Source organism: Balaenoptera ricei, chromosome 11, assembly GCF_028023285.1.
Source record: "Balaenoptera ricei isolate mBalRic1 chromosome 11, mBalRic1.hap2, whole genome shotgun sequence".
NCBI classification, from domain to species: domain Eukaryota; kingdom Metazoa; phylum Chordata; class Mammalia; order Artiodactyla; family Balaenopteridae; genus Balaenoptera; species Balaenoptera ricei.
In genome coordinates this window covers 5,889,867-6,147,430 of record NC_082649.1, presented here as the reverse complement: position 1 = coordinate 6,147,430, position 257,564 = coordinate 5,889,867, and the positions used below count along the sequence as shown (strand labels likewise).

General features: G+C 45.5%; 2 protein-coding genes and 2 long non-coding RNA genes across 5 annotated transcripts; 1 reads left to right on the top strand and 3 right to left on the bottom strand.

The window, feature by feature from the left end:
- Positions 1-17,628: 17,628 nt before the first annotated feature.
- LOC132374315 (uncharacterized) lies at positions 17,629-19,583 on the bottom strand. The gene is made up of 2 exons (XR_009505636.1): positions 19,448-19,583; positions 17,629-18,765 (listed from the first exon to the last, which is right to left on the bottom strand). It is a non-coding gene; the product is annotated as an uncharacterized LOC132374315 (long non-coding RNA).
- Positions 19,584-31,126: 11,543 nt separating this feature from the next.
- LOC132374314 (uncharacterized) lies at positions 31,127-37,160 on the bottom strand. The gene is made up of 3 exons (XR_009505635.1): positions 37,064-37,160; positions 31,463-31,639; positions 31,127-31,370 (listed from the first exon to the last, which is right to left on the bottom strand). It is a non-coding gene; the product is annotated as an uncharacterized LOC132374314 (long non-coding RNA).
- On the top strand, positions 36,822-66,358 carry TXNDC5 (thioredoxin domain containing 5). Of its 2 annotated transcripts, none has more exons than XM_059937881.1 (10): positions 36,822-37,134; positions 40,505-40,654; positions 45,593-45,698; positions 54,243-54,339; positions 56,683-56,798; positions 58,177-58,263; positions 58,842-58,985; positions 61,872-61,954; positions 63,474-63,603; positions 64,694-66,358. In XM_059937881.1, the coding sequence occupies exons 1-10, from the start codon at positions 36,860-36,862 to the stop codon at positions 64,814-64,816; spliced, it is 1,311 nt and encodes a 436-aa protein (XP_059793864.1). In that variant the 5' UTR covers positions 36,822-36,859; the 3' UTR covers positions 64,817-66,358. The 2 variants fall into 2 exon arrangements, with proteins under 2 accessions (XP_059793864.1, XP_059793865.1); XM_059937882.1 differs by lacking the exon at positions 36,822-37,134 and adding an exon at positions 39,896-40,081.
- Positions 66,161-212,506, bottom strand: BMP6 (bone morphogenetic protein 6). The gene is made up of 7 exons (XM_059937880.1): positions 211,040-212,506; positions 90,955-91,147; positions 76,946-77,094; positions 76,272-76,469; positions 68,784-68,860; positions 67,829-67,939; positions 66,161-67,737 (listed from the first exon to the last, which is right to left on the bottom strand). The coding sequence occupies exons 1-7, from the start codon at positions 211,641-211,643 to the stop codon at positions 67,588-67,590; spliced, it is 1,482 nt and encodes a 493-aa protein (XP_059793863.1). The 5' UTR covers positions 211,644-212,506; the 3' UTR covers positions 66,161-67,587.
- Positions 212,507-257,564: the final 45,058 nt, after the last annotated feature.

The window sequence follows — 257,564 nt, the reverse complement described above, 5'->3', positions numbered from 1 at the left end:
ATTTCCCCATTGTTGTTTTTTTTTAATTGTAGTAAGATATACATAACATAAAATTTGCCATTTTAACCATTTTTAAGTGTAGAAGTTATTGGCATTAAGTACATTCACAATGTTGTAAACCATCACCACTATCCATCTTCATAATCCCACACAGAAACTCTGTCCCCATGAAACACTAACTCCCCATTCCCTCTCCTTCCAGCCGCTGGTAACCTCTATTCTACTTTCTGTCTCTATGAATTTGCATTTTCTAGGTATCTCATAGAAGTGGACTCATACAGTATTTGTCCTTTTATGTCTGTTTCACTTAGCATAATGTTTTCCAGGGCCATCCATGATGTAGCATATGTCAAAATTTTATTCCTTTTTATGGATAAATAATATTCCATTGTATGTATATTTATATTTTGTTTATCCATTCATCTGTCAGTGGACACTTGGGTTGTTTCCACCATTGGCTCTTGTGAATTATGGTGCTATGAACAGTGGTATACAAGTATCTGTTTGAGTCCCTGCTTTGAATTTTTGGGGTATCTGCCTGGAATTGCTCTATCATATGGAACATATAAAGTTCTGTGTTTAACTTTTGGAGGAACTGCCAAATTTTCCACAGCGGCTGCTCTATCCTTTTATTTTTAACGGTTCTGTGTGGGTCTGTTTTAGTTGTGTTTCTTGTAAGCAGTGTATGGTTGGCTTTTACTTTTTAACCCCAAACTTTCTTTGACTTTAACTATCCCAGTAATTTGGCAGATATATACTCTTTTTGTTTTATTAGGGCTTGTCTTTAATGTTTTTCAAAACATAGTCTCCAATCTATATTTTCTGACTCTAAAATTAAAAAGATGCTTTTTGACCTACCTTCCTGCCTATAATTCCCATGTAAGACCTGAAATTTAAATTATTTTTGCTTCTTCATCTTTACCCTGTACTTTCACCTCAGATACTGATCTTCTTTAATATAAATAGGAGTTTGAAATTGAGGTTATTGTTACCATTTTATAGTTTTTGTAGGTGAATTCATGTTAGTTTTCAGATGTTATGTTTCACATTTGCCTTGAGTTTAGCAACCAGATTTGTGACAGTATTTTCTACAACTCTACCTTTAACTGACTTAGTGCTCACAGCTAATGCTTTTAGTCTCGTTTTCAGCATTTTTGGTTTCATTTCTTAAGCATCTCCAAATAATTTTTCAAGAGAAAATGAGTGCCATGTATATTCAGACCAGAAGTAGCTTTTCCAGGACGCTTGTGAACTTTATGCTTCAGGTCTTCTCACTCATAACACCCCCGCCAGTGCCTCATCCCTAAAGTTGCATTCGTAACACTACATACTTTTGAAAGTTCCCCAGATTGTACTTTAGAATCCACAAAGCCTGGATCTGCCCTTGATTCTTACTGATTAATCTCTGAGTATATTCATTTTTTGCTTTCGCATGGGAAACGATTACAGAGCTAAAGTCAAAAACCAATCAGATTTTTTACTCTTTCTAGGAAATATATTTTTCCTATCCAGAATTCAAGTGAGGTTGTTTTTGTTTGTTTGTTTGTTTTGTAATTCAAACACTTCTCTAGACTATATCACCCCCACCACTCACCAATTCCTGTGCTGAGTTTCTTCTTCCAGTTGTTACTGTCTCTGGATGACTGTAGAAAGAGAGCTGTGGGATGAGAAGGGGGACTCTACTCAGCTAGGCTGAAGCATCACAACCAAAGAGGAGATGGCCAGATTTGAGAGTCCAGGCTTCTATTCCAGGTTTCAGACAGTGAAGTAGGAATGACATATTGGCCCATCTTCTTCCAAACATGGTAGAGCTGTCATAATTTGAGAGAGGCATGGGTTATTTTTCTCAATCCAGTTCCACTAGTCTTATAATTTGTGGCAAGATCAGCCAGATTGTTTTTTAAATAACAGTGTTATTGACGTGTAATTCACATACCATATGACTCACCCCTTTAAAGTGCCCAATTCAATGTTTTCTTTGTATATTCACAGATCTGTGCAGCCATTACCACAATCAATTTTAGAACATTTTTATCACCTCTAAAAGAAAACCCATACTCCTTAACTGTCACCACCCCCAACCCCCTTATCCATTCATTCCCCTCCATCCCTAAGCAACCACTAATCTACTTTCTGTCTCTGTAGATTTGCCTATTTGGGACATTTTATATAAATGGTATCATATAATATAAAGTCTTTCGTGATTGACTTCTTTCCTTTCACATAATGTTTTCAAGGGTCATTCATGTTGTAACACATACCCGTATTTTGTTCCTTTTTTGTCCAAATAACATTCCACTGTATGAATATTACATTTTATTTATCCATTCATCAGTTAATAGACATTTGGGTTGTTTCCACCTTTTGGCTTTTATGAACAATGCTGATATAAGCATTTATGAAAAAGTTTTTGTGGGCGTATGTTTTCATTTCTCTTGTATAGATACCTAGGAGTGGGATTTCTGAGTTATATTCTACCTCTACATTTAACCCTTTGAGGAACTACCACACTGTTTTCCAAAGTAGCTGCACCGTTCTACATTTGCACTAGCAGTTTAGGAGGGTTCTGATTTCTCCACATCCTTGTCAACACTTGTTGTCTTCTTACTTTTTCTTTATGGCGATTCTTGTGGATGTGAAGTAGTATCTTATTGTGGTTTTGATTTTTATTTTCCTAGTGACTAATGATGTTCAGCATCTTTTCATGTGTTTATGGGCCATTGTACATCTTCTTAGAAAAAATGTATATTCAGATACCTTGCCTATTTTTATATTGGATTTTTTGTGTTTTTATTGTTAAGTTCTTATTAAGAGTTCCTTATATGTTCTGGATACTAGCCCCTTATAAAATATGCGATTTGCAAATATTATCTCTCTTTCTTTGTGTCAGCTTTTCACCTTCTTGATATTGTCCTTTGTAGTTTTTTATTTTGATAAAGTCCTATTTATCTAATTTTTCTTTTGTTGCTTGTGTTCTTGGTATCGTATCTAAGAACAATTGCCTAATCCAAGTCATGAAGATTTATGCCTATGCTTTCTTCTAAGAGTTTCATAGTTTTAGTTCCTACATTTAGGTTTCTGATCCATTTTGAGTTAATATTTTTATATGGTGTGAGGTAAGGGTCCAACCTCATTCTTTTGCATGTGGAAATCCAGCTGTCCCAATACCATTTGTTGAAAAAAACTGTTCTTTTCCTAGTGAACTGTCTTGGAACACTTGTCAAAAATCAATTGATCTTAAATATAAGGGGTTATTTCTGGACTCTCTGTTCTCTTTCATTGATCTATATGTTTGACTTTATGCCACTATCACACAGTCTTGATTTCTGTAGCTTTGTAATAATTTTCGAAATCGAGAAGTATTAGTCTTCCAACTTTATTCTTTTTCAAGATTGTTCTGGCTATTCAGGGTCCCTTGCAATTCCATATGAATTTTAGGACCAACTTGTCTATTTCTGCAGAAAAGCCAGCTGCAATCTTAATAGAGATTGCATTCAATCTATAGATAATTTGTGGAGTGTTGCCATTTTACCAATATTAAATTTTCTAATCCAGGAACACAAATGTCTTTCCATGCATTTAGGTCTTGTGAAATTTCTTTCAGCAATGTTTTGTAGTTTTCAGTGTACAAGTCTTGCACTTCTTTCGTTAAGTTTATCCCTAAGTATTTTTTATGCTATTGTAAATGTAATCATTTTCTTAATTTTATTTTTAGATTGTTCATTGCTAATGTATAGAACTACAATTGGTTTTTGTATATCAACTGTGTATTCTGCAACCTTGCTGAACTTATTAGTTCTAATACTTTTTAAAAGATTCTTTAGGATTTTCTCGGTGCAAATAGGGTTAATATTACTTCTTTCCTCCTTTCTGGATGCATATTTTTTCTTTTGATTAGCTAACTGCCCCAGCTAGAATCTCCAGTTCAATCTGGAATACAAGTGGTGAGAGCAGACATCCTTGTCTTGTTCCTGATCTTAGGGGGAGGTTTTCAGGCTTTTGGCACTAAGTATGATGTTTGCTGTGGGTTTTTCATAGGTGCCCTTAATTGGATTTCAGAAGTTCCTGTCTATTCCTAGTTTGTTGAGTGTTATCATGAAAAGGTGTTGGAATTTTTCAAATGCTTTGTCTGGATCTATTGAGATGATCATATGGTTTTGTTCTTTATTCTATTAATATGGTTTATTACACTGATTAATTTTCATATGTTGAATCAATCTTTCATTACTGGAAAAAATCTCACTTTATCATGGTTTCTAATCTGATTTATACGTTACTAGATTTGGTGTGCTAGTATTTTCATAGGTATTTTTGCATCTATACTTATAAGAGATTTTGGCCTCTAGTTTTTTTTTCTTGTGAAAAGTTTTTCTGGTTTTACTATCAGGGTAATACTGGCCTCTTAGAATGAATTGAGAAGTGTTCTCTTATCTTCTGTCTTTTGGAAGTGTTTGTGAAGGACTGGTGTTAATTCTTCTTTATACATTTGTCAGAATTCACCTGTGAAGGCATCTCATTCTGAGCTTTTCTTTGTGAGTAATTTTTGATTAATAATTTAATGTGTTTACTGCTATAGGTCTGTTCAGATTTTCTGTTTCTTCTTGAGTCAGTTTCAGTAATTTGTGTCTTTCTAAGTTTTTGTACATTTCATCTAGGCATACAGTTGTTCATAATATTCCCTTAAAATCCTTTTTATTTCTGTAATGTCAGTAGTAATGTCTGCTCTTTCATTTCTAATTTAATAATTTGAATCTTCTCACTTTTTTCTTGGTCAGTCTTCTGGCCAGATTTCTAATTTCATTTCATTGTGTTTCATTTCAATCCTTTTACATTTATTGAGACTTGTTTCCAACCTGATATATTGTTTATCCTGGGTAATGTTCTTTGTGTACTTGAGAAGAATATGTATCCTATTGTTATGGGTAGAATGTTCCATAGATATCCATTAGGTCTAGTTGGTTTTATAGTGTTATTCAAGTCTTCTATTTCCTTGTTGATCTTCTGTTTTGTTGTTTTATTCATTACTTAACATAGGGTATTGAAGTCTCCAACTATTAACTGTTGGAAGTTCTGTTTCTTTCATCAGTTCTGTCAGTTTTTGCTTCATATATTTTTGGGTCTCTGTTTATTAGGTACACACATGTTTATAATTCTTATATTTTCTCGATACCTTGACCCTTTTATCTTGACTCTTTAATTAAATGTTCTTCTTTGTCTCTGGTCTTAATGTCTACTTTGTATGATAGTAGGATAGCCATCCCAGTTCTTTTGTGTTTAATATTTGCATAGTATCTTTTTCCACTCTTTTTCTTTCAACTGATTTGTATCTTTGAATCTAAAAGGTGTCTCTTGTAGACAGCATATAGTTGGGTCATTTTTTAAAAATTTTATTTTATTTATTTATTTTTGGCTGTGTTGGATCTTCGTTGCTGCGTGTGGGCTTTCTCTAGTTGTGACGAGCAGGGGCTACTCTTTGTTGCGGTGCTCGGGCTTCTAATTGCGGTGGCTTCTCTTGTTGCGGAGCACGGGCTCTAGGCACGTGGGCTTCAGTAGTTGTGGCATGCAGATTCAGTAGTTGTGGCTCGCGGGCTCTAGAGCGCAGGCTCAGTAGTTGTGGTGCACGGGCTTAGTTGCTCCGCGGCATGTGGGATCTTCCTGGACCAGGGCTTGAACCCGTGTCCCCTGCATTGGCAGGCGGATTCTTAACCACTGCGCCACCAGGGAAGCCCAGTTGGGTCATTTTTTGTTTTCATTTCTTATCCATTCTGCCAGTCTCCGCATTTCGATGGAAGTGTTTAATCCTTTTAAATTTAATATAATTACCAATAAAGTAAATATTACGTATGCCATTTTCTATTTGTTTTCTATATGTCTGTGTCTTTTTTTTTTTTTTTTTTAATTCCTGTATTCCTCGATTACTGCCTCCTTTTGAGTTAAATAGATAATTCCACCCTTTAGGAATGGGCCTTTGGAGGAACTCCAACCCCATCTGCCTCCTCCAGTGACTCCCAGTCTTATTTTCACTGTGATTGTGGAGCTGTTGGTTTACAAGATTATCACAGAGGCTGGCAAGAGGGATGGGTACATGGAAAGTTAAAACATCTCAAAGTTTGCTCTTCTTACTGAAATTCAGGTCTTTTTCTTAAACAAATGCTTCTCAGATTGTTGCAAGTCTTTAGTTAATTTCCAGAGTTTGGAAAAAGTTGATTCGGACAAATTTTTAGTGTTCTTGTTGCTTTTATGAAGGGAGATGATTTTTAGGAGTTTTTACTCCACCATTCCTGCCCATGTTACTGCTTTTAAAATCTTTAAGCAGATTATATCACAACCTCCTAAAAATCTTCTAAAGACTTCTCTTTACAGTTAAAATTCCAGTCCCTAGCAGGGCCTATCAGGTCCTGCATGATTTTGCCCCTGCAGCCCTTCTCACCTCACCACCTGTTGCTCTCCCCCTTCTCACTAGATAGCCTCTCTGTCCCTTCTATTGCTTGAATACACTGGGCTGGTTCCTTCTGCAATTAATGTCTCAGCTCATTGTCACCTCCTCATAGAGGTTATGCCTTACCCCACCCTTTCCCTCTTTATCCCATTACCCTGGTTTATTTTATTTTTAACATTTAGCACCATCTGTTAGCTCTCTCCCTCACTAGACTGTAAACCCAATGAGAGCAAAGGCCCAATTTGTCTTCTTCTCTGCCACATCCTCACTGTGTAGAACTCTCTTTGGCATATAGTTAGGTATTCATTGTTGAATGAATTAAGACCTAAGTTCATGGTTTACAGGCAACAAAAAGAGACCCACTTCAGTTCTTAAAAAGTATTAGAACTTTATTTTTCTCCCTTGAAATTTCTCCAATCTATAGTTAAAATGAAGTTAATAAACTTTCTCTTAAAATGAAGTTAAAACAGTTTGGTTTTTTTTTTTTTATGTTTTAATTTCACTCTTTTACATGTAGCTGTCCAGTTTTCCCAGCATTAAAACAGTTTTAACACTTGTTTTATGAAACTAGTTATAATCTACATTAATTATGCCCAATATATATTCTTAATCCCTGTTCACTCCTGGCCTTATATCTTAAGACCTCTGTTTATTTTAGAATTCAACTTTGTATATTATATAACCCCAAAGATCATTTTCCTTCCCTTAACACTAGGAAAAATATCACAGGAAATTCTGAAGAATTTCAGTCTCTAAAGTGGGAGACCTTAAGATCTGAAAGGAAATTGAACTATAATAAGCTGTAGGAGGTAAGATCTGTGGAAGTTTGGGTTGTAAATTAGGCTCTTCAGAATATGAATCTATTCCCCACGCTATCACTTAATTTACTCCGTGCTAAATTATTCCCACAGAGTAACCAAACCCAATCTGTGTTTAATATAAGGCTATGCAACATTTCCCTGCCATTTTCATGTTTAAGAACCATTTTTCCTCTTGCGGCATTCCTTGCAGAGGTGAAATCTGTGAAATTATTTTGAGTCCTTTCTTAGGGTCCTCGTGGTGAGTACGGTGAGGTGTGGCCTGATGACTCATCCTGTGTAACTAGCGCCACTCTATCCAGGAACCGAGCCGTATCCATAAATGTATGAGCTCCAACACCGGATGTCAAAAAGTCAGCGTTTATTTAGGAAAGGAAATATGTCATTGAGTGATTAACTCCTAGAAGCAACAGTTAAACTTTTGAATCATCTGAATTTATTTTAAAGTGCCACTTTTCTTCTTTACTTCGTAGTTGGGATTATTTACTAGACACTTGGGTTTTCAATGAGAAAATAACATGGACACCTGTCCACATCAAGAGTTTTCTCTTTGTGGTTAGTCTGTAAAATTAGCTGGAGAAACTCAGCAGTTAATAATTTCCTGCTTTGAGAGGAGCTTTTGAGCCTTACCAGGATTGTACCTGGGTGGATTCCATTCAGGTGCACATTCCCTGAGTCAGGGAGCAGTCTGTACACGTGGAAGGATGCTGGGAGCCAGACGCAGGTGGCATAGTGACATGGCGGTGTAGGCTGGTTCTAAGAAAAGTTTCATTCAAGGAACATGTGGCCCCAAAAATCTTTCCCAGTGGTTAGGATTCAACACCTTCACTGCCATGGCCCGGGTTCAGTCCCTGGTCGGGGAACTAAGATCCCGCATGCTACGCAGTGTAGCCAAAATAAATGGAGAGCAAACGGTGGCTCTATCCTTCCACTGTACACAAGTCACGGGATAGCTCGTTGACTTGCACACCGCAGGCTGAGAGGCACAGGCAAGCCTGCTCGGTTGGTTTGGTTGGTTACCGCACGATGCTGACAGGGCCCAAGGATGCCCTGTCTGGTTTCTCTCAGGTCAGCTTGCCTGGTTCAGGGAAACAGAGTCTAACCCAAGGCCACAAACATTACCCTTGGCCATTCACCTAAACCCAAACCACTCAAAATTCTCTTACACAATTACGTTCTTGGTTCCACAGAAGGAGATAATGGTAAACAGCCTGTAGAAGTCACTTTCTAAATGCTTTCTTGTTAGTTTGTCCAAGTTCCAAGTTTAACTCTAGAAACGTTTCTTCATGTGGGTGAAGCTTTTTTTTTTTTTTTTTTTAAGGAGATAATGACTCTTTAAAAATTTTCATTTATTTTTTGGCTGTGTTTTGGGTCTTGGTTGCTGCGTGCAGGCTTTCTCTAGTTGTGGCGAGCGGGGGCTACTCTTCGTTGTGGTGCGTGGGCTTCTCATTGTGGTGGCTTCTCTTGTTGCGGAGCACGGGCTCTAGGCATGCAGGCTTCAGTAGTTGCAGCACATGGGCTCAGTAGTTGTGGCTCATGGGCTCTAGAGCGCAGGCTCAGTAGCTGTGGTGCATGGGCTTAGTTGCTCCGCAGCATGTGGGATCTTCCCGGACCAGGTACTGAACCCTTGTCCTCTGCATTGGCAGGCGGATTCTTAACCACTGTGCCACCAGGGAAGTCCCGAAGGCATTTTAATAGCTACATAATGCGAGAATATACAGATTGTATAAGACATATTTAACCATTTGTTAGCCTATTCATTTAACGTACACAGAGTATGTTTGGGACCAGGTTCTAAGAATACAAAAGCCAGAAAGAAATCATTCCTGCCTGCCCTCAAAAAACTTACAGTGTAATTAATACTGAGTTAATTGGAAGTTCGAGTTATTTGGAAGGCGGGGGGAGGAAAACTATAGGGGAGGGAAACAGTAATATGTGGTCACATGAAATTCAAATATTCTCACATAGTCCTAAAGGTAAGCTTTTTATTTCTTTTCTTCTCATTAAAAGTATCAAACCTATTTCTCTTGCTGCTGAAAAATAAATAGTAAATAACTACTCTGAAACTTTATTTCTGATAAACATAATATACTCACATAATAATATATAAAAATTAATGCCAGGTACTTTTAAAAAGGAATATAAGTTGAGTATCCTATTTAAGAATATAGTTCTAAAAAAACCTAATTTTTATTAGTTTTTCATTCTTACATATTCATCGTAGAAAATTTAGACTACACAAACCAAAAAGAAGAAAATAAAAATTATCCATCATCCTATTACTCAGATATAACCAGATACCACTTAGATATATGTTGCAGAAGGTACCTTCCAGCCTTTTAATTATATAATAATAATGAACATTTATTGTATATATAACAATAGGTAACATGTTAGCATGCTGCTAGGCCTATCACTTGCAGCATCTCATTTAACAAACGGCCTCAGGCTTTACATGTGTTTCGTGGCAGTTTTTAATTTAATATATTGTGTGATGCTTTCCTTTTCACTAAATATTCTACTAAGGCATCATTTTAAATGGCTGCATGGTGTTTTAACATATGATGTATTTAACATAGATGTATTTAATCAAATGTTTAAAATTTTTGAACTTTCTTCCTATTATGATAAATGCTAGTGATGAGCATATTGTTTATAATAGCAAACAAAACAAAACAAAACCCAACAAGCAAGAAAATATTTTGTAACCTCCAAGATTATTTCCTTAGGATAAACTCTTAAAAATAGTTCTGAAAACAAGCACTTGGATAATTTTAAGACTTTTAATAGGTATTGCCAAGAGAATATCCCTTTTTGCATTCAGCATCCGTATTTACAGAACATAAGGATGGGCTGATATTTTTCCATCATGTAAACAATCTGTCAATTTAGGACACAGTGAACTATGTTACTCCTCTTGGTCTGTCCCTTCAGCAGCTGCAGCTTTGGAGTTGCCAGGAAGTCACCTGACTGGCAAAATCATGGACATCTTGGCCATCATCAAAAAGAACACAAATAGCAAATGTTGGTGAGGGTGTGGAGAAAAGGGAACCCTCCTGCACTGTTGGTGGGAATATCAGTTGGTGCAGACACTACGGAGAACAGTATGAATGTTTCTCAAAAAACTAAAAATAGAACTACCGTATGACCCAGCAATTCCACTCCTGGGTATATATCTGAAAAAAAAACAAGAACACTAATTTGAAAAGATACACACACCCCAATGCTCATAGCAGCATTGTTTACAATTGCCAATATATGGAAGCAGCCTAAGTGTCCATCAGCAGATGAATGGATAAAGAAGATGTGGTGTATATGTACAATGGAATACTACTCAGCCATAAAAAAGAATGAAATTTTGCCATTTGCAGCAACGTGGATGGACTTGGAGGGCATTAAGCTAAGTGAAATAAGTCAGAGAAAGACAAATACTGTATGATATCACTTACATGTGGAATCTAAAAAATACAAGAAACTAGTGAATACAACAAAAAAGCAGACTCACAGATATAGAGAACTAGTGGTTACCAGTGGGGAGGGGCGGGGAGGGGCATTACATGGACGGGAGAGTGGGAGGTACAAACTATTGGGTGTAAGATGGGCTCAAGGATGTACTGTACAACATGGGGAACATAGCCAATATTTTACAATAACTATAAATAGAAAGTAACCTTTAGATGTTATATACAAAATTTAAAAACTTTTTTAAGATAAAAAAAAAATCATGGACATTCTACTGGGCTCATGGTACCTACTTATAACAGTAGGGGAGGCAATGCAGTTGCCTTTCTTTAAATTCAAAGAAACGAATCCTAATAAGTTTGTATAAATTCAAATACCTAGTGAAAGTATTTATAGGTTAAAACATACACTGCAACGTTTTTTTCCATAGTCCCTCCTATCAACATAACATCCAGTTTCTGAGATGTGGCTGAGGAATTATCAAGAAAGGTTTGAAGGAGGTGGAAGTCTAGCCCAGCAATGTGGGGATACTTGAACTTGGAGATCACATCGGATAATCTTACACCCTTCTGGGCTCTGGGCATCTTGAGACATGCAGTATCTACCGTCAGCCCTGGAAAAGTCCCCAAAAGGTTCTGGATGTTCTCAACTATGGCACTAAGGAGATTGCTTAGATCCTCTATATGACCTCACCAGTGTCCTCCAACAATTGATAAAATAAATGTGAAGATCCTACGTAATGTTCACATCAAATAGTAGAGACATTAAGAGGTCAACTCTAATAGACCCTTAACACAAAAGAAGTTTATAATTTTCTTTTAAGACCAAAGAGGATGCCGGTATTGGTTAAACATTAGAGAACTGTAAAAATTCCATCTCGGGAGACAAAAAGAATAATAGTGTTCAAAGAAATTTGACCTCAAACCTCTCCCCCACTTATATGCTTCCCAGTTGCCTCATTGGTTTAGATTTTATTCTGAAACTTTCTCTCTGGCATCATCTGGTACTATACTTGTAACTTCATTTTGTCCCCTAGAGAAAATGGTGTAATGTAATTAGAAACCTTAAAAAAATTTTTTACTCACAAAAATACCAAGCACAAAAGTTAAAAACAAAACAAACAAAACCCTAAGTAATTATGAGTCTCTCCCCCTCCAAATAAATAATTAGACTCAAGTGTGGGTTCTTCAGAAAAGGAATTCACTGATAAATGACTAGTAATAATAGTTCCTTTTTCTTTGCAGAATCAAACTGTAAAAAAATAGTTAAATATCATTTGCATGCGGGTGGGCTTATCAGTACTTTGTCAATCTACTTCCTGTGTTAGGTTAGAAGGTGGGAAATACTAACATATTTACTTTGGTCGCAGTGGCTGCTGGTTGAGAGTTCTAGTTTGTTCCAAATTATATTACTCACCAGTCATTTATAATAGGCTTCCTGCATTCGTACTCTACCTACACCTTTCAAAGAAGCACTTCAAGTCAGTCCAGAATTATTTCTTAGGTTATAGTATTTTTAAAGCTAAAAAAACTTCTTGTATCATCAATGGTACACTTAATACATGTGCACTGATAAGCATGTGGTTTAAAAAATGAATGTTTTGCCTTGAGGGAGAAATAAAATCATGAATTTAAAGTAGGATAATCTTCTGGCTTCTGTTAGATTTAACTAAGCCCCAAAGAATATAATTCCTGGTATAACATTTTAAGTCTCAATATTATACATTGAGTTTAAATATTGATGTTGCTTTCCAAACAGGTTTTCCATTGAAAGTGTTACTATTTCAAATTTGCATACTTCTTCACTATGGTATTTATTGCATGTTGGAATATACCTTCAATTTTATAAGGAAAGTTAGCGATGAGAAAATAAGCATAAGCTTATGTTCAAAATAATAAGCATAAGCTTATGTTCACCAACGTTCAAAAAAGAGCTCTACCCAATAAATGAGATATGACTTGGCTGGTGTGAAACCTATTAAAATGTACTGTAGCTTAAGTGATTATATGTAGTATTTAACAACATCTTTTGCTGAATTCAGTAGAATTAAACATTATTACGGTTGTTTATAGCCTGTATGTATGTACACACATGCACACACTTCTTAAAACTGGGCACGATATTTAAAAAAGAAAACATGATTCTTATATATTCAACAAGAACATTTATTAATCATGTATCAAACACTTATATGCCATGTCGTTACAATAATTTTTTGTTGTTGTTAGAGGTCATAGTAACTGTGCCCTTTTTCATGGCAATTAAACATTCATCTTTAAAATGGCACTTATGGCTACTTTAGTTATTTGTGGATGCTTCCATTTTTAAAGACAGCTTTACTAAAAGTTTTCAAGATACGTGGAGATGCTTAATATAGGATCCTCAAATTCTTTTTTTTTTCGGTCGCACCACGCAGGGTCTTAGTTCCCCGATCCCGACCAGGGATTGAACCCAGGCCCCCTGCAGTGGAAGCTCGGAGTCCTAACCACTTGACCGCCAGGGAAGTCCCTCACATTCTTAATGATGCCCTCTTATTATTTTGCCTGTGTGTGTGTGTGTTTGCCTTTCCTTAAGCTCCTTCATTCCCCCCCCAAACTCCCATCGTGTGGCTGGATCGTGAGAAGTTTTATGCCTTTGAATACACCCAGAGTTGCTGCAAAACCCCTCTTCATGACAATTCTTCCTTCTCTGATGGATTTCCTTTCAGACTCTCTCCTTAAAAGATGCCCATACCTGACTTTATTAAAACTAGGACTTCCAAGAAACATTTGGGTAATTGAAACAATGTAGAACTTAAAAATGGGGGCAGAGGAGACCAGCGTCCAGGAACCTGGCTCTCCCCTGAGTCCACCTCTGGCTTGCAGCCCTTTCACATGGAAGCTGTTTGTTCTCCCTCGAGACGTTCCCAGACAAGAGATGCGGTGGGCATCCTCACTGCTCCTCACTGCTGATTTTCACAAGGAAGAGGAAAAGTAGTAAACTAGAAGCAGTTTTTCCACCCTCAAGCAAAGGACGTTTTCACCTTTGAAATGGAAGAAATGTCATCTTTGTCATTAATTCACAAATCTTTATGCAGGTCCCCAGAATTGTGTTAGACGTTGGGGAAACAGAAATGCAGAAAAGACAACCTTTGACATCTCTGAGCTTCTGGTTTAGGGAGGGAGGGAGACCATCAACAGGTAATGACACGATGAATAGTCTCCAGAAAAGAAGAAGTGTCTCCTTGACTGCGGAGGGCAGAAAATCAGGAATGTTCCCAGAAGTCAACACCTGAGTCTCAAGGAAGGAGTTGGCCAGTTCCCAAGCACTAATCTCTTACTAGCAGACTCTACTCGATACCAGATTAGCAAAACAAACCCTCATCTCTCATGATAACCCTTTGTTCCTGAGAACTTTCTGTACTTGCCTCAAGGATGTTATGTGGAAAGGTTTCTAGAATATGTCTGGAAACGTTCTTCCTTGAATGGGAAAGGCTTTCTTGATTCCTGACCAGATGTGTTTCTGGAAGAAGGAGGCATTGACTAAAAGCCCTAGAAGCCAACCATAGAAGAAGAGAAAGCATGCCTAGTCCTTCTTTGTAGAATTCAGTTTAAAGACAAACAGACAATATGTGAAGTTATTTGCACTCTTTGTTGGGAGTCATGATACAAGTATGATCGTGGAAAGGTGATTTTCGAGGACCAGAATTGGTGAATCACACACATTTGTAAGAACACGACAGTAATTTTAGACCAAATGAAATGACCAGTTGAGGAGCTGCTGGGGGGATTGGATGGGCCATTATCGAAATCGGGCAGAGTGCCCCAGAACTCCCAGGAATTTGTGAAGCTCCTAGGCTAAACTGGGGCAAGAGCCGGGGGAATAGGTGGGTCCCCAGCAACCTGGGAGACTTGGTCTACCTTGATTTAGGTGAAAGCATGTCTACACACCAATGACCTCTGACCCTTGACAAGGTATTAAGAATCTGCATGGGGCTTCCCTGGTGGTGCAGTGGTTAAGAATCCACCTGCCAATGCAGGGGACACAGGTTCAAGCCCTGGTCCGGGAGGATCCCACATGCTGTGGAGCAACTAAGCCTGTGCGCCACAACTACTGAACCTGTGCTCTAGAGCCCGTGAGCCATAACTACTGAGCCTGTGTGCCACAACTACTGAAGCCCGTGTGCCACAAGCCCGTGCTCCGCAACAAGAGAAGCCACCGCAGTGAAAAGCCCGCATACCACAACGAAGAGTAGCCCCTGCTCACCACAACTAGAGAAGAGCCCACGCACAGCAACGAAGACCCAACACAGCCAAAAATAAATAAATAAATAAATAAATTTATTAAAAACAAAAGAATCTGCATGATGGTGGCAACTGTGTTGTGAAGGCAAAAAAGACAAAGAATGTTGAGACTGAGGACACTTGGGTGCTCATCCCATCTTTGCCATTTGCTAACTATCACACGCAGCACAAATCTTAGTGTCCTTAACTGCTTTTTCCCATCTCTAAACATAGCGGATACCTCAAGGGATATCATCAAGGGTGCATTAAGGAAGGGTCAAGGGAGAAAAAGGAGGTGAGGCACCTCACAAGAGGACTTTCTGCAGACAAGGTATTGCTCTGTGCCTTGGGGTGCATCTGTGGAACTTCTAGAAGGCCAAGGGCATCCTGTGAAAGGAAAATCAAGCTGAGAAGGGAAGTCATTTAGGAAAACTTTTGCTTTATCTCTATTGTTAGAATTTTAAGATTCTCCAACAACAAGTATTAATAGGTTACTTATAAAATGTTAAAAACTGAAAGAGTACAGAAGTAGAACTGTGTTTTTTAAAGGAATATTTTATCAGTTAAGGAAATTTAATGTAAAAGAAGTAACTTACTTGTTTTTCTCTTTGAATATAGGTCCATAATCCTTCATTGTTCTGAAATCCAAAGAACTTTCAAAACAAATAATTTTTAGAATAAGTTTTCAGCAAGCTTGTTTGATGGTAAAACATAACCTGAACTAATGTTAGGCTAGTCTTTATTTATTGCTTTACTTACACTTTTTGTAATTGTACCAACCGATAGCATGCTACATAATACATAATACAAGAACCATTTTAACTTTTTTTTATTGAAGTATAGTCGATTTACAATGTTGTGTTAGTCTCAGGTGTAGAGCAAAGTGATTCAGTTTTATCTCTATCTATCTGTATTCTTTTTCAGATTCTTTTCCCATATAGGTAATTACAAAATATTTAGTTCCCTGTGCTATACAGTAGGTCCTTGTTGTTTATTTATTTTATATATAGTAGTGTGTATATGTCAATCCTAATCTCCCAATTTATCCCTCCCCCCCACCTTTCCCCTTTGGTAACCATAAGTTTGTTTTCTGTGTCTGTAAGTCTGTTTCTGTTTTGTAAATAAGTTCATTTGTATAATTTTTTTTAGATTCCACATATAAATGATATCATATGATATTTGTCTTTTTCTCTGACTTACTTCACTTGTATGATAATCTCTAGGTCCATCCATGTTGCTGCAAATGGCATTATTTCTTTATTTTTTATGGCTGAGTAATATTCCATTGTAAAATGTACCACATCTTCTTTATCCATTCCTCTGTCAGATGGAAACTTATGTTGTTTCCATGTCTTGGCTATTGCAAATAATGTTGCAATGAACATTGGGGTGCATGTATCTTTTCAAATTATGGTTTTCTCCAGATGCATGCCCAGGAGTGGGATTGCCCAGGAATGGGATTGCAGTGGGATCATATGGTAGCTCTATTTTTAGTTCTTTAAGGAACCTCCATACTGTTCTCCACAGTGGCTGTACCAATTTACATTCTCACCAACGCTGTAGGAGGTTTCCCTTTTCTCCACACCTTCTCCAGCATTTATTATTTGTAGCCTTCTTCATGATGGCCATTCTGACTGGTGTGAGGTGATACCTCATTGTAGTTTCGATTTGCATTTCTCTAGTAATTAGCGATGTTTAGCATTTTTTCATGTGCCTGTTGGCCATCTGTATGTCTTCTTTGGAGAAATGTCTGTTTAGGTCTTCTGCCCATTTTTTGATTGGGTTGTTTGTTTTTTCGATATTGAGCAGTTTGTATAGTTTGGAAATTAATCCCTTGTCAAGAACCATTTTAAGTTTTGACAATCTGAAAAATTCTGATATATCTTGACCCCAGAGGTTTCATATGAGGAATGGCGTACCTGAATGTGCATATTAAACTCATAAATAAAACAAATACTATAGTGGCTCTTTCTAGAGATTTAGTCAGGATAAATGCAAGGACCTCGGGTCTGGTAACTTTCCTGAGGGCATCATTCAATACAGCAGACACTTATTGAATTGGTACTTTGAGGAGAATATCAAGATTAACAAGAAGTGATTGCTGCCCCCAAGGAATTTGAATTATAGTGGGGAATGCATTTCCACTTAAATTTAATGCAAATTACATTGAAATCAATGCTGTAACAGGACTATAGTCAGAGAGCAGAGATGGGTGAGGGTCCGGGAACCCTGCGGGGGGGGGGGGGGGGGGGGGGGGGAAGGAGGGGTCCAGACTGCCTGGGGGAGGTTGAGAGAGAACTGTCTTAGGTCCTGACATTTTCATTCCTTTTTCTTTCTAAGTAACACATTGTGTTGTTGACACCTTTCTGTGAGATCTAAGAGGCCCTACGGAATCAGCATTCCCAAAGTATTCCCCAGCGTTCTGAGATGCGCTTTAAGGGCTACCACCCCTTTAGAATTAGGGCAAGCAGTAGTGAAGAGTCTTCCGAACCAGAGGGGGCGCTGTTGCATGCAGGCTGTCTCACCCAGATCTGGTGTTCCCAAATTCGTTACCTGAAACGGTAATGTTAAAGCCCCATTTCTTTTCCCCCTTTGGTGGTTGATATTAAAACACATTGGTTGTAAAGCCACGCAAAAAAGTAGTGGATAGTGAAGGAATATTTTATTAGTTAAGGAAATTTAATGTAAAAGAAGTTATTTGTAACTTCTCCTTGAATATAGGTAATTTATTTGCTTTTCTCTTTGAATATAGGTCCACAACCCTTCATTGTTCTGTTTTATTGTTTGAAATCCAAAGAGCTTTCAAAACAATTTTTAGAATAAGTTGGATTAAAACATAATTAAAATCATTTTTACCACTAAATCCTAAATGCACGAGACCAAGCCCTGAAAGTGAACAAATGGGAGCAGAGGAATTTTTTTTTCCCCCAAAGCCTCATTTGTGTCCAGGTGCCTTATGGTTCTGGTGCCATTTGTTCCTTTGAAATTGTACCTTTTTGATTTCTTTCCACTTTTATGATTACAGCATGTACAGCTCCATAATATGGATAGAAGAGCATTTCCAGAATCACATGTAAAGAAGGTGTGTGTCCTTTAATGGAAGAGAATTTGAGCATAGAAAAATGTGTCCAGCATTCCGTCAAACACAGGGGAGCACCTGCAGAATTCGCAGGCAGGAAGCACCCTCTTTCTGACCTTTGACAACTTTGGTCTATACGTGGCATGTTTGAGTTCTGGCAGCCTCACTGAAAAGTCCCTGTGATTAGCGGGATAGCAGAAGGACTAACGCACAATCGCACATGTACTCTAAAACTCGTAACTCCTCGCAGAGGGAGCGTTGATCATGGCTCTGGGGGAAGCTCATGGCTTGTTGTCCTGGTCCTAATTTCATGGTACTGACAGTTGCAAAACCAAAAAAGAACATGGAGAAGAGAATAACTGTTATGAAAATGTTTCCTCTCAAATCCACAGAACCTGTCAACTTCATTGGAGTTGTCTTCCTTCGAGCGTATGCCACCTTCTGGGCTGTCAAACTCCTAAGATTTGTGGGTGGCAAGATGATGTCATTTGTATTCAGCAGCTTGTAGTAATTTCCACTCCCAGCCTGCTCAAAGGTTGAGATTATTGCAGTTAATGGGATCCGAGCCTGCAGATGAAAGCTTCACTTTTCTTTTCCATGGAGATCACAATACTCTTCTCTTTAGCAGGATGACAATTGTGCTGTCACCAGCATTACATCAGTCTATCTCCCTTGAAATGGCATCATCGAAGCGTGGGAGCACAGCTGTGAAAACAAAACATATTTTACTGGGAGCTTGGTAAATCCTCAAGGCACAGATTAATTCATTTGCCTTTTTAAAGTAACATCGAAAATGTAATGTAAGAGAGATGGCTGCAACAGGTAGTCAGGAGCTCAGAAGGCCAGAGAGATCAGACCTGGGTGCAGTGGCCGGGCCCAGCTGATGGTGTTCGCATCACGGGTCTTGCCCCTGCATGCAGGCGAGGGTTCCACTGCGAGTTGGGGAGAAGTGATCCTCAGCAGCCCAGTAGAAACCGCCTACCCGCTATGCAAATTCATGCTTAGACCACAAAATGGGGGCCACTTACCCCACCGGGTTATCACCAGGTGGTAACCATAAGGGGGGATCACTGATGACTGCATATTCTGGAGACAACATTTACTGTGCTGCTATTGAAATCTGAAAAGCTGAGTACCCTTTACAACGAGTGATCCCAAATCTAGAGACATGTCACCGGATAAGTAGAACAAATGTGCAGGGATCGGATATTGTCACCTAGCTGTGCAAAGCAAAAGAGGTTCCTGGTGTTGGAAATAAGCTTCAGCTGACCAGCTGTTACGTTGATGGATGGGAGAGGATTAGAAATGGCTGAATGTGAATTGAAATGTGAACCAAAGGCAGGTTCACGTCCTTTATTCCACTGATGGCAAAAGCTGTCTAACTCACCGACAACGCCTGCTCCGTGGTCACATGGAAGCAGCGGCTTCACCCATACTGTTACCGAGTCCAAGCGCAGACTGCTCGCTGCACGACAGGCCAGTACATTGAGACACGAGTTTTTGGGGCCAGGAATGGCGACTTTATTCAGAAGCCAGCAGACTGAGACGATGGCGGACTAGTGTTCCAAAGAACCACCTTGCCCAGGTTTGATGCTAGTTTCTTTTAAATAACAAAGAGCGGGGAAGCGAGGAAGTAAAGTAAAAAAGGTGGTAAGTTGTTGCAGATACATCCTGGCTCCGGCCAGACGCCGGAGGGTATGTGGCAATTTCTTCTTTCCTGCAGCCACTCACAGGTGGACCTGGTCAGGCTGTTTGCTGAGAGCTAAGCGAAGGTATTCTAGCGTAATGCTCAGGCATGGGAGGCCTGAGCCTGGGAGGGTTCCAGGAGATGGGCCACTATGTATATTTTAAGTTATAGACAACATCCCTTTAGTGATTAACTTGTAGCAAAAGCAATAGAATACAAATGTCAAAGTAAAAGAAACAGATCCAGTATGGAGTCAGATTTGTTCTTCCCTATTAACAATACTTTGTGGGAAAAGGGCTCCTCCTGAGAACCCTGGGACGTGCCTGTATAGTCACAGATGGAGTGGGCTGTGAGCAGCGGGGGGTGCAGGCTGTCACCCTTCCCAGACAGCTGGCACCGTGGCTGGAGCTTTCTTAGTGACTTTGCTTGGTTTACCTCTCATGGGTCTCATATTTTGCTGTGTTAAGAAGCACAGAGAGGAAAATCAGAAAAGGAGCTGTGTCCCAAGGGGCAGAAGCCATCTAGGCAGCTGTCACTGTTCCCAGGATGCAGGTCTCCTTCCGAAACAGAAGGATATTCTAAGACTCAGTCTCACCCAGTGAAGGGAAGACTTGGATGGTGTTTGACTTTGCTCAGGCCGCCACAACAAAGGACCACAGACTGGGGGGGCTTAGACAGCAGAAGTTTGTTTTCTCGTAGTTCTGGAGGCTGGAAGTCCAAGATCAAGGTGCCAGCAGTGTTGGTGTCTTCTGAGGCGTCTCTCCCTGGTTTGCAGATGGTTGTCTTCTCCCTGTGTCCTCACATGGTCTGTCCTCTGTGTGCATCTGTCCTAATCTCTTCATCTTATAAGGATGCCAATTATATTAGATCAAGGCCAATCCATATGACCTCATTTAACTTAATTACCTCTTTAAAGTTCTCATTAACTTAAATACAATCACATTCCAAGGTACTGGGGATTAGAACTTTGACATATGAAGCAGAGGGGGCAGATTCAGCCCATAGATAACAAACAGCACCTGAGAGTCTGTGTCTCTCACCAGCTAAACCCAGGCACGCTTACTGGCCGGACAGGACGGGACGGCAGTGGTGTGACTAGGAAGGACGCCTCAAGGACCTCCCATTTGGACTTAGCTTTAGAGCTCTAGTGTCAAGTCCTGTCACTAGGCCTTTTTGTTTGCATTTAAAAAAACAGCTATTGTCTTATACAGGGACCAAATTTAGAGCTGCTTTGGAAACACTCTTTTCTAAGGAAAGAGTGGATTTCTTCCTTCACTTCTTCCAAAACAAGAAGGGTGTAGGGCATTTCTTAAAAATCCATATGAGTCCCTTGCTATTGTGTCTGTTTTGCAGAAAAAACACTTTGCCAGGAAGTCTTTGGCAGACAGCCCCGTAACTCAGAAATTCCAGGCTCCATGACAGATGTGAGCAGCTACCCTGGTGACGGGAGCTGCCCAACTGCACGTAGCAAGACAACGCCCCCAAGGTGCCCGGTGTCTTCCTTGATAGGAAAGGGAGGATACTGCTGTGGGTGTTGGGCTTTGGCTGGAAGAACAGGAATAGCACCACTATGTTCATGAAAAATGCAAAGGGAGTTTTAATGGAGCAGAAAAGTTACAGTTACATCACTGGGGTTTGCCCATCACGAATTACATTTGGTTTATTTTATATTACGTCTGCTACGTGTGTGGGGCTGTAGATTCTTCCATGTTTAGTAAAGTTGAGCAAGAAGGCACAAATGACTAAATACTAGATATTCAAAACCTAGTTTTTGGTGTTGGTCAAAAGGTTCACGGTTCTCCCATTACTTGTAAGCATGGAGACTGAAGACCTGATTTTGTTGCCTTAATGGAATCAGTTATTAAAGTGTCTTAAACTTTGGTCTTCTTTACACACAAGGATTTAAAAAAAAGAATAAAAAAATAGAAGATAATAACATATCTAGAAGAAATTAAATTTGGACTAAAGATCTTTAAAAGGAGATTTTTATTTCTATGGAGATATAATTTTACTAAAAATTTACAAAGAAGTAGATGAAAATGTACTTGTTAACACAAGTTTTTATCAACAACTTTAAAATTAATTTCATTGCCTTAAGTGTCAGAAATTTTGAGTCAAACAAAGGAAATTTGGACCTGCTTATTAAATGAAATAGATATACTGAATGAGGCATCATTCTTTGAAGAGGAATAAACTGATGCTAATTCTTTAGACATTTGAATGCACCAGCACTGAGAGGTTTTGTTCTTTTTTCACAGATGGGTGCTAATTCACTCTGAATTGGCATACATATAATAAATGTTACAATATTTCTAAATCAGCTTTTCATAAAATAAAATACAATAAAGGCTGAGGAATCTCTCATTGGACAGTGAGGGCATTAACTTTCACTTGAACTTCTCAATTCAAAGGAAACAAATTCATGAATAGATTCTCTTTAATCATGAAGGCAGTGTCTAATTTACAGTCTATTTATCTATGATGCAAAAGGGAATGAAAGTCATAATTTTTCAAGTTTAGAAAGTGCTTTTTAGGAAAACCATGTTGTTTAAAAGCAAAAGAAGGGGAAGAAAGCCCTGCTATAATCGCTACACCTAAAATAATTATGCTCTCATTAAAAAAAAAAAGTCCCAGGTTGCTATAGACTGAGTATTCATATCTCCCCAAATTTCATTTGTTGAGAGCCTAACTCCCAATGCGATGCTGCTATCAGGTGAGGCCTTTGGGTTCTGATTAGGTCATGAGGGTGGAGCCCTCATGAATGGGATTAGTGCCCTTATAAAAGAGACCCCAGAGAGCTCCCTTCCCCCTTCTGCCATGTGAGAACACATGGAAAAGACAGCTGTCTATGAACCAGGAAGCAGGCACTCCTCACCAGACACCAAATCTACTGACATCTTGATTTTGAACTTACCAGCCTCCAGAACTGGGAGAAATAAATTTCTCTTGTTTCTAAGCCACCCAGGCTCTGGTACTCTGTCACAGCAGCCTGAATGGACTACAAGAGGGACTTTCAGGTAAAGAGGCTTGGCTTTTGGATACAATTTATTTCTAAACACTCATCCGCCACCAGTTCCTAAAGAAATAATCTAAGAAGTATATAATTGGGGAAAGCGTCCATTTACACAGAAAGCTAAGGAATCAAATCATCAAAATGGCAGAAATAAACCCCTCCTGAAGGTATGGCATGGCCTTCTGGGGAGTAAGTGGGTAAAGTGCTGGCCCCCAGGAGTCACTGGGCTTGGAGGGCTGAGCTCTGGAGAGGAGGGGGGGCTGTGAGACTAACCTGGAAAGCGCCCTGTGAAGGCCGTGGGTGTGTGGACTGTGGGGCTTCCCCACTGACGGTGTCAGTGCAGGACTCAGAGATCTAGCCTGCTGTCATTAGTGGAGAGCTGTGGTTCCCTGCTCTGGAGAGGAAGTTTCCCAAAGTGCAAAGGTGATTGTAATTGTAGTGATAAGCAGCCTGGTGAAATTGGGCTGGAGACCCCAGGGGAAAAGGACCACTTCCTTGAACAAGAGGCTGCTGGCAGCATCCCAGCATGGTGGCCAACCTTTGCTGACACAGTAACAGCTGTTTAGAAAAATTGGCCTGAAGAGGCAGATTTTCATGGGAGTTCCAGCCATAAGCCTGGGGCCAGGCGAAGTGGCTTCTCTATAGATGAGGAGGAATTACAGAGACCAGACTCCATCATCCGCAGAGCGTGTGGCTCAGATGCTCTTTGCTACCCTCAGACTGGATCGCTGGATTAGCAACAGTCAGTAAGCCAGAATAAAACCAATGTGGTGTCTATGAAAAGATTCTTTATCATGAAATCCTACCAGGAAGATTCAGCGAAAGTGTACATTTCTGGAAAATATTTGTGGCAAAAAACCCCAATGAATTTCAGATACCATCTGCTCTTTACTCTCAATAATATTAAAAAATGCTCTGCATAAAATTAGATGAACTGTAAAATGACATGACAGTGGAAGATAATGTTGAGATGTAAGCAGCACTTAAAGGGAAATAAATGAGGTGTGAAGAAATGATTTAAAACTAAGCAGATAACATCAGTGTTTCAAAACGCATTAGAAGCAGTAAAGAGCAGACTCAACCCTGCCAAAAATTATTTCAGTAAATACAGAAGACAAGCTAGAAAAAATATATGTATATATAATGCAAAACAAAGAGAGGAAAAAACTGGGGGGATTTCATGGTCATACGTGGAGATCCAATATGCGGAAAACTGTATTTCTGAAGATGATACCAAGAACAGATGGAATAAAAACAATATTTAAACATATATAAAACTTCCTAAAGACTGAAATCTCCCAATTAAAATGGCCCACTGGGTACTAGGCAAAATGAAGAGATTCAAACACTTAACATACCCCGGTGAAAGTTCTGAAATTTATGTAAAAGTAAAGAACCCTATTAATGCCATGAGAGAAGATTATATACCAAAAAAAGAAAAAAGAAAGAAAAGAAAAAGGAAGGAAGAGAAAGAGAGAGAGAAAGAAAGAAAGAAAGAAAGAAAAAGAAAAAGAAAGAGAAAGAAAGAAAGGAGGAAGAAACAGAAAAAAGAAATACAAACTGGTCTCAGGATTTTTTTTTAATAATATAGATGCTAAAATCAATGACGCAGTCAATGTCTAGAGTTCTGAGGGAGAAACTTTGTGACCCAAAATTCCTTATGTCGCCACTCTGTCTGTCACCTGTCAAGAACAGAAGAACACATTTTCAGAGATTCAAGGGCTCATAAACCTGCAGTCCACGTGCAGCCCCTTTGCTACTCAAAGTGTGGCTCACAGTCAGCAGCGTCGTATCATCTGGGACCCTGCTGGGCAGCAGACGCTCTCCTCAGGCCCCACGTCAGACCTACTGAATCAGAATCTGCATTTTAACAAGACCTCCATGTAAGTTATATGCACGTTAAAGTTCGAGAAGTACTGCTCTAGTAAACCAAGTAATTAATCAAAATGTAAACTGCACCCCCTCCCCCAACAGTGAATCACAGTTGAGGACCACAGTGAACATTTAAATTAAGTACCATAGAATCAAATCTTAATGAGTGTATATCAAAAGTCTACATATACATTTATGTAACATAAAATAATAACCTGAAAATAAATGTCTAAAATCTAGTATAAATAGGGAAGGAGAATAGGTGACAGAAAATAAAAAGCCTATTGCATCATATGGTTCAGCAACATTTAATAAAATTCTTAACCTTTGGGATGTTTTATCCTTGGAATTGGTAAACAAGTATGTATATGTATGTGTGTGTGTATGTGTGTGTGTGTGTATATATATATATATATACTTTTTTTTTCAAATATGTTAAAGACAAATGATACCCAAACTATAAACTAGCTTTAAACAAACAGAGGGCAAAAATTTACATAATGTAAAAGAAAAAAAATCAGAACATATTCTTTGTGAAAATAAATGTAAATGGGATAAACTCCCCTATTCAAAAAAGTAGGCAGATTTCTGTCAGTGAAAATAGCTTTATTACTTATCTTCAAATCAAAGAAAATATAAAGTACAGAGCGGGCACAAAAACTCTCCTGAGCTCCCATTATACACAAATAATCATTATAAATGTTCTGATGATCATTTTTCCAGGAAACAAATCCATTTGGTTTTTACAAATGGGACAATACGATGCATGTAGTTTTTAAAACTGCCCATTAAATATGATATGTCTAGGTGTATTTGTAGTTGTTATTTGTTTGTTTGTTTCATACTTTCATGCTTAGGTTTCTCTGGATCTGTGGTTTGATGTATTTCATTCATTTTGAAAATTTCATTTAAAATATTTTTTTCTGCATAGTTATCTCTCTCAATGGGGAACTAATTACCCATTGTTACTTCTTTTTCCAGCTCTCAAAGCTCTGTTATGTTTTTATTTTTCACTCTTTTTTTTGTGTGTGTTTCAGTTTGGGTAATTTCTATTAACGTATTTTCAAGTTTATTGATTCTTTTCTCAGCTCTCAAGTCTGCTGAAGAGCCTGTTGAAGGCATTTTTCATCTACAGTACCACAGTTTTCTTTCCCCTAATATTTCCATTTAACTTTCTCTTCTCGCTCCCACTCCTCTGCTGAAGTTTCCCATCTCTTTATGCATGTTATATGCTTTTTTCCCCTAAGTGTCTAACATATGAATTATAGTTATTTTAAATTCCTTGTCTGATAGCTCCAATACACGGGTTACCTCTGAATCTGGTTGTGTTGATTGCTTTGTCTCTTGACTTTGGTTTTGCTTTTTTTAAAAATTTTGTTTTGTGTGTATGCCTTTAATATTTGATTGAACGTTAGACATCATGTATAGACCAATCGGCACTGAGGTAAATAGTATTTACACATGTAAGTGGGCATGCCTCTTCGGTTAGACCTTCAGTGTGGGTGTTGAGTAAATACGTTAAGGAGTTGAAGTGGGTTTGAGTTTTCTGGTTGTTATGGTTCCCTTCCATGAAAACTGGCTTCAATTCCTCTAGCATAAGCTTGTGCTTAGGGGCTGGGGTTCCAGAGGGTCTTTCTCAATGTTCCTGCTCTACCCTCAACCTCCAGTCTTCCCTGTGTACCTGTGCCAAAGAGGGGAAGGTCTCTCTTCATGCTCCTGCCCCCTTTCCAGAAGTAGACCGTTCTTGCGTATCACTTGGTGCTTGCTAGCCCTGTGGTGGGGATAGGGAAGGTTGTCCTGGTCCAGCTTCAATCTTAGGCTGATCCTCTCTGCCTGGGTCTTAGGGGTGGGGCTTTCACAGCAATCCCGCTCCTTTTCCCATGATAGCCAAACTGCCTTGTATCTGTGGTGAGTCTTGCATGGGGTAGTTCCCTGCCCCTGCCCTGGATGGAGGAGACTTCTATTCAGTCCCGAACCAAGAATTGTTTCCTGCTCCTTCTCCAGGGGTAAAGGATGTTCCTTTTTTTTCTTTTTCCTTTTTTTTTTTTTTTTTTAACTTTTCCCCAGCCGCCCCAGCTTACCAGTGTCCCAGCAAACTAAAACTTTTTTTTGTTTTTTAATAGGGGAGTAGGGTCCAATCAGAGTTTTGTGCCTTTCCTATAAAAGCAGCCACTCCCATTTTCAAGGTCTACACAATCAAAGGAGTTTCTCTTGGTCTCCTGCTCTGCTCCTGATCTTTCTTGTGAGCATTCAGTGGAGGTCCCTGTAAAAGACCCTGAATGTGAGTGCAAACTCCCTCTGTGTCTGTGCTCTCAGGGGTTCTGTACTCTACTGCTAGCCCACACTTGGCCCTATGCAACCCATTTTAAAATCTAGCTGAATTCTTCTTACTCATGTGTATGGTCCCAGCATCTCTTCCTCCTGTGCTCTGCCGTACATGAGTCAGTACTTGTGTCCCATTTTTCCTTGGAGGGGCCTGACTTTCCTTGCATTTAAGGATACTTTTTTTGCGCTGTGGCCTCGGCTCTCTGATAAGTTCATGAAAGTTAAAATGTTGCCATTTTTCTGGATTTTTTTTCCCCACTGTTAGAGTGAGGCAATACTTCCTCCTGCTTTCCCCGTCTGAGGTGGAATCAGGCATGGTTTGAAATGCTTTACAAGTAATAACTCGTCACTTTCTTTCAACAAATCTATAAGGTAGATATTATTATAGTCCGCATTGAACAGATGAAGGAACTTAAGCACAGACATTTAAATTATCCAAAATCACATAGCCAGAAGGGCGAGAACTGAAATTCAAACTTAAGCAGTCCGATGCGGAGGCTGCACCATTCACCACTAAAATGCAACTGCCGTGCATATTGTAAATGGTCTGAATATACCATTTTTTAAAACCCAGTCCTCTCCTAAGGGATATTGGGTTGTTTCCGATAGTTTTCTATTATAAACAATGCTGCAGTTAACTTGTGAAGTTATCTCCCAAAGATAAGGCCCTCAACCTGTTGCTGGGTCAAGGGGTATGCATGTACTTATTTAAATTTAAAATACCTATTGTCAAATTGCAATAATTTCATTCATTAAAATTAAATTTAAAGTTTTTTTCAATTACAGAGTATAAAAGTGATATAACTTTTTTAATAACGTGCTTACTGAAAAAAAATTCAGATGAAAAATATTATATATATATACACCCACATACTTATGTATATATGTATTCACACACAGAGCTCACTCCAGTCCTACACCAATCCCACTCCTTTCTTGTACCTACCACTATCACAGTGTAGTATATATAGCGGTAGAATTTTGAAAAGCAGAGAGAGCATTTCATTCGGAAAGCATAGGATGAGCAACATCTGGCCGGGGCAATCAGGAAACCAGCCTTTCTGGAGCAGAGTTACACAGTATAAGAAACAAGTTTGCGAAAGCAGAGGGAGCTATGAAAGCCGTGCAGGGGATTTGTGATTCGATGTAATAAGAAATAATAGAGCTGTTCTTTCTTGGGGGCAAAGAAGTGACATACTAAACCTGTTATCTCAAGATGATCTTGGCAAAAGTAGTTGCACATGGTTTGGATGGGAATACATGGAACTGGTCATAATAGCCAAGATACTAGAAAGACAATCCAGGCAGGAAGCGGTGGTGGCCTGAGCTAGGAGGCGTGGAATATGACTTGCCGATAAACTGACACGTGACCTACTGGAACCTATCAACTTATCAAAGATGTAACGGACTTGTGCATTAGAGGTAGACGTGACTATTACAACTTCGTAGGATAACTGTTTGATTAATTTAGCCTGCTTCAATTCCATAGTCAAGTACTGTCATTTCTCCCCTACATACGCTCTCACTCTGCTGCCTCATTTCTTTGCTCCCTCCCTTGGCGAAACCCAACTCCTCGTCTGCTCTGTGGCTGCTCCGCACAGGGGAACAGACCTGGAGGAAGCCCAGGTGCGTCCCATTGGCTTCAGGTGGGTGCCCAGGCCAGCAGGCAGTCATGCCAAACCGCGCTGGTCCGTCACTCTCCCCTGCTTTTCTAGACCTCAGACTTCCTCTTCCCTCTCCAAACTCCAGTACTTCTTCCTCCATCTTCAGCCTCAGCTCACGATACTGGCTCCCATTACGGTGACAAAATGGAAGCCACCAGAAGAGAACAGATACAAGGGAGGGGGGAGGGGCGGTGGTGGTGGGATGCATTGGGAGACTAGGACTGACATGTAGACACTAATATGTATAAAATGGATAACTAATAAGAACCTGCTGTATAGAAAAATAAAATAAAATTTAATTCTCTCCAAAAAAAAAAAAAAGAGAACAGATACAAGCTCTCACCACCAAGCACGCCCACGCACCTCTCCAGATCAGTGTTCACCCCCTGTGCAGCCCTTCTCTTCTTACAGACAACGGTTCGTACTCCTTGGGCCAGCCAACCTCTCCTCCTGTGCACCTAGTAACATCCCCCCACACTCACTCAGGGACACTGCCCCCCAAATTCTCCCTTCTCTCTCCTACAGCATCAATGTTGCCTTCTTTTCTGGATCGTCCCCATCAGCTTAGAAACAGGCTGATTCTTCTTTCAGGTTAAAAAAATCAAAACCCTCTTGGCCGCATTCTCCCCTCCAGCTACCGTGTGTGCCTTTCCTTTTCTTTACAAGAGAAGTTTTTGAACGTGCTGTTTGCACCCATTGTCCCCGTTTCCTCCCTTCCCGACCCCTCGAAGCCACTCCAACCAGACTTTGCTGCCACCTCTCCGCCCAGACTACCACGCTCAAGGCCCCCGGTGACGTACACACTGCCAAATCCAGGGGTAAGCGTGCATTCTCATCACACCTGACCTATCAGTAGGAGGACCTGTCACTTGTCATCCGAACTGGGGCACATTTGAGAGTGAATAGGGTTGTAGCAATGATTAAACCCAGTCCAGCAGTATCAGCTGGGATGGTCCAGGGCAAACCAAGACAAGTCAGCAGATACGAAGCAGCTGCTCGCTCCCTCCTCTTTGCTCCTGGCCTTCAGGCCAACAGTTAGCAGGCTGTCCTCCTGCCTTCCCGGCTGCTCCTTGTCTGTCTCTTTTTCCTGTTCCTCCTCATTGGCTGGTCTTCTTAACAGTGAGGTGCCACAGGGCTCAGCCTGCTCTCAGACCCTCTGCTCTTCTCTATACTCGCTCCCATGGTGACTAATCCCATCTCAGGGCTGTAAGTACCATCTTACATGCTGATGACTCTCAATTTTATCTCTGGCCCCATCTCTCCCCTGAACCTGCATATCCAGCTGCCTAGCCTATGTATCTGCTGACTTCTCCAATGCAATATGTTCACTGTTGAGTGACTTTTTCCTCCCAATCCTGTTTCCCATTGAAGTGAATGACACCTCAACCCTCCCAGTTGCTTTGTCTAAAAATCTCAGTCATCCACCACTCCCGTCTTTCTCTCACAGCCCTCCTCTGCTCAACAAGAAAATCCTGCTGGCATTTACACCAAAACAGATCTAGAATCTGACTACTTCTCATCACCCTCCGGCCTCCACCCTGGTGTGAGTCACCAGCATCTCCAGCTGGGATTGTTGTAACAGCTCCCTAACTGGTCTGCGTATGTCCGCCCTCGCCCCCTTTCCATTCCTCAGCCCAGCTCTCAGAGCAACGCTGTGTGCAGAGGAAGTCAGAGCATGTTGTGTTCCTGCTGAAAGCCCTTCTCACTGATGAAAGCCAGTGTTCTCTCACACCAGTCAGAACGGCCATCATCAAAAAGTCTACAAATAACAAATGCTGGAGAGGGTGTGGAGAGAAGGGAACCATCCTGCACTGTTGGTGGGAATGTAAATTGGTGCAACCACTATGGAGAACAGTATGGAGGTTCCTCAAAAAACTAAAAATAGAGCTACCATAGGATCCTGCAATCCCACTCCTGGGCATACATCCGGAAAAGATGAAAACTCTAACTTGAAAAGGTACATGAACCCCAACGTTCACTGCAGCACCATTCACAATAGCCAAGAAATAGAAGCAACCTAAGTGTCCATCGACAGATGAATGGATAGAGATTTGGTATATTTATATAGTGGAATACTACTCAGCCATAAAAAAAGAATGAAATAATGCCATCTGCAGCAACATGGATGGGCCTAGAGATGATCATACTAAGTGAAGTAAGTCAGACAGAGAAAGACAAATATCATATGATATCACTTATATGTGGTATCTTAAAAAAAAATGATAAAAATGAACTTATTTACAGAACAGAGACGGATTCACAGACTTAAAAAACAAACTATGGCTACCAAAGGGGAAAGGTGGGGGAAGGGATAAATTAGGAGTTGGGGGTTAGAAGATACAAACTAGCAGATACAAACTACTATATGTAAAATATCAATAGATAAACAACAAGGACATACTGTGTAGCACAGGGAACTATATTCAGTACCTTGTAATAACCTAAAATGGAAAAGAATCTGACATTATATATATGAAACTGAGTCACTTTGCTGTACACCTGAAACAGTGTAAATCAACCATACTTTAATTAAAAAAGGAATGATTAAAAAAAAAAAAAAGCCAACGTTCTCATTTTCACTTGCCTCACTCTTTGCCCAGGACCTTCAGTCTTTTTCTTTGGACTTTCTCTGTTGAGAGCAATCCTTCAGCTCTGCCCTCTTCCTCAACACTCACATCTGAACCATCACAAAAGCTCCTTGAGAAAACTACGGTTTCTCTTCTTCTTTAGATGCACCTTGCAGGATGTTCTGACCAACAGTTAGAACAAGAGGATGTCAGTGCTTTCAGTACCTGCCTAAAAGTAGCATTTGTAGCCCAATAATAATAACTCAGGATGCACCTGTTAGAGGGGTTCAAATGGTGGCATTTCAGTTTCCATATTAAGAGAATGTTCTGTGGGGTCCTCTTCCCAAAGTGGCAACACATTGGGGGTTCATTTCACTCTCAGCAGGTGGAAGACAGAAACTGTAGTTTTCCGCTGTCAGCAGCAATTCCTCCCACTGGAGCTCTTGGAAGGCTGCAGATTTACAGGAAGAGGGCAGTGTATCAACACTATTTGTTAATGGTGGTAACACTGACTCCCCTGCCTGTTGTCTTATTTGTTTGGGACCAGGCTATGATTGTGAGGATTCTTTCTCAAGGAAGCCATCATCTGAGGGAAAACAAATGGGAATTTCGTTCATTCATTCAACAAACATGTATTAAGTGCCTGCACCAGACATCGTGTTCACATCTCACCCCATAGAGACTAGAGGGGAAACCTGACACTACACAAAAAACTACACAAACACATAGTTACCGTTCTGTTCGGGGATCCAGAGAGAAAGGACAGATATTAGGAGAGCGTAGTAGAGGTGAGGGCTAACCCCTGAAAAAAGTCTCCCCGGAGATAACTGTATTTTCTTCGTTGTTATAAAAATTCAGTTTCCCCACTCTTAGGCTTTCTTGAGCTAGAAGGCAGGCTGCTCAGAGGTGGGGATCTAAGTAGGGGAGCTCCTGGCTGCTGCCCTGTCACGTGGCATGTACGTTCCAAGCGGGGCCTGGGAATTCAGAGGAAGGACCGAGCACAGCCAGCCGGGGATACTGGGTCGTGCAAGAAAGGCAGGCCTGTGACGGGCTCAGAGAAGAGGAGAGTCATTCCAGGCAGAGGGAGCTTGAAGTCGGTCTGGAAAAAGAGTACATTATTTAGTCTTAGTGGAGCCTGGGAGAGAGAGATGGGTGGAAAGAGGTAGAAAGATGGGCTCTACGTGCCAGGCGTGTGGGTTTCAGGGAGAAGAGAGTGGTGAACGTGACGGATATAGCCGTAAAGCTTACTGATGGAGAAGAGGGCCAGGCAACCAAGTGAACACATAAATCCGCAACAAAATGACATCAAACTGTGAAAAGGGCCACGTGGGAACTAAACTCGGAGGTGGTGGAGAGAGTGCGGTAAGCAGAGGGCAGTGGCTCCAGAGGGATGCTCGGGGTGGGCGGGGAGGTGTCCCCCCCCCCCCCGGAGGTGATCTGGGGTCAAGAGACCTGAGTGCACCACGAGGCCAGTCAACCAGAAAAGATGACAGAGGGACCAAGCTCGAGCCTTGCAAGTGCGGAGGCAGGAAGTGTCGGAGGGGATTAGGAATAATCCAACAGCTAGAAGCCGGGGCAGCAGAGGGCACGGGGTACTGGATGAGATGGCATCTTTCCTGAAGGCCCTTGAAAGCCGAAGCAAAGAGTTGGGATTTTATTCTAAGAGAAAAGGAAGCCACTGAAGGGAATTAAGTGAAAGAGTAGTATGATTCATTTGTAGAAGCTGTGTGGACAGATTGGAGGGACTCTGGAACCTAACGATCCGGAGACTCCCGTAGATGAGATAAGGGCCGTGGGGTAGTGGGGAGGGGGAGGTCGACTGGAGCTGTGTTTCAGAAATGGAAATGACAAGCCTACTGATGTGACCTGGGGGCTGCAGTGGGGCTGAGACCAGCAATAGGAAAACGGGAGCAACGTGTGCAAACTGGGTTTCTGGTTTGAGCCAACAGCAGGGAAGTACCGTTTTCTGAAGAAAGTTTGGAGAAACTCTGGAGAAACCGAAGGCCAAGTGCATTACGGGGAATCCCACGTGTGGGGTTTGGGCTCAGCCTGTAAGATAGGCTGGTGGTGAGATCAAATAGACAGTGAGCGCTCAGAGAAAGGTCTCGGCTCGTAACAGAAATGTTGGTGTCATCGGCTTGCAGGTGTGTCTCTCGCCAGGCCTGTGAATGAGATCAGCTAGGGAGTGAGTGGAGAGAGAGGACAGGACAAGTGGGCTGGAGGCTGAGAAGCTGGCATCTTGGGGCTGGGCTGAGGGGCTTGAGGAGAGATGCATGGGGCGGGAGGTGCAGCAGGGATGTGTTGGTCCAGATGTGGATCCAGACACAGCCAGTGCTGGTTGTCCGGAAGCTGCCAGGAAGCCCAGTAAGATGAAAGAGCATAGGCTTCCTCGGATTTGCCAGCGTGGACATCTTTGGTGACTTTGGTGTATGGTGGGTGTGGAAGCCAGGGGGGCATGGGCTGAAAAATGAACTTACAGTGATGTGTGGATAGTTCTGGAAAGATTTTGCTATGAAGGAAAACTAAGGAATTGGGATAGTAGCTGGGGGGTCATGAGGGCAAGGGATGTTTTCTACTTTTAAGTTAGGAAACACTTAAGTATGTTTAGCCGTGGGTGGGAATGATGCAACAGAGAGGGAGTGGTTGGTAATTAACGCAGGCAAGAGAAGACTGCTGTGGGGCCAAGGCGGGAGCAGGTGAGGGGGGTGGGTGCCGGGTTTTTGGCTGCTCTAACAAACTACCATGAACCTGGGGGCATAAAACAACACACGCTTCTCCTCTTACAGCCTGGAGGTCAGAAGTCCAAATCAGTGTCACTGGACTAAAGTCAAATTGTCAGTAGGGTCAAAGGTCGCTCTGGAGGCTCTAGGGGACACTCTGTTTCTTGCTTTTCCGGCTTCTAGAGCTGATTCCTTCGTTCATTGCCGCTCCCTCCATCTTCAAAGCCAGCAGGGGAGGGTCTTCGAATCTGTCTCTGCTCTGGTCACATCATCTACTCCTCTGTCTGCAAATCTGTCTCTGCTCTGGTCAAGTTTCCCTCTGCCTCTCTCCTGTGATTACATTTCGGGCCAACCTAGGTATTCCAGAATAACCTCCCCACCTCAAGATCCTTATTAATTACACCTGCAAAGTCTCGTTTGTCCTATAAGGTAACACTCAGCCAACATGTATGGGCTGCGGAGCGCTGCGGAGGACTGGCCTTGGCTCGGAGCGGGGAGACTTCCTTCCTTCTTGTAACGAGAGGGAAAAAGGGAAAGGGACCCGTGCAGGACTGTGTAGATTTGGTGGTGCAAAGATGAGGGAGTTCCTGCTTTTGGCTTCAATTTTCTGCAAGAAGTATTGACAGCTGAGAGGAATGGCGACTGAAGGAGGGTGGACAGGGGAGCGGAGGGGGTAGAGGTCTGGAAGTATTGCACGGAGTGGGAAACTTAACCACCTCTCAGGCCTGGCCAGGTGTTAAGTATAGGACGAGAATCTATGGGATCTAATCAGGAGGCGGGGAAAACAAAGCGGCCGGCTGGCTTCTCAGGAGACTGTGAGAAGGGGGTCGGGATGGAGAACGAGGGGACCCTGGGTGAGTGAACTCTAAGTACCGGAGGGGTTGGGCGGAGTGGGATATCTCTAATGCAGATTTTGGGGACAGTGCAGATTTAGGTGATGACAAGTTCTGGGGTTTCCCTTGGGGAGGGAGTCACTGGGGGACAGAGAGATGGGTCATCCACCTGGATGCTGAAGAAAACAGAGTGGGAAACAACCACCTCTCAGGCCTGATGAGAGACCCTGGCCAGGTGTTAAGTATAGAGTGAGAATGAAAACAGGAAAGAGGTGGCCAGGAATACTGTGAGACAGGAACCAAAATCTTCAGTGAACGGGGAGTGGGGAGCGACCCGGAAGAAGTTAGATGCTAGAAGTGGGTGGATGACCGGAACCGGAAGAGCAGTGGGTGCCCTGTTCAATGGCATCCGTGGAAAGGGAGCTGGTGGTTTGCTGGAGGAAGGAGGAGAGAGGGTGTGGAAGGAGCGATGCGAGCAAGGAAGCCCAGCTTTTCTTCCCAACTCGGAGGGAGTCAAGGTGTGAAAGGCAAATATCTAACACTTGCGAGGGCTCCCGTGTTTCCATGTTTGTATTAAGATAAGGAAAGTAGCTGATACGCTAAGAATGTGTGCTAATGCTTTGGTGGAAGAGTTGGGAGGTCTGAGGTTGGAGGCACATTGGGATGGGAGTCTGGCTAATACTGGATTTTTGGAGAGGATCCCTGGGCTTCCAGTGGTGAGTGAGTTTCACGGGACAGAGCACGTGGAATCACATAGCTAAGGGCCTTGAGCGGCAGTCTGGGGACTCTGTGTTTTACCCTGTAGGTGGGGGCTGGGGGAGGGTGTTCACAGCAAACTGTCATGGTCAAAGGCAGGCTTTGGGAAAGTGAACTTTCCAGCCTCGTGAATGAAAGAGGCCGTTAGAAGGCTACTGCACAGGCCAGGATTAAGGTCTGATCAGGGTATGAGCACTGAGAATGGTGGAAAGAAATGGTATTTGGCTTGAATTGTTGGAGATAAGGGAAAGGAGGGAGTAATTGGGAGACGATTCCCATGTGTTGAGTGTAACTGGTTGGGAGAATCGGTTTTGAGGGGAAATTGATGACTTGGTATTTGGCAAACCTTGGTTGAAGGGTGAGTAGTGGCCGGAGCAGTGTAATGACAGGTGAATCACTGGGCGCTTCCCCTGCCGTGCCAGCAGTCACTGCCTGGGATTTCCCAGACTGAGGATAAATCAGGGACAAGCAGGATCCCAGGAAGCCACCCAATGAGTCTCCTGATTTAGCTTCCGATTCCTAGGGCGGGGCCTAACCTTCAATTACCACGTGCAATCAGGCGAGCGCCTGCAGATGTGAACTGTGAGGTGCCCGATTCACACGATTCACAGCCGGGGAAGCCTCGCAGTCTTTCCACGGGAGGCGCGTCTTTATAGCCTTGATGCAGTTGGGGAGTTAGGGCGCCACAGGACGCCAGCCAGGCCTCTTTGGAGGAGGAGCCCTGCGGGATTAGTGTCTAAGAGGCGCTTTGAGCTTTTCTCCTTCTCACCCTCAAGGTAAGGCAGGGCAGGGCACACCCGCAAGGGTTTCTCTTGTTAAGCGGGTTTTCATCACGTCCCTGAGCTCAGGCCCAGAATCACAGTTGAGGTCCAGCCAAGAATTTGACTCATTCAGGTGTAAACCCCGCCCATTCTGCTCAGTTTCCTGAATTCTGCTGACAGCAGCTCTTTCCTCCTTTTGCCTGAAATCCCAGGGGTCTTTGTGTACGTTGAGATGAACCGAGGCTGACATCCCCCTCTGTGGCCTCCCGGCGCTCCAACACTCAGCCCCGCTCCAGGCCAGAGCGGGCAGAGCCTGGGTTTGGGGAGGCGCAGCGCCCCGCGGGAGTAACCCAAGCCGTCCCGGGAAGTGCTGGAGGCCGGGCACGGAAGGCTGTCGGGGGCCCGGACCCCCCCCTTCCGCGGGCTCCCAGCCAGCACTCCGTGCGCGCGCGGGCCCAGCCTCCGCCGGGGCGCGGGCGCGCGCCGGGAGGGGCGGGGCGAGGGCGGGGCCTCTCCGGGGCGGGGGGCGGGGGGCGGGGGGCGGGGCGGGCGGCGCGGAGGTAACCGGCGGCCGCGGCGAGAGCGCGCCCAGCCAGCCGTGATGTCTGCGCGCGCTGGAAGCCTCCTCCCGCCGCGGCCCCGGGCCCTGGCGCCGGCCGCGCCTCTGCTGCTGTTGCTGCTGTTGCTGCTGCTGCTGGACGCCGGCGGCGGGCGCGGGGGCGCCTGGGCCCAGGAGCCGGGGGCGGCGGCGGACGGGCTCCCCGCGGCCGACGGCGGGGACGGGGAGGACCCGCACGCCAAGTACCTGTACACGGCCGACATGTTCACGCACGGCATCCACAGCGCCGCGCACTTCGTCATGTTCTTCGCGCCCTGGTAACTGGCCGCACCGCCCGCCTCGGGCTCCGCGGGCGCTGGTCGGGCCCGGGCCCCGCGGGGGGCGCGGGGCCGCGGCCTGGGGGCGCCCGGCGAGGGGCTGAGGGTCTTCCGGGCCGGGGGGCGGCACGCGCCGGGCGCTCGCGGCTGACGTGGCGCGAGGGCCGGGGTGGAGCAGGAGGGGGCGGTCCCCGAGGGCCGAGCCGGAAAAGGCCGCGGCTCCGGCTCCCGCGCCCCCTCCTCCGATCCGCGCACCGGGGGAGGGGAAGGGGTCGTCGCCCTTCGGGGCCTCTGGGAGCTCAGAACCCGTCCGTCCCCCGGCCCCAAACTTCTGCGCCGGCCGCAGGCAGCGGCCTGCGGTGCGCCGGGACCCGGAGGCCACGTGCGGTCGCCCCGGCGACCAGGCGCCCGGCGTGCACACTTGGACTTCGGAGGCGATTCGCTCGCCGCACGGCAGACCTCCGGCCTGCGGATTTAATTGAAACACAGGGACTCACAAGGCGTGATTTCCCACCCTGCGGGAAGCGGTGGCCCAGGCAGAAGAGGGTTCCTGCGCTCCCCCGGGGGGTGGAGAGCAGTGCGGGTTCTGGGGGCCCGTCCGCAGCCCCGGGGCGGTGGGGAGCTGTGCTCGCGGTGACGGGAGCCACTGGCCCCGGACCCAAGGCCGTCCTCTGGCACCTGCTCCTCTCTGCTCTCTTGGGGCCTGGTCGTCTGCAAAGTGTGAGGTGGGAAAAGTCACTACGTTGAGCAGCCGGTCCCCCTCGCCGTGGTTCTCGGCGGTGGTGGGGGGGGCTTTGGTGTGGCCTCGGTGCCAAACCCAGAGACACCTGCCCTGTGGGTTGTCCTACAGAAAGCCTTCCCGTCATTCGCAGGGGCACAGGGACTGAGTGCCTTCCTCCTAGGGCCTAGATGCCCGCTGAAGGGGGTCATCCGTGGGCGGAGCAGACAGCCAGTCTTCGGGCCCAAGGCCCTTTGCAGGCTTTACTGCAGAATTTGGCAATCTCCCCCAGAGCGGAGGAGGCTCCTTGAGATGTGGGAAGGGGATGCAGGAAAGAATAGGGAGAAGATGCCCAAGAAAAACGGCCTGTTCAGAAAATGTGCTGGTGGAAGTTGGAGGAAACTTTTTGTCTTCCTCCCCATGTTCAGATGACGACTGTATTTCAGTTCATTTGGAGTTAAATCAGCACTTTTGGTCTGGGTCAGAGCTGTCCCATAGATAAATTGTGTTTCCAGTTCCCAAGAACCAAGAGTTGAATTTTTAGAACTACCAGTGGTATAGAAAATACTTTGTAGTGTAAAATAATGGATATCGATAGTTACTTTGTGAAGGGTATTCTCAGAGTAGCTATTCCAATTAAATACACTGCTTAAGTGAAGCCTATTTTTGTGGAATAAATCTGCCCATGGATTTTTTTCCTTATATTTTAAAGAAAAACTGACATGTAGACATCGTAGGTCCGTGCAGTGCCAGTGGAGTTTTAATTTTGGAGTCTCTGTAATACTCACCTGCTAGTCCTGGGCTGAGTGAGGGAGAGGACCGGGCACTTGGTATTAGGTACATTCCTTAAAGTAATGTAGTGTTTCATTGTGTGTGGCTTATAGACTTTTAGGTGGATGCTCCCAGAAAAAGTAACTTTTAAAGTTTTTGTTTGCTTCTTAATAGTCTACTGTGAAATGTTTAAATAGAGATGTGTGGGTTTCTATGACAACATTTAAAAGTTAGACTTTAAGAGCAGATTGGAGCTCAGATGGAATACACTGTGGGCTGCCCCTCCTCTTTCCATTTCAGTTTCTGGAATGTTGGGAGCCCACGTGTGATTTGGGGGCAGGAGCTAAAGAAAACATTGATCTGTGTGTATTTGCTCTGACCTGGGCAGAGGCAGGGTTGTCCTACTGCTGTAGATCTTGTGCCAGCATCAGGCCATAGCTTCTCTATGGCCAGTTTTCAGGTCACATTGAATCTGGTGACAATGAGGTCAAGGTTGGAGCCGACTCCTCGAAAGGACCAGGTGGCTTTGCTCTGTTACGTGACCGCAAACTGCCTCTGAATGCAGCTGCTGGCTCAGAGGTTCGTGCTGTAGCCCCAGGGGTCCAAACCCAGAAGTGCCAACTGCACGGCACCCATGGATCCATCACTAAGAGATTGCCAAGCACTTAGTACGTGCCAGACACTGGGGATCCAGTTGTAGAAAGGATGATGCTTGTCTTCTTGTACCATATATACTTAAATCTAGCAGGGGTTTTCCCTCACAATTGTCTTCCAGAAAAGAGGGATTCGTATTGTATTTGAACCTCTTATAAAGCAGGATTCTCTTCTCTGGCCAAGAAAGTGCTTAGGGAAGACAGGTTAGCTTGAAGCAGAATTTTCCAGTGCTTCCTTTAGGTGCTTCCTCGTGAGGTCATCTGTCAGAAAAAAAAAGAGGCAAGGAGATTTAACACTGATTTTATTGAGCAATTATTTTGAGGATGAACTCAGTTATTAAGTGTTGGGTGTTCTTACCACACTTTAGAAAGCAATACAGCGAGTAGTTACATCATAGACATCATGAATACACACTTACCAGGTGAATGGGGAAAAAAACCCCACATGCCATAATGTTTGTGTATAGTTAAATTCATACAATGAATATTATAAGTGTATGTTTGCGTATATCAAATTTAGAAGTTTGGGGTGGCCATAAGCTTTTTTTATGCTTCTCACTGGAGAGAATGCAGAACTGATTTCATTTCGAGGCCGCCTTGCATTTGGAGAGACTCGGTTACATGGTAGAGGAGACCTGACCGTAAAGGAGCCATGGCGAGGGAAAGTGCTGAGCCACTGCCACAGAGGCGGAGCGAGGGCGCTCTCCAGAAGAGGGAGAAGAGAGTGGACACCACACAGCCTGGGAGTCAGGGCTGACTTCCTGGAGGAAGTGACACCCAAACTGAACAAATAGGAATGAGCCAGGTGGGTTTAGGGAGGAAGTGTCAGAGACAAGAGTGTGCTGATTCCTAGGGCCCGGCCAAGCTACGGCCCTTTCAGGAACCTGGAAACTCAGCAGCATGGCGCAGCGGCGGGCAGCAAGGGAAGGAGGGCAGTGTGCACAGAGGTCAGGTGGGAGGTCAGCAGGGGCCAGATCGAGGGGGATCGGGCACAGCGCCTAGCTAAGTTTTGATTTCACGCTGTGAACAATGCGGGGTCTCTCCGGAGGGTTTAAGCAGGGGAGCAAGGTTCTGCAGACACTGTGAGCTGTCCGGCTCCGTCTCCACTGCAGCGTGAAGAAGGGGTTGGATCAGAGAGCCCCGCTGCCCTAGGAGACGGCTGAGGGGGTGGGTCAGGCACCCTGTGACCCCGGCGCTCAGCGTGCTTGGTACTGTCGCCTTGCTACAGGTGTGGACACTGCCAGCGGCTGCAGCCTACCTGGAACGACCTGGGAGACAAGTACAACAGCATGGAGGACGCCAAGGTGTACGTGGCCAAGGTCGACTGCACAGCCGACTCGGACCTGTGCTCCACCCAGGGCGTGCGCGGGTACCCCACGTAAGTGACGGGCGCGCGCATCCTGTATCCGCCAGGTCTTCCTCGGCTTTTTGCCAGCCGCGTTCGGCCAAGAAAGTTCAAGCTAAACTTTTGGCACCTTCTTTGTAGTTCTGAGGAGTGAGGAGATGCCGACTTTGAGCAGGCATTCCCTGTTGTTAGGGAAAGGTTATATTTACACCGTGTGTGTATTAGGTGCCTTTTTTTTACTTTGTTTGGGAAAAGCCTTTCATTAATCAGTTGAGTTTTCCTGTTTATAAAAGAACGTGTCTACCAGACAAAAACGGCATCCTCCATGAGGTCCTGTCACGTTTGACGTTCACATGCACGTTTACACGATGAGCACCGACTGTCATGAATTTTCGTCTGAATTTTTGGTCACTCTGTTAATTCTTAAGCCTCCTTTCTAGAGTTATTTCCCACGTGACTAGCACACAGGCTGTTTTTGTTGGAAAGAAGGTGCAGCCGTTCTGACAAGTGATACTTGCTACCTACTTCCTTGACAGTTAAAATAGTTTTTTGGTTTTAAGAACAGAAATTGAAACCGGCTTAATGAACAAAAGAGGGAGCTAATTTGAAGGCTGTGGGGGGAGCCTCTGAGACTCGGCTCCATGGGTTCGGAGGTCTGTCTTTCTGCCCTCCCACCCCTTGAGGTGACTCCCGCTCGGCATCTCTCTGTTGCCATGGTGGACTTGGGCCCATCGCCGACTGGCCCAGCTTGGATGGAGTGTTCATTCCAGAAACCATCTTTGTGACCCGAGAGGCAGGATCTTGTCGGAAGACGGCAGTCCCGTTCAGACTCAACATTTACTGGTGGAGTGAAGAGCGCTTCTCCAAGAAAGGGAAGATGCTGTTTCCAGAAGGATGGGGGAGGGGTTGGGCACTGCAGGTCCCAAAATATTTGTTCAGATTGACAAATGAAGTCAATCCTATGGGAAACCCAAGCTGATCTTCAAACTTGAGAGGCCGCATGGAAAATGGCAGGAGCTCTGGGCTGGAACCTGGATGCCACGGTTTGGACCCCAGCTCTACCGTCTACTTATCCTGCAGCTCTGGCCACGCACGTTCCTCAACCTCTGAGTCTGAAGTAGGATGCTGACACCCACCCCCCCATAACATTGTCGTGTGTAATAACGTGTGTGTAGATACCGATCTGAACATGCCCAATAATGTTAAGGTTTCCTCTGACCTTTGGAGATTTGGCATTTCCATAAAGGGCTCTGGAACTCTTGGTCTTTGGTGACTGCTTGCTAATGTGAGCGCAGTAACTCGGGTACATCAAATCAGAGCAAAAGAGACAAAATTTCCTGCTCTACGTACCTACCTGTTGGCATCACTGTCCTGTGCTCCGCTGCGTTGCCTTTAAAGTAAACTCTGCTTGTATGAAGAGCATCCCAGGGAAGCAGCCAGTGGGAAGTGGGACCAGTTACCTGTTGAGAGCCTGTTACTTTCAAGGCGCAGGAGCAACAGAGATGGGTGGCCGTGGTGTCCACTCTTAAACAGCCAGCTGTGTGTGGCCCTGTGGCTCTGTGTGCCGTAAACCATGCCAGAGGGAAGGTGAAACAGGACCAGTCATAGGGCTGAGAGGACAAGTGTCAGGGAGAGAGTTGAGTGTCCCACCTGCACCCAGTCACACGAGCTCCCTGGCTGCAGCATGAGTTACTCCACAGATGCTGTTCACAGATGCTGAAAGATCCATGTTGGATCAGGTGTCCTGATTTGTGTTTTAGAAGATATGGTCTCCCCGAGAAAACCATGCACTGGTTTTGTGTTGTTAGAAAGAACTATACAATACGATGAGCTCCCACTACATGGTTCGGGAAGGAACCTCGTGACCGTCACAGCCCGAGAACAGATTTTTTTTCACAGAATGCAGGAGGTAGGGGCATGCTGCATAAAATGTAGTGGCCTTAGGGCATTCATAGGTGTACCTGTGTGAGCTTTTACTTCGAGGGATGTTTCGAGGCCTGAATCAGAGGGTGATGTAAATGCCGAGGCGGGTTGCGGGGCGGGGTGTCAGCACATTAGCTTTTATGTCATCCCTCCCCTGTCACCTTTAACTGGAGTAAAGGATTGGAGAGGGAGGGAGTTTGGGTTCCCAGGTCCCTGGAGAAGGCTGCCTGTGCTCGGGAAGATGTTTTGAGGTCTTCCTGTTGGGCCACTAAAGAACCTTTATCATCTGGGAAAATGCTGGCAGGGGCAGGGCTGAAGGAGGTTCCCTAGGGCTGCCACGCAGAGTGCCACTGAAAAGAAGAGAAACGTATTCTCTCACAGTTCCGGAGGCCAGAAGCCCGAAATCAAGGCATCAGCAGCGCCGTGCTGCCTCTGGAACCTGTCAGGGGTCCTTCCTTGCCTCTTCCTGGCTCCTGGTGGTTGGAGGGCAGTCTTTGGTGTTCCTTGACTTGTAGAAACATCACCCCAGTCCTTCTTCTTAACTTGGCCTTCTGCTGTTTGCATGTCTCTCTCTGTGTCTGAATTTCCCCTTTCTATACCTACTGGATCAGGGCCCACCTTCATGACCGCATTTTAACTTGATTGTCTCTATGCAAATCCTATTTCTAAATAAGGTCACATTCCATGGTAGCGTGGGTTAGGACTTCAGCAAATCTTTCTGGGGACACAATTCGACCCATAACACCATCTCATCTATAGTAGTAGAACTTCCGTCATGCCGTTTTCCAGAGGGACCCAGCAATGTGGATCTTTTCCCCTGCCGTCTCCTTGACTGAGGAACAGATCACCAGGAAAGCAAGTGCCTGTGTGGAGGTTTGGTAACAGCAGAAGAGTTTGGGGCTGTGCTTGGGGCATGAACCCCATGGCCCGCTCTGCACTCTGCCTTCATCTCCATCTACAGTGAGAATGAAGTCAGATGCCCCGTGAGGGAAGCTGTGCCCTCCCTAGGCTCTAGGCTCTATGAACTTAACCCGAATCTCAGACTTGAGCTGGTTAGAAAGATTTTTAATCCAACGACAGGAAGAGATTTTAAAAATCAGTTTTGCTTCGCTCAGTGTACACCACATGAGGAAAAAGTCACAGATTAGGTTTCACTGCATTTTAACCTTAGCAAAGAAATGGAGGATGGGTTCAACAACGCCTGGTCTGATTTCTGATTTTTTAAAAATTCTTATATAGGTTTATTGTTACAATTAATATTTAAGTCTTCAGATTTTCTTTCTTTTTTAACATCTTTATTGGAGTATAATTGCTTTACAGTGGTGTGTTAGTTTCTGCTGTATAACAAAGCGAGTCAGCTATACATATACTTATATCCCCATATCTCCTCCCTCTTGTGTCTCCCTCCCACCCTCCCTATCCCACCCCTCTAGGTGGCTACAAAGCACCGAGCTGATCTCCCTGTGCTATGCGGCTGCTTCCCACTAGCTATCCATTTTACATTTGGTAGTGTATATATGTCCATGCCACTCTCTCACTTCGTCCCAGCTTACCCTGCCCCCTCCCCGTGTCCTCAAGTCCATTCTCTACGTCTGCGTCTTTATTCCTTTCTGATGTTTTCAGGATCCACTCGTTTCCATCCGGAAGCGCTTTGGTGGAGGGAGGCACTGGGGAGAGAGGGAGGGAGTGGAGAGGGGCAGTAGCTGCCTCTAGTCCTTTGTGGGCACAGCTTACGTTTCCAGAGCATCTCAAGGTGGTGGATGCGGGTGTTCACAGTCTGAGAGCCTGCTTTGGGGTCGCTTGAAATGTTAAACATCGTGAAGGAAGGGACATACTGGCCAAATCGAGTTAGATTGTGTCTTTTTGTCATGGTTATATAAGTATAAGCTGCTAGGGAAGGGGACATATATTCTTCATTGGAGATACATTGGGATGTCCCCTAGCCCATCACAGGATCTGAGCTTCTGGGTGAGGCCAGTAAGCCCATTTTCTACTGAATGCCTTCTACAGCCAGTGTGTTGGTTTTCTTGTTTGGTGTGAAACTTCATTTTAAGACCTTTGTGGGACTAGCTATCCAAACCCACAGTTTGATTTCTGCGTATCTTAACTTCTCGCGCTCTGACACTGTGCATTGGGCATCTCCTAACAAAACCCACGTACGTGCCAGGAAGCGTTAGGGGTGTTTTAGATGAGTAGGCTCGCCCCTGAATGCTAACCTGTGTTTCCTGTCAGTAGCCATATTTCCCCCTCCATCCTGCCACCTTCTATTAATTCTGTCAGTAGAAGAATTATTCCCTCCCCTCCCCCCATTTCTTGATGCCTTCTGTTAAGTTTTATCTAGAGCGTGTTGTCCCGTCACCAGTGGCGTGACGCAGGGTCTGGACGTGTTCATCTCGGCCTCTGGTGATGTCTTTGCGCCCCTCCAAAGGCAGAGCTCCTTGCTGTGTCTGCAGATACCTAGTATGTGTGGAAGATAGAAAAGATTCCTTCTCTGGGGGCAAGTGAATGGGCCGTATCAACCAATGTCAAGGTTGTCCTTATAGTTGGAAACTTGAACTCTCCCAGTAGCTGGATAGTCAGTCACGCGTTGTAAGAGTTGAAGAGCTGACAGTGTATCCTGGAAATACATTTACTGCGGAACAATGCTATTTCTACTATAAGTTGTAAGTTGTTTTTCAAAATGCAGAACATAAAAACTACTGAAGCCGGGGAAGGATAACAAATATGGGGCAGGGGAAAGCTAGAGAGTTCTGCGCACCTGAGCCCTCGTAGCTTGGGGTTTAACTCACGGCCTGATGTGTTCACCCCGGTTTTGTTTTTCAAGAATAATATAAGAAACTTCTAAAAGTTCAGGATTAAGTGAATATGTTATCGCCTAGAACATTTCTTTCTCTTCCAAGTATTATCAGAGACGGGCAGGCGTGTGCTGGCTGCAGCCCGCCGACACCTCATGTTTATGATCGTTCCACTAACCGAGTTTGCTCTCTGCTCAGAGTGGTTTGAAGTGCTTTAAAATCTACTGCAACTAATCCTCTGTTACTCTTTCAGCTTGAAGTTTTTCAGGCCTGGCCAAGAAGCTGTGAAGTACCAGGGTCCCCGGGATTTTCAGGCCCTGGAAAACTGGATGCTGCAGACACTGAACGAGGAGCCCCCCGTGAGTGCACACAAAGCCGCCCCCTCTTTCTTCCTACGTTTTTGGGGTAGTCAAGAGGCCAGTTTAAGTACCATCTTAAAGCAACTTTTATCATAAGTAAAGATTCACTTTTCTTTTCTTCTCAGTTTTTCTTTTTATTGTGATAAAATACACACACTATAAAATTTGCCCTGTTAACTATTTTTCAGCGTACAATTCAGTGGTATAAATACATTCAGAACGTGGTGCCAGCGTCACCACCATCCATGCACAGAAATTTTCCGCCTTCCCGAAGGGGAACCCTGTCCCCATTAAACACCAACTCCCCGTCCCCCTCCACAGTCCCTGGCACCCAGCACTCTACTTTTCTGCCTCTGCGAATTTGGCTCCTCTAAGTACCTTATGTAAGTGGGAAAAGATGAACTTTTAACAACTCTTTGTCATGGAAAAGTTCAAACAGGCACCAGAGTAGAAAGAAGAGTCTACTGGACGATGGGCAGGAGGGTAGGGAAGATGGCCCCGCGGGCCCGCCCGAGCCGCGACAGTGGTTCCCATTTTGTGGGCCTTATTTTGTCTCCCCTGCTTCCCCGCCCCGCGTTTGGCTGCACAGTCAGTGTCATTTGTAAATATTTCAGGAGGCAGCCCACAGATGAGGACTTGCTACTTTTTAACATACCCTCTGTGCCCCCTTCACATGTAATTCAGCTCACAGTAATTCCTCAGCACCCGAGATGGACTCGTGGCCACCCAGGGTCAGGGTCAGGGTCAGGGCCTCGCCCTTCCTCCCCCGGGACCTCGCTCCCGAGGGCGGTACCCACAGTGTGAATCTTCCCTTTTCTTCTCAACCCTCAGCCCCACGGCCCTAAGTGGCTTTGCTGATAACAGAATTCAATGCCCTTCATACTCTCCGCGTCTTAATGGCCTTCCCCGCTCTAAGGATAATATCAGGAAATTGTGGAAACTGTATGATTTCTGAGATTTTTTTTTTAATTGAAGTATAGTTGATTTACAATGTTGTGTTACTGAGATATTTTTTAAAGACATAGTTATATGTAGAGTGTTACGAAGAAAAACCTGTAATCCTCCTCCAGCTGATGTTAGGGGTCTTAATTTTGTTACAAATCACTACCATCGTGAGCCCTGCAGTTAAGTGTCCCTTTGTGTGTGGTGCTTTCGGATTAATGCTGAATGCTCAGGCCCACAGAGGCTGAGCTGTATTTTGACGGGGATAGAGAGATGGCCATGTTCCCATGCTGTACATTTCTGATGAAATATTAAGAGCATCTGAAGTCTTTGAATGGAATTTCCAGTTCAACACTGGACTAGACTGGGGTATTGCATCAGGTAGGCGTTCCCTGACTTGAAGGTTGTCTGTGCTCCAGGGGTCTTTTGGGGGCCCTGATGCTGTCGGTGTCATCTTCCAGGGTGTGGTCCTTCAGCTGTCCCCCAGATTCTGTGTAGAGGTCACAGCTAATCAGAAACCCAGCTGCTTCCCAAGTGCTACTTTACCTCACATTTTTAAAAGTTTAGAACCACATGGAGAAGAATGTCAGCATACGGTATTGAATAAGTGTTGACCAGAGAGACGTGTCTAATTTTAGGGAACAGGGAAAACCACAAACCTCGCAGAGAGTAAATTTGCATCTCTGTCATGGCAAGAAAGCTGGAGGAGCAGGTGTAACTTTCACATAGATTTAAACTTCAAGTTGTTTTTTTTTTTTTTTGTGGAAATGTCCTCTGAGGGGAGGAAGCCAGTTTTAAAGGGGAGTTCATGGTCTCCAAAAACATTTAAAGTAAACTTTTCAGCAAAAAGCCAGTCTTCTATGATGACTTTATTCAAGAAACCATCTGCCAGTGTCAGGGTGGCAGAAAGACTTCATCTCCGGAGCCGAATGTCTTTCTGGGGAGCGGAGCCCCAAGCACAGGCTGGGGACGCGGCAGCCGGGCTGAGGCTCACATCGCCATCCTCAGGGGGGCACCCTGGGGGCGTGGCCACACGGAACCCACCCCTCCCCACCTGAGACCTCAGTTACCCACTGGCCATACCTTTGTGTCTCAGAGCAGTGGGGGGTCTCAGATCATTGCTAGAAATGATGACAGGGTGCCGCCTTATAGAAAAGTTCAAATATTCACACTTCATATTGCAAACCGAAATTCTTTTCAATATGAATTTTGCCTTATAAGCAAAAACTTTTTAAAAACTTCTTCATCTGTATTTATATCTAAATAACTTAATATATACATTTTCATCTTTAAACAGGATAAATTTAGATTTTTCCTTCCTAGCATTATGGCAGTATTAAAGGAAGTCAAAGAAAAGAAAACCTGCCATTTCTTAAATTTTACCCCAATTTTGATATTTCCATGTTTCCTTCTGTATTTTTTCCTTAAACAGTCATAATCAAATAAACATGGTTCATTTCATTAACGATCTTTTTATATAGTTGAATCATCTTTATCTCATGGATTTGCCATAATTCAGCTCTTCTCTGTCCATGGATATTTAGGTTATGTATAATTTTTCTGTCATCAGAAATGCTATAAGAAACATTTTTATCTTTGTAAAGGACGTTTTTTATTTTCTACTTTGGAGTGACTTTTTAGAATATATTCCCAGACATAAAATTGCAAGGCAAAAAATAAAAAAGCAAGACCACTTTTATGGCTCCTGATGAATAGTGCCGGATTGCTTTCTTGACTCTGTAAGCCCACATTGTCACCAGCCCGGGGAGAGGGGAGGGTGCCCATTCTGTGATACACTGTGGTGTTCCCAGAATGGCCATCCCTGCGTGCCACCAAGGGACGTGCTCCTTCGGTACCATAAATGGACATTTTACTACTGCAAGCCCTTTGAACATTTTATACAGGGTGACATATAGTCTTTTGTTTCACGTTATTGGAACTTAACTGACTGTTCACTTAGCCATCACTCTTGGGCATCCTTTTGTCTGGGTACTTAGCACTTTGAAAGTTTTGTCAAGCCAGCAGTGGAAAAGAAAACTTCATGGTGCTTTACTGCCCAGCTTTGAGCTGTCAGCACTTTGAAAGCTTTTAAAGACTTAACTTAGATATTCTTTTTAATAGAAATATGGACCGCTAGATAAAAACTGAGTAATACACACCCACGTGTCTATAGCACAGTGGGGATTCAGTGGTCTTCTCTTCACCTCTGCTTGCAGGCTGTGGCTGTGTCGGCCTAAACAATTGAGACATTTCGAATGGTGTGGTAGAGTGGTTAGTAATTAGTTGTCACACTGGTGTCTGCCAGGTACTGGAGAAACGCCACTTCTTGTCCGTTCACTGTGTGTTTCTGTCCCAAACTTAGCCCCATGAACTATATTTTTGCTTAAAAGTGCAGCCCGTGTTTGCCCTGTGGTTTTCTCTTTGCTGCCTTCCATCCACCTGAATTTTCTTTCTGGTCACCTTTTCTCTTTTATCAGCCCGTCAGAGTTTTACCTTCCTTCACAGGTTTTCTCATGTTCGTGTAGCTAAAGCACGGCCGGGCCCCCCTGTTCCCTGTTCCCTGTCCCCTGTCCCTGTCCCCTGTCCCTGTTCCCTGTTCCCTGTTCCCTGTCCCCTGTTCCCTGTCCCCTGTCCCTGTCCCCTGTCCCCTGTCCCCTGTCCCTGTTCCCTGTTCCCTGTCCCCTGTCCCTGTCCCCTGTCCCTGTTCCCTGTTCCCTGTTCCCTGTCCCCTGTCCCCTGTCCCTGTCCCCTGTCCCTGTCCCCTGTCCCCTGTCCCTGTCCCCTGTCCCCTGTCCCTGTCCCCTGTCCCCCGTCCCCTGTCCCTGTCCCCTGTTCCCGTCCCCTGTCCCTGTCCCCTGTCCCTGTCCCCTGTCCCTGTCCCCTGTCCCCTGTCCCTGTCCCCTGTCCCCCGTCCCTGTCCCCCGTCCCCGTCCCCTGTCCCCGTCCCCTGTCCCTGTCCCCTGTCCCCCGTCCCCTGTCCCTGTCCCCTGTTCCCGTCCCCTGTCCCTGTCCCCTGTCCCCTGTCCCCGTCCCCTGTCCCTGTCCCCTGTCCCCTGTCCCCTGTCCCTGTCCCCCTGTCCCCTGTCCCTGTCCCTTGTCCCCCGTCCCCCGTCCCCTGTCCCTGTCCCTGTCCCCGTCCCCCGTCCCCTGTCCCTGTCCCTGTCCCCTGTCCCCTGTCCCCTGTCCCCTGTCCCTGTCCCTGTCCCCGTCCCCCGTCCCCTGTCCCTGTCCCTGTCCCCTGTCCCCTGTCCCTGTCCCCTGTCCCTGTCCCCTGTCCCCTGTCCCCCGTCCCCCGTCCCCCGTCCCTGTCCCCTGTCCCCGTCCCCCGTCCCCTGTCCCTGTCCCTGTCCCCTGTCCCCTGTCCCTGTCCCCTGTCCCTGTCCCCTGTCCCCTGTCCCCCGTCCCCCGTCCCCCGTCCCTGTCCCCTGTCCCCGTCCCCCGTCCCCTGTCCCTGTCCCTGTCCCCTGTCCCCTGTCCCCTGTCCCTGTCCCCTGTCCCCCGTCCCCCGTCCCCCGTCCCCCGTCCCCCGTCCCTGTCCCCTGTCCCCGTCCCCCGTCCCCCGTCCCCCGTCCCCTGTCCCTGTCCCCTGTCCCCTGTCCCCTGTCCCTGTCCCCTGTCCCCTGTCCCCCGTCCCCCGTCCCCCGTCCCTGTCCCCTGTCCCCGTCCCCCGTCCCCTGTCCCTGTCCCCTGTCCCCTGTCCCTGTCCCCTGTCCCCTGTCCCCTGTCCCTGTCCCCTGTCCCCCGTCCCCCATCCCCCGTCCCTGTCCCCTGTCCCCGTCCCCCGTCCCCTGTCCCTGTCCCTGTCCCCTGTCCCCTGTCCCTGTCCCCTGTCCCCTGTCCCCTGTCCCCGTCCCCTGTCCCCCGTCCCCCATCCCCCGTCCCTGTCCCCTGTCCCCGTCCCCCGTCCCCTGTCCCTGTCCCTGTCCCCTGTCCCCTGTCCCTGTCCCCTGTCCCCTGTCCCTGTCCCCTGTCCCTGTCCCCTGTCCCCTGTCCCCCGTCCCCCGTCCCCCGTCCCTGTCCCCTGTCCCCGTCCCCCGTCCCCTGTCCCTGTCCCCTGTCCCCTGTCCCTGTCCCCTGTCCCCTGTCCCTGTCCCCTGTCCCCTGTCCCCTGTCCCCCGTCCCCCGTCCCCCGTCCCCTGTCCCTGTCCCCTGTCCCCTGTCCCTGTCCCTGTCCCCTGTCCCTGTCCCCTGTCCCCTGTCCCTGTCCCCTGTCCCCTGTCCCCTGTCCCTGTCCCCTGTCCCCTGTCCCCTGTCCCTGTCCCCTGTCCCCCGTCCCCCGTCCCCCGTCCCTGTCCCCTGTCCCCCGTCCCCCGTCCCCCGTCCCCCGTCCCTGTCCCCTGTCCCCTGTCCCTGTCCCCTGTCCCCTGTCCCTGTCCCCTGTCCCCTGTCCCCTGTCCCTGTCCCCTGTCCCCCGTCCCCCGTCCCCCGTCCCCCGTCCCCCGTCCCCTGTCCCCTGTCCCTGTCCCCTGTCCCCTGTCCCCTGTCCCCTGTCCCTGTCCCCTGTCCCCCGTCCCCCGTCCCCCGTCCCCCGTCCCTGTCCCCTGTCCCTGTCCCCTGTCCCTGTCCCCTGTCCCCTGTCCCCTGTCCCCCGTCCCCCGTCCCCCGTCCCCCGTCCCCCGTCCCTGTCCCCCGTCCCTGTCCCTGTCCCCTGTCCCTGTCCCCTGTCCCCTGTCCCCTGTCCCCCGTCCCTGTCCCCCGTCCCTGTCCCCTGTCCCCTGTCCCTGTCCCCCGTCCCCCGTCCCCCGTCCCCCGTCCCCCGTCCCTGTCCCCTGTCCCCTGTCCCTGTCCCCTGTCCCTGTCCCCTGTCCCCTGTCCCCTGTCCCCTGTCCCTGTCCCCTGTCCCCCGTCCCCCGTCCCTGTCCCCTGTCCCCTGTCCCCTGTCCCCTGTCCCTGTCCCCTGTCCCTGTCCCTGTCCCCTGTCCCCTGTCCCTGTCCCCCGTCCCTGTCCCCTGTCCCCTGTCCCCTGTCCCTGTCCCCTGTCCCCTGTCCCCCGTCCCCCGTCCCCCGTCCCCCGTCCCTGTCCCCTGTCCCCTGTCCCCTGTCCCTGTCCCCTGTCCCTGTCCCCTGTCCCCTGTCCCCTGTCCCCTGTCCCTGTCCCCCGTCCCCCGTCCCCCGTCCCCCGTCCCCCGTCCCTGTCCCCTGTCCCCCGTCCCCCGTCCCCGTCCCCTGTCCCCTGTCCCCTGTCCCCTGTCCCCTGTCCCCCGTCCCCCGTCCCCCGTCCCCCGTCCCCCGTCCCCTGTCCCCCGTCCCCCGTCCCCCGTCCCCCTCCCCTGTCCCCCGTCCCCCGTCCCTGTCCCCTGTCCCCGTCCCCTGTCCCCTGTCCCTGTCCCCTGTCCCTGTCCCCTGTCCCCTGTCCCCTGTCCCTGTCCCCTGTCCCCCGTCCCCCGTCCCCCGTCCCTGTCCCCTGTCCCCTGTCCCCTGTCCCCTGTCCCTGTCCCCTGTCCCCCGTCCCCCGTCCCCCGTCCCCCGTCCCTGTCCCCTGTCCCCCGTCCCCCGTCCCCCGTCCCCGTCCCCTGTCCCCTGTCCCCTGTCCCCTGTCCCTGTCCCCCGTCCCCCGTCCCCCGTCCCCCGTCCCTGTCCCCTGTCCCCTGTCCCCTGTCCCCTGTCCCTGTCCCCTGTCCCTGTCCCTGTCCCCTGTCCCCTGTCCCTGTCCCCCGTCCCTGTCCCCTGTCCCCTGTCCCTGTCCCCTGTCCCCTGTCCCCCGTCCCCCGTCCCCCGTCCCTGTCCCCTGTCCCCTGTCCCCTGTCCCTGTCCCCTGTCCCTGTCCCCTGTCCCCTGTCCCCTGTCCCCTGTCCCTGTCCCCCGTCCCCCGTCCCCCGTCCCCCGTCCCCTGTCCCCTGTCCCCCGTCCCCCGTCCCCCGTCCCCCGTCCCTGTCCCCTGTCCCTGTCCCCTGTCCCCTGTCCCCTGTCCCTGTCCCCCGTCCCCCGTCCCCCGTCCCCCGTCCCCTGTCCCTGTCCCCTGTCCCCCGTCCCCCGTCCCTGTCCCCTGTCCCCCGTCCCCCGTCCCTGTCCCCCGTCCCCTGTCCCTGTCCCCTGTCCCCCGTCCCCCGTCCCTGTCCCCTGTCCCCCGTCCCCCGTCCCTGTCCCCTGTCCCCGTCCCCTGTCCCCTGTCCCTGTCCCCTGTCCCTGTCCCCTGTCCCCTGTCCCCTGTCCCTGTCCCCTGTCCCCCGTCCCCCGTCCCTGTCCCCTGTCCCCTGTCCCCTGTCCCCTGTCCCTGTCCCCTGTCCCCCGTCCCCCGTCCCCCGTCCCCCGTCCCTGTCCCCTGTCCCCCGTCCCCCGTCCCCCGTCCCCGTCCCCTGTCCCCTGTCCCCTGTCCCCTGTCCCTGTCCCCCGTCCCCCGTCCCCCGTCCCCCGTCCCTGTCCCCTGTCCCCTGTCCCTGTCCCCTGTCCCCTGTCCCCTGTCCCCTGTCCCCTGTCCCTGTCCCCTGTCCCCCGTCCCTGTCCCCTGTCCCCTGTCCCCTGTCCCCTGTCCCTGTCCCCTGTCCCTGTCCCTGTCCCCTGTCCCCTGTCCCTGTCCCCCGTCCCTGTCCCCTGTCCCCTGTCCCTGTCCCTGTCCCCTGTCCCCTGTCCCCCGTCCCCCGTCCCCCGTCCCCCGTCCCTGTCCCCTGTCCCCCGTCCCCCGTCCCCCGTCCCTGTCCCCTGTCCCCTGTCCCCTGTCCCTGTCCCCTGTCCCTGTCCCCTGTCCCCTGTCCCCTGTCCCCTGTCCCTGTCCCCCGTCCCCCGTCCCCCGTCCCCCGTCCCCCGTCCCCCGTCCCTGTCCCCCGTCCCCCGTCCCCCGTCCCCGTCCCCTGTCCCCTGTCCCTGTCCCCTGTCCCTGTCCCCTGTCCCCTGTCCCCTGTCCCTGTCCCCTGTCCCCCGTCCCCCGTCCCCCGTCCCCCGTCCCCCGTCCCCTGTCCCTGTCCCCTGTCCCCCGTCCCCCGTCCCCCGTCCCTGTCCCCTGTCCCCCGTCCCCCGTCCCTGTCCCCTGTCCCCGTCCCCTGTCCCCTGTCCCTGTCCCCTGTCCCTGTCCCCTGTCCCCTGTCCCCTGTCCCTGTCCCCTGTCCCCCATCCCCCGTCCCCCGTCCCTGTCCCCTGTCCCCTGTCCCCTGTCCCCTGTCCCTGTCCCCTGTCCCCCGTCCCCCGTCCCCCGTCCCTGTCCCCTGTCCCCCGTCCCCCGTCCCCCGTCCCCCGTCCCCCGTCCCCGTCCCCTGTCCCCTGTTGTGTCCCTTTTGCTCCCTCTGTGTCTTCGGGGGCTGCTTCCTTCTGCATTCTACAAGACGTCTCAGGTCATGTTTCAAAGGACGGGACAGGGTGCTGGTTTGGGGTGGCCCATCCTTCAGTTTGTCTGCTCTGTTGGGTAGGGTTCGGGGACAGCAAAGGACAGCCTGGGGCAGGGAGGCCGTCACCCTGCTGCCTGGAGCATCGGTCCTCAAGCATTGGCCAAGGGTGACAAAGTCGCTTCTTTGCCCGGGGCGCCACCTCAACACAGCAGCGTCCCTCGAAGCCTCAAGGTGGCAGGGGAGGGAGGAGAGCATAGAAGGTCCCAGACAGAAGCCTCCATGGGCTCCACTGGGTCTTCACACACACACACCCAGTGACTCTTGTTCCGTCTCTTCCCACCAGACGCCGGAGCCCGAGGTGGGGCCGCCCCTAGCCCCCGAGCTCAAGCAGGGCCTGTACGAGCTCTCAGCCAGCAACTTTGAGGCGCACGTGGCACAAGGTAGGCGGGCGGGCGCGCCGGGTCTGCACCTCTGGGCACCCCTGCCCGGGCCGTCCTCCTGGGGGGCCTGGCTTTTCCTCTTGCCGCTTGAGGGCTCGTGGGTCGCAGCATGGGTGGCGCTTGTCGAGAGCTTCTCTCCCCCAACCCCGATGACATCAGTGTTTTTGTTTGTTTGTTTGTTTTGGTTTTTTTTTTTGACATCAGTGTTGAATGCTCGTCCTCTCGGAGACGATTTCTCCTTTTGTCTCTGTCCTTAGGGACAGGCCAGTTCTAATACTAAGCTAAAGCCTCAGGTGTGGAAAGCTCACTGATGGTGAGTGGGTGCACCTACTTGTGTACTGGCTGGACATTGCGTCCTTGGAGAAGAATGTGTTTATGTCAATGTTAATCATATGCTTATTGACCTGAGGCAGAAACAAAGGTTTCTCTTACCTGTTTAAACCAGAATTTATTGGGACCATTATAACACACGAATCGAATCAGCGTAGGTGTTCTTTACACTTAAAATATTTTTTGATACCAAATCTCATTTTTTGAAAATAGTCTCCTAAATGTCAGAATGACCTGAGTACGGTTTCTAATGTGAATAATGTATAAGGCCTTTCTTCACGCGTTCGGAAGCGTTGGCTCCGCAGTGAAGGGCTTGAAAGTGAATTCAGCCTCCTTGCTGACCTCCCCTCTCAGAGGCTGTCATGGAGAGAAATCCTCCTGGGAGACGGGGTTGGAAACGCTCTTAAAAGGGCATAAAATTGTGTCGGGCCCTGAAACTTCCTGCTTGCTGGGAGTTGAAATACACCCCGTTTAAGGTCTGACATCGCTTGTTGTGATGCTTTCAGCCGTTTTTAATTAAAGGCGGCTAGTTCATTGGTACAGATGCTCTGACAGGGCTTCTATCCTAAGGGGAGCCGCTCTAATTTGAGACGGGCTTGGGCTCCCTGCAGGATGCGCTCCCGGAGCCACCCCGTGACGGACCGCCGTCCGAAGCCCAGCCCTGACCCTCCCTGAGCAAGTCGCCCGCCAAGGGGCCGTGTCCCCACACGCCGCGGCCTCGTGCTGCTGGCATGAGGGTCTCTCCTCGGAGAGCAGTGCGGCCCCGCCCTGACTCAGCTCCTCTTGATGCTCCAGGAGGCCCTGGACCTCCTGTCTCCACCTCACAGCACAAAGTAGCGACACACCTGTCTGGAGACGTGGTTTCAGTCTTGCAGATCAGCTGCTCATGTATATTTAAAATGTTTTTATTTAAATTTCTTAATTGGAGTATAGTGGATTTACAGTATTGATTTTGAAGCAAGTTTCTCCCCATTTCCCGCGAACACATCACTGCCGCGGGGACAAGGTGCCGCCGTGAGCGTTGCCATGGCAGAGTCCGACTCCGAGCCTGAGTCACACGTCAGCGTCCGTTGGTTGGTCCTCTCCCTGGCCACAGCCTGATTTCGGTTTGGTCTCAGCCTGACACCGTTTTGGCCCTAGGCTGGTCAAGGTAGAAGAGCCGAGATAAAAGTTTTCAGTGCCTAAATCATGATGTTGTGAGGCTTGTTTTTTTCCTAGCCAAGGGAGTGACATCCAGTCTTTTTGGATCTTCTATCTTATTGTGAAATAAAACCCAGATACAGAAAACAGTGTAGGGTGTAGTGAATGGTTATAGAGCGGTCACCCAGCACAAGACAGAAAACTGCTCGCTTCCCGTGCCCCGTCCCAGCCCTCCCCCCGCCCCCCAAAAGGCGCTGCCCTGCCTGTAGGGAAATCGCCGCTTGCTTCATGGTGTGGAGTACAGTTGCCCTGCCCACGTCACCCTGCTCTCTCTGTTCCCTGTGAGTTGGCCGTTGAATCTAGGGACTTTATCACTTTCTGTTTGATGTTTTGGGGGGTGTGAGCAAGACTGCATAGCTGGGAAGTCTGTGATGTCAGCGGCCTCGTCCGTCACCACCTAGAGCCGTAACTCACGAGGGATGCAAAGCCTGCTGCTGTGATCCAAGCATCCCTTCTTCATTTTTACAGCAGAAGAGACGCTTGCCCTCATTTATCACTTGGTTGTCCGGCGGTGCAGTTCGCGTGGGAAAGACAGGCTAAGTGCCTGATTCTTTCCCTTTATTGCCCGTTTTCCAAATAATGAGTTGGGTCCCTATTGTCCTCCAAAGATGACAGATTAGTTTTTAAGGATCGTTACGAACTCATGGATAGAGACATATTTGATGGGGAGTCACTTTTTACCAGTTCAAGGGTTCATCCTGAACTGAGCTTTGCAGGAGGACAAAGGCGAGATGCTTCCATTCACGCTCTAGTTGGGTGGATGTAAATCACACTCCCTCTCCCTTCCCCTGCCTTCCTCCCCCGCCCCCGAAGGAGACCACTTTATCAAGTTCTTCGCCCCGTGGTGTGGCCACTGCAAAGCTCTGGCTCCGACCTGGGAGCAGCTGGCTCTGGGCCTTGAACATTCCGAAGCGGTCAAGATTGGCGAGGTAAGTGAAAGCCCTTATGAAACCGGAAATAGACCGCCTTTGGCTGGATTAATTAGCTGAGTAGCCCATTATTCATTCTGTGCACAAAGTCGCAAACTTGATTTATTAATTCCATTTAGCGTGCCACTTGATAATTCATTTCACCTTCACAGATGGCAGCCTGGTTTCGAGCGTGCTGGCTTTTCCACAGTCTAGAGATAAATTATGGCTTTGGCTCCTTTGTTTATTTTGAAGCAATGGCCAATTCTGAATTGGCAGCCCCAGAGCCCTTTCTGCAAAGATATGGGGCAGAGCCTTAGAGAACGTTCACTGGACGTACTTGGAGACCATCCACATTCGAAATCACCCAAGAGCTCTTTCCTAAAAGGACCTTCGGCTCTGCGCTCACGCCCTGTGTGCAGCCTGCGTGCACGAGACCCGCCCGTGGGGAGCCCTGGCCTGCCCTGCTGCCTGGAGTTCTCTCCCGCTTCACGTAGGGAAGCCAGAAGTGACGCCTGACAACTGGGTTTTCGGGAAATATCTAGAGCAGCTTCTGGGCCTTCAAGCACTTTTAATCTGCCCATCCCCCAGCGCCTACCAGACACCCTGCCTGAATTGCTTTTATAAAAAGCTCATTTTCTACTCTGCCGGGGGCTGATTTGTATACAGAAGTAATGCTGCGTGTTCAGGAACTGTAGTTAGTGAGATGATGTGCCCAGCACAGTGAGATAGCCAAAAGCATAAACGTGGGATTCGGACAGACCTGGCCGGCCACCCTCGAGCAGCTTCTCCACACCTCAGTCTCCCCCTTTGCAAAGCCAAGACGAGCTCTAACTGTGGGGCGGTCGTGAGGGTGACGGTAAAATGCTGAGCGTGACGCTGGGCACAGAGCAGATGCCTAGGAAATTGTAATGGTTGTTAAATGAATTTTTCACTGTTGTGTGTTAAACACTTAATTTGACATCTTTTCAGTTTTATCTTTATTATATTCCAAATACTCGTACTTAAAACTCCTGAACCTGAGAATACGTTTCTGAGCTAGCTTTGTGACTGGCGTGGGTCTCTGTCCACGACAGCTGGCCGGCCCCTTCTCCAGCTGTCAGGCTACGCTCCCTTTCTCCATCTGCTAACCTACTCAGGGTAAACTACTGCTCCCCCAAAACTGGCATTTTTGAGTGAAAAGAAATCATGTCTCTAAAGTAAATCCCATCACTCTGCTCCCTAAGCTCAGGTGTATTTGGGGTAAAGTCTCTCCAAAAGCTGCAACTTGCTGGCGGAGATGCTACAGATGGGGAGTTTTAGAAATTTTCTTTCTTTGAAAAAGTACTGAGTGTCCAAGAGCCCATTTACCAGGAAGGCTCACGGAGAAACTGACTGGCCGCGTGATCTCTGTTTCTAGGTTGATTGCACACAGCACTATGAACTCTGTTCAGGAAACCAGGTCCGAGGTTATCCTGCTCTCCTCTGGTTCCGAGATGGCAAAAAGGTACGTCTTCAGGTCTAAGTGTTGAGACAAGATGTGTGTCTTAACCACGGCTGAGTGGTTTAACAGGGGTGGCGCGTTGCCAGCACAGATTGTTTGGGCACTGGTTTAAAGGAATACGCATCACGGAGCGAGAATGTCTTTCTCTTTGTTGGTAAGGCCTGGGTGGTTGAAAGAAACCATCAGGCATCATGCACTCCCGAAGCATCTCAGCTGGCTCAGGTTAACTCTAGAATAAGCCGAATCGACGGTCCTAGGGTAACTGCTCTGATTACAACCTTTGAGAGGGGTCAGCGCTTGCTCTTGGTAAGGCTTTTACGCCGGCTTCGTCCCTGGCCGATGGGCAGCGCCCAGACTTTGGAAACCCTTAGCTCTGCAGAAGGAATGCGCTGTAAAGTTCTTTGCCCAGAGCCAGACTGCGGTTGATCACCTATGCTTTGCCTTCTCATTTGAGCAGCAGACACCCCAGAGCCGGGACACCCAGACAGAGACGTCCGATGGGGGTGGGTCGTGCGTGGGCAGGTGGAGGGTCGGGGATTCACAGCCCTGACGTGTCTCCGTGTGGCCCGTGTCCCGGACAGGTTGATCAGTACAAGGGGAAGCGGGATCTGGAGTCGCTGAGGGAGTACGTGGCATCGCAGCTGCAGAGCACGGAGCGGGGTGCCCCGGAGCCCATCCAGCCCTCGGAGGCCCCCGTGCTGGCCGCCGAGCCCGCGGCCGACCAGGTGGGTGCACGGTCAGCTCCCGCCTCCCAGCGACGGCGCGGGCACAGCACGCGGTCATTCACGGGGCGGGGCTGGGGTCCACTTGCCAACACAGCGTTTCCTTGAACTCCTTTTACATGCTTGTTAGGGGGTCAGCGTAGACAGAACTTCCCTTTAAAGAACCTGGAGTGGGTGTGAGACAAAGGATCCTGCGAGCATTTGGTGTCAACGTTTCTGGACAGTTCTTCCCTTTGATTCAGCACTCACTAACTTGAAGGTATTTGCTGTGAAAGCTGGGCTGTTGCCTCTTGGGCCCGTTCTGTTCGTGTCCATAACTTGCTGCAGTCAAGGTGGTAAAGGCCCCTGAGAGAGCTGCGGCAGAAAGGCTCTGCACGTTGGAATGTCAGAGGCAAATCACTGTAGGATATTTCATTCGTCCAGACGATCGCTGACTTATCGAGGTGTCCTCTTCATATATTCAGAGAGTGTAAGGTTCCACGTTCGTTGGTTCTGCGTTTATCAAGCCCTTGTCGCGTTCCAGCCACTGTCCTAGGCCGCCAGGACACAAAGCGAATAAGGTCGTTTTCTGCTTGTGAAGAGTGGGGGGTGGGAGGGGGAGACACGCGAAGATGTCGGCGCTGCGACGCGGGCGGGGCGGGGAGGCAGGGAGCGCCACCAGACGGGTGAGGGTGAGCCGGTGTCCGCCGGAGAGCCGTGGGGAAGGCCGCCTGCTGGCGGGAGTGAAGAGGGTGCGAGGAGGCCGAGGGCACCGTGCGGGACGCGGGGGGAGCCGGCAGCTGGCCTCCGGGGGGCCTCGTCCGCCAGCCGGGGCTCTCAGGTCTGCGGGGAGCCAGTGGAGGGCTTGGAGCCGATGTGGACTTTAAGGAAGCCGGCTGGCCGCGGCCTGTGTGGACGAGACAGAAACCGCTGTATCTGGAGAGGAAGGAGGCGGGGACGGCGGGCAGGGGTTCCAGCTCCCCCTGCGCAGTCGGGATCGGGGAGGGGAGGGAGAGACGGGCTGGAGGCGCGTCCCAGGCGTGAGATGAGGGCCGGGTTGGGAGGGAGGGGGTGGGTCCATTTTCAAGGTGTTGGTTCCAGGGCTGTGGCGGTCTGCAGGTGGCGACAGGTGAGAGTCCGGAGCTGAAGCCGGATGCCTGTGCCTCCACTCCCGTGGGTAGAAACCGATGCCGAAGCCGTGGGTGAAGATGAGATGATTCGGGGGAGTCAAAATAGTGTTTTCCCAGGAAACCAGTGCTCGGATTTCCTAGCTGAGAACCATAAGGCCTGTTTGTCAATTTATTTCCAAAGCCGAATCCTTGTGTTGACGCTTCAGTTCACACAACTACACTCCACGGCACATCAGGCTCTTACCCGGGACAGCGGGCAGGGCGGCCCTGGTCCTGGGGAGGACGCCTCCCCGGTGACTGTCCAGCCCCAGCCTTTACAGGAGCGATCGCGACTCGCTGGGGCCGTCACGCCCAGGGCCCGGGCATCAGGCTTGGAAAAACCAGCAGCCGCCTACCCCATCCTCCCAGCGTGGGGCTCTGATGGGCCTCCGCCCCCAGGCCCAGCCCCTAGTGGGACTCTTGTAGGTTGGGGACTGCGTGGGTGTTAGTTAAAAGTTGAAGTTTGGGTTTAAGAAGTAAACAAACGATTTCGTAGTTAAGGGACCACGTGTCAAGGGAGCGTGTGTCATGGTGGTTATAAAGGTCACCCCACATCGAGTATAATTATATACTGTGGATGTTTTTGTCAAACCCAGAAGGGTTTCTATTTATAATAAGGTTTTCCACCGCTAAGTGGGTCTCTCAGTGAGCGTGGTGTCGTGTTTCTGGACATAAAGACGGCAGCGTCTGGATGGCCCCCTCAGCCCCCCTGCGTCCTGGTCACAGGCACATGGTACCTGGTGCTGGACTCGAGTGGGGCAGCCCTGGTACACTTTGCCACGTGACACATCATCCATATTCTTTTTTTTTTTTTTTTTTAATTTGTTTATTTGGCTGCATCGGGTCTTCGTTGAGGCACGCAGGATCTTCCCTTACGGCGTGCGGGCTCGGTGGTTGTGTCGCGCGGGCTCTGGAGCGTGTGGCCTCAGTTGCCCCGCAGCGTGTGGGATCTTAGTTCCCCGCCCAGGGCTCGAACCCACGTTCCGCTGCATTGGAAGGCGGATTCTTAACCACTGGACCACCAGGAAAGTCCCCATCACCCATACTCTCACGAGAGGATCACAGACCCGTTTATGGAGAAACACAGACGTAATTCTGTGAAGAGCCTTCAAGATAGAATCGCTTTAGAGCAGACTGTCCTGTGGCACCTTTGCCCTGAATTCTCCAACCTGAGTTCAGATGAGCAGTTTTCACATTTACTTTGAATTTAAAAATGGAAAGCAGCCTGTTATCTGTAAAGCACATATTGCCTATGCTTGTGTGACTAAGGTCCTTCTATCACGTAGAGAAGATAATTATGAATCTGTAGGATGAGAGCGATAGAGTTGATGGGGAAAGCAGTGTGTACAGACTTTAGGGAGGCCGGTCAGCTTGGACTTTGGTCAGTGGCTGAGGCTCCAAGCCCGGGAGGCGCACGCTTGGGCCCTGCCCACCCAGAGCCCTGGACACAGTGGCTGCACCTGAACCTGCCTGGGCTGGCTGGGGGCAGAACGCTGGACGTGTCCTGTCCCCTCCACGCAGCGTCTCCTGGGCTCAGGACCGTGGGACCGGTGATGATGAGTCACTGCCCTTTTGCGGAGCTTGTGAAAAGTGAGTTGTGTAGGTATTTGTGTGTGGCCTCGGAGCACACATCACAACAGCATTTTAAAAGATGACGGACTTGTATTTCTGCGATCCCAAAGCATGACCCCCGCTCTGCTCTACGTGGTGTATTTGAATTGTGGCTTTTCCCTCCCCCAAGGGCACTGTGTTGGCATTGACGGAAAAGAACTTCGATGATACCATCGCAGAAGGCATAACCTTCGTCAAGTTTTATGCCCCATGGTAAGTGGCTGTTGAATTAGAAACTTTGTCCTCGTGCACTTGAGTCACATCCTATTTTTCAGCTCATAGGCCAACCCTCTGGACTCAGTGTTGGGCAGATACTGCATTTACATGTAGTTATGCTATAGGGAAAAAGGAAATGTTATCGTCATATATGTTAAAGTTTGGTGGTATTCATAAAGTTATAGAGAATGAGGTTAACTTAAAGTTCAGTCTGCTCTGGAGAAAACAAAAATTGGAGACTTATTATCGTGGCCACATAACACTGAAGTTTTGTGGTCTCTGGGCACTTTTCCAAATAGATGGCTTCTGGGGTTAAAAACACCGTGAACATCATGAGGTATTAATAGCTTTGCCCCTCAGTCTCTCTGGATGTTGTAGAGAAATCGAGTAGCGCTCAGCTTTCCATCAGAGCCATGCCGTGTGTCAGTCACCCGACCTTCCTGGCCCATGGCCCTCGGGGACCAGAGCAGAGATGGGCTGCTCGGAGCCCGAGACCACGGGAGCCGGGATCGGTGGGAAGACGATAGGTTCCAGGATGTGGCGTGAACCACTGCGGCTTTGGATGCCCTTTAAGTCCTTTGAACCCAGTTTCCTCAGCTGTACAACGGGGAGAACGCTTTGTCTTGAAACAGCCCATTTGGAAAAATAGTGCTGAGGAGAGAGAGATCCTGTTTCAGAACACACACACACACACACACACGCACGCACACACACACACGCCATTTTCGCTCCTCACTTTGTTTCATTCTGCGTATTCATGAGATACAGTAACAGCAGAGATGGAAAGTTAACGAGTGACCTGTAGGACTTGCGCTGGTTTGATTCTTAAAGAGTAGCATCACTAGTAAATGATGCCTTTAAAACTATCATGTATTTTCCATTTTTTAAAAAAAACCTAAAGCTGTCTAGATCACGTACAAGGACAGAAGAGCCCCTTTCACTGAAGGGGAGCAGGTCATAGAGGGGAAGATGGTCAGGAAGGGGGTGTAGTAACAGGTGGAAGGACAGTTTGAACAAAACTTAGTGGCCTCAGTGCTCACACCACATCCCGGAAGCTTCAGGGAAGCTTTGAAGTTCTTTTGAACATTTAAGACCATAAGAAATATAATCTGTTTTTGGCATTCAGGTGATTTTTAAAAAAGTGTTTGGCGTCTTCTGTTTTGTTTCCTGCCCGTCTCCTCCTGCTCACGGTGCACGCATAAACCAGGGAGCCCCCAGTTTACCGTATCGTAGAGATGGTTTCAAAGCTGAAGCTGTTTTCAGACCATCTTGTTGCTATCAGTCAGGTTATCGGAAAGTCTGCTCTGGCTTGGGTTTGAATTCCGTGTTTGGGATGGGAGAGGAGGGGCAGGTGCAGGAGGGGGGAAGGTCAGCGCACCCCGCGGGAGAACCTGCCGGTTTATAAACTTCTAGGCAGCTGTCGGCTGCTTCCTACAGAAGAAACAGGCTGGGCAGTGAAATGCAGGCGGGTGAACTTGACGGGACCTCAACAAAGCTGTCGCTCTTCTGTCCCCAGGTGCGGGCATTGTAAGAACCTGGCTCCTACCTGGGAGGAACTCTCTAAAAAGGAATTCCCTGGCTTGGCGGAGGTCAAGATCGCCGAGTTGGACTGCACTGCAGAACGGAACATCTGCAGCAAGTACTCGGTGGGTCCACATGGATGGAAACTCATGGGGACAGAATTGGGGGCGGATCCCAAGTGGAGCTGTAATTTGGTATTGTGAACTCAACCAAGATAACTCATCCTCTCGACAAAGAGTTTTTTGTGTCCTTTGGGGATTTTTTTTTTTTCCCATTTGAGAGGCAAAAGAGCTGCTCTCTCGAAAGGCTGTCGTCTGTGTCTTCTGTGAGCGCACACAGTTCAGAGGGGGTTTTCAGGCCTTGCTACCTGGGCGAAAGGCTGGCAGTGCCTGAGACTCTGAGCTTGAGGGCAGGGCGCCACCTGCGTGGCCATTCTCCTTGGCTGAACACTCAGCTGGCTTGTAGCCTTCATCGCACACACAGACACAAGGCAGCGCTCAGTGCAGGAGGTATTTGATCCTACACTTCCCCGAGAGGGCCACACCAATGGGCCAGGCTTGGGGCTTGGGTTCTTTATGTAACTGTTGCCTTCTTTCCAAGCTATTAGCACCATCGAATAGCCTAGAAGATTTGCAATTTATATTTTTCCATTTGTGGTGTTTTTCTTAAAACATTTTTGAGGCCTCTGGAGTTTATCAGAATAGATGTATGTAGCACAGACGTCATCTACTTATTAGAAGATCCCAGTCATTTTTTTAAATTTTTTTTTTTTTTGGGTGCTTTAAAAATTTTTAAGGAGAAAAGAGGTGTGCTGTAGCTGACAAGTGTGTGTCCTTGAGGCTCTTGCTGCTACTCAGCACGGACCCCAGAGCGCCCTGGTGTCGCCAGGGAGCTTGTCGGAAATGCAGCCTCAGGCCCCCTCCGTCCACACCAGCTCCCCAGGCGACCATATGCGCGTGAAAGGCTGAGACTCCACTTTAGGGTGAAGTCACTCCTTGATGCTAATCTTGAAAGTAGGTTTGGGTTGGAAAGTGAATAAAGAGCCCCAAGGCTCTGCTTTCTGAACTCTTAGGTACTTTACTTTTTTGATGGTCTGTACGTTCTGAAAATTTAACTATAGACTTCCCTGGACACAACTCTAGGATCTTTTCTGATTTTATTTAAGAAGCACTTTGGGCTGGTTTTCAAATTTTTGTCTTCGTTTTTTTTTTAAAGGTACGAGGTTATCCCACATTGCTGCTTTTCCGCGGAGGGAAAAAAGTCAGCGAGCACAGCGGGGGCCGAGACCTGGACTCCTTGCACCACTTTGTCCTGCGCCAGGCGAAGGATGAACTGTGAGCTCGGCTGGAAGCGTCTCCGGCCTGGCCCTGGGCGGGAGCTCAGTCCTGCGGCCGCTGCCCGGTCCCTTGCGGTGGTGACTCACAGCCCCGAACGTACTAAACTTGCGCTAGCTTCTCCATGTGTGTGTTTTTTAAGCCAACACACTCCACAGATTCTTTCTTAAATTTCTCTAAGTAAATGTGTACCTCATGATCCCTTTGCAAACTAAATATTTTCAGTGGCAAGCTACCATCCATCCCCTTTAACCTTCTCTCGGTGAAATCTAAATGGTTTCCTTTGAGACTAAAATAGAGTCAAGGAAATTCCAATTGCCAGACTGTTTTTGGCTTTGCAGTAATTTTGGTGAAAGCATCATCCGATGCATAGTTTTCGAACCATCCGCGCACAAGTTCTGGAAAGGTGGCCTTGCCTTGTGGCGGTATTGCGTTGCTCTGATCTGAAGGTCCCAGCTGACTTGTTAATAACGTGGTTGGTCCGTAGCTTGGAGCAGATTTAAAACACAAAACCCCGTCGCCTCTGGAAGAGCCACTTTCCCAGCCCCTCCTGGATCTTCTGTCTCTGTTGATACCTCCCTCACGGAGAGTGGTGCGCCAGGGTGAAAACAGTGGTACTCCTGACGCGTGCCTGAGTAGATAATGCTGATGCCATAGTCGTGTGTGTGTTGATACTTGACCAATTGCTTATTACTGTTCAAGGGATACTTCTGTCCCTCCTGAGTGAGAGATGTCATTAGTTAACATGAAGCCAGAGTCCACGTGAACTTTAAGATTTGATGTCTCATGTGGAAAGTTCCACAAGGCTTGTCCCGACTATTCTGTTAACTCCTAGGAAGATTCTGGTTGGCTTGGCCACCTGGGGCAGGAGGACTAGATGAGCTTTCCCAGGTCTGGGTAGCCCTGCAGCCCCACGATGGAGCCCTAACCAGAAGCAGCTTCAGACTCAGCAGTCCTTTTAGAGGCCGTGTCCTGTATTTCGTCTGCCTTCGAGGAGGTCAGTCTTCTACTGTACGAAGAGTGGGATTAACTTGACCTCAAGGTCCAAGAAGGAGGGAGGCAGGGCCGAAGTAGGCCACATCACCGGCGTCCTCATAACTCACGCCGTCCTGGTTAATAAGAAGCATGTTTACCCCCCTCACCCTTGGGAAGCAGCAGCTGTAGGACTAGGCTCCCTTAAGGTATGTACCTGGAGGTTCTTCGCCATCAGTTGCTCCTTGACCCCCACCGCCCATGCTCAGGAGATGTGGCCACTCGGCACAAAGTGCCTGGTGGTTAAGGACCTTAGAAACAAGACCCCCGTCCGCTGTCCACGGCAGACAACAACAGCAGGATGCCGGCCAGCCTCTGCCTTAAAGGAAATCTTTATTAATCATGTATGGTCCACAGATGTTCTTTAAAAAAAACTCCCAACTTTCTAGAGAAGCACAATCCTCATGAGTGGATTCATCTTTGCATCATGAGTCTTGTTTTAAAAGAAAATCAAAGTGGTACAATTTGTTTACACTATGATACTTTCTAAATAAACTCTTTTTAAAAGAAAGAAGTCTGGTCTTTCCTTAAATGTTACAGCAAAACAGATATAAAATAGACAATAAATTATAGTTTATATTTACAAAAAAGCTGTAAGTGCAGTTATAGATCATAAATGTATTATTTAATCAGTTTAGTATGAAATTGGTTTCCTAGTACATGATCGTGAAAAAGACATTTAAAAAATATTCTCAGATTTAATCTGAGTCTTACTTTCTACAGGAGAAAACCGTGATTTCGGTTCCTAAACCGCATACCCATCCTAACCTCTTCCTAAGGCTGGGTGCCCTTCCTCAGCTCACCGCCTTTGCTGGTCTAACCCCGAGATGCGGGACGCTGTCCCGTAAGAGGCAAGGAACCGTTTTACCGACACAGATGAGGGCTGACATTCCTGACGTAAACGTGCTTTTTCAAAGAGCCGTCCCTCAAGGGAAGAGGTGCGGGCGTGTAGCTCGGTTAAAATGATGGCTTTAAAAAGACTTCTCATCCCCGGAGCCTCGCCTCAAAGTGGGATCACTCTAGTCTCTGTTTTTGGTCCTAGCAAAGAAAACAGCAAATGCTGGTGGTGGTGGTGGTGGTGAGGGGGGGCGGGCGGGGGTGGGGGGCGGGGGGCGGTGGAAATGATGTGGTTGAACTGAAATAAGGATATTTTCACGCGGACAAAACGCCCGCACAAACATGTAACAGCACGACTGCGACAAAAGGCACTTGCGGGCCGCCCGGCTCCCTCCCGGGCTGTTGATCCCACCTGAGAAACCGACCTCCCTGGGAGGAGAGCTGAACAGAGACGTTCTTCCCCCATTCCCGTTATCTGCAAAATCTACCTGTGAGCAACTACTGAGCCCGCTGATATCTGAGCCAAGAAGAATTTTACTTTAAGATTATCTTCCCTATTTACTTAATAAAACCACGAAGAGCTTGATCTAAAGCAAAATAATTTGGGTGGGTTTGGGGGGCAGAGGGGAACGTTCAAAGTTAGGTCTCTTCAGTCACCAGACTTCATACTACAGACAGACACTCAAACTCAGCTTCCTAGAGACCGACAACTACTCACGACATTTACTACGTGAGCAGGTTACGGACGAGGTCCTTTAAGATGTCTGTTAGGGCGGAAAGGCAGCAGCCGGCACGAGATGGTGTCGGCGTCTTATCCCGCTTTCTCGGTGCTTCCGGGTGCCTTTTAAGGCAGATGTGATGCAGGAGTCCAAGGCAGTGCGTGTGTCCCCAGCAGCTCGTCCTGAGTCAGTGGCACCCACAAGCTCTGACGACCATGTTCCTGTATTTTTTCAGGATGACGTTGGAGTTGTCATCAAAGTAAAGCACTGAGATGGCATTCAGTTTCGTTGGCGCACAGCACGGTTTGGGGACGTACTCGGGATTCATAAGGTGGACCTGTTCCAAACACAGAAGGAGGGGAGGCGTCGTTAGGAACAATACCTGGTCCGGGCCTACTCCCTAGTCACGCGGAGATGCCGGCGCTCACCAGGGTCTGCACGATGGCATGGTTGGTGGCGTTCATGTGCGCGTTGAGAGGGAAGGAGCATTCTCCATCACAGTAGTTGGCAGCGTAACCCTTGGGTGCAATGATCCAGTCCTTCATTCAAAGCAAAAGGAAGCAACAGAGAGAGTGATGTAGACACACGCCTCGTATCGCCTGTGCCCTCAGGAACCCTGCGAGAAGCTATCGCTCACATGGGGCAGCTAAGGAGACAGACACAGCAGGTCGAGGTCACACTCGAGGGGCAAAGCGAGGCTGCGAACCCGGTCAGTCCCACTCTGGAGCCCTCGCTCCTTCCACAGGCCCACAAGGCCCTGACCTGCTCCTGGCCCGCCCAGGCCTGGAGGCCTGCAGGTGGCCGGCTCCATGAACTTGGACCGAAGGAGCCTCTCCAGGAGCCCGGGTACTCCCTGTCACCGCAATGCCACCTGCACATGGGAACGATCTTCCATCACTGGACACCTAGAATTTGCGTCTTCTCTTATTAACTAGCAGTGGCCCTCAGGAGGGAGGCAAAACATTGGTGCGCTTCTAGTCTGGGTGAGCCGGTATACGGCCCTTGCAGAAGTTAACTATTAGATGCTCTTCCAGCCTTTTGTCAAAGCACAATGAACACTTGTTTAAATGCCCAAAGCAATGCAGGCCCTGTGGACCCTGAGAGAATGAGAGAAGAGCCCTGGGAAAGGGGCTACTGATTTGGAGGAACAGGGAGCCCGGGCACCTGAAAAGGAGCCGGGGGGCTTCATGCACGAGTGGGCGGGCCTTTTGCCCCCCCCCCCCACTCCACGACCCGGGCATCTGGAAGGGCTCCTAAGTGCCTTCACAGGAGGAACCTTCTCGGCCCTCAAGTTCAAGGTCTTTGATGATGGCTGCCGCCTCTAAGATGAGAAGAGACTGCTGAGAAAGGGCCCTCGTCCCCCTTGCTGTCCAGAGCACTCACCTGCCACCCCAGGTCTTGGAAGCTCACGTAGAGCTCGTGCTTCCTGCAGGCTGTTTTCAGTTCGCTGCTGTTGTAATCTGTTGGAGATCAGAAGATGCCACAGTTAACTCATTCGTCCTTCATTTACAAACTTACCCGGGCCGTTAACCATGGGCCAGCCGTGCACGGGGCCCCCCGCTAGACACAGCGGGGGCGCCCACAGCTCTGCAGGCTCCCAGCTGCTCGGGTGTCTGACCTACTCCGTCTCGTCCACTCCGGGGTCACTGCCGGGCACGGTGGCACACCACACGTCATTACTGACCTGAACGGGCGCCTTTCAAGCCACAGATGTTTCTCATGATCCCCCGTTGGACCAAGACGCCCCAGACACCCCGGGGCCCTGACTTGGAGGACATCGTATTCACAGGCAAGACACACCAGGCAGGTTCCGCGCGCTTTCTAAACACGGACTGTCCTGAAGCTGCGCAGGGGCTGGGAGGACGGCTGCTGGGCCAGGAGAGCCTCCCGAAGGGGGCGCCCTGGAGCCAGGCCTGCCGGGAGGCCGGGAGCGGGACGGGGCGGGAGCGCCACGTCTGCCGAAGTGCACGCACCTGCTCTGTGTGTCAGGACCTGCTAGCCTGGCCTGGCTTCATTAACCGACCGCTGGCAGGAGGACAAGGAGCGCCCTGACTCATCTAGGCCAGACGGGGCGGCTTCTGCGTGGCATGCCCTCTGCGAGGTGCCACGGGAAACACGAGGATTCGTCAGGCAAGGCTTCTGGCCTCCAGCGACTCAGGGAGTGGACGGGGTGCCACGAGACGTGCAGGGCTCACGCCAGTACAAAACAGAATCTGAACGCCGTGCGCAGGGGCCGGAGAGAAACCCCACCGGGAGTTCAGACAAGGGACAGTTAAAGAGGGAGAGAGAGAGGAAGAGAGAGCAGTTCTGGTGGAATGAAGTTAAGGACATGTGAAGAGCTACCCAAACCATGGAATTTCCTGTGTGATAATCCAGCTCCTAGTGGGTCCCCGGAGAGCTCAGGATGGGGCTGCTCCCCAAAAGGACCACCACGTGATGAGAGGCGGGAACGCGGGCCAGCCTGACCCCCAGGGGAGGGAGGAGGACTGGAGACGGGGTTCAAGTCGTGAGCCCCACGTGACAGCTCTGGACACGGGGCTCGGGGGAGCCTGGGGGTGGGTGAGCGCGACCGTGCGCGGGCAGAGCGACCCGCCGGATCCCCGGGGGGAGGGCTGTTCCTCCTCTGCGTCCTTTCTATCCACCTGGAGTCATAACTGGAGCACTTTCCTGAGTCCTCTGAGTTGCTCCAGTGAATCATCAGACCCGGGAGGGGGCGTTGCGGGAACCCCTGAATCTCACTGAGTGGGACAGAACCGCAGGTGGCATCCGCAGGGGGCCGAGCCCTTGACCTGCTGGCATCTGTGCTCCCCCCAGGCCGTGAGGGTCAGGACGGAACTGGACTGTAGGATCCCCCGTTGGCGTCGGGACGCAGGCAGGGACAGTTGCTCTTTCTGCCAGATGGAACCGAGAGGGCGTGGGGAAGGGCCGCGGCCAACAGCGCGCTCTGGCCAACCCCCCGCGGTCTCCGCAGTCTGGCCCTTGCTTCCCTTGGGCAGGAGAGATTCTCAGGAGAGCGGGGCCGGGATGAGAAGGGCAGGGGCCCCATCACGCCGCAGGCGGGGCCGGGCAGCCACGAGGGAGGCGGCTGCACCCGAATCCCTGCGGCCCCAGCTTGGCCCAAGTCCCAGGGGTCCGGGCAGCCGGCCTGCTGTCCTTTCCAGCCCCAAGAGAGGAGGAGAGAGGAACAGAGGGGAGGCTGGAGAGGGGAAGAAGCAGTAAAGAGACAGAGTCAGGGCGGCCTAAGAAACCAGGGGGCAGGGGAGGAGCGGGAGGGCTTCTGCAGACGGGCCGCCCGGGCCGTGTGGGGCTGACCACCTCCCTTGCCCCAGGCCACACCAGCTGCAGGCCCCATGCTCGGCCAGGAAAACACGAGAACAGCAGGAGCACAGCGCATGCTGTCCGCACAGCCCGGCTTTTCTGAGCTCAGGCTGCAGACTCTTCCCAGAGGAAGCTTGTTTTTTAGAGGGAACAGTTCGCTGCTCTCATTTCCCTTCCCTCCTAGAATGACAAGGGCAAGGACAAAGAGCAGCTGTTAAAATGGCACCCCTGTCTGCACCGGTCTGGCCGCCCCCCCCCCCCAGTCTCCGGCCCGATCCGCCCAGCTTATCCCAAAGGAATCTCCGGCTCCCACGTACCCCACAGAATCAACGGGGCCTTAAGAACCTGCTGGAGGAAGCCCAGCTCCTGTGCCACTGACACTGCGGCACCCCGGGACCACACTGGGATTTTGATTTCTGGTGTCAATAATCTCGTAAAGTGTTGGGCGGGGGGCAGGAGTGGGGGGGCAGCTTGCTTTTCAGAGGCTCAATTTTGTTTACAACCAGATGGTTAGCATGAGAGGCAACAGTGAAGTCCTGTTCTTTTGTGGCTGCAGGATTTCAAGGTCTTATACAGCTCCATTTAATCGGAGCGGGGCTTTGATCTCAGCCTTGGTCTTGATTTTAAAAGAATACGGAGCTAAGTATCTTGAAAACAGACAGAGGCTTCCCCTTAAAGACTGAGCCCTGAGACTCCCTGCTTCATGCACCTCTGTCCCTTCCTAGAGGGACCCTGGCCCCCAGTGCCCTCTTGGGAGTTGGTAGTAGTTGGTGAATTATTCGGGCATCTTGCGGCACCTGTTCACGCCTCTTTATTATTCAGCATTACCGGCTATTAGCACATTCATTAGGGGTGAACCTAGGGATGGAGCAGAAGGTCAGGTTCTAGTTGGCTTCACTCCTTGATAACTTTTATCCTATCCTAAAGTGGCGTAATGGCAGACAAGAGTCAAGTATTATAAATGTGGAATTTGGAACAATTCTAACTTTCCAATCACTCGTGCTATGCCTGTCCTCCACAGCTGTGGAGAATTAAGTTCTGGTTTCATTTAGAAAGCCCTGGACGAGCCTCTACCTCTTGACCGAGACATCTGGGAGCCAAGCTTCAGGCCCTAAAATTTGAATTTAAGATCAAAATGGCAAATTAAAATTCGCAACGCCTTTGAAGAACTATAAACGGCTAAGTCACAGCCCTGACCCATGTCCATTCTTCCCAAGCATTGGGTGTCCATGGTGGATGAGCCCTCTCATCTTTGGCATGTCAACCCATGGAGGCAAGTGCCGAGCCAGAGGGGACACCTGCCAGGAACTAAAAGGCCAAGCAAACATTGCTCTGGGAGAATGAGACCCCCTAGTCTGTGCACTGAAATTCCCTGAAATCTACAGCAAAACATGTCATAGTCATAATAAAGTACCCACATCACTGCTTTGCAAGTGATGAGCTCTGGTTACCTTTCCTATGCTGGAAGCATACTGAATGGTCCCAACTGCAAAGTTCAAGGGATAGAAGATATGAACCAGCAACGAGAAGGTCAACAGTGTATTTACATGTACCAGAGCCACCTTTTCTCCCAGGACCCTTAAGGATACATGTTTGGGGACTTACCTGGTGGCGCAGAGGTTAAGATGCAGGGGATATGGGTTCAGTCCCTGGTCCGGGAAGATCCCACATGCCACGGAGCAACTAAGCCCGTGCGCCACAACTACTGAGCCTGCGCTCTAGAGCCCGCAAGCCACAACTACTGAGCCAGCTCGCCTAGAGCCCGTGCTCCGCAACAAGAGAAGCCACGGCAATGAGAAGCCCACGCGCCGCAACAAAGAGTAGCCCCTGCTCGCCGCAACTAAAGAAAGCCCGTGGGCAGCAACAAAGACCCAACATAGCCAAAAATAACAAACAAATAAATAAATAAATAAAATTTTTAAAAAAAGGATACGTGTTTGGGTGGGTTGGAAAGAGACAGAAGGAGAATTTAAGAGATGCTCACAGGTAGCATTTGAATCGATGAAGAGCTCATTCCAAAGAAGAGAGAGGGTCTTGAGAAGTTGCTGGTTCAGAGACAGTCGGCGGGGCTGAGTGACGGCAACATGAACATCAAGGATGAAGGAGGCCCAAAGGTCAGCTAATCCAATTTGACATGAATTGTTCAAAGTGGCAGAAAATGTTTCAAAACTATTCATCTGCCAAAACAAAGAGCAATTCTCAGTCACGGTGTTGGCAGCCAGCTGGTGGACATGGCAGAAAACCTCAGACTCACCAGCTGAATTGAAATCACATTCACTACCCCACACCCCAAAGATGTCTTGGAAAATGAGTTAGAACAGAATCTAGAATCACCACATGGAACCATCCCTCAAGGCCATTTGTCACAACCCTTGTAATGGGTCGGTCAGGTGGTGTCAGTCCCCCAGGAGACAAAATCATGGACGCTGAGAGAAAGATACTATGAAAGAGGGTGAATGGCAGCAGGTAGAATGAGACCACCCAGTGAGCTCGGGGAGCCGTGGATGGGGGGCCACAGGAGCAGTGGGCTGCCTGGAGGCCGAAAAGAATGGCCAGAGGCACTAGAATCCCCAGGGGGCTGCACAGCACGGCTTGGACCAGGACCAGCGAAACACGTGTCAAACGACGAACGATATGGTCCAGACAATATCCAAGCCCACTGGAGAAGTGCGACACGGCCAACATCCAACATCCACTCGGAGCAGACAGTGACAGAGAAGCCAGGGCAGGTCAAACCCATCCAGGGAGACTGCGGTCCAAACCCACTGCTTGGTGCATGTGTTTGGGAAGTCCAGCTTGAAGGCCAAGGACAGGTGTGAGAGCAGATTTTGGTGGGCAGGGGGGCAGGGGAAGAGGAGGACGGACTCCTGGCCTTTCCCTCGTTGGGGACGGGTCCCGCCGTCTCCGGCATCGGCAGCTCAGTTCCAAAAATAGCCACATGTCTCCCTGCCATGTTTCACCCTGATGACAGGCAACTGGATGAAAGATGCTAACTTCTTTACCCAGAGGCAGGACGGTCGCTGGTGGGCTGCTGCTGGTGTTCGTTTCAGTGGAGAAGCATGAATTCCCTGGGAGCAGCACACTGTGCAAGACGGGGGTCAGCAGAGGCCAAGCCATCTCTTCCTTCAACCTCCCGGAAGATTTACAAGGGGCAAGTCCCGCCTGGAGTCACACCCGAGACCACAGCTTTTTGTCTCGTTAGCATCTACCTGGTTCACGAAGATGCAGCAACGTCTGGCCCCACCGTAGCCCAGAAAGAAAGCGCAAACCGATGGCCCATTCCCCTGGAGAGCAGGCCATCTTACTGGAAATACCTTCTCCAAGAGCTATCCCCTCTGCACCTCCATTCCCATTAATGGCAAGACTAAGGAAGGAGGAAAGGGCCAAACCGATAAAGCACTTCAGTGAGCCTAACCTGGGCCACTTCTTGGACCAGCTTGAGAGTCTTTGAAGATAGTGGGAGGGAAGGAGGACCCTCCGTAGTAATACTTTCTTGGGGGGTCTGGGCCTTTAAACAGGTGAGGCCAGGCCCATTTGTTATGAACTCTTTGCCTCAGTGCTGCTGAAAGGAACAAAGCATGTTTGAAAGTACGGGGCTGGGGGGTGGGAAGACCAAGAAAAAGCAGATATACTTGCCTCTTCTTACAAGTTAGACCACGCTTTACTATTCATATTTAATTTAAACTCATCAAACTGAAAACAAAATGCTGAAAGGGACTTGGAAGAGAAGAATTCAGTGATACCACGAAAACCCAAATCAGAGATGACATGTTTTCTCTATTAAAAAAGAAATTTGTGTGTGTACTGGTGGGGGAGGGGATGTGGAGTAAATCAAGTGAGATTTTCATTTTAAAAAGCAATCAGCACCTCAAGAGCCGCCTTCAGGCCTGAGGTCCCAGTACCAAACTGGCCACAGTTAATGAATGGATGCCCCTGGCCGGCTGCACCGCCGGGCCCCGAGGACAGCACTGCGATGATTACTGTTCCGCAGGCTTCCCGCCAAGCGAATAAAGGCAAGCAATCATTTCTTCTTCTTCTTTAAACCCCAACCCTGACTGTTTCTAGCGGTAAACACAGGAACACCCATGCTGGGCGAAGCTTCCAAGAAACACCAGGAGGAAAAGCGGCAAAATGTCACATCACACCGGGTGGTACAAGTTCCACAGCCAGGTTACTGGTAACAGAAACCGCGGAGTCAGAGCCCAAAATGAAGACACTGTTTCCCAAAGGAAAACGGGGTGCTTCGGAAAGTTCCAAGAACTCTTGCCGGCCATGGAAGATGACAAGATGACAACAGTCACCTGGAAGAATTAATGCATCTTCCAGAAGTATTTCACAGCCCTTCAGAGGAGCCTAACATACACCCTGAGACCTTCCCATGCTTGGAGGCGCCTCTGAGCCAGAGCAATGCTTCTCATTTAATTCCAGCAAAGCCACCGAGGATCAATCATCCCCACTTAACAGCTGGGTAAACTGACGCTGAAGTGGATTAGGTTTGTCCAAAGTCACAGAGTAGTAATGAGGGAAGCAAGGTCTCCAATTGCAAATCCTACAGCAAATCTTCAACTTCGTGCTTGATTTCTGGGCTATTTAAAGGGAAAGGAAACCCAGAACTTGAAAGCACCAACTTTAGAGTAAGATGCACCTTGGTTTGAATTCAATACTGACTAGCTCTGTGAGCTGGGTGTCAGGAGGGAACGCCTGCCACCCGCCCCCCACCCCGCGTTCTGACGAGCGGACTTCCGTGCCTCTTCCCCAGAAGGCACGGCGTGGGAGGGAGCATTTCGGAAAGACCTCTGACTTGACACAGCTGTTTCCTCTCTCCTGCCCTTTGACCCTGCCTGTTCAGGGCAGGAGGGGGCTGACTCCATCCCGTACCTCCAGGGGGTGAGCACCTGGGCCCAGCCTGGCTGTCTGAAGCTACCACGAGAGAGATGCTCTCTTTCTGAAGCCGAGGTTGCCTTCCTGACCACCACCTCAGGACAGGCTTTCTGAGGATGCCACCAACAGACGAAGCTAGAAAAAGAGAGATTCCTAATATCATCTGAGCCCACGGATCTAACCACGTCTAAAGGTAGAACCCTGAACTTGCCAGTCAAATGCACCAGTGAAATCCATCAGAGAGGGCTGTTGGAGCTGACTGGCCATATCACTGCCAGCCGAGAGCACCGACAAACGCCAGCCCGCCTTGCACGAAAGTACCAAGTTTGTACATCACCGTTTCCCCGGCGTAGCGCAACTAGGAGAAAAGCTAGGCGCTCTAAGGATCGTCACGGGCGTGGAAAGAGGTGGAGAGACCTGACCAAACAAAAAGACGCTCTTCTGCAAAAACAGACTCTGAGGCTGTCTGCAGCCTGAGACAACCTCGGGGTAACGAGCGCGCCCCTCTGACGGCCTAGGGACCGTCTAGGTCATCAGGGGCTGACCAGGACCTGCGGCCTCCGCGCGGGTCCGCAGAAGCCGCGCGGCGTCTGAAACCCTTGGCGGGTCCTGTGTCCTCACGGACGCCCCAGAGCCCACAGGGTCCCGCAAAGACAGGGTCGCCCAACCCACCTGAGGCGCTGGAGGCCCGCGACACGTCCTGGGCCGGGGCGGAGCGGCTGCGGCCCTGCTGTCGCCGGCGGCCGGCGGCCGAGCGGGCGCTGCGCACGCGGACCTCGCTGGCCTTGAAGAAGGCCACCATGAAGGGCTGCTTGTCGTAGGGGCCGTCCCTGCCCACCAGGCCGGCGGCTCGGGGGTTGATGTCGAGCCCTGGAAGGCAAACCAAAGCAGGAGGGTGGCGGGACCCCCGGCTCCCCCCGCGCCGCCGCTCTCGTCCCTGCCCCCCGTTCATCCCGCCTCGTGATCACGTGCCTCCGCCCGGCGAGGCAGCGTCACAGGCAGCAGGCGCCTGGCGCGGGGACCCGGCGGCGCGGGGGGGGCGCCCACTGACCCACTCAGTGTCGGCACTCGGACCCGCTCCCGCCTTCCTCTCCCTCTCAGCGCGCCCCAGCCTCTGCCTGGGCGCTGCCCTCCGTGGGCACTCTCGGACCCCGGACCATCTCACCGTCTCCAGGTCCCTGCCAGGGGGCCTGGGGGGAAGGCCTTGCTCGTGCACAGTGGCTCTGAGGGGCAGGAAGCCAAGCCATCCTGGAGCACGGGGGCCCCCCCGGAAACCACGGCTCTGCCACGCCTGCCACGAAGGAAGCGAAGGCCGACGACCCTCGGCCCGAGCTCGGCCAACTCACCGTCCCGCGTGACCACACTCAGCTGCAGCCCCATGTTGTGCTGCGGGGTCAGGACCCACAGGTTGCTGGTGGCTGTGATGTCAAATTCCAGCCAGCCTTCTTCCGAGGCCCACACGGCGCGGGTGTCCAACAGAAACAGGTCAGAGTCTCTGAAAGAGGGAAAAGGTGGCAGGATGAAGGGCGCAGGGCCCCCAGCTCATCCCCACTCCGTCCTGCCCGGTGTCAGGCGACAGATGCCACCGTCGGATCAGGGACAGCGACCCGCCGTGGCCCCGGCTGGTGTGACATCACACAGGACACACCCGCGACACAGTCTGCTGGGGTGCCACACGGACAGCAGCTGCCTGCTGACATGGGGGGCCCCTCGGTGTCACCAAAAGCCTCACTACAGATGCTCAGGCCACATCTTTTTTAGAATTAAGGTAAATTCAAAATAAATAAACAGTCCTATTGTTGCATGCTTTGCAGCTAATGAACTCTAAAAAGAGAGGCAGGGGAGGGGGCAGTGAGGAAAAGGGTTAAGAAAATATTAAAATCAGGATCAATAAAGGTGAGCATTTACTAAGTTGTACTTTGTTCATTTTTTTAAAAGCTCAGAACCCGACAATCCTCACATGTTAGTTCCTGTGAAAGGAGAAGCCAGGATTCACATCCTATTTCTAAGTAATCATCAGTTCTTTTCTTTTAATTAAGGCCTCCGCATGGCCTACGGTGAGAGCCGCGTCGTTCCCATGTGGACGGTGAGTTTTAAGTCTGTCCCGGCCCCGCTGTGAGCCACGCTGGGGCCCTTTGAGGCAAACTCACCGAGCCCGTTCTTTCCACTGGGCTCCACAGGGACTACTTTTACTTTTTTTTTTTTTTTAACAGTTTCCAACTGATATAACTCTAGTGTGGGAAGACGGGGTGAGGGACCCACATGCCATGACAAGGCAGTGTGAAGGATGCTTGGTGAAGGTCACCGTGGTGTGTCACAAGGACACAGTATGAGCTGACGTCCCAGGGACACTGGCACGAAATGGCCTGGAATTCCCATGACAGGGAAGGGAGAGGTTTTAGCCATGGAAAGAGTCAAATCCCCTGGTGCTGGAAATATTTTGCTGCAAGAGCTTACAGGACAGAAAAATTACTAGAATTCAGTACTAAATTTAAGATGACCATCACAATACTAACAGCGTACATTTATTTATTTATTTTATAAATTTATTTATTTATGTATTTATTTTTGGCTGCATTGGATCTTCGTTGCTACGTGTGGGCTTTCTCTAGTTGGCGGCGAGCAGGGACTACTCTTCGTTGTGGAGTGCAGCCTTCTCGTTGCGGTGGCTTCTCTTGCTGAACACGGGCTCTAGGCGTGCGGACTTCAGTAGTTGTGGCTCACAGGCTCAGCAGTTGTGGCACGTGGGCTCTAGAGCGCAGGCTCAGTAGTTGTGGTGCACGTGCTTAGTTGCTCCGCGGCATGTGGGATCTTCCAGGACCAGGGCTCGAACCCGTGTCCCCTGCATTGGCAGGCGGATTCTTAACCACTGCGCCACCAGGGAAGTCCTAACAGTATACATTTAAATCAGTCATAAAGCGCTTGCATCTACTTTGCTTCAACCATCCTGAAAACTAGGTAGAATATCATTATCCCCATTTTACAGCTGGGGAAACTGAGACTCAGGTGTGAGTTTATGGACACATGACCAGTAAGTGCAAGAACAATCTGGTGAAAAGAAAGTAAGTGGATTCAGAGTTTTCCACAACGACTTTCTGCCTTTTGAGATTATTATGAAAGACAACCTGTGACAAATGAATACAATGTATCTCTAGCCCATCAAATGTCTGGGAGGCCAGTGAAACATCTGAGTTAAAAATGTTAGACTTTTCAGAGGGGAAACAATTTTTCCTGTTTACATGGCTCAGAGTTAGAAGGCAATGCTATTGTCATCTTTTCCAAGTTCCAAGCAGTACGTGTGGCTACACGTCGTTTACTCAGCTGCTGGACAGAGTCTGCAGGGGGCACATCCCCGCCTGCCATCTATAAAGCGCCCCCCCTCCCCACATGTGTCACACCCCCTGCTGAGAAATTAGCCCGCCCCCATCACTGAGGTGACTGTGGGCAGGCAGACAGGGGGTGTTCGTGGAAAACAGCAAGAGGGGATGGCAAGTCCAAAGCTTTGAAGTGAAGATGTAAAAAGACATCAATGCTGTTCTGGAAGGCTGGAGAAGACCTTCATCCAGAAATAACACAGACACCATGAACGGCAATGTGGGAAAAGTCACCCTGGTCCCAAAGGATGCACAAGACATGTTCTTGTCAGAGGGGCGGCTTCTAGAATGAAGACGCGGTGAGAATGTCAGGGCGTGAGGCTGCCCCTGAGGTGAAGGGGGTCCGTGTGGGGTTAGAGCCGAGGGCCACTGGTCACTAAGAGCTTCGATGGGGCAACTGGCACATGTTTTCAGGACTTGTAACAAGGATGCAGAGACATACAGCCCAAGACAGGAGCGTGGCACAGCCGGTAGAAGGAGCTAGAAGGAGCTTCTGTAGTTAAAAATAATTTATGATGGAGGAATGGGGGAGTCTGTTAGCAGAGAAAGTGGGGGGTGGGACAGGAGGCCGTCATCCAAAAATGGGAGAGAGAGGCAGAGAAAAAGGAGAAGAGGAGAAGGGCGTGGCTTAAAGAGGGAAGAGGAAGAATGCATAACCATGACGGGGAAGAAATGAAGTCCACAGGGTGAGTGGGCTTTGGTGGACACGGGAGCCCGAGTTGCTACCCTGACTCTGCTCCGGAGTCACACTGGGGTCCCCAGGCATTGGTGGTGCTTCTGGGCCACCCCTCGCTGACTGTCCAGCGAGGACAACGCCGGTCCTCACGGCTTAGGAGACCCGTGGATCCACACACGCGGGGTCGCAGCTGAGCCTGGAGACGGGAAGAGCTCCAGGGCTCAGGGCACTGAGGGCGAATCAAATTCAGCCACTTAAACCTAGGATGCTCAGGTCCCTTAGAAGGGAAGTGATGGAGAGCATGGGCTTGAAATAGCTGGGCTCAGTGGCAGGAGGAACAGCAAATATTTCCCGTGTGCTTTCACCAAGCGGGGCCTCGAGAAGATCTCCCGCCGCTCCTCGGGAAGCCCGGGGAAGTCAGGTCCTATTACGTGTCTCTTCTAGAGCTGAGGGCATGCAGCCTGGAGAGGGTAAGTGTGTGAAGGCCACACAGGTGTTAAGTGGGGTAACCACAGCTTGAAACCAGAGCTCAGGCTTCAAAAGCAGAGTCAAGAAAAGTATAGGCAGACAAATATCACATGATATCACTTATTTGTTGAATCCTAAAAAATGATAGAAATGAACTTATTTACAAATAAGAGACTCACAGACATAGAGAACAATCATAGTTACTAAAGGGGAAAGGGGGGAGGGATAAATTGGGAATTGAGGATTAACAGATACATACAACTGGATATAAAATAGATAAACAACAAGGACCTACTGTATAGCACAGGGAACTATATTCACCATCTTGTAATAACCTGTCATGGAAAAGAATTTGAAAAAAGTATGTGTGTGTGTGTGTGTGTGTGTGTATGTACACACACAGAACTGAACCACTTTGCCGTACACCTGAAACTAACAAAATATAGTAAATCAACTCTAGTTCAATCAAAAATTTTTTTCTAAAGTACAGGGCAGAGGTAGTAATTACCCAAACAAAGGCTTAGAATAAAGTCAGAGTTTAAAATCCACTGCACATCAATGCCAATGGCGGCTGGATACGGAAAACACATTCAGATGCTCAGGGCTGGCACAGGATGAGGAATCATGAGTGACTGCTCACGTCAGGGTCAGTGTAGGAGGGGGTGAAAGGTCATGCAGGAAGCAAAGGTCGAGATGCCTAACGCCTGCCGCTGGGACTCCAGTGGCCACCCCGGTCTCACCCTCCTCCTCGTCCCAAGCACAACGCCCTCTGTCTAGACTGCAAACACCACTGACACACACTCAGAAAGGGTGAGGAACTTTCAAAAAGTGACAGCTTTGAGGAGGGACTTCACCGGCTCACTGCTTCCAGTAACTCAGGTATTTAAGAGACACTATTTACGGCAAGTCACTAAAATGGGTCTGGTCTGACCCACATCTATTTACTTTTCTTCAATGACACATGACCTTCTCAGTCTACGCACTCTGTCAAACTGTTGCCTCAAACAAGACGCTCCTGATTTTGCTACGCAAACAGCAGGGGTTCCCTTCTAAACCCCCCTCCAGTGGCATCAAGGTCTTCTTTAGGCGAGAAGTACAATTTTCAAATAGAATGAAAGTCAAAAATCAATGAAAATTAGACAGTAAGGCAAGGATTTTCTTTTTTCTTATGTAATGTATTGTATATAGAGGATTACGTCTAAACTTTTACCAACTAAAAAGATAGAAAGAAATGGGATATTTGAAAACAAAGCATTACAAATCAGAGTAAACTGCTACACACACACACACACACACACACACACACACACAGATTTGAGTAACAAGGGTGAATGAACATTATTATTATATAATCAGCCAAGCTCTCACTGATTTTATGGCACTTGAATTTACCCAATTTGCACCTCTAGGATGAGAATAAAGAGAAAAGCTCATATACCAAAGGCACTTACGCTCTGTAAGGGATATTTCGTCTTCAATAAACCAGTACAAATCACTTTGCTGTCAGGATATTAACACGGCTCTGCCCTTACACAGTGTTTACCACGGGACAGCTCCTACATATGTCAGCTCCTCACGACCACCCGAAGAGGCAAACAAAATACTATTCATACCAGCACAGGTTTACAGAGCAGGAAACTGAGGCACGTGTGGGTTAAGCAACTTGCTCACACTCACTCAGCTGGATCTGAACACAGGCAGCTTGGCTCTTAAGCATCATAGCAGAGGTTCTCAAGGCCAGCCTGCATCAGAATCCCCTGGGGGCCTTGTTAACACACAGACTGCTAGAGATTCTGAGGCGGGGCCTTGCAAACTTGCACTTGTAACAGATTCCCGGGTGATGCTGGTGCCGCTGGTCTGGGGACCACACTCAGAGGCGCTGTCCTCCAGCACTCTCCCTCTCCAGTATGAGGAGAATGACCTTGGCCCGCTTTTTAGACCTAAGGTTCAAAGCTGTCTGCTCTCAAAATACCTTGCTCCTCTCCTTAAAATCATGCAAAGTCATGTAGGCTTCACAAGTAAGTGTTTGATTGTCTTAGGGATTGGCCTTACCCTCAGGGAGTTAGAGTTAGACTAATAATCAGAACCACAGGTTAGATCAAGTCCGAAGCAGCAGTATTATTAGAAGGTTTGCTCGTATGTGTCCAAGACAGGGAGAGAGGGGGAAGGCGGAAGATTACTTTGTACAAGTTCATGGCCACCTAACCTGTCCTCTTTGGCCACGCAGACACAGTAACGTTCCCAGACACCGGGGCAAATACTCCAACACGCCCTAGCGATCGAACACAGATTGAATGAAGGGTCTGCCACCTTTTAAACATGTCATGGGCAAATCTTATATGTTTTCGTTCTTATCACCAACCCCACATCCACGTCCTTGCCCAATATGGGGAATTAAAACGGTAAAAATACTGTTAATTTCTGATCTTAAAAGAAATAGCAAAACAAAAATCTTGATCACAACCATGGCCCAACTCCCACAAAGCTGGACGTCCCGGGGGAGATGCTGGCAACCAAAGCAACCTGTTTCTGGGAATGAATAATCCAGAAGGCACAGTTCCAGAAACAAAGACCTATGTTCTTTCTTTTTTTAAATAAATTTATTTATTTTATAAATAATTTATTTATTTTATTTTTGGCTGCGTTGGGTCTTCGTTGCTGCATGAGGGCTTTCTCTAGTTGTGGCGAGCGGGGGCTACTCTTCGTTGCAGTGCGCGGGCTTCTCATTGCAGTGGCTTCTCTTGTTACGGAGCTCCGGCTCTAGGTGCACGGGCTTCAGTAGTTGTGGCTCGTGGGCTCTAGAGTGCAGGCTCAGTAGTTGTGGCGCACGGGCTTAGTTGCTCCGCGGCATGTGGGATCTTCCTGGACCAGGACTCGAACCCATGTCCCCTGCATTGGCAGGTGGATTCTTAACCACTGCGCCACCAGGGAAGCTCAGGCCTATTTTCTTTTCTCTGCCACATTTACCAAGTGGATAAACAGTTCCAAACAATAGCTCCTCCGGCTCCCCATGTCCTGACACCCCCTCCCCAAACTTAGCATTCTTCTGAGTGTATCCAATTCTGTGTGATAATGTTAAGTCCTCTCTAACCTTCTCAGCTCCCCTGTGTCCTTGCAAAGAACAGAATGTAGACAGGCGGAGGAAGAAGGTTTGGTAGCTTCTTGAATCTTTTTTTTTTTTTCTTTAACTTCAGGGAGATGATTCTAAGTCTAAGGAATATGTTCTTGACTAAGAAGATGAAACGAATGGGTTACATAACAGCAGTTCTGGGTCAGTTACATTATCCCCTTTTCAGGGGCAAAGGAACAAATACTGAAAAGCTCAGTGCTTGCCCGGGACCCACGCTGAGTGCGTCAGAGATTATCAAGCCAGCAGTAAGATTGCAGGAGTCCCTGGGGATGGGACCTATGAAAGCCAGATACAGAAAGAGAAACAGGTGTGGCTGGGCACAGCGATAAAAAGGCTTTGATTTTCCTCCACCCAAACGACAATAGGGTTCTCCTATTCCTGGCTTTCTCAAGTTTGCCCTTCTCTTCATAAAAGAAAACGGTCCCAGGTATCTCACTTTCATGTCGGTGGAGATAAGAGTTCACATTACTTCACTTTGGGAGGCAACACCAAACATCCGACAGAATTCATACAGCAATCAGTTTATGAGAATCAGTCTATGATAAATGCTTTTCTAAGAAAACAACTCGCCTAGATCCTGGCTCAACTACTGCGTTCAGATCTGGTTTCCAGAACTATACTGTTTGGTTAATAACTCAAACATCAACATTTGTGGGGATTCATTATAAAGATTTCCAAATAAAAATAATAAAAATATGATACTTCAGAGATAGATGCTTCTGGCTACGATGTATCAAACTAACACTCCTGCTAAGACTAAAAACACAAACCTTTTGAAGCCATCTTAGAGCAGCCGAGAAAGGCAATGGTTGATGAGTCAAGAGAAATGCATTGAGGTGAACCCTGTATTTGCTGTTGATTTTTCATCTCAGGGTATTTGTTAATTCCTAGCATGACGCAAGGATGTCAAACAGAAAGGAGAAGCAGCCAGGAGCTTGGAGCAATATCGCTGGCTGGGGACGCAAACTGGAGCTTCAGGAAGTTATGACTTGAAGGGCTAAGGTCCCAGAGGAAAGAGGCTGTAGAGAAGTGAGCTCATAAAAGTGATCTCATAGAAGTTTGGGTTCACTTCCTCTAGGACCTTGGCTCTTCAAGTCCTGGCGTCCATGAACTCCAATATTTCCATTTGAGATGCTTGCCAAATATTAGACTGTGTTTGCATGCAAGAGGAAGCTGAGAAAACAAGCAGAAAGAAACTGCTTAGAGGATAAAAAGCAAAGCTGAGTTTTTGGCAGTCTCTTAATACTGGGGAGTTAAAAAATTAGAGTTCAGAGGCCACCAAGGAAGGGAACTTCTGGTAAACAACCTAGACCTTCAGCTGAGACCCCTAAAGAGCTAAAACTGTAGGAGAAAAGGAAAACCAGAAACAGAGAACCCTTAACACATCCGGAAACCCAGCCTCAGTTAAGACAAAAGAACAAGGCGATCTGCCTGTCTGTATTTTTTCTGCCTTCCAGAAGAAAATGAAACCCAGTCTGGAAGGAGATACCAGTATCTAGAACTGATTTCATAAATAATGCCCAGAATTTAATTTTAAAAAATTATCAGGCATGCCAGGAAATAAAACCAAATGAGGAAAAATCAAGGGAACAAACAGATAATAGAAATAGACCCACAGGTGATCCAGATAATAAAGTTTTCAGACATGATCTTAGAATCTAGCCTTATATTAAAAGGATAATAAATCACAAGTTGGGCTTGTTCCAGGAATGTGAAGTTGGTTTTACACTTGAAAATCATTTAATGTAGTATATCACATTAACACTATAAAGGAGAAAAATCATATATAGACATCCCTCAGTATCCTTGGGGGACTGGTTCCAGGACCCAAACCTGGATACCAAAAATACCTGGATACCAAAATCCCCATATGCTCAAGTCCCTTATATAAAATCATGTATAGTATTTGCATATAACTTACCCATATCCTCCTGTATATTTTAAATCATCTCTAGATTACTTATAATACCTAACACAATGTAAATGCTATGTATCAATAAACAGTTGCCAGCACACAGCAAATTCAAGTTTTGCTCTTTGGAACTTTCTGGAATTTCTTTTCAAATATTTTGATCCATGGTTGGTTGACTCCACAGATGCAGAACCCATGGATATGAAGGACCAACTATAATCATCCCAAAAAATTCAGAAAAAAGATAAAATCCACATCAATTTCTAATTTTAAAAAACTCATAGCAAACTAAGAATAGAGGACAATTTCCTTAATAAAATAAAGAGTATCTACAAAAACATCTATAGCAAACATTATCCTTAATGGTGCAGTATTAAACATTCCCCCCCTTAGATTAGAAATCTGACAGAGATTTCCAATCTGAAATTAGAAATCTAACAGCAATCTGAATGGAATTCAACATTGCACTGGATATCTAGTGAGCACAATAAAACAAGAAAGAGAGAAGTAAAAATATAATTACAGAGGAAAAAATAAAAATATTTATAGATGACATGATTATATTCATGGAAATTCTAAAATTCTGCAGAGAAAAATTATTAGAATTAATATGTAAATTTGCAAGGTTGCTGGATATAAGGCCAATATATAAAAATCAATTGTATTTCTATATGTGGGCAAAAAAGAATTAGACACTGAAATTTTTAAAAGCTAATAACACCATTTACAATAGGATAAAAACTTCAATTCCCGGAATAATTCTAATAAAAACATTCAAGACCCCCTAAACTGTAAAGTGTTATTGAGAGTAATTAAAGAAAGCCTAAATAAACATACTCTTGGACTGGAACACTCAATATTAGGGAGAGTCAATTCTTCCCAAATCAAGCTCTAAATTTCATGAAATTCCAAACAGAAGCCCAGCAAGTTTCTTTTGTGGAAATTGAAATGCTGATTTTACAATATATATGAGAATGCAAAGGGCCATCAATAGCCAAGAAAATCTTAAAGAACAAATTTGGAGAACTTAACACACCAGATATTAAGACTTCTTACAAAACTAAAAGAATCAAGAGTTTTTATTGATACAAGAAGAGAAAAATCAATCAATAGAACAGAATAAAGATCTCAGAAACAGACCCAAACACATGTGGTCACCTGATACATGACAAAAATGCCATTGATGTGCCTAGAAAAAAGATAGTATTTTTAATAAATGGTCCAGGGTCAGGTAGGTTTTTCTATTCTTACACAGCTATCTAATCTACATCTGTAGTTCACCTGTGATCTCAAATATCCATTCCTGTAGAGTTTAGCTCATTCTGCTGATCTAAACACTCCCATATCCCACTGCCTCTTGGGCATCCAACCATGACTCAGACATGTCCCAACCTGGACTCATGTCCATCCCCCTTCCTTGACTTATTCCTACATCCCCTATCTCTGTGAATGGTTCACAGTAGCGAATCATTTAAAAATTTTGGAAAACTGTTTTTTTTGCCTTTTGACAGTTATTTTCTCTCCTGGGACAATTATATTCTATCTTAAAAAGTAGGTCAGAAATGGTGAACTTGGTCACAACTTTAAACAATAATTCAGTCTGGCATTGTTTCTGGGGACTCCACCAGCATGGCCTCTGGGTGGCCTAAGGAAATCTTTCTTGGTTTTAAAAACCAACTTTTAACACAGCATTGCCCTGTTCCCTTGATTCAAAGATGCACATCTTCCAATCCTAAGGATTCTGAAGTTAGGATGAAACATATGGACCAAACTGAAAAAAAAAAACAAAACCCTACTTTGCCTGTCTGCAAACAGAGTCGTGATATTGCTTATACCAGGAGGAACTGAATTTTGAATTTGGTAATTAATTCTCACTTTAAATGTCTTCCAACGGACTGCACCATGATAGAACACAAAAAAGAAAAGTTATCATATACACAGAAGATAGATTATCACTGCCAGGCAATACAACTGCCAAACCCTATATACTCTATATAGTAGAATATGGGATGTCAAAACTATCAGAGGCACGTGTGGCCAGTTCATGTACCAAACAGAACCATCTTTCAGACACTGAAAAAATTTCTGGCTGGCTTTCAAGAGATGCTGTTAGACTTTGACTTCCACATATACAAAATTGAATAAGAAGAGTCAAAGTATGTCTTTCACCAGATAGAAACGTAGATGCAAATGATATTCTTAAAGGCCCCCAAACTGCACTATTAATCTATAGGTGCTATAAAAGTAAAGATCATGAGTACATGTTATGAAAAGCAACATGCTACCATCACACTACTACATATGACAATGGAAGGTTGACAGTTAATCAAAGCAGCCTTTACCCTCCAAGTATGAAGACAGTTAAGTGTGTATGAGATTCGGGAGAAAATGGTAAAGTAAATGGACAAAGATATAATACTGTGAATAAGGACAAGTACTTTTATATAAATTTATTCTAGCCTTTTTTCTCCTCCACACCCCCTCCTCCAGAAGAACTGCTAATAGATCCATGGTTGACCAAAAGATCAATGAAGGTTTGCAGAGGTTTTCCATTGCAAGCCCTTGAAAGCCAAAGTATCAATACCAGGGCCTGAATTCTAACAGACACATTTTTACCCCCAACGGAGCTGTCTCCTATGCCATCCAAACAGAAGCGTCCTTGAGATGTTCGCATCCAAGCTAAGGAGAAGAAGATGCAAGGCATGCCATAAGGGGACCGCTTACCTCTTTCTGGCACTTCACCTTTATATCAGGACTGTCCCCATGTCACTGGGATGACTTTGAGGGAATCAAAGCAGATCATAGTTTAGGCCTAATTTGGACTTGGCAAAACCCATATGTGCCACGTTTCATCCTTCTAAGGATAACCTACCTGCCTGCCCAGCTGTCTGATGGGGTCATGGCTAAATCCTAAGGAAGGAACATAGGGGAAGGTCTTTCCCAAACTCTAAGCACTGTGTAAATGCCAGTTTCCACCAAGGTCATCATAAAAACAATTTCTTACATCAGATAGTAACACCAAACTCATCTTAAGATATCAACCCCACACCATACTCTAGAGTAAAATTTAAAAATAAACTACAGAGGGCCCCCTGTGCTCCTCTGATAGAACCGCATATGCTGTAGGGTTGCCAACCCCACTCCACTCTGCGAGTTGCTCCAGATCTTTTCAGGACTTAGATTCCATCTCTTGGCTTATTCTCAGGTTTTGAATACTGTATCAATTGTTACCCTGTCCTACCTCAAAGCACCATCTCTTCAACTCATCACTGTTTTGAACTTACCTGGTCCAGTGATTTCTTACCAGTCAGAGAAATAAGGTTTCTGCAGAGTTCGCAGCAATGGCCTATCTTCCAAGAATCGTTTCTGACCCTCCCTGGGTCGGGCTCCCTAGCCGCCCTTTACACCAGGAGGCCCAACACAGAACTTCTTCTGCCTCAGCTGATGGTATGACTCAGCATTGAAACACCTGCCTTTTTTCTTTTTTTCTTTTCCAAGGAGGCCAACTCTTTTGCAACACACACGTGTGTTAAGCTGATCCATCAAATGCTACAAATTTCACTGAAACAGATTAGACAGCTACGTTTCTTCACAGGCCTGGAGGGTCCTTTTCAGCCAAGACACCCCAAGATGGTACAGATGGGGAGATCGAACCTTCCCCAGAAGGGGTCCCACAGTTCAATCTGGAGGCCTCTGGAAGGACATGAGCAAACCGCAGGCAGCCTGGGCTCCAGGCCCATCGATAAGAAAATCTTCTCCTGGCCAACCTGGAACTCTTTAAAAGCATGAAATTCTCCCAATTCTCCCAGGATTTCCCCTTTCCTATGCACAAAAATTAAACACATCCAATCACCAAAAGCTCCCATCCTAAAACGCAGAGAAATTACAATTCTGCTTTGACACGGAGTCAGCGAAGGTTGGGACCATTTGGGAGTTTTGTTTTCCAAGCTCACTGCTGGCCTGGAGGAAGCATGACACCACGATCTGAAGCTCAAGGCAGCTGTTCGTTTTTGGCTGGAGTTCAGTATAAACCTTACAAATGGTCTGCCAGCGCGTGCTCTCTCTCTTTTTTAAAATAATAATAATTTTGAAAAAAGTCCATAGTCACAAAACCTCCAATCTAGTGTTTTCACTCTAAAGCTTTTCCTGCAGAACACAGAAAACTATGTTTTCCAAACAAATGTCTGAGCCAAAAAAGGCACCAGCAGGTTATTTCCATCAGAGAAAGGCAATGGGACCGATACTTAGGCAGATTGAAAATCAATGGCTAAAGCAGTTCCGAAGAATCACTGAATAGCAATTGTCTCTGAAATATTGAAAGATGAAAATCTAGCAACAAATAATTTACTTTTCAAAAGAGGCCCTTAACAGTTAAGTCAATGAATACACTTTTATTTAGGAGCAAAAATCAGACATCAGAAAACCTGCCTTCCATTCTGAAATTTTGGTCTGTTATAAAGATCCTGCAACGGCTCTGTTTTACTTACAATTTAACTGCCACAGCTAAGAATTCACATACAGCCATCCGTGTGTCTGTCCAACACCAGGACATGTCCCCACATCCTGACATGTCCCTCCTTCTCCAGTTCCCTCGTTACAGACTTGAGTATGCATCAGGGCCAAATGTTGGCAGTGCTCTCAAAATGGTCCTTGTATGGGGCACGTTCATGTTTGTTATTATTTTAGTGTGTGTATTTGCGACAGACCCACACACAGATCCGTAAGTTCAGGAGAGACCCAACTCCTTCCTTTGGACCTTCTTAATCCAAACTTTTGGACCTTCTTGGGAAATTAATAGATTTCCAGGACCAAAAGCAAGAATCTGGAGGTGGTTTATAAAACCAAAGCTAATAGAGTCCATAAAGAGAGGACATAAATGTCCCTCCTCCTCTGCATTCTCTTCCTTTCCCTTTTATCTTCGTATTTACCATACAATTGCCAGAAAGACCTATCACGTGCCGAGATCCTACCTGCTGCCCGCTGAGAACCACGGGCAGTGCTAACCTCTGCATCGGACTCTCTGTTCTGGCCAAACCACTCAACTGAGCCCTAAATACAAGCAAAGTTCAAGGTCATGGGCTTGTTTTCTGTGTGCTGTAGGACTGAAATAACTGCTGTAATACTTCATCCCTTAGCCCCTCCGATGCTCTAAAAATCACTCCATGGAAGTTTTCCTTTATTTGCTAGGCAGCCCCAAGAACACAGTTCTTCTGTAAAACAGTGTGGCTTCATTTCAGGAAACAAGAATAATATAGACATGGGAAAAAAAAGTCTACCGGTCCCTTGCATCTACATGATAAAAAATACATTTGAGACACACATATACACACACACTCACTCACAGACATATTATATCATATATGTGTACATTACATGCACAAGCACACAGCCTTCTATTCGCTTGAATCAGTAGCATTTGCAGTTAAGCATCCGCATAATTTCCGCGTGCGAACTTATGTTGGCCACCCTCACCCATCACTCAAAGTAGGGACTAAAACATAGTGGGAAACATTTCAGTCCCAGTGAGTTATATGTTTTCCGAACACAAAGGATGCTTAGTAGATACCATTCACTGGCTTGCTTCGGAAAAGAAAACTATTTGGGAAATTTTCACCTTAAGAGCAAAAAAGTCGTCTTGCTGGCTCAACGCTACCATTGGGAACACACCCCCCATCACGCCCGTGTGCTGCCCTTGAACTCCAAGCCACCTTGCAGAGACAGAGTCGGGGTTATAAGGTGGCGGGGTGAGAAACGGGGGCCAGCCCCACCCTTTGGGGTTCCTCGAGCCTCCATACCTGTGCTGCTGCTCTTGTAAGACTTGGTAAATGCCGACAAGAAAAGTTTGGTTTTTAAAACTCCCGACAACACAGTCCTTGTAGATTCGGAACTCTGCAGCCGTCACCGCCTCACCCTCAGGAATCTGGGATAGGTTGAACTTGAACTCTTTGTGGTGTCGCTGGCGAGGGGAGAACTCCTTGTCGTCCTCCACTATAGGATTAAACAAGAGAGAGTGACAGCTATCATTACTTGGCTAAGTGCCACAGGCTCACCTCTAGAAAGTTCCCCCGTTTTCATTCCTAAGTGGCTTACCGTTACCCTCATTAGAGGGATCAGTGGGTGGTGGCAAGAACCACGGGCCAGGCGGCCAGGCTGAGGTTAAAATCCTTCATTCTCCCCAAGGATTAAATACAATGCTTAGATTCTCTTTAACGACTTGAAACTATTTAACCAAGTTGCATGACAGCAAGTTATTTGAACTCTTGTCTTCCAGCTTCCTCATCTGCAGCATGAGAGGAAGAGGGCTTCCCAGGGAAGCTGGAGGAATGCAGGCAACAGTGACTAAGAACGCCTCTGCCGTCCTGGCCCCGTTGTCCCCTCGCAGCCCCCCTTTCCTCCTTCTCTCCCCACCAAGCAGTTGCCAAGACCCAGGGCAGCCCTGAGCTAACCTTTGCTGGGGGAGGGGTGTTCCGTGGTCGGAGATGGGGGTGGGCAGCGCGTTCTGCCTGGGTCTGAAGCTCGAACGGTCCTCATATTTTGCCTGATGTCCAGGGGGAATTTTTGTTGAGGGGTTTAGTGTGAAACTTCATAGAAAATATTGCTCTAACTAAAGTCCACTGCCCTCCCTCTACTGGAGGAAAGTGAGGGCAGAACGCCTCTGAGGGGAGGGACCCTCTGGGTTGTGAAGCTGCCGGGGTCTCCATTTAACCTGCATGTAGAACCCACGTATGAGGACAGAGATGCGGAAACACATCACCAACGGGATAACGTGATATTGTCTAAGGCTTGTTTTAAAAACTGGGAAAGGATCGAGTCTAAAAGCTTTTTTTTTTTTCATATTTTGGCCATGCCACGTGGCTTGCAGGATCTCAGTTCCCCAACCGGGGCCATGACAGTGACAGCACCGAATCCCAACAATTAGGCCACCACGGAACTCCCTAAAAGGTTTCTTTAAATGAAATCTTTTCCCTGCATAAAGACAAAGTATGGGGAACTACAAACTACTGATTATCATGCTTCAGAGTCAGCCTTCAGATGGCTATACAAAGTCCTGGGTGAGAGGAACACTATCAACCTCGGATGCTTAACTCATAATCGTTGTAGGAGAGAAAAACAAGCACCCTGCGTCCCACCACAAATCCTGACTCTTTTCCCCAGAGCTCAGAAATGCTTCTGCCCTGCTGCTCCTGTTAGTTTTTTCTTAATGGCAACCGCAGTAAAATCTCATGAGCAAATTAATCCTTGATGGCAGAGTTTTTCCAGGACTTGTGGGTAGAAAAAAAAAAAAAAGATCAAGTTATTTGCCACCTCCAATGGCCCACTTTCTCCCCCATGTGCTGTTCTCCATAATCACCAGAGAAAAGCTCTGCAGATTAAGCTCCTTTACAGCCAATAACTTTACACGAACTTGAGACCACGATGGCATTGCAGAAGCTTGGGAAAGTTAAGCCATCCATCGGTTCGAGGTTTTTACATAAAGAATTTCTGAAACTGCCATGTGACTATGCAACAAATCTTTTAGATTCAAGTTATCCCTTTTCTGGGGGCGGGAGGGGAGAGAGTTGTTAAAAAACAGTAAGCTTTGGCTTGTGTAAGAGCTTGAATATAAGTTAAAAAAAAAAAAAAAGGTCCAGCCAGAAAGTAAACCATGGTTCAGTCCCAACAAGAGAAGAGGTTTTTTAATTAGTGGCTAAGCATGAAAAGCAATATTGTTGGGGAGTTCACCCAAGGACACCCACACCTGATGGTGGATCACTTTTCCCTAAAACTGATCTGCCTTTTCAGTTTGATATGTTATCATCAGTGGTTAAAAAAAGTGAATCGAATCTGATTTCCCAAAGAGACTTTCTAAAAAATAGTCACACAGCTTTTCTATAGGGCCTCTTGGGTGCTTAAAAATGTCAATATCAAGAAATGAAAGCATATTCTTAAGATTCTTTTGAGAGAATGCATAAGAATTCCTCAAAGAAGTCTTCCAATCACTCTTAACATAAACAACAGAAAAACTATGAATGCGAAGCAAGATATAAAACAGTGACTTAAAAATAAAAATAAAACAGTGACTTATGATATTTCAGTTATAAGGAGGAGAGAAGGGACAGACATTTCAACACATGAGAAATATGTTAGTCTTTAGAGAGGTATACCACCCCCAGTAAACCACACCTTCCTGTATGTACACCCTTAGGTGGTCCCTTCTCCCCTGGGCTGGTTCTGTGACCTTCTCTGGACCAATAAGAGGCAGCAACAGTGGTGCTGAGTGATTCTGAGGCTAAGTCATAAGCTTGGAACTTCCTTCCATTTAGGTGTCTTGGAATGCATGTCTAAGGAAAGATGGCTACCATGTAAGAAGTGCAACTACTCTAAACCCCCTAGACTATGAGGAAGTCCGAGGTAACCACGTAGAGAGGCTGTGTGGCGCACAGAGACACAGAGGGAGAAGGAAGGAGGGAGGGAAGAGCCCAGTCAGTCCCCAGCCACCTCAGCTGAGGCACCAGACATGGTATGAAGACGCCATCTTGGATGTCCAACCCACTGGAGCCTCGGGACGACCCCAACCCCAGTGACCACCTGACTGCAACTGCATGAGAGACCCTGAGGGGTGGGGGGGCACCCAGTTCATCCTAGTCTTTTCACCAGACCGTGAGAGATGATAACAGTACCTTGCTGTTCGAAGCCACTATGTTTTGGGTGATTTGTTACACGGTAAGAGGCAACTGACACAAGATGAGAAGGGAGGGCAAGAGAGGATGAGAGAGGAAGAGAGAAGGAGAGTCTGACCTTGCCAGGAAGGGGAGAAATTGCATGCAGTTCTTAAGGAGGAGGGATTTTGAAATCCTGGGAGGCAGTGTGTGTGACTAAGGAAGGATCCTGGCAGCCGCTCACAGACAGATGTGAAGAGATAGATAAAGAATCTAAAAATGAGAAAGTGGAAGCATAGTTCAAAGCCTTCCATTTTATTACCGTGTGAATTAGAACTCGTTGCCTTATATGTACATTTCCCCAATTCTCCTCTGGTCGGTCTTGAAGCACTCCACTTCCTCCTGCTTTTCCTGTATCCTTCTTGGAGGAGAGGCATGGTCTCCTCAGCCCCCCGTGAGTCTCTGATCGCTGCCCACCTCGTTATAAGCTCTCCCACCTAAACTCTTATTGTCGCCTGAGCCTATCCTCGTGCGTCTTAGCTCAAAGCTACACCATCTTCCTCACTCTTCCCAGGAGACCTCAGCTACTGGTCATTGGAGTTTGCTTGGAATGCCTCCTCTCTCTCCAGATCTTCTGCCCACAATTAAAGTTACACAGTGCATTTGCTAATGTCTCATAGGGATACAAGAAATAAGTACAATCAGGTCACTGCCTACATGTGCATTTGAAGACCACCACCGTAAAACGGTAATGGTTCCAATGAGCTTAGCATTTCCCCTTTGAGCTCTGTGACCTGGGCTCCTTAAACATCAGACAGTTCAAGAAAAATGAGAGAGGGCTGAGGTGGGGATCCAGCGCTCAGTACCTATTTTGTAGCCCCTGCATCTGGCTTCTCAAAGATGGTGCCCTGTGTGGAATAGGTAGTAGCGAGGTAGTAGCCGAGAGTGTGGACGAAGTGTGAAGCTGACAACACAACTTTGAAATCCAGCTCCCCCTTATCTTACTCATGTGATACCGAGCAAGATATCAGCCAAAGTTTCAGTTATCAGTTAAATGGGAATAACAACATTTCTGAGGATTAAGTGAGACAATCGGTACAAGACAGTCAATGACACAGGAAGGGCTAAGCAAATGGTAGTTGGAAGCATCGTTAGCCGGTATTTGACAATCTAGCTCCTCTGAGCTGAGAGTATGTCTTTGCTGAGTTATTCAAATTTACTCACGTCTCTAAATGTGGAGGACTTACATTCTCTGGAAAGGGAGATGAGTGAAATCACTGTCCTAAGTGTCATCAGCCCTGGTGTTTGGCTACTGAACACAGTACTGTGTTCTCTGAAGCAACAATTCCTAGAATTTTTTATTTCAAGGACCACTGAAAACATTTTTTTTTAAATGGTAATGACCTTACACAAGGACATCTACTGTTTCTGTTTTCCTTCTGTAAGGACAATAAAACAAATAAGACAACAAACTGCACCCTTTTAACACTCTGATTTTATTTTTAAAGGTCCTTTTAACACCAAATCAAGTAGGGAGGATGTAATTCAAGGACATACACAATCCTTGAAGTTGAATCAATTTCGCTTTATAAAACTCACTCTGGGGCTTCCCTGGTGGCGCAGTGGTTGGGGGTCTGCCTGCCAATGCAGGGGACGCGGGTTCGAGCCCTGGTCTGGGAAGATCCCACATGCCGCGGAGTGGCTGGGCCCGTGAGCCACAACTACTGAGCCTGCGCGTCTGGAGCCTGTGCTCCGCAACAAGAGAGGCCACGATAGTGGGAGGCCCGCACACTGCGATGAAGACTGGCCCCCGCTTGCCACAACTGGAGAAAGCCCTCGCACAGAAACGAAGACCCAACACAGCTAAAAATAATAAATAAATAATAAATAAATAAATTTATAAAACTCACTCTGTTCTCTCTCTTTGCCTCAGACGATACCAACTGAAATTTCAGACCAGCACCAGACCTCTAGTCAACAGGTAGGAGCCACAGCCCAAAAGAATAAACGTTACTAGGTTAAGATTATAAGTGTAAATTATGTAGTATTATACATGCAAAAGTATGTATATATATGTAATTTATGGAGGTAATGAAACATAATAACAAAGCACAAATGAGACCAGCACCCAACCTAAAAACTGGAAGGTAAACAATATTCCTCCCCGGTGCCATCCCCCACTCCCACCCACAAGGGACCTCGGATCATGAATAATGTCTGGCAGTCCCTTGCCTTTCATTTATTTATTTATTTATTCTGGGCTTTCGAGACTTTAGTTCCCCGACCAAGGATTGAACCCACGCCCTCGGCAGTGAAAGCATGGAGTCCTAACCACTGGACTGCCAGGGAATTCCCACTCCCTTGCCTTTGAAAAGATTTTACTACATATGTAGGTATCACTAAATCATAGAGTGTTCAGTTTTTCTTTTTCTCTTAAAGTCTTTCCTTTCAGAGACATGATGGAAGTTTTACAGGCACCCAGGGAAAATCTAGTCATGGCCACAGCTCAGCTTGAAGGCTGCCCAGGCAGGGGGCTGAGGTTCTGTGGGAATGGACGACTAGCAACTCTTCTCCTTCTGCAGCCCTACCGCGTGTAGATCTATTACAAACACGGGCATTTTCTTAATATGTGCTGGTGGGGATGTGGAGAAAGTAAAACCCCTGTGCGTTGCTGGTAGGGATGTAAAGGGGTGCAGCTGCTGTGGAAAACAGTGGAGTGATTTCTCAAAACATCACGCAGAATTACCACACGATCCAGCAATCCCACTTCTGGGTGTGTATGGGTACCCAAAAGAGTCAAAAGCAGGGACTCAAACAGATATTTGTACGCCATGTTCATAGCAGCTTTGTTCACAAAAGCCAAAAGATAGGAAGAATCCAATATCTACAATGGATGAATGGATAAACAAAATGTGGTCCATAAATACAATGGAATACTGTTCAGCCATAAAAGTAGAAATTCTGATACATGCTACAACATGGATAAACCTTGAGGACATTTTGTTAAGTGAAATAAGACAGTTACAAAGGGACAAATATTGTGTGATTCTACTTGCGTGAGGTACCCAGAGCAATCAAATTCATAGAGACGGAAAGTAGAATGGTGATTTCCAGGGGCTGGGGGTATGACAAGTTAGTGTTGAATGGGTACTGAGTTGCAGTGAGGGAAGATGAAAAAGTTCTGGAGAGGATGGAGGTGACTGTCGCACAACAATGTGAATGTACCTGTACCTAAAGTGGTAAATTTTATGTTATGCATATTTTACCACTGTTAAAAAAATTAAAAATGGACATTTTCTTACACAATCACAATGTATGATCACACCTCAGTTAAAATAATTCCCCATCGTCCTCCTATACCCAATCCATAATTAAATTTCCTCAAATGCCTCAAAAATTGTCTTTCGGGCTTCCCTGGTGGCGCAGTGGTTGAGAATCTGCCTGCCAATGCAGGGGACACGGGTTCGAGCCCTGGTCTGGGAAGATCCCACATGCCGCGGAGCAACTAGGCCCGTGAGCCACAACTACTCAGCCTGCGCGTCTGGAGCCTGTGCTCCACAACAAGAGAGGCCGCGATAGCGAGAGGCCCACGCACCACGATGAAGAGTGGCCCCTGCTCACCGCAACTAGAGAAAGCCCTCGCACAGAAACGAAGACCCAACACAGCCAAAAATAAATAAATAATTTTAAAAAAAAATTGTCTTTCTACATTGGGTTTGTTGGAATCAGGAGCCCAACAGGGTCCATTCCTTACACTTGAGTCTCTTCTAAACTAGCAAACCAGCGGGTGGTGGGAATGGTGGTGGTGGGATGAATTGGGAGACTGGGATTGACATGTATACACTAATATGCATAAAATAGATAACTAATAAGAACCTGCTGTATAGCACAGGGAACTCCACTTTGCTGTACAGTAGAAATGAACACATTGTAAAACAACTATACCCCCCCCTCAAAAAAAAGAAGAGTTGCTTATCCAAAAAATAAAATAAATAAATAAATAAATAAAAATAAACTAGCAAACCAGGAATAGGAAGAACTCCATTAACCTGATAAGGAGTCAACATAAAAACGTACACTAACAACAGTCCTAATGGTGATACGTTTGAACCACTTCCTCTAAAACAATGAAGAAGGTGAGGGTGCTCATTTCAGTCTTGTGTTGGAATCCAGCTCAGCGCTGCTAAGGTTAAACAATTGGAAAGGACGAGGCACATTACAAACTGTGGACCTAATAAGAAGTTCAGCAAACTGCTTCCCTGTCTCAGTGAGTTGTAACTGCTGTAACAAAAGTACTACAGACTGGGTGGCTTAAACAGCAAACATTTATTCCTCACAGTTCCGGAGGCTGGAAGCAAGAGATGAGAGCGCCAGCAGGACTGGGTCCTTGCTGAGGGCCCTCTTCCTGGTTAGGTCCTCACGTAGCCTCCCTTGGTGAATGCTTGCAGAGGGAGAGAGTGTGTGGGAGCTGGAGTCTCTTTTTCTTATAAGGACACTAATCCCATCCTGGGGCCCCAACCTCATGACCTCATCTAGACCTATTTATCATCCAAAGACCCCACCTCCTAATACTGTCTCATTGGGGATTAGAGTTTCAACAGTATGAATTTCAGGGACACAAACACGCAGTCCATGACGTTGACCTGAAGGTGTCACGTCATGTGTTCCACTACCTTTCCAATTTATGGTTTGAAATTTTTGCATTCGTTTTCATAAGTGACCCTGGTGATGGTCTCATATCATCATGTTGTTTGGTTTCAAGTTACACTTGCTCTTGGCATAAGTTGGGAAATGTTCCCTTTCTTTTCAAGAAATGATCTCTTCCTGGAAAGTTTGGCAAACTTATCAGTAACATCTGATCCTGAATTTCCTTTGGGGAATAGTTTTAATTACTCAGTCATTTTCCTTTAAACATATAGAAATATTCAAGCTATCTTTTTTTTAAGTCAGTGTGTATTTTCTAAAATTTGTTAATTTGGGTTTAATTCTTTAAATTTATTTCCATAAAGTTTTTCAGAGTATTCTCTTATTATTTAATCTCTGCTCTATTTATGTTTTTCTCATTCTAATATTGTTTATGCATGGATTTCCTTTTTGACTCATCTTACTGAAGGTCACTTTTTCTTTCTCACTACTGCTTAATTTGATCGTGATAAAGATATTTTAATATAGGTATTTTCTGAACATCATTCCACAAAATCTGAATTCTATCAATTAAAGTTGTCTAGAGAAAAATAAAGACACCACCCACTTCAACTGCAAATATAAAAGAAGAAAGAGGGAGGGAAAAGTATGGAACACTTGTGGGATAAATTGGGAGATTGGGATTGACATATATACACTACTATGTATAAAATAGATAACTAAAAAAAAATAAAGAAGAATGGAACACTCTCTCTAATACATTTAAGAGTAGTCCATATTCATTACTTTCTCACTAACTGGACTCACTCGGTGGTTAATTCAGTATAGCTCAGTTCAGGGAATTACAGTTGACCTTTGAATAACTCGGGGGTTAATCCAAGTGTGACTTAGAGCTGGCCTTCCACATCCTCAGTTCCTCCAAATCCATGGATTCAACCAACCACGCACTGTGTAGTCTGAAGTATTCACTATTGAAAAATACCCCATATAAGTGGACCCATGCAGTTCAAACCTCCGTTGTTTAAGGGTACATTCATTCCACAATAAATTCTACATTTTCCAAATGCTTAATGCTTCCACTTATAGACCAAACTTGAAAAAGCTGAAACCCTTTTTAAAAAAAATTACCATTCCATTGATAACTATAAACATTTTTTTTTTCATGCTATGGCGCAAGCTGATTTCATTTTAGGCAATATAGAAAGTTCTGGCTAGTTTTCCAAGGGTTTTAACAATGGTGGCCTTTAGACTTCTCTGTTGCAAGCTTGCAACCTTAAATAGTGACAGAGACACTGAGTTCAACTCTCCTACTCACTTTTTTAACCACAGTGCCATGATCCTTCCCTCCAGGGTTCACCAAATATTCCTAAATATTTGTATTCATGTTCTATGAGAATCACAAATATCAAGAAGCAGCTATTTTCCTGGCTACCATGCTCTAAATGACTTTTTTTTTTTTTTTAATTTTATATTTATTTTTATTTTTTGGCTGTGTTGGGTCCTCGCTTCTGTGCAAGGGCTTTCTCTAGTTGTGGCAAGCGGGGGCCACTCTTCATCGCGGTGCGCAGGCCTCTCACTATCGCGGCCTCTCTTGTTGCGGAGCACAGGCTCCAGACGCGCAGGCTCAGTAGTTGTGGCTCACGGGCCCAGCTGCTCCGCAGCATATGGGATACTCCCAGACCAGGGCTCGAACCCGTGTCCCCTGCATTAGCAGGCAGACTCTCAACCACTGCGCCACCAAGGAAGCCCTAAATGACTTTTTTAATCTAAACTTTACTTTTTATTTTAAATAATTATAGATCTATTAAGTGGTTGCAAAAATAGGGCAGATTTTTTTTTTTTTAAAAAAGCAGAGAGGTCCCATGTAACATCTTGTATAACTAAGAACAATAACAAAACCAAGAAACTGACACTGGCATTAATACCTTAGCAAGACTACAGACCCTCTCTCTGATTTCACCAGCTTTATTTTTATTTTTTTTTTAATTGGGGTATAGTTGTTTTACAATGTTGTGTTAGTTTCTACTGTACAGCAAAGTAGAGTTCCCTGTCCTATACAGCAGGTTCTTATTAGTTATCTATTTTGTACATATTAGTGTATATATGTCAATCCCAATCTCCCAATTCATCCCCCTTCCCCGCTCTAACCCCTTGGTGTCCATACATTTTTCCTCTACATCTGTGATTTCACCAGCTTTTACATGCACTTTTTTGAGTATGTATGTATGTCATAACTCGATGACATTTTGTCACATGTATAGATTCCTATAACCACCACCACAGTCCAGACCCAGAACAGTTCAGTCACCATAAAAAGGAACTCCCAAGGCTGCCCTTTGATTCCCAATGACTTTTAAGACCAGACTCAGTGCATATATTATAAAGAGATTTAGGACCAAAAATTAGTGCCTACATACCATCATTAGTAGTAAGGGTTAAGCGAGTCATTTTTTATTTTGAAAACCTCATTTTAGAACCTTTTTTCCTACCCCAACAGATGTTAACATCACTTTAGGCTGGGAAGAAGTTCAATAGCTTCAACCACGCATGTCTTACACTGGAAACAAGGCACAGACCTCAGCTAACACGAGGGAGTGCACTCGGGCTCCTAATAAACATGTGTCACCAGGAAAGACTTAAGGTGAACAGGGGCAGCCCTGATAGAGTCCCATAGATAGCAAATAACCACCATTTTGCCTCCTTCTAGGGATTGCTATAAAGAAGCAATCAGACTACATTTAGTAAACATCAGCATACATCACATGCATTTTTTCACAAATAAATTGAACATCTTCAGTCAAAACAGACAAATGGGACAGCCCAAAGAGAAAAATCAACTCTCCCACACCTCTGGTTTCAACGGCACAGCAATATCGGGCGGGCGGAATGTCCTCGCTGTGACTGAGAGGAGAAATTTAAGTCTGCATTCATTATACCAGACTCATCATTTCTTTTTGGATGATCTGGTTTCTCGGGTTGCTTTTATGTCCTTGTGCTTGCTGTGCTGCAGCTTCACTACAACGCCCTGAGCTGTGCGTTTCCTTTTATTTATTCTGCTGGGATGACACTGGACTTCACATGTCGACGGCTGCCTATCTCCCATCGGTTCTAAGAAAGTCTTAGCCACTAGCTCATCGATACTGGTCTCTCCTGGCTTAACTTCAGTTTCCTCTGAGATGAAAGTTAGATGGATATTATATTAGACCTTCTCATTCTAATTTCTGCCTCTCTTAAATGCACGTTTCCATCACTTACCCCCTCATATGTGGGCTGAACCATCTCTCTAGACCCATCTACAAGTTCACCAATTCTCTCTTTGGTATTTAATGTACAGTTTAAGCCATCTATTAGTCTGTCATTTAACGATTTAAAAATTTTTTCCAATAGCTTTCTTTGTTGTCATGGTTGCTCTGTGGTCTACTTGGTCATTTCCCATTGTTCTGTATCACTATTATGTATTATTATACTATTCTTCATTTTTTGTGTGTATTTCCTACATCACTGTCTTCCCTTTTCTAACTTGGTGTCTGTTTTCTAATATGTGAAATCCTTGGGGAACTTAATCCGCATTGCCCTCCCATCCCTCTGATGCCTTTCCTTTTGCTGGTTTTACCTCCTTGGGTGTTTGGAAATTTTTAGGTAATTTTTGATGGAAATTCATCCTAAATGTTTAAACTGGTGTTGCTTTTCTTTAAAAAAAACAGTACATTTGCTTCTGAGAGGACTACATTTGCTTCTGGAATCAGTGATCTCTTCTGGAAGCTTGGAGGGCCCTGGCTTCACGAGGGACCCTCCAGGACCGTTCTCCCACCTTGGCCTGGACCCTGAGCTGGTCTCGTGATCTGAGTGGTGTTGGTATTTGCACTCGCAGACACCCGGCTTTTATGTTTGTTTGCTCACAGTAACAACCTCAAGGGAGCCCTCCAAGATGTCTTGGAGTCCCTGACATTCCTGACGGAGACATATTTGCCTCTGTTTATCCTGGACCTAGACATCTTTGAGCAGGAGGGCCTGATGGATTATCTAGCTTGCAACACTTCCAGAATTTGGGGCCTTTATCTTCTGTGTTTGGAAAATAACATTTGGGACACATTCCTCTCCACTCCGAGCGATGTTATAAAACCCGCCTTACGTTTGAAGAGTCCACCGGCACCGCCATAGACATCGTGTCATCTGTTGCTCTGAACAGTCCCAGCAGGCAGGCAGAGCAAACAAGATCAGCACGGTATCAACGGGACTCCGAGGCCAAAGGCAGTGAAGGGGCTTCCCTAAGCTGCCACTTGTATGATTTCTGCTAGGATTTTATGCTGATGCCTCCCACCTGGCATCTCCAGCCACTGCTCTCCCTTAAGGAACGTGTTTGTCTTACTGCTGGGTGCACGTCGTCATCCAGATGCCCCTGGTCCCCTGGAAGTCCCAACACACACAAGAGGAAACTCATCCATCCCCCAACTGAGCTGCCCTGTAGCTTCACCTCTGTCCACCCGGCCAGGCCCAGCTGGCCGATCAGTCCCCGGCTAGTGTGGATTTCACCTGCTAGAACCGTGTTGTAGCCACGAGTAGCTATTTAAGTGTAAAGTGGTTAAGGTGAAAAGTGCAGTTCCTCTGTCACACCAGCCACGTTGAGTTCAGTGGGGGGGCTTCCCTAGTGGCGCAGTGGTTGAGAATCCACCTGCCAATGCAGGGGACGTGGGTTCAAGCCCTGGTCCGGGAAGATCCCACATGCCGCGGAGCCACGAAGCCCGTGCGCCACAACTACTGAAGCCTGCGAGCCACAACTACTGAGCCCACGTGCCACAGCTACTGAAGCCCATGCGCCTAGAGCCCACGCTCCGCAACAAGAGAAGCCACCGCAATGAGAAGCCCGCGCACCGCAACGAAGAGTAGCCCCCGCTCGCCGCAACTAGAGAAAGCCCGTGTGCAGCAACGAAAACCCAACGCAGCCAGAAATAAGTAAATAAATTATAAAAATAAATAATTTTAAAAGTATTCAGTGGCCACATGCAGCTGGTGGATGCTGTATCAGAAAGCAGGGCAGGGGACACTCCCGTCGTCACAGCAAGTTCTCCTGGACGGCACTGCTCTAAAGGTCTCTCTGACCCACCCGTTGTGCTCCCTCCACGCCCACCGCCCCTGCACAGCCTGTCCCGCTGCCCTCACTTCTGCCCCTTGTCCATCTATCCCCACACTGCAGCTCGTACCACAGTCACACCCCCGACCTACCTTGTGGCGTGCCTGCCTAGAGCCTTCGATCCCGACCCCCCAACCGCCTTCCCGTCCCGTTCCTCACCTTCCCCTGCCTCAGCTCTTCTCTTAGGAGGAATTAAACTGCTCTGTTTTTCTGACCACACTCCCCAGAACCTCATGCCTTTGCCTTACTTATACAATCGACTTGCCCTTCCAAAGATCTTTCAGATGAATGATAAAGATGATGTGGCGTGTATGTACACACACACACACACACACGCGCGCGCGCGCGCACACACACAATGGAATATTACTCAGCCATAAAAAAGAATGAAAACTGGCCATTTGCAACAGTATGGATGGACTTGGAGGGCATTATGTTTAGTGAAATAAGTCAGACGAAGAAACACAAATACTGCATGTTTTCACTTACATGTGGAATCTGAAAAATAAGATGAATGAAGACAACAAAACAGAAACAGACTCACTGATCTAGAGAACAAACTAGTGGTTATCAGCGGGGAGAGGGGTGGTGGGAGGGGCAAGACAGGGGTAGGGGATTAAGAGGTACAAACTACTCTGCATAAAATAAGCTACAAGGATATACTGTACAGCACAGGGAATAGAGCCAATATTTTATAATAACTTTAAGTGGAGTATAATCTACAAAAATATTGAATCACTATACTGCATACCTGCAACTAATATGAAATTGTAAATCAACAATACTTGAATTAAGAAAAAAAGATCCTTCCCTCCCTCACCTCCAGGATGAAGACTTTACAGGCCCCCAATTTTGAAAATGCTTTGGTGCTCCTATGTAATGCTAAATAAAGACAATTTATTAAAGCCAAAAAATAAGGGGAGGTTCTTATTTCTTCTGTAATTACTAACGCTTTGGTGAAAAATAACAAAGTGAAACTCTTTTTTAAAAATGTGTTTCCGCTCAGTTTTAAGTGTTTCTCTTTTGCTAGAACTAAAACCATTACTTGCCATACTTCATGGGCAATCGGCACTATTTTAAACCTTCAAGGCTGAATTCCAGGAAGCCTTCCTTAACTGCCTTCCTTCTCCACCCTACCCCCATCCCCACTGGTTTGGGGACCCTCACTCTAAATTCCCGTAACGTCCCATGGAAATTGCACCCCGACCTTATACTACGATGGCCAGTTGCTCATGTGGCTGCCGCCCTCCTCTGCTAGACCATAAGCCTCTCAAAAGCAGGGTCCATGACAGGTTCGCCTTCATACCCCCAGGAGGGCTCAAAGAATGAATGCAGAAGCCAGGACTGAGGCCTGCCCTGTGCGCTTTCCTGGGCACCACAGTGTCCCCAACAGGCAAAGGGAGCCAGAACAAACGCAGGCTTTGCACTCTAGCCCCTGCGATCTTTCCTCAAGCCCCAAGGGCATCCTCTAGAACACAGTGAAACCGGGGGACCGACTGGACACATCTTTCCAGCTTTGTTTTTTGAAGCCGCAATACTCTGGGCCCAGAACACCAATTTTCATATTGCTTTGCACTCAGCGTTCAGGACGCAAACTCCAAGCATTTTAAATGTTAAAGAGCAGAGGAAAGAAATTAATCAGCTCAAAATACTTCAATAATACTCAAGCCATATCACAAGGTCGCCATGCACAAGACAGAATGGACTTCTAATCTCATCCTGAATTCAGAGAAACAGACCCCTGACATTCTCCCTTTCATTCTTCTTTTTTTTTTTTTAATTGAAGTGAAATTTACATAATAAAATGAACCATTTTAAGGTGAACAATTCAGGGGCATTTAGTACATTCACAGTGTTGTGCACAACTACCCCTATCTGGTTCCAAAATATTTTCCTCACCCTGAAAGAAAACCCATGCCCATTAAGCAGTAAGCTCCCCATTCCCCCCTCCTCCACGTCCTGGCAACCAGCCATCTTTGCCCTACCTCTATGGATTTGCATATTATAGATATTTCATATGAATGGAGTCATACAGTCCTTTGTGACTTGCTTCTTTCACTTAGCATCATGTTTTCAAGGTTCATCAGTAGTGTCAGCATGTATCAGTACTTCATTCTTTTTTGTGGCTGTATAATATTCCATTGTACGTACACACCACATTGTGTTTACCGGTTCATCCATTGGTGGACAGTTGGACCATTTCCACCTTTTGGCTGCTATGAATAGTGCTTGTAAGAAGGTGCACGCACATGTATTTGAGTGCCTGTTTTCTATTATAATACCTCTTTCATTCTCTTTTGTTCTTCCTCTTTTTTTTTAAATAAAATTTATTTTATTTATTTTATTTTTGGCAGCATCGGGTCTTCATTGCTGTGCGCAGGCTTTCTCTAGTTGCGGCAAGCAGGGGCTACTCTTCGTTGTGGTGCGTGGGCTTCTCACTGTGGTGGCTTCTCTTGTTGCACAGCATGGGTTCTAGGCGTGCGGGCTTCAGTAGTTGTGGCGTGCGGGCTCAGTCGTTGTGGCGTGCGGGCTCAGTTGTTGTGGTGCACGGGCTTAGTTGCTCCGCGGCATGTGGGATCTTCCCGGACCAGGGCTCGAACCTGTGTCCCCCGCACTGGCAGCCGGATTCTTCAGCGCTGCGCCACCGGAGAAGCCCTCTTTTGTTCTTTCTCTCCATCTCTCCTTCTCAGCCACAACTTCCCCAGAGTTCATGCTGGAGCCACTAACAACGCTCTATTAGAATTTAAACACAGCCTGTCCCCAAAAGTAGGGCGATTAGCTAAAGCCCCCCTCAGGACCAAGCCGGGCAGGACCCCTGAGCAGAGAGAGGCTGGAGAGTCACTGAGTGTTGAGTGAACATGCCCAGCAACGTCTCTGGCGCACAGCAGGTTCACAATACATGTTTGTTGACTCTGATTACAAAGGAGGTTAATTCAGAGGAGTTACAGGAGGGACCACGAGAAGGAAAAACAGATGTACAGACCAAGCAAGAGTCAAGAGAAGAAAAGGGCACCTCAGAGAGCAGCAAAGTGGGAAGGGTAACAAGAGACTGAAAATCAAGCCCTGATGAGAGAGGAAGCTTCTCACCAGAAGACATCCTGGGAAAGATGAAAAGGGAGGGACCCTTATCAAATGGCTATCATTTCCTTTTTTGAAAGTCCGAAGTCTAACATGCAGGAAAGAGCACCGGACCAAGAGGTGGAGGCTTCTTTCTAGCCTGTCAGCTGACTGAACTGTTTTCAGTCTCTTGCCACATCTACAGGGTGGCCTTAAATCTGCAAACAAAGATAATATTACTTTAGCAGGTACTAGAACGGAATATCAATAACCCACTTAGCAGGGGGTACTAGGCCTGTGTTTACCGATTTGGTGACGACACTCCACAGGTGAAGTAACTTCCATCCATGAGGCAGAGAGAATTCAGACCCTGTGCACCAACACGCTCAGGCAATGCCCGGCAGGGCTATAAAGTACTGGATGATGCATCCTTTTTATTAAGATCACGCCCATCAGGGGTCTTCTTCACATCCACCCTTGCCCGGCCAATAAATCCTACCTCTTCCACCTCCTTTTGCAGAGACCGGGCAAGAGCATGAAAAATCCACAAAATGGAAAAGCAGTCCTTAAATCGTTGAGAAGTGAACTATGTGGGCCTGGTTTCTCTCGCTGGGTGGCAGCTTAAATAAACACTAAATCCTGCCTTTTTCCACAGTGGACTTCTGACCATGACAATGGAGCTATTCGGTTTTGATGAAATGTTCAAGTTTTAAAAGTTAAGAGTAACTGACAGCCCAGCTCCTTGCCCTGGTTCCCAGGGTGACCGGGGTTTCAGATTCCTGGTCAGTTACACCGCATCAGATGACCCGTTATTACCCGAGGCCCAGTGCCGGACATGCCAAGCATGGGACATGGGGAGAGGCCTTTCTCATGCTCCTGTCCAAGCCCCGGGTGGCCTGACAGCGGGGGGCCGCAGCACAGGACCCTCCCTCTTAACCCCAGCCACGCCCAAACCCGAGGGCCACGGAGAAAGAAAACGCATACCGGTACTGAGGGCGAGAACCGCCCCCAGTGTGCATGCACAGGGGCAGGGCGTCTTGTCTTGTCCCCTTCTGTGTCTGAGCGCCTGGACCAGCACCGGCACAGAGCAGGGGGCCTGTGTGTATTCGCTGAGCCAGGGAACTACCCACATGGAGGCAATGGGGTCACACCTTCCAGAGCACCGGCCGGCCTGGCCGCAGTGACGGACAGATGCTTGAACATCTCCTGGCCAAGCTAAGCCCTCAGTTCTAAACTCAGATGTGATCATGGCTGCCGTGTTCTAAACAAGAGAAAGGAAGAGTCCCCCCACGGGGAGGTCCACGCAGCACGGCCCAGCCATCTGAGCGCAAAGCACAGAAGAGGGCTGTTCTTCCCTTTCAGAGACACAACTTGGATCGCCACATCCTTGCAAAAACACAACAAAACGCTTCTCTCAGGGCTGCTCTCGGAGAATCTCTTTCCCTTTCTGGGGCACCAAGCTTTCCCGCCCGTCGGTGTGTTTAGCCCTAATTGACTCCAAGTGTTTATCGGCAACGCTTCCTACATTAAAATAACAACAGGTACACCAAGGTTAAGCATTTGAATGTATGATTTGGAAGAAAAAAAAAAAACACAACAGAAAACACCTATAAGAGGCTCCAAAGAGTGGAAAACGCAGGGCCTCATTGCTCCCATCTTCCTGTTTCTAAAAAAAATTATCATGCAACTTCTGAGTGAACTGGCTAATACTGACCTGAACAACGTAATTTCTCAGGCAATTGTATTCATAAGAGTAAAACGGACTCCAACCTACCAAAGTGCTTTTGGGTCCTCAGAGTTGATGATGATCACAGATAATATAAAGTCAGAAAGACAGGTATGAGCTGGGAAATGTTCAAGTGTGACAGATTGGCGGTATGCACTTGTTTGTTTTTTTCGTTTGGTTCTGATTTCCTAACTAACAAGTGGTACAAGGGAAACATCTTTGGGTTGAGCTAGAAGCTCAGGTCCTCGTCTCCACTTCCTGGAGCCCCCGTGAAGCCGTCATTTTGGAGGCACTGCTCTGGGATAATTTCTGTGTCTAACACGGCCTTGTCAATTCACTGCAAGGCTGAGTTTAGGAAAAGCCAGGCTGGAGAAGATTCTTATCCAAGCATCTATCTGTGGGAAGGCAGGGGAGGCAGAGGAACAATGCAGTGACAGCCAAATGTTTCTCAGTAACTCTCCCTCCCTCTCCTAATTCAAAACATTATACTTCATTATTGCTGTAGCACCAGAGTACATTCTTTGCTCCGGTGATTCACTTCATTTTCCTGAGAACACAACGGAGAGAGGCTCCCAGTGTAGAGTTACTGATCTGCCTCCAGATTAAGTCCAAGCTAAACTGCTCACTTAACATTTTGTTTTCCCCGAAGCACAGCGGGTCCACAGGGTGGGGGAAGTCCACAGGGCGGGCAGCTCCCTCGGCCAAGTCACAAGGTCTGGGTTCTTTCGGGATCTCAAATCACAGGCTGAGGAGACCAGCAAGCAGGCTTGGGAGAAGCTGGGCTCCAGAAAGAAGTGAGGTGGGCCATAGACCTAATGGTAAATCAGTGAGGGCACTTGCCTTAGGAGTTCAGATGCACATGGGGCTGTGATTGATTTGGACCAAGTCCAGCCTCACTCGGGCACTGAAATGATCAAAAGTCGTGGCTCACAGGACAAAAAAAGGGGAGAGGAAATGAATAGAAAAGAGGCTGCCTGGGGATCCCAAGGGGCACCCCACATAAGTCAGGCAGCACGGCGTTAACAAGGAATCCACCACACAGCCATGGAGGGACCAGTCTGGTTCCCATTCAGTGGGTGGTTGCCTGGACCCCGCTGTACTCTCAACGCACGGGGCTGGGGCCCGTGCACAGTGGGTACCACCAGGTGCCATAGCTTGGTTCACCCACATCGGTCTTCCCCTTGCTGTTTCTCTTCCTGTCTGGTATTGGCAAAAATCAGACAAACCAAGTCCAAAGGAGACTAAGAATGAGAAAAAGTCACGAGTAATTTTTCAAACTACCTTTGATCATCAGTGCCTTCCCCACAAAACCTGTCACCAAAGCCGTTAGTGATCAGTGCAACTCATGGGCTGGATTTTAGCCTTTCTCTTTTTAGAGCCTTCAAATGCCCCATGATGGCAGTAAGGAGCCCATCACAAAATAAACCATGAATGAAATAACTAGTCCTCGGGTAATTCAAACCCAGGCTGACAACAGCATTTCCAGAGCCCCTCCAGGTGCGGGACCATCCCAGGCCTCTGAACTCGGCTGCATCCTGACGATGAGAAAGCCACCTGGGAGATAAACACACCAAAGGCCTTCGCCACACAGGAGAGTGAGAAGAACAAGAGAGAGTGACACCTAGGACAGGAAGGGCTGACTTGGCTGGAAGTGATCTGTCAAGTAAGAGAAAAGCAAGCTGTTGCTTTATGGCCCTTTTGAACCAAGAAGGAAGTCCACCCAACTGGGCTTGGAAACAGAGGTAGTCAGTCGGCCCCAATCCTCTCTGAGTGTTCTGGAAGGATCCACAGCCACTGTGACGTGGTCTCACTTATAAGTGGGACCAGGCAGGGCCAAACAGGGAAAAACAGACCATAACTGTGGGTGCGAAGCTACAGAAGAGTTCGGAATGACATTTCTTTTCTGTGGCCCTGCCTCAAACAAAATGCCGTTAGGGAAGAATGAGAAGATGGGCAAGTTCTCTAGGACAGGCTGCCCCTGGATATGGTAGATGGAGTTTCTGATATCCACGTGGTTGGAAAAAGCAGTGCATACTTCAAATGACGACTTGGGAAAACACTTTGTCTCTTCAAACCATTAACGTTTTAGAAGTCACCAGATATGGCCAGATTTTATCCTGACCTGACGGTGTCAGCAAATCCAGCAAAAGAAGACCCTAGAAAGGGAGCACGGGTTGAAGGTTTGCACATGTTCAATGGTGCAACAAGGGTGTGAATCCCGAGACCAAACGCCTGGGATTCGGCCCGGAGATGCTCCTGCATCCTTCTGGCTTCATCAGCCGGGAGCCAATGGTGTCTTCCGGCGAAGTGCCTCCACTTCCCACTTTTCCCATCTCAGTTTCCTCATCAGCAAAGCAATGGAAACGCCAACACTAATCCCACCTGAAACTGAGGTGTGACTGATCACCAGTACCCAAAAGAGAATGGAAATATACATGTTCCTGAAAAAGCCAACACTCGATATTCACCTAAAAAATAAATCACTAAGTTCAACTAAATATTTACCGGACATCTATCATCTACAAGGCATGCTAATAAGCCTTTGGGATTAGCAGAGGATCCTCTATAGAGTTCACATTTGCACACGAATAATTTTAAAGGTCATTAATGGGCTTTTAAGGATATTACCAATACTAAGTGATATGTTTAATTGGATGTTCCGTTAAAGCTCCCCCAACCCCCTCCATGTCCTTGAAATAAAATTAAAAGATTACACAACAATAAGGTACTAACCCCTCCCCTCTATTGTGTTCCAGTCAGAAAGGATCAATAAATGTCTATGGTCAAAGTGGGTTTGATAGAGGGGAGAAAGGGGGTCTTGTAGCAGCCATATCACTTCTTAGAAGACTCACAATGGCCATGGGGAGGAGAGCCCAGCCAGAGGAAGACCACTGCTATTCACTGACTCTTGCTCAGAATGTTCTGGAAAGAATGCCAGGAGGGGCGTGTCACTCAGGAAGTCTGGACCTGCCATCAGTCAACAACGACATCATATTACATCCCTTCCTGAATTCTTCCTCTGAGCTTAGAGCCCTCCTTGACCCCCTCTTTCTCTCACAGCCTCCTCCCCCATACCGGCCAATCCTGCCTGCTCCCTCTTCAAAATCGACCCGAATCCAGCAGCTCCCCAGCTCCACAGCTGCCGTCTGTTATCTAAAATACTGCAGTAGGCCCCCACCATGTGTTTCTGGTTCTACTTTGTCCCTACGGCCTATTCTCCACACAGTGGCCATAATGACGCTTTTAAAACATAATTCAGATGATGTCATCCCCAGTATATAACTCCCCAATGCCCTCTCTCTAGGAGCTAGAATACAATTCAAAATCCTTAGGGTGGTACACAAAGCCCACCCTGATTCAGGCTCTGGCTTGCTCTCTGACCTCACTTCATACCCTTGAAGGCATTTTCCAATAGGGCAATTCCGTGAACATGCCAAGCATGCGCCTGCCACAGGATCTTTGCACTTGCTGCTTCCTCAGCAGTAAGATGCCCTTACTCCCGAGAGCCCTATAGCTCACCCTCTCACTTCCCATGTCTGCAGGCTCAAATGCCATCTTCTTGGAGAGGCCTGTCCTGACCACCTAACTGCACATCTGGTTACTCCCCACCCCTGCTGGTTAGGTCTCCACAGCATTTGTCACCACCAGGCATTATACTGAATTTATTAACTTACTGTCTGTCGTCTTCTCTAAGATGCATGTTCCATGAGTGCCAGAAGTCTGTTGTGCATTTTTATATCCCGTTTGCCTAGAACTGGGCATGGCATGTGGTTGACAGCCAATGATCCTTTTGAATGAATGAGTAACCTCCTTGATTTTATCTTCTTCATTGGCAAAAGGGAGGTAATAGTAACTCATCTGCTTCGCAGAACTGTTCAATACTTAAATGAGATAATACATGTGGAAGAATTTTGCAAAGTATAAAGTGCAAAATTCTCTAAGTGAAAGGTATTATTTCTATTTACCCACTGGCCTGGGGACAAAGCAGAGCCAGTAACTCAATCAGCATCACCTACAAGTGAGCTGCGCAGATATTCAGGAAAACATAGTTTTGGACATGCAGAGGTGGTAACTGAAATCCTTCAACTGAAAAACCTGTTCCGGGGCTTCCCTGGTGGCGCAGTGGTTGAGAGTCTGCCTGCTAATGCAGGGGACATGGGTTCGAGCCCTGGTCTGGGAGGATCCCACACGCCGCGGAGCAACTAAGCCCATGAGCCACAATTACTGAGCCTGCGTGTCTGGAGCCTGTGCTCCGCAACAAGAGAGGCCGCGATGGTGAGAGGCCCGCGCACCGCGATGAAGGGTGGCCCCCGCTCGCCGCAAGTAGAGAAAGCCCTCGCACAGAAACGAAGACCCAACACAGCCATAAATAAATAAATAAATAAATAAATAAATAAATAAATAAATAAATAAATAAAAATTAAAAAGAAAAACCTGTTCCACGTTAAAAAAAAAAAAAAAAGAAAGAGAAAAAAAATCAGGGAGAATGTAATATAGAAAAACGTAGGGTACTGAGTATTATAGAAAATGTAGAGCAGGCCTGCTGTAATATTTGAATTCCATATTCACAAACTTTAAAATGAATCAATACCAGAAGAAAGGAGGAGGTATGTTCACTGGGACAAACACACACAGCATGGATCCCGCTGCAGTGCCGGGGGGCCCGCCGTGGTTTCCACAACTAAATGGCCTGGAGGAACCAGTTGCTATGGCTTAAGACCCCAGCACATCAAAAGCCTGAAGGCGGCCCTGACGACTTCTGTCGCTCGGGCTTTGGAAAGTCACACCACTCCTTTGGTAATTTGTACCATTTTGCCCCATTTTGTCCTGCTCCCGGAGAAGTGGTAACAATTGGGAGGGAGCATCTAACAGAGGGTGAGAAAAAGGAGTGCCTAGGGGTTGACAGCGCAGTAAGAAGAGGGAGGGGAGGGCCTGAAGGGTGGCAGGAGGCCGTTTCCACACCCACCCCCAGGACGAAAATAAAACCCACAGAAATCGGTCAGCGAAGCAGCTCCGGGCTGTGACCTGGTTCGAGATGAGGCAGGAACAGGGCTCCAGGGGGCGGGAGGTGATGCGGGGAGAAGGGGCTCGTTCCCACCAGGCAAACCCTGAACAGAGAAGGCAGAGAAAGGAAAGTACCTCCCCCATCAAATGCCAGCGTCCATGGTCAGGACACCACGCAGTCAGTCCTTAGAGGCACAGGGAGGACGGAGCATGCAGGGTTGAAATCATAACCTTAACGCCTGTGTCGGTTAAATCTCATTCCCAGCAGCTCTTCCTCCTCAGATTCCACATGGCCAAAGCCCCTCTTGGATCCCTTTTTAACGTCCCTAGTGTCGAATATTCTTAGAAAGTAGGGAATGTCTTTCTTAAATAAAAATATGCTGAATATTGGCTGTGCGCTAGACAGTTTGCTAAGTGATGGACACACATCGTCCTACCTAAGCTGCAGGATCCTGAGTGTGGCCGTCACTGTTACTCCACCGCTGCCCATTTGGGGAGACGGACTCTCAAAGGGGCAAGAAACCTGCTCAAGGTCACGTGAGTGACAAGGGCACACTGGGACCTGGCTCCAAGACTCATGCCGTATCCTTACCCTGCAGCTACAGGTCCTACGAGAGAGATTCTGGGAGCACAGGTGGCCTAAGAGCTGCCCCAAGGCTCGGCAGTCTTTACGGGCACATGTGAGAACCCTAGACGTAACCCTGAGTCCCCCGCTCAGACTAGGTGAAGCCAGCCCTCAGGTGGGGACGGGAAAGTCAGAGCCCGGGGCCCCAAAGCTCTAAATCTTGGCTCCAATAGCCAGACCCTGAGGGATGAGCAAAGCAGAGCCTCCAAGATGCCTGGGGGTCCCGTTCAGCTCAAGAAGGTTGGGGTTTCGCTGCCATAAAGGGCCACCTGGAGGGACAGCCCACGACAGGCAGGAGGACGGTCATGGGGAGAAAGGGGCCTGAGGGAAGTACAGGATGAAGCAGGAAGAATTTCAGGTCTAGAGAAAGGGCTGCGCCCTTCCGCTGGGCCAAGCTCACCTGCCTCAGAGGATGAGCGGACAGCCCTTCACCCGCCCCCCTTCACGAGCGCAGATACTGGAGGTGGTGACAGTGACTAGCCCACAAAGCACTCAGGGCTAGAAAAGCTCCTGGACGCGGCTCGTTAGGGTGGGGAGAGCGGAAGGGGCCACGCGAGGCAACAAGAGCAGAAGTGTGCAGGCGTCATCAAGTCCTGAGACCCAAAGGGAACACTTTTCTGAGAGCATCTGAGCTTCCCAACCCCTCACACACCCACCAGGGTTTGAATTTATTGTCTAGAGGTAAGAGCTTTAATCCTGCATGGAGAACAATACGACGCCCAAAGCGATCTTAATAACGAAAAAGAAACTGTATCGCATATTTGAAAGTTGCTAAGAGTGTAGATCTTAAAAGTTCTCATCACAAGGAAAAAAACTCGTAACTATGTACGCGGATGAATGTTAACCAGACTTACTGTGGCGATCACTTCGCAGTATATACAAATACTGAATCATTTGCTGTACACCTGAAACTAACGTTAACATTATATATCAATTATAGCTCAATTTAAAAAATTTTGTAAAAGCACAAACCTTTAGAGTGTATCTATTTACTAAACTGTATGTCATTTGTAGCACACATATATATTAAAATGTACATACATACACTTTTTAAAAGACTGAAAGGATATACAATAAAATTCTGGTTAGCAGGGATGATAGAAAGATTATGGATAATTTTTTTTTAATTTTTATTTATTTATTTATTTATTATTTTTGGCTGTGTTGGGTCTGCGTTTCTGTGCGAGGGCTTTCTCTAGTTGCGGCAAGCGGGGGCCACTCTTCATCGCGGTGCGCGGGCCTCTCACTATCGCGGCCTCTCTTGTTGCGGAGCACAGGCTCCAGACGCACAGGCTCAGTAGTTGTGGCTCACGGGCCTAGACGCTCCGCGGCATGTGGGATCTTCCCAGACCAGGGCTCGAACCCGTGTCCCCTGCATTGGCAGGCAGATTCTCAACCACTGCGCCACCAGGGAAGCCCGATAATTTCTATTTCTTTATTTTTGGTTATCTCTATTTTATAAATTACTCACAATGTAGTCTATTCACAATAAAAATCCACTGCATTATTTTAAAAAAAAACGATTTTTAAGTACATCACTTAAGTGGACCACAAAGGCCCCTAATTTCACCAGCCTCTTAACTTTATCTCTCAAAGAAGTTGTTAAGTATTCTCAGATGTCTAGAAATATAGTTGGGATGTCTCTTTTCATCTGATTAAAAAAATGACTCACTGTAGGCCAATTTATGGTAACTCTACTACAAAAAATGCCCCTTATGCTTCTGGTTGAAAATCACAGTATTACCTCAACTTCAGCTGGAAGATACAGAAACAACATTTAGGACTGAAAGACTGAGTTTTAGAAGAAAATTGTAATTGGAAAAAAGAAATTAAATACAACTAAAAAGAATTTCCAGAAAGGATTCTCGGTTCCCATGGAGGGGCTTATTTTGGTCTAGTATCATTGCTGAGACCTTCCAGGTAGGGCCTAGGAAGTTCCCTAGTCCTTCCCGTTCTCCCTTCTCTCATCCTACTTTCCCCTTTCACATCTCTCACTGCCTACTTGTTTGCCAAGTTCAAACAATTGCTAGCTCTCCAGACCTGGTGGTAAAATATGCTGTTGTCAGGCATGCAACCCCTAAACATTAGCACATAAGCTGACCAGGATGAACTCCAGCCTGCCAACTGCAAGCGATCAGACAGACAAAGAAATAGGTGTGCAACATGCCCTGTCCACTCGGGTTTGAAGTTCCTCTGGATCATTTTCACCAGCTGGATCTTAAAGATCAATCTATAAATAAGAGGTACACTGACTTACCATGCTGGTCTGCCCAAGACTGATGGGTTTCCCAGGACACGGGCCTTTTAGTGCGCAAACCGGGAATAGCCCCAGGCAAACCAGGACGAGTTGGTCACAGTACTGCCATAGGACATCTATGCCGATAATACCTCAGACTCTAGAAGTGACCTGGATTAGAGATCACATGTATGTGCACATGGGCACACACCTCTCAGTCACACATGTACCCACACCCACACAGTCACATACACACGCCTGTAGGGATGCGCCTGTGTACATCTCACACCAGAGCTGGTCCCTTTCTTTCCCCCACTTTCTGCTCCAGCCAACTCTCACAATTCACCTTGTCATTATAAATGACGTTTCTCCCTCTGATTTACTCATGTCCTCATGTGTTTCCCTGGTTAGACATGGGATACTTCTCTCTGAAATCTGAAAAGAATATCTTGCCAATGTCATGTGTTTATGTATTTTTTTAAATAAAATGCAAGCATCAGCTCATTAAAAGGATCTCCTCTCCCCAGACTGCGATGGGCTTTTCCTTTTTTCGATATTATCAACATGTCTGCACATGACCTCTGACCCAGGGGGCCCCTGACAATTGTATGTGACGTGATCCTGAAGATCACGAGCAGCTCAATCCCCTTTTCACTTGGAAAACAAGGGCTATGGAGCCGGATTCCAGGACCCCAAGCCCTGGACGGGGCGGCCTTGTTTGAGGAGAGGAAAATCCGGGCCCTGGCTCCACGTGACTGTGACCACGCCAGCCGGGAGCACTTCCCTTTGGGGCTTGTTTGTGACTCGTGTTTAATCGTAGACAGTGTCCGCAAGAAAGGAAACCTCAAAAAGTACCAGGCCACAATGCAGATCACCCCACTTGTCAACAATGTACAACTCACACAGAGACGTCAGTTACCACCCACAGCTGCTGGCAAGTTTGGGGGAAAAAAAACTCCCCAAATCAGAACTAGAAGTGCTGAAATATTCACAAGTGGTGGTAGTGAGCTAAATAATAGGATCCTACAAGGAGTACTAAAGATTCCAAAATCCTTTCTGTTTTTTCCCCCAAATCCCCTTCAGTGGAATACAAAACGTCCCTGAAGTATAAAACAAGCATGATGCTGTCTCTCTCGTCTTACATAAAAAAGCAAAGTTTAGGAACGCTTTTTTATACTTCCATGGCAGTGAGATTAGCAAAACTGGACCACTTCCCTGGCTCTAATTTGTATGTATTTGCTTATTTTTGATTTATGCAGTTCTTTGTGTTTTGTAAATTCTGAGAAAAATCAGCAGAACAAAATAGTCTAAGCCACGGATTTGGTCTATTTCATGCTCTGAAAAAATTTCTCCAAGTAAAGAGTCCAATTATAAATGTGTTTAAAAAAAAAAAGAAAAAGAAAAAACAATGTTTGGGCATGGAGACATGATCTAAATGTATTCACCTGTTGGACCCATAATGTGATTGCCCACAACAGACGGGGACCAGCTGAGTCATGTTGGGCAAACAGCCTGACATTCCGGACCTCTGTTTCCGCACTTTCCGACAAGATGACAACCAAAGCCCATTCTTTCCAGTGCTGCATTTCTATCATGACAGGAGGTGTTGGGGAAAACCTAATATTCGAGTCAGATGAAGGTTCAATAAAATTTTAAGAAACACTTCTAATTCAGCTTTAAAACATAAAGCAGTCTTCTGCCTTAATAAACATACATCATTCTTTAACGACTGAGGCTCCTGCAGAATTATGTTAGCTCCTACTGAGAAATAAGGTCAGAAGAAAATAATGTTGTCTGGTTGAAAGAACCCTGAAGACACAGCACACACCTCTCTCCCTCACACACGCACAAAATGTAAGAACCAAATGAGCTCATTCACACATGTAAGAACATTTTGCAAACTGTCAAGTTCATGGGCAGGGCATTATTTTAAATTAGACTGAATGCTTGCTTGGCCAAGGACCTACCTAGAAGTTGGTTTCTCCAGAGTGATAAAAGTGGGAGCCTAAATCTTTGCTTGCCTTTTTTGTTTTGTTTTGTTTTTTTAACTGAAGTATAGCTAATTTACAATATTGTGTTAGTTTCAGGTGTACAGCAAAGTGATTCAGTTATGCATACCTATCGACATATATACGTATATATGCAGATATATTTATATATTTTTTCAGATTCTTTTCCCTCATAGATTACAAAATATTGAGTATAGTTCCCTGTGCTATACAGTAGGTCCTTGTTGGTTATCTATTTTATATATAGTAGTGTGTATATGTTAATCCCAAACTCCTAATTTATCCCTCCCCCTCCTGTTTGTTTCTGAATTTGTCACTTTCTTTCCTTAGTAGAGTTCAGAGTAATAGATAATCCTGATTAACTGAAGGATCTCCTCATAGTCACTTAAGTATTATCACAATACGAAGACCAATCAGCTAGTAACCAGTATTAGAAACAGTAGAGGAATAAATTTTTTGCATTCTACAGGATTTTCTCCTGATACCATAGTGGGTTTTCTTTTTTTTTAACCTAATATATAACCCTTATAGGGAAACTGAACATTAAGGGGAAAAAATAAAGTCAAAAACAACCACCAGCAAAACAAACAGACTATACTCTGATGTGCTAACTAACTGCACTTTAATAAATAGAACCAGTTCTCAGAGTTTAATTAGTTGGTCTAAAATAGAGGTCAGCATACACAGACAATGTAATCTTTCCTAATTAGGAATTTTACTTTGGGCCAGAATCTGAAGTAATATACCAGTGGCAAATGCATGGGTTTTTGTGGTCAGACAGATCTGGGTTGAAATTCCAGCTCTATCACCTATCAATTAGTGTGACCTTGAAGAGTTATTTGACCTCTGACTTACCTTTAAAATGGGGAGAAATCTACTCTGCGGATTCGGGAGAGGACTCAACTAATTGACGCAGGTGTCATACAAATGTAAACACCATCATCTTCCCCCACTTCATCTACTTATTTTTCCATTCTTTTCTTTTCTTAACATACCTGTCAGGAAAACACACACAAGCCTCTCTAGAAATTTTCCATCCTACTAGTTGATGACTTTGCAACCCAGAGGGCAGGACTTCCTTAGGTCCTCACTGTGGGAAATGTTTAACATAAAAGTCCTCACCCCCCTCCAAGTGTCACAGATTCTGACTGCAGCCACTCTGCCAGCAAGCACAGGTTAAGCTACATCGATACACAAATGATTAATAAATGCCCCACCAACCACTGATTTATGGCCAGAACTACCATTTCTGTTCTACTATGTTCTATTTCCTCTTGTTCTACTTTTGGTTAAATGGGTTGTATTAGGAAGTCCAGCAACTAGAGAGACAAAGGAAAATGTTAATACTAAGCACATCCTTGCTGTGAAATGCTCATTAATTAATTACAATGGGAATGAATTTAGCCATTTTCCTCCATTCTTAAAGACTTCACTATAGTATTTACTTTTTTAAAATTTAGTATTAACTAATGATTCAACTATATGACCCTCCTATGTTCATGTCAACCTTTGAAATGTTTCATTATAATGTGATTTTAACCAAGACTATGGTACTGCTATTGCCACTATTAATTCTTAGCAACGAAAACAATAATACCAATTCGTTATTGAATACTTACATGCCAAGCAGTGATAGGCTCTCTACAAACATCTAATTCATTTTTTGCAACTCCCAATATCATTCTAATTTACTGATGAGAAACTTGCCCAGATTCCCAAAGCTTATCACTGTCAAAGCCAAGATTTCAGGCCATATATTTTTTATCACCAAGTCCACGCTCTTAGCCTCTCTGCTATTCTGCATGCACAGACGAGTTGCCACTCACCCAGCATCATCTCCACATCCAACAATTCATCAGCATTTCGGTACCACAGCTTCCAGGAAGCACCTGGAGTAAAGGCTGATTGCTTAGTGGAAGAATCCACGGCTGATCCCTTGATTAAATCCCAGGAGTTCTTGGTCTTATCATGAGAGAAAAGACCCCAGAAAGAAAAGAACAAATAACCTCACAATAGGTAACTTAGGAGCTTGGCATCACATAATTTGAATATTTTGAAAGACATTTAAATGAGCTCATTTTACATCCCAAACAGGTTAACCGAGAAGTGTTTGTTCCTGCCAGCTGAGGACACTAAGGCACGAATGGATCAAGTCGCATCCTTGCTTTAGGGACAGACTGGGCTTCCCGACTCAGACCACTACATGACTCCTCCCAGTGGCCTGAGGAAAGAGTGAGATGTAACTGTGGTTGTTCCTGAAGAATCCAGAGATGATGACAAAAGATAAGATTAAGAGGATATGTGTGCTTTATGCAAAGGGATAAAAAAAAAAAACCCTGAAATAAAACTGAAGAACAGGGAATTCCCTGAAGGGCCGGTGGTTAGGACTCCACGTTTTCACTGCTGGGTTTTCATTCTGAGTCCTGGCTGGCCCAGGAGAGGGGAGCAGGGAAGGGACCATGGGACTGAGGAGTTCAATACCTAGTAGGGGAACTAAGATCCCACAAGCCACATGGCACGGCCAAAAAAAAAAAAAAAGAAAAGAAAACAAACCCTGAAGATCAGCAGAAGGTAGTGAACAACAGAAAGACAGAAATGGGGAACACAAGAAATACCATCTTAAGGATGAAAAAAGTTAAGAGTTTTGGCATTTGGCTGTGGCAGGCAAATTCCTAAAATGGACCCCAAGACCTCTTGCCCTAATCCCCAGGACTGAAAATAGGATGAGGTATCACACCCTGATTATATTACCTGGCAAAGGTATTTTGTAGATGTGATTAAGGCTAATAATCAGTCAATTTAAATTTAATCCAGACGGAGGTTACAACCCACCTGGGCCTAATCTAGTCCCCAGAACACTTTAAAAGTAAAGTTTTCTCCAACTGGTGGCAGAAGGTGAAATCAGAAAAATTCCCGGCATGATGCCATTGCTGGCTCTGAAGAGGGAGGGAAAGACAGTCTGTTGAGACTTCTAGAATCCAGGGCAGTCCTGGCTGACAGTGAGCAAGCAAACGGGGACCTCAGTCCTACAGCCACAAGGAAATGACTTCCTCCCAAAACTTGGACAAGCTTCAAGGTAGATGCTTCTCCAAGCGTTTTCAGAGAAGAAGCCAGCTTGGCCGATATCTTGATTTCAGCCTTATGAGGCTCTAACCAGAGCATCCAGCCAAGCCCCGCAGATTTATGATCTACAGAACGGTGAGCTAACAAGTGGATACTGTTTTAAGCCCCTAAATTTGTGATAACTTGTTATGTAGCAGTAGAAAACTAATATACTGTCTGACTTGGGTTCAAGTCTTAGCTCTGTCCTTTCTTCGATTTGTGATCTTGGGCAAGTTACCTCAGCTCTCTGTTACCCCATCTGTAAACGGAGATGACAAAGCACAGCCCAGAAAGTTGGTGGGAGGGCTGATTAGCTGCCTGGTCCTGGCACCTAGAAACTGACAACGTCTGCTACCTGTGAGGAAGAATCAGAATCAGAATAAACTAGCTACCAGGTGGTGCTACCAAACACGAACAGCTGGGTTTTCATTCTGAGTCCCCGGCTGGCCCAAGAGAGAGGAGCAGGGAGGGGACCACGGGAGTGAGGAGTCGATGTCTGGCGATTTATACCTACGACTGTTCACAACTCCAGTGTACAGAGTCAAAGGCATTTCAAAGGTAAACTGCAGAGAGATGCTACGGAAAATCCGCAGAATTTGTAAACTATTTCATGTAATGATCTACTTAACACCCGTGTCATTCCAAATGTATTTGAGGTAGTCTACAAAAAAAAAATCGTACACCGGGATAAAAATGAATAAGCGAGGAAACTGGGGAAAAGGAAAGAAAACCAGAGATATACAAACTGCGTGGTATTAAGATCTTTTACCCACACTAAGGACTGTGTTTGACCTTCCCAGTAATCACTGAAAACAAGGGTATACGGACAGTTACATCATTCACAGAGAAATTTGCTCTTTCTCTGAAAAAGTGTAGACCTGGGAGAGAGTCCTCTTCTGGGTCCTTAATAAATGGGACACCACATCATATTGGGAAAGAGTTGTTGAAAATACACCATAGACACATATTTCTTTCTCGATGTTTTTTTGGTGACTTTTGCATATTTTAACTTCGATTTTAGTATTTTTCTTCGTGATTTGTATTGGTTTGTTATACAAAAAGAATACCTTTTTGCCTTATTTGTTGCTTATCATATTTGCAACAAATACACCAAGGAGTTAATATCACAAATGTATTTATTTTAATTTTGCTTATAGTTTGACATGAGTTTTAAATTTTTATGTAGTCTAATATGTAGGTATATATATTCGTTACATATATGTGTAAGGAATATATATACATAATGTACATATATATTATACAATTTCCTATTACTTCATAGCTAGAATGCATTTTTCCATCCAGAGACCAGTTAAATAATTACCTTTATTTTCTTCTGGTTTGTAATGGTTTATTTTTTAAATTTCTGTTGCCTACTATTTACAATAGCCAAGACATGGAAACAACCTAAATGCCCACTGACAGAGGAATGGATAAAGATGCGGTATATATACACAATGGAATATTGCTCAGCCATAAAAAAGAATGAAATAATGTCATTTGCAGCAACATGGATGGACCTAGAGATTATCATACTAAATGAAGTAAGTCAGACAGAGAAAGACAAATACCATGTGATATCACTTATATGTGGAATCTAAAATATGACACAAATGAACCATTTATGAAACAGAAACAGACTCACAGACAAAGAACAGACTTGTGGTTGTCAAGAGGGAGGGGGTGGGGGAGGGATGGATTGGGAAGTTGGGGTTAGCGGATGGCTAGGATGGATAAATAAGGTCCTACCATAGAGCACAGGGAACTATATTCAATATCCTGTAATAAACCATAATGGAAAAGAATATGAAAAAGAATGTACATATGTATAACAGAATCACTTTGCTGTGCAGCAGAAATTAACACAACAGGGTAAATCAACTATACTTCAATAAAATTTTAAAAAATAAAATCTAAGAAACTGGAAAAAAATTTCTGTTGCCTATGACTATTGAATTTCAAAATGCATCTGAGGTTCAGGCCAATGTTCATGAGAACTGGGATGGGTAGTGTTCTTTCAGCAAATAAAAGGAACCTTTTTCTAAGATTGTAAGTTTAGATACTTGTTATCTGGAACTAATTCACTATCGGTCCTGAGAACAAGTAAACAGATTCCCTTATTTCTTCTCCCTGAAGTCCTTCCATTTTCTCAATCCAATTATAACACAGCTCTATCAAAGTCTATAAAATGTACCAAAGCTTGATCTAACTCAACCCTAACCCAAAACAACTAAATTGATGTTGAATTTGGAATCTCAGCCCTTGGTCCGCTATCCCCGCCCTGTTTTCCCCACTTGAACACCTGCCTATGTTTACACAGAGCTCTGAGCAGAGGCACTGCCCCTTCTCTCATAACCATTTGCAGGGCAGTAATTTTCACATATACATTTTTTCCCACTTACTTAGGAATCCCAGTTTAAAAACAAACACCTAAGTATTTGCATCACCAGAGGCTTTTACGGCCAAAGAAAAAATTAGGTGCTTCCATTACAGAAGTTATCTGTAGAAAGACTTTTCACCTCCGCAGGAGTTTAACTGAAAAGTTTAAAGGAGGGCAGAGAGAACCCATGTGAATTTAATAAAGGGGAGGGGGGAAGACGTTAGAGAGACAATGATGAGGCCTGGAATCTATTAGGTCAAATTATACCCTGTGTTACCGTCAAGTGGAAGAACAGAAAAGAATACTACCCTGAACTTGGACCCTATTTCAGAACGCTGAGTACTATATAAACAATGTCTCCTAAATCACATTGTCTCAGGTAGACAGGGGGTCAGAACGGGCCCCCTGAAAACGCTTCTTTCTAGGGGATAGACATTTGCCCCAACAGGGGGCCCATCCCCATGGCAACTAGTTATCAGGCCAACAGTTTTGCCTACAAATCAGACCTTCTTCCCAAATATTCTTTTCCCATTCCCTCTTCCACCGCTGATTTCCCCCCTCCTGTCATTTATCCCCAAGCAAGCGTTTCCCACTCCACGACCTGCCATGTACCCTGAATCTTGGCCCCCATGGGCCTCCACGCCCATCTGACTCTGGTTCCAAGAACTGGACCCTGGGGACCCCCAGTTTATGCCCCCAGGGGAGCCAGGAGCGCAGGGCATCTGGGTGGTGTCTTGGATTTCTGGGCACAGGAGAGAGTGGGGTGGGTGTGGGGGGGCAGTAGATTTGTAGCGTCATTGCTACAATAACAGAGGACCACGGCCAGGGAGGGTGTGAGGAGCCTGGGATACAAGGGCAGGTGGGTGTCATCTGAAGAAGACAGCAATCAGTTTACCTATGACCTCTGACCCCATTTAGCATGAGCTCCATCATTTACCAAATGGGACTCTTTAGCCACAAAGTGTGAACTGAACTGAGGTCACCGTGCACTTTTCAGGCCCTTGACGTGGCATTTCCCAATCAGAGGAAAACATACAACAGCTGGGGGCGGAAAGCGCTCTGTTTCAGACCCAGGGGTTCAAAGCACAGCTCTGGCTGGGTCAGAATCCCAAGGCCAGCAGTCGGATTCCACACAGTTGCTGCCCCCACGGGAACACACCAGAAGCCCGTTTCATGTCACACGACCCGTCCCCAAGAGTCACTGCTGGCCAAGGGGTGGCTTCTCTCATACCCTCTGAGATTCCCCTTCTCTCAAGAATATATGTATTTTGGGCTTCCCTGGTGGCGCAGCGGTTGAGAATCTGCCTGCCAATGCAGGGGACACGGGTTCGAGCCCTGGTCTGGGAAGATCCCACATGCCGCGGAGCAACTAAGCCCGCGAGCCACAACTACTGAGCCTGCACGTCTGGAGCCTGTGCTCCGCAACAAGAGAGGCCACGATAGTGAGAGGCCCGCGCACCGCGATGAAGAGTGGCCCCCACTTGCCACAACTAGAGAAAGCCCTCACACAGAAACGAAGACCCAACACAGCCAAAAGTAAAAAAGAAAGAAAGAAGCTTTAAAAAAAAAAAAAAAGAATATATGTATTTTGACACTTTACAAACACTTTTAGGAAAATACAATGAGCGCTACTATTACACACAATGAATCCTTCAGAAAATAACCTTCCTAACGGATCTCCTGGTTAATTTCCACACTTTGCAAGCTTCCACTTTGCAACCTTCGAGGAAGAAAGATCTCAAGGCAGAAACACGGTGAGCTACACCAGGGCGGCGACTTTCCATTTTGTTTCTTTATTGTGTTATAGTCATTGGATGCAGCACTGGGGCTGGAACCAAGTCAGTGCCTCCGGAAGGGTTTGGTGCCAATCGAGCACCTACCCCGAGGGAGGCAACGCGGCCCCTGGGCTTGGCAATCTCCCCAGCTGCCTCAGGTGCCTTGGGACGGCCACTTGAGCTAAGCTCCGTGTTCTCATCTGTACATTAAGGCTGATGAACTGGATCTTTTCGAATACCTCTTGGAGCTTTAGGATGTTCTGTTTCTGTTTTCTGAAACTCTGGGTGTCACATAACTTGAGTGGCACCATTTTATTATGGATGGATAAGATAAGCAACTCGGCATGGAGAAAATGTCTCATTCTTATTCTTCAGTGAGCCAGATAAATGTATATTTTTATCTATTTTTTTCTATCAATATGTACAGTTAACCAAGAAAGTTAGATCTAACTTTGGGAATCCGTAGAGCAGGCAATGGAAATATAGGTCCATATTTTTTTTAAATGGCTTAAAAGATTTAGGCTAACAATGTCTAGCTTTGTCATAATAAGCAGCCATCAAATATTTGCTCAGTGAACAAACGTATGAATAAGTGACTTCACCATGTAAGAGATTTGGGAGAAGTAATACATGTTCATGATCAGATTCTGTTCCCCTTAATTTTGCTGTCTTTGAAGTTTTATTCCCTAGAAACTTTCGAAGCCATTCGGGCCACTTAGGCTAGTTTGTACACAGCCTTTTTCTCAAGCCGAGTGTAGTAGAAATTCAAACACAATCACGCGCCGTCTGCCGTTTGGGCTCTAAACCCTAAAATACAACAAATAGCCTTTGCAGTGATAACCGTGTCCATATATTTCACAGAGTCTGAAGGTCTCCACTGGATGGCGGTGGGTGGGATATAGTCAATGGTCGGGAGTATCTCCTGGATTATGTGCTTTCTGGCCTTTTTCAGAGGAGAACAGCGGTTAGTCTGCATTTAATTTTTAAACCGTGTTTCATCCCTTTCCACCTCTACACAACCACACGCGGGAAAAAAAAATCCTGTTGCTCTTGCTACACGTTCTTTTTCCAGCTCTTCTGGGCTGTTCTTCCATTTCTGCTTAGAACAGCTAATCTTCCCCAAACCAGGACTGAGTGCAAGAGACACATCTCGCATATCTCTAATCACACAAACAGAAATAAGGCTTGGACACCGTTAACCCTTTGAACAACGAACAGCTTTCTCCTGGCCACAGACCCAAGGAAGGTCCAGGAAACATATGATATCTATTTCCCACTCATTCCAATGAGTTTAGTACAGGTTGCAGAAAAGCTGCCAGAGAGTTCCGTTTAAAGAAACTCAAGCCAGAAATTTTTAAAGGATGAAGGTTTAAGCTTTTGCTTTTAAATCTGTACCATCATAAACATTCAAAAGGGGTATATTTCTGTACTCTACGCCCATGAGAAGAAACAGGGCCCCTGCCAAAGCAACTTTTTTGTATTTAAAAGAATTAGTTCTAGATTTTCCTATGATCATAAGTTCTCTGGTGTCTCAAGGCCCAGAAGTGCTTATGGGAAGGGATGGTTCTGATCCCAGTAGTTAAACCTTCCCCTCGTTTGCTCTGTCAAGGTAAATAAAATCTGACAAGTTTTGTGCTTGTTGGAAAGGCAGAGGGGGAGGGGTTTCAGAGACCAGCTAGGTCTTTAGACCTCCCATGTCCTAAGAATAAATGCAAAGTTGAAAATGGACAGTTCAGAACTTGCAGTCTTGAGAAATTAACAGCAGCACAGAAATTCCAGGCAATTGGTTTTGGCATGTTGGCAGTGGTCCCCCACGTCCCCCAGGAGGCACTGAGCAGCTTCCGGTCAACGAAATGGGGGTGGTTAATTGTTCTACTTGAGAAATGCTTCTCCATTCATCTATCAGCAAATGTTCAGATTTTATAGAAGTTTGACTTCTACCAACCAAAAGCATAAGCTGACTTTAATTCTAAGTACAATCCTTTAATACGCATACATATTTTCTTTTAACATTTAAAACCTTTCAGTTAGTAACACAAAAAAGAACTGGCATTGTTCACAGGCAAGGGGGTACAGTAGGGTTGCGTTCCGTGCTTGACTTCAAGATGCACTTGGAGTGGGAAGGAGGGCCAGGGAAGTCTGCCCTTCTTGGGGTGATCCGAGTTGTCCTCTGCCCTTTGGGACTGCCTCTCCCCAGCTTCCTCTACAGCAAGGCTTCTCAAACTTGACATGCCTCAAAAGTACGTGGAGAGTCGGTTAAAACACCAATTGCTGGCCCCAACTCTAGAGTTTCTGACTTAGGAGGTCTGGGGAGAGGCCTAAAAGTCACAGGTCTAACAATTCCCTAGAAGGTGCCGATGGAGCTGATTTGTGGACCACACTCAGAGAAGCGTTGCTCTCTGTGTATGGAAAGGGTGGAGATGGGGTCAGGACATATAAGGTTCCTCAGGCACTATTCTCTCCCTCAGCCACCGTCATAAGGAAACCATTATGTAAGAGGATGACCCACGGTTTCCTACTCATGAGAGTAAATGGAGAATTGATGACCTGAAGCAAGAGATGTTGAGATTAGATGTTTATAGGGTTGTAAGTGTTGAAATGGCATGGCAGGGAGATGGTGGCATCCTCTCGTCAGGAAGTTATTAAGACTAGAGGCAACTTTTAGTTCAATGCTATGATTTAAACTGAAGATGGGGGTGTAAACCAATCCTTTCCCATCCCATGATAGGTGAAGTTTTTCTTTTCCTACCTGCCTAGCTACACCAGATTAATCAGCCTCTTGATAAAGCATGAAACTTTAAACTACATTTTTGTTTTAAAAAGTAATCTAATTAAGATGGACTATTAAGTGGAAAATAATTTCATTAGGATGTAAAATATTTAGAGTTGTCCAACTCAAACAAAGAAAAAGATAATGGAGAAAAGGCCTTGGTATCCATGGATTGATTGGTTCCAGGACCCACCTTGGATACCAAAATCCTCTGATGCTCAAGTCCCTTATGTAAAATGGTGTAGTAGTTGCATATAACCTACGCATATCCTCCTGGAGACTTTAAATCATCTCTAGGTTACTTATACTTAGTACAATGTAAATGGTAGGTAAAATAGTTGTAAATACAATCTAAATGCTATGTAAATAGTTGCTAGCATGGCAAATTCAAGTTTTGCTTTTGGGAACCTTCTGAAATTTTTTTTCCCAAATATTTTCGATCCCAGGTTGGTTGACTCCACAGATCTAGAACCTGTGGACACAGAGGGCCGACTATTCTCTATGGGCCCCTTTGATACACTCCCTTTATTCAAATCGCTTTTTTTTCCTACTTGTTAGGCCCAGAAGTAGTATGTGTCCCTTAGAATCAGAGAAAATCTCAAGAGACAATAGAATACATTTGTACAACCACGAAAGCCATACACTTTCAAGTCAAAAATCTAGGTAGGAAAGAAGTTAAAATTTACACATGAGAAAAGCTACAAACATTTTCAGGATGAGAATGCAAAGGATTATAAAGATGTTTGTCCACAAGGAAATCAGCTGGTTAGCAATCCTAGAAACGGAACGTAGAGGAGACAACTTGCAGGTTGCTTACTCTTGCTGTAATAGGTAAGAACCTTTGTATTCTATTACAAGTTAATCACTAAAGGGATGTTACCTATAAGCTTAAATTATACATAACGACCCAACTCTCGAAACCCTGGCTTCCAGGTAATGAGCATTGAGCTAAAATACCTTTGTTTAGCTCCCAGGAAACATCCTGACCAGGCCCACCTGTGAACGACTGTAGGGAGGAAGGAATGAACGCATCCCTTCCGGAGGCTGATGGGAGCCAGGAAATGTTTGACTTTACTCCCTCCCCTTTTAGTATAAAAGAAGCCTAAATTCTAACTCAGGCAAGATGGTTCTTTGGGGCCTGAGCCCACCATCTTCTCGGTTTGCTGGCTTTCGGAACAACGTCACTATTCCTCGTCCCAAGAACTCGTCTCTGGGTTATTGGTCTGTCGTGCAGCGAGCGCAACACTGCTAAGGAACATTGCTAAGAAGAGATCACTACAACAGAAATCGATGTCCCCGAGCTGGGTGGGTAACAATGCCTGTGTCACCATCAGGTGAAGATCCTGCGCCCCAGGTGAGAGGGAAAGTCCGCAGGGGCTGGGACTCCAGAAAGCGGCGCTTGCCTCCTGCTGCCGGGCCCCTGGGAGCCTGGCACCAAGCGGTTAACTGGACGGGTTGAGCAGGCTTTGTAGAAAATGTGTTCGATGTTAATCTCCTAAAAAGCATCCAGCCGCATTGCTGACCCCACGTCTCAGAAAGCAGCAATGCTCACATGTGGGAGCCTGCATTCTTTCCAAGTGGACACTTCACACTTGAGCAGCAATGAGACGCAATGTGGCTGGAGTTATGTGTCATTCCAACCAGAGATAAACAGACCCAAATGTGCTGTCCATGAGGACCCCGTTCTGTGTGGGAAGCCTTGCTTGGGACATTTTTCACATCGCGGAGTATTTAAGATTTTAATGACCTTGTGACTTCTGTGCTAGAATATTTTATGATCTCTGCTGACCCTCAAAATGCTCTTTGCGGGGTTTTATTTTGCCTTACATGGTCCGACAAGAGCTCTTCTAAAACGGAAGAGCTCTTGAACCAAATATTGACACTGTCTGTTTTCCCCAGTCATAATGAAATATGTGCTCATTGGTTCTCATTCATTCCTGTTCTTTGAAACCCGCCCCTCCCCCCGCCCGCACAGAACTCTAATGGGGTTAGATCTGCTTTCCTTCCAGAGTATTCAACGCATCCACACAATTAAAATTCCATCCAGCCCGAACCATTAAAATAAGACAGGCTGGACTAGGTTCTTTAAGTGAACTTCGGAGAGAACCACAAAGAAGAGTAGCATCTCAGTGTCTCAAATTGAGAAGATACACATCTCAGGCTACTTCTTAAGATGACTGCAACTGCGATAAAAAAATGTGCTGAAGAGCTACAGACCACTTCACATACCTGTATGTCAGTGTGTAGCACTGCAATCCAAAAGATAACATTTATGAACTCCACATCACACACGGTATTGACAACGAGCTCAGGGATAACTCTGGCTCCACTGCACGGATGACAGATGGAATGACCAATGAAGTTCTTTGACACGGGACAGACTCAGGCGGGCCCCTGAGCCTTTGGGTCGCTCTCTCTCTGCTAGATCTGATTGACTCTCTAGACTGGGGATGAAAAATTGAAATGGGCCAAGAAAATTTACAGCAGATCAACAACAGTATAATGTAAATAGCGTTACATTTTGAACAATAAAAGTGCTTCAAATAATAATTTGCCTAAGAGACTCACAGACACAGAGAACAGACTTGTGGTTGCCGCGGAGGGGGAGGGGGGGCAGGGAGGAAGGATTGGGAGTTTGGGATGAGCAGATGCAAACTATTATACATACTATTATACATAGAATGGATAAACAACAAGGTCCTACTGTCTAGCACAGGGAACTATATTCAATATCCTGTGATAAAACATCATGGAAAAGAATATAAAAAAGAATGTATATATGTATAACAGAATCACTTTGCTGTACAGCAGAAATTAACAACATTGTAAGACAACTATACTTCAATTAAAATAATACTTTTCTTTCTTTGAAAGACTGTATCACTCTGGTGTGACCTGTGAGTGCGTTTACAAGCAGCAGGTTGGTGGAGAAAGGGGACAGTATTTCTGGGTAATGGTTGTTCTTTATACACTAAAAATCAGTCATAGAAAAAGATGGAAGGTATTTTTTAAATCACCCACTCCAGTCATGGAAATCACCTAATTTCAATCAATCCAGTACAGAAGGTTGTCTACACATGTCTAATAAGAGTCCTAGGGAGGGTGGGAGGGAGGGAGATGCAAGAGGGAAGAGATACGGGAACATATGTATATGTATAACTGATTCACTTTGTTATAAAGCAGAAACTAACGCACCATTGTAAAGCAATTATACTCCAATAAAGATGTTTAAAAAAAAAAAAAAAAGAGTCCTAAGTACACTCTTTCTCACCCTAACACTGTATATAAAACCTACTAACCAACTCTTTGTGTTTAGAACAGAAGCTGCTTGAAGGAAGGGAACACATTTTTATTTCTGTGTTTTGTGAACCCAGCATAGTAACTGGCATGCAGAAAACACTAGATGTTTGCTGAATGAATGAATGAATTTTCCAATAATGGGGAAAGAGAAGTCTTCCAGCCTTGCCCACGTGTCTCTGAGATCTAAAATCTTTATTCCCACTGAAGTTCAGGTTGAATGTGAAATTACTAATTTAAATAAAGGCTTTGGAAGAGGCACATGAAAAGATGCTCAACATCACTAATTATTAGAGAAGTGCAAATCAAAACCACAATGAGGTATCAGCTCACACCAGTCAGAATGGCTATCATCAAAAAATCTACAACCAATAAATGCTGGAGAGGGTGTGGAGAAAAGGGAACCCTCTCACACTGTTGGTGGGAATGTAAATTGGTACAGTCACTATGGAAAACAGTATGGAGGTTCCCTAAAGAAATAAAAATAGTTATCACATTAACCAGTAATCCCACTCCTGGGCATGTATCTGGAGAAAAACATGGTTCGAAAGAATACACGCACCCCAATGTTCACTGCAGCACTGTTTACAATAGCCAAGACATGGAAGCAACCTAAATGTCCCTCAACAGATAAATGGATAAAGAAGATGTGGTACATATACACAATGGAATAATACTCAGCCATTAAAAAGAATGAATTAATGCCATTTGCAGCAACATGGATGGACCTGGAGATTATCATACTAAGTGAAGTAAGTCAGACAGAGAAAGACAAATATATATCTCTTGTATGCAGAATCTAAAAAAGTGATACAAATGAACTTATTTACAAAACAGAAAAATAAATAAATAAAGCCCTTGGGTAATGGGTCCCGATAGTCCCTGAGCTGCCTGAAAATTCTGCCCAGACATTCATTATGTGTAAGACCAGGATCTCTACTGAATAATAAAGAAAAAAGCAAAGAAGAAAAGGGTGGGAGTGTTGAAAACCGGTTTACACGGCAAGATGGCTAGTGGCAAAAGGAGGTAAGATCTTTAAAAATCTATAATGTTTTAAGTGGGGAGAATCATAAAAAAAAAAGAAAAATCAGAAGTGAGGGTTGAAAGCAAAAGGAAGGTAATAATAACCCCCTCTTATGTTTTCACTTCTTAGTTAAACCTCTGCTTTAATTTCCTGCTTCAGTGGCTTAGTTCAGGCTGCTATAACAAAAATACCACAGATGGGATGGCTTATGGACAACTTATTTCTCTCAGTTCTGCAGGCTGGGAAATCCAAGGTCAAGACGCCAGTGATTTGGTGTCTGGTGAGAGCCCGCTTCATGGTTCACAGAGGCCACCTTCATGCTATGTCCTCACATAGCAGAAGGAGGAAACAAGCTCTCATGACTGTTATGAGGGCACTAATCCCACTCACGAGGGTCCACCCATATGACCTCACCTAACCCTAACTACCTCCCAAAGACCCCACCACTACTGTCATCACATTTCACCATAGGAATTTTGTGGGGGACACAAGCATTCAGTCTGTAACAGTGACTTTGCATCTAACTTGTAGTCTGAGATAATCCTAAAGAGAAGATCAAAGTTCTTTAGCTTGGGATTTGGACTCAACTAAACTGGTTACCTACCCCATTCTAGACATTTCCAGCTCTTGTAATGCTCCAAGTAGGTCCCTCGGATCTCACTGGAGTAAACTTATTGCTTCCTGCACATTTTTCTCTCATTTATCATTTTAGGTTCATTATGGAGCAACCAACTTTGCATGTCAGCAAGTGTGCTTACCTTGGAATACAGAAAGGGGTACCACGTGGTCCCTGAACTCAGAGCCCTCATTTCAGGAGGATAAAATGCAATCATATTGATTACAGTAGTACATAGTAAACTGATTACCATGTTTCATCCAATCTAAGATTCCACTGGTTGTAAAAAAAAAAAAAAAATTAGTTTATGTAAGTGCTAAGAAAGCTTAAACCTCTGCCAACTAAACTATGATATACCAAGTGTCAGGCACAACCTAACTTCAGAAGTTAAATGTGGAAAAAAAGTTCATCTTGAAATTAATGAAACAGTGGCAGTCAAAGGCTGGTGGAGAAGGGAGATGACATCCAATCTGGGAAAGCTATGAAGGAAAGGTGTGGTGAAGGGGATGCCATGTGAACTAAGACTCGACGGGGGTGAGTTCTCTGAAGATGGAGAGAACGACAAGGACAAACGCTCGAGTAGGAGAGCACAGGGAGGAGAGGTGGATATTACACTGGACCTTAGTTTGCATGAAGCAAAAAGATAAAACCCAAGACAAGTGGAAGGACACTGAACACTACTAGCTGGAAGCTGCTGGCGGGCGGTCCCCAAAGATTTTATGTAACGTAGTGACCCACAGAGACCACTGATCTGGTAGAGGTGTCTAGGATTACGTCACAACTGTATTCAAACACTTCGATGGAGTCTAGTTAGAACAAATCCAAACTCCTTTTCAAGGAATCTAAAGCCCTGAATGATCTGGCCACGGCCTCTCTCCTCAGCCTAACCTACCTCTCCCACTGGACCACTGATCCAGCCGCACTTGAACCAGCCAAGGTCACCTGCCTTAGGGTGTTTGCACCTGCTGTTCCCTTTGCCTGTGATGCTCTTCCTTGGCTCCTCACAAAGCAGGTCCTTTCCATCCTTCAGTTCTCTCCTCACCTCCTCAGATGGAGGGACCAGCCCTGGCCAACCCCATCCAAAGACTGTTCTTTTCCTATTCAACCCTTTCTACGTTTCTCTCCTAGCACCCATCAAAGCTTGAGGTGATGCTATTTACATTCTGTTTACTTGTTTCTAGTTAGTTTCCCTCTTAGAATGCAAGGTTCATCAGTGGGGGGGACCAGGTCTCTCTTCACTCCTGCTGTGTCCCAGTCCCTGGCAGTGTCTAGCATGAAGCAGGCACTCAGTGCAGATCTGCTGATTGATGAGTAAGCGCCTGACCCACTCCTCCCCTCCGGCACACACACTCTGAGCCAGGAGGCCAGATGGACCCCAGATTGACCCAGTCTCAGCATCTGGAAAGAGGGCGCTGCCTAAGGACGTCTCTCTGGGATGAAGAAACCATGGTGGTGCTTCAAGGTCAGAAGACCATCCAGAGGAAAAGTCTCAGTCCACTCAAGGGCACTAATCCCTCCCTCTCCTTTTAGCAACCTGCTCAGAGGAAGCCCATGCTACCGACGGCTGCACCGTCTCTACTGGTCAGGTGACCACCCTGCCTTTCTCCCTCCCTGGTGGAAGGTGAAACTCAAGCTTATCAGGTAAGAGTGTTCTAACTCAGCCATGCTTCGAATCCAGGGCCACGCTGAACTCCATGCCCCGTCCATGAATTCTGACCACTGTATGAAAAGCCCCTTACTTGTGAATCTTCTAACCCTTGGAAACCAGGGTTCAAGAAAGATGAGCTCTCAGGGCTACCCTTATGAATGACACTCTGTTATACGAATCAACAGCCTGCAGGACAGGGACATATCTGTTTAATCCACCACTGCGTGTGGTGCCAGGAACACAGGGGGACTCAATATTTATTGACCGAGTGAATGAAAACTTCCAATAAGACACTCTTCTCATTGGACTCAGTCACAATTTTCTTTTAAATCCAAAATATCTGTAAACAAGCGGGCTTTTCCTTTAATAACTGATCATAATAAGAGATGAGCTGAATTAGGTAGTGAATTACCTGGCTCACATAAGGTTCTCATTCATTCTGAAGATCTCTTAAGCAGTCCACCAAATGCCTTCTAAATGGCCTGCTGGCCAGCTCTCTGTGTTCAGGAAGCTGATTTGGAATTTGCCCTCTGGATCTCTGTCTGGTTAAGGGCACTCTGTATTCTCCCTGACAGAAGGGGCTTTCTACAGATCTCAGGGCAGCACACATGTCACCCTGCCCTAGATCAAGCTGATCTTATCCATCAGTTCTACTACAGAACCATCTGCACCCCACCTTGCTAGCTGTCAGGCAGGCTGTTGCTTCTGCCAACCGAGAACCACATCTGCTGTGTCTTCTCCAGAGCTCGCTCTCATGACAGGCACCCCCGGGGCTTATGTACAGAAACCGCGTGGAGATACAGAAGGCATCTGTACTCCTGGCTGCACTCTGCAAGTGCTGAACTTCCACCCACCCCAGTCTGGCACACAACTCCCAAACTGGGGGGGGAGGGGGGGAAGTGGAGGGAAAGTGTTTCCTCTGACACTGCTCTATTATCTGGACAGACCTCCTTCGTCCCTGAGCTATTTCGTGAAACCACCTGAGATCACAGGGATGCCAAGCCCGTGGGCAAAGTATGACTGGGCAACATCCAGTTGTCCCCGGGCCTCCATGTCTGACCACTGTGGACCTCAGAGCTCCATGCTGACCAGAAGGAAATGATTTCCTGTTCACCTGGATTTGCCCTTAAGGATGTATTCAGGCCCAGCCTGGCAGAGCCCAGCCCGAACGTCAGACGCTGCAGGTGCGTCTCTCTCGAGTTTCTCAGTGCGTCACTACTCCACAATGAAGAGCTGGATTGAAGTCCAATGGTACCAGGCAATGCCAAAAATAAGAGGACTGGTCTTCCAGCAAACAATAAACAACGCAGTTGGGGAATTCGGTAAGAAAGTTTTTCAGAGGATACGGTTTGAGTTCATAAATGCTCTATTAAAACGTTAATGCTAAGTCACCAGAATGAAGGAATACTATTCATCTGCCTGGGAGGGATCATCCATTCGGAAATATTTTGCTTCATCATTTTTGCCTTCATTACTGCATTCTGGAAGGGAGACGTATTTCTCCTTCCAAATTAAGTGGCCAAACGAGAACAATATCAATTCTGAAAAGCTTATGTACAGCTCCTTCCAACGTGAAGCGAGCTGATGTTTTTCCCCAAAACTGATATAGAAATGGTTGGGATTGACCAGCTCAACTGATTGGACTCAAGGCCAAAGTTCAGGATTTGTGGCCCACCTTTGATTTGTTTTATGGCCACAACCTGAATACGTCCCCCTGACCAGTTCAGGCAAAGACTCACTGACACTAGAAAATATGCGTTGAATATAATTTTTTAAATTAATGAAGTATTACTGACAGCGATCCCACTTCTAGGCATATATCTGATGAAAACTCTAATTAGAAAAGACACATGCACCCCAAAGTTCACAGCAGCACTGTTTACAACAGCCAAGACATGGTAGCAGCCTAAGTGTCCATCGACAGATGAATGGATAAAGATGTGGTATATATACAAAATGGAATACTACTCAGCCATAAAAAAAGAACGAAATGCCATTTGCAGCAACATGGATGGACCTAGAGAATATCATACGAAGTGAAGTCAGACAGAGAAAGACAAATATCATATGATATCACCTATATGTGGAATCTAAAATATGATACAAATGAACTTATTTACAAAACAGAAATAAACTCACAGACATAGAAAACAAATTTATGGCTACCAAAGAGGAAGCGGGGGGAGGGATAAATTAGAGGAGTTTGGGATTAACATATCCCCACTACTATATATAAATTGGACAACCAGCAGGGACCTACTGTATAGCACAGGGAACTATACTCAATATTTTGTAATAACCTATAAGGGAAAAGAATCTGAAAGAAAGTCAATATATACATATGTATATACATATGTACGCGGTGTCTTGTAATAACCTGTAGTGGAGGGGAATCTGAAAAATGTGTGTGTGTGTGTGTGTGTGTGTGTCTGGGGGGGGGGGGGAGAGGGAGAGAGAGAAAGAGAAAGAGAAAGAGAGAGAGAGAGAGAGAGAGAGGCTGAATTGCTTTGCTGTGCACCTGAAACCAACACAGCATTGTAAATCAACTATATTTCAATAAAATTATTTTTAAATGTGAAGTATTATTGAATCAATTTAATCAGTTGGTTTGAAAAATAGTCATTCCAATAAATACTTCCACTAGGCTCGTGCACATGGAAATAAAATGGACAATAAAAGGAACCCCAGAATCCAGAATCGCTAATATATAAACTCACCCCCCCAAAGGAAAAGAAAACTCCTTTAGTTAGTAGGAGAGCTACCACTGAAACCCCAGAGCTTCATAAGAACAGAACCAAGAGATCCCACCACGCAGATATGGTTTAAGATCTGGCTTCCAAGAACTGTGCAGCAAGAGGAGAGAGGCAGAGGAAGAGTAGTTTCAGGATATAAATGTTAACAGAGATTTTGGGAGCCAAAACGGCTCAAAGGCAAAGGTCAACATGTGGCAGTGCATGAGCTCTAATATTTGATGGACGTTAATGATTGGCTACAAAGTTTTCCACTGAAACTACTGGACTCCGTGAGACAACTTTTTTTAAGTCTGTATGTAAAAGCTCTCTCCTTAAAAGTTTGAAGAATGTTCATATTTATTATCTCATTTGTCTCTACTACTTCCTGTGAGGTAGGAAGGATCAGAATTATCCCATTTTACAGCCTTTATCGGAGATGAAGGATAGCAGCCCATGTGATGTGTCTGGAGGGGGTCATGAGAGGAGGGAGGACGTCATAGGGTAGGGAGACTGCTTTTAGATAAAACACACATTCACACACCTTCCTTTATTGTAATAGCATTTGCCTCTTTGGGATAAGAGAAGAGAGACTGATAAAGATAATATAAACAACACAAAATCTCAAAAAGCATCAGCCCTAGAACCTCACCAATTCAGAACTTCATTCGTTTGGCATGTCTGTTTTCTGGATTGCGCCTATAGACATTTGCACTTATCCATAAGCAAAGGGTTCCCTAAGCAAATGGAAAAATGTTCCCTACCAAGGGAACAGGCCCAGCTGTTAATGAGGGTGGGGATTAAAATCAAAGCTTTCAAGTTTTAAAGATTCTAAGATTATCTGCTTTGAAGCCCTGTAGACACTTTTTATTTTTTTTATACAAACACTATAATACAGGGAAAGTAGTTTTGGCTGGTGCTCTTGTCAATTCTAAATCACAACTGTTTATTTATAAAAGTGAGCTGATTGGTCGGGATGCTTGACTAGCTAAATTATCAGTTACTGCAGGTATTTTAAGTGATGGCCCCGTGCTTATAGGGTGTTGGCACTGCAAGAGACCTTAAAATTCATCTTGGTCTATCCTCCTTATTTACAGGGAAAATCTGAAGCCCAGAAGAGGTAAGTAATTCACACGATGACATTCAGTTGGCATCAAATGGCCTTTCTTTGAAAAAAAAAAAAATTATAACTTTAATCTCTTCAATAATTTCAACAGGCCTTCCCCGAATTAATCCAAGTTACTGGCAGTTTTTTGAAATTGACTTTACACAAAATTACTGATTTAGCATCTGATCCCCTGCTTTGATTGGCTGGGACTTGGTGACCATTGAAAATCCACAATGTAAATAACCCTTGAAATGGATAATTGCGAACCAAGTGTAGTAATTTTAACAAATTAGCTTGGCACTCAGGCCTTAAAATGAGGTTATTCTGTTGAATAAGCGGCTCTCTCCTCTCTGCCCCCTTTGGAGTCTTTGCCAGATTTTACCATCCGAACCTTGGAATTCGCAGCAGCCGAAGTTTTCATGCTCTATGTTGGAAAAGTTCAAGTAGGCTTGTTACTCTTAGGCTACTGACCAATTAAAATCAGTACATGATGTGGTGAGAGAGAGAGGGAGAGTGAGGTCAAGACATAATAATTAAAAATGATGTAATGAGATGATCCAATCTCCCTAGCCCTGCCAGAAGGTCCGTCAGTGACCACGTCCCTGGTTTGCCTATATCACTCTGGCGTCTGGCCATGGAATTTGTGAAATCAAGCCACCTCTAATCCTAGCTGGGGTTTCTCTGGTTCCCGAGCTGAGGCTAGTCATTAAGGCTGAATGTCAGGGAATTACTTTATAGATCGTCTTCCTTGGGCTACATGTGGCGTGAGGATTGAGGACTACTTAGAAATACTTCACATTAGCTGGTGTATGATGGGTCCGTGCACCCCGACCCTGAGGCCCGTGTGTGGCACCAAGCAGGTCTGTGCACAAGTGTGGAAGGAATATCTGAGTCCCCACCCTCAAGATGAACGGGACTGACAAGATGCCACTCTTTGGGAGGAGGAAAACACAGACCTGGGAACACATGGAACAGGAACACTGAACTGGTGTGTGTTTGCTTGCTTCCAGCAATGATCTGGGATGTCTGATGAGACAGCAGGAGGGAACTGGACTGGATGGTGGTCGTCCAGCACCAGCTCTAAGAGCCTGCGTGACTGTGAACAGGCACCTGACCTCCGCTGTCTCAGGTCTGCATCTGTAAGGCGAAGATGATGACCAAGGTCATCTCTGCTATAGACTGAATGTTTGTGTTCTCTGCCCCCCCCATATTCCTATGTTGAAATCCTAACCCCCAATTTGATGTGATGGTATTAGGAGCAGGGCCTTTGGGAGGTGCTTAGGTCACGAGGGTGGAGCCCTCTTGAATGGGATCAGTGCCTTTAGAGACCCTGGAGAGCTCCCTCGCTCCTTGCACCATGTGAGGACACAGCGAAAGATGGCTCTCCAAGCCTGGTTAGGAGGCAGACGCTCACAGACACCAGATCTGCCAGTGCCTTGATCTTGAACTTCCCAGCCTCCAGAACTGTGAGGAATAAATGTCTATTGTTGATAAGCCACCCAGCCTGTGATATTCTGTTACAGCCACCCTGACAACTAAGACAATCTCTGGGGGACCTGCTGAGCCCCCAGTCCTCAGCCCTCTGGTCTCCCAGCCAGTTTGAAACTTAGGACTCATGGCAAGAACTTGGCTGATTTGGCCTACAAGTAGCCTGTGGCCCTTAAAATGTAAGAAGACTGATGGAATCTACAGAGATAAAGGTACTCCGTCCATTTATGTCCATACATGAAATATAGGGTGATTGTCATATTAAATCCAAGACTTGGTCTCCTGAGTACTTCACTCAACCAAACAAGTCAACTAATTAAGAGACCAAGATTAGACAACTAGAGAGTTTCTAGAGGCACATTTAGCTTAAGGGAAAGGATGACAGAGAAGCAGAAGCATGAGGTTCACAACATAATGGCAGGTAGAAGTCATGCCATCCCAGGAGAAGGACGGACCAACTGACACGTCAGATCTCATCAACTGCTAGTTTCTGCGTTTCTCAAAACATCGTGATGGAAGAAATTATCATAGAGAAGTTCATTTAGTAAAAAAAAAAGAAATACACAAGAAACAAAAGAGTCGAGTCTAAAATAATTTCTCTTTCACCTTGGGGCCCTCGAAAGCTTGCATCAAACTGGATTTTTGTTGCTGTTGAAGTCTAAGAGATGAACCAAGCGATCTCCTGGCCCATGGAACTTACTACTCATGTAGTCTGTCCTCCAAGAAAGAGATTTACAGACCCAGTGAGAAAAATAAATCAAAGGTACGCCTGTGAATAATATCCAACAAGGACAGTGGTGTGATGACACATCGCCATTTGAAGTTTGATGGTTTATTGCTCACTCTCAACACCCACTCTTGTGTCTCACCTAAAACACAATTTCACATTGAAATAATTTATAAGTATCAATTTGAAGGTTGATTGCTCACCTTCACTTTTCACGCAATGAATTTGTAGGTGCTTATTAGGATTTAAACTACATCACCTCTCAGAATATTAGTTCTTTGCCTTTAGATGCCAAGAGAAAGTTGAAGCAACTATACACTTCATTGCTTGGGATCTGTAACAGCCCATGTTTTGTGGTGGATGGAAGGGGTGGGGGCTGCCTCACCAGATTTATTTTGGAGCCTGAGAACTTAGGGGCACATTAAATAGAGCATACATTTAAAAATAAGCACCACCTGAAATTTCCAGTGTGTCATCTCCACAAAGAGTCTGATGATGTATATTTGTTGTAGTTACTGCAAAGTTTCCTATTGCTTTACCAAATTCCCCTCATTATTGGATTTGTTAGCCTACGTTGAAGCGTGTTACGAATAGGCAGTACTTTAAGAAGACATTTAAGTCCAGAATTTTATAACTTAAATTGATAAATAAAAATAAATCCCAACCCACATGACCCCCCCCCCCAAAAAAAACTACCCAGGGCTCTGTTTATGTACCTCAGAATGTGCCGATATCTGGAAAAGAGAACCAATTATCCAGGAAGATTTGGATAGCTATGACTTGAGAATCAGATGATTTCACTGAATTATTTCACTAATTTACAAAATTTAAAGATCTGATTTAATTGTGAATCCAGCAACTTTTTGTTTAAAAAAAAATCTGCAATTAATTTCTTTACGGAGTAAAGATTGTATGAAATGGAACTAAAATTCTGTTATGTATTGATTATACTAAGAGTAAAGCAGTGAAAAAGAAAACATTGTTTTCTAAGTATGACTTTTCCCTGGCAAAATAGAAACTTCTTCACTATGATTTCTGGGCCCCATAAAAGTTGACATTTGACACATATGGATAATTTTCTCTTTCTCTAAATAGACTGTTCATAATATAACTGAAAAGAATTGATGAAAAATTAGCTAAAATATTCTGGCATCAAGACAAATCCCAGAACTAATATTCCTACATATGAGGAAGGGAGAGATGTTATTTAACATGCCCTCATGCAACGATGTGGGGAACCAGGTGAAAATAACATACTATTTTTCCACCAAGGCAGAAGGATTTTCCTGCTGCAGAACCAAGGCCTTCACAGCCATGATGGCTGTGGTCTGGCTGCATCCTCGGAAAGGCTGCCAAGTATTCCTCCCTCTGGTCAAGTGAGCTCCCCACTGGCAAACCAGATGGCCCTCCCTGTCTTCTTCTTTCAAGACTTCTCTGCAGTGTGACATTATTGATCCCACCCGCCCTCCTTCCTGAATGCTTTTAGATTTCATGCATTTCCGATTCTGTTCAGCCTCCTTCCCAGGTTCCCAGGATCGTCCTCTTCCATGTGCATCTTCCCCAGGAACGTTCTGTCTTCACCCTAGGTACTCTCCTTGGACAATGGCGTCCATCCCGTAGTGTTAACAATCGCTCCACGCTGCAGACTCCAAATCCTACACTTCGAGTCTTGACCGTTCATACAATTACAGACTTGATTCCAACTGCCTGCTTGATATTGGGTGACCAAAAACTGCCTTCTGTTTTTAAGTAAAAATAAAAGACACATTTTTGATTTTCACCAAGAACTTTATTGAACAACGTATTCACCCTTTTGTTCCACTACCTTCTGCCATTTTTCAGGCAACTTCATAATTCCATCTTCCCAAAACTATTTATCTTTTTTGAGCAAAGAACTGTTCCAGGTGCCTTTTACAGTCTTCCAGGGAATTGAAATTTTTTCCATTAAGAGAATTTTGTAAAGACCAAAATAAATGGAAATCTGAACGTGCAATGTCTGGTGAATATGGCGGATGAATCAGAACTTCCCAGCCAAGCTATGACAGTTTTTGTCTGGTCATCAAAGAAACTGCAGTCTTGCGTTATCCTGATGGAAGATTATGCGTTTTCTGTTGACTAATTCTGGATGCTTTTCGTCGAGTGCTGCTTTCAGTTGGTCTAACTGGGAGCAATACTTGTTGGAATTAATCATTTGGTTTTCCGGAAGGAGCTCATAATAGAGGACTCCCTTCCAATCCTACCATATACACAACATCACCTTCTTTGGATGAAGATCGGCCTTTGGTGTGGTTGGCGGTGGTTCGTTTCGCTTGTCCCACGATCTCTTCCATTCCACATTACTGTACAGTATCCACCTGTCATCACCCGTCACAATTTGTTTTAAAACAGAATGTTTTCATTACGTTTAAATAAAGAATCACATGCGGAAATACGGTCAAGGTTTTCTTAGCTTAACTTATGTGGAACCCAAACATCAAAGCGATTAACATAACCAAGCTGGTGCAAATGATTTTCAACGCTTGATTTAGATATTCTGAGTATGTCGGCTATCTCCCGTGTGGTATAACGTTGACTGTTCTCAATGTCTTGATTTGATCGCTATCAACTTCAACTGGTCTACCCGGCCATGGAGCATTGTCCAGCAAGAAATCTCCAACACGAAATTTCGCAAACCGCTTCTGAGACGTTCAATCAGTCACAGCACCTTCTCCAGACACTGCACAAATCTTTTTTTGCATTTCGGTTGCGTTTCACCTTTCTTGAAATAATAAAGCATAATATGCCGAAAATGTTGCTTTTTTCTTCCATCTTCAATATTAAAATGGCTACACAAAAATTCACCAATTCTGGTAAGTCTTTTTTTCAAGGCACGCTGATATGACAGCTGTCACATACAATCTAACAAAATTGTTTTGAATGAAGTTAAAGACAACTAAGTGCTACTAGAGCCATCTTATGGAAAAAACTGAACGAACCTTTTGGCTCACCCAATATTTCCCAAGGGGACTTCAAACTCAACATATGTCCAAATGAACTCATCATCTTTCCCCCAAACCTACTGTTCCTCCTTGTGATGATTAATGTTATGGGTCACCTTGACCAGCCACTGAGTGCCCAGATTAAACACTGTTTCTGGGTGTATCTGCGAGCGTGTTTCCAGATGAGATGAGCATTTGAGTTGGTAGACTCAGTACAGAAGGTGGTCCTCCCGATGCGGGTGTGCATCATCCAATCCCTGGGGGGCCTGAATAGAACAGAAGGCGGAGGTAGGAGGATGGTGCCCCCTTTTCCCTGTATCGTTGCCTGAGCTGAGACATCGTATCTTCTCCTGCCCTCGACTGGGATTTGCACCATCGGCTCCTCTGGTACTCAGGCCTTTGGATCCAGACTGAATTATACCAGTTGCTTTCTTGGGTCTCCAGCTCACACATCCTGGGACTTTTCCATCTCATAATCACATGAGCCAATTCCTCATAACAAATATCTATCTATTTATATAAATCTATAATATATTGATGATATATACTTTTAACATGTAAATATATACTATATGAATTTATACAAGTATATAAACCCAGGATGTATCCTAACAGTTCTGTTTCTCTGGGGAACCCTGACCATCACAGGCCTCATCCTCTACCTCATTTAGAGGCGTCACCTCCACCCACACACCCAAGACAGGCGTCTGGGGTCGTCTTCAACACTTTCCTCCCTCCCCGCGCCCTCCCCTTTCCAATCAGTGCTAAGTCCCACCAGCTGGACTTCCCTGGTGTCCTGTGAACTTGTCCCCTGCTCTCCACCCGCACTGTCACTACCTCGGCCCCGGCTCTCATCTCTCTGCTTCCCATGGTCACGTTCTATCCCATGAAGCCTCCTCACTGCCGCCCAGCAGTGCACTTGGTCACGTCACCCGTGATCACATTCCTTCCACGGCTTCTCATCACCCACAGGGCTGGATCTAAGCAGCTTCGTGACAACCTGGCCCTCTGTGGCTGTGACCCTGCATCCCCATCCTCCCCGAGGGAGCAGGGCACCTCACACCACTGCAGCCCTGCCCCCCCACCTCCTCGGTCGGGAGGACCCCCTCACCGCCCAGCACACCCCCTACATCGTCTTCCTGGGCCAACTCCTCCTTCCTTAGGACTTGACTCTGTCCTCAGGCTTATCTAATCCGTTGAAGGCCTTAAGAGCAAAAACAGGTTTCCCAGGTGATAAAAAATTCTGCCTCAAGACCTTGGCATCAACTCCTACCTGAAATTGCAGCCTGTTGGCCGCCCTACAGATTTGGAACTGTCAGCTCCCACCATTGTATGAGGCAATGCCTTGAAATAAATGTCTAACCATCCGTCCATCCATCCTTTTAGTACTGTTTCTCTGACTAATACAGGAACCTAACCTGTCTTTGTGAGGTCAAGGAAGTCTGTAGGATATTGACTTTTAAATGAGATGAAGGGTGGGGAAGGATAAAAATAAGTAGACGGGGAGACTTCCCTGGCGGTCCAGTGGTTAAGAATCTGCCTTCCAATGCAGGGGACAAGGGTTCGATCCCTGGTCAGGGAACTAAGATCCCATGTGCCGCAGGGCAACTAAGCTGGCGCTCTGCAACTACTGAGCTCACGCACCTCAACTAGAGAGCCCACGTGCTGCAACTACAGAGCTTGTGTGCCACAAATAGAGAGAAAACCTGCACGCCACAGCTAGAGAGAAGCCTGCGCACCGCAACTAAGACCCGATACAGCCAAAAATAAATAAATTAATTTTAAAAAAAAAGTAGACAGGTGTGAAATACACTAAGAAGGTAGAATTGATACGATTTGGCAACTGAAATGGGTAGGTGGAGGATACGAGAAAGGAAGAAATTAAGATAATACCCTCTTTGCTGGTTTAGGAAGCTGAATGTGTGTTGATGTCACTCAGTAGCCGGGGAACACTCCTGGGCATGGAAGCCTTTTTGTCCCCCATTTCTTATAGGCAAGACTCCAGCCTCCATGACCTCCCCTGAGTTCTAAAGGGCAGATTCGAACAGTTGCTAATCAAGGGAGGAACAGCCGAGAAACCACCTGAGATTAAAGGGACCAGAGAAGCTCATCAAGATTAGGAGACCCTGCACACACCCTAATCTTGTCAGCGACCCCAGCCTTGAACTATTGCTGTAAAACTCTTCATCAAATCCTACCAGGTTGGGACACATAGTTTTCAAGGGCAGGAGCCCACTGTGGTCCCCTTTTGCCTGGCAAAGCAATAAAGCTCTTCTTTTCTACTTCACCCAAAACTGTCTCCAAGATTCGATTTGGCACCGGTGTAGAGAGGCCATTTTCAGCATTGTGAGGAGTGGCAGGCTTGGGGGACGTGATGAAATTAAGTTTCCTACGTGTTGAATTTGAGGGGCCTCTGGAAATTTCCAGGGGTGATGCTCAGAGGGCAGTTAGGAGGGTCTGGGGGAGTGGAGAGAGAGAGAGGGAGAGACAGAGAGAGAGAGGGAGAGAGGGAGAGAGAGGGGGAGAGAGAGAAAGAGAGAGAGAGGGAGAGAGGGAGAGAGAGGGAGAGAGAGGGGGAGAGAGAGAAAGAGAGAGGGAGAGAGGGAGAGAGAGGGAGAGAGGGGGGAGAGAGAGAAAGAGAGAGAGAGAGAGGGAGAGGGAGAGAGGGAGAGAGGGAGAGAGGGAGAGAGGGAGAGAGAGAGGGAGAGAGGGAGAGAGGGAGAGAGGGAGAGAGGGAGAGAGGGAGAGAGAGAGGGGGGGAGAGAGAGAGAGAGAGGGCGAGTGTGTGTTCTGGGTTAGAAATACAGACTTAACAGACATCATTTCAGTGACACTCGAAGCCCTGGGAGAAGGTGAAGTTGCCATAAAGAGCGAGAAGCCACGCAAAGGGCCCAGGGCAAAGCGCAAAGGGCCCAGGGCAAAGCGCAAAGGGCCCAGGGCAAAGCGCAAAGAACTCTAACATGTAAGCCATCTGTGAAGACGTCAGGGCCGGGGAGGGAGCCAGAAGGTACAGAGGAAAGACCGGAGCAGCAGCACAGAAGCCAGGGGAAGACGATGCTTCCCGAGGGAGAGAAGTCACAGCAAGAGGACATCACGGCGTAGCCTCGCTGTGCCAGTGGGAGCGACCATGAACACACCGCAGGGTGATGTGTCCACTGCAAATACTTCAGAATCGCCCAAAGTAGCTGAAATCGGTTAAGTAAACCGTGGAACAAGATGTGATTCTATTTGTGCTGGGAGAGTGTAAAAATCAAAATTTGAATAAAGAAAGGAAATAAAATTTTGCCACCTCACATGCAATCACACACCCACCATCTGATTGGGGGCAGCAAGACAGGGGTGTCCGAGGAGGCCGGGGGGGGGGCGGGGGGGTGGGAGGAGGCGGTGCGCTGGCCGAGGGGGGAGGGAGAACCTACGTGAGCCTGTTTGCAGGCCCAGGGAAGGAGCCTGCAGAGAGGGTGGATCCGAACCTGTGGACGGGAGGGCCGATCAGTGGGTATGGGGAGATGGGAAGAGCTGGAGCTGGCGGACAGCAGGCGTCAGAGCTCTTCCCTGTGACAGGAGGAAAAGAGGAAGAGATGCTCCTTAGAGAAGCTTAGACATGCGGTGGCGGGAAAACCTGCAGGAAGAAGAATCCGGAGAGTCAGCAGCACCTTACAGGTGTTGAGGGACGAACTGAGTGGCTTTTGCTCCGTTCTGTTTTTACTACAAAGGCTCGAAGGACTCTGCCAACACCATCGACTTGATACTCGCTGCCGGATGCTAGGAAAATTCTCCCCACGTCGAAGGGGCAGGACGGAGGGGACCATGTGCAGAAAACACTTGAAAACAAACTGGAATAAACACACACACACACACACACCACCCCCAGTAAGAACAGCTGTGCATACGAGGTCCTGAGCCAGCATCACAGCAAGTGGTCCAGGTTGAGAAACCCGACTGAGTGAGGCGACTGGTAAAATACAAACAGCCTCCGGAACCCAGAGCATCGCTCAGAAGAACGGACAGAGGAGATGATCCCAAGTGGAAACCTGATGAATACCAAGCCATGCCTCCAGCACTGGTGACACTGAGAAAGCAGGGGACAGGGGCCGGCTGGCAGCCTCCAGCCCAGGCCAGTCGGAGGGTGTGACAGCAGCAGCCCCCAGTTCTAGAGAGGCCACTGCACACTGGCCAGGGTCAGCACAGGCCCTGAAGAATCTTCTGCATCTTGAAAAGATACGAGGGTCATTATTTCAAGGCCAGTCAGGGAGAGTGTCTGAAGAAATCCTACAAGCCGGGAAACGATGACCAGCCCAGAGCACTTCCAGCAAGGAAGGTGTCAAGACATTTTGGAATTGGCCACCTAGGAGCAAGTTACCTGTCGTCCATGAGCCTCAGAGCGTCTGCCAGACTGTCTGTCTGTCTCCCCCCTAACATTATCCCTACGTTTTCCCTCCAAGGTCCATGTGAACTACAGTCTCATGTGTTTCACTCTTCTTTGCATTTTACTACCTATTTTTAAACTTCCATCTATTCTTCAGATATTTTAATTTTACTTTTCACAGTGTTTCTGGAGGCCCTTTTCCTTGACCTTTCTCTCTACATAGATGGCTGCCAAGAGTCATGTGCTCTAAATCAGTCATCTCCCAACTGGGGTCCACAAGCCCTGGGAGGGAGGGTGACCAAGATTGGCTGGAAGGGGCATGAGCACGGATAGTTTTTGTTTTTGTTTTTAATTTATTTTATTTATTTATTTATTTTTGGCTGCATTGGGTCTTCGTTGCTGTGCGCGGGCTTTCTCTAGTTGCGGCGGGTGGCGGCTTCTCTTGTTGCAGAGCGTGGGCTCTAGGCACGTGGGCTTCAGTAGTTGTGGTTCGCAGGCTCAGTAGTTGTGGCTCACGGACTCTACAGCGCAGGCTCACTAGCTGTGGCACACGGGCTTAGTTGCTCCGTGGCATGTGGGATCTTCCCGGACCAGGGCTTGAACCTGTGTCCCCTGCATTGGCAGGCAGATTCTTAACCACTGCACCACCAGGGAAGCCCCACGGATAGTTTTTAAGAGTAGATTACATTTCCAGAACCTCAGTTTCCCTATGAATTCTTTCCTAAACCTGATTAGCCTGAGATTCTATTGGTTCTCCTTTGTTACCTCCCCTTCCTTCTCGCCCCTCCAGAATCTTAAAGCACATTGACAGGGGAGTAAGAGCATCTGCGGGGCCCGAATAAAAAGAGCAATTCAAGGATGCATTCCTGAGGGAGAGCCCTGGAGAGAAAAGCACAGAAAATGTCTCTGTAAAACAAAGACAGATGATAATAATAAGGGGGGGAGGTGTCTTATTTCTACCAGGTGACACATTCACTGCAAGGCCCTTGCCTTTCCAATCTATATATGTTAGAGCTTAAATTCAGAAGTCAGACGGTTGCTTGGAGATACATGTTGACATGTTTACTTAAACTGAAAAAACACAGTGACCACTTCTGATTTGCCTGATTTGTTTTATAATGAGGACTGGCTTTGCCATTGTTTGTTTTATAATGAGGACTGGCTTTGCCACTTAGTTTTACATTGGTGGATGGTTTCCAAATATGAAAATCCATAACTTCCACATTTTGATGAAAATATATTTAAAGCATATATACACTGTTACAATGGACCTTTAAAACTATTCAAGTTTATAAGGAATCTTTAATTGTTGGCTTAAAAATGTATAAAGGGGTTCCTGGTTTCTTTACATAAACATGGAGGACGGTATTTGGAGCACGTGACTAAGCGTTTCCCCACTTGGCACTATATACAATCTGTATATGTATACACAATAATAGACACCGTGTTCTTTCTTTGAAGTTGAAGTCACTCTCAGTATACACAGGGTTTAGCTGGAAAGACCGATACATAACCCCTGGTATTTTCTATATTAGGTTCAAAGCGTGACTCTCCTTTCTCTAGTGCTTACGAGCACTAGACAAATTACTTCCAAGCCTCTCTGCCCAAGAATACCTGAAGGTCTAAATTCAATTGATTGAGCACCAGCAAAATGCTTCCGAGGACTCCATCTTCTTCCACGGATTTAAGAAATGTTCTCTAAGACATACAGATGGCCAATAGGCACATGAAAAGATGCTCATCATCGTTAATTACTAGATAAATGCAAATCAAAACAATGAGGTACCATCCCACACCAGTGAGAATGGCCATCATTAAAAAGTCTACAGATAATAAATGCTGGAGAGGGTGTGCAGAGAAGGGAACCCTCCTAAACTGTTGGTGGGAATGTAAATTGATACAGCCACTATGGAGAATAGTATGGTGGTTCCTCAGAAAACTAAGAATAGAGCTACCATATGATCCAGCAATCCCGCTCCTGGGCATATACCCAGACAAAACTATAATTTGAAAAGATACATGCACCCCTATGTTCATAGCAGCACTATTTACAATAGCCAAGACATGGAAACAACCTAAATGTCCAACAACAGATGAATCAATAAAGAAGATGTGGTACATATATACAATGGAATATTACTCAGCCATAAAAAAAAGAATGAAATAATGTCATTTGCAGCAACATGGACGGAACTAGAGATTATCATACTAAGTGAAGTAAGTCAGACAGAGAAAGACAAATACCATATGATATCATTTCTATGTGGAATCTAAAACACAACACAAATGGACATATCTACGAAACAAAAACAGACTCAGACACAGAGAACAGACTTGTGGTTGCCAAGGGAGAGGAGTGGGGTGAGAGAGGGAAGGATTGAGAGTTTGGGATTAGCAGATGCAAACTATTATATATAGGATGGATAAACAACAAGGTTCTACTGTACAGCACAGAGAACTATATTCAGTACCCTGCGATAAACCATAATAGAAAAGAATATGAAGAAAAATATATATATATATGTATAACTGAGTCACTTTGCTGTACAGCAGAAATCATCTCAACACTGTAAATCAACTAGACTTCAATAAAATTTAAAAAAAAAACAAAAAACTTCTCTCTAGACTTGAGCAAGGACTTCCCATACACTAGGGACTGACCACTCTTGTAGCTAAACATTAATCATCAGTTTCTATTATTTCTAACAAGTCACACTTGTCACATGTGGTGTGAAGGAAGCTAAACTTGAAACAGGCACCCTGCTTGATGTAATTTTATCAAAATGACTTTTGATTTAAAAAAATCAATCTACCATAGTCAGCAATCTAGAAGGCGGATAAAACATGCCAAATATAAATGTGAGCCCACCAAGCGGTAAAAAGGAAGGAGAACTCTAGGAGGAAATGCCAGGATCAAGTGATTTATGGGATTCTGGGTAAGCAATCTCGTTATTACCGTAATGAAAGTAATAAACATTCCATAGGAGTTAAGGAATACGAATTCCAGAAAAGTTCGACCAGTGTCGAATAGTTACTAAATTGAGAGTCTTCATTCCACCCTAACACACAAATATGCCAGAGTCAAGTGTGGCCTTGGCCCTTTCAGACAGAGCAGAGTGGCCAAACGTCTCGCCACGCGAAGCAAGCGGCCCCTCGCCTTGCTAACGGGGTTGCAAGGACACAGCTCCCCAGTTCTGGGAGAGAGGAGTCTAGCAGATTCCTCTTCGAGCTTTTTTCGCAGCCTGCAACAATTCATCTGTCAAAAAAGTGCATGAATGGGAAAAATCCAGCAGCCGAGCCAAGCACTGTGCTGCAAGTGTCTCAGATTTTTGAGAGCTGGCCACACACGCCCTTATGGATTGTTTTTACTCTCTTGGCTTTGCAGCCCCTCACCCCGAAATCCTTGATAACTGTTTTAGAGGTGCAACTCCAGTTCAGACACCGACTTAACTTGGGCTCTTTTAGAGAAATCCATGCGCATTTTTCAACACAGATGGTGTATCTGCATATGGACCACTGGCCAAAGGACAAGTCAACACATTTTCCTTTTCCTGAGAGCTGACCCACACTTTGCGAGCTCGCTATTCAAGGACTGATGTCCCAAACTCCTTACTCCCATTTCCCTCCCTGCCCTCTTCCACAGGACCTTTGCTTCTCCCCACTGTCCTTCTCAGAGGATCGGTGAAAAGGCAACAAGAGGAGGTTGAACTCAAACTGCATAATTGAGCTCCATGTGGCAGCTCTGGGGAAAATATCACGAAAGGAGGATATGAACGCCATTACCCAGATTTGGGGATTATCTGTGGATCTTAATTACTCCTGTGCTTCCTACCTCGAATGGTCAGGGACGATTAACAGCTGTCTGCTGGTGGAGTCCCAAGTGGGACAGCCTGTCAAAGTGGTGGACCCTCAAGGCAGTCCTTCCTTGGACCCCTGAACTCGGTCACCTGTATGGGCTCTTCTGCTGATGCTCTGAGTATGCATTATAAATTATAAATCATTGCTTTCCCTTCTTCTTTCTGGGTTGTCTCCTGAAACACTCAGGAGGGCTTGCTTGTCACCGGGGGCCATCTGTTCCAGGCCGATTGAACTTACAGGGGTTTGGGACACATACACAAAATTCTAAGTCACAGACAGAACAGCAACGTGCTAAGGCGATGGCCAGCCTATAGCGACAGTGCTGGTCAGGGGCATGGCATGGCGAGGAATGCGAGGGCTTTTACTAAGGAAGCACTGCCAAGGATGTGAGCTGAAAGGCTTCCGGAGGGATTTTATTTTTAAAAAAAAGAAAAAAAAAAAAAAAGGAAAAACAGACTAAAGAAGGGGAAAGCAGCTGTTTGGAAATAAACTGTAAAACATCTGTAGCACACGAGCAGAATCCTCCAAGTATAAGCATGCAGTTTTAAAGGGACCTCATCTTGCAGAAACAACACTCCAACTCCACAGCAGACACCAAAGGCAATCCATCCTTTGAGGTGTCGCTAGCAGCAGAGGAAAGGTGTGGCCAGATGTGCCCATAGGGGAGAATTCAGCTTTCCTGGCAGCCCCTGAACACAACTGTCCTCTACCGCACCTAGCCCCAAAGAAGGGAAAATTCAGAGGGAACTTAGCAACCTGGCACTACTGTCTTATCGTGTGCATGGAGCTTCAAGAGCCAAACACACATGGACCTGCTCTCTCTCTCTATTGGGAAGCCTGGGCTTCTGCTTCGTGCGTTTTCAGGACTCTTTGGGGTATTTTCGTTAACAAAAAGGCAAAGAAACTTTCTGCATAGTTTCTTGGGCTTCATTTGCATCACTGCAATAGAATTCAGAGATTTTTTTTTTTTTAATCAAGGTTCAAGGGTCTAAGTAGCTCAATTTATTTTCAGTAACTAAGTTACCAGAAACTTGTAGCGTGGCTGTATTTATTTTCTGAAGGAGGCTCCAAGTTGGCAAAAGGGTCCTTGGAAGGACATATTTCTTCACGTTCTCTTGATCTCAGTGTGTGGAGATTCGCTTAACAGCTGTTTTATGTACAAGTGTTTTTTCAGCCACGTCCTCCCCCTCCATAAACAGACTTTTTTTTTTTTTCAGGCAAGAGAAGCCTGCAAGACACAACAAAATATGAGGTTGCTGCTCACGCCTCTGCCAGCAGCAGACAGAAGAAGAGTTTAAGAAGATCATCGTGTGGCATGTCCCCATTTATTCCTTTCATAGCTTGAGACGAAATTGGAGTTGAAAGCAAAAGATGCTCCCTCTCGCCTCTGTCAGCCACAGAGGCCTCTCCCCACTGATCACCTCTCAAAAAGACAAATCATAATAAACACGCCAATTCTACTAAGTGTCTGACAATTCTGAATTTCAAACACAAAGACCCCTTTTCTCATTTATCAAGGAAGCTCATAGCGAGGACTCAGAGTTGTGACCCATGAAAAAAAATGAAGAGAAGGAAGCCAATTAAGCATCACTCTTTACGCTCTAGCTTTGTATTAATTACAGCAATAATTCCTTACGTTTTTAAAAACAACATTTATTTGAAGAGTGCCAAACTCAGTAAGCCTGTTAGCTTCTTTCCCTCTGTAGCCCTGGGGGGTAGGAGACAAAGACTGTTTTTGTAAATACGGAAGGGGATCATCACAGCCATCTGGTATACCACCACACTCGAACCTCGACGGCCCTCCGCCAGCTGCCTGGAACAGGTGTCTACGGGGGGGAATCTGTTTCCTCCAGAATTCATCTAAACTTTCTCATCTCCATGACCACTCCTCTTGGTTTGCCAGTGAAGTATTAGTGATTCCTTGCTAAGTAGGTGGCAGATGGGTCTAGGGACCTCCCCTTCCTGCACTGAAAAGCCCACCTCAGACCGTAATAAACACAAAACCCTCCTCCACTTCCTCAGCACACTCTGAAGCCCGGGAAGGAGGAAGTGGCCAGGTGACTGGTGACCCCAGGTAGGGGGCAGCCGGTCTCTGTGGGGACGACAGAGACCTCCGCTGCTCCTATAAGCTCAGGATTAGCATCCTACTGAGAAGTAAGAAGATTTCTTACACCCCTTCCAAGATCAACTTACTACACTTCCTTCTCCTCTGTGTTTGATCTTCTCTCAGGCTCGTATCAAATACTATCATCTGAAGTTCAAAGGATTTTCTAAGAAAAAGTGAATTTTGCCAAATGTGTTAATTGGGAAGTGAGGGGGTATGGGGGGTGCGGAGGAACTCTGGAAAAAGTACCTAAGTTGAGGCATGAATTTTTTAAAATGTATCCTGGCACAGAAGAGCTTTATTTTGCAATAATACTCGTGATAACAGTCTGAACATGTTACTAGCACATGATGTGAACACCCACTCAGACACATATACCTAGACCCATTAAGCTATACTTAAGACAGCCAATTCATTTCAAAAGAAATAGGCACTGAAGATTACTAACGTTCATATTTCTCTTAAAAAAGATTGATTTAGATAATACACAGGGGAGATGCAAGAAGATGAGTCACACATCTAATAATGAAATGCAAAAAATGTCAACAATCACAAAAGGAAACTAGAAGGGAGGAAACCACATTTTAGAGCATTATGTGTATTATAGACTGTGAAGGTTAGAAATAAAGGCATCTTAAGACATGGAAACGAAACCATAAACAAAACGAAAAGACAATCCACAGAATGGGAGAAAATACTTGCAAATGATGCGACTGACAAGGTATTAATCTCCAAAATTTACAAACAGCTCACGTGGCTTAATATCAAAAAAACAAACAACCCAATCAAAAAATGGGCAGGAGACCTAAATAGACATTTATCCAAAGAAGACAGACAGATGGCCAAGAAGCACATGAAAAGACGCTCAACATCACTAATTATTAGAAGAACGCAAATCAAAACTACAATGAGATTATCACCTTACAGCAGTCAGAATGGCCATCATCAAAAAGTCTACAAACAATAAATGCTGGAGAGCGTGTGGAGAAAAGGGAACCCTCCTATATTGTTGGTGGGAATGTAAACTGGTACAGCCACTATGGAGAACAGTATGGAGGTTCTTTAAAAAACTAAAAATAGAGCTACCATATGATCCAGCAATCCCACTCCTGGGCATACATCCAGAGAAAAACATGGTTTGAAAGGATATATGCACTCCAGTGTTCACTGCAGCACTGTTTACAATAGCCAAGACATGGAAGCAACCTAAATGTCCATCAACAGATGAATGGATAAAGAAGATGTGGTACACATATGCAATGGAATATTACTCAGCCATTAAAAAGAATGAAATAATGCCATTTGCAGCAACATGGATGGACCTAGAGATTATCACACTAAGTGAAGTAAGTCAAAGACAAATCTCATATGATATCACTTATATGAGGAATCTACAAAAAAATGATACAAATGAACTTATTTACAAAACAGAAACAGACTCACAGACTTAGAGAACAAACTTATTGTTACCAGGGGGGAAGGGTGGGAGGGGGGGATAGATTGGGAGTTTGGGATTGAGATGTACACTCTGTGATATTTAAAACAGATAACCAACAAGAACCTACTGTACAGCACAGGGACATCTGCTCAATACTCTGTAATAACCTAAATGGGAAAAGAATTTGAAAAAGAATAGATACATGTATGTGTATAACTGAATCACTTTGCTGTACACCTGAAACTAACATATTGTTAATCAACTATACTCCAATATAAAATAAAAATTTAAAAAAGAAAAGAAAAAGAAAAAAGGAAAGAAAACACAAAAAATAAAACTTATGAATTGTTTATTTCTGGAATTTTCCATTTGTTGTTTTCCAATGACAGTTGACCTTGGTAACTGGAACCTCAGAAAGTTAAATCATGGATAAGGGGGTACTAGTATATACTCTTTGGGTTAGAAAATTGCAAAGGATACAGGGTAAAAATATAATTGTCTCACATTTAATAAATACTTATTGACCACTTACTAGTTAGAAGCTGTTTGGGACATAAAAGAAGGATTTAGATTAATTCAAGGATTAAGGAAAACTAAGAGTTTGAAGGGTCGTCCTTGCCTTTAAAAAGTACCAAAAATGCTATTGTGGTGGATGGCCAGTCTGGTTCCAGAGACACACACCAGGAGACGTGGAAATAAATTGGTCACAGAAACACATCATGTGGGTGAGAGCATCTCGATGCCCCAGAATAAGTCATGACACATTAACACTACAGTTAAGTAGAAGCAGCACAGAAATAAATGACTGGGTGTGTACGCTATCTAGATTTGACTTAATTCAAACACACACACAACCACACGCAGCCTATGAAGTAAGGTAGAATGAGGTGAACCAGAGCTGCAAATTGGTTTCCCAAAGGCAGCCTGTGGTTTCAGGGAGGAAAAAGCATACGCACCCAAACCCTCCCCCCAGACACCACAAAAAGACACAGTGAGCACCAAGGAGGCACCAGTAAAAGGCTGTTTCTCATCAATCCCTTCTTGACCTCAGATGGCATCTCTCTGCTATTTACGTATCCTCCCTGCTTTGGTGTCCCCATCTCTAAAATGGGGCTAAGGGCCTCGCGAGAATACACTGCAGATGAAGTGAAACAGCACACCTGAGAACACTTTGGAAAATATAGAGCGTTATGTAAGAGCAATAACATTTATGACCATTCTTAATAAGCACACAATTTGCAAATTAAAAGCTCCTTAGAGATGAAATCCACCCAGGTGAGGAGTGGAGGTAATAACTTGAGCATCCCCCAGAGGGCACCATGGCAACTCGGCATTACGGCCAGCACACTTGAATTTAGTGTCTGGCTGGTTGGGCGCCCAACACAAACACCTGCTGGGCTGTAACCTCGGTGGTAGGGTAAGCACGCGGGTCCTCTTGTTCGGCTCCTTTGGGCGACCCACAGGGATCCAGAAATTGCCAAGCTAATCCACCCACCAGCACCAGAGTCAGAAAATACTACTACTACTCCCCAAGTTGTATGGCGTGCCTAATGTTACATCACAAATACTTGAATACCTAAAAGTCTGGGGGGCTGGACTATGAACCTGGGGAAAAACAAAGAAGTTGGACAGAACCTGCCCTCGGAATGTTTATAATCTTATTGGAGAAATAAGACACGAATGGAGAAGAAGCTAATCAGTGAGGCAAGAAGATGACTTAATACCTAAAGAACGAGAGAGGTCATAGAAACAACAGATAAGGGGGAAGAGTCTGGTGTCCCAGAGTCCAAACAAGCTCTGGGAAGTCACTTCATAGAACCAAACTCCAGGGAAACAGTGCAGGGTTAAAACAAGACCATCTCAAACTCTTTTCTAGGTGTGAAATCCCAAGACTGTGACAGCAGTTCCAATTTCTCTACTTCGTTCAAGTTTTTCCTGTCCTTCATTTAAAGAAACATTGCAGCCACAGAAACAATGTCTAGGAAACAGCTCCACGTTCACTCATTTACAGAGGCAGAATCCTCCAGTGGTCAATGGGTGGGGTTTGGAGTCAGACACACCTGGACTCTTGCTGTCACTGACTCTGAGACCCAGACAAGGCGCTGGGCTTCGTCACAGCCTCAGTCTCCTTATCTCTAATGTGGGTTTAACAGCAACACCTCCAGGGTTGTCGTGGAAATAAAATCAGACAAAAAGAACGTTGTAAAGAACGGAGCACTCAATACAGGTTAGCTGTTAATAATGTGTTTTAACATTACACACACGCACACACACGTCTATTTCCCTACAATGTGCATTTATCCTCTGTGTGCTCCCACTGCTTTGAGATGAGGGTACTTAAAAGGTATGTCACGTCTGGTATGACACACCTCTCCCCACAGTCTCACACTGTGCTCCGAAGGTTGGCCGACAGTCAGTAAACAGTTATTTAAAGCAATTTCCAAACGGCACAGTTGCCCACCCTGAGGAGACGCTCCTCTCAATGGGAGCAGGTAACCAGCCTTCTGAACCAACAGGTAATGGTCCTTATATAGACGTTATTAGCACTCATTTGGGGAAAGGAGGGAAAACAGAAAGGCAATGCCATCACTATTTGACGTTCCAGAAGCCAAAGGAAACATCAACATATACAGGCGAGTCCCAGGGAGGTGGGGGCCACAGGGCTCAAAGTCACTGCCTCCCAGGCAAGCAACCTCCAAGAAAGGTCACCTGAGCCGCTCCAGCTCTAAATAGAAAGGTGTGTTTGCACAGAGTACTAATTTGGTAGTTCTGATGTATTTGCTCAGGTTTTACGCTTTACTTTCAGTTTTTCTCCCGTTTATTAAAAAAAAAAAAAAAATGATGCCAGAAAGATACAGGTCTTCATTAGGTTGATGTGTTTGCTTTGCTTTATTTTAATACTGGCCCCAGTTCCCTCTCTTCCCAGCTTCTCTCCTCCACCTCCCACCTCCCTTCCCCAGCCTGCAAATGCCAGAAGTCTTCTAAGAAACAAGGTCCTCCCTATGCCTTCAACTGGCCTCAGGGAGCTCCGCGTACCCTCCATCTCCCTGTCCCAGTACAGGTACCAGAGGGAGTGGGGGCATTGCATCTGAGCTGGTTCCCTCGGGGGAAGCTGCAGAATGCTCTAAAGAACATGCCCTTAGAAAGCAAGTATTCATGGATTACTTTGTATGATTCTTTAAAACCACAATGTGTAAAAATGTACCAAGTCCACTCTCTCTTAACCTGATGACTGCCTATGTGAAGTATACGTTCGCGCACGTGTGTGTGTACACGCACACTTGTGCAGTGCACACACAGGGTAAGTGTTAACGGTCTGACAGCTGAGGTGCACTCGGGGCCACCTGCCGGCACCCAGGGCTGATGTGACCAACTCAGCCTCTGTCCTCCTTCACCTCGGCACGCACCCTGACCGAGATGCCGCCTCCCAGTTCCGAGGACGACCTTCTCAGCTGGAAGATAGCTTTCCTTGACAGGGCATAGCAAATGCTCCACTTTCTGCGGGACCCCTCAGGTGAGGCTGTCATTCAGAAAACTACGGGACCATCCCTACCTCTACAGCATCAACAGTTTCTGATTATGACCTCCTCGTGTTGGGGTAATGAGGGTGCTTGACCTTCTAAGAAAAGGTCTGGGACTAGATTTAAGTTGTGACCATATTAAATCCCTAAGGACTCAATTCTCACCCTACTGTATGCCTTTTTTTTTGTATATATACATCTTCTCCCTTTCTCTTCACTCCTACTGTCATAAGGAAGTCAGGGTATGACCTGAGTGACTTCCCATATCAATAGAAATGTTAAAATGTAAGATACATTATCTAAATATTATAATTAATACTTTTTTTAAATTAATACTTTTTTTTTTTTTGGCTGTGCCATGCGGCACTCGGGATCTTAGTTCCCCAACCAGGGATGGAACCCCGGCCCGTGGCAGTGAAAGCGCAGAGTCCTAACCACTTGACTGCCGGGAATTCCCTAATTAATACTCTTTTAATCTGACAACAACCAATAGTAAAGTTGGGAAATGAGGCATAAGAACAAATTTGCGGGAGCAAAGCACTGAGGAAACAGCCCTAGTGACCAAGCTGACACTGTGAGGTTCTTCCTCCTGAAGCACTGGAAATGGGCAGGGGACTCGCTAAAAAAATAAAAAGGAGGGGTCCCTTGGGCACCATCCTTTTTCCTAGGGACCCAAGAAAGCAAGCCACATAAATAAAGCAGAGAACCTAGTGTCACGTTACTTTCATCATATCAAAGTCTACATGAAAGTCTCTTTTAAATGTTCCAGTCCAGTTCCAGCTAGTTAAAGCTCTTGGCCAAAGTGAAAAAATGGAAGGGGCAGTGTGAGAAGGCCTGTCAATGCCTTCATGTATAACTTAGGCAACTATCTCAATGACTGGATTCCTTATTTCAGCTCTGAATTTTGCTTAATCAAAAGTAAAACATTTCATTTCCAAGCTCTGCAATACTTGCCTTTGATTCCCTCCCTTGGCTATAAAACAAATCAGGGGTGCTGTCTAATGGTTTCATTAATATTTTCAAATTAAAGAAAAATGTAGAAAGTCCTATATTTGAAGTACTATCTCATCCTAATGTGAGCAGAATGGATGGAAAGTAAGTTACTAAAAATGCATGTAATTTCTTATTAAGAGATGGTGAATAATGATGCCTTCTTTGCTGCCCTAAATGTTTACCTTAGTTTTAGAATCACAGAGGAGAGATTATAAGTACTGAACTAAGTCACTGGAATGGATGAAGAACATTGGCAATTTCCTCCCCAATAATCAGGAAGAACTAATATGACCTGGAATGCCAAGCAAAGAAGGCATCATTATTTGCCTTTGATTTGGGATGCAAGGTAGTGGGAAGGTGACAGAATCAGAAGTGACCTTCCACATTCCTCCAACTGGGAGACATAAGCCCCAGGTCCCTAGACTCTCTGCCAACGAGTGGTCAGCTTCATAGGCTAAGGGTGCATCTTTTTCCTGGGGAGTCCAATTTACTCATTAGGTGACAACTTAACACATTATTTTACTTTTAAAATAAACAAGGTGTACTATGGACAGAAAGCAAAATCTGCATGATTTTCTAAGTGAATGCAAGAAATTTTAAAAATATATATCTTAGGCCCTTGGTGATGGTTGTGGGTCCTCCAGACCATTCCAGAAGACAAACTGGGTCTTCACAGCCACTGAGGTCACTTCAGCAGCCCTGTGAGTCTCAAGATTTCCCATCAAGGTCATTCTTGGAGCAGAGAAGAGAGTTTTATGACCAAATATCTCCAGCTAAGCTACAAGTCCACAATTTAACCTTTCACGCCTTATCTTAAACATTCATCTGAATTTCCAATGTGTTTCACAATATTTCCATATTTTTCTTGATAAAGAAATAATGTCTTAAGGCCTTTACCACTGAGGAAAACGGAGGGTCTGGGAAGATGTGCTGTGTGAGCCTTTGTACCTCAGAAATCCTCCAAGGCTATGTTCTCCCGTGGAAGCAGCCGGTGGAAAGGACCCTAGGCGGGAAGTTGGAAGGTCTGGATTCTATTCCAGTTCCTGACACCAGGCAGCTGTGGGGTAGGCCGGTCACCACCTCTGAACTAGATAAGCTGGGTGGTGGTAAATTTGCTGTATCAACTTGACTGGACCACAGGGTACCAGATTTTGGTCAAATATTCTGAGTGTTTCTGTGAGGTTCTGGGTGTTTCGGGATGAGCTTAGCATTTAAATCAGTAGAGTGTATAAAGCAGATTGTCCTGGGGACTTCCCTGGTGGCACAGTGGATAGACTCCGTGCTCCCAGTGCAGGGGGCCCAGGTTCGATCCCTGGTCAGGGAACTAGATCCCACATGCATGCCGCAACTAAGAGTTCACATGCCACAACTAAGGATCCCATGTGCCACAACTATGGAGCCCTGGAGCCGCGACTAAGGAGGCTGCCTGCTGCAACTAAGACCCGGTGCAACTAAATAAATAAATAAGTAAATATAAAACTACTAGAAGCTAACACAGGAGAAAACCCAGGTGACACTGTGCTTGGCAATGACTTTAAAAAAAAAAAAGGCAGATTGTCCTCCCCAATGAGGGTGGGCCTCACCCAACCAGGTGAAGGCTTGAATATAACAAAAGGCTGACTCTCCCCCAGGTAAGGGAGAATTCTCCTGCCTGACATCTTCAAACTGGAACATCAGCTCTTCCTGCCTGATGAGCTGGGACATTGGCTCCTGCTGGTTCTACAGCAGCTTCCAGGTTTTGGTGTTAAATTGGGACATTGTGTCTGCAGATTTTGGACAGGCTAGCCTCCATAATTGCATGAGTCAACTCCTTATAACAAATCTCTTTCTATATATGTATATATACACACGTCCTATTGGTTCTGTTTCTCTGGAGAACCCTGACTAATAAATACAAGCTCTAAATCTCCACCACCTCCAAAGTATTATAACCAGAATTATACATTCAATGCTTTTCATTGTCTCTCTCCCCCACCCAAATTCTAAAAATAATTGGCACTTACTTATTGGACACACTTTGCTCCTTCCTTCTTCTAGCTTTTGTAGCCCTTGAGCTAGTATTACTGGGGTTGGGAGGGGGGAGAGGGGAGTGGAACTCCTTTTTTTTTTTTTTTTTTACGTAAAATATGACAACATTTCTTAGAATTTCACAATGTACCTTAATGTGAAAAGACTTTAAGTCTTGCAGAAATAAATCTTTTAAACTGTTTGGAATCCTTGTCTAAAAAAAAAGAAAATATAATGTCAACTCCACCACCACAAAAGTTCAGCACACATTTTGAAAAATGGCAGATTGGAATAACCGTTCACCCCCGATACAATGGCCTCTCTCTCCTCACCTGCCACCCTATTACTGCAGACACCAGGTAACTGAGTTGTGATTCACCCAGGTGGCCATACGGAGGGAAGTAGGTGGCTAGACTCTTACTGAGAAAGTGTTATGAAGTTCCCATCTTATATTTCTCCCTGGGACTTACCAAGGTAGTGACAGGGGTGGAATTACCCCTTTTCACCTCAATACCCCCCAGCTGCCCTTGGCTTCCAGTTGAATCTAAACTCACCTGTAGGATCCAGGATAATTTATCCTTGACCCACACCCCCATTAGGATGTGCCTGCTGGTCAGGGTTGCAATTTATCCTCTATCTTGTCCTCTGTCCTAGGAACCAAGAGTTTCATCCATCCTGTATCCCCCGGCACAGGGTTTAGAATTAAAAAAGCACTTGATAAATACCTGTGGAATATGTAACTGAATGAATAAAAGTGCAACACAGCACTTGAAATACTGGAACTTTCCACAGTGTGAACCGAATTCTGACAGCCTTCTGGCAATGATGGTGAGAACCCATCATAGGGTCCTTCTCTCCATGGATCTCAAACTCTTACTTCATGACAATAACAAGGAAAAGTAGCCCCCTAGGATCTGGGGAATGCATGAAGGATATACTGAACAGTATACCGAGAGGACAACACAGCGGACTGGTGCCAACTTGAACACTTGTAAGCTACAGCCTGAACTCAGACTCAGCGAGGACTCCTCGGCGTGGGTGGGTGGGTGGGTGTCAGGACAAAATGAACTCAGCAGGCACAGGGGGACATCCCACCTATTGTGTGACGTGGATCTGCCCCTCAGCTGCCCAAGAATAAATCAGGCAACCAATGCTATTAGGATGGCAGCCACGGGGGCCAGTAATAACTTACAGATTGAGACATTTAAAGCCAGAAAGGATGCCAGAAGGATCTATTCAAACCCTATCGTCCCACAAATGAGAAGAGCAAGGCCAAGCGTTGCTAAATAACTCAGCTCAAGTTTAAGATTTCAGAGCGAGGACTTACACCCAACTCTTCTGGTTCCAAGTCCAGTATGTTTTCTACAACACCACTCTGCTTGGGCCTTGCTCAGGCCTTAAACCTGCCGCTGAGGCTTTTTAACACAAATGTTTTGAAACAGTTTTGAGCAATTCTTGGAAACATCTGCTGACATTCTTTCAAGCTGTCAGAGTCTCCAGACCCCATGTGCAATCCACCCAACCACAACACACAAGGTTACTGACGTTTCCCATCTCGCTGCAATTACTCATCTCTATTAGGACACCAGATCTGCCAGTGCTAAACGATAACATCAGCACCTGCATACAGAATTACTATGAAAACATGTTGTTACAAGAACGGTTTCACTAACGGGGGTCTGGGGGAGGCCAGGTAGCAGGAACGTAACCCCGGGAGCACATCTTTGCTACTTCTACTACATGTTCGTCATCCAGCGTACACATGAACTAAGCAAGAGGCTGACCCAGGGTTCCTTCGATGGATTTCCTTTCTTTTCCCAGTACTTTGGAAATGCTTTTCTTCTGGTTGGAGAAATGGAAAGGAAGATATAGGTTTCAGGTCTTGCTCTTGCAAAACATGTACAGGGTTATAAATTCTTTCATCTGATTCGGTTAAACCATTTAACAGACATGACGTCACAGCTTTCTTAAAAACCTAAACTTATTTCAAAGTAAAAAGTTTAAAAAAGAAACAATGGAAGAAGGCAGGAAGAAAGGATGGGAGGCGGAAACAGTCCCATGAGCACAGAGCCTTGCCTGCTCTGCCATCCCAGCAGGGAGGGTTGTCCGGGTGCCACCAAGCAGTGACTTGTCTGTATAGTCAGGGAGCAAGTGCAGATACAGAGCCAACCAAGCAACGTGAGGCGGAAAGGATCTTAATTCAGGCAACGAGGTGCTTATAAAACTGGTGGAAGAGCTGAAAATGCAGGCTCTGGAGTGAGAAACAATCCAGAGCCACCTGCCCAAGGGCGCTGCCAGCAAGGCAGTCAGGAAGCTACTGCCCCATGACGGCCCCTGGACCACGATCACCTCGGCCACCCCCAGAGAAGCTACCGCTGGGCCAGTCGGCCAGCTCCAGAGGCTCACAGGGCTCGAGAGGTCTGCACCGACCAGCGAGTGGGCGCCTCCTGCCCCCTCAAGTCGGTTCCGACTTCAGTTCCTCCACAGTATTATCGATGGGGAGAATGCACATCACATCTAGAAAGGTACTCCAGAAGGGGGATGGAGTGGACGCTGGCCGGCCCGGCGCATCGTACATCCTGCATCCACCAGCCAGAGAAAGCAAGCCCGCCTTCCACGAGCAAACACCTCGAGGCGGGACGTCGATCCTCACTCTGAGTCATCCCCCTTCTAGAGGATCCTAGCTCGAGTCCAAGCCCTCTTCCGAGTTAGCCAGATCTCCACAAAAACAATAGGCTCCAAAGAACAGGTTCCAAAAAAGACATCCAAATGGCCAACAGGTACATGAAAAGACGTTCAACATCACTAATCATCAGGAAATGCAAATCAAAACCACAATGAGATCCAGTTATAAGCTAAACAAGTACTAGGGATGTAATGTACAACATGATGAATATAATTAACACTGCTGTATGTTATATATGAAAGTTAAGAGTAAGTCCTAAGAGTTCTGATAATTTGTTTCTATTTCTTTAATTTTGTATCTATAGGAGATGACAGACGGTCACTAAATTTATTGTGATAATCATTTTATAATATATGTAAGTCAAATTATTATGCTGTACACCTTAAACTTATACAGAGCTGTACGTCAATTACATCTCAAAAAAAAAAACTAGAAGGAAAAAATAGAAAAACCTCACACCTGTTAGTATGGTTGTTATCAGAAAGACAAGAAATAAGTATCGGTTGGGAATGTGGAGAAAAGGGAACCCTTGTGTTGGTGGGAAAGTAAATTGGTACAGTCACTATGGAAAACAGTATTCCTCAAAAACTTAAAAAACAGAACTACCATAATATCCTGCAATTCCAGTTCTGGGAATATATCAAACAGAAATGAAAACACTAACTCAAAAAGATATCTTCACCCCCATGCTCACTGCAGCATTATTAACAATAGTCGAGACATGGAAACAACCCAAGTGTCCATCGATGGATGAATGGAAAGAGAAAATGTGGTATATATACATGCAATGGAATATTATTCAGCCATAAAAATAAGCAAAGCCTGCCATATGGACAACATGGATAGACCATAAGGGCATTATGCTAAGTGAAATAAGTCAGACAGAGAAAGACAAATACTGTATGATCTCACATGTGGAATCTAAACAAAGAAAACAAACAAACTCATAGATACAGAGAACAGATTGGTGGTTGCCAGAGGTGTGCCGAAGTGTGTGTATGTGGAAGGAGGTCCGAAGGTACAAACTTACAGATATTAAAAAAAACAACCCAATAGGCACACAGCAATCTCACTGGAGTTGGCTGGACAGCAGACCTGCATTGCCCACCCACCCACCCCAGCCCAAGCCATGAAGCTGTCAGGAGACTGACCAGTGCTAGCAACTGCCCTCAGTCAGGCCCCCTGTCTGTGCTCAGTTCCCTCTTGGATATCGAGACTCCCCTAGTGTCATTTTTGAGACTGGGGTCCCACTCTACTCCCCCTCCCAGAATTCCTGGGAACTACTGTTCTTCCCTGACCCCATTTACTTGAGCTGGATCCTGCCACCTGCCACCAAGTGAGCCAGCGGCTCTGATGTGATGGAAAGAACAAAAGAAATGAGTTTAAATCCTGATGCTGACACTGACAGCTGAGTGAACTAAGCGAGCTTAGTTTTAGTTTTAGTAAAGCCTGCCACACACTGAGCTTTAGCTTTCTTTTTTTTTTTTTCAAGTTTTTTTTTGTTTGTTTTTGTTTTTTTTAATAAATCTATTTATTTATTTATTTGTTTATTTTTGGCTGCATTGGGTCATCGTTGCTGTGCACGGGCTTTCTCTAGTTGTGGCGAGCGGGGGCTACTCTTCGTTGCGGTGCGCAGGCTTCTCATTGCGGAGGCTTCTCTTGTTGCAGAGCACAGGCTCTAGGCGCACGAGCTTCAGTAGTTGTGGCACTCGGGCTCAGTAGTTGTGGCACACGGGCTTAGTTGCTCCGCGGCATGTGGGATCTTCCCGGACCAGGGATCGAACCCATGTTCCCTGCATTGGCAGGCGGATTCTCAACCACTGAGCCACCAGGGAAGCCCAAGCTTTAGCTTTCTAACATGTAATACTGCGAGTCTGGTCCACCCAAGATGTTACAAGACGTTGAGACAAGATACCCTAGAGCCCAGTGGGCCAGGTCCAGAATGAGCACTCAAACCGTCCTTCATTCTTCGGGTTTTGCCCACGGTGTATGGCTTTGTCTCCACCTTCCTTGCCCCCACATGCTTGGGGATGGGCAAGGCACGCCTGCCATCAACTGCCCACCTCTCTGGACCTCTCCTGACCGCCTGCTGCCAGCACCGTCCCGGCCAGCAGCCCCTTCCGGGGCCTCTTCTGAGCTTGGTGGTTTTTCAACCACAGTGAGTCATAACCAGATGTAATAAAATACTGGAGTCTGCAAAAGAGTCACTTTTTTTTTTTTTTTTTAATATATTAGATGAATCAAGTCTATCCCCCCAATCTTGCTCCTATCCTAGCACTTTCTTGGGTGGAAAGGAAGGAGTCAGGTCGGGAGCTAGCAAGCTGAGGGTTCTCTCTGTCACAGACCTGACAGAGCCACCCAGACCCTGGAACCGACTGGGCACCATGTGGATCTCTTCCTAGAAAAGCAATTTCTTCGGGGAACCTTATTCTAGTCTGTAGGACCCATCTGGCAAAATCCAAGTTCCGTCACTAATTGCCGTCCACTTGGCAGCTTGGCTCAGGACTAGCCCTCCCTGGGCCAGCGAGGATGGAATGACCTGGACTCCTCTGGAAATAACAGAGGTAATGGTCAAAGACATTCAGGGCTCCTGGCCCTTTCATACAGTCCCAAGAAATCACTACAAACGGATTAACAAGCCATTTCCCCCAAATTCCAAATAAGCTCAAGAAAAGGGTCTCTCCCAGAAGAAAGAAATGGAGGGAAAGAATCTGTTCCACTAACTCTGCCTAAATATGAAGACCAAAAGCAGGAGAGTAAACATGTGTGGAAATTCCAAACGATCCACTCACCTGCACTTGGATTAATGACACTAGAATACTCACCTTAGAATTACCTACTATTAACAGTTTTAAGTCCTATGCTTCAGTCCACCCGTTGTTCACATTTCTCTTTATCCCTATTCCTTTAAAAACCTTTGGCTTTAGGATGCTCTTTTGAAAATCTGCAAATGCACACGCATACTAATGGAAAAAGAACTACAGTATACACTCTATAGTCATTTGAATAATTTGCATATTCATTGTGAGCTTATGTTTATGCATGGTCCAGGCCTGTGGCCAAGTTTGGCTCACCTGTCCATCGTTTCCCTGTCCCTGACTGTGTTTGTATGGTATGCTACACAGGCACCTCTGCTGTCCTGTTCCTCCCCAGACTCTGCCCAAGCACATTCACCACGAAAATGCACTGTGATGAGTGAACACAACTCACAGCAGATGTTCTCTGTCCTTCTGTTCCAAAGGGAAATAGGACTTACCTGGCTTTGCCAAAAATGCCATCATCTACAGTAAAACTGGGTCTTTTGGCCTGTGTACATGTGTGTAGACAGAGGTGGGGGGCAGAGAGAGGGTTACACTGGGGTTTTATGTGTACCACTTGAGAGCATGTACAAGTGGAAACTACAGAAACAGCATCCACTGGGCAAAATTCTGTGCAAACTGAGAATCTAGGTTCTTCTAAGCGCCTTTCTTTTGTCATCTTCCTGACCGTGACCAGCACAGAGGGGCTACAGTGAGAAATCCCCCGAGAATCTGAAATAAGAGGAAATTGCCTTTGGAAAATGAAACTTTAAATCAACTCATAATGAATCCAATTAAGCCACCATAAAGAGAAAAACTGGTTCCCAGGCTTGCAAGGCATGAAAATAATCAGATCAAATGTTCTGTAAAATATCTAAAGAAAGAAGGTAAGAATGTACTAATCGACAGTGAGCAAAGGGGGTGCCTGTCACCTACCTGTCACCTACTGGTCACGGGACCTTAGGAGGGAAGGGTCCAGAGATTCAGACAGACAGGTTCTACCCAAGCACGTCCAGAGTTAGGGGAGCCCTGGCCTTGGGGATTCCAGGCAGAACCCCGATTTTAGAAGCTCCTGCATTCTAGTTCCTGTTCTGCCTAATTACCTGGTTATAATGCGATTCCCAAGGCATTGGGAGAGGCCCAATGCCTCTCAGGAGAGCACGTCCCGGGGGGAGGACACAAGCACTTGATCCCGTTGGCAGTATCAATCTCACTGTAAATCAATAAACTGGCATCACGTCTGGGACTTGGTTTTTGCTGACAGCCCCACCCCCAGGGGGAGAATGTCCCCGCCATCTGACTGTGTTTGTCTGGTCCCCTCAGTAGTTATGGTATCATCATAAGTCAATACATTCATTAATGACTGAATGGCCTGTGGGCCTTTACAGCTATGGGACAGACTCAAAATTCAGCAAGGAAAAGACTCCCCGACAGATTCTGCACGTGCAAGAGTGAGAAAAATGATACGGGAACATCCCCCCACTATGAAAGATGACAACAAAATGGAGGGTGTCCCCATTTCCTGGGGGCCCCTCGCTTGGCTTAGGACCTGGATGAGTGTGGCAATGCTGGGTGAGGGCGCAAGTGCATAAGAAAACAGAGGAAGATGAACGTGGAGTTCCCAGGGGTGATCCTGAGAAGGGAGGATGGGGACAGGGGTGACCAAGTGACAAGCCCCTTTTAGCGACAACTAAAAGGACTTCTAGTAAAAGGAATGACTGGGTGGGGTTTCAGGTTTCCACTGTGCCATCACCCCATGTGGCCCCCCCTCGAAGCCCTCTGTCCAAAGCCTTCAGTAAAATCTACCACTCAGGCACGATCACGTGACTATAAACAGCATCAAAACACAGACTCTGGGGCTGGGCTGCATGAGCCCGACGTCTGGCTCTACCACTTACTACTCCATCTTGGAGAAATTTATGTAACCTCTCTCTGCCTCAGCTGCCTCATCTGAAAAATGGTACTGATGATAGCAACGACCTCACGTAAGTGCTCTGTATGTGTGGCATTACTATGTGGGAGGGAAGATTTCACAGCCGGGTCTACTCAAGGCAGGACCTCTAGGCACAAAAGCAGACCCCCAGGGGCTGTGGCCAACAGAACCACACAAACACCAAGACAGCAGAGAGCTTGAGGAGGACGTGGAGTGGAGACAATGCAATCAGGTCTAGGGCTTAAGGAGCTGGATGAGCCCAGCTGATGTCTGGATTAGACCAATAGTAACGAACGTTTACTGCACGTTTACTATGGGGCGGGCACACACCCGTTTTTCTGCAGAGGTTTATCTTGGTTGACCAGTTTGATTTTTAAAAGAATTAAATCAAAGAGAGAGGAGGAGGAAAAAAATAAAAATCAGAGCAGAAAGAGGGTCTCCGCCTCACACCTGTTACGCAAAGAGACAGAATCTACTCAGTTACATTGATTTTCCAACAAGATGAGGAATCGACGATGGCCTCAAAGAATTCTGCTCAGCTCTGAGGAATGCTGAAGGTCAAGGACCCCCAATGCTGGTGCTGAACATTTAAAATGCCTGATGACCAGCCTGCCCCGAGAGATGGAGTCATTGGTGGGTGCAGCCCGGCAACAGGAGCTCTAAAATTCCCATTTGATTCTAACATGCCTTCAAGGTTGAGAACCATACCTGTCGTGAATTTTTTTTTTAACATATTTATTGGAGTATAATTGCTCTACAATGGTGTGTTAGTTTCTGCTGTATAACAAAGTGAATCAGCTATACATATATCTCCATATCCCCTCCCTCTTGCATCTCCCTCCCACCCTCCCTATCCCACCCCTCTAGATGGACACAAAGCACTGAGCTGATCTCCCTGGGTTATGTGGTTGCTTCCCACTAGCAATCTATTTTACATTTGGTAGTGTATATATGTACATGCTACTCTCTCACTTCGTCCCAGCTTCCCCTTCCCCGTCCCTGTGTCCTCAAGTCCATTCTCTACGTCTGCCTCTTTATTCCTGTCCTGCCCCTAGGTTCTTCAGAACCTTTTTTTTTTTTAGATTCCATACATATGTGTTAGCATACGGTATTTGTTTTTCTCTTTCTGACTTACTTCACTCTGTATGACAGTCTCTATGTCCATCCACCTCACTACAAATAACTCAATTTCGTTTCCTTTTATGGCTGAGTAATATTCCATTGTATATATGTGCCACATCTTCTTTATCCATTCATCTGTCAATTGACATTTAGGTTGCTTCCATGTCCTATTGTAAATAGAGCTGCAATGAACATTGTGGTACAGCTGTCATGAATTTTAATCTATTTCCAGGTAGTTTGTTTCCCAAGCTTTCCTGATAGAGATCACCGGGGGTAATAGCTGAAGCTACAGATTTCCCCAGGCCCCTTCCCTAGGATTTCCGAATTAGTAAATCTAGGATGAAGCCCAGGAAACTGGATGTTTACAAGCACCCCAGGTGATGTACATACTCAGGGAGGTTCAGAAAACAGGTTGTACTTTTAGGAGAGGGCGGAGACAATATCGTAAAATCAACGGGGAAGTTACGTTGCTAATAACAGCTCTAAGTACAGCTGTGCAGCCCCGAGGTACCCTCTGGGGCTTAGTTCCAGGACCCCCGCGGACACCAAAACCCACAGAGGCTCAAACCCCTTACACTGGGCCCTCTGCATCCATGGGTGTGCAGGGCTGGCTGTATACATGTTTATATCCCTCTTTGGAGTTGTGTTCCAATCCCAATCTGTGTCCAGGACTTAAATGAAAGACAAAATGTGAACAAAATTCCCAGTCCTGCAGATATTCGATCTTTACTCGGTGGGCCACAGGCCAAGAGAAAGAAGAATCATTGTGACATGTGGTTTCTGCCTCTTCTTAAGGGATCATTTTTTTCACTATTATTTGGACCAAATCACCAGGACCTAGAATTTGAAATTGATGTAAGCTATACACACATCACTGAATAAGCACTTAGACAGCAATTCATGTAAAAGTATATTCAACTGCGTAAAAACAGGATGTGGCTTATTTTTTTATTTTAAATGTTTTATACTGTATTATTTAAACTGTTCCATGCACTTTAAAAAAAGGCAGAAAGCTTCCACATTCATTTTTGAAGTTCACACTGTAAGTAGTTATATAACCCTGATATCAAAACTGAACAAGGATAGAAAATAAATGGAAATGTATAGCAATCTCATTTGACTATATCCAAATATCCTAAATATAGGAGTCTATTTAAATATTTGTATATGAGAAGGGTTTATTCCAGGATGCAAGAATGATTCAACATTAGAAAATCTGTTTACGTTAAGTCACTACTTTGAAGGATGCCCATTGTTGCCATTATATATTTTATAATAATAAAATATTTTTTAGGAACTCTCAGAGGTCCTAGACAATGAAGGACGAAGAAAAGACAGTTATGAATCCTGGAAAGAAAATTTCAAATTTATCTTTATTTGTAGATGATATGATGGTCTACCTCAAAAATCCAAGAAAAATCAACCTCTCTGTATTGTTTTTTTCTGGTTTGATTTTTTAAAAATAATTGCAATTATAAATTACAATTTACAAATTATAATAATACTTTTCCAAATATTTTTTCCCTGACATTCCAAAACGCTTAGAGCAACTACCTTAAGTATTTTCCCACGCTTGATTTCTCTGTGACCCTACCAGGTAAGTCTTTCAGATTTTCAATTCACAGGCTAGAAAATGCAGAAAAACAAAAACCTGGTAGAGGTCATAGGAATAGGGATGTGGTGATCACAAACACCTGTGCTGAACTTGACCCCAACTCAACACATCTGAGCATAAGCCCCTGGCTTTCCAACTCTGCTGCACGCCGCAATCCGCTGGGGTATCTTTAAGAGATGTGTGATGCCCAGCTCCCACCCCAGACACTGTGATTGATTTAGGGTGCAACCTGGGCATCGGGTTTTTAAAAGCACTTCAGGTGATTCTAAAACCTAACAAAGTCTGGGAACTGCTGACTTAAGCAGTTCCCAGGCTGCTCGTCATTTTGGCAAGTCTGGGCTCCGAAGAGCTTGAGAGCATAGCTCTGCTTCGTCCTTTCCAACATCTGGCTCAAGTCCTTTTACCTATAACCCGTCTCTGTTCTAAGTCAGAAACTGCCTGGGACATCTGAGCACCTCTTTGGCCTTTGGCTTTGTTCATCCTATCTGCACTGCCCTACTAACACATTACGTACTTACTGAATATGCTGGTTTGGGGGGGAAGTGTGTATCCCTTTAGAATGGTTTATCTAGTTAGTACAGTAAAGCTCCTATCAGATTTACTGACCACCTACCGTGCAGGTGCTGTGGGGTGACAGCAATGATTAAGGCCCCATCTTGAGCCCCCTGGTGTTCACAGTTGACGATGTGGCAGAACAAGACACAAAATAACCATAACAACAAAAAACATGACTGAGCATAATGAACCGTGATGAGTACAACAAGAAAGGCACAAATCGGGACTTGCCTGGTGGTCCAGTGGTAAAGAATCTGCCTTCCAATGCAGGGGACGCGGGTTCCATCCCTGGTCGAGGAGCTACGATCCCACATGCCACGGGGCAACTAAGCCCACGCGCCACAACTACTGAGCTCGCGCACCTCAATAAGAGAGCCCGCGTGCTGCAAACTACAGAGCCCATGTGCTCTGGGGCCCGTGCACCACAACCAGAGAGGAGCCCACACACCGCAACTAGAGAGAAAAACCACACACTGCAACTAGAGAGAAGCTGGCGTGCCGCAACGAAAAGATCCTTCATGCCGCATGCCTCAACAAAGACCCCACATGCCGCAACTAAGACCCGATGCAGCCAAAAAAATAAATAAATAAAATTTTAAAAAGAAAGGCACAAATCAAGGGAGAGAGAAATATCCCTTTACCTCGCAAAATAATGAGACAGGAAGAAGTAGAAGTAGCCAATCCTAGAGGGTTTCTGAAATAAGAAAGAGGAGACTCTCAGGCCCCTGGCGGGGTAGGGAGGTACAACAAGGTGATGCCAGCCTGGCAGGGGTGACCTGATGAGCACACGTGGTGAGGAAGTCGAGATGTGGCCTCTACAAGGCTGGAGACTGAGGTTCAAAAGCAGGTAAGAAGACAGCCTGGAGAAGCAGATGCAAAGGGGGCAGAGCCCATGGGAGAGGTCAGTGTGTCTGGAAAAACCCAGGGGACCCAGCTCTGATGAAGGCAGGGCACCAGGTGCAAGTGAAAACCAGTCACTTTGAGTTTCCGGTTTGGCATGTAAGGATCTTGGAAGTCACCAATACATCCTAAGAACAAGTAAAAAAGCTAAACAAATTGAAAATCAGCAACTCTTCTAGAACCCATCAGAGAAGTGAGGTCAAGGGCAAGGCACTGCCCCAGAACTTGGACAGACAAGCAGAGACAGAGGATGGCAATTTACGAGAGCAGAGACTCATGAGCAGAAATCGCTATGGGAACCAGCACTGTGGTAGGAAATCCTGAACTGTAATTGATGAATTGCTGGTGGGTTGCTGTGAACAATTCTGAGAATTAAAACTCCAGGGGGACCCCATGCTTCTGTGAGTTTCACCTTCTTCAGGAACTCGACCAGGTTCTCACAGTGAAGATCAAGAGAAAAATCCCCACATGCTTTCAACAGGAAGAGGGCAAAAGGGGTCATTTTGAAGTATGCCAGAGCGCTCTCTTCTTAACAAGGCCTGAAACCATGAGAAATTATTTCCCTAGAGCCCAACCAACCTGGGAGAAAGGAAATACCTGACTCCTGCCCCCTGTAGCCATCCTGCCCCACCTAAGGGGGAAAAACCCGCAGAGCCTGGTGAAGTTCAGGGCCTGGGGCACAGGTTCACTGCAAGACTGAGATCTAATCGCAGGACTGGAGAATGCTCTCCCCTCCTCCCATCTCACCACCACATTCCTTGGGGCTTATCTACCCGCAGTTCCTTTGACCCAGTACGTCAAGTCTATCTTTCAACAAAAAATTACAAGGCATACTAAAAGGCAAAAAACAACACAGCTTGAAGAGACAAAGCAAGCATCAGAACCAGGCTCCGATATGGCAGGGATGTTGGAATTATGAGATCAGGAAATTAAAATAACGATGACCGTCAGGTAACAAAAGATTTGCCAGCTAGTACCTGAATAAAAACTATCCCTGGCTTGAAGGCACTAACAGTATTACATTTTCACCTAAGATAACAAATAAGAAAAATTACAGCTTTGTACCTGGGAGAAAAACAGCTGAGAACTGAGTTTCCTGAGTTCACCCTCACCGACCTATTAAATCCGACTCTCCAGGTGGGACTCAGGATAGGGATGGTATGTAAAATATCTTCAGGGACTTCCCTGGTGGCGCAGTGGTTAAGAATCCGCCTGCCAATGCAGGGGACACAGGTTCAAGCGCTGGTCCGGGAAGATCCCACATGCCGCGGAGCAACTTCTCAACAAGAGAAGCCACCACAACGAGAAGCCCGTGCACCGCAAGGAAGAGTAGCCCCCGCTCGCCGCAACTAGACAAAGCCCGTGCGCAGCAATGAAGACCCAGCGCAGCCAAAAATAAATTAATTAATTAAAAAAAAAAAATCTTCATCCATGTCACCCGGCAAAGTCTCCTGCATAAAGGACATGCCTTCAAATATATATATTGATTTTATTTGTGTGCATTATTCTAAAAACAGCAAGCCTACATTTAGGCACAAGTAAATAGTCTGCCATTACATGCTTTCCAATTAATTATTTCTAATACTCCACTTTAGCAAACTCATCATTAGAGGTAGACTTCAAAACCACTCAAAATCTGCAGATAAGATACAATCCTCAAAACGCTCTACAGGATCTTCCTCAAAAGACCACCTGGGAGCACATACTGAATGCAGAAAGAATCTCCCACTTAAACATGCTCAGCCATCGCAAGGCATCAAATTTACTGTAGCAGACAGAATAGTGGCCCCCAAAGATGGCCACGTCCTAATCCCTGGAACCAGGGAATGTGTTACCTTACACCGTCAAAGGGATTTTGCACATGTGATTAAGTCACAGATTTTGAGATGAGGAGATAATCCCCGGTTATCCAGCTGGGCCCAACATGGGACACAGGAGAGTCAGGAGGAGAGGTGATGAAGAGGGTGAGAGAGATCTGAAGATGGAGGAAGAGGTCACAAGCCAAGGAATGCAGGTAGCCTCTAGAAGCTGCAAAAGGCAAGGAAATGTATTTTCCCCTAGAGCCTCCTGAAGAAACACAGCCCGGCTAACACCTAAAATTAACCCAGGGAGACCCATGTCAGACCTCTGGTCTACACAGCTGTAGGAGAAGAAGCTCATGTTGTTTTAAGTCACTAATCTTGGGGTAATTTGTTACAGCAGCAACAAAAGCACACTTGCCATCTACCAGCATGTGCCAAAGTGGGTCAGGCCAGCGAGTTAATGCGAGAACAGGAACCGGGGTCCCTCACCTTGGGAGGTACTTTTGATGACAAGGTGAGGAACGAACTTTGGTTGATGGGTGCTTCTGATGCACTTACACGTCCTTGCTGATGGGCGGTGGGATCACAAAACAGAGTTAACCTACCTCAACCAACTGAACCAAACAAGGATTGACCACCCAAGTTGTTTGTTTTTTTGGAAGGGCAGGTGAAGGGGACTCTTCTCTTATCCTGTAACAGTGAGAGTTGATGTAATTACCTCTGTCCTTCTTAAAATCCTGAGAAGCAGGTAAGATAATGAATATGTTGAAATGAACTGGCGTTTCCCCTCTCTGGGAAGCAAGCCTGACCTCTTTGAGAAATACACCTACAACTCCGGGCATCCCTGGGCCAACCCATCAGGAGGGAGATGCAGAAACCAATTATCCATAAATTCAAGGCTTTAAAGTCTCAAGACTGGTCCATTCCTGGAACATTTTGTAAGTCACCGTTTGCTAGAACACAGTTTCATAACGAAAGGGAATGAGATGCGTCCCAGTGAGAGTGAAGCAGGACACTGTGTGTGTTTGACCAAACCTTCATCGTGCAGCTGGAACCCCAGGTGACAGTCACCCCTCACCCTTGGAACACGCAGCATGCCCGTTCTGAGTGGCCAGCTGACCGACCACTGCAGGGTGAGCCCCACATTGGTCTCTGCAAAACCAGCCACGAAACACCGGTCTTAACAACTCCAAGGAACGGCTAAGGAATAAGACTGGATTTGCACTGTGGAGGGCATGCAAGTTATTCAAGTCAAACATTTTAAAAGTTCAATCTATGATCCCTCCTTAAAGGGGCCAAGAGCCAAGGTGACAGTGACACACTGTGAATGATATTGCATGTAGGGAGAGAGGAAGACGACTGGGAATGAGACAAAATTCAAACGTGTCGCAAGTCTCCCACTATGGAGAGAAGACGTGAAGTCAAACTACTTCCCTGCACGCGGTAAGTGTTTAACACAAGTCTATTCGGTGAAGGCAGGAATAGAACCCTCAAGCTGTCAAGGTGACAAGATCTCCAGGCACAAAATAAACCCCTTCTTGGCTTCTCTCTCCCGGTCCCCCCCCCCCTTGGGCCTCCTTACTGCTGGGGACCCTGCAGTTCCAGCAACAAGACTGTGGTAGCAACTGGACCACATAACTCTGACGTCCACATAACATCACTGGAATGGACCACGGACAAGCATCCTCACACATGCTCTGTGTGCGTCACAGACATTCTCCCGACCAGACAGCAAACCTACGTTTGTGCAGTAAAGGGGGAAGAAAACGGGAGTGTGGTCTGAGACTTCACCTTAGTGGGAAGAGTGACAAATACAGGCTTCTGGGCCCATGAATCTCTAACGTCTTCTTCTCGAAGTTGCAGATGATTTTAAAACAAGCGGAGAAAGATAAACACCCCCTTCCATCCCCCCCAGAAAAGGACAGCCCCCTGCTTGTATATTCAACAGAGGTTTCATTTGAGGAAAGCAAATGAAATTTCAGACTCCTTTCCCCCCAAAGCATTCCCACACGAATCATTCTAAACCCTTGAACCGCCTGAGCTGAAAATCCAGACTCACCTCTCTACCTGCCCCGCTTCCCCCAGAGCGCACGGCAGATACCCGGTCACGTAACCCCCCGCCCCCGATGGGGTCCCCCTGGCAGGGCACCACTGTGTTTTTTCACCATTTCTGAGGACAGATCCTTCACTCAACAGCTGTGTTTGTTTACGGGATGAGAAATGAACACGGGACACACGCACTTGATCCAGCAGAGTTTCCCTTTTGGCATCTCCCTCTCCAGACTACACAATATATCCGACCTTGTAGTCCGGTTAGAATTTGCCATCGGCGGGAGCCAAGAGGGTGGGTAGAGAGGACGTCGCCATGGAGGGGAACCTTGAATCATCTGCTCTATAGACAGACATCAATTTTTCCTTGAAGCGGCGCCAACAGGCCACCCCGTGCGTCCCTCCGAACCTGCCATTTCCCTACAGCGGAGGGACGGGGTCCCCACTTCTCAGACACCAGGGGATGGACGGCTCTGTGAGTCCCTCGAGGTCCTGCCCAGGCACGATGGAGCCAACTTGGCTGTCCAAGGCCACAACCCACACTTCCATATCCGGCAAACTGTCGCCCGTAGCGAGGTGCGCTCTTTGAATGAAATTCACCAGCCTCCTTTCTAGGTGGTGTTTTGAAAAGATGAGGGTAAAAGTCTCCGACATAAAAGAAAAGGCAGATGTTTTCTTGAAACTTTTTCTGTTCAGAAAAAGACTTTGCTTTTGGTGGTTTCTTAAAATTCCCCAAAGACTGCTCCCTCAACTTTTTAAAATAAAATCATCTGAAAGAGCCTCACTATTCTATATAAAAATACCAAACTTTATCATTCCTTTTTTTTTTTCCTTTTTGGGAAATGTATACTTTCGATCTTCTTGTTTCAGAGTAATGGGGTGTCTTGTGCTTTCATTTCTCTGCAATGTCTTTTGGATTATTCCTCACCCGGGGTTAGCTGCAGAAAGCAGAGGCTGAAAACACTGGTGATCTGTCTCCAAGTTCTAAATTCGCTTCTGGGATGTGTTTTGTCTTTCGAAATGCGGGTTTCTGAAAGCTCACCTAGTTATCTAAGACTTAGGGTATCCACAGGAGTATCTGCAGAGCAGAGTGTGGGGTGCAAACACGCAAGGGAGTCCCGAGGGCAGGTGGGAAGTAGGGCCAACGTACACCGCCACGTTTTATGGGCTGCATCCCAGGTGTTCAAAGGCCCCGCCTCTAGGCTCCCAGGACACCGCAAATGCAAAGCAGACGTCAGCTGGCTGCACTAGGGGTCACCAGGCAGCTTAAACATCAAGCCAAGCATGGAGATTCCTTTCTCATCTTACTGCTGCTCTCCTCGAGGGGCAATGTGAGAATATGAATGCACAACCAGTGTTCTCGTAGGATGCTGTGGTCGCTGGAACAATACCTAAAATGTGTGGACACACACACTCAGGCACACACAGTGAGTCGTATCTTTCTATTAGAGCAGAATATAACATCGTTATAGACGCTATAACATTTAGAGCCAGAAACAATATTTCATATGCCACAGATTAAGATTAAACTCATATTTCTAATAGTAATGTGTTGACTGTTTTACTCAGCTAGCTCCTAGAATATATTTGTGTCCTAACTTTTTGTTTTATATTCATCTTCTCTCCCCTGATAGGCTGTAAACTCCAGGAGGTCAAGGACTACTGCATAAGGATTTGAACCCTAGTCAATCCTTAGCAATAGGAGGTGCCCAGTAATACGGTGAAAACTACCTCATTCTTAAAGCAAACCTTCAGGTCTGAATAAAATGTCAACCCAGGAAGTTACTGGTGAGGCCCAGACATGTCCTCTGAAAAGTAACATGTAAGATGTCATGAACACATGGCTGCTTCCATTTTAATGAAGACACCACCTCTTCCCTACACCAAATGCAAAGTAAGACTCTGCCCGTGTCCTCCAGGAGGTGACGGATGAGTGGGGACGGGAAAAAGTGAACAAATGACAGCCAAGCCATCGGGAAGTGCCAACCAAATGCTATGAAGACTTCGAGGAAAGGGAGTTTGCATCTATCCCAGAGAGGTCAGTAAAGGCTTAAGGAAGGAGCTACAATTTGAGATGGGCCTTGAAGGGTGGGTAAGAGCACGTAAAGGAGAGTGGAAGGTGGTGAGGGTTGAGATGCAGAGCCCACGTCAGCGGCTGCGTCTGGGTCTTGCATGCTGGCCCAATCCATTCAAACACAAACCACGGCTGCTGGGGCGGATCACCCCTCAGCAGGACTGGAATTTTCTATGCTATTAGCTGATCACACTGAGTGCATTACAGAATATCATATGTCCTTCTCCACCTTACGAAAAGAGAAGTGCACTTGGAATTCTATGTTAAAATAATACACTGGGCTCCTTCTGTCTCCAGCCCAATTATATGATGTTGGAACACTCTGCTGGAAAACTTGCGATAATGACCAGCCAGTGCTGAAGGGCATAATGTTTTGATTGTCAAACAGGTTGCTCATGATGCAAATCTATGACTTCAGAAGTGATTTCACAAACATCTTGGTAACAGCCATCTGACTCATAAGCTCCAACGTAGTCTTATAAAGCAGCTGTGTGTGTAAGTAATCCAAAGATGGTCCTTGAGAAATGTTACAGAGAAAAGCATAAAATAAGACAAGAAAGCCTGCATCTTGAAGAGGATATCATTTCGCAGTGCAACTTTAACACTCAACGTAAGGCGAGGCCCAAGCCAACCATGCAAAATGTACCAATGCAGGGCATCGCTGATCCAGGGGGAGAGAACACATGTGTAGGCTTATGTGATTTTACAAAATTAATGGGAGACTTTCCACCCGCTGATTACAGCACTAAGCAAAGAAAACTCACTTGGAGATCTCATAAGACAATCCTTATTTCACACAGAACGTTTTGATCCATTCAAGACTTTTACTTTGATTTTTACGTTTTATTCCCCAGGCATCTGTTGTTTATGTGTTAAAACGCTATGGCCCAGGAGAGGTAAGTGACTTGCCCAGGGTCGCCCAGCAGTCAAGTCAGGGTGGGAGGACGGTGTCTCTCACTCCACTGATTCCTTCCCTTTCATCCACATGCAGACAGACAAAGACACTCAGGAAAAGGGCCAAATGTGTTATAATTCTGCATTTTCTGTTTCAATTTCACTGCTGTTTATCACACCAGCTCAAAAAAATGTGAAAGTCTGGTTTCTTAAAAATAAGAATGGAATCAGCAGGTGTTTAAATTTTACTTCTTTGTTCTTCTACTCCACTTGAGCTTTTAAAGTCATATGTCCTTAATCCCATAGAACATGTCCCTTATTTAAAATTCAAAGCAAGTTCAAGCCAAGAGCCTTAAAGAACATGGGTTTTACTGATGAGGCAACTGGGATCGAGAAAGGTTACCAGTGACTGCAAGGTTACCAGCTAGTTAGTGGCAAACCAAGACTAGAAACAGAGTGTTCTGGACTTCAGCACGCAGAGTGATGACGGAGGACCTCGGAAAAGCTGAATACTAACTGCCTACAGCACATGGCTTGCATTTTTTCACCCATGCTCTGACAGGTCCCCTCTACCTTGAGCTGCCCAAGGAACCATCTGGCAAAATTCACATCTGGTGGAATTATTCAGGAACAATGTATGATCTTCCTAGGAACACAGGTTTCTAGTAAGATGGAAGATATTACTAGTGTTGAGGATACTTACATGGTCGTGAGGGACGTAAAGAACGTCTACCAGCATCTCCTGAATCACTGAATGTGTCCCCAAATCAGCAGTGAGAATGACATTCTGAAAAAGGAAAGTCTTCCTTGTACCAGGTTACCATTCAGAAGGTAATTCCATAGCTAACATGTGCCAGGCTCTGCGCTCAAAGACACACAGGAATAAGACAGCCCCTGTTCTTAGGAGCTCTTGGTCTGGCCGGAAGCACTGAGGAGTAAACAGATCACTCGCGTTGGTCTGACATGAGACACCTCTGCTCCACCACTGCCCACCGCCTCTCCTCAAACCACAGATGCACCTGTGGGCAGGTGAGCAAACAGAGAAGGGAACATGGGCTCCACCTCCTGTGGTGCACATGAGCCCGTGGTAGGCGGCTGGAGAGAGGGTAAGGGGGCCTGTTGTTGGGTCAACAAAGAGACTGGACACCAAAATTGCTAAGCACAGCCTGACCCAAAGGCTGCACTCTTCTCATGTGTCAGGTTTGGCAATGGGCCTCCTGTGACCAGCCCCTCTGAAGCATCCCCAAGCTTCACCTTCTAGCCACTACCACCACAGCTATTCAAAAAGAAGTAAAAATTAACATGCAAAGACCACAAAGCACTGTAGGGAAGAGAGGGGGTTTGTTGATCCTGTTTTAAATAGGCTTGGTTGCAAACCAGAGTTGTCGGTATGGCCGTTTTCCAAAACACAAATCTGGTGAGGTCCTACAAGGACCTAAGAGGAGCCCAGATGAATTTCTTAGTCCTTAAAAAAATGCCTGGGGGTGAGTGTTCAGCCAGAATTCTCTAAATCTATTCCTGGATTCTGCCAGTCATTCCTAGGCTTGAGTGAGAATCTTTGTTCCTCTATTCAGCTCCCTGCCTGGGTAGAGCAGGGATATCACTTATCTAAGGGTGTTGGCTACTCAACTTGCATTCACATCCTCAATGTGAATTCAGAGATGCTGGAATCTGCGCAGATCACCATCTTTCCACAAAGAAGCCGAGCTACAGGTCCGAAAGGTAATGTGTGGAATGTTTGTGGAAAATGCTATATATTTGGTTGGTGGTATCCCCATGCGTGAGCATTCTCCTCTAACCAGAAAGACTAGTTTGCCATGATTCTATTTCTCCTCTGCAGAGCCTTGATCTAGAAAAGAAGCCACTTCTAGACAAACTGTGGAGATAATTTGAGGCAGGATTCCCAAACACGTGAACTTTCAGAGAGTGGCCATTTTAGCAGGCTAAGGAGTGGTGATCAGCAGTCATGACTGAAGACTGTGGAAAGAATGAAGAGGAATACTAGATAGGATTTCCCTCCTGCTCTGCAGAGCAGGGAGCCTTCAAAAGGAGAGAATGCAGGAATATCTGTGAAGACGAAGCTCTGGGTATAACCATAAAAGAACACCAACAGATTGCTGGTAAGGTGGGGAGACAAAATGGGAGAGGTCTGGAAAAGAAGCAAGCAGCATCTCTGAAACCAGTCTTGTTTCAGCATAAAGAATTTCCTTGTCAAGAGTAATAGTTGAGGTGTGTTCCTTTTTCTCTGAGGGAGAATGAAGAAATTAGAGACAATTCATAGCTTCAAGGGATCAAAGGAACTTCGGGGACTCACAGTTGCCATATGTATTGAGTTGGACAGTATCCCCGCAAAATTCATATCCTTCCGAGAACCTCAGAATGTGACCTTATTTGGAACAGGGTCCTTGTGGATATAATTAGTTAAGATGAGGTCATAATTGGAATAGGGTGGGCCCTTAACCCAATATGACTAATGTCCTTATAAGAAGAAGTGAAGAGACATAAAAACAGCAGAGAGAAAAAGAATGCCACATGAAGACAGAGGCAGAGATTGCAGTGATGCTTCTACAAGTCAAGGAATACCAAGGACAGCCAGTAACACCAGAAGCTAAGAGAAAGGCATGGAACAGATCCTCTCCTAGAGCCTTCAGAGAGCGCACAGCCCTGCCAACACCTTGATTTCAGACTTTTAGCCTCCAGAACTGTGAGAGAATAAACTTCTGCTATTTAAACCCACCCAATTTATGGTACTTTGTAGTGGAAGCCCCAGGAAATTAATACACCATACTATGCATTTTGCAAATGAAATAATGTAACTAGTACAGTCTTTAATTTGACTTCTTTACACCACACAATGGGAATTTCCCTTCTGTCCATGAAGACTAAACACTATGGAATTGCACTCCCACCATAAAACAATTAGAAAACAAATGAATAAAAGTTATGAAACAAATGATGTGAGCCCTACGATTGCCCCAGATCACTGCCTAGAGAATTTCAGGTGTGGGGGTTCATACAGAGCCCAATAATCTCACTGAGTTCAAGAGACTGAGACTGGAGTTTGGGGAGGCCAACATAGCTAAATTTGCAGGGCTGTATACCAGAAAAGAGGGAGTTACACAGAGAGAGCAAGCTCCAAAGATATGCAAAGGAGTCTTCTCTAACCTTTAGCTGAATTCTGAACTGCTCACGTCTAACAAAACCTCCAAGACATGGAAAGAACTATAGCAAAAAAAAAAAAAAAAAATTACCAGAGCTCACACAAGGCTGGGAAGTTTGTGTCCCCAAGAACCAGAGTGTTGAGACATAATAATATATGGAGCATTAGGTAGAATCTTCAAAAAGAATGTGCCTTAGTAGGGGAATAAATTTTTCCCAAAATAAAAGCTGGGGGCTTCCCTGGTGGTGCAGTGGTTGGGAGTCCGCCTGCCAATGCAGGGGACACGGGTTCGTGCCCCGGTCCGGGAGGATCCCACATGCCGCGGAGCGGCTGGGCCCGTGAGCCACAACTACTGAGCCTGCGCGTCTGGAGCCTGTGCTCCGCAACAGGAGAGGCCGTGACAGTGAGAGGCCTGCGCACAGCGATGAGGAGTGGCCCCCACTCGCCGCAACTGGAGAAGGCCCTTTCACAGAAACGAAGACCCAACGCAGCCAAAAATAAATAAATAAATAAATAAATTTATTAAAAAATAAAAAATAATAAAAAATAAAAGCTGACCTGTTAAAAGAAAACGTCAAAAGGATCCTCAAATAGATCTGCAAGTTACTTAACAGCATATCAAAATAAAATTTAACTTTCCTTAGAAGAACATAACAAAATCCAGCAGCACACAACACACCAAATCAAAAATGAATGGGCATACAAAGAAACAGGAAAATATAACTCATAACCAAAAGAAAAATCAATCGATACAAACAGACTCAAATAAAAGAGATAACAGAGTTATAACAGTAACAGTAGGCAAGGACCTTGAATAGCTATTATAAATCTTAAATATATGCTGAAGAATGCAAAGGAAAATATTAGTATGTGGAGGAAATAAATGGAAGCTATAAAATGTGCAAATGAAACTTCCAGAAGTCAAACAAAAAATACACTGGATGAGATTAACAGCAGTTTAGATAATGAAGAAGAAAATATAACTGAAGTTGAAGTCATAGCAACAGAAACTGTGCCAAATGAAACAGCACAGAGACAAAAAAAGACTGAAAATAAATGAACAGGGTTTGGTGAACTGTGGGATAATATAAAGCAGTCTAGCATTTTGGGAATTTCAGTCCCAGAAGGAGGGGAAGAAAAGGGGAAGACTGAAAAGTGATTTGAAGAAGTAATGACCAAATTTAAAAAAACAAAAAAACAAAACAAACAAAAAAACCTATAAATTCACAGATCCAAGAAACTCAAAAGAACTCCAAATAGAAAAATCATAAAATAACACCAAGGCACATGATTAAAAAAACTGATGAAAACCAGTGATAAAGTTAAAAATCTTAAAAATCAGCCATATAAAAAATGACACATTACATACAGAGGACAAAGATAAACGTGATAGCAGACTTCTCAACAGGCCATTCAGAGTAGAAGTCCATAGAATGATATCTTTAAAGAGATATCTTTAAAGAGATATGCAGAAAGAAAAAAAATACTGACAACCTAAAATTATAATTTGAAAAATTATAAGTTGAAAGTGAAAAATCTTTCAAAAATGGAGATAGACTTTTTCAGACAAACAAACGCTGAGAGAATTTGTCACCAGTAGACCTGTACTACATGAAAGGTTAAAAAAAAGTTCTTTAAGCAGAAGGAATTATAAGTTGAAAGTGAAAATTTTTCAAAAATGGAGATAGACTTTTTCAGACAAACAAAAGCTGAGAGAATTTATCACCAGAAGACCTGTATTACATGAAAGGTTAAAAAAAAGTTCTTTAAGCAGAAGGAAGATGGAAATTTAGATCTACACAAAGGAATAAAAAGTTCAAGAAATGGTAAATACATAGATAAACATAAAAGACTTTTCTCTTTTTAAATTTCTTTAAACATAATTGACTGCTTAAAACAAACAAAAATAACAGAATATTAAGGATTTGTAGTGTATGTAGAAGTAAAATATATGACAACAATAACACAAAGGACCAGAGGGAGAAATTGAAGTATACTTTGTAAAGTTTTTAGAGTATATGTGAAATTGTGAAGAATTTGAAGGTAGACTGTGATAAATTGATGGTAATGGAGATAAAATAAAATCATAAAAAATACACCATTAATCCAAAAGAAGGCAAAGAAAGAGGGGGAAAGGAACAAAGAACAGACAGGACAAAGAGAAAACAAATAGCAAAATGGTATATTTAAACTCAACTGTGTTAATAATTGTATTAAATTTAAATGGTCTAAACATTCCAATTAAAAGGCAGAGACCACCAGATCATTTAAAAAACCAAACAAAATCTAATTACACACTATTTACAAGAAATCCACTTTATATTTAAAGTCTAAAGATACAGATACATTGAAAGTAAAAGGTTGGAAAATTATGCCCTGCAAACCATAATCAAAGAAACTAGAGTGGCCATATTAGTTTCAGATATAAGGTGGCTTCAAAACAAAGAATATTACCAGAGATAAAAAGGAATATTTCATAATGCTAAAGAGTCCAGTTCATCAAGACACGTAACAATCCTAAAAGTTCATTCCCCTAATAACAAAGCTTCAAAATACATGAAAGAAAAAAAAAATGATAGAACTGAAAGGAGAAGTGGGCAAATCCTTAATGATGGTTGGAGATTTCAACTATGAGTAATCAATGAAAGTAGATGGAAAGTCAGTAAAGATACAGAAGACTTGAAAAACACTATCAACCAACTTAACCTAATTGCCATTTATAGAACACTCCACCAACAGCAGCAGAATACATGTTCTTTTTAAGTGCACAAGAAACATTCACCAAGATATGACTCCAAAACAAGACTCAAATTCAAAATGACTGCAGTCATCCTGTGCTCTCTGACTGCAGTGGAATTAAACTAGAAAGCGGTAAACCCTCAGATATTTCAAAATTAAACAACATACTCCTAAATAATCAAAAGGTCAAATTAGAAATCACAAGGGAAATTTTTAAAATATTTTGAACTGAATGCAAATGAAAACATAACAAGAGGAAAAACTGGTCGTGAGAGGGAAATCTATACCATTTAGCGGTTATTTAGAAAAGAAGAATGGTCCATACACCAGAGTGATGAGAGTACTTATTTATAATTTGGGCACTCAGAATTAATTTTAATTTGTAGATTTGGGGGCAAAGTCTCAATGACCTTGGAAGCCTGACTTCTCTCACCCGCTTATCTCCCAAGAAAGGAACTCAAGCTCTTTTTAAATACGGGCATTTCTGAAACAAAGATACCACTGCCTGTCAGCTCTGTGAAGAAGGAAGGCTGTGAACTAGCTCAATACCTCTCAAAGTTTAATTTGCCTATGAATCACCTAGAGATCTTGTAAAAATGATATTCTGAATCAAAAGATATGGGATTAGGCCTGAGATGATGCATTTCTAACAAGCTCCCTAGTGAGGCAGACCACACTTTCAGCAGAGGGGAACGAGAACCCTCTCCTCCAAACAATACATCAGCCTCTTTTTAACCAGGAACAATTTCTCCCACTGAGTCTGACTTTTTAACTTCCTCTTGTGTCCTCTTCCCTCTCTGGAGAAAATGCCAAGAAAAGGCCAGTGGGTGATGGGGGCAAAAGTTACTTAATAGAGAAGAGACAGGGCTGGCCACTGACCATTTGATTAATTAAGTAGCAGGTGCTTGATTGAGATCAGGACTGGCTTTAATAACCATTACTTTAAAAGTTCTGAAACGTTTTTGAATGCCTAAAATTACTTTGGACTCAGATCAGTATTTTTTTTTTTTTTTAACAACAGCAATGCTATTACCACATATAATGAGAAATCTTAAAAACGAGGTTGGTTCTGTGCTTAATATTACCTGCTTCTGCAGCTTGATAGACCCTGACTCCTAGGTGACCCTGTTTCTTGATCCCCTGAGCTAGGTGTAGGTGTTCATTATGCCCAGCAGATAATACTCAGGCACACCATGGTCCTATAGAAGAGGCTAATCAGTAAAGAGGAAAATACAAAGGGCAAGAGAAGAGGGGAGACCACGTGAGCTGGGCTTCATGGAGCTATTCTGTACATCCATCCACAGTGACGAAAGGATGGCTGTATTCAGAGCTGTAAAATATTCTGCACTTTGGGGGACAAAGATTTTTGTTCACCTGCATCTTCCTTATCTGCAAATTGCCAATCCCAGCCAAGAAACCTCAGTGATGGAACACTAAAAGCTCTTTTTTGAACTTATTGCTTCCTGGCATGGAAAATTATGTAGAATTAAATTTACCCCCATTTTAAAAAAAGAGAAAACTTTAATTCCAGTTATAAATTCATTTCTATTACGACTTAAAGACTTCTCTTAGATTGAATGACTGTAGATAGACTTTCTTAATTAAGTCATCCAGCAGAACCAGTGGAGAGTAAGTGCCCCTATATATGTCATGGAACCAGCCTCGAATTAAAAGTTTAAGTAATTCATATTCAGGATCTGGATTATACAGCTTCAGAACAGAAGCCAGCAAACTACAGCTCATGAGCCAGCCACCTAGTTTTATAAATAAAGTTTAATGGGAATATATTCCAATTAAACTCCCATTTTTTGAAGTACTGCTTCTGCACTACTGCAGCAGAGTTGAGCAGTTGCAGCAAAGACTCTGCCTGCATCAGGCCCTTTAAGAAAAAGTTTCCAACTCCTTCTCTAGAAGAATGTGCAAGGACCAAGAAGTTTGAAGGAAGCAGAAAATTCTTATGCTGAACACAAAGCTCTCAATATCACAGTACGAAATTTAAATGAAGCATCTTTGTGAAGTAGTGAGTTTCCTGGAACACAAAGGGTTTAAGCAGCTCCTAGATGACCACCATCCTAGAACTGTGGTGAAGGGGGTGGGGGGTTTCTTAAGTCACATCTGTGATTCTGCCTCATCTTATGCTATCAATGGCACAGAGGCCCACACTGGACTTCTTGAGACGTAGTCTCACTTGACCCACAAAGAAAAACATCTTACGTTACAGCTAAGAGAATCTAAAGAAAACATGCACCTTGAAAAGGACAGCCCTGGGTATCTTCTGGTGGCCAGTACGTCTATAATTGGCCCATAGAAGTGACTCTGCTGGACAGAAGCCATGTCTAATTCTGTGGCCACTACAGCTTTTAACATGCCGTGATTGCTCCACAGAGATTTGTAAGTATAATTTAATGATGTCTCTGTGTAATCCAGATTGTCAAATCTTTCTGCAGTCTTACTCTTGGGCACAGAATGTACGTGTCAACCCAATTACAGACTTCAAAATATGTGCGGCACCACTGGATCTTTTACAACAGTAAGTATTGTTTTCTAGAAATCCAGGTAGGTGGGCTCATGGAGAAAGAAGGCCTAAAAAGTCAAAGATTCATCTTTGCTTTTCACTTCTTCACCAAATTGTTTTTATAATGTAGCAAATTAAGAGGGTCTTTTTTTTTTTGAAGTTTCCAATTAAAGTATTTGACCTGTCTGCTGCATTTTAGTAGATTGAGCTAGGCTCCATTCTTCTGCCAGAGGAACACACTTTGCAATTCTCAAGCCAATTCTTTCTCTGACCAATTTGGCAGTGTGATTGGCTGGGCTTCCAGGTAGTAGTGAGAGCGGAGCGCTCCCAGTAAACCGTTCATTTTTATGGTGTTGGCTTTCACCTAAGTATCAGCGGGAGGCAATACCACTTGGTCAAGTCTGCCTTCAAGCGACATCAAAGGCGCTGAGCTTAACGTGGCTGGAGTACGGACTAATCCAACAGCATTTGAAGCTTTGGGTTGTAGCCAAGGACAAGTAGGTTGAGAATTTCTGTTCTGGCTCCAGATTAAGAGTAGCTTAGGCAGCATCCTGAGATGGACCCATTCCCCATCACAGCTGAGACAGTCCAAGAAGAAATGCAAGGTAGATAGAATCAGAGCTCTGACATCGCTGAATTGGGGCAGATGTGGAGGTAAAGAGGTTACCTGACGTTTAACCTCAAAGTGTTTGATGCCCGTGGAAACCAGACTAAAAAAGAAATGGTAGCCAAGTTATTAAAAATCTTACCACTTATTAAATCTCTCTTTCAAATAAAGAATGTTCACTTTGTTTTTTTAAAGAATAGAGAATTAAAGATATCAAAGAAACTTTGATTTTAGTTTTTAACTTCAAATTCCAGAACCAGCTGGAAAAATCTCAAGATACACCTAGTGGAGGTCCCTATATTTATGGAGTTCATTTAATTAAGTAGCAAAAGGACAGGTAAAACACAAGCAAACCAGCCAATGAAAATGAAAATTTACTGTAAAAGTCACTCTGGGGCATCTCAAGCTAAATCACGGCCATTGTGCAAGTTCAGAAATTCAGAAGGAGGAAAATATCGGCTCAATATCCAGATTCAGAACCCTTCTGCTTCCTCATGCTGCCTTTATCATTCCCTAACTGATACACCCCAAATAGATTTCTATCACAGAAGGTCTACACTCCTGAAGTCCTGTGTATCTACGCATCAGCTTCTTCCTTCTGAACAACCTTCTGCTGGCATGATGTGGCCTATAGATTTTAGTATCCTTGGCACCCGGCAAAGCAGCTGGTACATGATAGGCACCTCTAACGTTTAAGGGGCTGGATATACAAATGGCATTGACAGTAGGAAAAGTGCCCTCAGCATACATGGGATGCCCTCTTTAGCCTCCCTGTCACCCATTCTTACCCAGTATCATAATTTGTGCCTTTGCTTCTATGAGTTCTATCATCTGCCTCTTTATTTTTTTTAACATCTTTATCGGAGTATAATTGCTTTACAATGGTGTGTTGGTTTCTGCTGTATAACAAAGTGAATCAGCTATATGTATACATATATCCCCATATCCCCTCCCTCTTGCATCTCCCTCCCACCCTCCCTATCCCACCGCTCTGGTGGACACAAAGCACCGAGCTGATCTCCCTGTGCTATGCGGCTGCTTCCCACTAGCTATCTATTTTACATTTGGTAGTATTTATAAGTCCATGCCACTCTCTCACTTCGTCCCAGCTTACCCCTCCCCCTCCCCGTGTCCTCAAATAAGTTCTCTACATCTGCGTCTTTATTCCTATCCTGCCCCTAGGTTCTTCAGAACCACATTTTTTTTTTTTTTTAGATTCCATATGTATGTGTTAGCATACAGTATTTGTTTTTCTTTTTCTGACTTACTTCACTCTATATGACAGTCTCTAGGTCCATCCACCTCACTACAAATAACTCAATTTTGTTTCTTTTTATGGCTGAGTAATATTCCATTGTATATATGTGCCACAACTTCTTTATCCATTCATCTGTCGATGGACACTTAGGTTGCTTCCATGTCCTGGCTATTGTAAATAGAGCTGCAATGAACACTGTGGTACATGTGTCTTTTTGAATTATGGTTTTCTTAGGGTATATGCCCACTAGTGGGATTGCTGGGTAGTATGGTAGTTCTATTTTTAGTTTTTTAAGGAACCTCCATAATGCATCTGCCTCTTTAAATCCCACCCACCCTTCCGGGTACAGTGCTTCTCCAAGCCCGGTCCCGTGAACAACGTGACTAAAAACCATTTAGGAAGCTCCCTAAAATGCAGATTCCTTGGTGCCATAGCAGACACACTACTTCAAAACATCTGGGAGGGAAGCCCAGGATGGCACATTTTAAACAAGCTCTTGAAATTATTCTGACACCCGTGATCTACAGACAAAGCATGTCTAACGTCAAGTCCAACCTGCCTTTAGAGGTCATCAACCAGGAGCTGTCACATTGCCCGCTCTGCACTGGGGACTGTGTATGACGCATAACTATTTGGCAAAAGACTCCAGCCCTACACACGTGGTGACATAATGGGGTGTGGGCTGTTTCTTTAGAGGAGCGTCCCACAGGCCTGGCCGTAGCCGTAGGTGCGGGACCAGTGGCTCCCATGATGGTTTCAGGCAATGGTTGCTCTGACAACTTACTACTGATCTTGGGAAGTAATTTACTTCTCCCCCGCCTATGCTGAAAGCAGACCTGAGACAGTTTGCAGAAATACAATTTTACAAAATACACATGAAGGAGATGTGGAAATAGGAACAAAAGGAAAATAGGACAAGAACGTAAGACAAGGTTAATATAGAAAAATAAATACCACACAATAAATAGAAATAGTTCTGAGTTTCCTAGTGACCAACAAAGATGGGACCTGAACCATTTACAACATTCTCGACATTCACAATATAAGACAAAAGCTGGTCAGAAAAAAAATCCTGAATTTCCCTAATACTGGCAACTTGAGTTAAGCAAAGCTTTGTATTCTGAAAAGCATATCCATAACACAGAATGCCAATCCTTCCCCCTCCCCAGTGGAGGTGCAGTGGTTCATCAGTGGTTGCCTTTTGTAGATGAAACACACACTAGATAATGAATATCTACAGGAAAGTTCTAAGCACTTCGACTGAAGGATAGAAAACCAGTGGCATCAATGTGGGAGTTCAAGATGGTAGAACTAGAGATTATTCCTATTTTACTAAGATACCTGATTGGCTAAACGATGTAGGGATTTCCAGTTTTTTTCACAGGTTCATCCTCTATTGATCCCAGGAATAGGACATCATTATAACACAGCAGCATACTTGCAGTCCTAGAGACGAAGGCCATCATGGGATGCAAGAAAATTATAGACTATGGAAATCATGGGACTACGGAATTACAAAATTATAGGCCTATGGAATTGGAATGTTTCTCAGTACATGACGATTCAGACATCGACAGTGAATCTTGGATCATTCAGCTTGGGTAGGTTTAGTAACAGCCAACGTCTCCACCCAGTCAGAAGCAGACTGTTGGCACTGAGCTTATTCACAGGGTATCTGTGGTCCCCACAACTGGTATAGCCCCCAAACATCCTCCTTTATTTTACCTTACGATAACACAGTGCTTCAGCTTTATAAATCTCTCTCAAAAACATTATCTCCTCAAGTTCCAGACAGCACATAAAGCCTAAGAGCTTTCCAGGAGAACTTAAGAATCTATATGTACTGCCCAATGTTTTCCAGTTTTCTTTTTGGATGGTTTCCTACCCTCAGCATCAGAAGATGATGTGTTAAATAGTAGGACAAAGAACAGGAAGATTTTCTTATATGGCCTCTAATTGGAAACATATCCAATAGCAGCATCTAACTACCGAGCACTTAAGATGTACCAAGTGCGGTGCTAGGCTCGCTACAGGGAATATCTCAATTAATCCTCATAAGCACCCTGAGAACTAAATGCAATTGCTGCTTCCTGTTTCTACAGGTGATAAAATTGAAGCACAGAGGACTAGCGGGTAAGGCTCATATCCGAACACAGGCAGTGTGCCTCCACCATTCAAATATTCTAATTCAAGGGATCCCAAGGGACCGAGACGAGTACCAAGACCCTGTGTAAATACCACCGTATCCATTTTTTATTGCTGCTGTAACACATCCCCACAAACTCAGCAGCTTAAAACAATGCATATCTATTCTCTCACAGTTCTGTAGGTCAGAAGTCTGACATGCGTCCCACTGGGCTCAAATCAAGGTGTCGACAGAAGCGCTTTCCTTTCTGGACGCTCTATGGGAGGGTCTGTTTCTTTGCTCTTTCGAGTTGTTGGCAGATTTCAGTTCCTTATGGTTGTTGGACTGGCATCCCCGTGTCCTCGCTGGCTGTGAGCTGAGGGCCGGTCCCAGCTTCCAGAGGCCACTGCAGGCCTGGGCCCGAGGCTTCTTCCTCTATCTTCAAAGGCAGCAGAAGCGGAAGAGTCCCTCTCACCCTTGGAATCTCTCTTCCTCTCCCTCCAGCGCATCCCTCTGGCTCTGCCGCCTCTGCTTCTGTTTTCAAGGGCCCCCATGAATCATCATCCAGGATAATCTCCCTATTTTACAGCAGCTGTCTAGCCATCTGAATCCCCTTTTTGCCACGGAGGGTAATATATTCCCAGGCTAACACCAGGGGGCAGGTACCACAAGGGCCAGAATCCTGCTACTGCAAACACTCCCAACGGTGACCATCCATACGTGTCTGAACCAGCTCTCACACACAGGGTGGGCCTGTGAACTGTACACTGTAAATGAAGCTTTCTTAGGAGTAGGTCCTCATGTGACTAACTGGGGACGTAGAAAGGAGAAGAGCGTGTCACCTGCTTAGATTGACACTGGCTAGTTCCCAGTTCCAGGAGATGAAACCTCTTTCATGCTACCTGTCACAGGTGTGGGTTGGCCAAGAGACTGGAGACAAACCAGGTGGCAGACGAAGCAGAATTTCCATCTGGTCAGTTCCATCAGGCGAGCAGCCTGTGGACGAGGCTCAGGTCACTGCTGAAGTCTCCTCTTGAGCCTGTTCATTTCAAAGACGGGAACGTTCTCTGCACCTTGACCACAGTTCTACGCTCCCAAGTAGGTGTTTTTAATTGTAAGGAGAAAGGAGGGAAAGCGTTCCAGGAAGACCAGGTTAAGTCTAGTCAAACATCTATTTAAATCATAACCTTTCAGATTAGTTCCTGGAAGGAGTCCTTTTTCCACCAGTGATCATCTCTTAGGTGTGACTCATGAATCTGTCGCCTAATTTCCCCTCTTTATTAAACCTTCTAAACTTAATTGAAGGAAAGGAAAATTGCAGGAATGCCGGTGATTTCCAAATTCACCAGCAGAAACCCCCTCCTCTCTACCCTCGGCCTGAAGGTCATGTCCCCCCATGAATTAATCACATCCTCCTTGATGCTCCCATAATATTGTTTTTACCTCTATCATAGACACCACAATACAAAGGGGTTTGGGGTCAGGGTTAGGGACCTATGCAACTCCACCTCTCCCTGCCCCTACTGTGGTCAGCACCTAGCCAGGTGCCTTCAAGGGACTCCACAAGCACTGGACAACCAATTCAACCTGTCACTTCTAATATGGAAGATAATCCCTGGGTTTCAGGAAGCTCTTCTTCAGGGTGTACCACCCAGGACGCCTCAGATGCCATCTAGTTAGAGGCACGCTCTCTACCACTCTATCTCCCAAAATGTAAAATGACGCAACAGTAGAACCAACGTCCTTCTGTCTTCATACACTATCTGTAACCCTTTTACAAATAGATCTTTTGTGCATTCTGTGGAGGGTACATAGATATTCGCTATAAAATCTTTCCATTTTTCAGTACGTTTGAAAATGTTCACAACAAAATGCTGGCCAAAATTAAGAGATGAATCATAACTTGGAATTTGCTTCCTCAAAAAGGTGTGGAAGTCAATCACAATATTTGCAAGCATCAACAAGGAGGAAGCCAAGAACTCATCACGGAATTATAAACGAAAAGCTCTTAAGTAAGGGTTTGGTAAAACATGTTTGCTGCCCAGTAGGAAAAACCATGTACTGTAGTTGACCTTAGAATCATGGAAATAAATTCCTCATTCCAGTGAAACGTCCTGGTGACATATTTTATTTTCGCAGAGTGAAACGGGGCTACCCCAGTTGTCCCTGTGGTGTTTAGGGATGCAAGGTGGCATTTTGGAAGGAGTTTTGATTCTGAGCTCAGTTTCTTGTGAGCCAGGCCCCAAGCAACAGAAGAGCCACAGAAACGGATCGCCAGATGGGGGAGACAGAGGGATCAGGTGCGTGGGAAGGAGCGAGCATCTCCACTGTCCTGAAAACAAAGGCCTCTAGGAAAAGAGAAGCCAAAGGGATGACCCATCTGCTTCAGAAAGTGTCTCGTGTCATCCAACCCTGAGAGGAGAGTGGAAGTGCCCTGGTTAGAGAACACCCTACAGATGCAAGATAAATCGTGCTCCTTACAAGAGCCAAACGGGAAAAAAACGAGGGGTAGATAGTACAACGGCTGAGACAACGTAACCTTACAATTCCCAAATAATGCAACATTACACACGGTTACTTGTTCCTAAAGATGGCCAAAGGTAAAAATAAAAAACAAAACAGTCAACTAGCCAGGATGTGGAAACAACCTAAGTGTCCATGGACAGATGGAAAAAGAAAACATGGGATATACGTACAATGGAATAGTATTCAGCCTTAAAAAGGAAGGACACCCTGCCATTCTCGACCATGTGGATGAACCTGGAGGACATGATCCTAAGTGAAATAATCCAGACACAGAAGGATGAATACTGTGTGATCGCACTCATACGTAGACTCTAAAAATAGCCAAACTCGTAGAAGCAGAAAGTGCAATGGTGGCTGCAAGAGGCTGGGGGAGAGGGGGAAACAGGAAGATGTTGGTCCAAGGGTACAAAGTTTCAGTTACACAAGATGAATGGGTCCCTGAGATCTCCTGCACAGCGATGTGACTACAATAACAATACTGTAATGTATACTTGAAATCTGCTAAAAGGGTAGATCTTAAGTGTTCTCACCACAAATAAAAAGAAAAAGAAAATGGAAATTATGTGAGGTGATGGCTATGTTAATTGCTTGATTGTGACAATATTTCACAATATATCAAATCATCACCATGGACACCTTAAATATATACAATTTCTATTTGTCAATTACACTGCAACCAAGTTGGAGAGTATATCAATAAACTATTTATTTGGGGTTGGGAGGTGTAAAGGGAGTATCAACTGTATAATATATCTCCCTCTACATTTACCTATATTTAAAAGGTATAAAATTCACAAGGTTATCACTTGATGGAACTTACAAGTCTCGCATTATTTTCATAGTTCCTGTGGCTACATCCTCACATTTCATCAAATAAAAATGTGAAAGTGAACTAGATTTGCTAATTCTCTGGCCTCTATCAATGCCATCTCTCCCCCTTCCCTCCATGCTAAGGCTAATATATATCCTGGAAATGAAAGTGTTTATGTCTGGCATACTCTAGCAGAGAGAGCAAAATTGAAGTGGGATAGGGAAGAAAAAAAAAAAAAAGTTCTCTGTTCCAGGACCTACCTGTACTCATTATACCTAATTTAAGTACTGAAGAGTTGTTTAATTTTAAACAACTTTTCTAACAGCCTATGAAAAGAAACATCCCATCTTGCATGCACTTAACACTGATTTGACATTTTTTCCGACCTATTTGTACGCACTTGCGCCCACTTAAGCCGTCTCTCTGGACTGGCCGCTCAGTTTTATTCCACATGATTCGTTTCACCAATGGTCTGGCAACACAGGGAGGCAATAATGCACGTCTGTTTCGGACACCCACCCAAGAGACCACCCTCCCTCTGGCCAGACCTCGCTGCTCCTGGGCAGGGGTATCTCAACTCTGCCCTTGGCTTTGATCTGGTTTGGATATTTAAACGCTCCCTGTTGCCCACTGGGGAGCTGAGTGACTTTGATTCAATAGACATGATGTCACCCCCTCAGCCCTTATGTAAACAGAGTGTCTAACACCTTCACGATGGAAGCCAAGCCAGCGGCCTCCTGGAGAAGCTGACAAGATAAGTATTTGGCATTGACACCTGCAGGCGGAGTCGTGGCATAAGCAGGAAAGTTAAATTTAGATCCAGCAGCACTTCTGGCTCCTATGAATACTTATTAAAGTCATAATGACATCAGATAGAGGGAAAACAACATCTCTCCTCCCTGAGGCCTTTTTTTCCCCCTCCACCATCTAGAAAGTCACAGAACATAAACCCCAAAAGAAGGCAACATCTTGTTTTATAACCACCGGTGAAATGGAAGTTCATAAGCATTCCTCAGATCTGCAGTGTTTCACCATTTAGAATTCTCTCATTCAAATAACTGACGTTATTCGCGTTGAGAGAGAGAAGGAAGACCACACATAGTCATTATATTTTAGAGAAACCGACCGTCATCCATCCCATGAGCATCTATTGAGTATCATGTAAGGTAAGGCACAGCGCTGGGTACTTGTGGAGAGAAGGGGTGTTGAGAGGAACAAAGCATTGCATGACAAAGAATCAGAGAAGTCGGTGTTGAAGGTGATTTGCCCAGATCTACCCAGCTGGCAGGTGGAGCCCCCACACGGGAACTTAAGGCTCCCAGCTCCCTCCTCTAGGCCACACGGAGTTCATCTGCAAACACATCTGAACTGCGAAAGCCACTCCATGCTGACCTGCACTGGGGAAGGTCACTAGACCCCAAATGTTCTTCCCAAAAGTCGTGGCACATGGTAAGCAAATTCCCAAAAGGATTCCTTGATAAGATGGCATTTGAGCTGGGATTTAAAGAACACGTCGAACTGAGAATGTGGAAATGGGCAGTGAAGCAATGTAAATGGGAGAAATCAGGAGAAAAGGCCATAGGAAGGAAATCATGGAGCAGACTTGGTTGGCTGAAAGACAGTGGGGACAAAGAGGAGGGGAGGGGATGAAATGGAAAGGGCATGGACTCAGAATGGCATCCTGGCTTTCTTCGGGGCCATAAGGATCCAATGAAGGTGATGGAGGGGAGATAACAGATCACATCTGTGCTACAGAAACACCGAGCTGGCGCTGATGCAAGGGTGGATTAGCAGGAGGGGAGGCCGGCATAGAAGTCCAGGCCAAACTCATAAAGACCTCATCTGGGAAACGTGGGGAGAGAATGGAGGAAAAAGATGGGGAGACGCGAGTGAGAGATTTCAGAAGCAGAAACAGTAAGTCCAGCAACTGCTTGGGTGTGGGAGTGAGGACAGAGATTGAGGGTGACCCTGAGCAATGAGCACACCGGTTCTCAACCCTTTGTCAGCACTCTCACGTCCACGCGGGCTTGTTCAAGGGTAGATTCCCGCAGCAAAGCCCCCGAGTCCTGGCGAGTCCAAGAAGGTTTTCATTGCACGCCAGTAAAAATGAGAGATCTGTGCTGACTCACAAACTCTGCGTGACTGTCCTGCAGTGAGACGAGGACAAAAGGGAGACCGTCCAGACAGTTCGGTAGCAACTTGACCAATCATTTTGTATCGATGGAATCTGATCATTAGAAATTGAGGCTTGATTTTATACGTATGTTGTTTTTTCCATTTCACCTCTCTAATCGTTGATTTTTAATGAATTTGACAAAAGTATGGGTCCACAGAAATTTAGACATTTTAAAAAACCCAACTGGGTCTTGCACAAAGACAGTCTGAGAAGCAAACTTTGACTACACTTTGAATGGATGGGTAGGCAAAAGGGAGGTACACGAGGAGGGGCTCTGAGCTGAGACACCTCCCTGTCGCTGACATCTGGCTGCCTGAATCCACCAGCTGCCGGGGTCCCCATCACCACGGTCCACTCAGCCTGCATGCGCATCACTGAAAGCTGGCACCTGGCCACCATCACGCCCTGTGGCTGCACGTTATCTCCTAACTCTTACATCTGAGTGTGCTCCTCCCCCGCCCAAAACTCACGGCCATCTCAGCCCCATGTGTAGGTCGAGTGCCACATGCCAACCCTCTGAATCTTTTGCTGTTTTTCAGGAGTGTCCCCACACAGCAATCTGGAGGATAGAAAAAGAACGAAGAGGGTGCAAGCAGTGTTACAGAAGCTAAGGAATTTCTTAGGACTGTACAGCGGGGGGTAAGGAGTGTCAGAGGGATAAAGGCTTCCGGAGAGGAGGGTGAAGACTCAGGGCAGAGTGGTTAGTTGCCCCTGATAGAAGAATGTCCCCAGAGTGATAGGGACAGAGGTCAGTCGGCAATGGGACAGGAGAAAATGGGCAGCAAGGGAAGAGCAGCTTCGCTGAATGGCAGGGAGGCGGGGGAGAGAGCTAAGCAACTTCACCAGACTGTTCTATCTGGAACATTAACACTACTCTAAATAATAATTTTCTCCCCAAATCTCCAAATTCTCCCCTATCTATCTGCTTTTATAGCTGTAAGATTGAAGCTATAAAAGTCTGTTTTTGCCTTGCTGAGATAATAGGATAATAAGTGACATCAGTCATTCTTTAAGGCAAAAGGCCATAAAGAAATACAATACTGACACGTTCTTACCACCTGCCCCCCTCCCAAAAATGCAGTTCTGTTTAAGCTTACAGAACATTTGGAGAAGGATGAGCATAGCGGGGGAAAGTTAGGAGTAAATTGGAGTCTACTTTCGTAAATTTCTTGGACTTGTGCCCTACCTCAATTGCCAGAATTTAAAACAGAAACACAAGGAAGCATCTTTGTGATGTTTGCCAGAAGGATCAAATCTTTTCAACTTGAGGACTGAGAAAGAAGATGCCAATAGGATCATTAACCATCCCAAAGTGCCCCAGATGCTTGACATCGAAATTAGAAGAGATCTGCCTATTTTTATTACGAGCTCCTAAAATAAATATGGGAGGTAAGATACAGGATCGAGGCCAGTCACCACTGCAAAGAGTGGGCTTGACCCCAGAGTTCTCTAATCCAAGAAAACTATTCACAAGCATCTTCAGCAAATTATATTCTTAAGGATGTTCAAAGCATATAAAAGCATGAACGGCAATGGCATCAATGAAAGATGGGAATTTTCACTATGCTTCCTGTGGGCTAGGATATTACTGCACTTCCTGGCATAGGCAACTGTTTAAAAGAATAGCTCTGAATACGTTCACGATCTTGATTGCAGTGATGGTTTCAAAGGTGCTTATATAAGTCAAAGTTTATCATATTGTATACTTTAAATAAGCAGCTTATTGTATGTCAATTTATACTGCAAGAAAGCTGTTTAAAAAAATAATCAGAGATACACAATAGAATTACACTCCTAGAATTAATTTCTGAACATTATATAGTCTGGGGTTTCTCTGCTGTGTTCCAGAGAATTAAAAGGCCGTAGCAATCAGGGTCCAGCCAGGGAAAGAGAAATCCCAGCAAGTGTTTACAACAGAGGGAATTGAATGCAGGGGACTGGAGGCATCGCAATGGGGAAGGCAAGCAGGTCGTGGTGAGACACCCCATGGATTAGCAATAGTCAGAAGCCACTTCCATCCTCAGGAAGAGAGCCTGGGGCCACCAGTGGAAGATGGCACGAGGCAGCCCTTCCAGAGAGAGCCAGAGACACAGAAGAGTAGTAGCAGCTGGAAAGGCAACCTTCTGGGGTCCCATCCCTGCTCTACAGAGAAGACCAGGGGAGGGTCAGGAGTGGCCCGTGGGACAGAGAGGCCCAGGTCTGACACAAGGATGTTTCAGGGGGAAAAAAGGGTTACAGAAGAAAAGTCGGTTCAGAAAACTCTATTAAAGCAAGTTAGCAGACTTCCCTACTGCTGGGCTTGTTAGGGCTTTAATATGCTCCTAGACGTGGAAATCTCAAAGAAAAGAATATGACACAAAGTGCTTCCACGCTCTTCCTCTGCAGAGCATTTGGGAAAAGTGTTCCATGAAACGCTATTTGGAAAATGCTGATCTAGCCCAATAGTCACATTTTACAGACAAGGAAAGACTCAGAACTTTGGTTAAGTGGCTTGAACATGCAACTGTAAAAAGGGATAACACGAAGACTAGAGGCTTAAGCTTCCCGAATCTTAATCAGGTGCTCTTTCCTCAACTCTACACTGAAGAGGCCTTAAGCACTTTCTAGCACCATCAAGAAAACCAGCTACTTAACCATTCTAGTGAGCAATGCATCGTTTTGGTGGTAGAAGCTACCAGAATCCATGGAGATGTATACAATCTGCTGTTAGGTCAATGACAACCAAAGGCATCAGCACTACGGAAAAAGAACAGATAGAAAATAGGAAAAAAATGCAACGGAGTTGCCAAATTTATTAATGGGAGGAAAAGAAGAGAAGAAAGGGAAAAGCAAGAGGAGAGAGGGAGAAACTAAGCTCCAGTGGGTACCACCTGCATCCCCGCAGCTATGCTGGCTTCCACATCTTATAGTGATGACATGTATGTGCATGTATAACAATAGAGACAAACAACATCAATTAAGTAGATGAAATAAGCAAGGTGCCAGATTTGTGGGACGAGTTCCCAAAGCTGGTATTAGGGGATTCTGCCCTAAACAGACCCCATAAAAATGCAAAGGCCTGTTCCATGGACCTCGGGAAAAATGCAACTCTCCAAATATCTTCAACTGAAGACACCTGTCTCTTCCTCACTTTAACCTCCATAATCTTAGCCCCACCCTTCGGTATCACTTCACTTTTAGCTTGATTAAACTTCTATCCCACCAGACAGAGAGGTAGTTAAACCACAGCGCATACCAAGTCAGGTGTTAGAGAACAAAGCTGAATTTCTCAAATCCACTGATCTGGCCCTGGTCCCAAGCTCCTCTTTTTGAGAGGTTTCATCTCTGCAGGGATGTGGGGGAAATAAAGGAGGTTATTTAGCTAGAATTCAGTGAGAAGACATCCCAATAACACGCATAGCTGACACGAGGAGACCTGGGGAGAATTCATGAAGTGTCTCACCTGTACAGTATTTGTAAAGAAATGCTCACAAGTTCCCAAACTACCTCAAATGAATTGCTAACTATTTGTTCAACAGCACTCTTTATGGTTACCATGTCCCTTGTTTACATTATTGTATCTTCTCATTTATTTACCATTAATTTGTGTAGCCCTTTCTCATAGAAAACAGGTCAAAGCAAATGAGCCTCACCCACAAAGACCTCTAGTTTACGGAGTCTCTATTAATTTAATTTTAATCTGATCTAAACAGTCTCTCCTGAGGAAACCTTTTCAAGTCCCCGATCCTGCCACTAAGGCCACGAAAAGGTATTTTTGTGAGTTTTTCAATGCAGTAATCACACTAAGTTTTAACAATATTTTTTCTTCCTTTCTGAAAACTTTAACCCCTCCCCCAACAACCTCCCAAATTTTAATAATTTACGAGTACAGAATTCCTCTAATTCTTGTTCATTCTTCAGGCCTCTTTCTTTCACTCGCCCAAATCCCGCCAAGCATGGATCAAACAGGGCACAAGCCAGGGAGAAATTTAATCGCTCATATCTCTGCCTGAGGGATTGTCTAGGTACTATGGTGACAGACACCTCACTGAAAGTATGTGGGCGAAAAAAGATTTTTAAACTCCTAGACTAAAAAAAAAAAAAGAGAAAGATTTCTAATGGATTTGGGGTCAACACACAGAAGCACAAAATAAGGCCTACGTAGTCAATCAAAATTACTTATACACTGATGGGGTAAAGCAGCAGAAACAAAATATTGTTCAACAAAGGTATTTTGTTTCCCTTCCCCCAAACTCTGCATATTTTGAATTTTAGGATTTTTACTGATTTGCTTTTCTGGCTAAACGTACAGTTTCTCCACAGAAGATTTTTAGGGCAGTGAAACCTACTCTGTATGGTACTATAATGATGGATACATGTCAGTAGACATTCATCCAAAGCCACAGAATGTCCGACACCAAGAGTGAGCTGTAATGCAAACTATGGACTTTGAGTGATAACCATGTGTCCATGCAGGCTCACTGACTGTAACAAATGTACCACTCTGGTGGGGAATGGTGATCCCGGGAGGAGTTGTGCACATGCGGAGGCATGGGGTTATGTGGGAAATCTGAGCTTTTCACTCAATTTTACTGTAGACTTAAACTACTCTAAAAAGTAAAGTGTATTTTTTTTTAAATGCACAGCTTCTCTGCTAATTTATCCTGATAAGAGTGTTCAATAAAATTTGCAAAAACAGTAAAACTTTCAGTCCTTCACTGTGTAGTTTACAAGGTTCTGTCTTTAGAATATTTCAACTCATAGACTGAAAAGGTGGGGGAGAGAAAATCAGCGGTCTCAGAGATTAAGCAAGGCCGATCATAAAAATCTCCCAGCCTCATCAGCTATCAGAAAATAGCTCACACGGATGATGCAGTTAGTTCATGCTCTGCTGAAACACGAGTCAGAATTTTCTGCCAGCCCATGTTCATGAACAGGAAACCAACAAGACTGTAAACACAGGAATAACAATCAACAGGCGCAGATGTTTAAGGCTGGAAGTTACATTCTGGACAAGGTGAAAAGGGTAAGTGGTAGGAGAGTCATAATAAGGCTGTCGGCGGATATCAAAGTGCAGCGTGGAGAGGGCTCCTGGGCGGTGCTTTCTGACTGCTGTGAAGCCACCCCGCTCCTCCCCCCTCGGAGCTCTCAGATGATGAGAAAACAATCTGAACATAAAATCAGCACTACAGAGCAAGGACATTTCAGGCGTAGGACAATCCCCGAACTATCTGGCAGGATCAGGAACCAAGGGCGTGTGCCCATAAACCCAAGAGCCAGGAAGGCTCTCCCACTCAGAACCAGAACCTCATTCTGCAAAAATGTTTGAAGGGGAGTCTTCGACCCACTCATCTGGGACTGCGTTAGAGATAACAGGACCGTGGGGACCCATCCAGGAATTACCTGATGCAATTTAGATAGCATCTCTATTATGGACCCAATCTCTTTAATAATGGATATGGGCAGGGCAGGAAGAGAATCAGTGCCTGCGGACATCAGTAGAACAATGCCGTTCAGGGCAGCATGGTTTTCAACTCATTTTTGGAGCAGAAAACAATTCTTTAAGGTCAACAGTCCTTCGACATACCAAAGAGGGGGATATTTTTAGAGATGCATAATTTTTTCTTTACTAAAAGCAGAGTTCTAGGAGAGAATGCTATCCACTAAGAGAAAACCCACAAAATTCCAGATTTGGGCTCCCCATCTCTTGCCGCGGGCTGTGGTCTTGCATGCTTTTATAATTTCTCCTGAATTATCCACTCACACCTGACCAACAACTCGATAGCCCTATTCCTCTGATGCGTTAGGCTCTCTCTGTGGTTCTGTTGGTTGTTCCTCAGCCTTAAGATGTACCAGCAGCGAGGAAGAAACGGTTCTAAGTACATCTAACAGATGTAACTGCAAACACAACAGAAAACATGATATGCAAGAACCTTTCAAGCTGTAAACTCTAGGACCCATGGATAACACAAATGGACCAATCATCCCCAACTGCCTATTGATAGAGGAAACCCAACTTAAAAAACGGGTTGTCCTTTGCTGGGCACGTTCCTCCAGAAAAACAACGTGATGGAAGGTAGCTGTGTGTCCCCAGCCAGCTCCAGAGTCTAACTTCATAAGGAGGCTGAAATACTACATATTTATAGTGGAAAGAGTAATTGCAGAGAACAATATTTTCAAAACACTAGTAAACTGAGCCAAAAAATCCAATCTGCTTCAGTGCACTACAATGTCCTATTTCTAAAGCTTGGGGTGGGGAGGATAAATTGGGAGTTTGGGATTAACATATACATCGCTACTATATATAAAATAAACAACAAGGACCTACTGTAGAGCACAGGGAACTATATTCAATATCTCGTAATAACCTATCAGGGAAAAGAATCTGCAAAAGAATCGATACATATGTATAACTGAATCACTTTGCTGTACACCTGAAACTAACACAACATCGTAAATCAACTATACTTCAATTAAAAAAATTTTAGATAAAAACACACAAAAAATAAATAAAAAGCATTTTTTAAAAAAGCTTGTGGGGGAAGACATACAGGTATATAACTCTGCAGCTCCGAGAATTTCTGGCACGCACAAAAACTTTGGAGGTTGATATGGCCCTGGTTCTTTAGTAACTAATTTTTGTGAAAACGGGAATGGCTTTCCTTCTCCTTGACATAGTTGTCACCACTTTCGTACATTCCAGGTAGGACGGGGACCATTTTCTGGTCCCAAGTTTCTGGAGGGCAAGAGGTGGAAGAAGGGGGAGCCAGGAAGTAAGGGTATTATGAGAAAATGTGCTTGAATAAGAGTAACTCAGCTGTCATGATGAAAACAGAAATGAAGGCAACAGAATACGCCAGCTCTTCGCGGGGAACACAAAAGGGGGGGGAAAGATGTCACCTGCCCACCCTATCAGCCCCTTGGTGACGGCCGCTCGGCCAGGACACTATGTCGCCTCCCTAGGATGCGGCGGGGTAGGGCAATGGCCTGGGGAGGGTCGGGGAGAAAGGTTAATGGATCACGGCTGTTTACACTCATGGAACTCTGTAAAGGACTCACATCTTAGGAAGTGTCTATGTTGGTTTCTACCCCTTTTACTCAGATACTCACGGAAGCTTAGTCTCGTCAGGAATGCAATGATCCGATTAAAATATTGCCTACTTTCCTTCCTACTGCTGGAGGCGCCAAAGGTGGTGATGTGACCAATTCAGACAAGAGGAGAGGCTTGTCCTTATTCAGAATAAGGCTCCAAATGGAAAAGTTAAGAGAAAACTGCAAGGGGTGGGGTGGGAGGAACTGGGAGATTGGGATTACATATACACACTATGGATACTACGTATAAAATGGACAACTGCGGGAACATACCGTACAGCCCAGGGAACTCTACTACGGCACTGTGGTGACGTACATGGGAGGGGAACCCAAAAGGGAGAGGATTTAAAAAAAAGAGAAAACTGCAAAGGCTTTACATTAAGTAAAAAAGAGCATTCCATGGAATAATTCATTTTTAAATACAGAATGGGAAACAGTAGAGGACTGGCTTGAGAAAAAAATTACACAAAGCTGGTTAATTACCCAAGAAATTGTACTCGTTTTGCTTTCCTTTCCTAACTCAGCTTCATAAACAGATGAGGGAGAGGCAAAGATGAGAGAGCAGTTGGTTATCTGAGAGTTTGCTGTCCTACCTTTGATATCCAGTATTCACCCTCCCACCGCCGTATCCAAGGAAAATACTGATGTGAAACCCAACATTTAAAGTAGCTAAACTCTAAAGACACAGTGATGAAACAATTACATGCTGAAGAAAGTGCTGAAGTTTGGGTTTTTTTCACTTACACAGATGTTTATATCACTAGGAATCCTTCCTCCATGCTAATCAGAGGTAAGCTCTCAAGTGGAGGAACCAAGAATGATTCAGCACATTTCAAAAGGATTTCTACCCATTCTTAGGACAAGCAAAGGAAGCACCATCCAAGGTCTAAACAATGATATCTGCTTGCCCTTTGATCCGAGTTGAAGAACACTTTGTACCACTTTTTTTGTTGAAATACCACTGAATCTCACATTTACTATTTGAAATCTCTTTAGGAGACTATCTGCTCCTTCTTTGAGTCACACAGTTGCAACCAAATTCTCCAAACTATTTTTGCTGTGAATAGCTTGCAGGCACGGATTTATTTTCTGCTAACAAAAATCTTCCTAAGTACAGGCAGCTTAAATGAAAAATAGGACCACTGATCCTGTGAGAAAAAGACAGTACAGTGTATCTGGTTACAAATCCAAGTAGGGAGTATTCCATTTTTCTTCTAATTTATGTTTCCCGAGAGTAATTTTGTTCAGAAGATTGCCAGTGTTTTTAGTACAATAAGTTTCTTGTTACTTGTACTAACACATGCTGATTCCTTTTTCTGACCATAGCTTGAGTTTTTGATTTCATTGTACCCTAGCATCTGTAGATCAACACCTCATTAATTTAAAATAAATAAATGAAGTCTGAAATGCAGAGATTTAATGAAACCTTTGCACTACTCTCAAATGTAACGTGTATTACAAATTAATATACATATGGGTAACTAATAAAGAGGTATATTAATAAAGCATGATGATGTACATCAGATATCGTGAATCTCAATGTCCTAAATGTCTTCACTTACCTCAAATGTTTTTCTTAATAAAAATCAGGTATACCATTTGTAAATGATCTAAATAAAACATCGATATACCCTTCCAGATGAGTGAAATATGAATTGTAAATGAATGTGTCTACTTTCATTCATTCAATCTTGATTAAGCACCTGCTGTACGCTCAGCATTATGTTAGGAACTTAGGTTACAACAGTGGATAAGCCTGGTTGCTTTTCCAGGCTGACATCCTAGAGGGGTGACAAACAAATGAGTAAGCAAATTTTAAAAGGAAAAAAAAAAAAAAATACTCCTTGTGATAAGTGCAACCAAGGAAATAAACAGGGCGCAGTGATGGTACATAAGTGGGTGGGGGTGAGGGCAGCGCCAGTTTCTACGGAGTGGTTAGAGAAGGCTTCTTCTCAAAGGTGAATTTTAAGCTAAGACCTGAGCTATTTCAGGATATTTCTCCAAGGTCACCAAATAGGCAGGCTTGCTTATTAGGCTGCCAAGACACTTCTTAGCATTAGAAAACAAGTAGAAAATGGCATGTGTTGCACAGATTGAATGCAGGTTCACGAGTGCATCAAGCTTGCCCAGCGGGCACTCTGCACACCAGCCAGTTAGGACAAAGGAGGTTACACATCCCCAGACTACTCACCCAGAGAGGGTGTAAAACCGTCAACATAAACAGTAGTGGGCCAGTCAAATGACCAGCCTTTGGGATACACGCAAGAGAAATGTATCCTGTTGATTCATACTTCCTGATAACCACTCTGACCCACAAGGCTCAAAGCATTTTCAATGTATTTCATGAGTAAGTTACTCCCCTGTCCCAGGGAAGAAGGATGTTTACAACTATGTAACATATTCCCTTATTTCAGTTTGTAACTTACCTAAGTCAGTAGGTATAAGAATACTTTAAAACCCATGCTGTAACCTGTTTCTTTCTGTAGATTCTTTAGTCATGTAACGCAGTAGCTAACATGCCATTGACACAGAGTAAGAAATCTGTGGAATTCTCCCAGAATTATCAATAAGGAATTCTCCTTATTTAGAGAATCCACATTGCTAGGCAATTACTTCCTTCAAATGAACTGTCCTTATGCTCAGAGCTATGATAATCAGATTTTACCACATTTTTAGCGTCTCATTATGAAATTCCCCTTTCCTACTGCTAAATGGATTAAGATTAAATGGGGCTGCTTGACTGGCAGGTGGCATAGCTTGTGACTTGTATTCTACTTACCTGGAAATGATTTTCTCCTCTAATTGCCTATGTGGAGTCCAGGATTGGACCTACAGATAGTCATAACTTGCAGTCAGAAAGCCCAGTGTTATGATATGAGGGGCATGGGACAGAATTCCCTACCTAGCGATCTTTTTCCTTCCATATCAGCCTGTCCCGGGCCTGAAATGACCCTACTGTTGAGTTCTCTTGGAATTTTTCAGTGTTGTTTTTTGAATCCTTAAAAATCTTTCTGAAAAAGGAAAATATCCCTAAGCAGATACTATGTTAAACCATCGTTTTAGCAGGATTAGTTGACAACTAGCCTCAAGCAGTGCGACTCAGAAGCAGTGTCTACCTGTAGACCCGGAAAGGTCAGAAAAGCAAGGAGTGGGGAGAATTTGGAGGTCACTAAACACAGTAAATGTCACCATACTTTACTCAAGCTAATTCTCACAATTTCAAATACCAGTGGCTCCCAAACACTGGAATCACCTGGGGAATCTTTAAAAACGCTGACACCTGGCTTCCACCTCATACGTTAACTTAACTGATATGTGGTACCACCTGGGCATCTAGACTTCAAAAGCCCCCAGGTAATTCTCATGTACAGCCATGTTTGGGAGCCACTGACACAGGAAGCACTGCTCTTAATTGCTTTCTGGGATGCTTTGATTTCTTTCAGACATCAGGATCTCCCACGCCAATGTTTCTTGACCATGGCAGCACATTAGAAAAACCTAAGGCAAAAAAAAAAAAAAAGCCAGAAACTCACCAGCTTAAGATTCTGACTTAACTGCTCTAAGGCGCAGTCCAGCATCCCTTACTTCTTTCCATGCCCCAGGTGATGCTAATGGTCATCAAGGTCGAGAACCATGGTGTAAAGCCTAGGAACCGTTCTCTGGAGACTATAATAGGATTGTCCCTGAAGAAGCCAGAAGTGCCATTCTTCCCACTTTGTTCAGGTTGGGACTACCCCCAAAAGGCAGTAACACATTTCCCCAAGGCTGTGGGGAAACTTAAGGGAGGGGGGCAATGGGTGGAATTTACTAAGCCAGGAGCAGCAGAAATGTTAGAATAAGGAAAAGCACTGGTCCCTCTCCTCCCGCCCACGCGCCCCGCCGCCCAACTTTACTGACTGGCATGAGAATTTCCTTAGAATACTTCTTGGAGGTGGCTCAACCTTGGATTTTGTCCCAACACACTGTGACATTTCCTGTCCAATCAGAAACCCTGGCACTGCAAAGAGCAAGGCTGGCAGGCCTGGAGACTCCACTCCCTGTGAGATTCTGTGTCATGAGTTTTTTCCCAGGAGGATTTCTGCACCACCTGGATGTCAATCGTCCTGCTCCGTACCCTCCCGGACCTCGCCCCTCGGCCCCACTCCTCCTTCCTTCCCCCAACGCTCGGCGGAGTTGAGAACCATCTCCTAGAGATACTTGTAAAAGATTCGCTTCAAGTTTTTACATGGGAATCATTCAAGTAAATAATGTCCTTAAAAGACGGACGTCTTCGACGTGGCTTGGAGACGTGGGTGCTACTTTGGTTAAGTGTCTGCTAACCCACTTTGGGGCCCGGCCAGAGCCACGCGTCTCGCACCGGAAAGGAAGTCCGCGGAGACCCACCCCACCGCGCGGCTGCGCCCACTTGGGGCGTGGCTACTGCGCCCCGTTTCTCCCCGCAGAGAACGCGTCCCCTACATCGCTTTGTCTACGCTAAGCTGAGTCAGTTTATGAATGAAGAGTAGCACAGATCGGAGGCACTGATTCTGGAAAAAGTCTTCCTTACGCCGGTCTCATTAACAGATGAGAAAACTCAAGGGGGAAAAGGCTCTGTGACTCCGTCCGGGTTTGCCACAGAACATTTGTGGCTGAGCCCGATTTAGCCGCCCTTGAATTTCCATTCTGTTGCCTGGCAACCGGTTCAGACCAGCTCAGGGCCCAACCCCGGCCCCCAACCCGCACCCTTTCCCTGCCCGTGCAGCTGGAGCCGCACTGATCGAAAGTTCGGCCGTCTGGGGCACTGGCCAAAGGCATGTGAGCGAAGGCACTGGGTGGGTGACCCCAACTGGGCTCGGGGTCGGGCCCCAAACCCGCGCGAGGCCCGCCTGGCCGGGACTGACGCGCCTTCCGCGGTCCTTTCGGGACCTCCTTCTGCATCCCTCCTCCCCCAATTCCGTGAATACCACTTAACGCAATCATGTCAAGTTTCCAGAGTTCTCAGCTGCTCTCGGATTCCCCAGAGTCCCGGTGGGAAAACTGGCACTCAGAGCGTTAAGGATGCAGAACCAAAACAGGAGGGGAAAGTGCTGAAGAGCTTTCTCCTTCCCAGCTGGCTCCACTCGGGCCGGACTTTTGTGCCACAGTCGGGCTGGCGTGGCCCGAGCCGGGCAGCAACGGGAAAAGCGCGGACCGTGCTCCGGCCGCTCACGGAGACGCGCCCGCCAGCGCCGCTCTCGGGACCCAGCGTCCCAGCCCGCCCGCCGCCGCCGCGCTCAGCCCGGGCGCGGGGAGCGCACGTGCCGCCCCCGGCCGCGCAGGTGGTGGGAGGGCAACCGGCCCGTCCCCGCGTCCCCGCCGCGCCAGCCCGGCTCCCCAGCTCCAGGGGCTCCTCCACCCTCTCACTCCCCTCCCCGGGCCCGGGAGACTGGAAAGGGGGGTCGGGGGGGGGGAACGTGCCGGTAGCTACGCTCCCCCAGATCCTCACCCAGGTTCACGAAGCTCATGACCATGTCGGCGTCGTTGAGGAAGGCGCTGTCCTGCGCGCTGGTCAGTGGAGACGCGCCGCCGCCGGGTCCGGGGGCCAGGACGCTCCTGCTGCCGAGGGCCGCCTGCCGGGGCTGGGACGAGCCGGCCCCTCCGCGCGGCCCGGGCCGCCGCCTCTCCTCGTCGGAAGCCCCGTCCTCGTCGTCGGCGGCGGACAGGGCGTTGTACAGGTCCAGCATGAAGAGGGGCGCGGACTTCAGCCGCCCGGGCGGGGGCTCCCCGCGAGGCTGCTGCGGCGGCGGCGGGGGCGGCGGGAGCGCAGGGGGCTGCGGCTGCTGGAGGCCGTGCAGGGGCCGGGGCCGGTGCGGGAGGCCCAGCACGGCGAGGATCTCCTTCTGCATCTCCCGCTTCTCGTGCGTCTTGAGCCTCCGGTAGAGGAAGCCCGAGGAGGAGGTCTGCGGCGGCGGCGGCGGCGGCTCCGCGGGGCCGGGGCGCCCGCCGTCCCCCAGCAGCGCGCCCCCGGCGGCGGGCAGGGACGGGGGCCCGCAGCAGCCGCAGAGCAGTCCCCACCACCAGCACAGCCACGGCGCCCTCCGCCCCAGCATCCCCGCCGGGCCGGGCTGGCCCCGCGGGCCCCGCGAGGCGTGGAGCGGCGGAGCGAGGCCGGAGCGCGGCCGCGGTGGCCCTTGGGCGTGAGGAGCCCCGCCACCTCTCGGCGGGCTCGCTTCCCCTTCCTGGCGCTCAGTCCGTATCGCTCATGGTCGTCTGGGGCGCCCGCAGTTGCCCAGGCTGGAGGGGAGGCGAAGGGGGCGATCGCCGGGAGGGCCGCTGGAGGGGCAGGGGGGGAGCCCCACGCTCCCGCGCAGGTCCCCGGAGGCGCAAGCTCCGGGCCAGGTGCGTCCGAGTCGGGGCCGCGCGGCAGCCGGCGCCCTGGCTCCTGGGCGGGTCACGGCTCAGTCCCTGCGGGGTCCGGCTGCCCGCGCACGTGCGCTGCCTTGCGCCCTCCGGGGCGGCTGGACGGACGGCGGGGCCGCTCACCAGCTGGGGAGGGTGCCCGGCATCATCCCCGCGCACGCCTCTCCCCGGCTTGCACGGCCGCCGTGAAGTTTACCCCGCCGCAGGGCCCCGGCCGTGGCGGACCAGGCGTCCCGAGATGCCCACCTTCTCCGCGAGGCTTACACTTCCTTCTCCGTCTCACGAACTCCGCGCCCCCTCCGCCCTCGGGCACGGCACTGTCGCTCCCCCTCAAGATCTCGGCGCGCCGTTCCACTCCCCAAGCGGAGGCGGTGAGGCTCTTGCTTTCCGTTCCGTGCTCGTTCGGCTGCCCTGCAAACCCCGCTCGCAGAAGGGATGGGAGGGAAGCGGACCCGTGCGCGGAGCGGCGGCGTCGGCGCCGGAATTCGCAGGCTCCCGCCTCTCGGAGCCACGCTCCCCGCAGCGGCCAACGTGGGCTTTCTGGTGCGCGTCTCGCTCAGGTACCGCACTCCAGCCCCCGGGTCTCCCCGCCCTCTTGGTAACGGACAGGCTGGCGGCCAATGAAGAGGCGCGTCTCGCCTGTATTTAAATAGGCCCGCCCCCTTCTTTCACCCTCCCTCTCCCGGGAGGCATCGCCTCCGCCGCGCGTAGGTTTCAAGTACAGAGAATTCTCGGAGGCACCCGAGGAGTGGCGAGGTGGCAAAGGCAAAGAGGTCACCGCTAGGAAGAAAGATCTGATCAACACCCCGATGGGAACCTTTCCCTTTTACGATCCCATAAAAGGCCTAAATTGATGCCTTAACTAAATAAAAGTAAAATCAGCTGTTAAATCAATGCCACCTGAATCAATCGAAGAAGAACAGAAAACCATCACTTTTTCCCATTCCTTCCTTAGTTTCTCTAATTGATGTAACACAGGCGTTGAACTTGCACGTGGCTTCCAAAGGCAGCTGATGGAAGTTGGGGCACACCCTCGGAGAAGCCGTTCCCAAACGCCACAGAGAGGGCCAAATATAAGCCATACCCGTCGTCCTGAGGGCTTGGGCTCCGAGTATTTTGATTTATTTCTTCATTTGGCCTTCGGCTTCGCTTCTTAAGCTAGCACCCAAAAGAAAGAGGGTGTAATCAGAGAGTGTAGTAAAAAAGCGCCCCCCGCCCCCAGCTTCTTGGAAATGTTTCAGAGCTTCTCCAGTTTGTCTGTTAACGTGGCATTTTAATGTACCGAGAGACAATCGAATTTACATGATGCAAGATCAGTAAAACTTGAGGAGAGGTGGTAAAGGTGATTTCAGTAAACGTAGGGGCTTGGCATGTCCCATTCAGGATCACAGGCAGGGCCCTGAAACTCGGGTTGCTGGGAGCATTAGACAAGGTCAAGCATGTAAAACCCGTTATAATTTCATGCCAGGCTCACTTCTCAGTTACAGACACTGCCCCCTCCCCCAAACAACACCACCACCATCTGCCATTCAGCATGCACATTCATTTGCCCTTACCCTATCCAAGAAGGCCCAGTTATTGGTGGTTCCTAGAAAGAAGTTCTCTTAAAACGTCATGATCTTTTACCTGGTGAACGTGTGTGCATTAGAAATCAAAAACTGCAGTGCTGACCTGGCAGTCTTGGTTCACATAGTCCAGGGCATTTGGGAGCCAGACCAACCAAATACCTACAGACTATGGAATTTGTGAACTTATAAGATCATGAGGTTTCTACTGATCCCAGCCTTTTAAGCATTGTTATCTTGTTTCAAAGAGTCTGTGTTGAATGGGTAAGGGTCTTTACCTCCCACCATCCCACCATCCACTGGTTCGCTCTTAGCTGTCGTTCTGTCTTGGTCCAGACGCAGTGGTCTTTAGGACAGACTTGAATTTTACAAACGTCCCATAGCCATTGATCTCAGGCAAAACAGCAGCAACGACACTGAAGGCCAGTCTGTAACCACCTGCAGGGATTCTTTTCATCTGAAAAGAGGAGTACATCACTGCGAGGTCTGGGATCCCAGGCCCCTTAGAATTAGCCTCCATCACTTCTTTCTTCCGTCCGGGACTCGTTACCAGCATAAAATCATTGCAGTGCATAAAATGCCAGCAGCCAAGAGCTCTGATCAGAAGATCTGGAATTTCGGCAGGTATATGTGGGCTTCCTCCCAAGGGCCTCCTCCTTTCCCAAACCTAGTCACACCTTCTTAAGACTTCTAGTGAGACACAAGCAGAGTAAAAGCAGCTCCAGCCCATCAGGGCAGTGGGTAAAGTACTGGAAAACTGTAAAAACCCTGAGCATAGGGCACCTAGGAAGGGCTATGCCATTTAAAACACAAAAGCTGACTGTGACCCATCTTTTCCAGGTGCACCTATTATATATGCATATCTGACCCAGTGGAGAACACGCACAGACACACCGTCTTCCCCTGTTCTTGGATGCTTGGTAAGAGGTAGATGGACCTCTACGACATGGGTCTAAAATGGCCCTTAGTGATTTGTTATCAATTCACATCTGAGCAGCAACCGTGATTCAGGTCAGCCATGGGCTTCCCATCTCAAGCAAGATGGACTCTCAGGCCCTGTTGCATGACAGAAGGAAAAGGGGGTGCCTCCCGATGACAAACACAAGGGCACACGACTCGCTTACGAGCCAGAGGGGAAATATGTGACATGAGTTATGACGATCATAAAGATGGTGACATTCAACCGAGGACCACAGAAGAAGGCGTGCTCTCCTCATGTCCCCACTGCCCCCAACATGTGCACATATTTGTCAGAAAACACTCAGACACGACCTTGGATCCATTAGGGGCAAAGGACATAAAGAGATAGGGTTCTGAAATTTTAATAACTTCAAAATTGGGACCACTGTTTCTTCAAGCCTATCGGAACGCTGAGTAGATAAGGGACCGCTAACCACGACCTCGCCCACTCCCTGCTTTTCTGACCACTCCCCATCACTCACCCCAACAATCCCCAGAAGTCCCGGGACAAGGGGTTGGGCAAAGTCCAGATGTGATTCAGGAGGGAGGGAGTGAGGGAGAGGAACAGATCTGGCTCTGGAGTCTGCTGGGATGTGCGACCAGAGGGAAATCAGAGGGAACTTCGCCCCCTGCAGGACAACAAAATATCACCACCCCTTGCTCTGTGTGCCTGGACAAGCTTCATTAAGTTCCCTGCATGGGCCTCCAAAACATCTGGGTGGAAAGAGGAGGAATTCGGTCAAGAAGCCGGATGTAGAAACCAATCTATATCAAACATCTGGTGCCTTGGCTGACATTTCATGCAGATGGCCTTCAGTTTTCTGGACAAGGTTGCCCGTCCCACTCCCACGCACGAAATGAGGGAGTGAGGAACCCTCACCGTAAAGTGAAGGACTACCCTGTGCCTTTGGTGATATGGGGATAGGGTGAAAATCCTGTACCCAGGTGTCTGTCAATGCACAGGGTAATTCACACGACAAAGCCTTTAAAAGAGGAGTTACCATGTTCCTTTCATATTATGAGGGTTTCTATTTTACATATATGACACACTTGACCAAATCATTTCTATTTTTAAAAGATGCTGTTTATTAATTTGATACATTAAATATTCTATACTCTATGCTTTCCTTTGAATTATCTTATTAGCAATAAACTTTCAACTGACTTTCCTAAAGATGTAAGTGGCTGCTTTTAGAATTAATTTAACATAGAAGTATTATAAGCTATGCTGCTCTTGTGCTTAAAAGCTTGAGGTCTGGTCATCTGGAGTCCTTGGGCAACTCCACTTAAAACACTACATTTTTATCTTTAACGTTCATGTGAGGATTTGAGTATTTCCTAATATGAATTTCTCAATATAATAATTTGCTCCAACTTTCAAAATATCAATTTGGAGTTGCGTGAAAAGTAAATATGGTAAGTAAATGTTTGCAGAGCACTGAGAAACGAAAATCTGAGAGTTAAATAAACATTTTGCTTCTAAAAGCTACACCTGTAAGGCAGCCTTCAAAATACGTGTCTCATCCAAAAGTCTGTGGCAACACTTACATTCACTCACACTTTCCTTTCACTGTCAACTATTCAAAAATGCTGGGCATTCACACTTCAAAATATCATTCGAGCCATCATATTTTCCTACTCATGAAGGACATCTGGTGGCAAAGTGAAAAACTAATACATAAATCTGTTTCCAGAGATTTTTTTCCACACTGTAACCCAAATGGCAAATCTGTTACTGATGTGTGCCTCAGACGATTCTCACCAGCCACAGAATCTTTAGAAACATCCAGAATATTCATTTTTGAAATTTTCATTGGATAACTGACATGGGCAGAGTAAACCTTTTTTTTTTTTTTTTTTTTTTTTTACTGAGTAAAACAATGCTTAACATATTTCTATGACTAGCTCTACAATCCCTGAAGTTTTGTTCCAAGAAATCATTGGACATTTAGCTCCACTGGGCAGTGCCTGAGGCCTCTGAAGTCCACCCCGTCTGTGGTTCCCTCTGGATGTGTCCTGTCCTGGATGTGTCTCTTGTGTGTCAACTAGGAGGTCTCATGAAAATATGATATTATTGTACCGCCAGTCCCCTTAACTAGCAGAGCTGTAACCAGAGGTATGTAGGGGTCAGGAAAACCCACAATGACAGGATAAAATCAGGTTAAAATGAAAATCAAGGCCATCTTTTAAAGAGGAAGAGAAAGTCTGAGAAGATGTATACCAATGGGAAGGCAGATGTTGATACTAATTATCCAGTCTGTATTCATTCATTCATTCGACAAATATTTGAATGCCTAACGTGTGCCAGGCACTGTTCTAGGTTTGGGGATACCAAAGAGTCAGATTTTAATTTTATTTGTTTATTTATTTATTTATGGCTGTGTTGGGTCTTCGTTTCTGTGCGAGAGCTTTCTCTAGTTGCGGCAAGTGGGGGTCACTTTTCAACACGGTGCGCGGGCCTCTCACTATCGCGGCCTCTCTTGTTGCGGAGCACAGGCTCCAGATGCACAGGCTCAGTAATTGTGGCTCACGGGCCTAGTTGCTCCGCGGCATGTGGGATCTTCCCAGACCAGGGCTCGAACCCATGTCCCCTGCATTGGCAGGCAGATTCTCAACCACTGCGCCACCAAGGAAGCCCCCAAAGAGTCGGATTTTAGAGGGGAAGATTGACAATAAACAAAATAACTAAGAAAATATATTTGGGTAAGCAGGATGTTGTCCCCATGATTTTTGCCCCCAGTGTTCCACCTGTGACTATGTTACTCTACATTGTGGAGGGGACTTTGCAGATGGAATTAAGTTTGCTAAGCAGGTGACCTTAAAATAGGAAGATTATCCTGGAGTTATTAAGTGAGCCCAGTGTAATCACAGGGGTCCTAAAAAGCAGAGGAGGGAGACAGATGAGACAGAGCAGTCTGAGAGGGACTGGAGCCACCTTTGCTGACCTGAAAGGTGAAGGGGCCACAAGCCAGGGGATACAGGTGCCTCTAGAAGTGAGAGCAAACCTCAGCCGACAGCCAGAAAGAAACCAGTCTTAATGCTGGATTCTGTCAACAACCTGAATGAGCCTGGATGGAGATTCTCACCCAGAGACTCCAGGTTGGAGCCCCAGGCAGCTGACTCCTTGATTTCAGCCTGGTGGGACCCAGAGCAGAGAAACACAACCTACCAACTTCCGACCAACAGAACTCTGAGATAATAAGTATGTGTCGTTTTAAGCCACTAAAGGTGTGGGATTTCTTTCACAAACAACAGGAAACTAATGCGTATATAGTACGGTAACAAGTGCTGTGGAGAAAAATTAAACAAGAAAGAGGCTGTAGAGAGTGTGGACAGTCAGGAAAGGCTTCACTGAGAAGGCAACACTTGAGTCCACACCCGACAGAGGAAAGAGAACCAGCCCTGAGAATATCTGGGGGAAGAGCTTTCTGGGCAGTGGAAAAACAGTAAGTGCAAAGGCCCTGAGGCAGGTGCATGCCTGATGAGCCTGAGGAAGAGCAAGGAGGCCAGTGAGGTTAGAGCAGAGAAGAGAGGGGAATAATAGTAGAAAATTACATCAGCACCCCACAGAGGGTGGGCACTGGGGGCCAAGGTGGCATGGGATCCTGGGTGTCCTTGTAAAGAATTCACCTTTTAAAAAGCACAAGATGGCACAACAACATGGATACATCTCACAAACATAATGTTGAAGAAAGGACACCAGACACAAAAGAACACATATCGCAACTCCATTTGTACAAAATTCAAAAACAGACTATTCTAGAAGTCAGGTTAGTGGTTACCTTTGGAGAGAAGAGTAGGAGTAATTGATCGAATGAAACCAAGAGGCGTGTTCCTAAGGTTGGTCTATTCCATTCCCTGACTGGTGGTTATAACAGGAGCGGTCGATTTTGATAATTCATTGAGTGGTACACATATCATTTGTACACTTTTTTCATGTGCGTTATATTGCAATAAAAATTTTGATTAAAAAACAATTAAGTAAAGGACTACCACCACCACCAATAAAAAGTGTGAGATGGGGGCTTCCCTGGTGGCACAGTGGTTGAGAACCCGCCTGCCAATGCAGGGGACACAGGTTCGAGCCCTGGTCTGGGAAGATCCCACATGCCGTGGAGCGACTAGGCCTGTGAGCCACAACTACTGATCCTGCGCGTCTGGAGCCTGTGCTCCGCAACAAGAGAGGCCGCGATAGTGAGAGGCCCGCGCACCGCGATGAAGAGTGGCCCCCACTTGCCACAACTAGAGAAAGCCCTCACACAGAAACGAAGACCCAACACAGCCAAAAATAAAATAAATAAATAAAAATAAAATAATTTTTTAAAAAAAAAGTGTGAGATGGGAGGGTCACTGGATGGTTTTGAGCAGAGTGACATGAGTTGACTTAAATTTTAACAGAATCACTCAGGCCACCATGTTGAGAGCAGACTATTGGGTTGCCAGGGCAGAATCAGGGAGGTCAGTTAAGAAAGTCTTGCTAATGCTCAGGCGGGAGATGACGATGGCTCATAGGGGACCTCAGATGGAAGCAGTGGAGAGAGAAGTGGTGGGATTCTGGACACATTTTGAAGGCAGATCCCAATGCCAAGAGGATTCACTAATTGCAGGTAAAAACAACAGCGCCAACTACTTCTCCCCCTGTATAGGGCCAACAAAACACCATCTCCCTCACTGCATAAGGCATGGGGTAGTAGTGTGAATTTGCAGTGGACTGAGGAAAACAAGTGTTCATGCCCTCATGATTGTGGGTTAATACGATGGCGGTGACGAGGCGTGGCCTGAGGGGCTTTAGCCAACCTGTAGTCTCCATCACAAAAGCTGCTCAAAATAAAGAGTGCTTGCTACCCAAGAACAGCTTCAAGACAAGTGCCCTGATAGCCTTCCAACAATATTCCCTATATAGTTATATAATAGCTCCATCTCGGGAATATCAGTCTCTTCCAAGACATGAAGCTTGGCCATTAAGAATTAATTTTAAAAGGACTTCTATAAATGGGGTATCCTGGATGGAATATTGGAGCAGAAAAAAAAGGATAGTAGGGAAAAGAGAATGGAATGTGAATAAAGGGTAGAATTTAGTTAATAACAATGTATCAATATTGGTTCATTAGTTGTGACAAATATACCATAATAATGTAAGATGTTAACAATTGGAGACACTGGGGATGGGAGACAGAGGAACTCTGCACTATCTTTGCAACTTTTCTGTAAATTTTAAATTCTGCTAAAATAAAAGGTTTATTTGAAAGAATGTTCCTATAGCTTTAATCTTAAAATATAATAATTAAAACTTGGCCACCTCCTCTGCTGTAGAAAGTAATACTATGTGTCTTTATTCCACATAGATTTATAATGGCAATGTTTCTAATCACTTTTATCCATCTCTTTCCTCTCTTTTTCTGATTGGGTGAACTCTGCTGGGTGTCCTGCAGCTCACCGACTCTATCCTTTGTTATCTCCACTCTACTAGAGCCCATCTGGGGAGCTTTTTATTTCTGTGATGGTATTCTTTCCATTTGGTTCCTTTTTATATATGTATAACTTCTGTTTCTTTGTTGAGATTTTCTGCTTTTTCATTTGTTTCCAGGGAATTTGTAATTGACTGTTGAAGCGTTTTTAATGACAGCTGCTTTTACATCCTTGATTTGAGTGAGATGAGATCATCTGACGTCTGATTGATCTTGGTAGTGGTGTCAGTGAACGGTCCTTTCTCATTTCAAGTTGGCATTTTCTTGATTCTTTGGAGGGTTTGGGGGGGGGGGTGTTTGCTTTGGGTTTGCTTTGCTTGTTTGTTTTGGTATGTTTTTACTTTGCTCTTGCATCTTGGGCATTCTATTATGTTATGAGTCTCTGGGTCCTACTTAAATCTTTTATCTGGCATCGCCCTGCCTAGGTCTAGCTGGCAAGTCCTGGCCTCCTTTTGTTGGCCGTGGTTCCAATGGCAACTTAATTTTCAGGGGCTTTGCGGTATTCTTATGGTCTGCGTGGTTTGTGCAGTGCTGCTGGGGTTCCTGTCATTCCTGCTGGTGCTGCCTGAAGGGCCAGAGGGTCGTCTCCATATAGACCACCAGGTGTCTCTCCGTGGGGCGGGGGAATGGCAGGGACGAGGAGGCTCTCTGGGAGTCAGCTTTTAAACACCCACACACTGATGATCTACAGTAAAATGCTGGTTCCAGGACGGTTTCCACCAACGACTGCATAAGAGTCGTTTTTGTCGCTGTTGTTGTGATGATATGGAGTCCATGATTTAACTGATTTTAACTTAAATTCCGTACGGTCACAAACACAAATAGAGGTAACTTATTAAAACAGAGGTAACGGTTAAAGATAAATAAGGAAATCAAATTATTAGGTTGGAACCAAATAACCATGAAGGTATCTAAAATCATAACAGAAATCAAGCATTGTATTTCGCTCTGAGGTTCCTAGGAGACAAGACAAAAATGGAAATAGAGGGCTATAAAGTGCTCATAGTTTAATAGAAAAAAATGCAATAGTATCTGGAGAAATTTTTCTTGCATTGAATCCTCAGAGGATTTTTTTTTAATATAGTTTCTTTTAGAAATAACTCCTTCTGCCTGTTGATGACCACATGTTCACTTTTCCTTTGACTGAATAAGCCAGATCCACTCCAATAAGATTCATACAGTATATTCCAGAAGTAAGTAGACAGGGCCGTTTGGGATTTTGTGTGGCATTATTTCTCCGAATCTCATGCAGAGGCTAGGGAATTTACCCTATTAACAAGTGAACTAGGGTGGAGGGCAGAGCAAGGCACAAACAGCTAACTCTTCAGTCATCCTCCAGATATGCAGTCTGTACACCTCACTTCTACCTGGCCAGAAATCGAGACTGTAAGCTCTTTTGTATTCCAGCCCCGGCCACAGTGCCTGGCACATAGTAAGGTGCTAAATCAACATTTGTTTAATGATAGAATTTTATTGGTTAATGGCTTGGGTGGGAAAAGAGAACAATGCATAGGACATTTTCCCATCACATACTTTCTCTACCATGAGAAGATCCCAAAACACAAAAAATTATGTGCATTCATCAATAGCTAAACTAAACTGTAGCCCATGAAAATAAATATTAAATTGTTCACTAATAACCAAAATGTCAGGGCTTTAAAACTACATTATTCTCTTCCTACACAGACATTAGCATGGAATCACCAAAACTAATTTTAGCAGTCACCTCTACTACTTAAATGTGTATATATCACACTCATAAAAATGAGACTTTCATGCAGAAATAAAACTAAAATTTGCCAATACACCTCAGAGTAAAAATGTTATTTAAGGATTAGTAAAACATTTATTTTCCTAGCATGTGAATAGGACACTTGTTCTCATAATTTTCCTTCACGTCCCTCACTAGAACTGAATCTTCTGGCATCTGGAACAGATTCTTTCAGATGCATACATACACCTGTTTCAAATTCAGGCACCCCAGAATCAGTAAAAGAAAGCCCTTCCAGACATCAGTAGAGCAGGGCTCCTGTCAACAATGCACTTTGCTAAGGAAAGAAAGAGGTCTCTCCCTGCCAATAAGGAGGGAGCTGAAGGGAAATTTTGTAAATGTTACTTATATGAAATTAATGAAATGATGTTAGTATCACTTACAGGTTTAGGGAAGTGTGTGTTTCATGTTAAGCCTTTTACCATAATTACCTTAGTTCTAGGTCATTTGCTCTTACTTTTTATCAGAGGAACTCAAAGCACATTCTTTTCAAGACAGCTGTGTTCTAGTTATGCAAGAATCAGTGTTAGAGAGCCTATGTACAATAGAGTGCCTCTGGTCAACCATACCCTATTGTGCACTTAAAAAGTTGTTGAGGGGAGGGTTTCCCTGGTGGCGCAGTGGTTGAGAATCTGCCTGCCGATGCAGGGGACACAGGTTCGAGCCCTGGTCTGGGAAGATTCCACATGCCGCGGAGCAACTAGGCCCGTGAGCCACAACTACTGAGCCTGCGCATCTGGAGCCTGTGCTCCACAACAAGAGAGGCCGCGATAGTGAGAGGCCCGCGCACCACGATGAAGAGTGGCCCCCACTCGCCGCAACTAGAGAAAGCCCTCGCACAGAAACGAAGACCCAACACAGCCATAAATAAATTAATTAATTAATTAAAAAAAAAAAAAAAAGTTGTTGAGGGGAGAGCTCATGTTACGTGTTCTTACGCCAAAAAAGGGAGGGGGGGGACATAAGGAAACTTTTGGAGGAGATGGAAATGTCTTTGACCTTGATTGTGGTGATGATTCCATAGGTGTCTGCATATGTCCAAACTCATCAAATTGCTTACATTAAATATGTGCCACCTGTTGATGGGAATGTATATTGATACAGCCACTATGGAGAACAGTATGGAGGTTCCTTAAAAAGCTAAAAATAGAACCACCATATGACCCAGCAATCCCACTGCTGGGCATGTACCCTGAGAAAACCATAATTCAGAAAGAGACATGGACCACAATGTTCACTGCAGCTCTATTTACAATAGCTAGGACATGGAAGCAACCCAAGTGTCCATCGACAGATGAATGGATAAAGATGTGGCACATATATACAATGGAATATTACTCAGCCATAAAAAGAAATGAAATTGAGTTATTTGTAGTGAGGTAGATGGACCTAGAGTCTGTCATACAGAGTGAAGTAAGTCAGAAAGAGAAAAACAAATACCGTATGCTAACACATATATATAGAATCTAAAAATAAAAATAAAAACGGTTCTGAAGAGCCTAGGGGCAGGACAGGAATAAAGCCACAGACGCAGAGAGTGGACTTAAGGACAAAGGGAGGAGGAAGGGGAAGCTGGGATGAAGTGAGAGAGTAGCATGGACATATATACACTACCAAATGTAAAATAGATAGCTAGTGGGAAGCAACCGCATAGCACAAGGAGATCAGCTCGGTGCTCTGTGACCATCTAGAGAGGTGGGATAGGGAGGGTGGGAGGGAGACGCAAGAGGGAGGGGATATGGGGATATATGTATATGTATAGCTGACTCACTTTGTTATATAGCAGAAACTAACACACCACTGTAAAGCAATTATACTCCAGTAAAGATGTTAAAAAAAAATATGTGCTGCTTTCTGTATATCAATTATACTTCAATAAAGCTGAATTTTAAAAGGTGATCTGAGGTGGAAAAGATAAGTAAGAGACATATCAGACAGGATCTTGAGAAGTTTAGACTTTCAAAGGATAAAGGGACAGCACCAAAGGGTTTTAACCAAGGGAAACACAGTCTGATAAAGTATTTTAAACCATTTAATGGGCTGCTTTGCAGAGCATAAAAGCAGGAAGGCCGGGAGGAGAATAATGCAGTAAGCGAGGGGACAGAAGATGGTGGCTTAGATTACGGTGGAGATAGTGGATGCACTGGACATATATTTGAAGGTAGGAAAATTACAGGACTTGATGATAGATTGGAACGGAGGACTAGTGAAGAAGAGGAATCAAGGATTTATACCTGAGCAAACAAAGTGGCTGATGGCTCCGTTATTGAGATGGGGAATTCTGGAAAAAAATATGTTAGGGAGAGAGAAGTTGGAAAAAGAGAAGTTCTATTACAGAGGTTGTGTTTGAGGCCCTTTTGAGATTTCCAAATGGGGGTACCAAGTAAGCAGTTAGAGAAACCGCTATATCATTCAGAGGAAGCACTGGCTGAGTAAATTAATTTCAGGTTCATCTGGATATAAGTGATATTTAAAACCCCGGGAATGGGTGAGGTTACTTATGGAAGGAGGGAGAGAAGGAAGACAGAAGTGAGCCTGGAAAAGGTTTAGAGCACAAATAGGAGAAAAGCCAACAAGGAGAGCAGATTGACTAGAGAAAACACGTCCCTGTGAACCATGGTGTCATGGAAATCAGGAAAGGAGGCAGGACTGGTCCACCGTGTTGAATGTGGTCAAGGATAGAGGATGTCCCTTGGATGTTACCACATGGACATCACTGGTGACTTTTACAAAAATAATTTCAATGGAGTGAGAGGGGCAGAGGCCTGATGGATTAGAGCCAATGAGTGAATGGGAACTGAGGTGTGGAGGGACCACAGAAACGCAACTTGTTCAAAAGTTTTTTGTAAAAGGGAGCAGAGTAACGAAGTGACAGCTGGCAGAGGACAAGAAGACTAGTGGCCATTTTATTTGTGACAAGGGAGGGCAGGAAGAAGGGCAATTTGTCAGGGATAACAGGAGGAAAGAAGGGGAAAATGGCTGAAGATGAAGAAGGTGTGAGACGTAAGTGACAGAAGATAAAAGACAACGTATCATCTGTTTCCTTAAAGAAGAGGAGGCCATGTCTTCAGGTGAGCATGGAAGCTACAGCAGGCAGATGCTGTGGTGTGAGGATAGGTGAGTTTGTAGAGGCCCCGTACATGGCCCTCAGTGATCCTTGCCTCCTGCTCTTTGTGTACTTGTGGGATCTCCGCCCCTTGAGTGGGGGCCGGACTCACTAAGCTCTGATGAACAGAAAATGGCAGAAGTGATGGGATGTCCCTTCTGAGATGAGGTTATGACGGGACTGTGGTTCCCTCTTGGACACTCACTCTGAAGGAAGCCAGGCGCCATGTTTCGAGCTGCACTGTGGGGAGGCCCACCTTCCAAGGCACGGAAGGCGGCTTCTGCCCAACAGCCAGGATGGACCGAGGCCCTCAGTCCAACAGCCATGAGGATCTGACTCCTGCCAACAACCACATGCGTGAGCTTGCAAGGGATCCTCCTTCAGTCGGTCCTTCGGAGGAGATGGCAGCCCCAACCAGCCCCAAACTCAGGAGAGTCTGAGACCCCCAGGTAAGCTGCACCCAAATTCCTGACCCCCAGAAACTGTGAGATAATCAATGTTGGTTGTTTTCAGTCGCTAAGTTTTGAGGTGATCTGTAGCAACGGAAAACTGATATAGAGAAGAAAGCAAGGAACTAAAATCTTGAACAAAAGAAAGAAAGTTAGAGAACTATGGTTAGGATTGACAGTGTTAAGTAACCAATTTATTAAGAAGCCTCAAACTCAATGGGGTCAAAATGTAAAACATCTTATATTTCTCCAGTCTAATGCATTCAACTGTGCTCTCTCAAATCCCCATTGGCCCTTCCTTAACGCAGATGGGGAAGATTTCATCATTTGTCACTCATTTTCAGTTGAAACGTCCATACAGTGTAACACTTCAATGTCTTTACTAAAATATTAGACTAAAATTTTGAAGGAGCATCCCAAGCCCATTGTTTCATCCACAGTTTGGATAACTAGTCCTCAGAACCTTATGATAATGTTTCACCAAATTTATGGTTACCAAAGGGGAAAGGTGGGGGGAGGGGGGGAGGGATAAATTAGGAGGTTGGGATTAATATATACACACTACTATATATAACATAGATAAACAACAAGGCCCTACTGTATAGCACAGGGAAATCTACTCAGTACTCTGTAATAAACTGTATGGGAAAAGAATCTGAAAGAGAGTAGATACTGTATAACTAAATCACTTTGCTGTACACCTAAAACTAACACAACATTGTAAATCAACTATACTCCAATGTAAAATAAAAAAATTTTTAAAAAGTCATAGCAGGGACTTCCCTGGTGGTCCAGTGGCTAAGACTCCACGCTCCCAATGCAGGGGGTCTGGGTTCGATCCCTGGTCAGGGAACTAGATCCCACATGCCGCAACTAAGACCCAGTGCAGCCAAATAAATAAATTTTAAAAATATGTTTTTAAAAGCCATAGCAAAAAAAAAAAATGTTTCACAAAGGGTATCCCACAGAAATGATAGCTTCTGAGCATATTCTTTAGAATCTGCCAAAACAAAATAAAATCTATACTGTTTTTATTTTCCCTAGAATTCATTTAAAGTATAACTGTAAGGAAAGTGTTTAACTGTATTATAAAAATTGTGCGTTTCCTCATTCTTGATACTCTGCCTTTTAAAACGTGCCCCATTGTAAAATGGGCAGACGTTCACTGTGATTGCCCCATGCATGAACAAACAGCTTCAATCTGCTTACTGATGGACATGAATGTGTCTTAATTTATTATTGGTTTGATGTTGTCTTGATTTGATGATCATTGATTTATATTCAGTATCTTATTTAAAATGTCAACTTCTTTGACAGCTTGTTCTTTTTCCTTTGATATCTCTAATGTTTAAATGGATATTAATATGTTTGCAATGATTTCTTATAGGAGTTAATTCATCAGTGAGACAAATAGTCCACGACGCTAGCCCAAGTTTGCAAAATATCTTGGGTGCCCCTGCTGCTGTTGTGTCAATTTATAATTTAAATGTGTTCAGTATTTAAGAAAGCCTGAGATGGACTGACCTATAGGAACTCTCAAGCACTGGAAGTACTGTTAAAGTATTTTCTTGACTTCTAAAACTCTGTGTGTGTGTGTGTGTGTGTGTGTGTGTGTGCGCGCGCGCATGTGCGCGATTTAAAGCTGTTCTTCTCCCTCAACATCCTCCTTTATCAGTACCTCGAAGGGTGTGGTTAGGTTCTGACACAACTCTTCCTCCTCTCTCTCCGGGGCCTCGCTCCTCCAGGGATAAGGACTCTCTCAAAGAAACAAACAAGAAAGCAGAGGTTTTCCTAAACAATTGACGTCCACCTGGTGGTGGCGATGGGGAGTATCTTTGATCCACTCTGGTTCATCTGATGCTTCTGCCCTCTGCCGATACGGTGGCTTCTATACACCCAGTGCATGGGTTTTGGGGGAGGGGTTGGTGTTCAGGTTTATCCCTGCCTTTGCCATCACTGACCATGTATCTCTTTGGCACCGACAGTGGTCCATGCCCTCAATCACCTCCCCACGTTGGGCATCCCCTCGCTGGCCCAGATGCCTCCTGGAGGGCCCTCCTTCCTGCCTCTCATCTAACTTCCATGCTCCTTATTATTCAGCCATGGAAGCCACTCTTTATTATTCAGCCATGGAGGCCTTTGCCTTTGCCATGTCCCCTGAAGGCCAGAGAGAACTACAGTGAGGCCCCCAACATCCATCTTCTTCACTCAAAGCATGTTAAGCCATGGTCCTTACTCACCCTCCTGGCAAGAGTTAGACAGCCTCTCACCTTAGAAATTTCAGGCAGAGGCGGCACTGGTTTCTATGGATACGTATGCTCCTAACCTCCAGGGACACCTGTCAAGCTCCCCCACGAATCCCTTCACCACGCTCCCCTCTGCTCCTATGGTGACAACAGAGCAAAATAACAGGTTTCCAGCTTCCCGAGCATGAAGCCAAGGAGTGAGACCCAGCCTTCTCTTCTTGTGATTCAGTTATCTCTACAAGTGGCCCTCTTGATGCTCCCCATGTACACTTGGCTTTGTCAGAAACAGCCCCGTCGTCTCCCTGGTGAGGAAGTGAAAAAGCCACGTGTTCCCCAACCAGGCCATTGTCTCCTGACTCCGGTGATTTCCCCTCTCTGCTCTCCTTGGGAGTATGGGGAGAAAGACAGGAGTCGTGGCTGAAGGTTTCAGGGAACCTTCTGCAGCCTTTTTTTTTTTTTTTTTTTTTTTTTTAGATTGGAGTTTATTTATGTATGTATTTATTTATTTTTGGCTGCGTTGGGTCTTCGTTTCTGTGCGAGGGCTTTCTCTAGTTGCGGTGAGCGGGGGCCACTCTTCATCGCGGTGCACGGGCCTCTCACTATCGCGGCCTCTCTTGTTGCGGAGCACAGGCTCCAGACGCGCAGGCTCAGTAGTTGTGGCTCACGGGCCTAGTTGCTCCACGGCATGTGGGATCTTCCCAGACCAGGGCTCGAACCCGTGTCCCCTGCATTGGCAGGCAGATTCTCAACCACTGCGCCACCAGGGAAGCCCTGCAGCCTTTTTAATAATCCTTGATGGAGTGTCTGCTCCTAAATGTGGGCAGTTGCTAGAACTTATTGCTTCTCTGTCCTCCATTTTGGACCCCCAGTTACTGCGCCAGGAAAATAGTAAATGTCTCACTTTGTGTGACAAACAATCATTGGAGGCTATCCCAGGGAAAGGGAACAGCATATACAAAGGCCAAGAAGCAAGAAAGATCACAGTTCCTGATGAGTAAATCCATATGTTTGATTTGCAAGGGCTCTAAAACCTGAGTCAAAAGCTGAGGCTAAAGGTGCAAAAAGAGACCTAATTGTTAAGAGACCTGTATGCCCTTCTAAAGAGTAAAAGTATACACTATAGGTGATAACAGAGTCATGGAAGAGTTTTTTGCAAAGGAGTGACAAGACTCAGTTTGCACATTAGAAGGGTGACTCTGCTGGCAATGTGACAGGTAGATTATGTTGATGTGTGCAGAAACAAGAGGAAAGAAAGGAAGGATGTTGCCATGACTCAGGCGAGAGAGGAGAAGGGCTTGAACTAGATCAATGGCAGCTGTGATGGGGGAAGTGAACAGAGGTGAAAGCATTTAGGATACAGACCAGATCAGTCTTTGTGATTAACCAGAAGTACAGGAAGAGGGTGAAGGTGACATTTACAATGACCCATTGGTTCCTGACTTGAGGAACTTGGTGGATAGCAATGATATTTGCAAAGACAGCGTTCCTCAGAAGAAGAAGATGAGCTCCACTTTGGACGTATTGAGTCTGAGGCCCTCATAGGACATCCACATGGAGCTGCCTAGTTGGACATACAGGAATATTCCTCAGTATCACCTGCCTGGCGACATCAATTTGGAAGATGGAGCCATGAGTGTGAGTGGCATAAGTATAGAATGATAAGAGGACTCGGGACAGAGTTCTAGGGACCACTGACATTTTAGTAGTGCCACGAGGAAGAGGAAACCACCAAAGACACTAGGAATTTACCACTGAGGTAGGTGGGAAACTAGGAGAGAATAGTGCCATATTATTCAATACGGAGGAGATTCCATGGTGAAAACGCTACAGGAGGTGTCAAGTAAGATGGCATTTGAAGTGTTTCCACTGGACGTAACCATCAGAACATCCTTTGAGACCCTAGAGAGTGAACTGCAGAGGGATGGAAGCTGGTGTATAAGGCAAGTCAATGGAAAGTGAAGAAGAAGAGAAGACAGAAGGAGAAGAAGGTCTCCGGGGAAGGAAAGACAAGACAATAAAGGCTGGAGGGGGATGCAGGGTCAGGAAAGGATGTGTGTGTGGGCAAGGAGGTATGCTGGTGGGTCTACTTCGGTTCAGAGAAGGGAGAGGAGAATGACCTTGAGGGTTTACTGCAGTTCTGCCCACTGAGATGACCATGAAGTCTAGAGATGCATTCTTCTAAACTACTCATGGGGCTTACTAAACTTTACTTACCAGCCTCACGAAGTATGTAATACTCCAGTAGAGTTTAGTAGCCAGAAACTAAATTTCCAACATTTAATTCTTTGCCTAAGTCTCTGCTTTTAATCCCAAGAAAAGAAATACAGAGCCAGGAATACCATGTCAGTGATACTGAACACCTGTGAATTCAATCAGTCACTCTGGCAGCATCATATTTACATCCAGCATTTTGATAAAAACTATAAGCATCTTTGAAAGCACACCTACCTGTAAATTATTAATCATCTGAATCAACCAATAACTCTTCCAGTATTCTCCCAAACCTAGATTAGCCCTAAACACTGCTGGAGAAAAATACCCAGTGTGGAGATTGGCATCAAGGTCATACTCATCAGTTTCCCAAGGACACTGCTGGTCAAGCTTTCTCTCCACCTCCACGCAATGCCAAGTTCATACTTCTTCCACCTCCGGCTCCAACTCCCTTTTGCCCTTCACTATGACCTTGCTTCCTGCCTCATAAAGGATGGGGGTAGGAAACCTATTGCAAAGAAATATCTTCATCTTCCTACCAAATCTACAAACCCTCTTCTCCTCCTCCCCCTTTTGTCACAACAAAGGAGGTGTCTCTCCTCCTATCCCAGAATCAGTGCAAAACGCTTCTCATGCACTCTGGTCATATCCCCTTGTGACTCCCCAGGGACTTTGCTCCCTTGATTAGCCAACAGCATGTGTCTATCTCACACACTCAGCAACATCACCACCAATCTCCCTCTCGATGACAGATGACTTTCCTTGTGCCCAAATACTTTAGTATGTTCCACTTTCAAGACCTTCCCTTCGATCCCTGCCCAGCACACACCCTCTCCAGCTTCCTCCCCATCTTTCCCCTTCCTTAGATGGCTATGAAGCTGCCACTTCAACCCACCCCAGCTGGCTTCCACCCCCACCATGCAGGCCTCCATATTGTCAAATCCAGATGTAACCTTGGAAACTTCTCACAGCCATTAACTTGACCTCTACCTTGTTCTTAGCACACTTTCAGCTCTTGGCTTTTATGAAACCTTCCTCTCTTGGCTTTGTCGTTTCCCTCCGTCCAATCCATTCTCCTTGCAGGAGCCATGATGGTTTTACATGTAAACTGTACCCCTGCTCAAATCTTTCAACGGGCCCCCCAGATCCTGCTGACCTCTCCAGCCTCAAAACCTTGCCACTGCCTTCGACACTCACTGCCCTCTGCATCCTTCCATTTCCTGGGAGGTGCCTGTACCTCCCACCTCAGGGACTTGGCAAATTTTGTTCCCTCTATCAGGAATACTCTTCTCTTCCCTACGCCGACCCTTCACCTGGCTAAATCCTACTTTAATGCTTAAATGTCACTTTCTCCCACTCTACACGTAGTCCCCCTGTAATAATCTCTCATGGTGCTCTCTAGGTTTTCTTTATAATATTTATCATAGTTTTAACTATTTATCTATCTGTGCATGATTATTTAATCTAGAGTGTCTTTCTGACAACTCTGTCACCTCCTAGACAGCAGAGCCCATGTGTGTTTTCCTCCCAGAAGTCAGCACTGTTCTAGCTCCCAAGAGCTATTAAACGAATATCTGCTGAATAAAATGAATTATTATTTTGAAATAACTTTGTCCAACTTTAAAATAATCATATTCTCAGTATATTAATTATATCATATTATATGCAAAGAAATTTTTTTCAGAAAAAAATTTCTCCCCTTTCTTGTTACAAGATGGCTCAGTGCAGTGAAAAGCATGTAACACAGCTGAGGACACAGAGAGACAGCCCTGGCACTGCCTCTGAGTCACACTTTTCTCATTTGTAAAATAAGAATAAGAATCACACTTAACTGGTATTAACAGAAATTGTTGTGAGGACTGAAGAAGGGAAAAAATAGGAAAAGTGCTTTGTAAACTGTAAAGTGCTAAATAAAGTTATTAATATGATGCTACAGCTAGGTTGAATTCTTTAGAGAAGGCCTATTTCCTTATTAGTTTTCCTTACAAAGAAATAGGCCAGTTAATTGTTTTTTGTTTTTTGGTTTTGTTTTTGGCTACGACACACTGCTTGTGCGATCTTAGTTCCCTGACCAGGGACTGAACCCACGTCCTCGGCAGTGAAAGCTCAGAGTCCTAACCACTGGACCACCAGGGAATTGCCAAGGGAGTTAATTGTTTAAGTATTGCAAAAATATATAGCTGTTGCCTTGTTCTAGATCACATCTATTTTTTCAATTCACCTAGAAATACACACCACACATTCTGTTGAGAAGAATTCATGGTAAGTCTCTATTTTTTAAAAGGTGCATTTTGGGGGCCTTCTCTGGTGGCACAGTGGTTAAGAATCTGCCTGCCAATGCAGGGGACATGGGCTCCATCCCTGGTCCGGGGAGATCCCACATGCCTCAGAGCAATCCCACATGCCCATGCACCACAACTACTGAGCCTGCGCTCTAGAGCCTGTGCGCCACAACTACTGAGCCCTCGCGCCACAACTACTGAAGGCCGCGCGTGTAGAGCCCGTGCTCCGTAACAAAAGAAGCCACCGCAATGAGAAGCCCACGCACCGCAACGAAGAGTAGCCCCCGCTCGCTGCAACTAGAGAAAGCCCGTGCTTAGCAATGAAGACCCAACGCAGCCAAAAAAAAAGTGAATTTTTGGATTTATAAATTGGATTAGCTTATTGCGATCAGCACGTTGGAATTCACCTACAATTTAACTTATGTTGAAAAAAGCAAGAAATAGGGCCATTAAAAGTCGAATGAACAAAATCTTAAATAAGAGATTCCTTTGTATGGCTAAGCTAACAGGACATCTAGCTCCAAAGTGCAGTGTATCGGGGAAAAGAGGTAGGGCCTGTGTCCTTGCAGGAGTCTTGAGATTCTGTTCTTCTTAAATTTTGAAAGATGGCTACATAAATACGCATCAGCCTCTCTTGTAGAGGAGCTTATATATCAAAATGGTAAAAAACCTAAATAAGTGAATTTTGTAGTTCAGTCACTGATAATCTCAAGAAAATTTCACGTGAGGAAGTCATCCACATCCTCATACCCACCATTTCTGCTTTCTTTCTTTTAAATGGCTCACAGGACAACCAAAGGGGATGGCAGTCGGGGAAGGGCATGGGGAGGTAGGGGCATTTGGACGTTAGACCATGATTTCTATTCTCATGTCAACTTTAAAGGGCATCAACTGTTTCTTTTAAAAATTACGTTCTGTATACATTAATACTAATATATTCTTTCCTAAAAAGGGTATTTACCTAAATCTGACTTTTCAAAATGAAAACTAATTTACTAATTTAGAAAGATTATTCTTCTCCACTATATATTTAGTCAGTTATGCTGAAAGTGCTCTCATAAAGCTGACAAAGTAATTCAATAGACCAGCATAATGGCTATTTTTTTATTTTTTATAAATTTATTTATTTTTAATTTATTTTTGGCTGCACTGGGTCTTCGTTGCTGCGCGCGGGCTTCTTCTAGTTGCAGTGAGCGACTAGAGTTGCAGGGGGCTACTCTTCGTTGAGATGCGCGGGCTTCTCACTGTGGTGGCTTCTCTTGTTGCGGAGCATGGGCTCTAGGTGCGCGGGCTTCAGTAGTTGTGGCTCGCAGGCTCTAGAGCACAGGCTCAGTAGTTGTCACGCACAGGCTTAGTTGCTCCACAGCATGTGGGATCTTCCTGGACCAGGGCTCGAACCCGTGTCCCCTGCATTGGCAGGCGGATGCTTAACCACTGTGCCACCAGGGAAGTCCCATAATGGTTTATTTTTGCTGAATTCTTTTTTCAGTTTTACAAGACTGTAGATCTATAAGCCCTACCGACATCTGCATCTATCATCCTGATGTCTGAAGCATGCTTTGTAACTGCGAAATATGTGATAAAACTGTCAAAAGTCTATGGAGGCAGCTGCATAAATGTTGAAACCAAAGTCAAAGTTCTATTTATTCTGCGACAGTGTAAGAGTTGCACATTTTACAGCATGATGGAAAGTAAAACCCTCACCCCACCTTCTGTTGCCTTTTTTTATTTTTTTATTTTTTTTTACTTATGCTACAGGAATTTCTGTCATGGGCTGAGCATTTACTAAATTGTTCTGTTTCTAAGATGAAATGTTATATATATTTCTTTACTTTTTGTTGAAGTATAATCTACATTCAGAAAAGTGCATACGTCTTGATGCAAATTTGATGAGTTTTCACAGGCTGAGCCCACGTGTGTAGCCAGCACCCAGTTCAAGAAACAACATGACCAGCCTTTAGACCCCCTTCCAGCAACTACTCCTCCCCAGGATAACCACAATCCTGACTTCTAACAGTCTAAGTAGCTTTGCCTGGTTTTGGACTTCACATAAATGGGATCACGCAGGATGCTGACTTGTGTCTGGCTTGTTTTGCTCAACACTGTGGTTTAAACACCTTATTAATGTGTCTATAGTTGCAGGCTAACCTCCACAGCACTGTAGTTCTTATTCAACCATTCAACAAATATTTGTTGAGCTCCTCATGTGTGCCAGGAACAAATGAATCTTCGTTTCTATAGATAACATTTCAGTGCTCATTTGTTGATAGAAAGTCAGTAAAGAAAACTTTAGTTTCCTAACGTGTCTTTCAAAGTGAATTGCTTTGCCAAACTGAATTTCAGCAACTTCCAAAATAATCTCAAAATCATGATACACATAAGGATACAGGCAATACTCTGTTTCTTTTTCAATAGGCACAATGTCCATTTGTATTAATATTCTCCATGTTCACTCAATATTCTCAGTGTTTTCTCTTATGACATTTTGTGATCAAAATAATTTTTTTAAGATTTGTGAATCTGAATTCTTGGGAACAGTCAGTTCTCTGGACCAATTTGTTCTAAAGCAGGTGGTGTGATTCAAGGACATTCTGAACTTAGCTGCAAGTCCCAGTTTTACCACCAGTTAGCTGTGTAACTTTAGGCAAGTTCCTTAACCTCTTTGTGCTACTTTCTGCATCTATAAATAAAATGATAAACCGACAGGATTTCTGCAGAATCTCCTAGTTCCATTTTCTGTAGGGTAAATACTTGAAGACAGTGTATAAAGAGGATTTATACACGTACCACATCCAAGGAATGTCACTGAAATATAATTTCTTTTAAGCTAACACCTTTGCTACTCGAAGAAAAATTCCACAGTTATATTTCCACCTTTTAGACTGACATTCAAGTACCCAAATGCAGAGCTGAGTCTGGTCTCAGTGACAGCAAGCCTAGCATAGCACAGCTTTTGCTATGGAGCGTTTTCTAAGTGGCAGGCCTGAGCGATGACAACGATAGAACACAAAATCTGGGTCTATTTCCCAAAGAGAAAATAGATCAAATGTGTTGCCTTTTCCCTTGGTTCTATAAAACATTTGATTAACGATCTCTCTCACAAATAACAACGACAAAAATAGCACCTTAACATGTTAGTCCTTAGAATTCTTAAGTTTAACCACAAAGCTCAAATTGCAGTAATTTAGTAGATAAGGGACAAGTTCCATCATTTCTTCTGTGTCCCCTTTCCTATGCATCCCCAAAGGGGAAAACCGGGAACGTTCTTCAGGTTTAAGCGGTGATCAATAAAATGAAGCCACACTTCTAAAGGATGTTGATAAACAGACTCATAAATTGTCTACTGGAGTCCATACCTGTTTTGCTCTAAGTTCGTGGCCTCATGTAATTAATATACATGGAGGAAAAAGCAAAACCCAAAACAGAACCAATTGATACGGGCTTTCTGTCACCTCCAAACAGGAAATTACTAACATTTAAATCAAACCCCTATCCTATTTTGGGTTTATTTGAGGGAGAAATACATCAACAAGGATTTTTTTTTTACCTCTGAAAAGTAAGTCATTACTTACGTAAAACAAACACCCCAGAAAGGAAAGCTCCATCATCCTTTGCCTGCAGTGGGATTTGGGGAAGTGTGCTGACGCAGCTCGGGATTTCATGTGCCAGACAGCAGCTGAGCTCCTCTGTATGCAGTTGGTAAATGTGAAAGGTAAACTACAAGAAATGTGGCATAATGACACCGTAAGGGAAAAAAAGTCATTTCTGAGTCCGCTGTTCTTTAAACTCTTTGAATTCTTGCTTCAGCGGCTCTGTTGAGTCACAGCTGTGATCCGTGTTGGCATGAACCAAAAATAACACCACTGGCTGCAAAGGTTACAGGGTTTGGGCCAGCTTTTTATGGCCACACAGCAGTACCTTTCTGTTGAGTGGAAATGTAACATTTAGCTTGTAAGGGAAATCTTTCTCAAGCAGTTGTCTCAGGTCTGCCCAGAGTGCTGTTTCTGCTCTGCTGAAAGCAGATGGCTAATGTATAAAATGCACAGAATTAGAAGGACACACTTATCTTCAAGGGACTTCCTCTGAACCTCCAATCCTGGACAAGACCACTGATGGAGAAAATGAAGTGTGTTCCTTAAGCGACACAAAATCAGTTCTACATCTGACTTTGATTAGAAAACATAAACCCTTTTCAGAATCTTTCCCCTTTCTTCCCCTCCTCCCCCCAAAATGGCACTGCTTCACTTTTTCCAATCATACAGTGATATTTGGAAAGTTCCCTGTGCTTCCATTAAGAAAAATACAGAGAAGGAAAAAAATACATAATAGCCATCTATCATTTTGTATGTGAGGCTTAGTTATAGGATTCCCCCCACAAAAAAAAAAAAAAAAAACACAAACCCAACTGTGCGTTCTTTGAATAATTTAGGTCTGAGAGTGATAAGCCTATTTTGCTCTAAGAAATGACTTGTATATTCAAGGGAATGATTTGTTTTGTAATCTCTTAACAAAGGTTTGTTTTGCCCTGATCTTCCTTTTATCCCTTTTATCATTTATTCAACACATATTTCTTAAACACCTATCATATTCTAGGTGTCCAGATACAGACGTGAGTGATGTCAGCCCTTGTGACAGGGAATCTAGTAGGAAAGAGGGATGTGAATCAAAGAATCACAGAATAAGTTTGGCAAAACCATTGTGATCAGGGCTCTACAGGAGAACATCGCACTCTAGAGCATAATGTCAAGAGAGTTGAACCTAATCAAGGAGGTCAAGAAAGGCATCGCTAAGGAATAGTGGAGCAGAGATAGGAAGAGTGGGGCAGCTCACTGGGAGTGGAGAAGGAGCAAAGAGCAGTCCAGGTGGAGGACCACTGTTCCCCTGGATCATCTGAAGAACTAGAAACAGGGCTGTGTGGAGCCCAGAGGGAGTGCGGATCGAGGGATGGGGCTGGAGAGCCGGCTAGGAAAGAGACCACAAAGGGACTAGTGGCCACTGATAAACATTATCGTCTTTCTCCTAAGACCAGCAGGAAGCCACTGAGGTATAGTTGTGAGTAAGTAGTGGGTGACGTAAGCAGATTTCAGTTTCGTGTTTGTCGTACAAACTCGTGGTTGAGTAAAAAAATCAAAACTCCTGGAGACGCAAAAATGAATCATTGCCTTAATTATTAATTATTGCTCAGACTATCCCTAGCAACACAAGTTTAAGGATAAACTTGGCACATGCCAATTTCCTAGCAGCGACAGATGACGATTCTTCTTTTCATGGTCATAAAAAGTTGACCCAAACCCTGGTAACCTGTGTCATGAGTCATATCAGTTTTGGCCAATCCCAACTCACCTATTTCCAAAACACTGCGGAGATGCTCTGGCAAAACAGGTCCAATGCCCTCAACAGGCCAGTCTATCCAAGTAGCCTCAGTCCTTGGGCATCTCCAGATGGACCATCTGGAGGAAAATGCAAAGGCCAGGGGCAAATCCCAGGAGCTCAGAGTAGTGACTGCTTATCAGGATGGTAGAGCCTTAACTAGAGCTATCCTTCCACAAGGGGTTTTTGTGTTTGGGTTTGTTTTGTGTGAAAGAGCCTTCAGACTTTCTGCAACTAGAAAGCAGTCCTGCTGTGGTGACCCTCCACGTTCTACCTTCCTAAGTGGCGATGCACGGAAACCTACATGATCAACCCACTGCCGGTCCCACGACCCAGAGAAATCCACACCTTGGAAATCGGCTTCCCATGCCTTTCACTCTCTTCCTTGCCTACCTCCTACTAGCTAAGCCTCCCCAGAGTCACAGCCACACACACACACAAATCAGCAAAGTTCTTACAAGGGAAAAGGTGCTTTTTAAGATTTTTCAAAATGTTTTCAAGAACGAGGAGGATGAGATGATAATGAAGCATAGGCAAGGCCCTGCGCTCTCTCCAACCTCCTTGCACAAGTCCGTCCCTGAAGAATAGTCCAAGGCAGCTGTGAAAGTGATACGGACACATGAAGCTGAGCAGACCTGCCATAGCAATGAGTAGAATGCTCTTAGCAGCCCTGGACTTGGATTGAAGGAGCCCACGTCACATGTCAGTACTGGAACAGGGTTGAAGACTCCGGAAAGGGCTTCTCTTCACAGTAAATTCATATAGTCAGGACACGTTACGACTCTCGTGGGCCTTAGGTATTTTTGCCTTCCTGGCCCCTTGGTATAAAGACACATATATTAATATTATATATTAAGACAGATTTTTCAATCTAAAAGTTAATTTGTTTCTTCTGCCTTTAGAAGAAACAAGAACATCTTCGTGGACCCCACTTTTCAGCCCTGACCGTGAGCATTGTGTCCCACGGAGGTGCAGTGACACTCACTGAAGCCTCTGGTGCTCCGTGTTCAGGTGACCCCGGCACGCAGGACACTCCTCCGTGCTCCTGTCCCACTGTGATGATGGCTCTCATGTCCTCACGAGTCCCTGAGCTCTTTGAGGGCAGACACGTATATTGGGCAGGTCTTCCTCCTCACTGATCAAGTGCCCGGCATTTCACAGGGACTTGATGAACATTTAGTGAGTGAGTAAAGGCACTGAGCTGCGGTTAGCGCTTGGCTGAGAGAGGCAACACAGCCACACCTGCTGTGATAGGAAGACACGTGAGCCTGGCCTCAGGGCCCTGCAAGGACCCCCTGGCAGGCGGCTGAAAACACAGGCTCCAGGTTAGACCTCTGGTGGAGGCTCAGGCTGAACTTCACAGTGGAGCAGCTTTGGGCACATTTCTTACCATCCCCAAGACTCGGTTTCTCCACAATTAAAGTGGAGGATCATGGAATTATGGTAAGAATCCAAGGAGATAACAGTGTGGGGAACTTAGCACAGAGCCTGACCTGTATAAAGAACCAGTACAAGAGGGTGTGAAGAAAAAGGAACCCTCCTACACTGTTGATGGGAATGTAAATTGGTGTAGCCACTGTGGAGAACAGTACGGAGGTTCCTTAAAAAAACTGAAAATAGTGACCCAGCAATATATCCGGAGAAAACTCTAATTCGAAAAGATACATGCTCCCCAAAGTTCACAGCAACACTATTCATAACAACCAAGACATGGAAGCAACCTAAGTGTCCATCAACAGATGAATGGATAAAGAAGATGTGGCATATATATATACAATGGAATATTACTCAGCCATAAAATGAATGAAATAATGCCATTTGCAGCAACATGGATAGACCAAGAGGTTATCATACTAAATGAAGAAAGTCAGACAGAGAAAGACAAATATCATATGATATCACTTATATGTGGAATCTAAAAAGATGACACAAATGAACTTCTTTACCAAATAGAAATAAACTCACAGACATAGAAAACAAATTTATGGTTACCAAAGGGAATAGTGGGGAGGGAGGGATAAATTAGGAGTTTGGGATTAACATATACACATTACTATATATAAAATAGGTAAACAGGACTTCCCTGGTGGCACAGTGGTTAAGAATCCACCTGCCAATGCAGGGGACACGGGTTTGAGCCCTGGGCCGGGAAGATCTCACATGCCATGGAGCAACGAAGCCCATGTGCCACAACTACTGAGCCTGCGTTCTAGAGCCCATGCACCACAACTACTGAGCCCGTGTGCCACAACTACTGAAGTCCGTGTGCCTAGAGCCCGTGTTCCGCAACAAGAGAAGCCACCGCAACGAGAAGCCCGCGCACCACAACGAAGACCCAATGCAGCCAAAAATAATTAAATAAATTTATTTAAAAAAAAAAAAAGGTAAACAACAAGGACCTATTGTATAGCACAGGGAACTATATTCAATATCTTGTGATAACCTATAATGGAAAAGAATCTGAAAAAGAATATACATGTGTGTGTATATATATGTGTATATATATATATATATATATATATATATATATATTTAACTGAATCACTTTGCTGTATACCTGAAACTAACACAACATTGTAAATTAACTATAGTTCAATTTAAAAAAAAACAAACAGTACAGGTTAAATATTATTGTCATTTAGCCTGAATCTCTTCATCTGCATAATAGGAATGAATATATCTGTTATGGGGTCATTGTGAAAATAAAGTGAGATAACAAAGGCTGAAGAGCTTTCTTAATTGCATTGTAGTGAGAAAGTATTAAGACAGTGGAATGCATTCGAAGACCTGAATCTGCATCCCAGCTCCAAAACTTACGAGGTAAAAGGCTTTCAGCAAAGTATTTACCTTACCAGTCTCCTCTATTCACCCTCATAATGGGGGTAATGCCCATCTCAGAATGTGGCTTTAGAGATGAAACGATAACACGAATGTGGAAAAAAAAGAGCTTTGTAAAGTCCACGGTGCTATAAAAATACTTACTGCCCGGCTCTCCTGATTGGTAACAAGTATCCAAACCAATAAATCCACAGTTTAGGCTTAACAATGGCCCTCATTGATCTCAGCCTTTTTCCTCCTAATTCTTTCCGGTCCCCCTTCTTTTCCCCTCCTCTGCTTTCAGATTCCTTTGGGTTTTAGCGTTACTTCCTTAATCAGATCTGCCTTGGAGTTTACTCACGTTCTTAACTCCTTAAACTTTGGCTAAAACCCATTGCCACCTTAAGGTCCGGCAAATGACCTCGCTGCGGTGGAAAGTTTGAAATCACTCGAGGTGAAACCCTCTGAAATGTCTCCCTTCTCAAGGCGAACAACCGCAGTCTGTATTAAATGAGATAACAAAAGGCACCGTCTTCTATTCAATTCCTTTTCCCTGCAATAGACACAGATGGATCTCCTGCCCGTTTATAAGGCTATTGTTCTAGGTTGAGGAGGAAGTTGTAAAACAATAAAACAGGAGCAAAAGAATAAAGCTCTCTGATAGGTTTATCCCCAAAGGTAAGGTCCAAACAATCCCTCCCTTCAATAGACAGATCTAAGCCCCCAGAAGAGTCATGTCTGACTTTGCTCTCAGGCCTCAGACCTCGCCACCCCAGCTGCTGACTCACGCTCCCAGAGGAAAGGGCGGGGCTGCGAAGAGCAAACAGAGAGCAGGACACCTGCGTCTGAGGACCTGGGGATCGTAGCATCTCGGGCAGGCGGCTGCCCAGCCGCCGCAGGGATCGTCAGGATGGAGAGGTGGTCTTGACGGAGATCCCTGAGGACCAGCTCGCGTTAATATTGCCAGTTTTTTGCTTCAAACACTAGAAAAGTCTGCCTGTGAGTCAGCAAATATCTCCTTTTGGTTTTATGGTGAAGAGTAGAATTTCCTCAAATTTCTGAAGTTACTTAGAAGAAAGGATCCTCCTTTCTTACCCGTGCCACTGCTTCTTCCCCCACCCCCACCCCGACACCTCTACCTCCACACTCCAGACCTGAGAATCCCGGGGGAGTGGAAGCCGGTTAACTGGGAGGTGTCCCCCTCCTACGGGCATCTCCCCATCGACTGTAACCGCTACCAGGAGCGCCCTGGAGAACAAACATCATCCAGAGCTTAAAATCCCCCTTCTAGTGGGGACTTCGGGGCGGCCCTCTTAGCCTGGCATCTCTAAGGACCATCGGCCCTGCCAGGCACCCCATCGCCCCTCACCCCACACAGGTGGGTCCAGGGGTCTTACCTGGACCAGTGCGTCCTGCTTACCTCAGAGCACATGCCTGACCCGAGCTTGCCCACGTAGATCCTCTTAGGAATGAGGGATTGGAGATCAGAGGCTGCAAGTCGGTTTCTGTTTACGTGACAAGATGGAGGGATGCGAATATACCAGAGTTGAGAGAGGGCCATCTTCTGCCATCTGCACTGATGCACGGGACCTGACAGTCTATAAACAATAAAGCCCCGTGAGAAGATGAGCCAAAGAGAGGGTGGGAGAGAGAGAGAAATGAGAAGAGAAGAGAGGAAGTGACAGTTGTGGTGACTGATGGCTCCTGGTGCCTGACTCCCGTCCCCTCTGTCCCCACACCCCTCTGCTTCCCTGTCCCCAGGTTCCATGAGACACGCCTGTATCCATTAATTAACTCCCACCCTTTATTCAAGCTAGCTCGGGTTGATTTCTGCCATTTGCAACTCCAATAGACCTCAGCGTTGCCTCCTTACACGCATTTTCATTTTCTTGGCAACTATGTCGGTTTGCTTTCTGTCACCTACATTTCCTCAGTGCCACATACATGCTTTAAGGGACTGTAATCTCAGAACAATACTTATGACACAGGCTTAAGTTAACCAACAGCTGCAGGTTTAGGAGTGGACCCAACAGCCGTTGAGGCCAAGGAGAGGTGAGGGGTGGTCTTCTGGGGGCTTCCAGAATGACCCCCTCACTCACTTCTGTAGTCCTGATGAAGAAGTAGGCAGACCAGGGAGATGTTGACGGCCATGTTATAACCACACAGGGGACACCACAGACGACTAAATGGAAAGATGGAAAAGAAGCCTTGTTTCAGACGACATCACTGAGCTGCCAAATCAAACCATTCCCAGCGTCTACCCTCTCTCAGACTATCCATTGACATGGTCCCATAAATCCCTTTAACTAAACATCTTAACTAAAATTCCCAAGACACTACTCAAATGTACATTCTTCCACTGCAATAATCCCAAACTCCCTCAGTATATTCTGGGAGAATAAAAAGGAAAACAGGAAAAGAGGGCTTGACTGGAAAATCAGAGTCTTCCAAGATACCAGCCGTCCTCTGCGACCAATTACCAATGGAACCTTAGGCAACTGTGTACCTTCTTTGAGCCCAGGACCTCATTTGCAGAGCGAAAAGGATTAGACTTCCAACGCTAAAATTCTATGATTTTAATTGTAGACCCTAAGCTCCAATTTACTGAGTCCTATGGGGGTAGTTTATAATTACAGATGTGAATCGCTCCACACTCTCAAATTCAGCAACTAACAACAACAACAAAACATTTTATTTGCATTAAAACTCTCAGCACGAAGCAAGAAACCCAGGGTTAGAATTCTAATATGGAGAGGTAGAAAGAGGAAATGAGAGAATACAATTGCAGAATCATCTGGCTGAGCCCTGTTCACAAAGGTCAATCCTTGGAGTATTTGGGATGTTCATAACCAAGGAAGCCATGGTGTGATGGCCCTGCTGGTGACACGCAGCCCAGCGGGGGGACATCCTTCACTTGAGCTGTGTGGAGGCGGAGCCTACAACAATGGAAAGAGCGACTAGTCCGTCAGGCTTTGTAAGAAGGATCTAAGGGTGTAATATTTAATTTAGGCTTTGAATTAGTTGGAGAACACATTGAACTCTTAAAAGTTAGTATTTGTTACTGATATTATTTTTCAAGACCTTTTTTTTTTTTTTGGTCAGAGATTGTTTTGTTTCTCCCTTCCGTGGCGTGGTTACTGCTAAGAAAATAAAACCTGTCCCAACCCAGAAACTCAGAACTGATACTCCAGCTTCTCTCACTGGAAAGAATAACAAAAACAGAACCAGTATAATTGACTTCCACCACAAAGGGCACATGCAAGATTATGCGTGCACACACACACACTCACACAAATTCATAAAGAATCTTGGACCCAATCGTGCAGGAATCAAGCTGGAACCAGACCTGCCATATGGATTTACTTTTACTGGAGGTTTCCAAATATTCAATTTTAGAGCAGACCTCGGTACCATATTTTTCAAGAAATCTCTTCTCCCCACAACTTTAAATATAGCTGTGCCAAAGTCAAGCATGATCTCAAAAGAACAAAGCAAGAAAAGTTCATAGATCATCTTTTGGTAAAGTACCAAGGAGGTATCATATGACAGGATCAGTATATCAGGCCAATTTTAAGACTGATGTCTACCCATACTAGGGAAAATAATACTGGAGAAAAATATAATTCTAGAGATCATAAGAAACAATATGGTGTGCGAACCAAGTGCCTTTAGATTAGCTTTAAAAAAAAAAAAAAAAAAAACATGGTTAGTTTGTTTGGCCAAAAATGTATTTCAAACAAAAAATATTTCACCATTTTCTCAACTCACAGACTCCAAATTTGAGAACTATAAGAAATCATAGTAATTACCCAATCCAGTCTCCTCATTGTTAACTGGCCTATCTATACTTAGTTATGTAGAAAACTAGTTTGGAATAAGAATAAGCCTATTAAGAGTGCAATATTCAATACAGCATGATTTTGTTTACGTGAAGTTCAGAAACAGGCAAAACTCATCTATAGTGTTAGAAGTCAGAATATTGGTTCCTTCTGGGAGAGAGGAAGGGGGTAGAGGGGCCTCTGGTCATGCTGTTTCTCTTGATCTGGGTGGTGGTTAGTTAAGCGCATGAGAGTTACGACATGTATAATCAAGCTGTATGTTTATAATTTGTGCATTTTTATATGTATGTTATACATCAACCTAGAAGTTTATTTCCAATAAAAGAGCCCGGGTAACCAAATCTAAGTCAAAAAACAGACAAAAAGATGTCATTTTATTTTTGATGCAACGGTTAATTTAGAATCACATTAGCTTTTTACTCACCTTTTTAACTGACGTACAAATTCCCTGTTTTTGGTGCACACTTCTATGAGTGGAACAAATGCATGAAGTCAGACCCCAATTTCAAGATGCAGGACAGTTCTCTCACCCCCAAAGACCTCCCCAAGCTGCCCCTTTGTAGTCACCCCTCCCCACACGTTCAACTCCCAGCAGCCACTGATCTGTTCCTATAATTTTTGCATTTTCCAGCATGTCATATAATTAGAACCACACAAAATGTAGTCTTCTGAGTCTGGCTTCTTTCACTTAGCAAAAAGCATTTGACATTCATCCACACTGTTATGTGAACCAGTAATTTGCTCCCTATTATTCCATTCTGAGTAATATTCCAGTACTTGGATGTACCATGGTTTGTTTATCCATTCACCAGTCAAAAGACATCTGGGTTGTTTCCAGTTTTGGGTATTCATGGACAAAATTTTACATGAACAAAAGTTTCCAGTTCTCTTGGGTCAATACCTAGGAGTGGGATTGCTGGATTATATGGTAAGTATATGTTTAACTTTATAAAAAACTGTCAAATTTTTTTCCCCGAAGTGTGAATGCAAGCACTTAATATTGTCTTTTTTAAGAAGCCATTCTAATTGGTGAAAAGCTCATCATCACAGAAAATACTTGCCCAAGATTCTGCTAATAGTACACATAGTAAGTGTAAAATTTAGGAAGAGATAGTATACATTAATATAATTCTGGAGGCCAATTGAAAGTATTCTACATTCTTAAAAATAATGAACTATCTTTTCTATCTGAATTTCTTTAATATTTGATATTGAGTATCTTATATTCATTGGCCATTTGTATTTCTTTCATGGGAATGGCCTGTTTAGGCAATTTGCTCATTTTTATGTTAGTATTTTAAAAGCTAATTTGAAAGAGCACTCTGTGTTTTATGGAAATCAGACTGTCAATTTTGTTGTAAATAAGTTTGTGCTTTTACTTTGTTTATGAAGTTTGCTGCTACAAAAACATTTTCCTTTTTTTTTTAAGGAATTCCTTTATTTTTTATTATTTATTTATTTATTTTTGGCTGTGTTGGGTCTTCGTTTCTGTGCGAGGGCTTTCTCTAGTTGCAGCAAGCGGGGGCCCCTCTTCATCGCGGTGCGTGGGCCTCTCACTATCGCGGCCTCTCTTGTTGCGGAGCACAGGCTCCAGACGCGCAGGCTCAGTAGTTGTGGCTCACGGGCCTAGTTGTTCCGCTGCATGTGGGATCTTCCCAGACCAGGGCTCGAACCCGTGTCCCCTGCATTGGCAGGCAGATTCTCAACCACTGTGCCACCAGGGAAGCCCCAAAAACATTTTCTTAAGTTTAGAGTCAAACTTATAGAAAGCTCTTTTCCACTCAAAGATTATTTTTAAATCTTCACCAATGTTTTCTATGATTTGTTTACTTCATTTTCTTCCGTGTAAAATCTATCTAGAATTAATTTGGGGGTGACAAGGATCTCAACCTACTGAGATAATTAAGTAAAAGAAATTAAAATCTGCCAGTAAATGTGGGAAAAAAATTTCTTAAGATTAATAAACTTCTTTCCAGAAGTGATTTTTTAAATTTAGGTTTCTCTAGTACTTTTGTTTGATATCCCACTCCAGCTTTATAACCTTTTGAGAGTTTTACTTTTTTCAACTTTCATTAAAACTGAATGTGATAGAGACTTCTTGGGGAAATGGGCTACCAAAATCTGCTCTTAACTTAAATATCTGGAATGTAAATGTAAATTTAAATGACATAACTTGATCTTGAATGGCTAAACAGGACAGCGGCCACCATTTATTTTAAAAACTTCATGGGAAAAATGTAAATTCAAATGGCAATAGTTTGATCCCAGTAAATGTAAATTCAAATGCATAATGTTATCCTAAATAAGTAAGAATATTCCCATCATTATCTGTTAAGCAATGCCTATTTCCCCTCCACTGACTTGAGCTACCTCTTTTATTATATAATAAATTCTCATTTGTTCTTGGATTTATTTCTAGATTTCCCCATGATTTTTCCTAAATCAGTCTATGAAATGGACACTTTTACAGTTTCATCATATTGTTTTTAAACATGAAAGAGACTAAACTTCAAATTTTTTTGTATTTTACTGTGAAAAGTAACAGATACAGAAAAGTGAATAAAATATGTAAAAACATTTAAATAAATAGTTATAAAGAGAACACCTGGGTAAACACCACCCAGGTCAAGAAGTAGAACTAAAATTTATTATTTTCACAGGGCTTCCTTGGTGGCGCAGTTGTTAAGAATCCACCTGCCAACGCAGGGGACACGGGTTCGAGCCCTGGTCCGGGAAGATCCCACATGTTGCGGAGCAACTAAGCCCGTGTGCCACAGCTACTGAGCCTGTACTCTTGAGCCCGCAAGCCACAACTACTGAAGCCCGTGCACCTAGAGCCCGTGCTCTACAACAAAAGAAGCCACCGCAATGAGAAGCCCGCGCACCGCAATGAAGAGTAGCCCCCGCTCGCCACAACTAGAGAAAGCCCGCGCACGGCAACAAAGACCCAATGCAGCCGAAAATAAACAAATAAATAAATAAATAATTTTAATTCATTATTTTCAGTTGTCTCCCGCAAACTACCTATTTAAAATAAGAATTACCAGCTGGTTCTGATGGTTTGACAATCATATTTTCAGTCATTTAGTAAAAATTTGGATGTAAATTGATAGTGGAACTACCAAAGCTCCAGTAAATAAGAAGTGCTCGGTTAATTCTGTTATGTTTATAAGTAAATGGGGTTTAAACTGCCTTATAATTTCATATTGTACAACACAATATTTTTTCCTTATTATATAAAAAGATTTTTCTGAGTATATCAATTTTGTAAAAAAGAAGATTTAAACTTAAGAAGGACCCCTTTTCAGACGTTCAGAAGCATTTGATAATTTATAAACAATTGGCCTGCATTGTCCAACATGGCAGCTACCAGCCACAGGTAGCTACTTAAACTTAAGTTACTTAAGATTAAATAAAATTAAAAACTCAGTGTTTCAGTCGCACCAGCCACATTTCAAATGCTCAAGAGCCATGTGTGTCTAAGTGGGTACCCCAAGTGTTCAGCACAGATACAGAACATTTTCATCATCACAGAATATTCTGTTGGATGGCTCTGGTCTAGACCCTTCTTGGCTTCCACAAATGATCTGGGGGGTCTAAAACTCTAATTTGAGTTATCTTTAAAACATACAAGATATACAGTCAAAATAAACATAGGAAACAGAGATCAGAAATTACAGAGAGAGAAAAAGAAATGTACTAGGAATGGGTGATATACAATGGAGCACTAAATCTTGTTCTAACCTTGTTTAGCCAAAGCTGAACAAATAAACAAAACATTCAATGAATCATATAGTTCTCATTCGGCAGAAGGAAGCATATGCTTTTATTTGGCAAGACATACTGTTTCCTGGCGATAATATCTGGCCAGAAAATATTATGGGGAAACTTCCATCAGTGTAACCCACGGGTGGCTGGACTGTTTAGGTGGCTGGACTGTTTAGGTGGCCTCTGCTTACCCCACACACCTTGAAGTTGACTCATCACATCAAAGAAGTAGCAAAAATCATCAGTAGCAAAAATCATCAGTAAGTGGTGTCGATTTTCCTGAAGATTTCACGAGCGGATGAAGGAAAGGATTATGTCACCTAGCACAGGGCAAAGTCTCATCCAACTTTGTGCTAGCTCTCTCTGCCCTTGTCTGTCCCAAGGCCTCTTCTCTGGCCACCCTTCGGCTAAGTTTTCTTTTCCTCCCCTCCCTCCATTCCCGTACTCCTCACTCACAGCCTCTAAAAAATCATCTTTATTGGTCCCAGCAATTCAGCTCATGCCTTTCCACGTATACCTTGCTCAGCAAAGCAAAAGCTTAGTGAGGACCCAAATGGTGACCCACAGTAACCCCTCCAGCCCACTTCACAGGAGCTCTCCCTTTACCTTGCCACATAGGAAATACTGAGCCACCATTTTAAATACCTTGAACAGCAACTTTGAAGGGGGAAAAAAAAAAAAGAGCTGAGGCTGTGGCATTAAATTATAATTTAGTCAAAGCAGTTCTTTCGAGAATTAAATTAATTTGGTCCAGGTATTTTGGTTTCTGCTAAACTTTGTAGACTTCAAGGCAAAACAGAAAAACAAATAAATAGACATACATACAAGAAATACCATGCTTTCCTGGGGCAGAGGGAAGCATACGAGTTCTTATTGGGAGGACATTCTCTCATTCTCTTTTCTAGCACTACAGCTGGTGACATCTGGGACTCAAGGAAAATGACTTTCCCAATCACAGAGATCATTAAGAAAAAGATCTGCGATTCTAGCAGATGTCTGTCTAAACAATCCCATTACAGCGCCATGTCTCCCTCGTCAACCACAACATGGGGGAGAGTAAGGGAAGCAAAAGGTCATCATGGTAGCTCCCAAATCTGGCCCTGTCTTAGGATCCAGTTAGCCAACGTTGGTCGCCATAATGAATTCCCCCAGAGTGGCAGCCCTCTGTTGACAACACACACTTCAGAAGAAGGAGCGTAAAAGATATGGTCCCTCTGCCTCCCGCCCTTCTTTGCAGACAGAAATTAATCAGAAGTCTATTTAGACATTGAAATCATAGAATCATAGACCTGGGAAAGACTCCAGATCAAGTCCTGTACACTTACTGCTCCATTATAGATGAGGTCACAAGGGTCCAGAGAAGTTAGGTGTTTTGTGTAAGATCACTAGCAAGTTAGGGGCAGAACCAGAAGAACACAAGGTTGCCTGTAGCTCTAATTATTTAAATCAGAGGCCACAAATCATTGGCCCGTACTGTGCTTTTAATGTTTTGATTGTTTGCTAAAATTTTAAAGTTGGGAAATTGTTATCCCGTAAGTCTGCATTTCTGACTTGAAAAAAAACATCAAAAGATTTGCTAACACAGAATTATGGCTGCCTTCTTTAGGTGAGCTATGAGCCCCTCAGTTCATAACTGGTACATTCCCCCCGACCCCAAGCAGGCAGTAAGCTCCCCATGTTCCAGATCCATGTCGGATGTATTTTGTAACCCCAGTAAAAGGGTCTAGACTATGATTGGTACTTAAGGCACATTAACTTTTGAATGAGTGATGCATGGATGCTGGGTTGCCATTTCGGTATAGAGGGTCATGAGAAGAGGCACAGTCTTCTGGTTCACGGTTCTGCTCTCCATCCTGAGTTGCTAGCTTGCTGGGTGACACTGACACCCATGAAGACCACCTGGTAGCCTGCCCACCTCGTGGGTCCCTGCCCACCTCAGCTCCAGCCATCTTCCACTCTACTTCCACACTCCCCATGGTCACATGCAGAACCTTGGAATTCCTTTGAAGCATGAAATGGCCAACATCTCCTTTCTCTGACCCAACCTCCTGTCTTGTTCGCTCTGTCACCCCCTTGCTTCCACCAAAACAGGGACACAGCATCAGCTCTCTGTCACTTTCTTGTCACCCAGCCTCCATGCTCCATGTCACAGAATCTCAAAATGTTTTTCAGATTCAAAAGGAATATTGTGGTCTAATAATTTCAGAGCACTTTTCACAAACATTTTTAGGGCCCAAAATGTGTAATTCAGCAACTTTAAACAAATGCCCTACTTTGCGGAGGTTTTTGGTCTGCCTTTTATCTTTGTTTGGGGTTTTTTTCCCTCCCTTGCGCATCGTAATTTCTTCTTTGTTGAGCATAAGGTTTGCATTGTGGTGTGTGTGTGTGTGTGTGTTTTAATTATCCACCAGATAAAGCAATATGTTAACTGTACTGAAAATTTTGGGTTTATCATTCCTAGGGCCACTGTTTAGAAGAATGTAACTACCAGCAACTGAGCTTTTCCCTTCCCACTGTAGAAGCATCACATTCAAACATACAGAAAAGTTAGAAAGTTGGCCTTAGAGGCAAAGATACCAACCACAGGGGGATAACATAGAATTCTGCCATATAGTGAATATGATATTTCCAAATGAGTAAAAGGCCACAAGTGGGAAAGAGTGAGAGCCAAAAAAAATCCAAATTTCATTAAAATAACGGTTGCCGACAAAGCTGAATTACCTTTGACAGTCACACTTGCATGAAAACATCTGTTTTGACATGTGTGTCAAGAGATCCAAACATCTAAAACTGGAGAATGAATGAGCCATTGTTTAGTCTGCAAAAGGGCAGGATTGTGTAAATGAAGATACAATTGGGAAAAAAATAAGGTACAGAAAAGAAAGGTTCCAATAGAAACCTTCTAATAAAAACACAAACACATGCACAGAAACTTCGACAAAGGTGGATGAGAGAGCAAAAGTCCTGAGGAAGAAAGCAGCAAAATGAGAAAGGGCCTTTCAGTGGCTGAAGGGTCTAAAACAAAATTGGAAGGAGGAGGGGTTCAGTTACGCAGATACAGTTGGGAGGGAGGGATCTTTGCAGGAGTGATCAGGGGTCGGCGGCCTCCAGATCCCCCCGCTCAGTGTCCCAGCAAAGGCCACTCCCAGAGACATATCCAGTGAGACACAATGCAAGTCCTCAGCCCCTTTATCCAGGATTGTTGCCCTCCGCCCTCACTGTACGAAATTTCTGGGGCTGCCACTTCGAGGAGGCATAGCAAACACTAGGAGTTGCTTAAACAAACAATCCAAAAAGATGGGCAGGCAGGTTGAAAAGAAGGAAAGAAAACAAGAGATGGGATGCCTCAGAGAATCATCTTCCTGATATAATAACAATGATCACTTAATTAGCATGATTAAGATGAAGAGCTAAAAATAAAGATTTCAGCCTCATTGGTTTTGCCATCTCAGCCAGCCAAAAAATTTTAAAAGCAATTAAGTCAACCATCAAAGCCAGAGGGACCCTGCTTCTGCCGTTTCCAACGCCGCCTTATGATGTGATGTATCCTTATGGGGAAAAGAAAGAACCAGCCACAGCCACTCCCTTCAGAGCTATTTCATCCAGACATGAACCAAACCACTGCGGAACAGCCCCAAAATATAGCAACGGGAGATCAGCCAGGAGGAAAGCCGAATTCGCCCACCGTGGGCTGCATCAAGTGCAGGCTTGGAAAGCTACTTTCAGAGGAGACCCTAGCAAAACAGGCAAGCAGCTTCAGAAGCACTGAGTCTGGGTACCAAAGACGGCCCACACCCACACTGATTCACCAGTGGTCATTTTTCACGACGCGTTCTGGTAGCCGCGGGTGAAGGTAAGATGGCTCTGCTACCGCCAGCCGTCCCCAAGGCCTTACCTCCTGAGTGGCTCTGCTCCCTCCACCCCTCCTCTCTGTTTTCTGATTTATCTGTCACTTAACATCCTCTCGCATCCTCGCTCAGGAACGTTCGGAGTCAATTCAGTGCAGTCTCTGTGCTCTGCATTCAAGGCCCTCTGCAAATGGTCTATGCCTACCGCTTCTATCTGACCTGTTTTTCTATACATACCCTGCAATCCTGCTCAAGAGACACGTGCTCTTTCCCGAACACTCTCTGAGTTTCCCTCCTCCGTGAAGCTCTCCCCCATCTCTGGTGATAATGTGAATTCACTACACTTTGAGCCTCCATCCCTCTTTCCTTCTTTCAACACACCACTGCTTCCCTAGTTCCAAAACATCACCATCCCAAGAAGAAAGGCTTCCTTCAAGAGTTCTGGAACTTTCCGGGATTTACTTCCACCCTTTCTGCGGGTCTGTTCCTGACGTCAAGGGCAGGCCTTCACACTCTCAGACTTGTATACCTCCAGCACCTAGTGTGGTGCCTTGTACATAGTGTGTACTTAGTAAATATTTATTTGAATATTTATGGTTGAACTGGATTGAATTGTAAAATACGGTTTATGTAGTTCAAGCTTTGGGTACCCAGAAGCTAGTTTCATAGAATCAGAACTTTAATGCCAGAAAGAATCGAAAGACCATCTAGCGACCCTACAGATGAGGAAACTGAGACCTGGGGAGATTTTTAATTTGCCCAAGGACACACAATCAAAAACAAAAACCTGAGACTGAGAACAATCCCCCAGGACTTAATTCTGACAATCGCGTGGGATATTAAGGCACAACATTGATATGTTAATTTTAGAACATCTCTTGAGGAAATCATCTGATTTCCCAGCCGCCTATTAAGAGCCTGCTGTATCCCAAGCACTGTGCTAAATATGCAGGGGAGGGGACCATTGCCTTATAAGTATGTAAATGAAAATAGTTATTATTGTCTTTAGAAAGGCGGAAAGTAGGCTGTCATTCAGCAGAGATCCCACACAGTAAGGCTACATGGAACCAGAGAGACTCTGACTCCCTGTGTGTTTTAACTCATCATAGTTCCTCTGTACATGTACATTTCTCTTCTGTTTCCCCATCTGTCCTCATCTGTGCCTTCCCAAAGACAAGCCTTCGTTTTAAGTCCACGCCGATACTGCGGTCCCCCTTCCTTTTTAACTACTCGAGTATCACTCCTGGCTGCAGCTGCATTCACTGTAGCCTGTGTCTTTAACGCGGATGTTACATAAGACTCAAATTTCTGACATTACGAGGTTTCTGATGGGTCATTTTAATCTAGGAGATACACACCACTTCCCAAGATTCCAAAGGAAGGAAAGAAAAAGAGGGTATGTACAATGATTTGAACAAGTTTAACTCCTAATTTGGTCCTTCTTCTCCACCCCCGCTCTGGGCTTTTTAATCTTCTCTTTCCTTTTTTTTTTTTGGTTTAAATTTATTTATTTATTTATTTTTGGCTGTGTTGGGTCTTCGTTTCTGTGCGAGGGCTTTCTCTGTTGCGGCAAGTGGGGGCCACTCTTCATCGCGGTGTGCGGGCCTCTCACTATCGCGGCCTCTCTTGTTGCGGAGCACAGGCTCCAGACGCGCAGGCTCAGCAGTTGTGGCTCACGGGCCCAGTTGCTCCACGGCATGTGGGATCTTCCCAGACCAGGGCTCGAACCCGTGTCCCCTGCATCGGCAGGCAGATTCTCAACCACTGCGCCACCAGGGAAGCCCCCCTTTCCTTTTTAATCTTTTCAAACTCACTGTCCTCTAACGTAACACAGAAAAGAATGGATGCTTCTTAAGATGTATCCTAGATAAGACATGGAAATAAGCCTCTGTTACATGCACTTCTTTACGGCTTCTCACTTCTGTTTCATTTTAATTCCTTCGACAGACATGAATGATTTTAGACATGTCACCAGGACTGCTCCCTAAGCAGCCTTACTTCTTTACAGGACCTCTTTCCTTCTGTGCGTGTTGTTTAGGAGCTAATACCTCACGCAGTACAAATCACCTTCATAAAGCTGACATTTTATTCTTTGCATGAGACTTCTGGTTCAAATACCCAACCATTTTCCAAGCATGGAACATCACACAGAGCGTCAGAACTCCAGCCAAGCCTGGGCGGAGAGGGGTAGGTCAGAGGAGTCTCCGTCATATTTTAAATTTTCATTTCTTCCACTGGCTTGTGTCCTAAATGCTATTTAACAGTAGTTAGTGCCAATTTCCTTTGTTTCCGGGAATGTATCTCATGCATACCTAACATGAATGTAATTCCTTATCAGAGTTGAAAGAAGAGTTTGCACGAAGTATGAACAATCCTCCCCGTAGATTTAAGGGTGAACCGTCTTGGTTTTATCACTGGATTATGGGTTCTCCTGACTAAGAGTGTTTTGGCTGCTCTGCCCTCAAGCAGAGAATGCAAATGTGGGACCTGCTGTAAAGGATTTACAGAAAATAGGAGAAGGCTGAGGATGGCCACAGATAAATCAACAAGAAACATCAGATTCCTTCACCAACTGGGTTAGTGTCTCTCAAAGAACATTCTGTGGGTGTATAATTCCAAATATTTTAGATGCAAATTAGTAAATACTGTCTGTTTTCCTTTGCTCAGAAAATATATCTCTGTTAGTCAGTGTTCTCCAGAGAAACAGAACCCATGGGGTATGTACACACACACACACACACACAGATTTATTTTAAGGAATTGGCTCATGCAACTCTGGGGGCTGGTAAGTCTGATATTTGCAGGGCAGGGCAGCAGGCTGGAGACCCAGGGAAGAGCTGATGTGGCAGCTTGAGTCCGATGGTCTCTGGAGGCATAATTCCTTTTTCCTCAGGGGACCACAGTCCTTTTCTTCTAAGGCCTTCTACTGATTGGAGTAGGCCCACCCACATGATGGCGGGTATCCGCTTTATTCAGCGTCTACTGATTGAAATGGTGAACTCATCTGAAAAATACCTTCACCGCAACATCTGGACTGGTGTTTGACCAAACATCTGGGTACCATGGCCTAGCCAAGTTGACACATAAAATTAACCATTGCACTGTCACATGTTCAGTCTGAGGTTTTCTACAAGAAAATTAAAACATTATGATATTTTGTGCAGTATCTTCTAGTTTTCCAAGTACTTTATCATTTTGGTCTTAAAGACATTATGCCATGAAAATTTTACAATTGGGACCACTTAAATATTGGAAAGAATAGGCCCTTTTTCAAAAGTGTAAGTCCTTTGTCTGGAATTTGTAATACAGCAATTGCAACAATTAATGTAAAAATGGTTTGATTTCACCTACTTAACCCATCATATGCCTGTGAAGTATACAGCTGGTGGTTCTCTTTGGGGTACACCTCACTGTCACCATTTGTAACACTGTGTCTATGGGAAAATACTTTCAAAACTGTAAATCAAAATACCAGTGATATCCTCCCTCCGGCGATGAACAGAAATGGGAAGAGTGATTATGTTCTTGGATCCCAATAGCTTATTTTTTCTCCACATTTACATAATCATCAAAAACTATCACTCTACTGTTTTTTTAAGATGATTTTTGGCTGCGTTGGGTCTTCGTTGCTGCGCGCTGGCTTTCTCTAGTTGCGTCGAGCAGAGGCTACTCTTCGCTGCGGTGCATGGGCTTCTCATTGTGGTGGCTTCTCTTGTTGCGGAGCACGGGCCCTAGGCACGCAGGCTCAGTAGTTGTGGCTCGCGGGCTCTAGAGCACAGGCTCGGTAGTTGTGGCGCACGGGCTTAGTTGCTCCGCGGCATGTGGGATCTTCCCCGACCAGGGCTCGAACCCGTGTGCTCTGCATTGGCAGGCGGATTCTTAACCACTGCGCCACCAGGGAAGCCCCACTCTACATTTTTATTAGCTGATATTCTCTAACCCAAACAATCCCTGGTACCCAGGTGATCATTCCAGAGAACAAAGAAAACGTGTTCGAGAGAGAGAGTCCCTTCTATACTTGGTCCCATACAAAGGTTGTTTATTAAGAGAGGGCCAGCTCATCTAGATAAAAGTATAAGTGTCGTTTTAAGGGCTCAAATAACAGCATTCAGTTGTGATGTGAAAATCAGAGTTAATTTTTTTTCTGTGACTATACAAAAGCATGGAAATAAGAGTAGAAAATCTGAACCGTGCAATGGGAAAAAAAGCTCACAAATCCCAACTATGTGCTAACACAGTTACTCTGTTACTGAGATGCAGCCATAAATAAAAGCGCTCCCAAGCTGATAAGGGCAGCAGATACAATGCCGTGCATTTACCAGATCTTGTTTTATTTTCCTCCTCCTGGCCCATGTCTCCCAGCCTCCTAGCAGTTGGGTGAGCTGTCGGAAGTTCATGCCCGGTGATGACCCACCTGCCCTCACCCCCCAGCAGGACTGGCCACCATCTTGTCCCCTCTTCTGGCAGTCTCACAGACCACACATTTAAGATTGCAGTGTCACGAGATCAAAGGATCCTGGAACCCTGAGACACTGCTTGATAAGGAGCCACCCAAGAAAGCCATCTGACCAGCATGATGTGAGCAAGAAAAATCCTTTGTGGTGTAAAGCCACTGACACCCGCGGTTTATTTATTAGACATCATGACCTACCCTAGCCCCATAGAATACGTTACCTAAGTCTTGCGACCTGACAATAGAAAACAGCATTTCTTAAAGCAAGTAGCATATGCTAAAGAAGACTTGTCCTGTGGAACACTATTCAGAGAACAAGAAATAGCATAATGGATTATGTAAACTGCTCAAAGCCTGTTTTCCACACGTGTAAACGTTCAGCTGTTTCCTGTATTGGCCAAACTTCCTGCGTGGCATTCGAGTCCCTCCCATGGCCTGGCCATTTCCTCCTTTTCTAGGCTCATCTCCTCCTTGTTTCTCATCTTATTTCTGGAAACACCACGCCGCCTGTGCTCCTCGCACAGCCTCTGCCGTTTCACGACGCTGCTCTCTCTTTCCCTCCTGCCGGGACCATTTTCCCAGACATCTTTAACTAGTTACCTGTCAAGTTTCCACAGGAGAAACAGAACCACGGGAGTGACACGGAACAGGGGGTTTTAGTCCCACAAACAACCAGCGGGAGCCTGTTAAACGGTGTCCTCAGGGCTGTTGTTTCTGCGTTCCATGCCGAGGCTGAAGTCCGCGGGGCGGGCAGGTGGGAGGGAAAGGTGGAGTGCAGTGTGGCTTCCCTGGGAGCCCGGGAGGCTGAGGGGGCCCAGGCCGGCCTCTCACGTCGATGGCACGGTGATGCCGTCGGGCAGGCTGGCGCCCTTCTTCACAGAGCCGAACACAGCCCCGGTCCAGGGGTCAGAGGGGCTGAAGGAGGCAGGCCAGTGGCAGCGGAAGTCCCTGCGGGCCTGGCTGCTGTCTCATCCCCGCAAGGTAAGTCCACAGACCTGCGCCCGCAGGTGAGCTCCAGCCGGCCCTGCGTCGACCTCTGGACACAGACACGGCTGCGGCTCCTCTCCCGCCTTCCAGACCCCCCGCAAGGGTCTCCTGTGGTCGGTCCTAACCCAGGACCCCGCAGGAAAGGGGATTCTGGGGAGAGCACTTCCAGCTTAGCCAAGTGGACCAATACGAGGTCACCACACGGGCTAAGTTCTACTCATTTTTTAAAAACTGAAGTATAGTTGATTTACGATATTACGTTAGTTTCAGGTGTACAGCAGAGTGATTCAGTTACACCCATATGTGTGCATGTGTATATATATATATACACACACATAAATATATACATCTATCTATTCTTTTTCAGATTCTTTTCCATTATAGGTTATTACCAGATATTGACTATAGTTCCCTGTGCTCTACAGTAGGTCCGTGTTGTTTACCTGTTTTATATATAGTAGTGTGTATCTG

What these genes read in the sequence shown, in the direction of transcription:
- TXNDC5 (XM_059937881.1), top strand. Translation starts at nt 36,860, where the DNA reads ATGTCTGCGCGCGCTGGAAGCCTCCTCCCGCCGCGGCCCCGGGCCCTG. An exon ending in CCGAGCCCGCGGCCGACCAG is followed by an intron (nt 58,986 to 61,871) that starts GTGGGTGCACGG and finishes CCCTCCCCCAAG; the next exon opens with GGCACTGTGTTGGCATTGAC. An exon ending in ACATCTGCAGCAAGTACTCG is followed by an intron (nt 63,604 to 64,693) that starts GTGGGTCCACAT and finishes TTTTTTTTAAAG; the next exon opens with GTACGAGGTTATCCCACATT.
- BMP6 (XM_059937880.1), bottom strand. Translation starts at nt 211,643, where the DNA reads ATGCTGGGGCGGAGGGCGCCGTGGCTGTGCTGGTGGTGGGGACTGCTC. An exon ending in GAGTGTGGTCACGCGGGACG is followed by an intron (nt 76,470 to 76,945) that starts GTGAGTTGGCCG and finishes TTTGCCTTCCAG; the next exon opens with GGCTCGACATCAACCCCCGA. An exon ending in ATGCCATCGTGCAGACCCTG is followed by an intron (nt 67,738 to 67,828) that starts GTGAGCGCCGGC and finishes TGTTTGGAACAG; the next exon opens with GTCCACCTTATGAATCCCGA.